The sequence below is a fragment of the Drosophila santomea genome, chromosome 2R (genome assembly GCF_016746245.2).
Source record: "Drosophila santomea strain STO CAGO 1482 chromosome 2R, Prin_Dsan_1.1, whole genome shotgun sequence".
NCBI lineage: Eukaryota > Metazoa > Arthropoda > Insecta > Diptera > Drosophilidae > Drosophila > Drosophila santomea.
The window spans coordinates 17644334-17914068 of NC_053017.2; the positions used below are offsets into that span (position 1 = coordinate 17644334).

Sequence of the window (269735 nt, forward strand, 5' to 3'; positions counted from 1 at the left end):
GAACATTACAAAAAAAAATGTAATATATACTATGTATACGTATATGTACGCAAAAAGTGCTGGATTTCCTTTTCATTTGTTTTCCACACACTAGACAGACATCCGAGTTGAAGTCAAAATCAGACAATGTTCCCTCCATATGGCTCCACATTGGTCAAAAAAAAAAGGCATGCTTACAAATGGCGCAGCCCCCGGCTGCATAAGCGATGTCATTTTTTGGATTGCCCTATTTTTTTAGGTGGCCTGCGAATCATTTGCAAGCGATTTAATTTCAATTGCATGGGCGTTAATCAAAGGAAACTAAAGCCAACACGAAAAAAAATGACAAAGAAAATGAAAAAGCTGGTCCACTTATTCGACAATGTAAAAGAAAGGAGAGAGATACTATTAATAGCAGCAAAAAATGAACAGGAGCATTTTAAAAAAATCTTTTCAATAATTTCGATCCATGGGCTAAAACACCCAGACAAAAAGTGGTATACATAGCGAAATAAAAAAGTTCTTTTATCTCTGTCATTTCTTTTGAATAAACTGAAGTAATGCATAAGCGTAAATGATCAATATAAAATATATTTAATTATTGCATACCATTTCTTTAAGCAGTCTAAAACTAACCAAAATAATAACATATCAGTTTGGATATCACTTCTTCCCAAACGAATCTTGAATCCAGACACTTTCTTATTTAAAAAACATAATCTCTTTATGACTTATTTGATAAAGTTTTAAATTTGCGCGCGCAATAAAAAAAGTACTAACTGCTCGGTATTTTTACGTCAAATTGTATACCAAATAAAAGTCAATGGCATCTATCGGGTTTCAACGTCCGGCCACTCTACTCGAATGCAAAAACAAACTGTAGTAATTTTTTAATACCATTTTCCCCCCTTGGCGCGAATTTGCTGAAAAGAAATGAATGGAACGCGCAAAATCAAGTCCATGATGACAATTCGACTCGGCGACGTGCTGTACGACGATCAAAAACGCCTTCTAACGCTGTGCCGCAGCTGCGAATGCCACTTTATGACGCTCCAATCGTTCCAGAGCCACCTAACCGAATGCCCCGGACTAAAACACATAGTAGCGCCGAACGAACCGCTCGCATATGATGACGCCAGGCGGGAAACGAGGGTGGTGAATGGCAGGCAGGAGGTAGGCAGCTAAAGAGGTTCCAGTAGCCGGCGTTGTCCTAAAACATTCTACTCCTCACTTCTTGTAGCTTCACATCTACGACCTGGAGGCGGTCAAGAATACGAGCAGCACCAGCAGCGCCATCGACTGGGAGGCAGAGCTGGAGGACCCACGCTGGTACAGCGACCCCAAGCCCACTGTACAACCCACAGCAAAGACCAATTCCAAGGAGAATATAGTAAAGGAGTACCTAGTGCAGCTCACCGAGGCGTCTCAGGAACCGGAAGTGGTGCCTGCAAAACGCCAGCGTAACCTTAGCACCTCCCGCCGTCCCATTCTGACCACCCAGCAGCAGCGTAGATCCCGTGCCAGCCTTCCTTCGGCCCAACCGCCCACGGCGAAGACGAAAAAGGACACCATCCTGGTGCCCAATGTGCTGGAGGATCTAAAACGGCTGCAGGAGACGGAGAAAAAAGGAAGGATTCCAGTAGTACCACCAGCTGCTCATCGTACATCTCCTGAACGTCCTGTGAGGTCATTGCAATCAGGTGTCCCCAGGGCAACGCAGTCAACTTCTCAATGGGTATCCAAGAAACTTTCTTCTACATCGAGGCCTGATGTACCAGCATCTTCAAGGATATCTGAAGTGCCACCTCCTCCCAAGATATCTGAGAAACCTCCGCCCCCCATAACAACCAAAGCAACTCCTCCATTGGAAAGCCAATCCATGGATGGCACCCAAAAAATCCTAAACAAACTCAGGGCCTGCGGTGTGCAGGTAAAACGAGGAAGTACCCATTTAAATGCGACTGCCGCGACTGAGCTAAATCCAACCAAAAATCAAGAGACCTTGGACATTATGCGAAAACTGCAATCCAAGGGTATCAGATGCACCAAAGTCAAAAAATCGTAGGGCTGTTAGTAATAATTGCCGTAGTTTAAAGATTGTACAATTAAATGTGCCTCTGGAGGCGAGGAATTAGCAATATAACTTAATTTATTATTAATGGAGTTTATTAAATTGGCATGTAACGTTTACAACTCTAAAATAAATGCAGTTTCTCTATTATCAATTATCTTAATTTTTAAATATTCATGCGCCTTCTTTGGTATTTTTGGGCCAACAGTGTGACCGTTTGATTCGACAACGCTATCGGCCTAATATATCGAGTATACATTAGAGGTGGCCACTTAGCTAAGTTCCTAGTAATTTAATTAAAATTAACTACCCCATAAGAAGGACGTAATTATGTGTTAGAAATAAAATCGGTTTAACGAGGGTATTTAAAATTCTTAAAGACAGTTATAACTTTTTTCTTTAAAAATTGTTTACCACTTTTAGCTTTTTTTATGTTGCCCATTTATGCCGCTGTGTAGTTGGCATCACTGCGTAAGAAGAAGAAGCAGCTTGTTGATTTTCGGTGCGGCACGCGTTTCAGTCGAAAGTAATTGGGAATATTTGTGCTTGTGCGCCTGGTGTCATATATTTTGTATTATTCGAATCTCCGCCGAATCCAAATCCAAAATTCGCGTGTGCCCAACCACCTGCCGAGGCGGTACCAATTCAAAGGTAGGTCAGCTGATGGCGATTGCGGCCAATTCGGGCTTACATAATTTGGGGACAGAATATTTATTTTGCCTCCTTCGATTTGACAATGCAGCGAAAATGACATCACTTCGAAATTTTTAGAATCACTCGCGTTTTGCCCTGTGAATTTTATAATATTTGCCATATTTCGGCTGCAGTTGCATCATTGAATGCATACCATAAGTTTCGGTCTCTGAAACCATGTACCAACTCAACAAACAAATATTTCTTAACAATCTGGGTAATCCCATTGGTGAAGCTCTTATAATTTGAAACACATTTAATTTCCAATTAATCTATAAATAGAAAAAGTCCATATCCAGCCAGTAAAACACCGCTCAATTTGAATTAGAATGCAGTTTTATTCTCATTTCAAGTTTCAATATTATTTCTATTTCAAATACTTTTAGTTCACATTCCGTACTTTACTCTCGGGCACCGAACAAATCTAGACCATTTTCCTTTTATTAATCCACTACATTTAGCTTTGAGAGTTTCACACTTAGTTATCTAATTGAATTCGTTACATTTCGACACTTGTTTTTATTCAGAGTTTCATTTTCGTGGTATTTTTAGGCTAAACTACTTAGTGCATGTGCCCATTTGAATTAAATTAGTGAGTCTACCTGGGTTTATTAGTTTAAGGTTTTAACATTAACTTAAAGCTGCTTATTGTTTGCATATCATCCAATTCTTTTTCTTTTTGCTCTCTCGAATCACAAAACATTTACATAGTTAAAGTATTAACAGTGAGAAACATATACGGAGACATTAGATTAGAATGTAATCAACATTTATACGAAAATAGTTGGTGTTTATATCCTGTAGGTGTAGGTGTAGACTTATCGATAGTGGTGCACATTTAAATGCGGCGTTTAACGTTTTACAATTACTTCATTATTCATTTAATATAAACAAATCTGATATGGGGCTGGCTGAAAATGTCTCCTCTGGCCCCCTAGTTGCTCACTATTCCAGGGAGCGCCTGCGCAGCGTCTTGCGCACTCCACCGATGGCAGCACTGCTGCGATCCAGCAGCTCGTTGGACAACCTGGCCAACAGGGGCAGCTCCCGCATGGAGACGTTTACGGAGGGCAAGGGCGCCAGTTGCTGTTGCAGCTTCTTAATGGGCGTGGGCGGTGCAAGGTGATTCAGCTGGTGGTGGGGTGTGACTGGCAAGCTGGCGGTGGTGGCGCATTGGGTGACCTTCACCTCGACCACATCGCAGTGGCGTTTCAAGGCCTCAGCGCCCAATGAATCGGGTCGCTGTTCGCTGGACTTCAAGCGGTTCGTTTGCTGTCTTTTGGCTGTTTCCTTGAGCATCATCAAGTGGTCCAGCTTGTCCACCGTGGCCTTCAGTTCATGCTCCCACACATCATTCTGCTGCTGTCCATCTCCGCCCTCAATGGGACGCACTGCCAGGATCTTGACCTTCTGTCGTAGGGCCTCCAAATCGCGTTCATCTACTACACCCCTGAGTTCCCCGGCTCCCGTTTCATCGTAGTCGCAGGCATCCTCCTCATCTTCAGTTTCGGCAGCCGCTTGGGGAGTTTTTGCGCCCAGAGACATCTGGCTGCCCGCTATGGAGGGATAGTCGCACTTCTCAAGCTCCAGCTGGAAATCCGGCAGTGATGGCAAGGCACTGGAAGTCGGCGAGTTTAACTCGGCTCCCACACCCGGCTCGCGGGGTCCTGGTGGAGTGGGAAAATCTCCCCTCTGCCTATGTATATCCTCGCTGATCCTCTCCAGATTACGTAAGGCCGTGGAATAGGTGCTCTTAGCACCTGCCACCTGCTGCTGCAGCTCCTGAATGCGGTTTTTTTGTGTCTGCAGCTGGTCCTGACACACCTGCTTCTCTTCGAAGTACGGCCGCGACTTGTTGATGCTCCGACGAAAACGATCCTCAAGCTGTTGCAGCTTTTGCTCGGCGGCGTTGAACAGTTTGGTGAGCCTCTGGTGCTCCGCATGACAGTCGGCTTTCTGCGTCTCGGCATCCATCACCTTCTGGGTAGCATGGTTAAGCATCTCCTGCCAGGCATTGTCGAACTGCCATTCGTGCGAGTTGGACATAAAACGCTGCTCAGCAAGCGCCACCGTCTCCTTGGCTGCGGCATGGATTTCTATAGCAGAAAATAAGGATTCGTAACTCATTTTCCTCAAATTATTTTCTTATATACTAACCATTAGCTCGCTGAAACTTAACCGCTGCCTTTTGACATTCGATTTGTGCCTCGCGTGCCTTGTCCAATGCCTCGTAGTAAGGTCGAGCCTTCTCAATGCAGTTGCCCAACTTCTTGGAGGAGACTTTAAGGCGGCGTGTAGATTCATTCAACAGGATGCGAAAGGTGGAATTGGCCTCCTAAACAGAATATTAAGGAATATTATTAGGCTACTATATTACAAATAAAATGGTTATAGGCTTGCCTCTAGCTCGATCTCTAGCTTATTAATCTCATCGGTTGCACTATTGAGATTCTCCAGTTCAATCTGCAAAGATAAAGAATGTAAAATTAGTATAAAGATTTCATTTTATATTTAAAACAAATATTATTATTTCAGAATTTGCTTAACGCCTGCCCACCGAAGACAGCAAGATGCCCAAGTCGGGTCGCGACGGAGGAGCACCCAAGGACTCCAAATACGACCTGAGCAAGATCTCAGCGCGCGTGGATCGCGTGAACGTCAGCGGCTTGCTGCGCACCCACAACGACTATGTGATGAGGGCGGCAGATGGCCTGTTCAAGGCGAACAACTTTCAGGATCTTATGCTGGAGGCCATGTCCACCAAATCGTATCTGCACGAGCTGGGCATCTTCAAGGATGTGAGCGTGCACATTGATGTTAGCCGTGGAACGGATGCCTCACCACAGGGCTACGAGGTTACCTTTAAGGGCAACGAAATGTCGCGCATGATGGGTTCGGCGGGCACCGAGATTGGCCAGAACGAGGGCTCCCTGAGAACCGAGTTGACTATCCCCAATATTTTGGGACGCGGCGAGAGCATCTCACTGCAGGGCAGCTATAGCAGCACCAGGGCCAATGATCTGCAACTGAAGTTCTGGAAACCCTTCTTCCACACACGCTTCAAGGAAAATCGACCTGAGTAAGGGGCTCTTTTCTATATACATATTTGTTTATTTTTTATTAACAGTTGATCTTCTTTTACAGAATGTCCTTTAGCATTTTTAGGCAAACCGATAGGTATGACATAAGTTCATTTAAAAGCACCAACTTGGGCTACTTGGTGGACTTCTCGGCGCATACCATGGTGGGAGTTGATGTAAGTACAGAAAACTCTCATGGTAACCTTCATTTTAAAAACTTTTTTTTTTAATTTTCAGTTGACGCACTCGCTGCAGTATGAGAACTCCATCAGAGACGTGGGATTGCTCAACAAATCAGTGCCCTTCGCCATACGCGAACACTGTGGCCCCAAATTGGCCTCTTTGCTGCGCTACTCCGTGGTCTACGATAATCGGGATGGAAACGTATTCCCCACCCGCGGTGTTTTGCTTAAATCAGTTAACGAGTACTGCGGATTGGGCGGCAATGTCGCCTACACCAGCAGCACTGCCCACGGAGAGTTGAATGTGCCACTGTTTGCCGGTTTAGTGGCCCAGTTTTGCGGTCGTGTTGGAGTCGTTAAGGAGACTAAAAATACCACCCAGCTGCCTATTAACTCGCTGTTCTACTGCGGTGGTCCGTTGACACTGAGGGGATTTAAATTTGGAGGGGCTGGTCCAGTGATTGATGGCACATCCATTGGAGCACAGACTTTCTGGTGCACGGGAGCTCATCTGTGGGCACCGCTTCCCTTTGCCGGCGTGTTCAAAAACCTGGCCAGCCACTTTAGAATGCATTTCTTCTACAACATTGGCAACAGCAATAGTTTCAGCACAGGTTTGTACAACTTAAAGCAATCTATCACTGGGCATTAACTATAATTTTCCTTGCAGAAAACATGCGTAGTGCATTTGGAATGGGTCTGGCGGTTAAGCTAGCCGAAAGAGCCCGAATCGAACTCAACTATTGTGTGCCAGTGCGACGCCAGAACACAGATAATGTCCTGAATGGTTTCCAGTTTGGCATTGGTTATGAGTTCGTCTAGCTGCCCTCTCCCCCGCAACTATCAACTAGATGTAACACTAGCAAAAGCCATGAGAGTCACAACAGCCCAGTAAGAAACAAATCCAAATTCACAACATTTGGCTGCCCTGTCCGTAGTTTCGAGCGTTTACAGATTCTGTTTCGTATTTTTGTCAATGCATTTTATTTTCCTCTGAAAATGTATTCGTGGTCCAGCGATCATTTAAGTAGTTCCTAAGGCGTGTACATACGTAAAAGCGAAAGGTTAAACAAAATATAAAATTGTTAAACGAATGCGATGTTTTAATGAAGTAAAAATTGGGCACGGTATATGGCGGATTATTGCTGGTGTAGCTTAAAATTCAAAAATATGACAAAACCAGAGACTTTATAAGGTAATAAATTCGGAAATAAAATTAGTCTGATAATTTTAGATCTTAGCCCTGAAAATTCACTTGGGTGATCTTATCTATGGTTGATTTATTGTCCAATTATTGGCTATATAATTTAGCACGCACTGCCATTAATGGGCATCTTAAAAATGCAACCTCTATGTATAAAATTAGGTACAAATTAAGTGCATGTTTCCTTTGGAAATGTCAGTTTGGTCGTTTGCGGATATCATGGCAGACAGCCGGTGGATTTGTGTTCATGGATGGGTGAACCGCATGCGGTTACAGTTTTTTGTTAGTGCTTTTGGGTTTATTGGTTTTTTTGGAATTTAAGTTCGGGACCCACGGCAGATTGTGGTCGAGAAACTGGTTTTAGTTATGTATAATTGTGGCTCGTTGTGTCTGCCCCTTTTTTTTACGGCAGCTTTTATTAACGCTGTCCTAGTTTGATTTTTATCGTGTCCGCTCAACATTTCTCCACATCCCGGACATGCGGACATGCATAAAGTGAAGACGAGGGCGGGGTTTTTGGTAAGGGCATGCTCGAGTTGCCTCTGTAATCGAGATTGATTTAAGACCAAGCCAAGTGCGAGCGAACCTCTGAAGCTCCGAAACCGAGAAACCGGTTTCTCGTGTAAACAAACGAAACCAGTTTGGGCATCCGGCGCAGATGAACACTTGAACACTTCAACACTTGAACTTTCCAGGAATTCTGCGGCCCAAGGAACTTGTTTCGTACATTTCGCTGCATTTGCCTAACGATTGGCTAACGAAAAGTTCGCTTGTTTGCCCTTCACTTAGCAATTTTTCATGCAGCTTAAAGGGTTTAGATAAAATTTCCGACAGATGGTATATAAACATCCCGTGTTTCCCAGTGTTTCATAACTATATATTTCTTATCGCCTCTACCCTTTTCATGGAGCATATATGTATCTTCTCCAATGACGCACAATTTAATGGGTAAATACCATAAAAACACTTTCTTACAATGCGATTCAATTGTAAATACTGGCAAAAAAGGCTAACATATTTACTCGCCAAGGCAGCTGTGTGTGGCTGGCCGCAAAAATATTTGATTATCATCAAACAAACAAAAAAGTATTGTGCATAAATTAAATGTTGAAATGACGACGCAAATTGAATAAATATTTTCTCAACTTCGCCTTTAGGCACTCAAATGCAATTGGGGTGAAACGAGTGTGCAAACTTGATTAATGTATGCAAATAACCTAATCGAAATATTCTCGATAAAATTGAACTAAAGTTCTTGTATGCTGAATTTAAGGAAATTGAGCAAACATAGCTTCAGGCTTGAACCTTTCCTTCAGTTATTGATTTTATGCGTTGTATTTAAAGCTTCCAACAGGGTCAAAACCAAATGGAACGAGGCTGGCCCCAAAACTTTACCAAATCACGCGATGTGCGAACTGCTTGCGTTGCGCTCGTTTTGCATTCGTCAGAGTTGCGCTGCCAAAGGGCGTCTGGAGCTCAACTTGAGTCACAGACTATGAATAAAGCCAATCAAATGCGAAAGGTTACAGCCAGAGGTGCGTCCCTTGGCTAGGCAACTACTACCAAGAGGATGACGTGAGTGCGACTCGTTAGGATCCAAAACAATTCGACAGACATGAGGGCGCCGCCCACACTTTGCAAAATCGAGGATGACGCTTGTTTGCCTAGTAACACGTAAGTTTACAGCAAACAGCGCTCATAAATATACAAAACTAAATTAGATTAGGAAATATATGGATTTTCAGTTTCGAATTCGTTGCTACTGCAAGTTCTGCGTCGATAGATAACAAATATTGTTAAATTACTTAGGAAAATTAGTAGTAGCAGGATGTCTTTGTTTGAATTTGCGCCTTTCCACCCTTCAAAGCCAGCACCACCCAAGCCCATTATTAGATATCCCTGGATGAGGTTATTAGCTTGTCCCAGCCACTTTCCACGATACACTCCCTGCTTAGGACACCCCTTTGACCCCGACACTCACTCCTGTTCCGCTCGGAGTTCCACCAGTTCCGACAGTTCCGCCGGTTCCGCAATGACGCCAGCTGCCCTTTGTGCCGGTGGCGTGATGCCGAATAGGTCGACCTGACCTACATCTGCTGGGGACAGCTTTCTCCCTTTCTCCCTTACTCGCCTGCTCCTGCCAGTAGCACCCCACTTCGCTGGCCAGACTTTGTCAGAATCGCAAACTGGAGAAACTGTAATGGAAGCCCACATAAAAGTGTACATCGACTTGACTTGCGCAACAAAAAAGAAGGAAACCTCAGGCACTCGTAGGACATTCAACTCAAGCGGAAATAGACGTCATCGGCCAAAAAAATAATGCGACAATTGTATGTAAAAAACCGCAATCCACGGGAAAAACTAACGAAAGTGGAACTGCTGGGAAAGTCTTAGCTGGTAGGTCAAAAAGATGGTTATATAAGGGAAAACTCGACGGCGATGCGTGAGTGAATGTCTGACGACCCGAAAATTAAGTCAACGTAGCTTGACGATTGCAATTGACCGCATAAAGTTTGTGCTTTTTACTTTTTTAATTAGACTTGTGTCAACTTCGTCAAAATGAACGACAACGAGCCACATAAATCAGAAAAGCTTCTGTGTTGAATATGATGTGTTTTTTGTGTGGAACTCGTGTGCCTGACCCACTTTGACCAAATTATTTTCAATTGCTATGCTAACTCAAATTCTAAACTTTCTCTTCATGACCAAGCAATTGAGATCAAAGGTCAAGCAAACTCAATTTGGGTCCAAAGATATTTTATAAAGCTCTTCACCTTAGCTGCAACTACAAGTTCATGACTGATAAGATTGCCCCTTAAAAGCGTATCTCTGCTGATTTGATAAAGGAGGAAATGACTGCCTAGGTTCAACTACATAAATAAGCGCAATCATTGAATGTCATTAACAATTCCGACGACCAAACAAAGCCGATCCAAACTGAATTCATTAGGCTGAATATGTATGGAAAATTGAGTGCGGTAACCGCTCGTCGAAAGTCGCAACTGTGTTGTGCACCATTGACTATAATGATAATGATAGTGATGATGATGATGATGGTGATGATGATACTGATCGATGGGGAAGCCTGGGGGATTGCACCCGCGGAAAGGTTACAAAACGTCCAGTTAATTGAGAAAGTAAACCTTCTGAAAGAGACAGTTTGTTTATGCAAGTGCGATCTCAGCTGCTTTTGAAATATTTATTATTATTTCCTACAATTGTTATCGTAATTTTTGCTATAAATATTTTAACTGTGAATATAGCACTTGCGATCAGAAGCGCTTCTGACCGTACGCAATTATGGGTAGCGTGGCCGAGCGGTCTAAGGCGCTGGTTTAAGGCACCAGTCTCCTCGGAGGCGTGGGTTCGAATCCCACCGCTGCCACTTAGGATTTTTTTTTTAAGAGAAAGTTGTAGCTTTTTGGAAACGCAAACAAAATTAAAAGTAAATTCAATAATAAATGAGAGCAAAGCTTATTCATCAAATCTGAACCGTGCGGAGTAATATTAAATGCAGTTTTTATCGGTTGTTATATATGAACTTTGGATTGCCTATCTTGCGATATCAGCACAATTTCGTATTCGCAATAAGAGATAAGCATGTGGAATATCTTATACACTTTGGGAGACACCTTATAAATATATATAATATATACATATCGTTGACTCACTTAGTGAACACGATTTTCTGATTCATACATAACGCCTCGATAGAGTTCTCTAATTCGCGACACCAGTACTCTCACCTTGCCGACGTAATCGTTAGTCATTTTTAATTTTTATCAAATTCATATGCACATAAAGTTTCCTTTGCTAATCTAATTATCAAATGGGGCAAGGCTACTAATTTATTTTTAAATTGCTACAAAGCATTTCCCACTCATTTGTATCGTAAGAAAAGGCCCCTTTGTTTTTTAATAAAGTAATTATCATCTAATCGATAAGTGACGCAATGATGGGTATTGGTCTGAGATTAGAAAGTTTGGGACCCGCAAAACAAATCCGTATACGCAAATGACAATATATTTGAGTTAACTGTCGCGTGTGGTATTGTTTACAAAAAACATCTGTTAAGGCACACGTTTTTGGTTAAATAGACTTTGCGAATATTCTTTGTCTATTGTTTGGCGTCATTAACTTGAAAAATCTCTTTAGATAACGAATTTTGCACGCGCAAAATAAAAAAAGAAGAGAAGCAAATGCTCATTGATAAATCATTGGCAAATCAATGGCGAGAAAACAACAAAGTCGGCTTGTCGAAAGAGGAAGTCGAGCATAAAAAACATTGAGAAAGAAGGCAAAAATAGCCGGAGCAAAATATTTCGCGTTTTTGGTAAAATACTCTTATAGCATGTTCGCCTGCCCTTCCTAGAATTCTTAACCGGTTTCGGTACAGTTTTGTGTTTTGTTTATAGAGGCGCTCTAATGATTGTTTATAGACAGAGTATCTTCTACACACTTTCCCATACACATACATACATACATACATATGTACATACGTACTTTCGGACATTATCGACGTATTCAATCTAGTCACATGCCGTCTTTTGCGGTTCGAAATCAAATTGTTGTTAATGACTTTGCGCCGCGTGTGACGTCTCCCACTAGGTTTTGCATTTAAAAATAGAAATTATTGTAGCTCTACAGTGCATTGTAGCTCCCAGTCCATCTGGGGGGATTCACAATGGACATAGAGTTCTGATTTAGTCTTTAGAAAAGGTGTTGTTTTCGATGAGAATAACGATTTTTTCCCATTGGGGAAATGATCACAGCTTAGGAACATTTCTATAAACCAAATCAAATTTGTATTCTCACAGACTCGTATTTTTCCTGCCCATTTAAGGCCATTAGGCGAGTGCGCGACTATTTTGCGTAGTTGAATGAGCAACATACATATGTATATAAGTCTTGATTTATGCAAACTGCGACTTGCGCTTCAAGACACTTTTCAATTGTCTGTCTTACACAACAAAATATGAATAAAATACTCGAAATAAAAACAAAGGCGTGTTTGTTTTTGCTTTTTGCTGCTTTAACTTGCGTGTGCGCTTTGGTATTTCCATTTATTAAATTTGTATGCATACCTCCTCTCTCCCGAAAATGCGAAGAGATGAGCAAAGAAGAAGGGGCGACGATAAAGAGCAATAACCAAGTTGCACTTGAATTTCATTTAGGTACCGAGTTCAAATCCGTTGCGGCTCACAAAAACCCAATTTACTGGGAAGTGCGTGGGATTATTTGACACCCTGTGATCCCTTTTCCTGCATTTTGTATTGTTTTCGGTTTCACAATGCATATTGAATCGTTTCGTCGGAAAAGGAAACTTGAAATTTGCTTAAATGCCTCATAAATTGATTTTCTGTGTCGTTTTTGCTGTTGTTTTTGGAAATCAACAAAGCGTAAAAAAGATTCACGCAATAAATGAGTAACGAAATGGAATGCAAAAATTACTGTTTCCTATTCCCAAAATACAGAGCTCTATGTTTTTTGTTTGAATGAAGAGATTTACATGAACATCGAAGAGAGGGCAGGTGCACATTTATAAATTTGGTACAGTGAACACAATTCACCCTATCCCGTGTAAGCACTGTACCAAAAAAAACTGCACTGCATAGCAGAACAGGCGATAGAGAGAACTAGCAAACAAACCAAAAACAAAGCAGCCCGATTTTTGTTATTGTCATTAAAATACCGTTCCATTCAGTGCCAGGTACGAAAGAGAAAGACAGACCGTGGGAGAGAGGGGAAAAAAAGGAAGGACAGCAGGCAAATTGCCAAGGAAAATCACCTGAATTTGAGGATCCAGTTCGCCGTCTTCTGCACTTGACATTTTCACGGGTTTTCACTCAATTCGTTCCAAATGCAAATATATCGCTAAACGCGTTAATTTTCACTTTTCTGCAGCCCGCTTTTCAATTGAAAAACGCTTTTGCATTTCACTATTTGATCTCGTTGCTGCACACACACATCCCACGACTATCAATTTGCCAGATCGTTTGTGTGTTTTGTTATTCTTTTTTCCTGTGTTTTTTTCCAATATTATGTAAATTGGTGTTGGTAATTTTAACTGGCAATTTGCTATGCGGGTACAGCAGCAGTATTAAAACAAATATTTCATTTTGCGTTTTATGTTTCACAACGAAGTTAAAGGCGAATAGGGAGAGGGACACACGGCGATTACATTAAATGTGTACAAAACGAACGGTACAAGTGGACAGGGCACGCGGCTTTTCACCTTCTTCTCCGCTCGGCGCACCTGAGATATTCAATTAACTCGCTTATAAATGCTAAACTATCCTAAAAGTTAAAGACGCGTCCAGACGCGACGAAATGAGAAGCTGAATTCGGTGTGACCGAAGCGCAGTGTTACCAGGGGGTGAAATGCTGAGCAGCAGCTGCTGATTTATGCAGTTGGTATATTGTATATTTTTAGTATATTTTACAACTTTGGGGCATTGTTGCCAACTTTTTTCCAGAAAAAAATAATTTTAAAGAAATTGTATGCATTCCAATGTCCACTATGTTCTTATTTTTTTTATCAGTTTGATTTTATAACAATTCATATTTAAAGGGAAAAATGCATATTGCACAACATTTTTTTTCAAATTGGTTTGTTGGCGGGCTTGGTATTTTTCATGTCTTTCAATGTACGTAATAAACCACATCTTACGTAAACTAATTCATCACGTTACGTAGTTTTCATCAACTCTTATAAACGTAAAGATCCCGAAAATGAATCTTAAATTTTTGTTGCCGTTGGTAAATAGTAATTAATATAATAAAAAGGGATCCATCTGAATAAACAACAAAACATGCATAAAAACTAACAAAATTTTACTATGAAAGTTTACTTTATTTGTTATCTGTTTTCATCATTTTTGTTTTGCCCTTTATGTGCTTTACATGTTTGTGATTTTATTTGTATTTAATTCTTTTACTTTTCCTTATATGCGTTTATAAATCGAATACTCCAATTTCCTCTAATGATATGCGCACCAAACACATTTTCAACTGAGCGCAATTAACAGAAAACTGAAAATACACTCAAAACCAAAATTTTTACTAAAAGATTTTTATTTATGTAAATTATAAAGAAGAAGGCAATTCAGTTGTATACCACGGAATTTTAAACGTTATTCAGCATCAATGCCCGATTAAACATAATTTATAAAGATGGATTTGTTCTCCTCTTTTTTATTTTTGATTTCTTAATTTAACGCTAATATAAGATTTATATTTTATATAATGCCATTTTTTACTTTGTATGGAATAACACTTAATTATACATTCATTTTATATAGTTTGATTTCAGTTGTAATCATAACAAAAAGAAAAATTTCTGTGCATCGTGATTTGAAAAAAAATGTATATAAAACTCACTAAGGTACAAAATTATAGAGTAATGCAATTTGAAATTGTCTGAATGGGATCTTTAAGTAGTAGTTCTTGTCTGACTTTCATTGTGTTTGTTTAAGAGTGTGCCGTGTGGTTTATTTGTTGATTCCTCTGTCGTATAGTATCAAACCACTGAATACTTGTCCATATAAATGATTTCGTTTAAATATTTATTTATATATAGAATTATATATATTTTATGCTATATAATAACTATGCAAGTTCTGCATATATGCATGTTGCGCTTCATTTACCATTCTTTTACTTGGATATTTTCATTTTGTATTGTTAACACTCATAGTTTCGGGAATGGGAGCAGAGTTTAGGAAAAGTACAAAAGTATACATGGTTTGTCCAAAGCTTTCTTGTTTTAGTTACTTTTTACTACACAGTGTGTATATCGAAATGATACAGAATACGACCTAATAAGAATGCTTCTCCGCACGCATTTGGAATAAAAAATACAAAAACAAGTTGAACTTAACTAAGTTGAAGTACATAAAACATTACAAGATACACCACAACTTCTAAATTCAGCTACACTACAATTTGTTGTTTGATTGGAGATTTATTCACTGTCTATGTTGAGGCCCACCCGTTTCTCCTCCTCCAGCATGGCGTCCAGCTCGTCCGTGAGATTGGCCAGCATATTGCCAATGTCGTTCAGAACGTTCACCGACACTTTGGGCGGAACGCCATTGTTGATGGCCACAGTTGGAACAGCTGCTTCCGGCGAACTTGCCGGCTCCACCGCCGATCCTCCGGGATTCGACATATCCAATGTGGGTGAGCGCAGGTGCAAGGCACTTCCTCCACTGGCCGTGCTGCCCATGCTTTCACTCCGCGCCAATGTGGCATCGTGCAACGAACTGGAAGATTTCAGCGAATGGAACGAGTGCGCTATATTCGCGATGGTGTTCGTGGAGGAGGAGCTGGAGCTCGAGCTGGAGGAGTGCAGGTGTGCGGGATGGCCGCCGCCGCCGGGTACATTATTGTTGCCCGCTCCGCCGCCCTGCAGCTCCTGGCGATTGAGCAGCCGCTGCTTTATCGTCCCGGTGTTTTCGTTGGCAAAGGGTATCGTGTCAATCGAATCGATGCTGGAAGTCGACTTACTGTCGTGATACTTCTCGCAGTGTATCTCCGCCGTTGTCTGCTGAATGGTGGCATAGTTGGCGTAGATCGGCTGCTGACCAGTCCCCGCACCCGCCTGCTGTTGCTGCCAATGCTGCGCCGTGTGGCCGTAGAACATGTGCTGCCCCTGCTGCTGTTGGACTGCCTGCTGATGCGCCTGCGCAGCCGCTCCCGACGGCACTCCCTCTCCGCTCAGCGTGCGGGAGTTGCGTATGCTGCAGTGGCGTCTAGGTGGCTCAGGCGCTATCTTCTTGCCCGTCAAGGGACTGCCGCTCATATAGTTCTGTAATGGAAGACAGTCATTAGTTGAGAAGAGTTCCAAAGCTGAAATCCACGGTTGCCACTTTTGTTTTCTTGCTATTACAAAAATCCTTATAATTGTGTTCCTCTATAAACAGCGATGGCAACCGCAGAGAAGTGTTCTTAATGATCCATGGAACCGTAACTCACCGCTCCGCCCTCCACACCGCTGGCCGCACCGTACTCCGCCGCTGCCGCTGCATTCATGTAGTGGTGGTGCTCCAGAGGCGGCATGGTGTTCAGCACCGCCCGCTGCAGGATGCCTCGCTGCTGGCGTGGCAGCGTTCCACCGCCCTCCTGCTCGTAGAGCAGCTCCCTCGTGGCATCGTTGGTGGGTGTGATGTCGCCGTCGTCGTAGGATCGCCGCCATCCAATGCCTGGCGCATTGTTGCCCAGGAGACGGGCGGCAGCCGCCTGCTGCTGCTGCTGCTGATGGAGCAGCTGCTGGTGATGATGCTGTTGCTGCAGTGTGGCCGCTGCAGCCATTGCCGCCGCAGCCGCCGCTGTTGTGGGCGGCCCAAAGTGGCCGTAGTCCGTGGTTGTGTAATGGCTGAAGGTCAGATGGCTGCGCGTGCTGTTGTCGTGGATGTCCTCCAAGGATTCCAGGCTCTTGCCGCGCGGCTGACGAACCTGCAGAAAAGGATAAGCGGCTTGTTAAGTGGTGCAACTTTTTGAAATTAATGAGGCCAGTTTTTATTCCACTTAGCCAAACAACGAAAACCATGAAATTTGTAAAGGGAATATCTAAAACTCGTAAATCCTCTATTGTCCAGTTAATAACATAAATAAATTATAGAATTAAAAATTTGCATTTCAAAGTAATATTTAACTAAAATGGAAATTTGTAAATCGACGATGTTCGCGATGCAGCAGTTAAGGTAGCTCGTGGCCAAAATGTCAGAGGGCACTTGAAAGTTCAAGGCCAACGGGCTGCTACGCTTTTTAGTTGTTTTAGCTGAGAACCAAGTGCCCACCTTAATGAGCACCACATCGTTGCCCGAGCAACACTCGTGGTTGCTGCCCGTGCAGTAGTAGGCGTCTCCGTTGGTGAGGCTGCTGTTGAGGCAGCTGCTCCCGGATGGGGCAGTGGCATTCTGGACACTGCTGCTGGTGGCATAGATTTTCGTGTCGTCCCACGAGACGCGGGTGGTTGGCACATAGGATGGCGTACTGGGTATGGGCACATTGAATTGCCAGGGCTTCCGCTGGTACTCCTGATTGGTCACCATTCCGATGGGGGGGAAATCATACAAAACAAATGAACAAAATAGAAACAAAACAAGTTAGTGGTAACTCAAAATCAAATGAAATCAAATTAAGTTAAGGCAAAGAAAGAAACAAACAAATACAACAAGAACTTAAGAATGTAAGCTTGCGTAATGTGAAATCCTTTCATTTACTGGAACAATCTTTTGCATCCTTGGTGTTCCACTGTATATAGAAGCACTTCTCACCTGCTGTTGGTAGGCATTGGCGCCGCCTGGGTTCCACTTTCCGCTAATGATGTCCTTCACACGCTTGATGGCCAGCAGTATCTTCTTTTGGTGGCCCAGCTTGACAATGCCAATGTCCTCGAGATCCTCCCAAGTCACTTGGGTTACGTCGCGCACCGTCTTATAGTTCTGCTCCAGTAACGGCTGAATGTACTCCTCCAGACGCAGCAGCTGCAGCCATTCCTCTATGGATCCCTGCAAATCGGAGGGGAGATCGGAATTGAGACGTCATTATCGTTATATTTTATTGGAGCCAGCTAATCGCATTTGATTCATGTTATGTCCAGAATAGGGAACACAGATCGGCACAGACTACAAATTGTCCGTGAACTAGTTCAGACCTCGCTGATAAAGGGGGAATCGAATGGAATCGTATGGAATCGTATGGAGTGGGTTGTGGGTTGGATTGGGCTGGGTTACATACATATAAGGCTGTTACTGCGCGGCTGGTGTCTCTCATGATGAGCCTACCCAGCCGTCGCTCGTCGTCGTTCCAGCTCTAATCAGTTGTAATTGATAAGATATGACATAAATCGCGTCAAAGCACAGGCATAAAGAAACGAATAAAAGCCAAAACTCGTTGCTGTCGTCATTAAACGGTAGCAGGCTAGCCCCACTCGTAACCAAAAGTCGCTATATACCCACAGATAAAAAAAAAACACATACGAGTATGCGATGCAGTCAAAAATCGTTGGCTTCACTGAAGTGCGTGTAAAGCTAAGTTTTTCATACATGCGTACTTTATGCTCCATGTACGCGATGTGTTAATCAGTTTTCTTCGTTTTTTCTTCATTTTTTTTTTGGTACTATGACTGCCTGCTCTTTTGGCAGCTTAATTGCTGTTGATTTCAATTTAATTAAACGCCTTGTCTTCTGCGAAATGTGATGTGATTGCTGGGAGAGTCTCACCATAGGAAAATTTCATTCAAAGCTTTTGATTGCTAGAATATCAATTGAGCTATAGGAAAGTCAATCTTATTTAAAAGTATCTATTCAACATGACATCAGCGGGGAATAAGTCTGTTGCTTTCCTTACGTTACACCGATAATTCAATTAAGCCATGTACTATTACCTATGCATATATCATCCTCCATTTTATTTTGGAAATATGCCAGTAAAATTCCAATTTTAGAAAGCACATATTGCCATTTGGAAACCGTCATTAATACCACTCTTTGGCAAAGTAGGTATGAAAATATTTCTTGATCTCGAGCTTCGTTGTTCAGTTGTTTATTTAGAGAACTCTCCACAGAGGAATGCCACTTCAAACACTATTTTAATGTATGCCTCACAACTCCGAAGTGAATGTCGCAGCAAAACAACAATAATGACAAGCCCGCAACTCTATAAGACCCATATGCTAATAGAAATCCTCCAGTCTCGGCCAAATGGGCGAAGATCTCCAGCAGGCACGACACCATATATTATACTAAAACTTTAACAAAATATTTATCTAAATAACAATTTGGGTTTTGTTCGTTTTTTGGTGCTTGGTGGCTGGCTTCACTATGAGTTTGCTTCTCCGAAATCCATTAGCAGGTAGCATATGGTATGACACTAAACAGCAGCGGCAGCCATCATTAGAGCAGGCAAAAACGAAAAAAAACTGGTTTTTGAAAAGCAAATCGCTGACCAAGAGACAAAAACAACAAACTGTACGTACTATGTACAACAAAAGTGAAAAAGCGTCAGTTCAAGCGAATGCGTCAGTCAGAAAACCAAATAACCAAAAATAATTTTGGACCTTACTAACGGACCGCGAGAAAAGTAGGAATATATAAGCCAACTTCAGCGCCTTCCGACCCTCAAGGTCGTTTCGTTTGCTGGCTGATTGTGGGGCTCGCAGCGGAGATTGGCGACCGTTTAATAACCTTTTCCTTCCCGCGCTCACTTCTCATTTCTTATTTCTCAGTTATTTCGCTTTATTTCCTTTTTCGCCAAGATAAAGATGTGTGTGCGAAAAAAGAAAGCCTGCTAGTGGAGGCTGCTGTAGAATGTTGGCTAATGAGCGAAGTGAGCTCGGTTTTTTGCTCGAGACTCGCTCGTTATGGGTGATGTAAGTGAAGGTACACGGTAACAAAAAAAATTGGCATGCTATTAGAACTGTTCACAAGAAATATTAGGCAACGGAAATATCTATCTTTAGGAGCTAACTATTTCATTTGATACAGACATATGCAGTCAGAACTGGTGAGACTAACAACTAAACATTCACAGAGTCTGTTAGTACTTAAGTTTAAATATACAAAATAAATCACTTTGGCATTTAAAGTCTTTTCAGTAGTTTTGCAGTTTTTCATTAGTTTTCTTATATTATGTACCTTTTATTATGTATTATTAAATTTTCCAGTGTCTTGGAGCCCTACAACCGCACCCCAAAAGACAAAGAGTGTCTCGCCCAAGATCAACAAATAAGAAATATCGAATGGAGCGATAAAAGAACGACAACAATACGGGTAACTCGACCACAAAACTTGGCTAACTTGCGAAAACAGTCACGGCGCGTTATATAAACAGCAAAATAAAATACAAAAAAAAAAACAAGAAGAAAAAGGAATGCCGAACAACAAAAAGCGCAAAATTCTACACAGCTAGTAAAATATTATCGAGCATTTTTCAGCTGAAATACAAAACCGTCTGTGAAACAAACAAAAAACAAGAGCTCATACTGAGGTCATACATGATTTGAAAAATTGCAGCTAAACAGCATGGCAAATCGCTTGGAAAAGATCCGAGGCGTTGCGATAATGAAACACCACCAAAATGGAGGTTATTAGATGGAGCAAAACTAGCAATTAACCGAAATCGAACGGAATGTGGCACAAGTTTGAGTCTGAGTCTGAGTCTGAGTACGAAATCCGTTGAATGATCGATAAAGGCGATAAATGATATTTTCTGTATTCGCTGCGCCGGCAGGTGGGCTGCAATATAGCCAAGTGGGCGGGGAATGCAGTTATACACCCATAAACTCAACTATATACATATGTATCTATATATATGTATCTATATATATGTATCTATATATGGATCTGCATGATGAAATGAATCAGTCGAAGCTGCAGTTAAAGTTGAAGATTATGGCCGTTGGGTGTTAATCGGCTCCGGAATGCAGCTCTCCGTGAATATGGAACTCGTGCCACGAATGTGTATTTGGTACGAGTTATAGTCAAACAATTCATGTTAATTTATGGAGGCATTTTTCAAACATTTTCATTTTTCGAACATATTTGGAGCATTTCTTCAAAGCCACAGCATTGACTTGGACTTGGCTCCGTTTCCATGAATAATTATGTTGGTCAAGTAGTAAACTTTGAACCGATTCCTCGGTGATATGCATGTTTCGCATCTTATTTGGTATGCATTTCCATATGCACAGCGTGTTGATTTTATTCGGTGTTAGTCATTCGACTTGAAAGCGTTGTTTAGGGCCAAACGTGAAATGCATATTGATAAGACCTCAGGTGGTTGCATTTTGTAAGGCACGTACTTTTCGTACGAATTTTGGTGCAGTTAACTGGGCAAGGTAAGAAGTTAAGTTTGCTGAATAATCTACAAGCTCGAATTCGAGGGCGGAAGTTTGGCAAGTAGTACCCTATATGCAGATGGGTTGTTATGGAAACAGTCCCCAGCTCAAATATAAACCTGTCTATCCCTAAAAAACAAATAAAATGCATTAAAATTGAACCAATTGAACTTGTTATAAACAAGAAGCAATTTAACTGCGGAAGTTATTGCGAATCCAATCAGATTCTGTATCTTTTGGACTCAACAGTTTGTTCACCTGCGATTACGCGATTCAAATCCATTACTTCTACGCCACGAACTCGAATGGAACTTTGAATGGCATTTCACTGAATGAGCATTGTTGGCCATCATCCTAGTCATTCAGCTGGAACCTTGATCTGCCAGTTCGATTGGCTAATGATCGGCTTCGATCCGCAGAGCAATTATCTGCGATGGAGCAGGTTGCTGCTGCTATTTCAAGTTCAACTTAATGTCACCACAGAAATCCGCGCGAATGGACTTTTAGTTTGTATATTTATTCAATTTGCTCTTCGTGTTTTTAATGAATTGTTGATGGGAATTAATGTGCGCATATTTAATAAAATTCCTTTATTAAAAAAAAAAACAATTTGAGCTGACGGCGCCGTTTTAAGTTCTCTTTTTCTCCTTCGCATGTGGGAAACAAGTTTATTTTTTCTGCTCACTCTTTTCTGCCTTTTTGCAAATGCTTATTTAATGAATATAAAAGATAAGCCGGTAACTAAACAAGCAAACAGGGAAAACGGCAAAAAGAGAGAGAAAAGGGTGTTGCCGGCCACAATTAATGCCAATATGGCAATTTGCCAAGCTCGCAGTTGTGTGTGTGTGTGCCTATCTGTGTTAACAATGACTAAATAAGTTGCTCTACGTGATTGCAGGCCAGCGTTCACAGTAGTTGATCGCTAGCCCAGCCATTAGTTTTTAATCTTTATTGTATTCCAACTTGAGCGCTAATGAGCCACTTCCTTTCCAATCGATTTAGGTTGTACTTTTCCTTTCCCTATTTGAATATCTTAAGCTTTGCCCTTTAGAACTTAAGCAAAATGTGTATTGTTTTCCCTTTTAACAATAATATTGTTAGCAAAAGGTTTTCTTTTTGTCAAATGAAATAGCAAAACTTGAGCTGCACACTACTTTGTATAGAAAAGAACTTTTTAATTTGAAAGTAACTGCATCGTTTTCCACCAAAAAGTCTCTACTGTACCACAAAGTGCATCACGACTTGAACTGGTTCTCCACTGATTAGATAGGCAAATATTTGCGGGCGTGCTAACAAACAGAGCTATTTTTCCGGAACTCTCGACTTTATTGTGTAGAGATAAAGTTCGTTTTAGAACTCTTTTGAACGAGTTTACAATATGCTTGGGGTTTATTTATTTACTTAGTTTTTACAATTCCACTTACCGGCACGAAATGCGGCAAATTGTCGAGCACCTGCAGCTTGTCGATCCGCTGCTTGATTCGCTCTCGATGATGCGGATTCTTGATGCCAATGGCGGTGAGATCCTCCGGCGTCATGCGCGCAATGGTGGGCAGATCGTAGCCCGCGGCGATGAACAGCTGGGCGTACTCCTCGTGCTTCATCTCCAGCAGCCAGTCGATGATGAGCTCATCGTTCCGCTGCCTATCCACACTGCCAATGGAGCACGAGCTCACGGAACTGCAGCGCGGCGAGGAGAGTGGAGCACGTATCGAGGCGCCCGACGAGGACACACCCGTCAGGTAGGAGGAGGCCCGACCCGAGTCCAAGCTGGCGGTGCTGTGACGAGATCCAGAGCCCGCCGATCCCGACGAGGAGCCGGGCGAGTCTCGGCCTGGCGATTGGGTTAGATCGATGCCCTGATCCTCCTGCAGGGCCAGCTGCTGGTGATAGTAGACGGCCGCTTTGTGGGTCAGCGGTTCGCGCAAAGTGGCACAGAAAACGGGTGGCGGTGGCACCATAGCAACTCCGGGCTTTCCAGCTCCGGGTGGCTGTGCTCCAACCACCGTCGCTCCACCTCCTCCTCCTCCTCCTACTCCGCCAACGCCAGTGGAAGGGGCTACCGTTGAAGTGCCGCCCACTTCATCCTTGAGACGCAGTGCAACGCTCGTCTCCCGGGGCAAATTGAAGCCACCCTCCTCCAGCGAGGGCGACGAAACGATGCTGCTGCCGCTCATGCTGATCCCATCGTCCGCCTGGTGGTTTTGGTGATGGCGCAGTGGTCCGCTTAGCCGGTACAGCGGTATCGACGGCTGGTGGTGCGGATGATGATGGTGGGGGTGGTGCTGATGGTGCTGCTGGTGGTGAAGCTGCTGCGGCTGCTGATAGAGATGCAAATCCTGCGGCGAATCCCCTGGTATCGTTGGCGGTTGCACCTTCTTAGCCTGTGCGGTGGATGCATGCGGCTTCAGCGAACGATGCATGATTATTATGCGCCTCTACTGGCCGCCGGGGCCGCAACTTCGCCGACTCCTGTTGGAAAAACACACACAAAAAAAGGGAGAAAAATGGAAAAATCAGTACTGCAGTTGGGCAAATGTGTCCGCCAGATGTGTGTGCCAGAAAACAAGAAATCTGCATAATTGGTCATAGACAGTTTTGATGTTCTACTCTAAAAATAGGGCTTACAACACTGTTTACATGGCGAGTCAATAAACTGCGCCACGGGTTCTTCAACTCCCACTCCCCGCCATCCCAGCTTCATATGTTCATGGCCCCAACCCAACCCAATCCCTGCCCCATTTATCTACTCCACTGCATTACAATTTTCATTCACAAAAAAGTTGTTAGCTTGAAAGGTGGCGACGTGGGAAATACCCATTGCATCACATGATTTAATTAGCTAGATTAATAAATCTTTGCAACTGTGGATTTATGTTACATAGGCTGTTACTTAGAGATTTCTTGAGCTGTTTGGGAGTGCAACAAAATCGCTTTGTTAATATTTTAATATTTATACTCGATGAAGTAAACTATTATAAAGGAACATGGTGCTCTAAAAATTCAATTAATTATCAATATTAAAAGGAAATTTCCCCGAGTTCCCCAATTACTTGAGTTATTTGTACAGATGTTCATATATCTGCTCGATACGCCCTGAATGCCCCCAAAAACCAACACCCATGGCCGTGTTCTAAGCAGCTGCCAGACAGAGACGGCACGAGGTGGTCAGAGGGAGACAGGGCGAGACGCAAAAGGGCGAGGACTATGAGGCTTTGGCTGCGGCACGAGCTGTGTCAAAGTTCGTTGACTGCATTCTGTGGTCGGGTGGACGGCTGGTCGGGAGGGGGTGGGGTAGATTGGGCTGCTGTCTAGTCGGCAGCGTCATAATACACTCGAAAAATGCACGGGCAGACCGCGGACGGGCGAAATCTGACAGAAAGTCACGAACGAGGCCCTCAACATGTCATTAACAGCAGGGCGCAGAAATAAAGCCGCCCGATTTACGGGGAAACAATAAAAAATGCAAAAAACTTAAGCTGCAGCAGCAATTTCCTGGCAATTCGCTTACAAAGTCAGCGAGTGCGCGCCGAGCGCTGAAAATGAAAATGGGAAATGGAAAATGGAAAAACAAGTGTTTGGGAATTCAAAAGACGGCAAGTGCCATTGCCGCTCGACTATCGATAACTGACGGGGCGGCAGCCACCTGTTCGATTGGAGCCTCGCTGCTGCCCGGCCGGCGAGTGCAAATCCAAAGCACCAGGTGTCATAATCCGAGTGGTTTTCCCTTCCCTCACCCACCAGCGCCCAAAAATGTGTGTGCGTGGGTGGCGCTGGAAAATGTGTGTTGGAAATGCTGTGTGGTTGGAAAAACTGCAAAGCGCATAACGGTGGCAGTAGTAAATCTCATTTACAAGCTGCCTTTTTTAATGAATTTTTATGTATGCGACGTGCCGGAAAAATAGGGAAAAACTGCAACCGTTGCAAAAACACCCGCGAAAGAGAGAGAGAGCAAATGCTCTCTCAGCAAGAGAGCGAGAGAGCGAGCGAGTTTTCGCGTAGTAGGGTAGTATATCAACTGCAGCAGCAAATGTGGGTTGCGGTTTCTTTGTGTTGTGTTGTTTTGCCGCCCACACGAGCTGCACCCATGCAACCCCCTTTCCCCGCACCCCTGCCATGCATATACCGAAAACCACCCACCCACCAGATGTTGTTGAACCGTTTCATGCGGCCGGCATTGCAGTTTTTTCCTTATTTAAATTTTTGTCTTTTTACCCCGCGTTTTTGTTATCCCATTTTTATGAGCTACCATTGTTGTTAGGAGCTGTAAGTTTAATTGCAAACATGGAACAGGCAAGCCCCCATACTGCCTCATAAAAAGGGGGAGGGGAGTTGGGGTGCCGCAATAATGTGCAGTGGGAAAAAATACGCCAAATACTACACAATCGCTTACAAAAGCATTAGGTCTTATTGAACTTTTTTCGACATGTAACACTTAAAGTAAATTGTTTAATTTCGCACAAAATCTTAAATGAAATGAAAACAATATTCCCATATATTTGTATGTAAAATATCTTTTAAGTCTCAATCATTTTCTTGTTTACTCTCTCTAAAGTATAAATATCAAATAGTTCATTTGTTTTTCTCAGTGGACACCCCGTACTGTGGGTGGTGAGTAATCGTAATGAGCATAACACTTGCCCTGTCTTTCATGCCCAGCGAATGCCGGCTTTGGCTTTAATGTGTGGATATAAAATCGAAATCAATTTTGAATCTATTGAAAGGGTCTCCCCTGGCGAGTGTTCACTGTTGTGCAGCATAAAAACTGATTGGAAATGCAATTGGAGGCTTGGGACCTTTTGGGTGTTGGCAAATACATAAATACAACAAATACAAAAGGGAAATAGTCGGCTGGCGGGGAGTTGGTGGGTGGTTGGGCTGAAAGATTTATTGATTGTCACACACACACACACACACATATATATATACATATATATACACACACACATATTGATTGATGTACAATGAAGCGGAGTTGCGGTTTTGAAGTTGGCAGCAAAAACGCTGAGCAACTAAAAATAATTATGGTTACACCAGAGCTCTCAACACATCGAGGCACACAGATACAAAGATAGCAGGGGCAACTGATAAATCAGATACAAAATGACCGCAATCTTTATACTCTACGGAAAAGCTGTATTAAAAACTCAATGGAGTTTGCAATCTCTACTGCATATATACAAACTTTTACGGATTTCTTCCCAAGACTTTAAAAGATCTTGGTGTTTTGCTCACTTTAGGGATTATAGAAGTCTGTTTATAGTTCAAAACGCACTAACTGTCAGGAAAGCCAATCTTTGAGAACGCGTGAAATGTAATCCTTTGAAAGATGGCTATTGACGCTTCACCCTTCAGTCGAAAAGGCGACTGAGAAAAAGCGTATTTAATTTTCGCTAGATTCGTTCCTTTTAGTGGCTCGTTTTCTTCTCTTTCATAGCGTTTTTGTCGCTGTCGAGAGCCGTTAAAGTTTACTGGCATGAGTAATCAGCCAAATGGAGCGCAATAAAATGGCAAACGGTAACACGGCCAATCTATCACCAGAACGGCCAGCTCACTGGGCAAACCACCACCCACTGAAACACCAGAATCACCCCACTAACCCCTCCCGCTAGATGGCACATAGTGCGATAGTATGGCATCGTATGGACCGACCGGACCCACAGGAGGTTGGCATCAAATGAGGCGCATCTCAATCTCATGTTTATTAACGCTGCCAGTGGGCGAGAAGTGTGTGCTGGTGTCATTAAGCCAGATAGATAAAGTAAGGTTCCACAGCTGAAAAATAAAACACCCCCATGCCCCCCCATTACCACCATACCATCCTGACTCCAGTCGGCCAGCACTTCATTATTGACAACAAAAGGTTTGTTTCTTATTTATCAGCTGCGGGTGTTTTGCATATGACAAGTTTTTTTCACTCTTTCACTCGCTTTTCCCTTTTTTTTTTTTCTTTTTGTTTGTTATCCCCTACTGCCCCTTATTTTCATTATTTTGCCCCGAAATGCAATGGACTAAGTTCGGTCGTACTTTATTCGTGTTTACCACGCCCGGGTCTCAAGTAGAGAAAAGGTTTTGTACTTAGTAGAATATTCTGTCAAGCCAAACAAAACGAGGGAAAGCTACACACACAGCGAGAAAAACAATCACCACAAATCGGCATCTAAGGTTTTAGGTTTTAGGGGCAAAAAAGTAAAGTACATGCCTGAAACTTAGACGATTCAGTGTGACATGCAAGCAGAAACGTGGTGGAAACTAGGATCAGATTCAAAAAACCCAATATTTTGATCCAGATCTGTACTACGCTGATTATACATTTTGTAAGTGAATTTTGAGTGGATTTGATTTGGGTTTTTCCGCTGTGCAGCAGCCACAATAAACGCGGAGCGACAACAACCAACGACCGCACAAAAGATGGTGTCGATGATGATGCTGCTTGCCTGCTGCTCTTGCTGCTGTTGCTGCTTTTGCTGTTGCTGCTGCTGCTGTTGCTGCCTGCCTCGCGATTCCCTGCCGCCTTAAAACTTTACCATCTCTTGGCCACAAAGGCTGTCGATAGCTCGAGATGTTGATCTCGCAAAGCGCAGAGACAAGCAGCAACCACAAACTTCGACTGAGACTCCAACTCGAAGCTCCAGCAACAATAAATGGCCAGAGGCAGCCGAAACTTGTTTTGCCTGTAAAAGGGAGTTGTCGCTGTTGTTGTTGTTGCTCCGTGTGCATTGTCTCTGCGTTTTGTTTCAGGTTTCAGGCAAACGCCAAGAACAGGCAGAAACAGCGCCATAACAGCTATATGAAGTGAAATGCAATAAGGAGCATCGAGGGAGCTGTATTGCTACCCTGCAAATAAACGATAATGAGGACAGTTCGAGCTGGATAAATGGCTTAGAAAACATCAAAATACCTGCCAAATTGTAACGAAAGAAAAGAAATATATAAATATATAAATATATATATAATATAATTTAATATTTTTAATATTTTTGAAAAAGAACTGTATGACTCCTTCTGCACCTAAGAATCAATTTATAGTTTGCATTTATAGTTTTCAATTGCAAATTAAACTTGAAACACTTTGCATTTCCACTTGCTTGATGGCTCTTATTAAACGGCATTTCCAATAGAATATATTGCAATTATCAGCCATTTTCAAAGTTCATCATTCTTGACAACGGCCCATGCATAAATAATGGTCTCATGGCGGCACCCCATTCCCAACCCCATTCCAAAATCAATAACGCACATGTTCAATGGCAATGGCCAAATTAGGCGGCCATGTTCCATTAGGAGTACCCCATCCCAATCCGTAGATCACGCACCGAATTCCACGCATAACCCGAACCGATATACCTCGTAGTACCCTATTATGGTCGATGTTTTGGAGGAGCGGAATAAAGCTCGTAGGAGGAAAATGCAGCGCTGAAGATGTGTCAAATGTGTGGGCGGGCGGGCGGTAAACGGACAGACATACGGACAGGCGGACGGACGGACAGACGGATAACTTACGTGCAGTTTAACGGTTAATGCAAACGAAGACGACATTGCGTTGCGCATATGGCATGTAGCACAGTCAGTACAGGAAAAATGAAGACAGAAAACAGAGACGGACCAAATACGGCGGACAGGCACGTAGAGAAATATACTCCAAGTCGTACCAAAAGCGGCCATCAATTCCTTCTTTTTGTACATTTTCTTATATTTTTTGTTGTTTTATTTTTTTATTTTTTTGTTGGTCAAGAAGAAAGGGGCAAACAAGTTGTAAGGCGAGCAATGAGTGCAGACAAAAGCAGTTGCAAGACATGAAGAAGAAAGGCCAGGGAGATAAGTGGGAGGTACACAGGAAAATTGTGGATACTTTTCAAGTTTGATTAGACACTTATAATGTCAGAGATGACAAGACATGACCCCACCTGGCAGTAGTATGTCTGCAATAAAATCACGCGAACCTGAAACTGTCGAATCGCTAACAAATATCTAAAGAATTCGAGTAATTCACACATCTACATCTATATCACGACTTTTTATTTAATGTCGTATTCACATATTGGGCTATAACAAGCCATTAAGCCTATGTAACGTGTCTCAACCGTGAATATAACTTTTTTGGCAACTATAAACCTTTACCCTTATACCAATTTATTTGGTTTAAACAACTTATTTTCTGTGTAGCCATTAATAATGGAGGGCAGTGCTCAGCGTTTTACAGCTACATTGAACTTTTTGAGACGTTTTTTGAGGCACTTGCCCCGTGCCCCGCCCACCGCCTACAATTTTCGGCGAAAAATCGTATGCGGCTTACTACTACGCACACACACACTACGAAACGTAGTCACACGCACACATGCGTACGATTTTGCAGAACAACTGTGCAAAAAATATGCAAATTACCATGTTTAAATGATGAATTTCTTCGAGATTTCGATGCGAGACGAATGATGACACTTGAAATTCACATTAATAGCGATTTTCACCAAGATACCAATTGATTTTTCATACGAAAAATGCTGTGCAAAAATTTCTTTTTACGTTAACACCAACACACACATGCACGCACACACACACACACAAGCGCGCGCGGACATATACCGAGCAGAAAAGTAGCTGTATGTTGAGAATTGGAGAATCGCAGACCCCGAGCGAGAGGAGCCCGAAAAAAGAGAAGCGCCGACGACCGCAAGCCAAAGCGTATTGAATCGCGGCTCCAGCATTCGAGCATTAAAGCCAGGTCCGTAAAATCCGATTGGAGTCCGGAGTCCTCGAAGTTACAAGTGAGAGAGACAGAGAGAGCGGGCCAGCTGAGCGAGCTCCAAAGGAGAGCGAATGCGCAACTTGTACTTGTACTTGTCTTCCCCTGCTCCCTCCCCCCTCACCACACGCAATCATTCGCTCGCAAGGAGAGTAAACCATTTTTCTCGGCGGCCAATTTGTTGCAATTGAAACAATAACAATTCCGCTGGGCAATTTGTTTCGGGCCTGGCAAATTAGTTAGTTAATAAATGAATGAAAAGGGGGACGGGGCAAAGAGGCGGGGAAAGAGAAATGGGAAAACAAAGCGTAGCTTCAATAAGCAGGCACAGGCATTATTCCCTAAAGTGGTTGCCATTGGCAACGATGGAAATGCACTCGGCACAGTGGAACCGCTCACTCTCCTGGCTTCAAACAACTCAGCTGAGTGGGATTCCAAACAAACTTATGCAGAAGCTCTGAGGTACCAAAGGATGTTTCAAAGTTATAAACGCCCACTGTAAGATCTACGACTTTGTATGACGTCTAGGATCAATAAAACAGATGAAATATGAAAGATTAAACAAATGCAGTTAGGCTTCAAAAAGATACAGCCTTATTCTTACGTTCTATGTTCATATTTATAGAAATACCATCAAGTTGTAAGATATTAATAGATCGTTCAACTTGGTTTACTTTTCCCTCGCAGCGAGAAGATTAATGAGCGGGAGTGGGGACAGCAATTGATAATCTTCTTATCTGTCCCACTGTGCGTTGAATGCCACGGAAAAGACAAACAAACCGAGCACACACACACACACACACAAGCGAATGAAGCAAGCACAACCACTTTTCATGCCGCACAAGGCAATAAGAGAAATAGAGAGATGGAGCCACTTGGGCAGAGAGAGCGAGCGAGGCTCCATCGGCGGTAACTCTATTTGAGAACCGCGCAGCTGCACGCTCTCTCTCTCTCTCTCTCTAATCTGTCGGTGGAGCCATTGCGCCCGACTCCATTCCCCCCACCGTTATTCTAACACTTCATTGGACACTTCAAGTCATTTGATTCCCACACAAATCTCTGCATATTGAGCGCGGGCTCTCTCTCCATCCATCTCGCTCTCACTCTTTTCATTATGGCAAGTGAGTTATGGTTTTTGCGGGTGTGTGTGTGTGTGTGTGAGTATTGCTGCGCTTTCTATTGATTTATATGAGTTTTATGGGGCAATCTGAGCTATAACAACCAAAGAGCAGAAAAATTTACCTAGAGCTCTGGTCTCGATTTTAATTATGGCAAGGGGAAATTATGCAAACGGGGAATTAATATAAAAAAAAAGAAAAACATTAAAGTACAAGATGTTAAGTTTTATTGCACCCCCACTACTCACGACCAGAGTTGTCACGTGTCATTGGCAATGCCAGACACGTGTTGGTTTATTAATTACATAAGCCTAAACAGCGGCAGCTGCAGTCGTGAGTGCCCCACCTCCTGATTGTCTTTTGTTTCCTTTCTTTTTTTTTTGGAAACCCAATTTCCTGCAGATGCAAAAGATGCCGCATTGAATACAAGGCGCAACGAAACAGCTGGCAACCCTCAAAAGTGACAGATGGCGACGCCAACGTCGACGCTGGCAGCGCAGGACGAAGGCCGCATCAAAATAAAAACACAAAAAGAGTTGCCGCCTGTGCGAAATGCACCAAAAACTCCAGAGCTCATTTAAGTGTACATGTAATTAAAAACACAAAGTATAAACTTACGTTAGCAGAAAAAGTTATTATTTTCCAGACTTTTGGCTAAGGTCTCTCCGCCCCTTCTCTTGCCTTTCGAAAAATCACGTAAATCACAAGCGTAAGGAAAGCTGGCACACAAAATGTAAACAATGTAAAACGCTCGTAATTGTTGCTTTTGTAGCTTAATGAATTTCACGTTTTTTATGGCTTTTTCCACAAAAACAGGAGACAAACAAACGGCATCAAACGCACAAACACACATACACTCTCGCACCAAAACTCACTGTTTGTTGTCTTTATTTTATGTCTTTGACGCGCGAGTAAAACATAAAAACCAGATTAATTTCAAGCAGACGAAAATGTTGACGCTTTTTTTTTCGTTGTTTTCTTTTAAGCTGAATTTCTTGCTCAGTTGTTGTGGTCGCGACTGCTCTTTTTTATTTGCTGAGCCGCCATTTTTTTCTGTTGTAATTTGTTGAGTTTTATTTTATAATTCTTTGATATATATAGCACTGTTTTCAAACTTAGTATTTGTAATCACTTTATTTCGTTGTAACATTCGTAGTTGTGTTATAATCCGTTTTTGAATCTAACGACAAAAGAACGGGTTTCCGCAGCGAACGTCCGAACAGCGGAAAAACGAAAACAAAACTTAGTGTGATCGCAGGTTGGTCTTTGTAAAATACCACCTCGATAAATAATAAAACATCGATTGCACACAAAGTATCTAAGTATCGATGTTTTAGTATTTTGGTATTATTGGCGGTTTGAAGGAACTGCAGGGTTTTTATGTTTCCTGTTCTTTCAATTCAGTTTGTAATTTGATTTTTTTTACGTACAAAATCCTAATTATAAAATTATACAGTAAAATTATACATCCCTGGATGTCTTTTGTATTCTGATTTTCAAAAGCGAGAAGTGCGAAGAACATTCTAATTGATCAACGTTTATTAATATTTCCCACCCCTAGAACCGGTGTGAAAGCTCAAAAATACCAATATTTTTCTTTGCTCTCAAAACAGTGTTGGCGAATGTGATGTCTTGTAGGCATTTTCAGCACTCCCCGTCGGTATTTTCTGTGCTGTCACTTCGCGTTCTCCGCTTTGTGCTCTCCTTCCAAAACGAAATAAACGGAGAAATAGCAATGTTAGTTTTAATTCGTTTAAGCCACAACAATTAATTAAAAGAGTGCGAGTGCCAGTGTCTTTATTAAAATGTATGTGGCGCACTGATTGGCCTTAATTTAAATGTTTCGTGTTGTTTGATTTGTCCCTGTGTTATATTTGTGCGGCGTTTTGTGCATACTTTTTGTGGTTAAACAAACTAAAGGAACTAGTGTGAGTCGATAAATAAGCTTAAGTTTATAAAAAGTGTTAATTCTAAAAAAGCGGCGTCTTAATTGAAAAATGCTAATGAGTTAAAACAGGTTGGCGACTCTCCTGCTCGCTCTTGTTGCCCTGCCCCCGCTCTCTCTCTCTTGCTCATTTGTTGCACTGTTGTTGTTGCTGCCAACTGGGTACTTTTAACAGTTACCTTGGTCAATGTACGGCATTAATTACGCTCAAATACCTAAGTACTGAGATGCCAAGTAAGTGGGCTAAGAAAGAGAGGCGAGGAGTAAAAATAAACTAATTTGCACACTCGGTTCGGCGTGCTAATTCCACTTACTTTTCTCGTTTTATTGTTTTGTGGGCGTTTTGCATGATTCATTCGCGTTTGTTTTGTCTCATTCGCTTTATCACCGTCTCCGCATTTGGTGCAGCACCAGCAACAACAACTACCTGTGGCATGCAGTTCGATTGGCGTCTGCGTGTGTGTGCGTGTTTCAAATGTCAAAGTTGACATTTCGCTTTGGGCGGGATTTCAAATTGGTTTTCAAAGAGAGAACGATGACGGAGAGAGCAAAAGAAATTCATAAGTTCTTTTATCTATCAGATTCTTAAGTAAAAATTTAAGATTAAGATTAATTAAGATAATTGTAATTATAAAATATGATATATTAAAATATAGTCGGTAAAGATGTGTGTTATTTTAAGTTTACTGTAAACCGCTTAATTTTTAACACGTATCTCTTTGTTCTTATTTTTGCAGTTTTCTGTTATCAATCTGTTTGTCTCTGTGTGTTACGTGTTATCAAAATATTTTATCCAGCTAGCAAATGCAGAAAATGCCCTCGCAAATTCTGAACGACGGCAGCAGCGTCAGCTTGAATAGTATGAACATGGCCAATGCGCCCAATAGTATTACGGTGAAGACCGCCTACAATGGCCAGATCATCATCACCACCGTCAACAAGAATATCTCCTACGAGGAGCTCTGCTACGAGATTCGCAACATCTGTCGCTTTCCTCTGGATCAGGTAAAGTTATAACTATAAAATAATGGGAATTCAGATTGTGTTATTCATTGCGCATTTTCACAGCCCTTTACCATTAAATGGGTGGATGAGGAGAACGATCCCTGCACTATATCAACGAAGATGGAATTGGACGAGGCCATACGACTTTACGAAATGAACTACGATTCTCAATTAGTCATTCATGGTAAGTCTGCTAAAATGTAGAAATGTTAAGAATATTCAAACTTTATTGGTTTTGGAAATGCTTCCCAGTCTGAGAAGCATGGTTGTATTATAAGTTGTCGTCTAAAACTGAGAACGATAAACGTATCTAATAAGGTCAGTTAACTTATCAGAGCGAAAAGAAATATGGAACCAAAGTAAGCCTAGTAGTTATCTAACTGAAGATACAGTATATGCATTAACAGAATTTCTGTTCTTTTTATTTTGAATTCTCCAAGTTTTTAAATGATTTACTGCTGCTGCCGCAAGGTAGGCAGCAAGTAATTAATTAGCCAATAGGCAACACATTCCGTCTTAGCTTCCATAACTTAACCAGGCACATTTAGGCCTGATTAAACATTGTGAGCGCGTCTTGTTGGCTCAATAAACTTGAGCTTTCCCCGCGAGTTTTCCGGCTGCCTTTCTGCTTTTCCGGCATCCAAAGGCGGCGTCATCCACTCGAGTTAATAACATAAAATATTAATTAACCCGTACGAACACTCGCATGCTCGAAAAGCCCGAGTCTTGTGGCAATTGCCAAAGGCAGTCAGCGTTCTTCAACTTTTGTTAACTCTTCCCTACCGCCGACTTATTTGCATATAAATTCTGCTTGGATCTTGGCTCGCCGACATCATTTATAATTCATTATAATTAAATTGTTTGCTTCGTGTGGGTTTAAGTTTTCGCCAGCTTTTTTTGAATTTTAATTTTCCTGTTGTGCGGTTTTCGGCGATCTCACTCATGCACACTGTGATGCGAGTTTTGTGCTTAATTATGCCTGCCGCAACAACAAAAAGGTTTCACTTACCACACTCGTTCGGCGAATGACAAACACAAAACCCTTTATACAGTAAATTACTAAAAAACGTGGGCCTGAGGTTAAAGCATAATAAACAAAGAATACACTCTTTCTTGGCTGGAAATGTAGGTCATGTTAGTTTTATTGAATAAGATATTCCACAGATATAAAATATTCGCACACACAAACTTGTTCTCTCCATTAAAATTTATTCAGTTCAATAATCCTTTTGAAGGGAAACATATAAAGTGTAGAGCCCATTCGAATTTTTCCGAGTTATCCACATTATCCTTAGCCATTCCATACCTGTGGTCATTCTGTTTTTCCGAACACCGGTGTGTAAAACAAGAAAAAAAGCCAACTTACGGCCCAGCAGATATGATAACTGCCAGTCGCACTAAACAAAGTTCGTGGGTGGTGGCAGGGGGGTGTGATGGAGGGGTGTTACAGTTTCCGCTACCCTTTTTATGCGGCTTTGTTTTTGTTCTGCGGAGCAGGCTTCCTGATATTTTGTGGCCATTCCATCCTCACATATCGCCGAATGACAAAAAAGAACAGTGTGTAGAGACAACATGTTGGTTGTTGTTGTTCACCCTGTACTCTTCAAGGGGTATGCTGTATTCGTGCAAATCAAGCGTACTTCTAGTTCTTTATTTTCTTATATTTTCAAGGCTTATGCTGAAAAGTATGATACTTTAATATGTAATTGCCTGCTAGTGGGTATCTTATCGGTCGAAACACTTTACAGTCCCATTCTTTCTTGTTTTTATCCTTGTGTTATGTGGCCACGTGTAAAAAAATGCGGCTTAAAATGTATTAAAAGCGTTCTGTGTGTGTGTGTGTGTTTGCGTTCCTGCGACTGTGTGTGTGCGTGAGGGAGAGGGACATTGTCAAGGTATTTCGTTACCGTTACACGCACTCCTGCATATGTTAGGATGTCCTGTCTGTGTGTTTGTATGCCGAACATGTTTTCTGTTTGTGTGCTCATTGTTGTTGTGTTGATTAGTAAATGGCTGTTGGTGTGTGTGTGCCTTGCATTTTTACAAGCCCTTGTTTTGACTTTTCTGTTGTTGCTTCTCTTGTTTTTTGGTTTCGTTTTCTTTTTTTTTTTACATTTTGTTAACGTTTTTTCTTGTGTTGCAAAGTGTGTTTGTCTGTAGAGTTTTGCTTCCCCTTCCGGCTTCATCTCCGCCCAGCAAAAACCTCTGCAGCTCCCCCAATAACCAAACAATACAAAAAGTTGGAATCTGTAAGCTAACGGTATAATTTATGCGCCTGCAATATGGCAACGCTGTCCGGCACACACACACACATATGCATATGTACATGAAAAACTTTTGTCCAGGTCCGAGGAACTTTTTTGCAGCTCATAAGGTCGATACACAAGATGCCATTACCCAAGAGCGAGATAGCGATGGCGAGCAGAGAATAGAGGGAGAGACAGAGAGAGAGAGAGAGAGAGAGCATTTCCCCAGATGCCACAAAAAACAGCTGAGCCAAGGAGAAAGGTATTGCCATCCATTGAATCGAAGTTGGCAATGCTAAAGCGCCGGTCTGCGGCTTTTATTTGCGCTCTCTCTGCTCTCTCTCTCTCTCTCTCTCTCTTCCAAAGTAAAGTAGATTCACAAGGCCAACGCCGCTGTCTGGAGCTAGGGAGAGCGGGGAAGGGGAACTTTCTTTTACCAATTCCCGGACAAGGACTGAGTTTTAGGAGCATCTGCCTAATTCAGTTGCAGATCACCATCGCCAAACTGAACAGCGTGTAATTTAATTATTACATTTCGGAACAAAAGTATTTTTTTTCATTTTCATTGCTAACCTAAAATCGGTCATAAATAAAAATATTTTATTAGAATAATTTTTTTCCAAGCATAAATTCAAAAATTACTGAAAGAACAACAAACTTTTTTTTTCAAACTGTAGTGAAAGATAGAGCCTCTAAAAATTCTCTCTAGTTTCTTTTTTCGCTCTTGCTCTTTCCTCCTTCCATTCGCTGAGACTCGCTCTCAATAGCTTTCTCCATGGCTGCCGCTACTTTCTCCCCGACAAATTTCCCTAGCATACTTCTCTGCATCGGCATTTCACTCGCGCGTTGGCCGCTCGCCTGTGTGGAAGTGCCGTGCGGATTTCGATAAAAAGATACAACTCTCCGGGCCTTACAAACAAATACATAATTATAGATATATATATACATATATATATGTATACAAATATACATGGTTTTGCACAGCTAAACGACAAATTGAGTTTCTGCGGTGTGAATTAACAAAAGAAAGCGCAAAAGTTGGAGTTGTATGTCGGAAAAGAAGTACAAATCAGTGAACAGCATAATTTCATATAATTATTTTCTCAAACATTTCCACTCGTTCTTCGGCAAGTCCCGAAAATCTTGCGGAAAAAATCAATTGCCCCCGTGCAATATTTTTTGACTGTTCTGCCGAAGTTGTCGTACATTTCTGATTAGTTGCCATACAATTTTCCGCTGTGAGAAGGGGGCGGAAAATGGGGAGGTGAAAAGGCAATGGACGTGAATGATTAACATAATGTTGTGAATGTTTCTTTAATGAAAGTTTTGGGGCTGCTAATGAACTTTATAATAGAGTTACCCCTGAGATGTGATGACTGGAATTTATAACCGACCGTAACTCGCAAAATCAATATATTTCGCAACATGATAACTGGACCCTTTATAAAGAATAATTAATTTCAAGGATTGGAGAATAAATGTAACTTACTTATTATTTTGTAAGAAAACAAGGGGACAATTTAATTTAAATATCATTATTTTGTATACCAATACTTCAAAATTAATAATAGTAGCGTAAAAAATGAATGGGAGACCATAAATATTCCACCCACTTATATATTAAATACTTCATATTCAACATAGTAACTAAAGTTCTGGAACGCTTTAAAAAACACACTATTTTCTATGCCTCATTTATTTTGCACTTGGACAGAGGAAACCGACCAAGATGAATAAAAATCAAAGAATTGATTTCCATTTTTGTGGGTTCCCCTTCAGTTTTTCTGCATCACGCTGTTCATTTTTTCCCAAAATTTTTGGCTGCTGTGCGCCAGACACTGGCAAACAAAACCACACACACTCGCACACACACATGCCAACATCATCCAGGACACACGCCCCATAAGATGCTATAAGTGCCTGGGCTACGGCCACAGGGCACTCAACTGCAAGGAGCCTGATCGCTCGGACTGCTGTCTCCGGTGCGGCGAACAAGGCCACAAAGCGAAAGGCTGTGTCAACCCGCCGAATTGCCTGATCTGCAACAGCGACACAGACAGGAACCACCCGACAGGTAGCTCTACATGCCCTACCTTTAAAGCGAGCACAACAAAAGGAGCCCTAAGACGCCGCATTCATGATTAACATACTACAGCTTAATGTTAATCACTGCGCAGCTGCACAGAGCCTTCTGTCCCAAACAGCGATAGAGCGCAATGCTGACGTCATGCTACTAAGCGAACCGTACGCCCCCGGAGTGGAAAATGCAGAAGCTCTTTTCGACTCTACCCGTAAGGCGGCAGTCATATGCTGCAGAAACCTCTACATAGAGGACCAGGAAAGTGTGCCAATGCGCGGCATTGCGTACGCTAAAGTGAAGGGTGTCCACTTATACAGCTGCTATGCCCCGCCAAGTGACAGCCCGGACCTGTTCGAGGACTTCTTAGACAACCTGATACACCACGCTAGAGGGCGCAAGCCGGCAGTCATTGCAGGTGACTTCAACGCCTGGGCAATAGAATGGGGAAGCCGGACATCTAACCCCCGAGGTAGGGCCGTTATCGATGCCATGAACCAGCTGGATCTGGTGCTGCTGAACGATGGTGGCAAGCCCACGTTTAACAACGACAGAGGTACATCATTCATCGACGTCACCTTTGTTAACCGAAGTCTAGCCTCCACTGCAAATTGGATGGTTCAGGAAGACGTAACTCTGAGCGATCATGCCCTAATCACATTCAGCGCCCGCTCGTCGTGCACCGCACAACGACATGCAAGGAGCACCCTTGGGCAAGCATGGGACATCAGAAAGCTGGACAAGGACATGCTGGCCTTTAGTATCGAGCAAATGGAGCAAACAACTGGGCATGCGGAATCCATGGTGGCGTCGCTCATGAAGATGCTGGAAGCTGCATGCGATGCAGCGATGCCGCGAAAGAAGAAAAATGGCAAACGCAAACCTCCGGTCTACTGGTGGAACGGCTCCCTCAACCACCTACGCTCGGAATGCTTCAGGGCAAGGAGACAGGCGCAACGAGCCAGAGGATTTCCTCAGCACGCGGAACTTCACGAGGCTTTCAGATCGAAACGTGCAGATCTTAGAAACGGCATAGCTGCTGCGAAAGCAAATGCTTTTAAAGAATTGCTGGCAAGTGTCGACGAAGACCCCTGGGGAATCGCCTACAAAATGGTTAGCAACAAGCTGAAAGCCGCTGAAGGTGGTACTCCACAGGACCCAGCCCTACTGTCAACCATCGTGCAAGAGCTATTTCCAAATCAGGATACCCTATGGCAACCCGCGCAAGAAATCCCTGCCCCGGATTTCCCGGGTGTCACTGCAAGTGAGGTCATCGAAGCGGCAAAAAGGATAAAGCCCAACAAAGCCCCTGGTCTCGATGGCATCCCAGGTGTCGTAGTTATGGCTGCCGCAAATGCTAGGCCAGAAATCTTCAGGGACACCTTCCAACAGTGCCTGATTGATGGTGTCTTCCCATCCCGCTGGAAGAACATGAAGCTGGTACTGCTGCCGAAAGGAAAGGGTCCTACCAACGCTGCAGGCAGTTTCCGCCCACTTTGCCTGCTGGACATCGTGGGAAGCTCCCACAAGGGTCGGTTCTTGGACCAATCCTGTGGAACATAATGTACGACGGGTTATTGTCCATTAGCAAGCCCACAGGAGTGGAGCTACTCTGCTTTGCAGACGACGTGGCAGTTGCAGCGGTTGCCAAAACAATACCGGAGTTACAGGACAGGAGCAATGCAGCGATTAGCTCAACTATTAGCTGGCTGGAAAACGCCGGTCTAAGTATTGCTGCGCACAAGTCCGAAGTGGTGTTGTTGAGCAGCAGAAAAGCCGTCGAGAGTATACGGGTCTCGGTCAAAGACGCCCAAATAGAGTCAGCTGGATTCCTTAAGTACCTAGGAGTTATTGTAGACCACAGACTGTCATTCAAGGAGCATGCGAGATACGCCAGCAGGAAGGCAGCGATGACAGCAGCAGCACTGGCAAGACTCATGCCAAATATAGGCGGACCCAGGATGCCGGCCAGAAGGCTGCTCGTGGCGGTCGCGAAATCTTCGCTTCTATACGCAGCCCCCATCTGGAGGAGTGTCACAAATAAAGTGACGTACTTGGACAACGCGCGTGCAGTATCACGGACTCTGGCCCTTAGACTGATCAGAGGATTCAGAACAATCTCGTCAGATGCGGCCCATGTTCTCGCGGGCATCCCCCCGATCGATCTAGAGATTGAGGCTCAATACCTAAAGCGAGAAGGTATTTCCGGAGAAGAGATCACAGACTGGCTGCATGGAGTGTGGCAGACTAGGTGGCATGATTCGCAACAAGGGAGATGGACCTACCAACTGATCCCAGATCTAGTTGAATGGGCAGGATGCGAACACAAGGAGGTGGACTATCACTTGACGCAATTTCTCACCGATCACGGCTGCTTCCGGGGTTACCTCTTCAGGTTTCGCCATGTTGACTCAGCCCTGTGCCTGTTCTGTAGCGACTCAGCCGAAACAGCGGAACATATCCTGCTGCACTGTGTAAGGTTCCGTACAGAGAGAGAGATACTGGAGACTCTTGCTGGATCTCCGCTCAGCCCGAGGAACTTAATGCGCACAATGCTGGCGGACAAAACCGTGTGGGTAAGGGCCCATGGCATTATCATCGGCATTATGAAACGAGTTCGCATCGATGAGATGGCCAGCAGACCCGTTGGATAAAGAGCACCCCCGTGTGGTGGCGGGGCAAGAATACCACCTCAGCGGGCTCGGCTTGTCGTAAAAGGCGACTAAAGAGTTAGCGAAGGAGCGTTTCGCAGCAACGCAACAAAAGTGGGGTTGCGATCAGGCACCACATCCTGCTCACCGAAGTAATACCTTGACTGGAAGTCCCGGTGAGCGTAGCAAGGACTGGAGAGCGTTCGGAGGTTTTTGTTTAGTACGTAGGCGTAACTCTACTTGAAGAGTTATGAATCGTGCATGCCATTCACGGACGGTGGATGGTATCTTTTGAAGATTTTATTTTCCTGCCGTATTTGTAATAAAAAAAAAAAAAAAAAAAAAAAAAACATGCCAACAAATGACGCAAAATGAGGCAGTGTGTGAGTGTGTTGGCTAGTGTGTGAATGTGTGTGATGGTGTGCGAGAATCCCCACCCTAAACTTGACCTCAGGCATTTGCACTTCATCAAGCGCTTCTTGCACCTCGGCGACCGTCTGGATGTCCAAACTTGGCCCAAACCGACTATACTATATAGACGAGATGGATCCATTTCGTATGCATACATATATGTATGTGAGGCATATATGCACATATACAATATATATATTTTTATATATATACAGATAATATGAGTCAGTGGGCTAGGAAGAAGCTGCAGGGCGAAACAATTTCCTTTTATTCTTTGCGGAAAGCGTTTTGCTGGCCAAGCTGTCGCCCTGCCATTTAAACTTGTTCGTTTCTTTTTGGCCCGAAGGCTTTCACTCGTACCAGGTGTGTGTGCGCCTCCTTTGCCAAAGTTAAATCAGCAAATTTCCACTTTTTTTTTTTTTTTTGGGTACCCTGGGGTTCTGTTTTCGGTCCGTGTTCCTTTATTTTTTAGGTTTGCCTATGTAGCCTTTGGGAGATTTGGTACCCAGTTCGCTTGCTAGCTGGCCCCATTATGATTGTTGGGCAAATTTTAATGATGCCATTGGGCTTAATGAAATTATTGTTAGTTCAGCAAACAAGGAAGCCCATTTCGGTATAGTTTGGGGATCAGTTCGAGGATAGGAATGTGGGCGGGATTGAATGGTATATATGCCATATTTTATTTTATTTTGGATGCCTATATCATATGCATACAGTGATGCAGGGAGAAAAAGCCGAGACCATATTACATACAGATTAATTTGATTGTAGTACTCAAACAAGATATGCGGTGCTACTTTGAGGACCTTCTGCTTAAAGTTGAAGCTAGAATGTATTTAGTTGTATATACATTTGTTTAAATGTTATATATACAAAAGTGGCGGGTTTTAAAGACGATAAATCTTGATAACTAAATCTTGTGCATAATACTAAAATATACTTTTTATCCATAGAGAAAAAAAAGTACAACAACGTTTTTTATATTCATAGAAGACGCTCTTTATTACGTTTTAAGCATTGGGCATTCTTTCTATGAGTGCCAACTTTATGGCATTTCCATCTTTGCCGCTTTTCTCTTCTTTAAGCTGTGCGAAATTTTATATCCACTGGAGGTCGACGTGGGTGTCAGGTGGAAACTTGCCCGCTTGACGTCACTCGGAAAAGCCAAATTGATGTTTAACTATTGATGCCTCTGGTCCGTGCTGGTATCTGGTGGCCCAAAGATGGTGCCGCAGTTCTCCTGGCGCACATCGCCTGCTTATGTTTATCGTTATGTTTGCACAAAGTTCAAGAGTGGGCGGATGATTGGGCCGCTGGAATGGTCAATAATTCGGGGCGTGGCGGGCTAAATATCCAAATTTGATGGGTTTCTGATGTAAGAAGCCGTGCGAATTTAGGCCATTCAAATTCTTGAATGGGGCAGTAAAGAATAAACAATAGCCATTGGGAATATTTAATCGATAGAATTTTGCTTTATTGAGATTAAAAATACTTTCAAAATGCCATAGATTTTAAACATAATATCATTTAACAAATATAATTTAGGTAGCTAAAAGTTTTGGCTAAAAGGGATGTAAATAGAATAGGATTTAAAAGACATATATTGTGAGCACTTTCCCTATTCGCTATTTGCCTATTCGCCTTTAAAACTTTAAAACCAAGCTTGTACTTTAAGCTTGTTAAATAATTTTCTTGTTTGCAAATCAGCTTTAATCTAGCTTAGTGCTGTGGGATTTAAGGACTTTGGGCTGGCCAACAGGGGTGTTTCTATGGATAGAACCTAGAAGGGTTTGGTGTAGGTGGCTGGACGGACTGATGGGTTGTTTGGGATGCTCTGTTCCCATCCTGGACAAACAAGCTGGCAACCAATATTCATGCTCCAATTGCAGGGAAAACAATGCCGGCGGAGTGTTTATATTTAGCAAACGCTGAAGGATAGTGCCAGCGCAAGAGGGGAATGGACGAGGAACGAGGATGAGTTGGAGGGGGCTGGCTGAATTTAATTCGAAAATGCATCAGATCCTCCTTTGGGTGCTGCCCCCTTAGTCACCAGTCCGCCAGTCACCAGAGAGTGCATCATCAGCAGATAGCGTGGAAAACAAAGAAAAACCGGAGGAAATGAGTGCCAAACAAAGGGATCTGCTTGCCTTGTCACGACAAGGCTCTTGTGTCAAGTGGATGCTGTCCACCTAAGGACCTCGCCACCCCACCCCCTTTTCGACCCACTTCGACCCTCGTTAATCATGCGAATTATGCATGAAAGTGGAGTGCTTAATTTCAATTGTCTAAACAACAAGCGATTGCGATGTGACCTACCAATACACTTGAAGAAAATTTCTGTTTACACTTCACTGCATCGGTGGATGGTCGCTTGCCCTGTGTTCGTCTTTCAGTGGAATACAGTACACGCTCAAGAAAAATAACTTTTATAATCAAATTATGATAGTATGATGTATACGGACACTTATTACCTATTACATTACCTTTATTTAATTACCGATAATCTTATTTAAACACATTATGAATTCTCCTTTCCTTAGTTTAATTCAGTTTTGGTATATCTAAATAGTTTAATCAATTTTTGGTTAGAATCATTAATGTTTTTCAAAGGAAATAAGTGCTTAAAAATTTTCTATAACTAAGCACTAAAAGAAAAAAGAAAATCTTTTGGATAAAAACCCCCTTAGTCTGCTGCACAGAGTCTCCACTGTACTTGGCTGAAATGTAGGAATGGCAACAGAAGATTGCATACTTAAAAGGGCGATTGCGAGCAAATTTCCCTGCGCGCGTCGACCGATTTTCTCTCTCTGGGCTTCTTATGCTTTCTCCGCCGCGTTCTCTCCTTCTCTCTCCAACATTCTCAATAATTTTTGCTCGCTCTTGGCTGCCTTTCACGCCTTTGTCAATTTGCAGCAACTTGTGCGCTCGTTTGACTTGGGTTAAATTGTTTGTGATTGTCGCAGCCGTGTCTCTGTGTGTGTTACCAATTTCTCCAAGCGACTGTGTTTTGTGTGTGGGTGTGTGTGGGTGTCCTGACAGAGTTGTCAGCTGTTCGGCCTGCATTGCTCTCGGTTTCCCCGCTCGCTTCTCTCTTGTCTTTCCCATTATTACACAATTTATATATTTTTTTTTAGGTGTGGTTTCTGCGGCGTCTGCAATCGGCCACGCCCATAACCAAACGCCCACCGCCCCTCTCCCACCGCCCTTCTCACGGCCACATCCTTGTGTGTGTCTGGGTTTTTCTTTTAATCAATCATTACGAACTGCGAGATCAGCGAAGTGGGGGATACGCCGCCTGTCGTTTTGCTTTGAAACTTTGCTTTGCATAGTTTGCTGCGCCATGTAACTGTAATTGCAACTGGGACCTTGTTCCGCTTTCCTTCGCGATTTACTTTCCCCACCCCTCGCCGAGTCACTCGCCACTCTATCCAATTTTTTATACGCTCCATTTAAGAGGGGGGCTATGCTAAGTGGATATATTGGTGGCACTTAGTCATGAAACGCTGGCAGTGGAATGAATGAAGTACTTTGAAGTGAAATTAGTGGGACTTGCAAAAATTGAATAACAACGTATTCGTTGCCAAAAACAAACACTTTTCTCAAAGTTTTCAAATTATGCAGACTTATCTTGCGTCTGGTTTGTAATGACCTTGATAACAGACCAAGCTAAAAAGCAACTTTCAATCATGTCTTACTAGTTCCCCCACTTGCATTTCACAGTGCGTAAGCTAATTTAATCTTATGTTAACCAATCGCAGAAACAAGTCCAGTGCAAACGAACTTAAGAAATAGTAAAAATCAAATTCGAGCAAAATCAAAACCAAACGAAGCGAAAGCTTAGTGAACTGAAACTCCATAAACGCGACGCGAAGTGAAAAATAAAAAATTCAAGTAAACCAACATGGCCTGGGGCTATTGGTCCGCCACGACTGTGGATCGCGGACGATCGCCGCGCCGCCTGACCCAATGTGCTCCGCTTCCGGTCAACATAGTGCAGCAGGAGGAGGAGGAGGAGCAGCCCTGCCTGCCGCAACAGCAGCAGCAGCAGCAAGCGCAGCAGCAACAGCAATCGCAGACCTGCCCCAGCACACCATCGGCCAATCAGCAGGGCAGTGGCAACTTGTGCTACAGCCCCACCTGTCGGTCCCGCTGCTCGAGTCCTTGTCCAGGATCGCCGTGCGGCTCCATCACGCCGCCACCTCCGCCGATGCTCACGTCCTCGCAGCAGCACCTGCACTCCAATAAAAATTGCCCGGCTGCCCAGCAACTGATGACTCACCTGGATTACGCCGCTCGGAGACAATCGCTCGACCAGCTGGACAGTCCACAGGTATTCGGATCATTGTGGCTTACATTTTCACCCAGAACTCGGCTTGAAGAAAAGGAAGGGAGTTACAGACCTATTTTAATGATTATTCAAGTTTATCCTAGTCAGTTTATGGTGATTTATTATACAATAGTACCAGATATATAGATACACCCTACATATCAAATACCTTCGATAAGTTAGTCACATTTGTAATTGTATCCCATCAATTGGATATAGATTGCTCATTTGCTCAACTTAAGTTTTTGCCACGTAGAAATGTACACTCCCACTGATTACTCAGATGTTCCCTTTACGAACTAGTTACATTTACAATTTATACTTATAATGACTTATCAAGCAGATATTTATTTGAATAATATACTGCTTAGCTTCTTTAAATGCATTATTATTCTTAAAGGGAAATGTATATCATGACTTGGATGTAGCATTCTTCATACCCGATCTGTAAAGCAACTTCAAGCTGAGTTCGAACCAAAATTCTGGCTTAAAACCCCTATCACTGACCTGGTTATCCATTCTGTTCTCATCCCATTCCGATTTCGAACATAATCCAGTCCAAGTACTTTGACATTCAGGCCAACCAGCTGTCGGACATCATGTGCCGCGGTGCGGTGGTCAGTTCCATTCAGTCGGCGAACAACACGCTGACCCGTGGCGTATCGATGCACAGCCGGAGTGGCAGTGCCCACGGGAGTCACCATGGCAGCCACCACAGTCACAGTCATCATGGCAGTGCCCACGGATCGCTTGGCTGTTTGCAGGGCGGCGTGGGAGTGGGCGTGGGCGTGGGCGTGGGCACAGGGAGTACGGGCAGCATTGGCATGATGTCGGCGGGACACATCGACACCGGTGACTACGATGTGCCGCATCCGCATCCGTATACGCATCATTATATGCAGACGACGGCTTCGGTGACCCCGCCACATACGTCGCTCAGTCGTCCGGGATCGGCGGGCGCCGTGTGCCAGGGTCACGACTCTGGATCGGATTCCAGTCAGGGCTGCGGCGGATCCATCATGGGCGGCATGCTTGTCATGGGTCATCCGGGGCACATGGGCAGCCTGGGTCATCACAGCGCCGGCAGCGGATCGCTGGGCAGGTGCTCGAGCAGGTGTCACAACACGAACACCACCACGACGGATGACTCAGGCGGTGGCAGCAGCGGCGGCGGCGGCGGAGGAGGAGTGCCGGGCACCATGAGCAGTGCCTCCATGGCGGTGGGAATGCCGGGCATGCTGATGGACTACCATCACAGTCACCACAGTGGCAGTGCCGGCAGTGGCCTAAACGGATGCGGCGGCGGTAGCATCGCTGGTGGCAGCATCGGGGGAAGGAGCAGTGTGATGGGCACGATCCATAATGGACATGGCCATCATCATCAGCAGTATCACCACGAGTGCATCCACTACGAGCGGCTGCCCATTCCCGTGCCCATACCCACTGTCCCCATGGGCGTGGCACCGCCCTCGCAGCAGATGTCACAGCACCAGCTCCAATCGGAGGAGGAGATCGAGCCGGCCTATGCGACAGGTAAATGGAATCGGCGTCTCATTGGAATATTTAGTCCATATTCGGAATGCTGTTTAAGTTCATTGTTATTTGTTTTATTCTAAGTTGTTAAATACCAATTATTTGTAAGTTTGTATGCTAAGATATAAAGATAAGGCAAAGTTATAAGCCATCCTTGTTAATTTGTTTCGTTTATTTCTTAATATCCTTGATTTGCAAATCCAACTTAACAATGTAATATAGTTCATTTCCCTTCAGTGCGGGGTGCTTCTGACAACTTAAATGACATGAAGCCATAATATAAATGCCCAATCTCAATTAAAACCAAAACATTTGCAAAGTGAAACATTAAATTATTATTTATCGCCTTTGGTAATTTTGGCAAATGTTTGGTTTCAGTTTAAATCATGTGTGCCAAGAACTACTTGTTTTATGGCTTTCAAAACTTACAGAAACACTGAAAATTAGGTGCAATAAATTAGCGCTTATCCAAATTTATTATTTGCAATAAACTATTGATTTCCCACCGCCTCAGTTGTACTGAACTTAATGGAAGTGCCAGTCCGATCTTATCGACGAAGCCATTCGTCGCGCTCTCACTTGCTCCCAATCGGTGACAATTCAATCGGCCACTTGAGGCACTTGGTTTTATTGTTCTTTTGTTGTGGCTTTTGGTTTGGTTTTTGGTTTGGTTCTGGTTCTCGGTTTCTCTGTCTCTTTGCTACTCGGTTTTCTCACTTGATTCTTTTAGTTTTTGCCTATGCTTCTTGAACTGAAAAGTCGCGCGAACTCAGTTCGTAGCTGAAAGTCGCGCAGTGACGACGCTTCGCGCGTTTTCAAGAGCCAATCTCGAGTGCTTCAACTGGGCTCCAGTGACCCCTGAACTGACCACTCATCCGAGTCGAGTCGCCCCCTAATCACCAATTAACCACCCATCCAACCAAGCCACAAGCCATCGCAATGATCATCTGGAGTGGCTTCTGCGAGGCGGCCCAAATATACAGCACGCAAACGGCTACTTTTATGACCGGCGGAGCATCGTGTTAGTGACGACGTCTTATTTAAATTGCCAATTAATCAATGCGGATTCCATGTAGATCAACTACGGGTGCAACTGCCTAGTGCAAACTTCAGTTCGAAACTTTCTAAACGCAGTTTTGTGACTCTGAAAAGTGAATGCTAAGAAAACTGAAACTTAGGAGCTTTTAAAGCAACCTTCCTCATAAACTCAATTCATGGCCAATAGTGGACACATTGATAATGTATTATGTGTGATTTGATACCAAAACAAAATCGTTCCCTTCCGCTGCGACCTTCAGTCCGCTTAGCCTCACCTCCCCCCTGGCAATATGACTAATATTGCATATCGCGTCGATTGTTTTTAGCTGTGTTCTGTGTTTCCCCATGGCCCTACTCACTCTATGTATTCTGGTCGTCTTATCTGGCCAGCAAGGCATTTACGCGGCGTAAAATAAGAACCGGCTAAACAAAAATAGCAAAAAAAAAACAAGAGCGCAGTTTAAACAAGCGGTGTGGGTCCTATCACAGTTGATAAGCAAAACACTGAGGGTAATAATGTGCATAGTTGGGAAAGAGAATACTACTAGTATTTAAAAAATTCTAGGTCAATGGGTGGACATGTGTGCGAAACTATCTGAATATTAACCTTGCAGACGGACAGGCGAATTTATTGAACCCTAGACTCCCTGGGACGACACTTTAATTGAATTATGAATGGGCGATGGGCGATGAGCGATGAGCGATTGTTGGGCGGAGGGAGAATCTATCTGATAGCTGAACAATTGGTCTCAATTGATGGCTGGTGGTCTGCCGGAAAAGCTTAATTAACATTACTCGGAAAAGAGCGAAGTATCTGCCTCCTGCCCCAGTCGCATCCGTATCTGTATCTGTATTTGTATCTGTATCTGTATCTCTCGGGTTACTTCAGTAGTCCAGTATCTTGCACTCCCGCTCATTATTCTCTCTATATGGTGCGTGGCACCGAGATAAGGAACTAGCAGTGTTTGGAAATCGGATTGGTTCAGTCGAGGAGTGGGTGCTGACATGTTAACAGGCCACTCACCACGCAGTACAACACGCGTCCATGTGGCTCGGCAAGAATCCGTTCATAAGTAAAAATCGAAAATCGAAAATCAAAAATCGCATAGAAAAATCCCATCAAATTGATAAGCGACCAGCGGCAGGAAAGATATTTACCCGATGGGCAAACTAGCTTGCCGTAAGCATGCCCTGTCATTACCACAATTGGCTACTTTATGTTTAGCAATATAAGTTAATAACATCAGTGGTGTCAAGTGCCTAACCAAGCTCTTTTCCTTTGTCTTTCAGTATTCCCCAATGTTCCTCAAGCGCCGGGATTGTCCTGCGATGGCGAAGATCGTAAGTATTGGCTAAAGTAACAGATTTTAAATATATGTATAAGTTCTAACGATAACCATTCGAACGGCTAAGTTTGCAATATAAATAACACGACTAAAGATTACTACCTGCTATTGATTCATCGATCGTTTGAGTCATTTTGCCCCCTTTAACGAATTGTGTTTTGATTTAAAAAAGCGTTTAAAGTAAATGAATTGAAAAGTAGAGTTGCCGCTTTTGTAGATTTAAAGTGCACAATAATAGAAAGAATTTCTTGCACGTGTAATCATTTTCTTCCCGTTGACATCTGTCTAATTTTACAAGTGCTGTTCTCAAAAGCTAATTCTAACCATATTTAGGTAATAAGAAGTTATTACAAGCCTATTTACTAAACGAATTTGATTTTCCAGGCAGCATCTATCGACGCGGTGCTAGACGCTGGCGCAAGTTGTATCGCGTCAATGGACACATCTTCCAGGCCAAGCGTTTCAACCGGGTAAGTGGAAACTGCCAACTGTCCAAAGCCCCCTTAAAACTGTTGAAATATAATATGATATTTCTTGCAGCGTGCTTTCTGTGCCTACTGCCAGGATCGAATCTGGGGACTGGGCCGTCAGGGTTTCAAGTGCATCCAGTGCAAGCTGTTGGTGCACAAGAAGTGCCATAAGCTGGTGCAGAAGCACTGCACCGACCAGCCGGAGCCGCTGGTCAAGGAGCGGGCGGAGGAGTCCAGTGACCCGATGCCGGTGCCCTTGCCGCCGCTTCCCTACGAGGCGATGGGCGGCGGAGCCGATGCCTGCGAGTCGCACGACCATGCGCACATAGTGGCGCCACCGCCACCGGAAGATCCATTGGAGCCGGGCACACAGCGCCAGTATTCGCTGAACGACTTCGAGCTGATACGGGTCATAGGACGCGGCAGCTATGCCAAGGTGCTGATGGTGGAGCTACGACGCACACGACGCATCTACGCCATGAAGGTGATCAAGAAGGCGCTGGTCACCGACGACGAGGACATCGACTGGGTGCAAACGGAGAAGCATGTGTTCGAGACGGCCTCGAACCACCCGTTCCTGGTGGGGCTGCACTCGTGCTTCCAGACGCCCTCGCGGCTCTTCTTCGTCATCGAGTTTGTGCGCGGTGGCGATCTGATGTACCACATGCAGCGGCAACGGCGGCTGCCCGAGGAGCACGCCCGTTTCTATGCAGCCGAGATTAGTCTGGCGCTGAACTTCCTCCACGAGAAGGGCATCATTTATCGCGATCTGAAGCTGGACAATGTGCTGCTGGATCACGAGGGCCACATCAAGCTAACGGATTACGGCATGTGCAAGGAGGGCATTCGATCTGGGGACACCACCTCCACGTTTTGCGGCACACCCAACTACATTGCCCCTGAGATCCTGCGGGGCGAGGACTACGGTTTCTCGGTGGACTGGTGGGCACTTGGCGTCTTGCTCTACGAGATGTTGGCCGGGCGTAGTCCGTTTGATCTGGCAGGAGCCTCTGAGAATCCCGATCAGGTAGGTTACTGTGTTTCTTGGTCCCGGGAAATTCTAATTTGCTGTTTTATTCCGCAGAACACTGAGGACTATCTGTTTCAAGTGATCCTGGAGAAGACCATTCGTATACCCCGCTCACTGAGCGTTCGTGCGGCCTCTGTCTTAAAAGGTTTCCTCAACAAGAATCCCGCTGACCGTTTGGGCTGCCATCGGGAGTCCGCGTTCATGGATATCGTCAGCCATCCCTTCTTTAAGAATATGGATTGGGAATTGGTGAGTCCAAGGGCGGTTGTCTTCCTGCTAGCTCTGTGTGTCCTGGTGAACTTGTTTGTGATTATGGTAATGAGTCAGGCTAACAGAAACTTATAGTAATAGGTATTTATAGTAGTTACATTATAAAAAGATTAGACTTGGCTCAACAGTTTATTGAGACCATCGTTTCCACATAGGTCAGGTCTAAAGTAACTCGTTCCACTTTTATTTACTTTTATTTGTATTTCTGTGGGTATATTGTTGGCCGCCGATAATGATCCAACTGAGGCAATCAATATCGAGCATTTTCTTTATTACCTTGGACATTAATGATATCTATTATTACGTATTCGATTGCGCGTTAAAGATAGCTCAAAAGGAGGTGCAACCGCCTTATATACCCAACATAGACACGGGAGATCCGTATGTGACAAGCAACTTTGATGTGCAATTTACCCAAGAACCGGCTGTACTAACGCCAGATGATCCGTAAGTCATACCGAGTTCCCCAAATCCGAAAGATGGCAAGTTGTGCTAGTTTTCGTATTTCGTAAATCCCCGTTTTTGCATGCGATAAATTCCCGTAAGAGATCTTAGCTTAGCGTCCAGACTAACGGCAGGTAAATGTTCCTATCGATCAGCCGCATTACGACCACGCCACGTATTCCATCCATTGATCCTCTCTATCTGTCTCTGAAAATACTGAATCCGCTTTCAAAATGAATTTTTTTTCATAATCATGCTCAAGCCACACCGACATAATGGAGAAAAATGTTTTATGTTTGCCCATTGGCTGGGAGTTTTTCCTAATCGATTATGATTTCTACTATCCTCATGCACACCCTACATCACGCAGCTTGAGCGCAAACAGGTCACGCCACCATTCAAGCCACGCCTAGACTCAGATCGCGACTTGGCCAATTTCCCGCCCGAGTTCACCGGCGAGGCCGTACAGTTGACCCCGGATGATGAGTAAGTTGAGATCCAAGATGGCCCTAAGTTTTATCTATCTATTCGTACGACTTGCACCAAATGAGATGGCTAATTCACAACGATTTTCTTTAACTCTCAGTCATGTCATTGACAATATCGATCAATCCGAGTTCGAGGGCTTTGAGTATGTGAACCCCTTGCTGATGTCTCTGGAGGATTGCGTCTGACACCACGAAATGTGCGACTTACATCCGTATAACATGCGGGTAAGTGATTCACTGCTATATATATGTACATCCAATTTTAAAGTAACAAGTGGCATTCTTATTAGCTCTATGGCGAGGATTCCAGTGATTACGATTCCGTGGCTGACGATTTGAGTCTCCTGCATTTGAACAGCGCAGCGGGAGCTGGTGGATCAGTTAGCAGCAATAACAATCTCAGCCAGCAGCAACATTATCGCCAGCAACAGCAGCAATATCAACCCCATTCAGCATACTCACAACAGCAACAGCAGCAACATCAGCAGCTGCAGCAACTTCAGCAGCATCAACAGCAGCAGCAGCAGCAGCAACAACTTCATCATAATGGTAACAATAACATTCATAATAATCAAATGCAAGCAAATAATAATAAAAGTCTACTGCAGCACATGTTTTGCCTTCCATTGAACTAATTAAAATAACGAATTAGATAAAACCACAAGCAACAACAATGAGCCACACAGCAGCAACAAATAGAAGAGCAACTATGAAAATTAAAACGATTCCAAAAATATAAATTTCATAATATACAATCTATATAATCCTTTCTCAACAACAGACACAACTTTCAAAAGCAAAGTATATTTATTATATAAAATGCAAAAGCAAAACAAAACAAAATGAAACAAAAACTGTCACAAGTTGCAAGTATTACACTAAACGATTACTTTACTATTTAAGCACCTAGGCAGACAGGCAAACTTTATGCAAGCAAAGGATAAACCATTTCATAACTCAATGCAAGACTTTTCACCAACAAACTTAGGGAGAACGATCCCGCGAGAATGCAACAAGAACTTTTTAAGCTAACAATACGTGCATCAAATATGAATATATAATTTTTAAAGGTTTAACACTTCAATGAGAATTTTTAAGTTTCATTTTACTAGCCAGGAAGTGTGCGGCGGAGGAGGCCGAGGAGTATATACTTCAAGTGAATCAATCTATAATATCTAAGCATATATAAACTCTAATGTAAAATGTGTGTGTGTTAGTATTAGACAGCAGAGCATGGTTTTTAAAGGCGACAGACAGCAAAAGATCGACATATACATAACATACGTGTACTGTGAACAGCAATAGTTAATGAAAACCAATTGAAATACCAATTGTAACTTCGTAAATCTAATTATTACACAGAGAACCATTTACCGAAGTCGTGGCGGGCGGTAAAATTCTCTACAAAATGCGAACAAAAACATATTTATTTATTTTATTCATTTTCTACTCTGTATTTTTAACAACAAGCAAACACAATCCGTCTACTGGCAATATATCTTTGTTAAGTATTAAAGAAACTTTTGTTTTTAACGCATTCCACTGTACTTACAACAACAAAAATATATATTTTTTTGTTTATTTGTGATGGCATATATAGTGCCAGCATGTTTTTGTAATCCACATATAAATATTACGAAAATTATGAAAATTAGTATATATCAAAAATATCATTGTGTTGCGAAGGTAAATAAATTATTGTGTTTTTAATTGAAGCTACAAATAAATTTCAACAAAAATGTTACTTGTTAATGTATGAAAAGCAAATAAATGAGAACAAATTAAGCGCATATTGTTAAATTTCCAAATACAACGCAATCTAAGAAAGTAATATTGATCAAAGTTTTTGATTAAAGATTAAAGAACATAGCAAGCAATCAATTTAAATGCTAAACAAACAAGACGAACAGAAAAACAATTTCAAATTGCACTTAAACGTTACCGATTTTATTAGTAACGATCTTTATTCTTTAGCCTATCCCAATTATTACGTTGTTGTGTTTGATAACCAAGTTCTATGAGTAAGTTTAATTAGTATATAATGATTTTAACGAGCGTATACATCAATTTGTATCTTCTTCAACTGATGTTTCCGACTAATTTTTTAAACTGGATGCACTTTTGGCATATATTACCAGATGCTAGCAAAATGAAATTGAAAACGTGAACGATAGTTGCGTTACAATTATGCATATAAACAAAAACGAATAAAGTATTGTATAAGACAAAGTTTGCGCTTTAATTGGTTTGGAAATTAACTTTCGTAAAACTTTTATTAACAACCGGGCACAAATTCAACAAATGCAAAACGTTATCCTATCGTGTGGAGCCCTCAGTTGCTGCTCTGCAAAATGGAGACCGGCTCTTGCATAATCTCCTGAATCTTCGCCTCCGGAACTGGCACCCCATTCGCCAGCAGAGTGTGAACGATGCCATCATGTTTATTGCCACTTGAGCGTGCCTGAAGCACGAATTCCGTGTCCTGCAGCAGGAACTTGGTGTCTGTGCCGCCGTGAACAAAAACCGACTGCGAAATGGGGGTAATAAAGTGTAAGAGTGGTGTGGTTAGAGTGGTGAGCCAATAGACCATTGATTCCCTCACCTCCTCGGTGCGCAGCTCATCGTTCACATAGAGACTCAGCGTGTCCAGCTTCAGCATTATTCTATATTCCTGCGGCGCCTCTGCGGCCGCATCATCTGTATATAGCCACAGTCGATACTGCCGTGTCATGTCCTCGGTGTACTGGTCGTGCGACTTGCCGTCGATGTAGAGGGAGTACTCGTACTTGAAACCCGGCGCAGGATCAACGCGTATGATGCAGCGCGTCTGATCGATGTGAAAGGTGTCCTCGCCAACCAGTTTGAACATCCAGTCGCGACGCAAGACTTCCTGGGAATTTAAGTCAAAACAGACAAACATTCAAGCATTTTGTAATATTCCTTTGAGTCGTTGCATATGAGCATATCACTCATACGCGCCGTTGCCCTTGATCAAATCTTCTGTTTTCTTTGATTTATTCTTGCACAATGTGCATTTTACAGGTATCGATTTAATTTAAGCAGCTCGTATGCATTGTAATTCAGAATGTTCTTAAGAATTGAATACTTTTTTAATGGCGTTTAAGTTCCAACTTGTCATGTAATAAACGTAAACTTGATGATGTCCTAAACATGAACATTAAAACTGAAATGCTCAATGTCGTTAAGGGATGACAGAAGCATATATATATTTCGAAAAATAAAACATACAACACATATTAATAAACCCATCTTTAATATTTGTATTAATTAAATGAGACCATTTTAAACACCATTTTGTACTGTTGAAGGATGAATACGCACGTACACGACCCGTAACTAAGTTCACCTTCACAATGCAAATACTTCGCGAGCTCCAAAGCCACCAACCACCCATCCAGCCCCCAAAGGAGCTAAAAAACTTACCCGTCCATTGACCCAAATCATGCGGCGCCCACTGGTTGTGCCATGTTCCAGCTCGATGCGGTACATCTGCGCAAAAAATAAAAAGGGGGAATGGGGGACAATTATTGCGAATTTCCATTAAATATAAGTGGCGGTTTTGAAAAAACAATCGTGTGTACCTTGCCATTGATGGGCACACACCATTGGGCGACGATATTTTGTTTGTTATAGCGCTGGTCCTCGGGCACATGATCCTGCGTCATCGTGGGCTGCGTGGACAGATTCTCCAGGCGCAGCGTGGGCGATAGAAAGGACATGGGTCTGGAGCCTCGTGTCGATCTGGCACTGGTTCTGGCTCTGGCTCTGGCTCTGACCCACCGCCAGTCAATCAATAAATCCTATTAATATTTATTGTAATCGCCTTTAAAGTGCAGCCAACCAAATGGCTTACACAAAACCAATGCCACGTAGCTGGTTATATTTGCGGAGTTCAAGGAACCCAAAACCGATTGCAGGCCGACTTGTGTAATCTGCAGATCTGATTTTAATGCACTTCCACCATCCCAGTGTTTAGACCCCCTCCAAATCGGGCTAGAATTTATTCCGCTCACCGACTTCAGCGGGCGGCGAGAAAACCGCAAGACCGAACCGCACGTTGTTAGCGCCAATGGCACACTAAACAACAAAACCGTGTACAATGAAAGCCAAAGGAGGAACCAAAGAAAAACTAGTTGGCCCGGCTGGCTGCCTTTGCCTTTGCCTTTTGGCCGAACTGGGCTCTCCGGCAGCTCTGCTCTGCTCCTCTGCTCTGGCCTGGCCTTAGCCTCAGCCGTGCTTCTGGCCGAGAGTCGCGGCCGCGGTCGCGTTTGTCGGTCTGCCAAAGTGCAGAGCAACTACGCCGCATGGCGCCAAAACAGAGTTGATTTGTATCCACTACTCGTGCGTGTGGATATGCGGATGAGTGTGTGTACAGGGAATGCCCCTTAGGACTTACACACATCCAGGCAAACTATAGCATTTAAGCCCGATATTTGCCATACATATCGCAAAGTGAAGTTAAGGAAATCATCACCATTTCCTACCAAATATGGCAGTTAACTTTTCCGTTCACGATATGAAGTCCTCACTGTAACCACTTCTCAATACCCCACCGAGTGTCGCTCGCATAAAAATAAACTTTGCCCCGTCAAGTATGCAATTGTTTCTGCATTGCAATTTGGGCTGGCTTGGCTCTGGGTTTTTTTCGCCAATGCCTATGGCCTCCAATTGAGCGTAAGCCAAACAATATTCGTGCATACATATTTTATTCTGGATGACAATTATTTGGCCCTGGGGAATAGGATAGGAACTCACTGTGCCACATGGCCAATCGTCGCAAATTTGTCGCATTTTGTTTTGTTGTCATGTTTATGGCGCAACATTTTCTGCCCATAAATACACGCCGAAAATGCTAATGACCGATTGGGTGGGGTTAGTGGGCAATGGGCGGATTTCTTTCGCTTTCGCTGCCAAACGGAGGTGAAGACTTGCCGCCTCCGGTTGCTATTTCAATCGACCAGAAGCGATATTGATAAATGTATTTGGGCCAGATTGGGTAAGGAGTCGCCAACGAAACGGGCACATCATATGTCAAATCAAGTTTCCCAACGCTCCATGGCTCCAACCCATTACCTCCCCCATATGGCCACCCAAGTGGGTGGGTGGCAAGAGAAACATATGCCATCGCCCCAGCACGCGAAGGTCACTGACAAAGCGCCGTTTGAAGTCGCTTACAGTTTTAGTTGATGTTGGCGCTATCAAAGGGGCGGAGTGGGTGGCGATGGGCGTTCTTGTGTGTGTGTGTGTGTGTGTGTTTGCTGGTGTGTGAACAACAACAACGGTGGCAGATAACGAAACATTTGACAAGGACAAGGCTGCCCGCCACCCATCAACTCCCCTTTCAGCACGAAGCTCCCCGGAGGCAGTGTGCTAGTGTAATTATTAGTGCTCTACAAAATAAATAAGTACGTACATTCATGAAAACATTCATTTTTTCCACGCTTGCTCGCGGATCTGCCAACTACAGCACCATGGGAGTTTTCCGCATTTTCCGTCTAGAAATCTCGAAAATAATACTAGTTATATTCCTCTTGCAATCCTTTAGTTTTTTAACTTATTCTGTGCTCATAAGCAAACAGTAATTGAAGTAAACTTGGACAAGCGCATGTTCATATGGTATACCCTTACAATCTATTTAAATGGAATATTTTATGATACATGGTTTCAAATCAAGTTGAATGAGTACAAGTCAATAACAGAAGCTATGCCAATAATTATAAGTATTACTTAACTAGAAAAATTGGTAGTCATTGAAATAATATGGAAATTGTCTCTGCAAAGTTGAATAACTAAAACCTATTCTATTATATAAGGCCAACTATGTATATTATATATTCATATGCTTTCAAAAGAAAGTAAAATATTAGTTGATTTCTAAATAAAAGAAATATTTTTTCTATTAAAAGGAGCTTTGGAATACCTGCATTTCGTTAGGAACTCCGCTTATTTATCATTCCCAGCCCATCGTGCGCGGTTGCGCTCTTACGTTGACTACTTTCCAGCGGAATTTATGGCCATTCCGCTGGTTGTACACTTTTTATGCAAATACATGTGGCCAAAAGTGCCGCAACAGACAACATTCGGTGGCGCTGTCGCTGATGATGTCGTAGCCAGGGCCGTGGAGCGGGGGGCAGGACATGCAAGGAGGAGCTGCTCTTCCCGGGGGATTGGATTGCGTGCTTCGCTGGTGTCGGCCAACTGGCACACTACAAATGTCGCCGTCAATTAATTTCCATAGATAATTGCCTGTCGATAACGACAGCGGCAGCCGGGGACATTAATCAAATGGCCGGCAGGCTGTTGACTAGATGGTTTTTGTACTTGGCCCTTTCGGCGGCTGGCTAAGATTTAATCAAGAACTATGGCGAAATGACAAAGTGAAAGTTGTATTTCAGTGATTTGTGGTAACGCTCTTAAATCAAATTGAATTGGCAAAATGTGTGCGCTTGCTTAAGTTAGCTAGATTCGTATGTAGTATGTGTGGGCGTGTGTTTTTCAATAATGCACATATGTATGTATGTATGACTATATATAAACGCTATGAATATAGAAGTGCTTAACTTTCGATTAGATTTCACGTGTGTTTAACCAGATAAATAATAATACTGATCACAATGCCAATAGCGTGAGAATTCAGTGTGTGCTAACAGTTCACCATTGAAAATAATGTTTGACACTTCGATCGATCGATTGGACAATAAATATAGATCTTATGTACGTATATGTAAATATATATATATAGAATTTATATTGCTGCACCATAACAACTAACATAAACAGCAAATATCTTTTGTAATCAAGAAATTGATCTATACATACAATTTTGGGAACAAATTTGAACAACGCTGGGCGTAAAATAGGCGCTAGTTGAAGGTAATTTGTCTGATTATCGCGAGTATATATAATGAGTGCGTATATATACCTATAATCGACGCTAATTGCACTATTTATATGTATTATGCTGATACATTCCTCTGGCGGTCAGAATAATGCACTAATTACGCACAATTTGAGATACAAATGCCATTTAAATGTAATATAAGCATAATAAAGTACAGGGTATTTATATGTGTCTTGAACTAATAATCGACACAACTTATTATTGCTTCGTTAAATGCATAGCTTAACTATTTACATACGATTTCGATAAAATACTGATTAAATAAATCCAACTTATTAATGGGTCACTTCGAATTATAATTAAATGGTTTTGAAGTCAAATCATTAAATCAATTCATCTTCACACAACTTAAATTTTGAGAATACTTTTTGAGGACTATTACTACTAAATTTGGCCGTATTGTGGTAATATTCTTCTATTGAGTATGCAGATACTTCAGCTAGGTGCAGAGAAAATGGCAGTTTGGATTTGTCTATCTAATATACAAAAGCATGGGATCCTCTATCTGGCGATTGTGCTCTATGACTGATGGTTTGACCGCCAGTATGGAAGGGTATTATGAACTAACACTATGATCGGTCCAAGTGGTTTTCTATCCGATTTCGGCGATGCTGCTTATTGGAAAAATGCGTTAGAAAAATGCACAAAAAGTCTTCGGTCTCGGGATAGGATTCGGCTTAGGTCGGTAAATAGATGGTCCATCATTTTCTCGACAACATTATGTTCATGACCGTGCCGCAGTTTAGCAGCACCCGTTTGGCATCGCTCAGGTTAGCATTGGTCAGGTCGTAGCCGTCAATTTCCAGCAACTTGTCGTTCAGATTCAGTAGGCGGGCGGCATTAGTATTGGGTGTTATGGAGCTCACAAAGATGCCAACCTGTGATGGTAAATAGTATTAATTATTGCCTGCTGTGTGGATTAAAGATATTCGAACTAACCTGATTAAGAAGCTCGGCTATATCAAAGCCTAAAGTGTTCTCCCACTTGAGGGTAACCTGCTTGACTGTTGGATTTTTGTGAACACCAAAGATCCAGTTGGATTTCTTATGACTGGCCTTGGAAGTATTATTAGTGGCCGTAGAATTAACCGAGTGCTGCGACATGGTGTCATCTAGCTCCTGGTCCTCCTCCTCCAAATTTGGCTCTAAATTATTGCTAATATTATTTTGGTAGTCCAACTGATCGACTGACTCTTCGATTTCCTGAGCGCCTATCGCTGTGGTTTTGAAGTTACTATTGCTATTCAAAGCATCTTGGTAGATTGTTTGTTCTTGCAGCTGTTGCTGCTGCTTTCGCTGCCTCATGGACTCGTAAAGGTTAAGATCCTCGGGCGTTTTCTTAGTGTAAACTCGAGCTATGTGGTATGGTGGTGGTTCCAGCCGGGGAGGAGGCACCGCCTGTTGCTGCATTGCTTGTTGCTGCAGCGGTTGCAACTCATATTCCTGATCCCCGTTTAAATGCGTGGTGGGAAGCGGCGTGTTGGCCTCGACGTAGAGCTGCTGATAGTGTGCTTCGTAGTTGACCAGTGGCAAGCCGTAGTATTCCTGCGTTGGCACTGGGTGTGCCAGCTGCTGCGGTTGCTGATAGATTCCGTAGATGTGTGTTGTTTCGGGCGCCATGCCGTATATTGCACTTGTTGTGGCCTGGTCCACAACATCCTGGTTGGCATTGCTGCTATCACAGTGAATTTGTCCATTGGCTACTACGCGTGCCTCCCTCACCTCGCTAGCATTGGCCGATGTGGTCGCCGCCTGAGCCTGCCTCACATATTTAGCCATCTGTCGCAGCTCCTTCGGATAAGGTGTGGGTGAACGCATTAGCCGCACGGACCCAGCCATCTGATCGGGCGTTGGCGTTGGTGGAGCGGCCACAAAGCTGGGATAACTGGGCGCCGGCTGTGCTTTGGCGTTGCTAAGAATGGTGGCCTCCTCAGCGAAGCAAATCCTTCTCGACGGACTCACATGTGGCTGCTGCTGGTTGGCGTAAACGAACTCGTACTGCTCCTGAGCCTGCTGCTGGGCCTGTATACTGTTCATTTTGAATGTGACCTGCGGCAGCATGAAGCAGGTCAACTGGGTCTTTGTACTTGCATCTAGATATTGCAGCGGAACCAAGGGCTGGGATTGGTTATCGCTCAGCCACATCGATGTGAGATTAACCAGATTTAACATCGAAACGGGCAATGCATTTATGTAGTTATTCACCACATTGAGTACCTTCATCTTGCTCAGGTTTCCAATGTTCTGTGGCAGGGCGGACAACTGGTTGTTGGCCACACTTAGCACACTTATCTGCTGACAGCTGCACAGCTCATCTGGTAGTTGTCGTAGTTGATTATCATCGGCAAACAAAAAGCGAAGGCTACGTAACATCCCAATTGTGCTAGGCAGGCGTATAAGCTTGTTATGGCTTAGCACTAGTTCCTCGAGCTGTTCCAAGTAGCTTATGCTGTCGGGCAACTCTGTTAAGCCGTTTGACTCGCACTTGAATGTCACCAGGGACTTTAGCATGCCCACGCTGAAGGGAAAAGCCTCCAGGCTATTGGAGCATATGGACAGTACCTCAACATTGCGCCAGTTACTCAGCTCGCTGGGAAGAGTGTCCAGTAAGTTGCCATTGGCCTCGAAGTGTTGCAGATCACGTAGCTTGCCTATGTTGGCGGAAACTCGTCGTATTTGATTGAAGTCGATCCATAGCTCTCGAAGAGACTTTAACTCGCCGACCACTTCGGGCTGTGGAGTTACAAATGAATTTATAAATATATTTATAATTTAAATTTAATTACCTAAAAATGGTATTTACAAGATCTGACAAAGGTTAAACGGCAATCATATATATTTACAAAGCTTTTACGGTGAAAGATATTAAGTTATATTGGAATTCTTTATCAGAGGATGTATACCCGGTTCTTATTGCTTACCAACTCGGTAAATTCATTACCGCCAATGTCCAGCCTCTGGAGGTTGATTAGTCTCACCATGGATTTGGGAAGTGTCATAAGATTGTTGAGCCGCAGCTCCAGAATTCTAAGATTTACCAATCGGCCAAAGTTGGCTGGTAGAAATTCTAGATAGGTCTCGTTTAGCAGAAGCTCCTGCAGCGAAATTAGCGAGGTAATGGCATCGGGAAGACGTTGCAAACTGTTGCAGCTCAGGTCCAGGTGGGTTAAGTGCTTACAGGACTTGATTTCCTCGGGCACATTGACAATAACTAATGGAATAAATGGTATTTTAGTACTGCGTGATGCACAAAAAAAGAAATCTCACGATTTCGGTTGAGATCCAGATGCTGCAGCTGGCGCAGACTGCCGATGGCCTGCGGAATGCTCTCCAGATTGTTGCTGTTTACGTGGAGCACCCTTAATCCCTGGCAATAAAACAATTGCGGTGGCAGAGCTTGCAACTGAAATATAATAAATGGTAAATAAGGTACGCAGATAAGAATGAAGACGTACTCTTGTGGTGCTCAAGTAAAGCTCCTCCAGGGTTCGCTCGTGCTGCCAAACTTCTGGGAAGTCGGTGAGCGGGGTATTACTGTAGTCCAGCTTGTCGATCACCTCCTCGCGCTTGAATTTGAAGCAGGGGAAGCATTTGCTCAGCAGCGGCATCTTTGGATTAAGTTTATTGCTTTTCGTTCGTTAATTAAGGCACGTTTGTGGCTGCTGCAATTCGAATTCATATACATATGTAAGTTGACTTTGTCTCTGGATTTGGGGTTGGGCCGCTCCGCTCACCTGTGATTCATCGCCTCCGATGGAACGCTATGGTTGGTCCTGCTCCATTACATTCCATGTCCATTGGCATTTTTGGGCTTGTTATTGTTCTGCCCACCAACACTAACACGCACAGGCACACTCACCCACACTCGCATACACACAGAGGAGACTTGCTGAGCCTCTCTTTTCGCTCTTTCGGGCATTTACTGTCCGCAAATCGATGTTTTCATTGTTTACTCAAACGCTACATGTCAAACACGAGGGGTTAATGTTTACTTTTGCCATCTAATTGCGTTTTATTTAATGTTTTTCGCTTTGAAAACGACAAGTTGCTTGCAGGTGTTAGTGTTGGTAAATGCCGAACGCGCTAGTGGTGGCTGCTCAATTTGTCACGTCTTGCATTCTTAGTGGCTATCGATAGATTGTTTACTTACATTAAATATTTGTTTAAAGCTGTAAGCTAACATAATAAACGATTTTTCCGGACACGATGTTTGTAAGTTAACTTCCCGAAGTAATTGTTTGCAGTCAAAGATATTTCTAAGCATCGCATACCTAACGAAAGGGCAGAAACACGGGTTTTTACCCTGACAGATAGGTGGCGCCACAAAGCAGCCGTTCCATTTCAAACAGGAGCTAAAAAAAACGTTACAAAAATATTGCAGTTGCGCTTGCAATTTTACTGAAAACGCTTTACGCTGTGCTAATCAATATTTACTCTACACTTCCTGGCTGCGATTGCGCTTAGGTAAGCCGCGCCTATCGTGTTGTCACAACTGCTGATAACGGCATCTTGCTAACTTGATAATAAACAAATAGCAATAAGGGAAATCAAGCGTTTTCGAAGTTGCAAAGTTCAAATGGGTTAATGCGAATTCCGGTCAAAAACAACCAATTAAAGCTCAGCTCACACTATCCCCAGTCAGACTTTGACATTAAGTGTCGTCAGGTTTCGTGTGTTTCGATGGTGTGAAAATTATTCAAATAACCGCCTTTTTTTTCATTTTTTTTTTCTTTCTATTTTTGTTTTTTGTCGTACGGCTGCGTCGTCGGCGGAGCATTGACGAATTTACACTTCAAACAATTGTTAAGCTCTACAGCATAGTGCAAATAAGTACGTAATAAACCATGTGTGCTTGTTGCCGCTGCCATTTGCAAGAGAAAAGCTGAGCTCAGTTTCGGTTTTAAAGTTGTCCGCTGCAGTTGGATCCGTATCCGAATCGGAATCCGTCGAAGTTAGTGGGATATCTGTGCAAATCCTGCACTAACTGTGTATATCTTAAATTATCTGTGCATATATTGCTTCATCATCTGGGCAAATCGGGCTATATCAATAGAAAAGTGTGTTATTGCATTGAAAGCTTAATATCAAACGTGAAAATAAAGTCCATCTTACGCGAGAGTCCTTAATAATATTTAGGATTTTTTAAAACTGACTTTTAGGGTGTGATGTGTATTCTATTAAAATGTATCATAATCAAAAGAAAAAAAGGCAATACACAAGTTTAAAAGATTCTCAGGAAATGGCTGCTTATTATTATTATTTATTATTTTAGTTAAGGTTCTAAAAGGAAACGAGAAAAGGAAAGGTGGACGTGCATTAATAATTAGTAAGCAATTACAAGTTAAAAGTTTCAATTGATTTCAAAGTTTTTTCTTGATATGGTAGGATAATTGTAGATATGTTGGTAGTGCAGGTTCCGTTTTCCGATTCCTATATTATACATACGTTGACACAATTCACAGAGGACAATTTACAATTTAAAACACCTGTGCACAGTGGCTTAGGCTTATTTCTATTGAAAGGGAAAGCTCAAATGAGCAGAATGAAGTGTAAATATTTAATATTAATATTGAACCCAAGGGTGTAGAAACCCCCTGGTACGTCCATGTCCTCTTGGAGCGGCACTTCATTCAAAAATCATGCCTGAATCACGCAATCGCACGCATCACACAGATAAACAAAAAAGAGCATGGAAGGTCGGAAGGTTGTGGGCGAATAGCACCCCTAAAAAGCCCGCCAACCCCAACTTTCGATTCTCTCACTCGTGGTCGAAGTTTCACCCCCTGAGCGAAACGGTTATGCACTGAGAGTTTAGTTTAGCTGGTTTTAAACCATTGTTTATTTTGTTCTCGGCGGAAACTTGAGTTTCCTTTTTTCTTCACGTTAGCTCCACCAAACCAGTTGGGGACGTTACTTCTTCTTGCCTTTGCCCTTTTTGGCGCCCTTGGCCTCCTTGGCGGCTGGCTCAGCAGCAGTTGTGGAGCCGGAAGTCACAGGATCGGCGGTGGCTTTCGGCCCAGCAGGAGCGGCAGCCCCTTTCTTGGCACTTTTGCTCGAATCCTTCTTTGCGGGCATTCTAAAAAAAAAAATCCCAAAAAGCAAATAACTTGTAAGCTTGCGTCTAAAATGTGTAAATTTTCGTACTAACTTCACACGAATTTGGAACAAATTGCAGAGAGATTTTTACTCCAGCCGAAATCGATGTTATTCGCTTGAAATTTCGACAAAAAGTGATTTATTATGAGATTAGTTCTATCAACTCTAAACGAAAAGTCAAGGCATGCTTAGAGTGCAGTCATGTTTAGCAGAAAAGCACATTTCAAATATAAACCGTTTGGCGAATCGGTTATTGATTCGCGCCACTTTTGGGGGCGGACTCTCTTCGAACTCTCCGTAATATTCTCCGTAATATTCTCTCTCTCCGCCAGTTGTCTCGTTATTCCGATTTCCGTGCAGTTGAGGAAACGAAAGCCAAGTGCGCGCAACATTGGCCGCATAATTTTCTAGTGCAATTTCTATTCTATTTAGGTAATTTTAGTTTTTAGCGCAACGTGATTTCCTGGCAGTTTAAGAACCCTCTTATAAGTAGCTAAAAAGTGATTCCCAAAAAAGTGTGAGATATCCAACTGAACAGCAGGCCAAGCTTTTCCTGCCAATTATCGATTTTGTGCACATGAAAAGCATTTCCAAAGTGTCTGCAATTCCCTAAGAATATTTGGCTAAATTCCCTCATAAGTCAAGTGCACAAATCGGCCAAGAAATAATGGCAGCCAAGCGGAATGCGGTGACCACGGAAGCTCCGGAATCGTCGGCGCCCGGCGAAGGTACCGCCCTCGCCCTCGACTCCCGCCTCTCCAAGCGCGTGGAGAGCGTCATCCCCAAGAAGCGGTGAGTCCAAAGAGCTGGGCAACTCAAACTACTCAACCAAGCCCCGTTCACACCAAGGAACTCAGGTTGAGCGAGAACATTTCACTTTCATTTAGTACTCAAATTTAATCTAGTTTACTTCCAAAAATATTTATAATTTAAAATTTTTTGTCATGCCATTCTTGAATTAAAGCCGTTAAGCTTGAAAAGCATGCATTGTTTTATTATAATTAGGGCCATTAAGTCAGCCTTTTGTTATAATGCAATTTTTATGTTTAACCTTAACACAATGTTTATTAATTAATATTCTACAAACAGACATGAGGCGCTTAAGTGGTTCGGATGGGGCTATAACGACTCCCAGTTTTATGGTCAGGATGGAATCATCTGTTTTCGCGGTGAGAAGTGAGTAGAGTACATTGAATTTCCACTAGCAATACTACAAATCATATCCTTTTTCCCCGCAGATATCCACTCGGTGGCTGCGAGCTGCCCAGCTTCACCAAGTGGGTGGAGAAGAAGTTCGACCTGAGAGTGGACACCACCAAGCCGTATCCCCAGTTGCCACGAACGTACCCGCGACCCGTGGAGAACGCCCCCTTCCTACACGAACTGAAGGGCACCACCCAGGTGGACTACTCCGTGGAGGGCATCGATCGGCTGGTGCGCTGCCATGGGCAGACCCTCAACGATATATACAGTCTGTGGCACCACAAGTTTCGACGGATTCCCGACTTGGTGGTGTGGCCACGCTGCCACGATGAAGTGGTCCAGTTGGTGCGGCTGGCCCACAAGCACAATGTGATGCTGGTGCCTTTTGGTGGCGGAACGAGTGTGTCGGGTGCCATCACCTGTCCGCAGAACGAGAGCCGGATGATCTGCGCCCTGGACACCTCGCAGATGAATCGACTATTGTGGCTCAACCGGGAGAATCTCACCGTATGCTTTGAGTCCGGCATTGTGGGTCAGGATCTGGAGAGGGTGTTGCGGGCTGAAGGTCTGACTGTTGGCCACGAACCCGATTCCTATGAGTTCAGCACCCTGGGAGGCTGGGTGGCCACCCGTGCGTCCGGCATGAAGAAGAACGTCTATGGCAACATAGAGGATCTGGTGGTGCGTGTGAGAATGGTCACTCCGTCGGGAACGCTGGAACGTGAGTGTAGTGCGCCGCGCGTGAGTTGTGGACCTGATTTCAACCATGTCATCCTGGGATCCGAGGGCACACTGGGCGTAATCACCGAAGTGGTGCTTAAGGTGCGTCCACTGCCATCGGTGAGGCGTTACGGATCCCTGGCGTTTCCCAACTTCGAGCAGGGAGTGCTCTTCATGCGCGAGGTGGCGAGAAGGAGATGCCAACCCGCCTCCGTTCGGCTGATGGACAACGAGCAGTTCATGTTCGGCCAGGCCCTGAAGCCGGAAAAGTCCTGGTGGGCCGGTGTGGTGGATGCCATGAAGCAGCGCTACGTTACCTCCTGGAAGGGCATCGATCTCAACCAGATCTGCGCGGCCACCTTGCTCTTCGAGGGCGATTCAAAGGATGTGCAGCGACAGGAAGCGCTCATTTATGAGATCGCCGCAAAGTTTCAGGGATTTCCGGCAGGTGGACAAAATGGGGAACGGGGCTACATACTCACCTTTGTGATTGCCTACATTAGGGTAAGTATTCTCTGAAACTGAACAACTTAAACTGTAAGTAAAGATCAACAGCATTATCTTTATGGCAGTGAACTATTTCCGGTTTTCCCCACTTTAATTTAGTATTGTTATTTAGTTTTTGTGCCGTCTCTCGGAATGATTTTTATTCTATTGTGCCAAAACAAACATATATATTTCATTTCAATCGACTGGACTATGAAATCAAATAAGTTGGATAATAACTCTTCCCAATCTGTATTTTCTTATCAGAGTTAATATGGAGTTATTTATCTGTAACTGAGATAGGAATATTTGGCAAACTTGTCATCTATATATATAATATAACTTCGTCAACATTTGTATGTTTAATTTACTTTTATTTATTTATTTAATGCAAACTTACTTTGTAAATTCATGTCCATTTTAGACCAACGTAAATGCAATCTATTTGTAATTATGATATATAGCTTTCTCCTTTCACCTATATTACCATTACTAGGAATGATATAATGTGCATATATTTTGCAGGACTTTGGACTACATCAAGGAATTGTGGCTGAGTCCTTTGAGACATCGGTGCCTTGGGATCGCTGCAGTCTGCTCTGTCGTTCTGTTAAGCAGCGTGTTGTTTCGGTGAGTGCTATATATTTATTTAAATGATTCATTAAACACCCAATAACTATCATCTTGACCATTGCAGGAGTGCAGCAAACGTAGTATTAACTACTACACCATTTCGTGTAGAGTAACCCAAACGTATGACGCCGGCGCCTGCATCTACTTCTACTTTGGATTCCGCAGTACGGACGTGGCCGATCCCGTCCAGCTCTTCGAGGCCATTGAGCACAGTGCCCGCGATGAGATATTGTCCTGCGGCGGATCACTGTCGCATCACCATGGCGTGGGAAAGATACGAAGCCATTGGTACCGCAACGCCGTCACCGAAACGGGCAGTTCACTGTACTCGGCGGCCAAGCGGCATTTGGATCCAAAGAATATCTTTGCTCTGGGCAACCTCCTGCCCCTGGAGGAGGCTCATCCGCAGGCTCATCCATCCACATCATCGACACCACCAAAGGCCAAATTGTAGAGGATAGCCCACACAATAGTGCGCTTAGTTCGTTTACTAGTCTTAGTCACATTACTGATTTCCTAGTCGCTCTTGGGGGTTCGGGTCTCCAGTTCTTTTGTAGCGGGCTCATGTTTTCTATGGGTTTTGATAAATAAATGGAGTATTTCTCTTGAAGTATTTTTACTTATTTTACTATTTGGAAAAACTATTTTTTGCTGTGTAGCAATTGCCGTAGACACAACTGATTTGCGTGTGCGTGTCCCGGCTGCAGACCAAATGCGAAATGCTGATCATTGTCTTCTCATCTGCTCATCGAAGTCATTTGCGGCTTGATGGGGCACCGTGCCGTCCAGGGAAGGAACCAACATCGAAGATCGGAGCGCCCATAGCCCAGAGATCAAATGTCATCAAGTTGTCAACTTCGTTAGCATGCCACAAGGCAGCGATCCAGCTTGGCTTGAAGATCTTCTTGGCCAGGCTTGTTAAACTTATGCACAGGGAAAAATGTTCAGAAAATGTTTAAACAAACATATATTTAATAGTAAAATATATAAAATATAAAAAGAAGCTGTAGATCTTAAATTCTTTCAAGAGGTGTTGCAAGCTAAGCATTCTTATAAGATTGTTTGCAGTAAACAAAGATTTTTTGGTATTTCTTTATGTGTGCGAGTAAGCAGGGGAATGAGGCAACTCCGGCGGCTTATTGATGGTCGAGGAGAAGTCGTCGACTTGGCCTGTCTTGTTACCCAGGCATTGGATACTATATGGTATATGCGGTACATACCCCCCCGAGTGCATTTCGGCCTGGCTAATACACACACATGCGGCCTATAAATAAAGATTACAATCGGCAAAAGTGAGCAGAAGAGAAGTCCGTCTAAGCCGCGGCCTGCCGCCTGGAAATTGTCAGCAATTAACCCGCGGGTCAGTCCCGGAAAACGCTGGCAGTCCTGCGTCCCAAACCCTGTGATTTATGCCACAGCCACAGACGAAGCAGCCTCCCAGCCAAAAACCCACAATCAAGACCGGCGGAGAGCGGAGGATTGCGATCCTGACACGTTCTCCAGGCGAAAAACAAAGTCGGAATGCTCTTTCGTACCTGGGGAGGATGGACATAACTCATTTGCATTGAATGAAGGAATTCTGTAGGGGAGAGGGGAGTGTCGGGGCCTCCAGATTGTTAAGGGAATGAAAATAAAAAGTAGGCGAAACTAAACATTAGAGCATCAGCACGTACACACTGCGCGTTGCAAACAAAAGGATATCTTTAGGATGAAAAAGAAGATCAGAGATAGAAACATGATCGAAAACAAAGAAAGAAATGGTAAGGTGTATGAATAGTGTAGTTTTCTCATGAAAAGTTTAAATATTGTGTTCTAAATAAATAATTATATGGAAAAAACTAGATTTATGAAACGTCTACAAAATGCATTCTCTTAAGGACTTTCTACACTTTTAGAAGGAAAAAACAATAACTAATAAAATAATCTAGATTAAATCTAGGCAGTCAAGAAATTTCTTATTTAATTCTTATTCAATTTCTTATAGTTACAATATTTTCCTTTTATCCGTTTCATTACCTTTTATTTTCCTTTCAATGCACGCTCACAAACGCTGGCAACATGTGGCTAACGAGCAACTGGCGTTTGGGCCAGTTAACCCATTGAAGCCGGTGAGCCGCTCGAGTGCCTCTGCCGGCGTTTTGGCCTCACCTGGGCTTCGTTACCGAGTGGATTCGCACCTGGCGCTCAGTTGCGAGCAGCTCGGCCAGCGGACAACAACGAAACACTGGCGACGCGGTTAGAATTCCATTTCAGTTTCAGTTTCCAGTTCCCAATGCAGATCTCGTTAGAACGTTTCGTTTGGCAACACGGAAAGAGTTGAGGGATCGGATCGGTTTGGATCAAATCGGGAGAGCAGAGATCTATATCCACACATATAGCCAGAGAGCGGGAGAGAGTGTGTATCTTGGCCGGGAAGCATTTTTCCCGGCAGCTGCACAACTTCATGTTGCAGTTGCAGTTCGTACGCGTCGCTTGCAACATCTCGTGTCGCGCACCACGGATTTGGAGCTCAGTTTCGATTTTCTCGTTTTCGAGTTGCAGTTTTTTGTGTCTGTGGGAAAATGCGACAAATTATCCCGCTTCGGGTATTTTGTTCGTTCATTAAAAAAACGTTTTGTCGCTTGTAATTGAGCGGCAGTTGCTTTTGTTTTGCCTTTAAAAGAGCAGTGAACAGCAGTGAAACAGGTGCGTGAACCGAAACCAAAACAAGTTGTTACAAACGAAAAATACAAAAATTCAAAAAAAAAAAAACGAGGCAATGGGCATAACAGCAGTTGTATAAAATCATTAAAAGTGCATTAGACAACATGGCTCGAAGGCGGAAATTCTGAGGCCTTTCATCAACCGGCCAACCTGTCACTCATTCAGTTTGTCAGTTTGTCAGTTTTAATGCACCTGCAATGACTCGTTGAAAATCTGAATGCTGTCTACAGATGCCCCTTAATGCTTTGCGGACCTGGCTGTCATTAAAAAAGAAACAATTTCGCACTAAAAAACCAACCCACGTCGGGTGGCCAAAGTGCTTTATAAGACCAACAGCCCATAAAGTGATCTCAAAAGTCAGCAACGCGAAATATACACACGCACCTACTATATGATAATCATAAAATCTGGCAAAAGGCATTTGGTTTTGGCTTTTTGGTATTTTGGTTTTAGCTTTTTGGTTTTTGGTCAGTTGGAGTTCTTTTCGCAGCTGCAACGCCAACGCAAAGTTCTCTGCTGCGATATTTGGTTTATGAGTTCTGTCAGTTTGGCGTGGGTTGCTTGGGAATAACTTCAGATCTCATACTAGTGCTAACCTTGGAATGCCTCGATAGATTATAAATTACCGATCTTTGGAAGTGCTTTATGGGGATTTTTAAGAGCAGATTGGAATATCCCATAAAGAAATGTAGTGGTAATCCAAAAATGTCAATCTGGTATAACACGTATGCAATGAAAGATAATAAGTATTTCACATTTTGGTTTGTTTAATTAAAAGCCTTTTATATTAATTTTGTTATCACTTAATAAGATTTCCACTTTAACTAAATCCCCAAAAGATCTTAAAACACATTTCCTTTTTATTTAATTAGACTGTTCACCAGTCCGAAAATAGTTACTCTAAATTGTTTCTCACCTTCGTAGAATTTTATAATGTAAATTCTCATTATAAGCCCGCCCGCTGCTTTGGAGGTTCAGAAATTCCAAGAATGCCCATCCTTGTGTGTCAGTTAGCCCAAGTAATAACTCATCCAACCTTTCGATTTTGCATAAATGTCCAAGTCATGACGGGTGCACAAAACGTGCCTTAAATTCCACCTAATAGATATTTGAACTGCCCATCAGTCTGACATAAAACAAACGCTGCCCATTAGACGGCATGCTCAGCATAAACGTGGCTTAAATGCAGAGCTCCAACTACAATCGCTTAACCCTTGCAGCGTGAAAAGCAGCAAAAGTACGAAAAACTGGCTAAGGAAAATGCAGTCAAGGCGCACTTAATTAACATGCAACTGGCAACGTTCGCGTAAAAAATATAAAATAACAAAACAACGACAGCCTCGACAAGTTAACGACAACAACACGTTGAAAAGTGAAACAGCACAAAAAAAATCAAAATAAAAAAGAAAAAAGGAAAAATCCCAGGAAAAGGTATCGTTTTTTCGCCAGAAGGTGGCGCAGTCGCCTCACGGTCTATGCTTCGCCAATCAGTCAGCTAATGATGCTGGGCCAGCCAGATGCAACTGCAACAGCAGCAGCAACAACAGCAACTGCGGATGCGCCCTGCAGCTGCTAATTAAACTGCAGCGGCGAGGGGAGAACAATTGCAGCTGCAACAATCAGCAATTACGACTTCGTCGGCATCGCAGCATCAGCAGTAAATAAACCATAATGTAAGTACACGAAAAACTCCTGCAGGGAAAACTCCGCTTTATCTGTATATATTTACTTGGAAACCTATATAGAATATGCTTCAATTCTCAAGAACTTCTAGAAGTGAATTTGTATATTAACGCACAACGTAACTCCCGTTTAACCCTTGAACATACATCAAGCCACTTGAATGCTGATTGTGTCAGTTGGCTGCGTGTATTGGCTGTCATTTGACTTTCTTTCGCTCCGTTGCAATTGCAGTAGCAGAAACAGCAGCGGTAGCCACCCCATCGACTTTCTAAGCCAGTTGCCAATTTAGTGCATTTCGCTGATTTGGCCAGAGTCGGGCAAACTGGCCAAAAGTGGCAGTGGCTGTCGCCAATTGTTTGCCGGCTCTCCAATGGGAAGAGGCCAGCAGGCAGCGAAGATTGTTCAAGATTGTAGACTGTAGCCTGTAGCCTCTAGACTGTAGAGTGCAGACTGTAGAGTGCAGGCCGAGCAAGACGCAGTTGCAGTTGGAAGACTGGGTCGCGTGTTTGACACAAATGCCGCGAATAGTTTTGAAGGCGGTTTGGCCCCACTGCGATTTATGGTCAAAAGCAGCGTTGACTTGGGCAAACAAGAAGTGTGTGTGTTGCTTTTTTGTGTATTTTCTTTTACTTGTTATGTGTTATGTATCTGAGTGTGTTTCTGTGCCGGCTGCTTCCTGTGACCGCGCTGATTGCGTTTTAATAAGCCAAGTGATGGCTTACAGCCATTGCATGTTGGCCTTAAGTAGCAGGAAAAACCAATAACCAGCCCAAGACAAACAGCACGCAATCTTCGATGCGGATAGCTGCTGAAGTTGGCTAGCTGACTAACTAGTTGGCTCGCGTGCCACTGTGGCAAAACGGTGGGTCACAATGGGTTAAAGTTGCCCATGATGGCCCGCGGGGAATCCGAGATATCTATTTAGTAAAATCTCGCCTCGATTGTGTTTCTCATTCAATGAGCTTCATGTCGGGGTATTGAAAGAATGCTTCTGATCTAGCCAAAGATATTCTGGGTTAAAGTGCTGAGTAAATATAAGTTGCATATAGTAGAAACGAATAATAGAATAGAAAAGTATAAACCTCACTATAACATAAACATTTAGTAAAGTTATTTGATGTAGTACATTTCTTTTTGTTATAAAAACTTCATATCAATCTTACAAAGTACGATTTTAGGAAATGTTGGGCACTCTGTGAAAATGTCAAAATCATGTTAATAAACCCGAATTCCTATTGCTAAAGCACGTTAAAAATCAAAGCTCAAGAAACTATTCATATTTGATGGATTATTGGATATGGTAATGCCCTTTTCTGCCTCCATCAAGTTGACGTAATGGCAATCCCATTAAGCTATCGATCTTCGAACAATGGGAAAACTTTTGTTGGCCAGCAGCAGGAGTTTCCATTTTACTGACCAAATCGCGCAATGGCGGCGGCGGCGAACCTTTGATGCCAAAAGATCAATGGAATTGGCTGAGGGTATTTGGCAATTTGTCGCTGAAATACGGCAAGTGTTCAATGGAGATGCCAGGCATAAGTGGCTGAATATGTATCTTTTATAAGCCAAGATCGATTGACTTCGCCTCCTAATAGGCTTAAAGTGGTTGGGAAATGCAGCTTCGACTCGACTGGTTAAAGCCATTCATAGATCATTTGGCCACGCCTCGCGTGCAACGGTGACCCTCAGAGCGCATGAACTTGGCTAATCGCATAAAGAAACAAATAAAACTGGGCAGCAAAAACATCGAGACAACAACATAGCACCGAACAAGACGCCAATAAATGTCCGCTAGTGCAAAAAGGCCATAATAATAAACTTAAATAGACGGACAGACGACGGCAAAAAAAGCCTCAAACTTAATGCTTACAAATTTGTGCGCAGTCGCAGCTACATAGACGAGGGCAATAACAAGTTTTTTAATGCACTGCGTTGTTGCCGGGTTGTTTTTGCTTTGTTTTAGTGTCTCTCATTAGCCAAGTTATGAACACCAAGTTGCGGCCAAACAGTAGCGCAAAAAACAAACAACAGATTGGCGCACCGCAACGAAATATGGCTAAAACGCTTAGGTGCATGCAGGCACACTGAGTGCAGGAAGTTAGTGGTCAATAAAGTGGGTATCAAATATTTAAAGTAATGAATAAAATCTTACAAGTTCCAAAAATAACTATAACTTAATATCACAATTCAGTAATCACTTCTGAACAAAATAGTTTACACTAGAATTTATTGAAATGAAATGAATGGATATTACGATTTTGCAATTCATTGTTAAAAAAGAAAGATACAGATTTTCTTGTTTAGTCTTATGGGTATTATTAAAGTTTTATAAATAAATTCCTCCTCATCCCTATAAAGTTACAGTGATCTACTTTTTATTTAAGCCAAAGCTGCTGTTTGGAACTTTTGGCGCCCGCTATTTCTAGAAATCGGATGCGTTTCTGTGGCGTTTTTCAGGCGTTTAAAAACGCCTCGTTCCCATGGCCCACCCAATCGAGCGTTTCTAATACACACACGATCGCTGTAATCAATTAAATGAAATCTGAGCCGAGCTTGGCTCTGTGGAAAAGCGCTCAGGGGTTTTTCTAATGCGATACTACAAAGTTGCGCAAGTCGTGTCAACAACAACAACAGGCAAACAACAACAACAAAATAAAAAAGAATTGTTTTCTCATTTTCTTCGTATTGTATTTTTTTGGTTGTGCTTTTGGTTTCTCATTTTTGTGGCATTGTTTGAGCGATTTGTTTGAATTTTGCCGCCTGTAGCTTGGAGTTTTTGGCTGGAGTCTGGTGGAAGATGCTTCGCCAGCTTTTTGGATACTTTTTCCCTTTTATTTTTCAGCTGTGTGTGGCTTGGCATTTTATCCCAGTCACGCTGCAAAGTTATTTGCGCCGTCGTGCAGGGACCAAGTTCTCTCCTCTGGTATTATACGAATATGCCAGCCGGTTTTGGTCGTCATAAAGCTGGAAAAAATCAAGGGAAGAAAGAAGCAGCGGATAAAAAAGTCTGGGTCCGCAGTTTTCGTTGGTAATCCGAGTCCCGAGTCTTTTGATTTATGCAGTTGGCGTCATAAACTGTTGCAGTTTTGGTACTTTGTTATCCTATCAATCTGTTCGGTATTCTAAAGACTTTTAGTTTAGAAATGATAAAAATTGTTTAAAATATATTTAAGCTAAGATTGGTTTTAATTACATTCAAGTTCGATCTGACAGAAGTATTCCAGGGTATTCTTTGCATTGCACTTAATGCCAAACTTGTTTTAACCTTGTATATTTAACTCAAAATATATCAAGAAATTAATATTATATTTATTTCACCTTAAAGAGCATTCCCCAGTCGCAACACGAAAGCTACTTGTATCCAATTACCAGAAATATTCTGTTCCACAGTCGAGTTCCTTCTTTTGTGTGTGTTTTACAAGATACAAATTGCAGTTTTGGCTTAGCCCGATGGCCTGCACTTGTTGCATTTTGATATTTTGTGGGAAAATTAAGGTGGCTTGCCAAAATTATCGTACTGCTGACCAGCTGGCAACAATTCCCCATTAACTTGCCAATATGGAAAATACTCGTATTCACTGTTCGTTTTGCGTTGACTAAAAAGTAAGTCAAAGGCTCGTTATGAATGCGTCAAACGTCGGCGTTTTGTGTGCCTGCAATTGGCAAGTAATTCGTGTAGAGACGACTGGTTTTTGTGTGTTTCATTGTTGTTTTTTGGATGTGAATGAAATCAGCGCCAGCTCTCAACCTTGCAAAGTGCTTCCGCTGGAAGGTAGACAATTGTCTGAGCCATGTCTATTATGACTCTTGGTTTTTGTGGACCGATGTCTCTGTCTGCTCAATTATTATTATTTGCTGGCACACCTGAGAAGGTTAAACTTTGGCAAAAATTCGTTCGAGTCATTATGGCCGGGGGCAAATTTACTATACTCCTTTTTCATAATTTCAAGTGTCAAGATACACATAATAAAATTACTTCATCGCCATTGTGGCTGGAGTTGAGGTGATTTCTCATTGTGTTGTGGTCAAGTGGGCTAATGACTGGTAACTCGAGACTATTGTGGCTAAAACAAAAGTGATTCGATTAATAGTTTCGGGACACGCAAATTTATAGCCAAATCAACGGCATTCCACACGGGTTTGGCCTCACTTCTCGACTATCGAATATCAATTTTCGAAGTGTATTTTTGCCAGGCCTCGTTTGCATATGACACACAAAATACTGTGGACAAAAGGTAACTTCTAACGACGCCGTATGCCGATAATGCTGTCACCTTTTTTTTGTTGATCGCTTTTGGGACTCCAAATATTTGCATAATTTTGCGTAGAAGCGTTCCCTCAACCACCTGTTTCAAATGCGCAATTCAAAGCGGACATTCGGCGAATGTCGAGAGGCATTTTCAATTTTGGTTTATGCGCTCACGATTTGGCCATAAAGTGGTTGGGATATTTGCAGTGTCTGATTGCCTTGGTCGCTGGATGCGAGTATGAAGTTTGCCATTTACTTTCACCGATTGAAATTCAATTACGAAACCCGATACGCCCAGATCCAAGTGCAAGACAAATTTAATGGCTCAGGGGGAAAATCAATGCCAAAGTGTTAATATTCATTTATTGAGACGAGGAAAAAGACAGAAAAATGCCTCAAAATATGAAGGAATAAAGGTGAAGTCAACGATATACGTTAAAGCTAAAACAATTTAAAGGCAAACTACAGACTGCATCAAAGTTTATTTAATTAATTTAACCATTAAGGTATACATTTAAAGACGTTTGTTTATCAGTTACCCGATGATATAACAACGTATTTAACCAATTAAGAGGCGGGGCACATTCATTTAACTGCGGCATCGTCAGCAGTTCAAGTCGCTTTGTAGCTTGTCATATGCAAATTGCGCATACGCCCCGATGGCAGTGCGAAAAACAAAAACCGCAAAGCTGCCAGCCAAATGTCAAGCTCAACTCTCACAATCTGTCACTGACTTGTCGCCTGGATATCTCTTATAAGTCGATGCCACTCCAGTGATCTTTCTCTCATTAATAGTTGCTCACTTAACGATCGTCGTCCGGCGGTAAAATATTTTGCCAATGATGCAATGGTGCTTCATGGCTTTGATTTACAGTCGAGATTCGTACGATAGCCTCACAATTGAAGGCATTGAAATTGCATTAAGATTGTTGATAAATCGCCGCCTGAGCTGGCAATAAGGATTGCACTGCGGAAAAATGGAAGTTGGTCACTCAAATGCTAAATAAGATACTTGTTATATATATAAGGGAAATATTCAGCTGAGAGAATGACATGTTATAGTAGGTTGCGAAAGTAACTATATCTATATGTCCTAGTCAAATTCACTTAAGATCCCCCCTTTATTTTGAGTGTAAAATAAGTGGGTGGCGCCGGTGCGGTCCGAAGTGATGATCTTCAAAGGCGATCACCTTTTTCGCCTAACGATTACAAACGTTTGCAATTAACTCAAATACTATATTTACGGCCAGGCCAACTGGCCCCCTTCCCCCACTTCCCCCGTGAACGACCCCATCTGCGATCTGTGATCTGCGATCGGTGATCGCCGTCATGGCTATAACATGCTATATCATAATTTACAACTTTGACGTCAGGCTGCGGCGCACGCGTTCACCGCAATTCTGTTTTCGATTATGCGCCTCATGGCTTTCGGCGGTCGTAAGACTTCATCTATGGACCCCAAACCCCAATCCAAGCCCCCCTTGGAAACTCCATCTGCAGCTCGGCTGGCAATCCTCCCCTCGGATAACAACAAGAAACTAAACTCCATCTCCGGCCTTGATGGCTTGCCCCTGGCGGCGTTTTGTATCTTGCGCTTGCATCTTGTATCTCTTGCTGCCGAGCGGCCACATGGGGCGGTTGCAGCAAAAATTTGTTAGCCTGTCGTAAACTGCGCCAAATCGCATAAATTATAAACGCCAAACCCCGTTTATCGATATGCAAAAAAGGTTGTTTCCTTTATTTTTTTGTTTAGCGAAAGTGTCGATATGCCTTGAGCCGAGAACGGTTTCTTTTGTGCCTTGCGGCCAGCAATTTCTTTTAATTGATTTCCAACAGTCGTGTGAGTTTGTTTTTTCCGAATTTTCCATCCCGTCTAGACAACGCCAACGCATGAGATGCGGCCCATTTGACAGGTGTTGATTGAAATGACCCAAAAACTGAGAAAGAAAGAGGCGCAAGAAGCCGGAATACCTCGTAGATGGAGACATGAGTTTCACACTTTTTGGGACTGTTTATAAACAGCTGGGGAAAACATCCCAGGAAAACAACTCAATCACTTTAATGAGTGTCAGTAAATGAATATCAAATGACTCGACGGGTTAAGCTTAAATCTATTGAAATCGCCAAAGTGGAACTAAACTGAGGATAACCTTTGTAATTGATATCTTTTGTTTGATGACCAGATAATTGAATAGGCATTTAGAACTTCTTTCACGGGGCTATTAAATAAATAAGGGGTTGAATACATTACCTGTTTATATTCCCTGCTTAATGATAACTCTTTGTAAAGTCTAACTAGTACAGGAAAACTATAATTACTAGTTTTGAGTACCCACAAACCAGAACCAAAACCGTAAAAAACGCCAACATTGTCAGTGCTCGAGTGCAGTTTTCTCCCCCTTCGAACTCAGTTCTCGAAATAAATATAAATAAACATATTGTCGACTCATACACATTGACAGGTCGGCCGATAAGATAACACTCGCCCGCACTCAAAACCGACTTATATATATAGTCATTTCAATATGTCAAACTTCATGTCATGCAACTCAGTTGTTGTACGACACTTTAGATCTATTTACCGACACTCCAGCATAATATATGTATGTAGCATTGATCTTAACTCGTGCTATATGAAAGGATGTTGTAGGCACATTCAGTTTTTTAATAAGTAACTAGAAGTACCTAAGTATCTATATTAATACATGAGCATTATTGTATGGGAGATACATGAATCGGAGATATCAACCAATTAGGTTTTATAAAATAATCACCAATAGTTTGATATTAATTCGATCTAAGTGAATTAAATTTCTGTTTAACAAACTATTAATCTAAATATTAATAGAAACGGAAAACATTTAATTAGCATATTTAGCTTTTGCCTAATTGAATTATTATTCAAGAACACTTTATTCACTAAGAAAACTTTTAAATACCCATTAGTTTAGTTGTTAGATAAGTAGTATTTTTCTAAGCTCCATAATTGAGCTTCTTATCCACTGTAACCATCGTGATCAACTGAATGGCTGCATCCAGAAGCCGCCAATGATCACAAATGTGCGGCTTATTCTCTAATCAAAATGTTTATAAACGTAATTAAATGTTTGCTCTGCGGACAACAACTATCAATTGTGTATTATTTGAACAATTGCCGCCTTAAAAGGCAAGACATCGATGTCAAAGCCGCCTATCAGCAGATCGTCTATTGAACTCGAAGTGGTCGAGGGAGTGCGAGTCCATGAAATGATCGTTTTATTTCATAATTAGTATTTCCCTCGAGCATTGATTTTGTAATTTATGTTAATGAGCCCGATTTTTTCTACGGAAATATGAATATTCCATGAGCTGCGCGCTAACGAAATTTCATGCCCTATGAGTTGGCCGAGAATTTCTACAAAAATGTCGCAGTTTTGTGTGCTTTTCAACGCTTTGCGTTAAGTGAGCCGGTTTCCGTTTCTGTCGAACTGTAATTTTTTTCACTTTGCTATTCATAAACAAGTTTAGTGTTTTGGCCAGTGGATTTCACGGCTTTTAATTTTGCGTTAGCGGAGTTTCACATTGCTTTAATGGGGTAATAAATTGCTGCAATTATTCATGCGTCCCACCCAATCGATTTCTAATAGCCGCAGGCCCGCTCTTCCCACAAAGGAATTTGTCTATAAACAATTATTTTTTTTTTTTTTCACAATTCCCAGGCATTTGTAACCCGCTGAGTGTACAACTACTGGTTTTGTTTTTTGGCAGGTCATTCTGAGCCTGGTTTTATGAATGATGAGTTAGGCCGAAGAAGTATGAATACGTACTCATTTTATGATTTACACTCGTTACATTCGTTAATGCTGATGGCACTGCGTTGCCAGCTTTAATTAGTTAACCAGAATATCTTTCTGCTTAATGACCTGTCGTGTCCCAAAGATATCTCACTTTGTGGTGTAGCAACTAGATTTTCCAACTCCGCTTCTGTGGGATTTAATGATGCCCACGGCGAAAGATCAAACATCCTGGATAGGGCGACACCGTTCCAACTTCATCAATCATGGCAAATGCTTCCGCTACCAGAACTTAGCGGAGATACTCGGATACTAAGATACATACACAGATACGAATGCTACACAGAGAGAAATCTATATATTGAAATGCTGTCGCGATTGAATTTTTGGTTGAACAAGGGGTTGCTTAATATGAAGAAGATATAGTATAGATACTGACATAATTTTATATAGCTACATTTTCTAGACATCAATACAAATTATTGATAGGAATTGGCTACGAGTTCTCGACACTCAACTGACAAGCAAATCGACCATGACATAACACACATTTTCTCTCAGTACAGGTGTAAGTTCGCTTATCGGGCGTCCGCAGAGATTTGGATTCGGAATTGGACTTGGAATCGGCATCGGGTTGTTTGGGTGTCGGAGCGGACTCGTTACGAACTGGTTTTGGTGCCGCTTAGCAGTCACTTACTTGTATTTATTAATTATCGTATCGATAGCTCTCTCGTTTGAGCTAAGCTCTGGGCTAAAAGCAAAACAATATCGCCTAACAACAAACGTACACTTGCCATTGTGATTGGATTTTAGTTTTGGGTTTTTTTTCCCCTTTTTTTGGGTGGTACTCAGATTGGTTTGGCGCTGGCAGCGTTCTTTAACGATCGGTCGGCAAACAAAAACACAGTCGACAACCAAAACAAACACAAGAGATATACTGAAACGCATACGCACACGCACACACGAGCGTCAAGCACACAGATACTCACATTTACAGAGCATAAAGTTCAGGCGGCGAACTCGTGAAGTTTTTCTCCCGGCGCATTCAGTTCGATTCGAGCGATTTTCGAGCGCGGAGCGTTTAACTCGCACAAACAGTAAACCAAAAAACACACGACAAAAAAGCCGCACAAAGCACGTGAAACTAAATCTAAAAAAATTACAAGCTCTCTGAGTCAGCAAAACCAACAAAAAAAAAAAAAGAAAAAATAACTAAAAGTGCAACGGCGATGAAAAGTGGCCCTCCAAATGCCGTGATGTCGGGGCAAAAGTATTCGTCTGCGGCACTCGGAGTTAATTAAATTTGGCATAGAATTTCCATTAGCTAAGTGTATGTGTATGTGTATGTGCATGTGTGTGTAAATCCAAGAAGCCAAATGCTAATAAATGCCATCGCAGAAAGCCATCGACTAAAGGCCATTAGGAAAAACGGGCATGAGTGTTCGCCCCAAAAACGTCGGCGATATGATTCTCCACAACTCCGTAATCGGGGGCTACGATGAGTCAAAGTTTGCCGAAAAGATAACCCACCTGACGCCCACCGAACAGGAAGCAGTGAAGCGCTTCTGGAGGTAAAGATACCAGAAATGGGTCCGCGGATCGATATCATCTTAATCCGCATTGCAAGGAAGTCGCGCCGAATGTGCGGGTGTTTCGCATATAGTGGCAAAAAAACTAAAAGTGTTTATCGGATGTTGTTTCTTGAGTGTGTTGTTTTTATGGAGGTGTTGAAGGTGTGAGCTTAAGTGCGAATTCGGTGTGGCAATGGGCCGAAATCAATAAGTAGGGGTGTTTCCAAGACATGTTTCCATAGTGTTATTAATTATTATATTCAGGTTTACGATATATCATCTTTAACCTTCGTACGTACGATTAGCATGAAAAAGCCCAACAGGTTTACAATTCTTATTGATAAGTTTATAATTTACCAGCAGTTTTCTGAATAAAATATCTAACCTGTCAATATCTGAATCCGTTTTTCTTTGCGTTTAAATCTAAAACTAAGAACCATCCAAATGTGACAACTCGCAAGCCATGAATCTTTGTTTTCAACCAACCCGAATCCAATTTGAATAATTTCTAATTATGAAAATGGCCGGCGTAAACAAGGAAAAGCCGCAACAAATTGTGGCTAGACGAGCGTAGAAGGCAGAACATAAAAACAACGAGTTTCGTGTATCATAATCATAAACACGCATATTAATTTGGTCTGCAATCCAAAAATACGCGATGCCGCAACCGTTCCACATGAATGCAAGTTCTTTTCGTATTTGAAAAAAGGGGGAGGAGGGGGTGGGGAAGTGGGTCCATGTCAGGCCTTTTCCATTCATGTAACATGCATAAAGCGAAACCGCATAAATCAGTTGACGCATAAATTTTCATTTTACATACATATTTTCAAATCGGGCAAACGCAATGGAAACGTGAAAAATGGCTTGAGAAATATGGCAGCAAATTGCCAGACGGCTTTCAACTTGACTCCTTCTCAAATGCATTTACTTTATTTATAATATCATTAAATTAGCAATGCTGTTGTTTTGGCCAAAACATGACAGCCAATTAATTTGATAAAGCATGAAAACCTAAGGTGAAGCTGGCTTATTTGGCTGGCTAATTGCATAAGGATAATGTGGGCACTCGTCTGCGGCAGAATCCCCGAATCCCCATTGGGAACCAAAACAAATTATAAATAATTGCAGTTTCCGCTTCCACTAAAGTGGAAAAATGAAAAATGCAGCACGCATGTTACGTTTTCCACGAAATTCGAGAAAAATTAGAGTAGGGATCACGGCGGCAAAGTTCACTAATGAGTTCTGCTGGGGATGTGGATGTGGATATGGCAGTGGATGTGGATGTGGATGGGCTGGACGAGAACCATTCCTCCGGTTGGCGGGGCACATAGATTATGCTGGATTTTGTGGCGCACGCTCAACTATATTTTTCCAAAGATGTTTCCAAATACCAAACAAAGGGGGCGACAACAGGAACTCAAAACGCTGACAGCTTGATATATTTTATTATAATTTCTTCCCTTCGACAGTGTGAATTGTATCTATATCTGTCGCTCGACTTGTGTATCTTTGGTATCTACGCATTTGTCGCATTCCGTGTCGATTGCACTGAGACAAAAGTACTAGTATTGAAAGTCCAAAAAAATAATTTCCTTCTAACGAGGTAAATACCTTTGACATTTCCAAGCATTAAGAATCTTTTAAATGTATTTTTTATATTTAAACTAGCATAATTCAGTTCTACTTAATGTCAAATGCATATCATTTTTTTTGCAGAGAATCATTGTCAATTTTTCTGTAATATTTTGTGCACCTACATTTTTCTCTGTGTGCCTGCTGCATTGATTTATTTTTAAATCCGATAGCCGCGGCAAATACTGTTGGCGTTTTTCGAGCGTTTCGCAAGCGACTTTCTTTATTATTGTTTGTGCAGGCCCTGTTATCTGTCATTATATTGTTTTCGTTGTTTGCCAATATGCACTAACAAGAATTTCTTTGGTCCGATTCGTTTCCAGGTCGCTGGTTTTGCGAAGTCAACGCGCCTTCATTGAGGAAAATGGTAAGTTGAATTAAAACCCAGCGTGGGCCGGGGCCATAAAAGTAATACTAAAAACGTGTCTCAGGCCCACATGGCAGACATTCTACAGCAGCAGCTTTGGCCACAAGATCGGATGTGGGTCAACCTGACGCCCGCACACAAATCCGGCAAGTCGGGCCAACACCCACAATTGTGTTGAGCCGTGTTAACAATACACTCAACTTGGCCAAAAAGGCAAATTTGTCACAGCGGCGCCGCAACGCACTTTTTCAGTTTCAGTTTCAGCCCACTCTAGGGTCCAGTAAAAATGTAAAATATTTCGCATTTCGACTTCTTTACGACAATCAATTTTGGCAAGACCCACACTTCATTACTCCCCACTTCGCCGCAAATGCAACTTTTAATTAAGCCAAACTGAGACGAAACTGGTTTTTGCGGCTCAAAACGCAAATATTTTCCGATATCTCACTATTTTTGGTCGGTTTTTTCTTCGACCAATTTATGACAAGCGGATGTGAGTTGACGGTTTTGTTGGCGGTGGGCGTGGCAGGTTTTGATTTTCGACTTCAGCGTTAATTGAAGCAATTAAAATGGGCAACGTGTGCGTTTATGTCAGCCAGCCCGCGATTTCAGCTCATTAGCCACACACGAAGTGTTTACCATAATTTTGAAATAGAAGCCAAGAAACGACAAAAGTTTATGGCACGTTCAAAATTCATTAAAAACAAAAACGCCATAAACCACTGCATCCAACACAAAGGGCCAACTTTAATTGGGTAATTAAAGTGCAGTCATAAATAGGACGAATCCCGTCTGGGGAGCACTTAAAAAAAATAATGAAAATTTGGAAGTTCAAGAAGAAATCGAAATCCATTAAAGAGAAGTGCGTTTTTCTTAAGCTAATTAGCAGATTAAATAATATGCAAGTGAATAAAGGACATAGAGCTTCTATATATTATTTTATTAGAGAGTAATAGCAAAATGTATGTGAATAAGCCCATGAGTTTTAATTAAGAGGTGTTTATTTGGTTAATAACAAATTGCAGTTATTTCTTGTTTCTGGCTAATATACCCATTATTCACTTATTTTATATTTGGCTGTCTTATTTTTTTTTGGTTGCCTGTCAAGTGAGTTGGGGCATGCAATTAGATCGAACAGCGTTGCACGTGTTTTGCATAATTAAATTTTTGCGCTTTACGGTAATTTGTGGCTGTGGGGCCGCAGCAGCTATTGCACCGTTAGCTTCATTAGCCGCAGCAGCTGCAACTGCAACTGCGAATACCGCCCACCTCAGATAGCAAAGCCCCCATATCGCCATACGAGCAAATTGTGCACATGTCAGTTGGACAACCAGTTCGGATTTGGTGTTGCCATACCCCTGGCTAAAGGGTATATCGTTACTTTTGGAGATTACAAACATCTCCCACCAAGCTGCTTCCCTATTTCAAACTGTTAAGACTTAAGGGTATATCCACTTCGATACGAACCTGGATTGGGATTTCTTTCCCAGTTCATTCACAAGTCGAGTTCATTTTGTATGCTGGACAGCATCTGCATCGTTCACCAAAACGCCTACGCCGAAAAAAAAGAGTAGTCATTACAAGAGAGGTCTGATCAACATGGGAACGATCATGATAATGATGATTGGGACATGGGACACGGCACATGGATACATGGAACTCACGATCATGATCGTAATTCAACTGTGGCAATCGAGCCGGGTTAATTTCTTAATTTTTATGTGAGTCGGGTGCGACAATGCGATTTATGTGCCTGTATGTAGGCGCCCTTATATGGCTGGCAGATTGTCGCCCAAATGAAGTTGTAAACTCTCTGGCATACAGATTGTATTTGTGCAAAATGTCGGTTGTAATTTGGTGCAGCAATTATGCGAGAAAGTTGAAGTTTAGAAGCCGATTCATTTATCAAGCAGAGGTACTTAAAATTTAAGCTTTGTCCTAGCCATTTAAGCTACTCACACAGCAATTAGGGGGTGTTTATGGATGCAAATACCCCGATCGCCCACTAAATCCAAAAAATAGTAGAAGCCGCGCCAAATTTGAATAGTCTGTGTGATTATGTGATTATAAGTGTTTCGTTGTTAGTGGGTGTGTGTGATTCGATCGACGATAATTAAGCCGGCGAACAGATTTGGCCGTGGCCATGGAGCCGCCTGCTAATTACGGCCACTCGAGCTCATCAATATGCGACCTCTTGAAGCGATCCAACACGTATACGCCGCGTTAAACACTTTCACAATCTAGACACGCCCACGACTCTGGAGCTGGAGACGCGTTTGCCTGCCCACGCCGTTGGTTTTGGTTTTCATGGTTTTCATGAATGAAAAGTGAAAAGTATCTTTTGCACTTTTCAATCCGAACCGCTTGCAGTTCGCCAACAGATGGCGACGGCAAAGAGCTTTATACATACTTGTCAACTTGATAAGCGTGGCTAAATGCTCCCATATCTTATCTTGGTTTAATTTGCTGCATGATGAATATAGTGAGAATTTGATACGTTTGCCGGTCAGTTTGGTGAAGGCTTTCCCGTGAAGCAGAACGTTTGGTTTCTTTAGTTTTTCCTTGGCCTCTTAGTGCTATCGAAGAATCGGAGGTCAGCCGACGAGCTGCAGGAATTTCAAATGTTTTAAGTGCTAAATCGAGTAACCATAAAATGCTTTGGGTTGTTTTTTGGCTAGGGGTTTTGTGGCTCTGGTATGAGGCGAAAATTCCGCAAGAAAGTGAGTTATAAATAAATAAGGAAAAAAAATCAAACAAACTTGAGCGGTGTTTGCTTTTGACTTTTTTTTTTGTCTAAGAAAACTCTATGCCGTCGACTATTAAGCCCCATTACTTGAATCATTATTTAACTATTTTATTTTCCTTGATTGCAAAATCGTTTAAACCAATGCCAACGTAAATAACTTAAATTGCTTCGTTAAAAGTGATTCACCCAGTCAAAAGTGGTTTATCTAAATAAACCAAAATTAAATATTATAAGGCGCAATTAAGCATAAATAAGGCACGAATTTATCTCGCGGCTACAGACGCTCATTCCGAGAACTGCGCCTTTTTTTGTACCTGCTGCTCAGTTTACCAAATTCGAAACTTGTTTGATGGAGGGCAGGTGTGGCTCCGTCCAAGAAGATGATACCTTTTTTTGTGTGCTTTGACTCTGGCCAATACCAAGAATCGAACGTTGATGTGACCTTGGTAGTGACATTAAGATACACGTCGTCTGGCTTTGATATCCATGAGATACTTATTCTATCTTTCTTCTTTGCCCCTTATTCCTTTGCAGCTCGTCCAGTCGCGTCCTCCGCGAATCCCGCTCCTTCGGGCATGAATCGCTCGGTGCGCAGCTGCAACTGCTGTCCCTATGGCTACCACATCGACCTGGACTTTGTGCGCTACTGCGAGGCCCTGGCCCATGAGAAACCCAGCGAGGAGGAGCAGCGGCGACGGGATCGCAGGAGATCCCGAAAGTCCATGGAGTTCATGCTGGGCTTCGAGAGCCTCTTCGGCGGCGACTGGCAGGCGGAGTCCAGGGTCCAGGGCAAGCTCAGCGAGGTAGGTTGGCCATCGGACATCGATAGCCCATCGGATTCATTTCGGTATAGAGGGTTAAGGCAGATTTAGAGAAAACATACAACTTCTTTGCTTTCTTGAAAGGTATATTATATATGAAACACTGGAAACTGAAGATATGCAAATTACCAAACATTGTAGTTAGATTCGTACAAACACTAAGCAAGCTTGGTAAAAGATTTTATTGAAATTCGTACTAAGAAATACATTGCTTAATATAATACATTGAACTAAAGAAAGTGATATTGATATTGGGCGATGGGGAACCAAAAATTAGTGAGTGCTTACTCCTTTCCTCTTTAAATTCGCACATCTGCACGTAATTTTAACCTTTTCCCACAATAACAATTTTTTAAAACAGACCTCACATGAAAGCGAACCGGATTCGCCACACCCCCTTGGAGGTGGAGGAGGAGGAGGGGCGTTGAATATGTCGCAGTCGTACACCACCACCACTCCGTGCTACCGACCGCGTTCGTCATCCGTGCCCCGTTTCACCTACGGCAGCATACCGCCACGACCGGAGTCGCCCTTCGGCACCGCCTCATCCACGTGCTCCTCGCTGCGTGGCGGCGTGGAGAGCGATGCGGGTATCTACCATCAGCGACATCGCCCGGCAATCAGTCCGCCGGAGACGAGGGCCTTCCTTCACGAGGCGCTCGACGAGGTGTGCAGCGACTTCGAGCGGACGCTGGAGCGGACCTCTGTGAAGCGGCGCAAGACGCCCTACGCAGCTGGCTCCCTGTCCATGGATCGCAATAACAACAAACTGAGCCTGAGTATCAGCAATGGTCATGGCGCATGGAAGGAGCAGAAGAGTCATCGCCTGGGCAACAGCACGTGGGATCGGCACTTTGATGTGGCAGGTGAGTGGGCGTCAGAACGATCTCCCAAAATAGCATGCCAAAAAGAGCTCAATTTATCAATACCATGTGCTATACCATACACAGAAAAAACATTAGGGGTTTATGGATAATAAAAATGATAAAAGCCTTGGACTGAAAGAAAGTATATTTTTGGAAAATACTTTGATTGCCTAAGAATGTTTTATAACAAACTAGTAATATTGTGTGATGTTAGCTGAATGTAGTAAAAGAGTTCTATGTATTGTTTTCAGTGTGAGCAAGATGATTCATAGAGCCAAGTGAGACACGCCAGATACTTTTGCTTTCTTTTCTTAGCAATTAGCGCTGCTGCGGCACATGTGACATTTTTACGCACGAAAGTGTGAAAAATGTAGCTAGACTCTTAGAAGAAAATAGAAGAAAAGTCACACAGTGGAATGGAAAGTGAAAGGAAAAGTAATAAAATTCGAAAAATACTTAATAGGGTATGTAGTCACTTTACTTAATATTTTAATATACAAATGTGCAAAGCTTAGAAGAAACGTGTTAGCCTGGGATTGAGTTATGTATGATTGAGCTTTAAAAATGTTATCAAATATTTATTTTATAATTATGGCATACAATCCCATGGTTCCCATGAAGTTGTCACTACTGCAGCTGTGCTGAAAGATCAAAGGATATTTCAGCATCTACAAAGTTTCAAGTTTTAAACGAAATAGAAAAGCAAAGAAATCAAACTTCACTTCACTGCTGGCAACTGCAAAGATATATAGATACAGATACGGAGTAGCATGCAAACGCAATTGCAGATACAGATTCAGATTCAGATTCAGATACAGTTGCTTTGCATCTTTGGCATTTGAAACTCAATTGGGTCTTACAGCTTGCGGCATGGGGCAACTTCAAGGCAATTTTCGAGGCGTTCGTATCTCAAATCAATTTGAAATGCGCATTTGGCGCTCAATTTGCATGCAAATTTTGCTCCAGCTCGTTTTTGTCGCATTTGCTGATGCCATAAATTTGCCATATAGTGTGCAAAAAAAATCAATGCAAATAAACAAATCAAATTGTCGCGTTCCGTTTGCCGTTTCTTTTTGTCCAGAGGACATGGCGCAAAGAGTTGTCATTGATTAATGTGTATAAAATGGTTGCAGTTCCATGGTAATTGCCAAAGTGCGGGCCATTAATAAATGGCTTTCAAATTGAATTGAACATGGCCAAAAGGCAGCCCGATGCCAAAAAGTACTTGTAGAGTACAGAAAGCCATTCTAACAATAGATGAATGCCAAAAAGCGTGTAAAGGCAGACAACAGGAACCTTGAGCTATTTGCACTTACAGAAAATATTTGGTTAAAGGGAAATTGAAATGCTTAATATTTTCATTAAAATTAAGTAAAGTAGAACCCCTTTTAAAACCAATATAAAAAATGTTTACGTACATACCAATCGTTTTAATTATCGTTATAAATGTGATGCCTAGAACTATCCAACTGCGAGCCCCACCAAAAAATCATTAATCAACAAATGGTTTGGGTTTTTCGCCATTCAATTTGTTAGGACTTTAAATATCAATCAAATTATTTATTCGTTCCATAATTAATTGCACAAAGATAAGACATAAGATATATTTTGTTAAACTTGATGATGATTTATTCAAATTTAGCCTCTTCGTTTTCCCAGCCTTGACTCGGAAACCACAGACAAACCCTCTATGCGAATTGGTGTGCAAATACACAATCAAAAATCAATATTAGTTGCCTATCAAATGGCCCATTGAATATAAACAAGCCCAAGGGTTTCGCTCCCTCTCTCTCTGTTGCTCGCATGCTCTCTCTTTTGTTGGCCCACGTCACTGGAATTATCACTTATCAGTTGGCTTTAATAATTGTGCATTCAGCTTATCAGCACAAACACAGCGGAAAGTTGCTCACTTCTATGGAGTGCTTTTTATTTTGGTTGTTTAATTTGTATTTGCTGAGCGTTATCTGTTATCACTTTGCTCTACGAGCTCTCAGCAAATTGGTTTCTAGTTTATTTCGTTGTTAGTACTATAGACATAACATTATTTTTCCGCTCGCCTTTCGCACAAGAGTTGTGCTAAATAATAACACAAAAATCTCTATTGCTAAATGGTTTTTTTTTCGCTCTTCATGCTGCTTTTGCTGCCGTGGTTGATGGTCGAATGAACAAAATAGTCTGAGAGCAGTTTGTCGGCGACTTTCGAACGAATAGCATAAAAATGCGTCCGTGAAACTGAAAAATAAGATACTTATAATAATTATACGAAATGCCTTAACCGAAATCAACTAATCAAAACGAGACATGTAATTGTAGTACGATGAGTTAACAGCAACTAAATTTAATGCGAATTACATGATAGTATGTGACAATAATTTCGACAGCAAACAACACGAAAGCGGTTTGACAACAACAAAAATATTTAACTCAACCATAAAGTAATACGAGTAAAGTGTAAGAAAAGAATTACGCGATAAGCAAATAAGTAAAATCATCTATAATAAACGATCCCAGGATATAAACGAAAATAAATCTCATAAATTACTAGCACGACATAAAATCAGCACAAAAATAAACACATAATTGTAAATCAAAAACGAATATATACTCTTAAAATGCCAATGATTCTACGAAAACTGAAATATGAACTTCTACGATGTGAGTTTTGTGAACCAAGTGTGCATGTTTCGTTGGCCGCGACTGTAAAGCAGATAACTTTTGATGAGCTGTCGCTTTGATCTGGCAAATCAAATGATTTAATATTGTTTATAGCCAAGCGCTTTTAATTAGCAGCCGCTAAGATAAGAGCAAACAAAACAATTATATTAAAGAAACTAACAAATATTATATTTGCTACGCTTTGGCTTGCGAATGCCAGACAAACCAAGTGCAATGTCTGCTGCCTTGGCCCACAAAGGCTGCCAAGTGCAATTGCTGTGCTTTTCTAACCAAACCAAACTGAATAAATCAATAACCGACTAAACCAAAACAGAGGCGGAGAAATGTTTTCGACTTCGGAGGATGCCATACCGCTAAGACGGAAACGTTTGGCCAAGAGGAGCATCAAATTAAAGCCGGACAGCAAGCCAAACTCACAGAAGAGCTGGTGGAGCGACTGTAGGTCTATTAGCACTCAGGGAGACACTCATTTGGGGCGAACTCTTTACCGTTTTGAACTTCGTTCCTTGCTAATTAGTTGGGCCATAAAAACTGATTAATTATGGCCCGGTCAATGCTACCCAGCGTCACGCGCCCCTCATAAGCCCCCCTCCACCGCCCGCCATTTCCCCTACATTTCGCCTTGACCAAAGACGATCAGCCAATTTGGCACCGCTAAGAAAAAACAAACACTGAAAAATATTAACACACTATAGAGGTCTCAATTAATATCATAGTTCGGTTAACTTACAACATCAAAATGATTTTAAGCACTTAAGATTGTAACAGAAATTAGTTTGCACTAACCCATTAAAGTTCCCCTCTCCTATTTCTCCAAGTGTAAAGAAATTTTCCTTCTGTTTGCCATTGCCGAAAAGTTCGTTGCACAGAGTATTAAGTAATAGCAGCACAGTGGGCGGAAAAATGGTTAGCAGCACAATATTCTTGGCAAGATGAGTGACACATTGTTGCTGGCAGGGTGCACAGTGCGTATGAGGAATATTGTAAAAATGTAGGGATTAAAATAGACGCTTTAGCTGGCCATAAATTTCTCTATTTGCTCTCATAAACCAGACTGCATGAGTGGAGTGTGTCAAGTAAAATACGCCAACAACCTTGCCTATTATGTATATAAGAGGTAATAAAGAGTATATACACACGTGTGTATGCCAGGGCGATAAACAAAAACTAATATTGAATAATAGCCCGAGCTTCTTATCTTGGGACGAATTTTCGCTCACGCACACACGCAAAAGGGGCGGATTTGGTGAATTTCGCTTTTTATTTTGTTTTTATTAAGTATATGTTTAGTTACACATACACTTGTTGCTTGCACATTAAACGAACTTTGGCACAATTATTAAAATTAGATCCGAAAAGCAAGCGTTTTATCTTTGGACGTAGGAGCTTTCTGCCAAATTATTTATCGGACTTCGTAGTCCAGTCGCCAGCGGCAAGAGCTCATGGCAAGTTTACAAATTAGGATTCTACTCAGGAGGGAGAGCGGAAGACCAAGTAACCTGTAGTTCCACCAGAGCCAATCTTAAGTTAACCATGCTATATTCAATTATTTCAAGATTCCTGCATTGGGGGCAACCAATCGCCCACGGGCACGCCACGCCCCTTTCTGCGATCCAACACCCTTCCCCTGCGACAGCGGCCCAGTCCGGCGGAGGTCCAATATGAGAGCTACGTGCAGGCCACGGTGGCGGCCAATGCCAAGTCGCCGGTGGAGCAGCTGGAGAGCGCCAAGTCTACAGGAACTCCGCCACCGCCGCCCCCAAGGCGCCACCACTTGTTGGCCACCACGCCCACGGGAAAGCCCACCTTCAAGGAGGATCGACCGCAGGAGAACGGCTCCACCAGCAGCAGCTCCCTGCAGTCGCCAGTCATCTCGGAAACGGGACAGACCACGGCGGATGCACAAGCTCTATTCCAGATACGCGAACAGATGGCCCTGAGCCTGAAGCGTCTTAAGGATCTGGAGGAGCAGGTGAAAGCCATCCCCGATATGGAGGTAAGATAGCTGCTATCTTCATTATAAATGTATCTTATTTAACAAATACCCTTCTGCCTTTCAGCTGGAACTTAGTTCTCTTCGCTCGGAAAAACAGAAGCTGCTGCGCAGGAACGAGGAGTTGATGCGAAGTCAACGGCAGACGCCTTCGCCACCAAGTCCGGGACTCAAGACCGCCTCACCCGTGCAGTTCACCCCGCAAAGGATCAGTCCAGTGTCGCTGGAGAGCCTAGGAGCACGCATGCGCAGCAGTTCCACCTCGGCATCGCCATCTCCAAGCGTTGTTCGCAGGGATGTGTCCACCCAGGCGGTGGTGCGACCACCTGCCACACGAGATGTGTCCGTTGGCCACCAGCCCACCATGCGAAATGTCGGAGTTCAGCCGTCGGAAACCGTCTACTCCAAGGAGGAGCTGGACAAGAAAGTGGAGCAGGCACTAACCAATGCACAAAAGCAACAGCTGAGGAAGCTCATCTCTGTGGGCACCCAGATGTATGTGCCCCAGAGGGACCAAAAGGACAGTGGAGTGCAAACCACACCGGAACGACCCAAACTCAAGTACAATGTGGGCGTCACTGCGAAACCTGCTACCAGGGAGAACTTTACCAGTTGCAAGCCGGATGTGCGTCATGTGGGCAGCTCTGATGATCGCCTGGATGATGTACTATGCGAAAAGTGTGCCGTCAGCAAGAAAAGCGTAGCCTGCGGTCCGGAAACTCCGGCGGAGAAGTTGAAAACGGCTCCTCAAATGCCCGGACGCAGCAATACCTTCAGTTTGGGCGAGAACGAGAGCGTATCCGTGGTGCGTAAGACAATTGGGTGCCAGACGCCAGTAACCCTGGTTCTCAGTTCGGGAAGTCAAACCACCACGGCTGCAGTTCGTTCCACTGGGGCCCAGATTAATCCGCAGCAACAGCACTCCGGCGTCCAGTGTGCAACGGAGCAGGTATCCCGGCAAACTGATACCAAGGGACTGCAGCGACTCACTCGGAGTCAGACGAAGGCGGAACAGGTGTCGGAGTCGGTGCCACGCCCATCAACCCGCCACACAGCCAGCAATACGGACAAGGTGGAGGAGCCGGAGGCGGCTAAAGTTCGAACCAGCCACTCCGCCTGCAACACGGAGGAGGTGCGCAAGCGGGACGTGGGCTGTGGCGACATTGTCAAGCCGCACATCTCCATTGCCTGTGCAGCCAACTACTGTGATTCCTGCAAGGAGGCCATCCAGGATCTGGCCAGGGGCTTCTCGAAGGCCAGCCCCACGGCCACCAGGACGGGAGGAGCATCGCGACGCTCCACGTCGGCGGACTCGCGTATTCCGCGACCCAAGCACCTCACCAGTCCGAGTCCGGTGCGCAAGGAGTTCATGCGGCAGAACACCTACACGCTGGCCACGCCCTCGCCAACGCCCAGTCCACAGGTGGAAAGGAAGGCGCGATTGAGGTGAGTCAATCCAACTTTTTTATAAAATATCCTGATCTTGATAAAGATGAATTCTTTTGAATGAATTATGTTTAAAATCCTAATAATTTTTTTTTATTGCTTTTCTTCGCACATTCAACTTAATTATATATATTTGCCAAATTTTATAATATCGTTGTAACTTTAACTTTGACCCACTGTGCTAGCCAAGTTTCACTTTGAGCTTTTAGCCAAGACCCCAACCAGATGTTAGCTCTTGCGCATTGGGGTCACAAAAGTCAGAGCCCGAAATCGAAATGTCTTGACCTTCAGTTGAGTTTTGGTGTTTGCTTTGGCCCAATTGCTGAGCCGCTTATTTTTGCTTTATGTTTGGATTTTGGTTTTTCGCATGGTGCTGCCAATGTTCTCCAGCCTGAGCAGTTTCACGTGCTATCCGCTGCTGGTCAGCGGATGCTCGGCTCTGCTTGTAACGTGGGTTTAGGATTTGTCTTTCCGACACCACCAAGCTGCCGTACTTATCAAGGTTATTCCCCTTCAGCTCCCTGCAGGAGAAGCCACCGACTGTGTCCAGTTTCCAGGCATCGGAGCCGCTGCCCGAGTCCCAAAGCTTCATCCGTCAACCGCAGAAGGATTCGCTGGATCTGAGTCTCCTGGGCGAGGATGAGTTGATAGTCCGGGAGGAGAAGCGGGTGAGCATCAGTTGGTCGCGCGACGCCTCTCCAGCCCCGCTGATGACCTCCTCGGGCACTACCAAGTCCGAATCACCGGAACAGGAGCCGGCGATGAGCTCCTCCAGTGATTCCAGTCCGCCCATCGATGTTCAGATTGCCCAGGGAGCGCGCAAGAAGTCCAGCACTCCACTCAAATCTAGTCAGAGCGAGGGCTCCCAGGTGACCGTGATCGAGCAGCCGGCCACCAAAGCCCAGCTCCACCAGTTGGCCCAGGCGGAATCGGAGCCCCGAAAAAAGTAAGTTACTGAAAATATTTATATTTTATTGTAATATATTATTTATTTATTTTTTGAATTGTAATTATCTCCTTAAGAACCGAGTTGTCCAAGAGCCTCAAAGACGCCCTCAAGATCATAAACGACTCGCTGTTGAAGAAGTTGGGCGCCAAGCCCATCTCCTCGCAGAGCCTCAAGTCGGCCAAGACGACCATCCAGGATCACTGGTTCAATAACTCCAGCACTGGCAAATCCGATCCCCATGAGGTGGAGGACTATCTGGATTACTTTGAATCGCTGTCGATCCCACTGCTGGAGTATTGTGTCAATCTATCCGACAGTAATGTGAGCTTCAATCACCTTTTAAGTAATTGTGTGAGTGGTTACTAAAGATAAATCTAATTTCAGGGCAACACGGCCATGCACTATGCAGTCTCGCACGGCAACTTCGATGTGGTATCCATACTGCTGGATTCTAAGGTTTGCGATGTAAACCAGATGAATAACGCCGGATACACGTCGGTGATGCTCGTATCGTTGGCCAAGCTGAAGCAGCCAGCCCATCGAACAGTCGTCGAGCGACTGTTCAAGATGGCCGATGTCAACATACGGGCCAAGAAGGTAGGTAAGGGGCCCCAAACGCCCATTGATCCCGAGCCCAGTATGAGCTGACCCCCGACTACTCCCCTACTAACCGCTCCCATCCTGTCTCCATCCAACAATCCACAGCACTGCCAGACCGCTTTGATGCTCGCTGTGTCGCATGGTAACGGGGACATGGTCAATATGCTCCTGGACGCCGGGGCGGATATCAATATCCAGGACGAGGACGGCAGCACGGCTCTGATGTGCGCCGCCGAGCACGGACGCGTGGATGTGATCAAGCACCTACTGTCGCATCCAGAGTGCGATTCACTGGTCACCGATGTGGTGAGTGTGCCTGAAAACTCCTCTTAGTGTATATATAGAAGAGGGTTTTAATGATTTTTTTCTCACCCAGGATGGCAGCACGGCCTTCAAGATCGCCTGGCAGGCTGGCCACCGGGACGTGGGACTGCTCATCTATGTCCACGAGCAGATGCTGCGGAGCAAGCTGCCAAACCGCGGAGATGCCACAAGGAGCTCCCTGATTTCGCCACCGCGCCACAAGCGCCAGCCATCGCAGTAAAGCCATTTCGTATTAGCGGCCAAATCGACGAACAAACAGCTAGTGATTAAGATTTTAATTAGCATTTCGTAGAGCTGCTCAGAATACATTCCATAGCGAGATACTGAGGAAAGGCACAAGGGCAGCTTACACTTTCATATGTATAATGTATAACTAAAATTCGTTTGTCGTACGTTTTATTTATTTGTAAATCTAATTTAATTGCTAATTTGTAGTGTAACTCTAATACGAACTTGATTCAACGACGAAAGCAGCAGACTCTGCGTAACAAATCAGAGACACAAATCGATCAACTAATGCAATTAAGTACTGCACAGGCCTGAGCTACCGATCTTGAAGTAGCCGACAAACCAATCAACCATATCAAGCAACCGACAATGCAAAAAAACGATATATACTAACCACAAATAACAAACCGTGAATCAAATTGACAAATGTTTTAACAAATCAAAGGGTTCATCTTTAGGAGAACCGGGTGTATTTAATAGAAACAAGCATCAAACAAGCTAATTTAAAAGAAAATGTTTTCTCAAATAAATAAATTCTTAAATAAAAGCCAGTGTTTAAGATTAACTATTCTATGCTGACTGTGCCATTTGGGCTTCCTAACCTTCAGTTTAATATTGTTTTGGTTAGTCACTATGCTGAGTTTTATATTGCTTTCTAGACTTTGTTCATGGAGTAAATTCTTCGTCATTAGGCAAAAGATTGAGACTTAGACACTGACATAAGCTAAATCTCTTTGTTTCGACTTTTTTGCACACAGTGAGTTGCTTTAATTACTTTTTCCATATAAAGCATAAGGCGGAAACATCAAAATTAAATTAAAAGATTTCCAAAGATGCCACATAAAATATAGAAGGTTAACATTTTAGATTTATATATTTAATGCGAACCTATTTTTTCTATCTCTGAGATAAAGCTAATGTCAGTGATCTTGCACTCTCAAGCTGCGAACTTAAACCGCCCTCTCCTCGTTTCCGGGTTCTATAACTCCCAGTGGCATCAGCGTTAGTGCTATACCATCCTCCAGGTTGATCAGTGGCTTCCTGGTGTTCAAGGAGAACTCGTACTCGGAAAGGAGCAGAGCCAAGGCCAATCGCAGTTGCAGCTGTGCGAATTGTATTCCAATGCAGCTGCGTGCACCCACGCCGAATCCAAACCAGGTGCCCTGCTGCTGCAGCGAATCCCGTGGTCCGCTCCAGCGATCCGGCTTGAACTCCTCCGGATCCGGGTAGATGTCCGGATCGTGATGGATGGCATGCGTGGGAATGATGAGGAACAACTCCTTGACCAGCCTGTACTTGGGATGATCTGGAACCACATAGTCGTTCAAGGTGCGTCGCAGGATGTATGGTGTTATGGGATGCATTCGCAGTGTTTCGTTGATCACCTGACCCATAAAGGACAGCGACTTAATGCCCTCGTGGGTTATGTGACCCTCATGCCGCTCGATGGCCTTCTTGACCTCCTCCCTCACGCGAACTTGCAACTCTGGACGCAAGGCGAGTTCATAGAGCACATAGGATAGAGTGTTGGCCGTCTGCTCGTAGCCCGCCTTCAGAAAGACAACTGCATGGGCGGCCAACTCATTCTGCAGATGGGCTGCCAGCTCCTTATCCGATTCATACTGATGGGTGATGAACTCCAATGCCTTCACATCGATCAGCTGCTGTAAGTAGTCCTTATGGCGCTTTCCGGACGTCTCTCGCTGCTCCACAATGCTCGTAAGGAGTTTGATAAAGTACTCCTCCGCCTGTTTGGGCGTACGACGCATGCGCAGCATTCGACAAAAGTTCGGGAACCGTATCATCATCAGGTTCATTAGATAGCCATGTTTGTGGCTATTCAAGGCCAGCTCGGTCATCTGCTCAAAGTCCTCCAGGGGAAACGTTTTCCTCTGTTCGGCATTCAAGCCAAAAACGCATTTGGCCAGGGAAGACAGCACATAACGCCGCATGATCTTCTGAATGTGAACGGTGGAATGGGGCTGGCTCATCAGGGTGCTGCTGACGGTTAGGAGGAGCTGTTCCGCCTCCTCGAAGAGGCAGTCGTACAGCAAGGACATGCGATCGCCTTCGAGACTGGGGTCCAGTTTTTGGCGCATCTCCTTCCAGCTCTGACCCCGCAAAGCATACAGATCTCCAGACAAGGGATCCGACTTCTGATTGCAGTACAATCCGCGATCATTGAAGTTCCAGAAATCCTTGATCATTATCTGCCTGATCAGCTCACGATCGAGGATCAATGCTCGTGGCTGCAGCAGAGCGTAGAATCCGCAGAAGGGACCGCTTCCCTTGAACTTCTTGTATACGGCCGAGTAATGGTCCGCCTTCATGGCCTCCGTACTCAATGTCTGCGTCATTATTTGCCTAATGATAGGCCATAGCTTTTTGGGTCTCTCGTGTGGAATGTCCAGATAGCGCCAATAATCTCGCTGATATCGCGCCGCTATAATTAGCAGAACCAGCAGCCCGAGCACCAGCAATCCGATGATCAGGAAAATGATCCACATGTTTTGCATTTCGTACGCTTTGTTTGCTCTGAATCACATGCACACACAACACGTCTGCGAATCGGAACCACTGATTTGTTTTTCTGTTTGTTGGGGTTTGGTTGGATAGGGAGGGGGGTTACTATTCGTTTCACTTCCTGCCCGCCCCACTATCTTGCCACCCACTCACTCTCACTGCCGGCTGTATCGCGATCCCGCTCTCGGACGTCGGCTAGAGTCACCAACTATGATCTAATGCATCGCTCAGGAGCTCTGGAGCGTTCTCGACTCACGTTCTCGATGGGGTAACGTTCATTAGCGAGGCGCACGATCCGACTGAGAGTGCTGCGGAGAAAAGTAACTATTTACGATACTCGCTCCCCACTCCAGGTGCGAGCTTTTAATTTGTTTCTTTGCCGCTTTTCGAGTGCGCTACACCGAAGCTACACCGAAGCAGGTGGGCGTCTCACTGAGGCCAGACGGACACACGATTATTATTTACTTTATGCTGAATGTTGGTGGCAGCAACGTTCATACGACTCTGGATATCTAAATAAACAAAAGAGTGGATCGCAATGATACAATCGTTGACAACTGAAACTGATCATAGATGCATTAAATGCAACATTATAAATTTAACTACTTTCTGTAATTTACCAACTGTAAGTTACCTGTATTTAATTATGTTTGCACTTTGTAGGATATTACCGCTGTCACTTTGGCTGGTCCAATACCCTTATCTATACGCTTTGTGTTCATTTTCGCTTGTTATCAATTTTAACCGAATTTTTTAGTACACCATTTTGTTGGGGCTGGATAATTTTGGGCAATTTTCTACGAACATATGATGTCCACTGCTACCTATTGTCCAACAGTAAGCTGTTTGCTGATAATATGCAAAGTAGATTTATTTCTCATTTGTAAATGTATCATTGATACATTTTACGCCCAATTACCCTTTAAATGGCGTGGAAACAAGAAAAACAAATGTACAAAAGAAAAGCTCAACCACAAAGCTAAAATAAAGCCAAAATAAATAAAAAACAAATCGAAAAGCTGCCTGTTTCAATTACTTGTTGTTGTTGCCCCCATCCGCACTTGAAATCTAATCAAATGTCAAATAAATATGACGGAAAAGGTAAATGATATCGTTGCCAGATCCGTCAAATATCAGCAATAGTAATACCCATATCATATAATACCATATCGTGCTGTCGGTAGAACACGGACCCCAACTAACAAATTGGCCACTGGATTTGTGACTCAAGGGGGCAGAGATTAATTATCGAGGGCTTGTGGAAATACAGTAGAAACTGCCTAAGGTAGTTTGTTACACTTATAGGATGCCATTTTGTTTTAGGTCAAGTATTTAATGGCATTTACTTAAGGTAGTAGTATGGTCATCTGCAAAAATTCCCAAGTAGTAGCTCTAGGATTTAATCATATTTTGTATGAAACAAAGTTTCATAAATGACATCTAGATATTTTGTTATGCAAGGTAAGTATTGTTATCAATGAGAAATCAAATGAAAAGTAAAAGTAGTTCTTGGAACTGTCTGGCCTAACCCATATACATACGTATGCAATTGTCGTGAATATAAAGAACGCAGAAAGTAACCGTGAGTAAGCAGACTTGCAAACGTTTACTGATAAGGGGATACCCAAAGCCACAGACTTTGTGATAAGTCACAGTGCGTCACTGTAGAGCACTAACTCTCGATTTTTTTGCATGTACATAAGGAAAAATTACTGCCCAACTAAACAAACACTTTTTTGCGTAGTTTGTTTACAAAACAATGATCACGATGTCTACGTTGGCATGTCTCCTTATCTTTTCAGGCTGATCATACCGTACGTTAGTTGCCATCTCACAGTGGTTGGCAAAAAAGTAAACAAAACCTGATTAACTCTCCTTTTCTAGAGACTGAGAATATGCATCATCATGCAAAGTAAGTAAATTTCAGCATTTAAAAGCCGTTTCTCTAGCGTTTCCCGAACCAGTCGTATTCGAATAGCAGCCGCCCCAGTATGGCGTTGACTTACATCCTCTTCCAAGTGGCGGTCGCCCTACTGGCGATCTTCACCTACTATCTCTACCGCAAACTAACATATTTTAAGCGTCGAGGGATTCCTTTCGTGGCACCGCATCTCCTCAGGGGAAACATGCAGGAACTGCAAAAGACGAAAAACTTCCACGATACACTCCAAGATCACTACAACAAATTCAGGGAAAGCAAGGCACCATTTGTCGGATTTTTCTTTTTCCAGAATCCCACAGCATTTGTGATAGATCTTGACCTGGCCAAGCAGATACTGATTAAAGACTTCTCGAATTTCTCGAACAAGGGTATATTCTACAACGAAAAAGATGATCCCATTTCGGCGCATCTCTTCAATCTGGACGGTGCCCAGTGGCGTTTGCTAAGGAACAAACTATCCTCGACCTTCACATCCGGTAAAATGAAGTTAATGTATCCGACCGTAGTGTCCGTGGCCAATGAATTTATGGCCGTGATGCACGAGAAAGTGCCAAAAAGTGCAGTTCTGGAGATACGTGACCTGGTGGCCAGGTTTACGGTGGATGTGATCGGAACCTGCGCCTTTGGCATCAAGTGCAACAGTCTGCGAGATGAAAAGGCCGAGTTTCTGCACTTCGGAAAGAGGGCATTGGTGGAAAAGAAACATGGTACTCTATTGAATGGCTTCATGCGCAGCTACCCCAAGTTGGCCAGGAAATTGGGTATGGTTCGAACTGCACCGCATATTGATCAATTCTATCGCCGAATTGTCACCGAGACTGTGACGGTGCGAGAAAAGGAGCACATTAAGCGCAATGACTTCATGGACATGCTTATTGAAATGAAAAATCAAAAGGAACTGACTCTCGAAAATGGCGATGTGGTCAAAGGATTAACCATGGAGGAGGTTCTTGCACAAGCCTTTGTGTTCTTCATTGCTGGTTTTGAGACGTCCTCGTCCACCATGGGATTTGCTCTATATGAAATGGCACGGAATCCGCACGTCCAAGATAAGGTTAGGGCTGAGGTGGAGGAGGTCATGGAGCAACATGCCCAAAACTTTACCTATGAGTGCACTAAGGATCTTAAGTACCTTAACCAGGTTATAAATGGTAAGTAAATCATCACTTCAAATAATTATATCCCACTGATTTTGAAAATATCCTTGCAGAAACTCTGCGACTCTACACCATTGTGCCCCATCTGGATCGAATGGCCGCCAAGCGTTACGTGGTTCCCGGTCATCCGGAATTCGTCATCGAGGCTGGCCAATCGGTCATCATTCCCTCATCCGCCATCCACCACGATCCCAGCATTTACCCCGAACCCTTCGAGTTCCGACCCGAGCGATTCTCCCCCGAAGAATCATCTAGCCGACCCTCGGTGGCCTGGCTGCCATTTGGAGATGGTCCGCGGAACTGCATTGGCCTGAGATTCGGACAGATGCAGGCTCGCATTGGACTCGCTCTGCTCATCAAGAACTTCAGATTCTCCACGTGCTCGAAGACGCCCGATCCTCTGGTCTATGACACCAACTCATTTGTGCTGGGCGTGAAGGACGGAATCTATCTGAAGGTGGAGGTCGTCTAAGAAATGGACTGAAATTAAATTAAAAGCCAAAGCTTCTAGAAACTAGCAGATAAATTGCCGATATTGCCATATAATTTGAGTGCTCTCACTTGGTTAGTTATTAAGAAAGGTGTTAGGTTTAAGGTAAATTTCTTGAATGCAATAAAAATACTATTATTAATAATATTATGTATTCCAGATCTTGAATGTGGCGTATTTTACCATCGTTACTAAACTAACATCTAATTTATCAGCTAGTCAGAATTCACACAAATACCCGTGTTAGGTTTGCGATTGCGACTGCTAGTATTTTGTTTCTTGGTCACAATGACCGCTGCTTTTCGAGCTGGTCTATTTAAAAGCGCGACAAGCTTTTGCAATCTCAGTACGTATCGGACGTTTGACAAACGCTGTAGCGAAAACGATAACCGTCGTACCGAAATTCAGCATATATAATATATACCCTGTGAATCATGTCGGTTGGAGCAGTCCTGCTGACAGCGCTGCTGGCGCTAGTTGGCTACCTGCTGATGAAATGGCGAAGCACGATGAGGCACTGGCAGGACTTGGGTATTCCCTGTGAGGAGCCTCACATGCTCATGGGCAGCATGCTGGGCGTACGAACTAAGCGTTCTTTCAACGAGATCTGGACGAGCCATTACAAAAAGTTCCGTGGAACCGGACCATTCGCCGGCTTCTATTGGTTCCGCCGGCCGGCTGTTTTGGTGCTGGAAACATCGCTGGCCAAGCAGATCCTGATCAAGGAGTTCAACAAGTTCACGGACCGCGGCTTCTTCCACAATCCCGAGGACGATCCATTGTCGGGTCAGCTCTTTTTACTCGATGGCCAAAAGTGGAAGTCCATGAGGAACAAGCTCTCCTCCACGTTTACGTCCGGTAAAATGAAGTACATGTGTCCCACCGTGGTCAAGGTGGCTAATGAATTCATCGATGTCTTTGGCCAATCTGTGGCGAAGTCACCTGTTGTCGAAGTGAAAGAGCTTTTGGCGCGATTCACCACAGACGTTATTGGCACCTGTGCCTTTGGCATCGAGTGCAGCAGCCTGAAGGACCCCGATGCAGAGTTCCGAGAGATGGGTCGACGGTCCCTAACGGAGCAGCGCCTGGGACCAGTTGGAGTCGGATTCGTCAATAGCTTCCCCAATTTGGCGCGTCGCCTCCACATGAAAATGACAGCGGAGCCCATTGAAAAGTTCTTCATGCGCATCGTTAGGGAAACAGTGGCCTTCAGAGAGCAAAATAATATTCGTCGCAACGACTTCATGGATCAGTTGATCGATTTGAAAAACAAACCACTGATGATGTCCCAATCCGGGGAGAATGTTAACCTTACCATCGAGGAGATCGCAGCGCAGGCTTTTGTATTCTTTGCGGCTGGTTTTGAAACCTCGTCGACCACCATGGGATTTGCCCTCTATGAACTGGCCCAGCATCAGGACATTCAGGAGCGGGTGAGGGAGGAGTGCCAGGAGGTTATTAAGAAGTGCAACGGGGAGTTGAGTTACGAAAGTATGAAGGACTTGGTCTATTTAGACCAGGTTATATCGGGTATGTAATATGCATGTGCGTTTTCAAACCATCTCTAACTTTTCTATGTTCCATAGAAACCCTTCGATTGTACACCGTTCTTCCCGTCCTGAATCGCGAGTGCCTGGAGGACTATGTGGTTCCTGGACATCCCAAATACGTAATCAAAAAGGGAATGCCTGTTTTGATCCCTTGTGGAGCCATGCACCGCGATGAGAAACTGTATGCCAATCCAAACACCTTTGACCCCGACAACTTCTCCCCCGAACGTGTGAAGGAACGCGATTCCGTGGAGTGGCTTCCATTTGGCGATGGTCCGCGGAACTGCATCGGGATGCGATTTGGTCAAATGCAGACCAGGATTGGATTGGCTCTCCTGATTAAGGACTTTAAGTTCTCAGTTTGCGAGAAGACAACCATTCCCATGAAATACAAGAAAGAACTGTTCCTTATTGCCAGTGAATCTGGCATTTATCTTAAGGCTGAGCGAGTGTAATGCCTTTTTAATAAACGGTGAATAGCATATATCGATACAAGCATCTTTGGACTCAGCTTTTAATGCAACCATACACCTGTTGACAACTCATGCTCTTACTAATTGTATTCCATCTCACAACTGGTTAGGGGTCAACCCAAACCAGATTCGACCGTTCAGAAAATAAAGCCCAAAAGTAGACTATGGTAACAGAATTTATATAATTTCAATTTGGTTTCGATTATTGCGTATATCAACATAAATAACTTTTTTTTTTTTAAAATTCGTAAATTTTTAAATGATAGATTGATTTGATAATTGTGAAATATTGGAAACCATTGCAAAGACCGATTCCCAAAAGGTTTTTTAATTGTATCTGATCGTTTAAAAAAGCTAGATTTCCAGCATCCAAACAATTATATTTTACACAGCTAATATGTACATATATGTATACATATATACACACAAATAAAACGGGTATGACGAAATCTAAAAAACATTTCCTGGCGAGTCTACTCGTTTATAAACAATTAATGTTCTCTTTTAAATTAGTTGGCTTATTTACGCGGGCAAATGAAGAGTCCAAAAGTGTGATCCATATGTAAAATGCCGTCTCACGTTATATTGGATATATGTACAAGCGTTCCGGGAAATTTTCTCTTTTCTATTTCACCTCAATGTTCTTCTAAGATGCGTAAATTACTCTTCATTCACCGATATTATTTTTCTAGCATCAACTTTATCGTACTTTTTACCAGTGTCTGGCTTCACATGTAAAATGGTTGATATTAGACCATTTATTTTGTTTAATTTCCACTCTTTTTGAATGAGTAACGATGACATCGGTGTTATTACATTTTTTGTTCGTTCAGCTTGACATACATAACTTAGTTTAAAGTGATTGTGCAATAAGACTAGACTCATATATATTTTTAAAATTAAGATTTTAATATCTGTTGCCTTTGCGAGGTTTATTAGTAAAAACATATTGTTTTGCATAATAATAGCACAGATCGATTTTCTACCTGAGTAACGTAATTGACGTGTTATTTTATTTCACCTTCGACGTAGAATGCAACAGTAATCAAGACAAGTTTATTAGGCTTTAATTCCCATTTTTAGCAAAAGAAATTCTCTTTTTTTAGATGAATTAGAAAAAACAAAATTAAGCTTTTAGCTAAATTGCAATACATAGTGTAATAAAGTTATAGTATACAAAGCTCTCCAAGTATAATCTGTAATTAAAAGATCTCCAAATGTATGTATATATATATCCAGTTCATAAGACCTTGTTCATTCTACTTGATCTTTATTAAATAAATATCTTATTGTTACGATTCAAAACATTTTTTTTGAAATCTCAAACTAAGCTACGAATAAATATACAAACTGAATTACCAATTTTAAAAGCTTATACACATGACCGTAGGTGAGGCCAAAGGTTATTATTAACTGCATGTGAAAAACTATGAAAAACTATCACAACGTTATAATCTAAAAATACATTCATTGAAGTATTATTATTATTGGGTGTTAGTATTTGCGTCGCAAGAACAAGGCTTTAGCAGAATGATTCATTATCTTTACAACTTTCCCACTCTACTGACTTTCAAGTGAATTCCGTCCTTCGAGCTCATCAGAATATCATCGGTTCTATACACCAATGGGACGACAGTTTTGGTGGGGTGCAGCTCAAACTTGAAGTTGTGGATTAGCATGGCCATGCCAATTATAACCTGCATGCGTCCAAATCGAAGTCCAATGCAGTTCCTGGGACCGTCTCCGAAGGGCAGGAAAGTGCAGGCAGGACGCTGTTGCACCTGGTCCTCATCAAAACGCTCGGGAATAAACTTCTCGGGCTCTGGATAAAACTCCGGATCGTGATGTATGGCCAGTGTGGGGATGATGACTCCAGTGCCTTTTTCGATGTAATATTTCGGATTTGTATGCTCGTAGCGTTGAGTTGCAATGCGTATTAAATGGGCGACGACAGGACGTTTCCTCATGGTTTCTGTAAAGCAAATTGAAGTAATTTTAAGAAGATATAAGCTATCTTAATGACTGGTAGTCCACGTAGTGACGAATCTTAGTTGTGGGAAACTTACCATCAATCACCTTTTCCAAATAAGTCAACTCTCGCATGCTGTCGTAATCCAATTTGCCATTATGTTTTTTCATTACGGCATCAATTTCGATTCTAAGCTTATCCTGAACATCCTGATTGCTGGCCAGCTCATAAAGTGCAAATCCCATTGATGTGGAACTGGTCTCAAACCCAGCCAAGAAGAATATGAATGCCTGGGCAGCGATTTCATTGAAAGTCAGCCCGTTTGCCTTGTCGCCATTATCGTACTTCAATTTCATTTCAATCAGCATATCCATGAAATCGTTTCTCTTCACATTGTTCTTGATGCGATAATCAACAGTGTCCCGGATGATGTTCATGTAGAAGTCCTCGACCTTTTGCACAGTCGCCTTCATTCGCAGCTTGGCCGCCAGCTGGGGGGCTCCGAACAGTAGTAGATCCATGGACTTGCCATAGCGCCGCTCGGTAATCGCAGCAGTTCCCATTTGGACAAACTCCGCCTTGGGATTCGACAAACTGTGGCAGTCCAAGCCAAAGGCGCAGCTTCCGATGACGTCGGCGGTGAAACGGGCCAGCAAGTGTGTGATCTCCGTGGATTCGCTACTGGCACTAACCGTTTGATCAAACACCCGTATCAGCTCATCGCCCACGGTCAGGATGGTGGGAAACATGGACTTCATCTTGCCAGAGGTGAAAGTGGGCGTCAGTTTCTGGCGCAGAGTCTTCCACCTCTGACCTTCGACATTCACTAGGTTGGCGGACAGGGGATCGTCGCGTTCGTTGTGAAATACACCGCGATCGTGAAACTTCTCAAACTCCCGAATCAGCACGGTCTTAACGAAATCAATATCGGCCACAACCACCATCTGCTTGAAGTACATATAAAATCCCACGAATGGACCGTCGATCTTGTTCTTGTACTTGTTGTAGGTATTCACGAAAATTTGCGACAGTTGAACGGTTTTCATCAGCTCGCTGGTATTACCGAACGGAATTTTGGGCTTATCGTGGGGAATGCCGCGGCGCTTCCAGTAGTTAAAGTGCTGGTGCACATACCACGCCGCGAAGGTGATGACACCGATCAGCAGTACGATCAGAATGGCCATTTCGGAGCAACTGAAAATGCAAACAGCGGTCTCCACCTTTTATACCCGACTATCTTACTCTTTCCGGTAAAGAGAGTTAGGAGAGATAAAGAGTACAAAAGTCCATTCAGGTGTATTTGTATGCTCTTACGATCTCCCCTCTATCACTCACCTTGTGAGTTTGCTATCCATTTAATCTATTTTTACTATTACTTGTTTATCACACTTGCAGAGTTCATGGTCCAAAAAAGTTACTATTATATCTATAAGCAAAAAAAAATTTTAGATAAATAAAATGTGCGAGTCATCGTTGCTGGCACATTTCTTGTTTGCCTTAGAGAAGATAATTGCTCTCGACTTTTGGTCCAATGTTAATTTTATTTATTTTCACTATTTAAACTTATTTGTTAGAGTTGCAGAGTGGCACAAAATTTAATACATGTTTGTTTATTCACATAGGTAAAATTTTAAAATAATTTAAAAAAAGCAAGTCATCGTTACTGGCGCAATCCTGTTTGCCACGGAAATGACTCACAAGTTTATGTTTAATGTAACTTTCTGTAGTATTATATGCTGTTCAAATTCTTTTCTTTACATTGATATCCGTTGTATTAATATTTTATCAGATTAGCATGATTACAAAATTAACCATTCATAGACCAGAATCCTACCCGATTATGAATTAAGTTGAGATAGGTTAGGGTATGTTTTTATATAGGCCATAAACCAGAAGACTCTTAAATATAAACTCTTAAAGAGAAAAATTCTCAGCTAGATGACTAGTAAACAAAGAGGCAAGCAATAGCAACACAATAAACAAATGATTTGTTTTGAATCTAATAATGCGAATGGCGTTTCTCTCGTTTTTTGCTAGCAGTGCAAGCTTTTTTGATTCCAGTAGGTTTATGAAGCTCCACTGGACTACATTTGCGATATATTTCGCAACGGCAAAACCATATTGATTACCGCACCCAAGCTGATGTCATGGGTGTTTATATAGTACTATTTACAATTGTGGTGGTGCTAGTGGGATATCTAGTACTGAAATGGCGTCGTACCCTTCACTACTGGCAGAACCTGGACATTCCCTGCGAGGAACCCCACATCCTGATGGGCAGCCTGACGGGAGTGCAGACCAGTCGATCATTCAGTGACATCTGGATGGATTACTACAATAAGTTCCGTGGCACTGGACCCTTTGCGGGCTTCTACTGGTTCCAGCGACCGGGAATACTCGTGCTGGATATAACGCTGGCAAAGCTCGTCCTGATTAAGGAGTTCAATAAGTTCACCGATCGTGGTTTCTATCACAACACGGAGGACGATCCCCTGTCTGGTCAGTTGTTCCTGCTAGATGGACAAAAGTGGAAGAGTATGAGAAGCAAGCTCTCCTCCACGTTTACGTCCGGAAAAATGAAGTACATGTTTCCCACCGTGGTGAAGGTGGGCCATGAGTTCATCGAAGTCTTTGGCCAAACGGTGGAAAAGTCGCCTGTTGTTGAGGTCAAGGATATCTTGGCCAGATTCACCACCGACGTAATCGGCACGTGTGCCTTTGGCATTGAGTGCAGTAGTCTTAAGGATCCAGAGGCCGAGTTCAGGGTAATGGGTCGTCGAGCCGTCTTCGAACAACGCCACGGACCGATTGGGATTGCATTCATCAATAGCTTCCAAAATCTGGCACGCAAACTGCACATGAAAATTACCCTGGAGGAAGCCGAACACTTCTTCCTCCGGATTGTCAGGGAAACAGTGGCCTTCAGGGAGGCGAACAACATCCGTCGCAACGACTTTATGGATCAGCTAATCGACTTAAAGAACAGTCCACTGACAAAGTCCGAGTCTGGGGAAAGTGTGAGCCTCACGATCGAGGAAATGGCCGCTCAGGCTTTCGTCTTCTTCGGAGCTGGCTTCGAAACCTCGTCGACCACCATGGGATTCGCCCTCTATGAACTGGCCCAGCATCAGGACATTCAGGAGCGGGTGAGGGAGGAGTGCCAGGAGGTTATTAAGAAGTGCAACGGGGAGTTGAGTTACGAAAGTATGAAGGACTTGGTCTATTTAGACCAGGTTATATCGGGTATGTAATATGCATGTGCGCTTTCAAACCCTCTCTAACTTTTCTATGTTCCATAGAAACCCTTCGATTGTACACCGTTCTTCCCGTCCTGAATCGCGAGTGCCTGGAGGACTATGTGGTTCCTGGACATCCCAAATACGTAATCAAAAAGGGAATGCCTGTTTTGATCCCTTGTGGAGCCATGCACCGCGATGAGAAACTGTATGCCAATCCAAACACCTTTGACCCCGACAACTTCTCCCCCGAACGTGTGAAGGAACGCGATTCCGTGGAGTGGCTTCCATTTGGCGATGGTCCGCGGAACTGCATCGGGATGCGATTTGGTCAAATGCAGGCCAGGATTGGATTGGCTCTGCTGATTAATAACTTCAAGTTCTCCGTTTGCGACCAAACTACAATACCAATGGTATACAGCAAAAAGACTTTCTTAATATCAAGTGACACAGGTATCTTCTTGAAAGTTGAACGCGTTTGAAACTTCGATTTTTAAACTTATCATTATTTTGCTATCTATCTATCTAAATATAAAAACGACTTATCAGTGTATAACCGATGGTAGCATGATTGTGGTTAACTATTATAAGTTGGCTTTTATTTTAGATATTGTATGGTTTTTTAAAAAAAGATTTAAAGTTATCGGTTTATTTTCTGGGTGATTTTTTGATATAATAAAGGCTTTTTAGTATTTTAAAGGAGTACGTATTAATCTTTGAAAACATAATTTTGGTGACAAGCGGCTCTTTAACATAACATTTTTAAGACGTTTGGTAAAACAGATTTCTTAAAATGATAACAAAAACATTTTAAAACTTACTTATTCAATAATATACACTAATTAACTAACAACGGAAACAACTAAATAAATAACACTTTAGTCTCTCACTACCTTGGAGACATTGAGATGGATTCCTGCTTCGGAGCCCAGCAGAAGGTTCTTGGCTGTGTATTTCATCGGCACTGGCGTCTCGGGATGCAATTCGAACCTGAAGTTGTGAATAAGCAGGGCCAACCCAATGACGACCTGCATCCGTCCGAATCGAAGTCCAATGCAATTTCGGGGACCAGCTCCGAAGGGTAGGAATGCGCAGGTGGGACGCTTCTTCACCTGCTCTTCATCGAAACGCTCTGGGATGAACTTTTCCGGCTCCGGATAAAACTCGGGGTCATAATGGATGCCCATGGTGGACACCAGCACTCCAGTGCCTTCCTCGATGAAATACTTTGGATTACTGTGCTGGTATGGCTTGGTGGCAATGCGAGCCAAGTGGGCAACCACAGGATGTTTCCTTAGCGATTCTAGGCACATAACATATGCAGTTTATTATTGAAAACTATACCATGCTGCATAGTGGCTGAGTGACTTACCATTGATGACCTTTTCCGTATATGTCAACTCCTGCATGGCATCGAATTCTAGTTTTCCGTTGTGTTTATCCAGCACACTGTCGATTTCAGCCCTCAACTTATCCTGAACATCCTGATTGCAGGCCAGCTCGTAGAGAGTGAATCCCATGGTTGTGGAGCCCGCCTCAAAACCAGCCAGAAAGAATATAAAGGCTTGGGCAGCGACTTCATTGAAGGTGAGTCCATTTTCCTTGTCGCCTCTATCGTACTGCAGTTTCATGTCAATCAGCGTATCCATGAAATCGTTTCGAGTCACCTTGCTCTTCACCCTGTAATCTATTGTGTCCCGGACGATTTTCATGTAGAACTCCTGCACCGAGGGAAGCAAGAACTGAAGTCCCAGTTTCACCGCCAACTTTGGCATTCCGAAGATTAGTAGATCCACCAGCCAGCCATGTCGGCGTTCCCTCAGCGCCGAGTAGCCCATTTGGACGAACTCCGCCTTAGGATCCCGCATGCTATTGCATTCCAGGCCAAAGGCGCAGACTCCAATTACGTCGGCTGTGAAGCGGGACACGAGGTCGGTGACTTCCAGGGTCTGCGATGAACTGGAGATCTTCTCATCGACCACCCGAATCATCTCATCGCCCACACTTAAGACGGTGGGAAACATGTTCTTCATTTTGAGTGCCGTAAATGTTGGGGTCAGCTTTTGCCGCAGACTCTTCCACTTTTCACCCTCGATGGTTGCCAGGTTATTGGTCAACGGGTCATCCTTCTCGTTGTGATACACCCCGCGATCGTGAAACTTGTCAAAGTCGCGTATCAGCACGGTTTTCAAGAAATCCACGTCGGTGATGACGATGTATTTCATGGAATACAGGTAGAAGCCCACAAAAGGCCCATCTGTCTGTTTCCTGAATTTGAGGTAGGTTCGCTTAAGGATGCCGGCCAGCGGCATCGTTTTCCACAGATCGCTGATATTGCCAAGCGGAATGTTGGGTGGATCATGGGGAATACCGCGCCGTTTCCAGTAGGTGTAGTTCTGGAGCACCCACCAAGCGGCGAGGGTAAGGACACCGACCACCAAACCGAGCAGAATCGCCATTTCGAGTAGACTGACTTGGGCAACCAACTCCAAGCGTGGCTTTCATGTAGAAGAGCTTCCCATCTACCTATCGCTCGCTCCTCTTATTTAGAAATTCGAACTGTTTGCTTCCAGAAATGGCTGCTTATAGCATAAAAGCACCTATTTAGGCTATTATCAAGTGTACAGTACTTTAAAAATAAATAAGTATGAGCAAGAAGTGAGCTCCTGATAGTTAAGTCATCTATTTCAAGACCGAGCAACATGAGCAGTCATGGACTCACAATGAAGTCGTGGCTTTGGTATATTTCTCTGGTACTGTAGTTAAACTTAAAATTTGAAATACTTGTTAAAATGTTGTAAGCCCGTTTATTCACTCTCCGCTGCACTTGAAGCGTAGAACAAGTTACGGCGATACTAAAGCTTTGCTTTCATATATACACATATGTACTGTATATGAGCTTTAAGATGGGTATATATAGCCGTAAATACATGCCAGAATAAAATTGTTAATCTATATTCATTTAATCAATATTCATTTATACGCTTATTGAGAAAGCTTCTCAACTCTAAGGTGAATGCCATTCTCTGCAGACAGAAGTATGTTTTTCAAGACAATCTTCATGGGTATTTGGGTTTCCGGGGAAACGCTGAACTTATAACCCCGGATTAGGTATGCCAATCCCACGCAGGTTTGCATCAGCCCAAATCGAAGACCAATGCAGTTCCGAGGTCCTTCCCCAAATGGTAGCCAAGTGCACGATGGTCTTGCCGCGATTGCCTCATCCGTAAAACGCTCCGGCTTGAACTTCTCCGGTTCGGGATATATTTCCGGGTCATAGTGAATACCAAGAGCTGGAATCACAACAACGGTTCCCTTTGCAATGAACAGTTTGGGATCTTCCGGCGAAAAGTCGGTCTCAGTCATTCTTGTAAGATGCGCCAGAACCGGATACATGCGAAGGGTTTCTATCGCATAAAATAGGGAAAATGTTGAGGTAAGGATTTGTAACATTGCGGAATTTCACTCACCCATGACGACCTGTTCCAGGTACTTCATCTCTTTGATTCCCTCATAAGTGAACTCGTTGTTGTGCTTGCCCAGAACCTTGTTGATCTCCGCCCTAAGCTGATCCTGAATGTCCTGATTGCGGGCCAGCTCATACAGGGCAAATCCCATGGTCGTAGAACTTGTCTCGAATCCAGCCACAAAGAAAATAAAGGCTTGTGCCAGAATCTCGTTGAAGGACAGGCCATCCTCAGTGTTTCCCGCCTGCTCCTTCTGGTACATTTCGATCAAACTGTCCATGAAGTCGTGACGCTTCTCCTTGGTCTTCAATCGGTAGTCGATTGTATTCCGAACGATGCCAGTATAAAAGTCCTCAACCTCCTGCACATTTAACTTGAGCCGCAGGCGGCGAGACAGCTTTGGAAATCCGAAAATAAAGAAATCCAGAAGTCCTCCATAACGACGTTCGCTGATCGCCCTTTTTCCAATGGCCACAAACTCCGCCTTCGGATTGTGCAAACTATTGCAGTTCAGACCGAAGGCGCAGTTACCGATTACATCAGCCGTATATCGAGCCACTAGATCCACAACTTCTAGAACTTGGCCTTGACCTGCGGAGGTTTTGGCACGGAAAATCTTCTCCATTTCCTCGCCAACCTTCACAACGATCGGAAACATGGTCTTCATTTTGCCGGACGTAAAAGTGGGTGTCAGCTTGTGCCTCAGATGACGCCACTTCTGACCCTCGATGCTGAACAAAGTGGCCGAAAGTGGATCATCGATCTCATTGTAGAAGATTCCCCGATTCTCAAAGTGATTGAAGTCCTTGATCATCACCCTCTTGACCAACTCCAAGTCGGTGATGACGGCAGTCCGGGTGAAAAAGAAGTAGAACCCGGCGAACGGATAATCGGAGTTTTTGTACTTCAAATAGTAGTCCCGGAAAATCTTCGCGACGTGTCGCTTCTTTGGCCAGTCCTTGATGTTTCCGTACACTGGATGGGGCACATCGTGGGGGATACCCCTCCGCTGCCAATATCCATGACGTCGACGGGCCACGAACAACAGCAGCGACACTAGAAGCGCGATTAGCGTTAGTAACAGCGACATTTCTCGCTCAGAGCCAGCTCCACACTGAATTACTAGCCGGAATGGTACGGCCTTTATACGCCAACGTTCTCTTCTAATCTCTTTGAAAGTACTCAACCGTATTTTGATAAAGCGAACATTATTGCTGTGGAGGTACAGAAATACTTTGCCCAACACATAACACATTAAAAAGGTTAGTTAAAGGGTGTCTAATACCCCATCTTATCGATCGTGTTAATTTGTCTGAAAGTGTTTGGACTATATCGCATATAGTCAAGCAAAGTTTATTACACAAATGTTTTTGTTACTACATCAGTGACGTACACAACTAAAATACTACTATTAATAATGATATGTAATACTTATGTTATGCTAAATTACTTATTTGGTAAGCTTCTCCACCTTAAGATGGATACCATTCTCGGCCGATATTAAAATGTTCTTAACGACAATCTTCATGGGTATTTGGGTTTCCGGGGAAACGCTGAACTTATAACTCCGGATTAGGTATGCCAATCCCACGCAGGTTTGCATCATTCCAAATCGCAGACCAATGCAGTTCCGAGGTCCTTCCCCAAATGGAAGCCAAGTGCACGAGGGTCTCGCAGCGATTTCCTCGTCAGTAAAGCGTTCTGGCTTAAACATCTCCGGTTCCGGATATATTTCCGGGTCATAGTGAATGCCCAAAGCCGGGATAACAACAATAGTTCCCTTGGCAATAAAGTATTTCGGATCTTCGGTCGAAAAGTCGGTCTCAGTCATTCTTGTAAGATGAGCTAGTACTGGGTACTTTCGTAGGGTTTCTGAAAGCGACACCCATCGAATAAATCTAACAAATGAAACAGTCGGTTAATTGAACTTACCCATCACAACCTGCTCCAGGTATTTCATCTCTTTGATTCCCTCGTAGGTGAACTCGTTCTGTTGTTTGCCTAGCACAGTGTTGATCTCCTCCCGGAGCTTATCCTGAACATCCTGGTTCCTGGCCAGCTCATATAGAGCGAATCCCATGGTCGTGGAGCTCGTCTCGAACCCAGCCACAAAAAATATGAAAGCCTGAGCGAGAAGCTCGTTAAAGGTCAGGCCATCCTCCGAATTGCCCGACTGCTCATTCTTATACATCTCGATCAGACTGTCCATGAAATCATTTCGCTTCTCCTTCGACCTCAGACGGTAGTCAATGGTTTCTCTCACGATCTTGGTGTAGAAGTCCTCTGCCTCCTGGATGTTTAGCTTCAGGCGTAAGCGGCGCGATAGCTTGGGAAATCCAAAAAGGAATATATCCAGCATATTCCCGTAGCGATGCTCGGTGATCGCCCGCTTGCCAATTGCCACAAATTCAGCCTTTGGATCGTACAAGCTGTTGCAATTGAGTCCGAATGCGCAGTTGCCGATCACATCGGCGGTGTACCGTGCCACCAGATCCACAACCTCCAAAACTTGACTTTGTCCTTCAGCGGTTTTAATGCTGAACACCTTGTCCATTTCTTCTCCAACTTTCACAACGATCGGAAACATGTTCTTCATTTTGCCGGACGTAAAAGTGGGTGTCAGCTTGTGCCTCAGATGACGCCACTTCTGACCCTCGATGCTGAACAAAGTGGCCGAAAGTGGATCGTCGATCTCATTGTAGAAGACTCCACGATTCTCAAAGTGATTGAAGTCCTTGATCATCACCCTCTTGACCAACTCCAAGTTGGTGACCACAGCAGTGCGGGTGAAAAAGAAGAAAAATCCAGCGAATGGGTAATCGGAGTTCTTGTATTTGAAGTAATAGTCCCGAAAGATCTCGGCGATGTGGCGCCTATTGGGCCAGTCCTTGATGTTTCCGAAAAGTGGGTGAGCCTCGTCGTGCGGAATGCCCCTTCTTTGCCAGTATCCATGACGTCGACGGGCCGCGAAGATGAGCAGAGATAGTAAAACAACAATCAGCGCCAGTAACAACATTTCACATGCAGTGTCCAATGAAAACTGAGTTTAAATTTAAAGTGGTTTAAAGGTCTCTCATCCGCTCCGTTCGCCGGTCTCTCATGTGTGTGTTGCTTTCACAAAATACTCGTCGTCCACGTTCTCTTACGGTTAGTTCTCTTTCTCAATGTGATAAATAATGATTGGGGATACATACTGTAGTATATACAATCTCTCCATATAAACAATCTGGTGCTTACGTAATCGATAAGATATAAACAAAGCGATTTCCAACAATTGTTATTGCATTTTTCGCATATTCGATGAAATCTAGCTGTACAAAGCAAAATTACAAACTAATCATGAATTTCAAAAAAGACGTTTTATTATTTAAAGTCCCTGGTACTGGTGAAATGCCCAGCTTATGAGACGACTCAAATGTTTAATCAAACAAATTAAGCTCAAGAAGCCTGATTAGATATACAGCAGTTTTCCTGTACTACTACGTTGATTGATAAAAACATATGATTGTGCATTTGTATAACAGCAATATAAAATGTAGATTATAATACAATCCAGGCAGCGCTATGATAAGCAGCACTATCTGCTCAGTTGGCTGAGCTGTTGGACTTTTAAGTAAATTCCGTTGGCTGGGCACAGCAGAATGTTGGACTTGAGAAACTCAATTTTAGGGTCAGTTCGCGGACAGACGGTGAAGTGAAAGTTTCTGAGCAAACTGACCAGGCCAATGGTCGTCTGCATTTTGCCAAATCTCATGCCAATGCAGTTTCGCGGTCCATCGCCGAAGGGCAGCCAAGCGGCGGTGGGTCGCTGGGACAGCTGGTCGGCCAGAAAGCGCTCCGGGATGAACTTGTGGGGCTCCGGGTACAGGGCGGGATCATGATGGATGCCATAGACCGGAATCAGTAGCATCTGACCGGGCTCGATGTAGAAATGCCGATCGCCCTTGGCTGCATACAGATGCCTGGAGATCCGAGTGAGCTGCGGTAGTATGGGATATTTCCGCAGGGTTTCTGGAGGATTAGGTGCCAATTTTATCTTCCTTACAATATTATTTAAATTCATTTCAAGTCAGGCTCACCTGCTATGACCAGTTCCATGTACCGCAGCTCCTGCATGGAATCATATGTGAATTCGCCCTGATGCAGTTTCAGAGCCTGGTCGATTTCCTCGCGTAGCTTTTCCTGCAGTGCCGGCTGCTTGGCCAACTCATACAGGGCGAATCCTAAAGTCGATGCGGAGGTGTCGAAACCAGCCACAAAGAATATGAAAGCCTGGGCGGCCATTTCCTCGATGGTGAGCTCACCGCGTTGCTTCATTTCGATCAGCAGGTTCATAAAGTCGCCCCTCACAATGCCCTGCTCCTCGCGCTGCTTCACAGTTTCCCGGACGATGCCCACATAGAAATCCGTAATGTCCTGATGGATTTGCCGCATGCGCAGAAACCTGGCCAAGTCGGGAAAACTCTCTATTAATCCATCGATCAGCTTGCAGTGGCGACGCTCTGCGAAGGCTCTCCTGCCCATTATGGCGAACTCCGCCTCGGGATTTCGTAGACCATTGCACTCCACGCCAAAGGCACAACGTCCAATGACATCAGAAGTGTATCGAGCCATCAGATCACCGATCTCGAGGATTCCGCACATGGCATTATCCGCCAACTCGCCACAGACTTGAGTAAGTTCCATGCCCACCTCGCAGACCGTCGGAAACATGTACTTCATCTTGGCTGAGGTGAAGGTGGGCGACATTTTCTGGCGCAAGGGTCGCCACTTGGGCCCATCGATGCGGAATAGATGGCCAGTCAGAGGATCATCCCGCGCATTGTGATACATTCCGCGATCCTCAAAGTTGGCGAAGTCCTGTATGAGAATCTGCTTGGCCAGGTCCAGATCCGTGACTAAGACCACAGGCCTCAGCATCATATAGAAACCCGCAAAGGGTGCTCCATTCCCCTTGAACTTCTCATAGATTGGGGTTACTATGTCGATGAAATGTTTTGTTGTCCGGAACCCCTCCATATTGCCCACGGGAAACCGGGCCGGAACATTGCCAATGCCCCGCCGGCTCCAGTAGCTATATCGCGTCCGCACGAACCAGAAGCCCACTGCTAGGGCAATCAGCAGCAGAGCCACTACATCCAGCATCCTCTCCCCAATTGGATTCACTTTCAACTGAACTCCAGAACCAACGCCTCTATACGCTCCGCTTCCAATCAATCAGCTGCAGTAGTGTAAACAGACCCAGGCAGATAACCTCGTCTCACAAAACCTCGGCTCACTGAAAAACAAGTCGAATGGAAGCTTAGTCTTGGGAGCTTTTAACTGTAAATCAAGTTAGTGCAATTGATATAGTGAGAGATAACTGTAGAACAACCGCCCTGGTGATTAAATCTATATAATAAATTTATTATCTGCCTAATTTCCTAACATGTGCTCATTATTATTATTATTATTTTATATGCTATTTCCTATAGCGGCTTTATTATAAACTCTTTTAAGAACGCTACTGTCGAGTTCCTCGACTATCAGATACCTGTTACTCAGCTATTAGGAATGCGATGGAGATATACAAAAACAAAACGTAAAAAGACTTTTTTAAGATCGCTTATATACGGTTATGCCGATGGCATAATAAAATTTAGGAGAAAATATAGAAGAAGTATATTTATTTATATTATTCTTTAGAAATTACTTATCAAGCAGTACTAACGGCACTTTCAAAATTCAAGTAGTTGGCAACGCGGTGCAATACTGAATAAAATACTTTTTCGGTATATTCTTGGTATTTTTGGAGAAATAAAAATTGTAAGAAATGTCCATTTTTCATTTCCCAACGACGGGCACACTTAGAAGTGTAACTCATCAAAAATACATCGCAGTAGTTACGTGAGAGTTTTCAAACGCTAATTTTTTTATATTAACAGTGCTTTTATGAATTTTTTCTGCGCAAAAGTGTCTGGCAGTGATTGTACAAATGTATTAGCATAAAAAGGTATGTAACTCAATGTTTTGCAGCGTAAAAAAAGTACTTTGTAATCGGACCGAAAACTCGCGTGTGTATGTGGTGGTAATACAAACGTGGCTTTATCTGGGAAAAACGTTGTAAAATCAAGTTAAGCAACAAGACAGTTTTACTAAAACGTAAATATTTCGTGAAATAGTGTAATGCGATGCATAGACAGCGAAAACAAGCATTTTATTGGTTAAATTCTTGTGGCAGGCCACACATGCGAAAAATATGCTCATGGTCGCCATATTGAATTTTCGTCGTCATCCCGTACGTGTGTGTGTATATGCGCATGTAAAAGATTACCTTGTGTTTGGAGACGCGCGTGATTGTTTACGTCTGGTACGAATTACATAGATTCACTATGTACAGCATTATCTATCCCTAGAATGCTAGCCCAAATTTGCTAAAGATTACAAGCAAAAACGTTTCATATTGCTAACAAAAAACGCAGGCTTAAGTCTCAAGAGCGGTATTCTTCCAAAATATCCCCTAAAATAATTTGAACCACACAAATTACCATTGCTTTTCATGCCATTTAAACATTGTTGTATTTTCCTTGCAGTCGAAACCTAGCAACTGCGATTACTTCAAACCAAATAACTTGATCGATATCAGGATCAAGATCTGGAAAACGCGCCCACAATGGAGCAGCTATTTCAGAACTACCGCGACGATGAGCGGAGGATCGGCGAGGAGTACCTGTCCAGTCTTCAGGATCTCAACTGCAACAGCAAGCCATTGATCAATATGCTCACGATGCTTGCCGAGGAGAACATCAACTACGCCCACATCATTGTTAAAGTGGTGGAATATTACATCAGCCAGGTTAACAAAACAAAAGCGTATTTACTTAACAACAAAGACACTCCAGCTTACACACAGCTAGTAGAAGGTCGACACTAAAATTGATTCTCCATATCGAAATTGTGATAGAATGTGCAGTTAATTGATTACTATTGCCGTTTGATTGCAGAAAAACCCAACAAAGGCCAGACATCTTCCATATGCGTTTCTCAGTCTTGCGTCTTTCAGTTGGTTTTTTCTGCAAACTCTTGGGCACAAATGCTAGATAGGTTCCTAATAATCTTAGTATATATCTCATAATTTGGGTTCTAAAACGTGACTGATTTTAATCATCTACAAAGGTAAGAAGTTTAACCAACCTACTATTCGTTTCTTATTTCTTTCTACTTTGGATCCCAGAGTTTAAAGCTAAGGAATAACAAACAACCTTAAAAAAAGTAAAAAATATTGACAAATAAATAAAAAGAGAAAATGCTTAAACAATCGTCACCAAATGGTCTTTTATTTTATACAAAAACCTTGACTGCTTACAATCAATCAAAAAAATTGATGTGCAGCAATTTTTGTATTTCAAAAAGAAAAGCGCAAGTTTTGGTAAAAGTAAAAAAACTGCAGCCAAACTAAAATATATGTCCATAAAACGTAAGAGTAGAGTAAAGCCCATATTCTTGCCACATTTTCACTGCGATTTTCATTCACATTTACTCGGCTAAGGGAACAGACCTTGTAACATCATACGCCAACACTGTAACCCTTAATGTTTGAAGATCCTCAGACACCGCGTCTCCACATTCACCACCCATGCTTAGGAAAATATTTCTCTGTAGGATAGTGTTTGGTTTGAGTTCGACCGCCTTGCCCTGGAGGCAAACACAACCCGCTGAGGAGGATGACTTCGGTGGACGATCGCTGACCCTGCTGTTGTGTTGTCCAGTCGGCCTGTCTCATTAGTTTTCTTCCAATCTATCTGTTTGACTCTCCGCTAGCGACGTTCCGTAGACACTTATTCTTCTTTATTTCTTACCTATTTTACTAAACTTCAAACAGGTGGCGCCCGAATTTAAATTGCCCATACTATATTTAATTGATTCGATAGTAAAGAATGTGAAAAGCAGCTACGTCCAATTGTTTGGACAATGCATAGTCAACATATTCCTCCACGCCTTTGAATCGGTAAGTGCAATCACTTTCACATGACTGTCCCATGGCTTATTAATATTAATACTTTCCTGCAGGTCCAGCATTCACAGTCGCAGGTTTTGGAAAAGGTGCGGGAACGCATGTACGCACTGCGTCAGACCTGGAACGAGGTCTTCCCGCCATCTAAGATGTACGCCCTAGATGTTAAGGTGAAGCGGCTGGATAACAACTGGCCCATAACTGCCAAACAGCCAACTAACAAAATTCACGTCAATCCGGCCATTCATGTAAATCCAGACTTTTTGAAAACGGTAAGCTAACCAAACAACTAAAAAACGATTACAGTTAGACCAATGTATTGTTCAATTGCAAAGGGTATGGTTCCTGTGATGCCTGTTAACCCCACAATGCCCAGCGACATGGAGGAGATACTGCAAGCAAAAACCCGCGAGTTGCTCGAGCTCAAGAAGCGCAAACTCGAACTCGAGCTGGAGCAAACCAATAAGCATTTAGAGGAGCAGGAGCGTCAGCTAAACCAAGCCACGGACGCGATGGCTGGGGCACCCATTATCATGCCTGCCCCGACTGCAGCTGCTATTCGTCCGCCAATCACAGATCCCAATCTGGCAGTGCGTAATCAACGTGGACCAGGACCAATGGGCAATGTTGGTCCCATAATGCATAACATGCCAGCGGCTCAGCAGGTAAATTGTACAGTGTGATGTGGAAGCTATTCAATATCTAATTCAATTATGGAATTACAGCATTTTGCCAATAAACCAAAAGTCAATCCTGTCAATCCGGCACTGCTGAACTCGGTGCGCCAAAGAGATCCGAGACTAGCGCGCCAGATGCAGTCGCAATCCTCACATCCAGCTGCGCCGACACGTAACGATCCTCGGCTGGAGTCAAAATCGAGCTCCTCACAGAAGTCTAGCCGGTCGCGCAGCAAATCGCCTGTGCGCAACAGCAGCAGTCGCTCAGGAAAGAGTGGAACCTCTAGCCACAGCAGCAGTTCGTCAAGCCGCAAGCGAAGTGAGTCCAAGAGCTCCACGGCTTCCTCATCTTCGTCGGGCTCTGATGTTCGGCACAAGGGCGGCACTGGCAGCAGCTCCAGCCAGTCTCCAGTTAAGAGATCCGGTAAGAACTCGTCAAAGGATTCGGATCGCTATGTTCGCAATGGGTCACCTTCGGGATCTGCGAAACGCAAGAGCAGCTCACCGAGTAGCTCGCCCTCCAAATCCAAGCGCAGCACGTCGCACAAGTCATCTTCGTCGCGAGGAAAGACCTCTTCTGGACGATCTCGCAGTCGATCTCCAGTTTTCATGGACGTTGACTTGCGCAGCGGAGTTCGAAGCAAGTCACCAGAGAGCAGGGCAGCTGCCCCATCAACTTTACCACTGGCGGGCGCATCATCAGCAGCAGCAGCAGCTAAAGCACCAAAAGATTTAGAGAAACGTAAGAAACAACTTTTAATTCTAATCTCACACTTGTTAGCAAACAACCAAGTCTGGTTTGACTTGGAACCTAGAGCTGCAGGCAGCTTAGTTGAAAATTTAGAAAATATCAACCAGAATGGCGGCACCCATTGGCTTAGGATGGTGGAAGGGCGGGTTTTTGGTTGGACCATATTTGGTTGACAAGTGGAAATCTTCTGCTCAGCTCTAACCGAAGTCTGTGATAAGTACAACTGTGATAATAAAGTGCTGCCGTTCCCAACAATGGAATGTTAAATCTATAGATTTTGCAATTCTGATAGATAACAGCACTCAATCGAGTATTAAATCATATTTTATTTCTACTGGACAACAATTTGAGATGTTTATAAAATCTACTATTGCCAGTACCTTACTGATCAACATTATTGACACAAAAAATGTCTGTAAAAAGATTCCGCTAACTGCTGAAATTTGGCTCTCCTACGTTGTTTTTTGGCCCAGTTTAATGGGAAGGGGGAATTTGTTTCGATTTAAGGCAACTAACCGTCAACCATTAATTAAACATTTATGCTATATTTTTTTATAAATACTTAAGCGTCGTTTAGAACAATTTAACAAGTTTAAAACATCAAAACCAAAGTGTAAATAAAATGTGTTAAAAACCTTTTGCATTCCAAGTTGTTTTAATTAATGCAAAATGTAGCCAGGTGCCGCCTTAGGTGTGATTTTGAAGATGATTTTCGATTTGTGAATGTCAAAGCAATAAGTACAACTAAATTGAAAGCGAACCAAAAATAATAAACCAAAATGATTTAACTGTGACGTATTTCTTGTACCTTAAACTTCCTATTGATAAACAATAATTAGATGAAGAGAAACTTAATAAAATAAAGACTGCAGTTTTAATTTCTTGTTAACAACCGTGTAAACCCCAAGTGAACAAATATTTTTAAACTAAAATCCAAGTCTATGGAACATCTAGAACCAGATTAAGTTTACTTTTATTTTAAGCATACGTTGTAGTTGGCTTTACTGTATATACAAGCCAGCTAGTTGAATTTGTATATGTATTTATATTGTTTTGTATTTGTAGAACGGCACTTTTATCCCTTTTATATTATCTAATTATAATTTATTTTTTATAGTCTAACCTAGATTTCGCATTGCTTCCCCAACGGAGCCCGTGGATTCCTTAAGTTATTATTATTTATGCATTAGTTCGTTCTCTCATCAATTTCTCTAGCCTGATTGTTGTGCCTGGTGTTTGTCGGCCCTGTCCCCTTATAATTTCGTTATTATTTTTCCAACCAGTTTCCCGATTTTATTTGCTTAGCATTCTCTCCCTTATTTAATTCACGTTTTGTTATTCTGTTGCTTTTATCTGAAAACTACCTTCCTCTGCCGTAAGAAAAAACAAAAAAAAGAATGTTAGTCCACAAGCAAAATCAATTTTCTAGCTACATTTCAAATACTCGAACCAGGCCATCCTCCAGCTCCTCCAAGTCCGCCGATTATAGATGTATCGTGTATGGACATTGACTTGAGGCGGCCAAAGACGCCGCCTCCTCCGACATTCGACTTAGTGGAAAGCCTCGACAAGAAGGAAACAAATAGCGGCCACATCAGCAGCACAATAATACAAGCTAGTGGCGACTCCAACGCCTCCCCATCAGCCGCGTCCACTTCCAAATTGCCCGCAAAAGTGTCGTTCAAAATACAAAAACAGTTTAATAAATTAGAAAAATCTACAGCGAATCTATCAACAGTATCACTGCTCAACTCAAATCCCACGACTTCAGGATCACCAGCAGCATCTCTAGTCAGGCAACCGTCGCCCAGTCCCTCGTCCTCGTCTATTTCCTCGCAGGGTAATGTATCGGACGCCCTGCAGCAGTCGATTACCAAGTTGCTCCAGGTGCAAGGTGTTACCGGTGCCGCCGAGAAACGTCCCGCCGACGCACTGCCGCCAGAGATCGACGGTGAAGAGCAACCGCCGCAGCACAAGCGCAGCAAGTCAACCAAACTGGACGCGTAAGTAGTTATCTTCCTTCTTTCAAGAACATCTCTTAACACCCTTTGATTTCATAGTCTCTTTGGCAGTGAGGATGTGGACCTGCGTCGCGAGATTCCAGTCGTTAAGCCAGGAGTTATTGTCGTCGAAGACGATTCTATGGACGACTGCGATGTGCGAAAGGTAGGATGGGTATAAGTCTAGATTGTAGTGCCAAGTAGCTAACTTCTTTTACTTTGATCCCCAGCCCGCAAAGAAATCTGGCTCGCCGCCCAAGAAGGCAACGTTGGAGGAGCTGCGCGCCAAGTTGGCCAACTCCGCTCGAATCCAAAATAAGCAGGGAAAGTCTGGTGAGTTTCAGTATAGCATAGTTTCAGCTTACGAGAAAGTTGATACCCAGCTTATACAAGATAATGTGACAGTAGTTTGAACACTTTGCTAATATTTGCCTTTCTTAATCTTTCTTTAGACAAAGGCAAGGATCAGGCCGTGTCGCAGCGCCTTAAGCAGCTGGCGGAGCTAAAAGTCAACGACGATTCTCAGGAGGCGCACGACGAAAAAATGCGCACCATTCTCAGCCAGGCGCAGGAGATGTACGAGAATCACGCCATGAATCAGGAGCAATACAAGGATCTGGTCCAAAAAGTGGTGGCCATCAATGAGAACAGCAAAATAAAAGAATCCCGACGCCGCGACGACGATCTCGAGCGCAATGCGGCCAGGGATGCTGTGTTACGCAAACGTATTCCCAAGCTGAAGGGCAACGAAAATCATTCTATGGGCTCACCGCATAGCGATGGATCGCCCAGGTACGATGAGCAGCCGTCAGCTGCACCGGAGAAGCCCACAAACAAAAGAGACAAGACCAAGCGGGATATCAAGCGTCGCAAGCCCAGCAAATGGGGCGACCAAGTGGATCCAGGGGCAGCACAACGCACTGCCTGGCAGCTGGCCAATGCGAATGCCAACAATAATAATAATAACAACAAGCGGGGCGGTATCCAATTGCCGGTTCAGCCGCAGCCTGGATTCCGTGGCATGCCCTGGCAGCAGCCACCAGCCATGGTGATGCCCCAGTCCGCAGTGCCACCGCCCCCGCAACCACCATCGATGATTGGCATGCCACCCGTGCCACCGGTGACCATGACTAAGGCCATTAATTCCCTTGACAATCCCATGGCTGACGTAGTGCGAAGCATCACGATCGACGGTGGCTCCAAAGAGATTCGCTTCTACAACCAAGTGGCCATTATCTTCATGGATGGCGATCAGCCGCATGAAATTGGTTTCCAGCCGGGTCAGCGAGTGATCCTCATCGATCACAATGAACCGCTGCCACTTTGCTTCAACGACGATTACAAGCCGTTCCAGTTGGATGGACAGCTTCACCGGATTCGGTTTGGCTTCCCATCGCGCGAACTATACATCGACGAGCACTGGTACGAGATCTACTTTGGCGGTCCACCGGTATCCGTGCCCATTGGAAACAAACTGCACATAATCAAAGCTGAGGGACCACCGCCCAACGTAGACATTGGTCGAGTGCGAAGGGATCTGGTTGTGGGCAAAATCAATATGATTGTAGATGCGCACACTATAGTGCCGCTCTTTCTGGACGCCAGACAGCAGACCTTCCAGCTGGGCGCCGAGCAGCATTCGCTGCAGTTTGTGGACAGTTTCCAATATGCTCTGCTCGACGGGCAGCTGCAGAAGATCGAGTATGGTGGTCTCCCAAAAGGAATGATGCTGAACGGCGGTCGCAGCTGCTTCATTCGATTTGGTACGCTGCCCAAAGGAGTCATTGCAGGAAAAACCCACGTGGCGGATATGGTGTACATTAAGACTGATGCTCCTGCAGAACCACCCAAGCCGCCGCCAGTTATTGTAAAACCACTGCCAGTGGTGGAGCAACCAAAGCCCGCTCCAGTTGCTGTGGCCCCCATTTCCCTTCCAGCAGCCGCCGCTGCTCTGGAGAGCTTGAACATCAATGACTTGTTCCAAAAGCTTGTCTCGTCTGGAATAATTGGTGGTGCTGCTGCAGCGCCAACTCTGCCCACCGCAGACTCATCAGCGGCCAAAGAGCCAACTACCTCTGCCACCGAACCCTCAATTGCACCCGCAAGCGCAGCTGCTGCTCCACCACCTGGTGGTCCCCCGATGGAGCCCATCAAGCGCATCGATCTCCGCAAGCCAGAGACCATCAAAACCCGCCAGGCGGCGGTGGTGGCCGTCCTCTACCTGGGAATGCAGTGCAGCAGCTGCGGAGTGCGTTTCCCGCCAGAGCAAACCATTAAGTACAGCCAGCATTTGGATTGGCACTTCCGCCAGAATAGACGGGAGCGGGATTCCACTAGGAAGGCCACCTCGCGCAGATGGTACTACGATCTCAACGACTGGAGGCAATACGAGGAAATCGAGGATGTGGAGGAGCGAGAAAAGAACTTCCTGGAGGCCCAGGGTCAGCCGGGCGGCATTGAGGCCCTGGAAGAGCTCTCTCAACAACGCTCGCTGGATTCACCCGTGCCAACGTGTGCTGCAGGAACGGATGATGTGGATCACTGCTGTGACATGTGCCACGAGAAGTTCGAGCAGTTCTACAACGAAGAGCTCGAGGAGTGGCACCTGCGAAGCGCCATTCGTGTTGAAGATAAGATCTACCATCCACTGTGCTACGAGGACTACAAGGCCTCGTTGAATCCACCAGCAGAGGTGAAGTCGGACCAGGACGTGGACATGAACAACACCGATGACAATGCCATGGACACGCTGATCAAAGTGGAGGACGATGACGATGAAGGTGGGTTTAACTTTAATGAATGCAAACAAAACGGTGTGTTTTAAACGTGTTTACTATAGGTGCACCCAAAACATCTCAAGCCATTTTCGATGACGATGACGACGATGTCATCGTGCTGCCCAATGAAGAGCCTAGTGTCACGGAAATCGTCGACGACGACGATGAGGACGAGTATGTTCCGGGAAATGTGACACGAGCGGACATGGGCAACGAGTCACAGGACAAAACAGAGTCCAACTCCGAGACAAAAGAACCGGAGAAAGAACATGCTGAGCTCGGCGAACAGCCGCAAAACGAGTCGGCCAACGAATCGGATGTCGAGATCCAAGAGCCAAACATTCCCTTTACGGATCTGGACACGTATGTGGAGAAGGAGATGGATGAGGCCACCAAGGCTGCTCTGCTGAACGTAAAGATCAAGGAGGAGCCCAAGGATGAGTATGAGGAGGACGAGGATGATGGATTCGAAGACGTGGGCACGGTGGTTTCGCTTTTACCTCTGCCCGAGGACGAGATCTCCATTCACAGCAGCGGTAAGTTTGCAAACACCACCTACCTGTCCTCAGTATCTGATTTAGTTGCTCAATCATCTGGCATCCTGGCAGAAACTCAAACACACACCATCGGCTCGTCCGCTTCGCCGGCGACCATCGAGCGGCCAGCATCGGTGACATCGCTCTCCCTGCCCGCCAATGAGGCGGACGAGGTGGAGCAGGGAGATGCAACCGTCGATACGGATGCGGAATTGAACGGGGAGAAGCAGGAGGCCACGCATAACCTGAGCGCAGTGGGTCCGGCGTTACCTTTGGCTAGCATAGTTAATAAAATAAAGATAAATATCACTAAGAATACGAGTAGTAATAGTCATAATAGTGCCTCCAACACCACGACAACGGACTCGCAAGTCTCGGCCATAAGCGTCATCGGTGGATCAGGAGGAGCAGCTGTTGGTGCATCCGGAGCCGCCGATTCTGTCCAGCAGGTGAACGCCATTCAAACCATTTCCACCATTCCAGTGCTGTGCGGCGGCAACACGTTCGTGCCGAAGATTGCGACCAGCACGCCCTCCAACGTAATCAGCTCGATCTCGGTAATTGGCAGCAACTACGGCGGAAGCAGCAGCAACAATGCCAGCCGAAGCACCACTGCCACTGCCGCATCCACAGCGGCTGCTACGCTTCCCGCGGAGACGGCCAGCCGGAAATCGCCCACTCCGCCGCTCGCCACAGTCGATCCGGATCCGGAGCCCGTCGTGGAACTGAAGCCGGCGCTGCGCAACGCCACGCTGAAGCGGACGAAGAAGGTGCAGAACGGCATCGAGACGTCGGGCCTGTGCTCGATCATGTAGAAAAGAAAACGGCCGCCTGAGTGGAGGGAGGAGCAGGAGCTGGCGATATTCCTAATTGATTTTTACTACGATTACTTTTACACGTTACTTAGTTTTAGATAGTCAACGAGAGACGTTCTCGGCCGGAGAGCGGCGCCTCGCGGTCTGTAGGTATCCAACAAATATCCAAATATTTTCGATCCGGCGCGCTCACACTCGTATAAATAAATTATTACCGAAAACAAGAACTGGCAACATTTAATAAAAAAAAAAACCCACTTACAGAATAAAAACAGAGTATACATAATTTGTGATACATTTATAGCACTAGCAAACAAATCACATTTGACCACTAACATCACGCTTAACTAATGTGTACTTTTTTTATGATGATTTGCGGAAACAATAAACAAAATGAATCCAAAAGCACATATTTCATTGATTTAATTATGAGTTTTAGTTTAGTTGATTAATCATCGATATTTAACAAATAAAGATATATAAGCAAGCTAAAAATCCATGTTTTTTTGTATATATGCAGCTGCATTTTACATAAAATGTGAAGCTGATTAATAGGATTTATTTTACTTTAAACATTGCATTTCAAATTGGCGCCCATTTCAGGGCTGCCGTGTTGACACACAGTTTCATAGCATGCAGCATGGGTCTGTGCTCTCGCCAAACAGCTGATTCCGCAAAGGTACTAAATTTGGACACGCGCCTTGTTATATGCACGTGGGCACGACTCTTCGTTTAAATTAAGTTTTTTATCATAAACATTGAATTAAAGCCGCAAAAGTAGTAACTTTGCACGATGTCGTCCTCCTTCTTCCTCAAGCCAGGCGCCAAGGGCACCAAGAAGCGCAAGGTGAGTGAATGAAGCAGCGCAAACAGCAGCACCTGTAACGCTTTCAATAGAATCCGGCAGCAACAACAAAAGGAAAACCGCTCAAGAAAGGCGGAAAATTGGGTAAATCAGCGCAAGCCGGAGACGGACCAGTGCCTAAGAAGCAGCGCCGTCCCAAGGAGGACGACGAGGAGATAGCCAGCGACGATGAGGAGTACAACAGCGATCTGGGCGCCGGCGACAGCAACGCATTGGCATTTTCCTCCGACGAGGGCGAGGAGGAGACGGCCCAGGACAAGCGGCTGCGCCTGGCCAAGCAGTATCTGTCGGAGATCGAGAAGCAGGAGGCGGAACGCGCCGACGACCGGGAGCTGGGCCAGAGCGTGGAGCACCGCCTACAGACGGAGTACCTGGACAGCGTGGGCAAGCTGCGTCGCAACATTGCGGGCAGCCTGAAGAGCTGCGAGTCTAGCCGCATCCTAAAGCACAAACTGCACCACACGCCCATCTGTGCCCTGGCACTCAGTGCGGATGGCAAATACCTGTACACCGGTGCCAAATCCCAGTTCCTGCTCAAGTGGTGCACGGAAACGGGGAAGGTGCTAGACAAATCCGATGTACTGTCGCATCGCGAGGAGCCAGAGACGGTCAAAAAGCGGCGCTCACATGTCATCAGCATATGCCTGTCCTCGGACATGAAGTTCCTGGCCCTGGCCGAAGGGGGTCCACACATTCAAATCTGGTGTCCGCAGACGATGAAGCACATTAAGACACTGAAAGGCCACCGGGACTGTGTGGCAGGTCTGGTCTTTCGCAAAGGCACGCATGACTTGTACTCGGCAGCGAAGGATCGGTCGGTGAAAATCTGGTCCCTGGATGAGATGGCCTACGTGGAGAGTTTGTGAGTGATGTGCTCAATAATCTTCTTAATATCAAAGTTTAAAGGCGAGCCTCCTTGCAGATTCGGTCACCAAACGGGAGTAACCAGCATAGATGCGCTCAGTCGAGAGCGCGCTATCACCGCTGGCGGTTCGGATTGCTCGTTGCGCATTTGGAAGATCACAGAGGAATCGCAGCTGATCTACAATGGACACAAAGACAGCATTGAGTGCGTGAAGTACATCAACGATGAGCATTTCGTATCCGGTGGCATGGATGGGTAAGTGGGAGTCTGTCTAATTACTTCAGTCAGTTAGTAATAATACGATGTATTTACAGAGCAATCGGTTTGTGGAGCGCTTTAAAGAAGAAGCCCATTTGTACAACGCAACTGGCGCACGGAGTGGGAGAAAATGGCGTGGCCAACTGGATAACCGCCATTGCTGTGGTGGTCAACACGGATTTAGTGGCAACAGGTTGGGATTGCCCTTATTTCTCACTGCGAACTATAACTAAATAACTATGTTTCTAGGCTCCTGTGACGGTTGCGTCCGCCTCTGGCAGACTAATCCCAACGCGCGCAAAATGCACCTCATTCAGAGCATATCCATCGCTGGTTTCATCAACGGACTGGCCTTCAATGCCGATGGCACCAAGCTGTTTGTGGCCACCGGCCAGGAGCACCGCCTGGGTCGCTGGTGGCGACTCAAGGAGGCCAAGAACCAAGTAGTTGTAGTCGACGTTAAGTTGCAGAGCGCGGCCAGCAGTTAGGTTAACTTTTAAGCTTAAGTAAAGTTGTATAGTTTTTATAACAAGAAACGGCCTGAAAATATATACATAAATAGCACTTGTATCTTCTGCCGAAGGTTCATACTTCCAAACATACACATCTGTTTCATATTTACAAATGGACAACAATCGTTATCAACCTTTTTCCTCGAATATTATATATATTTTTATTTTATTTTAAAATACATTTTCGAAAACCGATATAAATCAGCTGAACGGTAACCGCAAAACGTTCCTGTTTTGGTCTTATTTCATAGCCGTGTATGGTCACACTGGTCGTGTTACAAAACAACAAGTGCTGAAATGCAGCAGAAAATAAAAGCCGGCGGGGGATTCTTCTCCTATTTTAAGACAGAAAAGGGCCGGAAGCTGGTATTTTACGCGGCGGGTGCCACCACAGTGGCCCTCTTTGTGGGAAACTTCGTGCCACACACATTTGGCCTGAAATACTACCGCGATTTCGTGCAATGCTACCAGTGGGTGAGAACATTTTGCTGACTGGGAGCCATTCTAACACCCTCTTCTTTCCGTAGACACGGCGTGGGGCGTCCAGTGCCGGAGGCAGTGCAGCAGCGCCTGGAGAAGGCATTGGATCAGCTGGGCCTGACGCCCTTTGAGCGAAAGTTCGTGAAGCCCTTCACAGTCTTCGGATTCGATGTGTTCCAGGCGGGCACCACCAAGTTGCGATTTGGCGGCGCTTTGGGCATACCAGTGAACTATGGGTATGGCAGTCGGGAGGAGATTAAGCGGGCAGACATTCGCTTCAGGGACAAAGAGATCAACTGGAGTTCGCCCAGCGGAAAGCTGCTGGAGGAGGCCATTGTTCTGAATGAGGATGAGCAGATCTTCGGTCTTAGCAAGGCTGTGTTGCAGCTGCAAACCCATCGGGTACTTCTGAACTCCATCTTCCCCAGCGTTAGCTTCCTCATGGTGTACACCATTGGTCACTACCTCAACCTGCGGCAAGATCTCTTTGCTCGCCATGGCAGCGTGAGTTTCCAACCTCTCTGACTTGTAGAACATTAACTGATTCCGTTTTACGATTGTAATTACCAGGTACGGTTTGTGCTCTACAGCATTCTTGGTCTCTTTGGCCTGGGAATCTGGTCCTTTATGAAAGACTACAATCAGGTGTCCATGGACGCAGAGATTGACCAGCGGCTGGCCAGCATGGGTCCTCAATTTGTGAAGGCCGGAGCCAGCTTTTACGACAAACATCTGAAGAAGAACATCGCACTGAGGGAGCTGATTGGAAATGACATTTACACTGCCCTGGGCAACGAGAACTTTATGATTCGCCAAAAGTCCATGCCACTTACGGCACGGAAATCCTTCTTCCTGGAGAAGCTGGAGGAACTGAAGAAGGCACAACAGCCTGAAACGGAGTAATCACATTTATTGTTACGATTAAAGAAAATATGTTTCCAATTATTTTACAAATATCTTTGTTGTGTAGCCTATAACAGTGGATAGTTGTCCTTAGCCTAACAAATTTCGATTGGATTTTCTCGCCAAGGGGTCTCGAAAATTGACTAGAAATCATGTTCTAACTCTGGTAATGTTGCACGGAATGTTAGGATGATGCGATAGTTAATGCAGTTAAAACGCTTCCTCGCCCACAACATCGCTGATGGTCGCCACCAGGCGACGGGCGTGCTCCACGGCGCATGTGGCGGTGACGAGTCCCAAATGGATGCAATACAACTCGTAGACGCGCACTTTTGCCGGCGACAGCTTGGGGAAGCACAGTTCCGCCAGGTCATGGTAGTAATCCATTGTAAGTGCTCCCGGTTCTGTTGGAGACTTTGAACCATTGCCACTGGCGGCCCCTGTGGACAAAAAGTGGTGCTGCAAATCCACAACAGTGCTAAGAACGCCACCAGAGATGTCCTCGAACCAGAGGAAGTACGAGTAGTGGAATGCCTTGTCCTTCCACATCACTGTGGTCTGACCCTTCTTCAGGTAATTCCGCGCGATCTCCACCATGCTCCAGAGTTTTGTCTTTGGCACCAGCTGGTTGGGTCTCAGATCTGGAGCAAGCATTTGTCCTCGGCTGCGGTTGACGTACATAAAGTGCACCAGACCCGGAAAATCCTCCAAGTAAGCATCAATGGATATGTTACGAGTGGCCTTAACGGCCAGAAATTCAGCGAACTCAAGTAGCTTGGCCTCCACATTCGCTGCTGTGTCAGAGAGTTGATCCAGCTCATGGACACTGGAGCTGTCGCAGCAGGCCAGTGTGAATATCTGCTTTAGTTCCTCTCCAAACGAGGGCAAGTTGGACTCGATCCTCACCAGCAGCTCGCGCTCAAAGTTCTTGAAGTACTCAGTGTACATCTTGCGAAGATTTTCCCATTTAGCGGCGAACTTCTTCGTGCAGGTCTCTAGATCCTCGGTTTCCGATCGCTGTTTCAGGTATCTCTTTAAAGCGTTCAGGGCTTGCACAATAAAGGACTCGAGGTTCTCGAAGGCGGGCTTGAGGGCATCCGAATCGCCCTGATGCTGCACGGCCATGATTTTTTGAAGCACAAAAAAGGAATCGTAGATGCAGCTGGTCAGTGGCATGTGTGCGTATTCGATGACCTGCAGCAGGACTTGGTTGCCGTGCAGGCGCGAAATGTGCACGATACTGGGAACGCAGCCAGAGTTCACATCGTGGGAGACGCCCTGCAGGAACACAGCTACTGCCCGCTGTGACGGTGACTTTGGCGCCTGGAGGGCGCGTGACATAAGGCTGAGGAAGAGCAGGTCGGCGGCAGCAAGCGGCAGAGCTTGCCGAGTACTGTTCGCGGCCACCAGTTTGTTGGAAACGAGCAACAGGGCGTGGGCACGGGGCAGTCCCAGCTGACGCAAGTGCTCCAGGGTGGCGTCCAGCGTTAGATGAACCGTCCTCTTTAGTTCCGTGTTGATCAGCAGCCTGGGCATGGCCTCCAGGAGGTACGTCTGATCCTCCTCCCACAGCAACGTCTCGTAGCAGTCGAGGCACTGCGTCAGAAGCTCCTGTTGCATGGCGCCCGCCTGGGCGGCAAACAAATTGGCGCCGTAACAATAGCGCGTCAGCGTAATGGCCACACCCATTTGGCGGCCCAGCAACTCCACGGGTATCTGTCCGATCTTGAGAAAGGTGAAGCCTAGCAGTTCGCCGAATACCAAATTGAAGCCTTGCTCACACTGCAGGCTGGAGTAGGCATTATCGAACTGGCACTGCATTATTCGCTGAGATCCAACGATGGGGCTGAAAATCTGGAGAAGTATGTTGCTGTCCAGGGCGCCACCGGAGGGGAGCAGGCCCTGGGTGGTGGCCACACCGCGAATCTTCTGCGCCAGCGGCTCATTGAGCTTCTGGTACACAACGTCGTTGGCGCTGTTAAACACAATCAGTCCGTTCATTTTCTTATCAGCATTGGCAAAACACTAAATACACAACAAAACTTTCACCAGTTCCACTGGTGCTGGGTAACGGAATTCGAAGTGCGTTCTGATAAGGAAAGGTGATGGCTGGAATTCGGCACCGCACAACACTAAAGCCGTTTCAGCTCTGAGCAATTCAGCACTTTTCAAGCTAGATTTAGCTTTTAAGCCATGCACATAGTTTCGGCACAGTTATTTACTAAAAATAAACAATAATATAATTTTAAGTGAAAATATTTTTTTGCTAACTTAAACTAATATGAGCATTTAGAATCGACTCGCATATTGTCCCGACCAATAATATATAGGATCGAAAACTTTTCCGTCTACCTGTTACATACTTTTCAACCTATCTAGCATACCCCTTTTCTCGTTTGCCCACACTGGCATCAGCTGACAATCTTCTTCTTGCGACATGCGCTTATGTTATCATTATTTGGACAGACAGTGATTTGTCCACTAATTCAGCACTTGATCATCAATGGGACGTTTAATTTTGGAACACACGCTGCAGGGCCACAAAGGACGAATTTGGGGAGTGGCATGGCATCCTAAGGGCAACGTATTTGCTTCCTGCGGCGAGGACAAGGCCATCCGCATTTGGTCGCTGACCGGTAACACTTGGAGCACAAAGACCATTCTATCCGACGGCCACAAGCGCACAATTCGCGAGATCCGATGGTCTCCATGTGGCCAGTACTTGGCATCGGCCAGCTTTGATGCCACCACAGCGATTTGGTCGAAATCCTCGGGAGAATTCGAATGCAACGCAACTTTGGAGGGCCATGAAAACGAGGTGAAGAGCGTCAGCTGGTCGCGATCCGGCGGATTACTGGCTACCTGTTCGCGGGACAAGTCCGTGTGGATCTGGGAGGTGGCCGGCGATGATGAGTTCGAGTGCGCCGCCGTTTTGAACTCGCACACACAGGACGTTAAGCGGGTAGTGTGGCATCCGACCAAGGAGATTTTGGCCTCCGCCTCATACGACAATACCATAAAAATGTACGCAGAGGAGCCCATAGACAACGACTGGGACTGCACGGCGACTCTAACTTCCCACACGAGCACAGTTTGGGGCATTGACTTTGATGCGGATGGCGAGCGCCTGGTTTCTTGTAGTGACGACACCACGGTGAAGATTTGGAGGGCATACCATCCGGGGAATTCGGCCGGAGTGGCCACACCCGACCAGCAAACCGTTTGGAAGTGCGTGTGCACACTGTCCGGTCAGCATTCGCGAGCCATCTACGACGTGTCCTGGTGCAAGCTTACAGGCCTAATAGCGACTGCCTGTGGCGACGACGGCATTCGCATCTTCAAGGAGACCAGCGACTCCAAGCCAGACGAACCCACGTTTGAGCAGCTAACTGCGGAGGAGAGTGCCCACGATCAGGACGTAAACTCGGTTCAGTGGAATCCAGTGGTGGCCGGTCAACTGATATCTTGCAGCGATGATGGCACTATTAAAATTTGGAAAGTGACCGAGTAACAGAACGATTATTGTTTGCTATATTTAAGTGGGTAATGCTGGAACTTAATTTTTGTACAGTGTCTGCGTAATAACAAATTAAAGTATTTGTATTCCAATAATGAATGAAGTGTATCATGGTTATGGGATGCGTTATCCTAATAAAGATTGCTATTTGCTGAGGAAAGGTTCCTGCAACGTTTTGTACAGCTTCTTGGCCTTCCGGGGACCCAGTCCCATCACCTGGGACAGTCGCTCCTCGCTGGCATTGATTATGTTGCCCAGGTTGCCGAAGGTGTGCAGCAGGGCGGCCGCATCCGTCTTGTTCACCGGCTTGATGTTGGTGAGAGCAGCGAGTAACTAAGGACATTAAGGACATTTGTATTGCATTACAGTGGCGATACTGGGAATTTCATCATGAGTACCTTTTGATGTGGATTAGACTCCACACGCTCCATGATCAAATCTGGCGGACGCTTCTCGAACTGCTTGTACGTCTCAATGATTTTGCCCGCCTCCTCGGCGTTCCAGGCCAACATCATAGTCAGGTCGGCCAACAGTGATATCCTGGTCAAGCTCTTGAGGGCATTGTTTGGCTCTGGTGTGTCCACCTGAACCAGAAGCACGCGAAGTTCATACATCTTGCCCAGAGCCTTCAAACGCTGGCAGATGTAGTCGGGATTGAGATTATGGTACTTTAGCGAGAGGTACAGGACGCAGGATGTCCGTCCGACCACATAGTCGGGCACGATGTCGTCGCGGAATTCCAGCGGGACATTGAGTATGGATTTCAGGATGGGATTGCCGCGCTGTTTGCTGTGCACAAGAACGCAGTGAGGATTCGAAGCCGGCTTGCCGGATGCGGAACTGCCGGATCCACTTTTTTCCGTGCTGGTGCTGGGAGCAGGAACCACTGCTGTTGTCGATGGAGCATCTACTTTTGGTTGCTTCGCTGCCGTTGGCATTTCCATGGAGCCCAGCACATCGTTAAAGGAATCATCGTCGAAGTCATCCATTTCGGTTGTTTAAATAAAACAAACTAAAAAGCTCAAGGTACAATTAGAAATCAGGTAACGAAGGCAATCCAAAATTAATGCACAACATTTTGTAATTGTAAGATTCCAGGCTGTATTAAAAAAACTTTATTATGAAGCTATTTCTTAAAGATGGATGGATTTTAATGGCCGTGAGAATTCTAACCCAATTGAATTGGAATCCCTTGTGTTAATTTAAAATACCGTGCATATAGTATTCGTCACTAAGCGGACACTTATCGAAATCATTCCTGTCCTAACATTTCGATAGGATTTCAGATGCGGTGCCACGGTCACACTAATTGCGGCAAATTTTTGACGCGAAATTAAACGAAAAGAACGTCAGGAATTGGAAAAACGGCTTCGCATAAAAATGTATGTTAAGAGGCTAGTGCTCGACGGCTTCAAATCCTATGGCCGGCGCACGGAGATAGAAGGATTCGATCCGGAATTTACGGCTATCACGGGTTTGAACGGCTCCGGCAAGTCCAACATCTTGGATAGCATTTGTTTCGTGCTGGGAATTAGTAATCTCCAGAATGTGAGTACCAATTGGACATATTGTGGGCTAAACTTTAACCATTTTTCTGTACTACCAGGTGCGCGCTTCAGCTCTACAGGATTTGGTGTACAAAAATGGGCAGGCGGGCATTACCAAGGCCACTGTTACCATTGTGTTTGACAACACAAATCCCGCCCAGTGTCCGCAGGGCTACGAGAAGTGCCGGGAGATCTCTGTGGCGCGCCAGGTGGTTGTCGGAGGCAAAAACAAGTTCCTCATCAATGGAAAGCTGGTGCAGAACAAGAAGGTGCAAGACTTCTTCTGCTCAATCCAGCTGAATGTGAACAATCCCAACTTTCTGATCATGCAGGGCAAGATCCAACAAGTGCTCAATATGAAGCCCAAAGAGGTGGGTAGCCAAAAATATAGAATTATTAATAATCGTCCTCCATCAAACAACGATATTTCCCTAAGGTTCTTTCAATGGTAGAGGAGGCAGCGGGAACCAGTCAGTACAAAACCAAGCGAGATGCCACCAAAACCCTGATTGAGAAAAAGGAGACAAAAGTGCGGGAGACCAAGGTTCTGCTCGACGAGGAGGTGCTGCCGAAGCTGGTGAAACTTCGTCAAGAGCGCTCCGCCTACCAGGAGTATCAGAAGATCTGCCGCGACATTGACTTTCTCATCAGGATTCACATCTCCGCCAAATATCTCAAGCAATGCGAGTCGCTTAAGACGGTTGAGGCCAATGAGCAAAAAATCGAAGATCGCATAGCGAACTGCAAGGCCACTCACGCCAAGAACCTCGAAGAGGTAGAGAGCATTGAAAACTCCGTGAAGGAGATGCAGCAGCAGATCGATGCAGAGATGGGTGGCTCCATCAAAAATCTGGAAACGCAGCTCAGCGCTAAGCGGGCACTAGAAGCTACCGCTACGGGAAGCTTAAAGGCGGCCCAGGGAACAATTCAGCAAGACGAGAAGAAGATTCGAATGGCCTCCAAAAACATTGATGATGATGAGCGAGCGCTGGCTAAAAAAGAAGCGGACATGGCTAAGGTTCAAGGCGAATTTGAAAGTCTTAAGGAGGCAGATGCCACGGACTCGAAAGCTTATGAGGATGCTCAAAAGAAGTTGGAAGCTGTGTCGCAGGGACTGTCCACCAATGAAGACGGTCAAGCCTCCACACTGCAAGAACAATTAATGGGTATGTCGGTTGGGGATAAAACTAAATCATTTTACTCACATTTTTATCTTTTTCCTCTGTAGTGGCCAAGGAGCAGTTCAGCGAGGCACAGACCACCATTAAGACCTCAGAGATCGAGCTGCGTCATACGCGTGGCGTTTTGAAACAACGTGAGGGTGAGACCCAGACCAACGATGCTGCCTATGTAAAGGATAAAAGCCTGCATGATCAGCTGGTGGTCGAGATTAAGAACTTGGAACGGCAGCTAAAAAATCTCAATTACGAGGGTGGTCAATTCGAGCAGCTGAAGCAGCGCCGCAACGATCTGCACATGCGGAAGCGCGATCTGAAACGAGAGTTGGACCGCTGCAATGCCTCCCGCTATGACCTGCAATACCAGGATCCAGAACCTAACTTTGATCGGCGAAAGGTGCGTGGTATGGTTGGCAAGTTGTTCCAGGTGAAAGACATGCAAAACTCCATGGCTCTGGTCCAGACAGCCGGCGGAAGTGTAAGTTGTTGTATTAGATTCCAAAAGTCCTTTTTTTAAACTCGAGTTCTTTGTTAGTTATATAGCTACGTGACGGACGATGATGTGACTAGCAAAAAAATCCTACAGAGGGGCAACCTTCAGCGTCGTGTTACTATGATTCCCATCAACAAGATTCAATCTGGCTCGCTAAGCAGAAATGTGGTGGAATACGCTCAAAACAAAGTGGGTGCCGAAAATGTCCAATGGGCCATGTCACTGATTAACTATGACCGCTATTACGAGCCTGTCATGAAGTTTTGTTTTGGCGGAACCCTTATCTGCAAGGACCTTAACGTAGCCAAGCAAGTAAGTGTTGATTTTCATTCCATTTCGGTACATGTTTTACATGCATTGATTAATATAGATCAGCTACGACCCACGTATTAATTGCCGTTCGGTGACTTTGGAAGGCGATGTTGTCGATCCCCATGGCACTGTGTCTGGAGGTGCTGCTCCTAAAGGGGCCAACGTCCTGGAAGAATTGCACGCCATAAAGCAAATAGAAAAGGAGTATAGGGAGATAGATGCTGAGATAGCTGAAGTAGAAAAGCAAATTGCGTAAGTAAACAAGAAATTTTCCGTTGCCAATACTTATTTCTATCTGTTCTTAGATCCATTGAAAACTTGGCTCAATCGTTCAACAAAATAAAGGAAAATCTTGAGATGCGACAACATGAGTTAAGCATGTGTGAGAACAGGTTGGCCCAAACAACCTTTCAACAGAATCAGGCAGAAATTGAAGAAATGAAGGAAAGGGTCAAGACCCTAGAGCAACAAATTATTGACTCCCGTGAAAAGCAAAAGACCTCGCAAGCCAAAATTAAGGATATCGAGGCGAAGCTGGCGGATGCAAAGGGTTATCGCGAGCGTGAGATGAAAGCAGCCACGAACGAAATCAAGGTGACCAAACAAAGGGCTGAGAAATCTCGGGCGAACTGGAAAAAGCGAGAGCAAGAGTTCGAAACTCTTCAATTGGAAATCACTGAGCTGCAGAAAAGTATCGAAACTGCAAAGAAGCAGCACCAGGACATGATTGACAACCTCGAAAAGTTCAAGGCCGAGCTAGACGCTCTAAAAGCAAATAGCTCCAGTGCTGCGTCCGAGGTGACGGAGCTCGAGCGGGCGATTAAGGAGCAGAAAGATAAACTGAATGCCCATAACAAGGAGATGCGAAATCAGTTGGTCAAAAAGGAGAAAATGTTAAAGCAAAATCAGGAGATTGAGCTAGAGGTAAAGAAAAAAGAGAACGAACAAAAAAAGATTAGTTCAGATGCCAAGGAAGCAAAGAAGCGGATGGAAGCCCTCGAGACCAAGTATCCCTGGATTCCGGAGGAGAAGAACTGCTTTGGCATGAAGAACACTCGCTACGATTACAGCAAGGAGGATCCCCACGAAGCAGGCAACAAGCTGGCGAAGATGCAGGAGAAAAAAGACAAAATGGAGCGCACCCTCAACATGAACGCTATAATGGTGCTGGATCGCGAAGAAGAGAACTTCAAGGAGACCGAGCGCCGGCGAAACATTGTCGCAATGGACAAGGAGAAGATTAAGAAAATCATCGTGAAGATGGACGAAGAAGAGCAGGATCAGTTGAACAGAGCAGCTACCGAGGTGAACGCGAACTTCAGTGGGATCTTTAGCTCCCTTTTACCCGGCGCTGATGCAAAACTCAATCCCGTCCATACCAATGGGTGTCTGACCGGTTTGGAGATTAAAGTGGGCTTCAATGGGAAGTGGAAGGAAAGTCTTGGTGAACTTTCTGGTGGCCAAAAGTCCTTGGTGGCTCTATCTCTTGTCCTGGCCATGCTGAAGTTCTCCCCGGCTCCCTTGTACATTTTGGATGAGGTGGACGCTGCGCTGGACATGTCGCACACGCAGAACATAGGCAGCATGTTGAAGCAGCACTTCACCAACTCGCAGTTCCTGATTGTGTCTCTCAAGGATGGTCTATTTAACCACGCCAACGTCCTGTTCCGCACTCTCTTCGAGGAGGGTGTGTCCACCATCACCCGGCAGGTCAGCAGACAGGCAACATCCAACAAGCGCTGAAATTGGACTCCGTATTTTTTATTACTTAATAAAACCTGTAAAATCTCATATAAAATGCTGTTGCTTTAATTTAATTTGGAGTATTAAACGTTTTTAATAAATTTAATAGATATTTAGGTAATTTTATTAATTTGATTGCAGTAGTTTACTTGAATTGGGAAGCTTGCGTTATTTACCTTGTTAGATTTTTTAATTGGCGATAATTTTATTTAAAGGAAGGGTCTGATTATTATGTTTTGTTTATAAACTCAGATTGCAATATTTAAGCAAATTTAATCAACTAAATAAGAACTTCAACTACAAATTTATATTTTGTAACGGTCGTTTGCGCATCAGCTGATTTCCAACCGGGCGGGCAAAACGTCAAACTGGTGAGACCGTCAAACGAACACACACACACATACGCAACGAGCAAAAGAAGAAGAAGAACGAAAGGCAGCAACAGCAATGTTTGAGGGAGTGAAAAATTAAACAAAAGTCCACAGATTTAAGCAGCAAAAACTCGACGGCGGTTTAAAAACAAAACATCAAGATTTCGAGCCAACGCAGACTGCTCCAAAAGCTCACCATGGTAATTTGCAAGGTTCCAAAAACTTATGAATCGTTCGATTCTTTAATCACACACACACTCGACGACTCGTGTGTGTATGTATGTGTGCGGGAAGCAGCAAAAATTGTAGACACCGCTGGCATTTGGATAAACAATAGCAACAATTGGAGTGGTGGTCGAGGCGGGAAAAGAACCGATTTGTGGAAATTCATTCATTGGAATGTGGGAGTGCTAATGTGCCGTTTTGCCCTTCCAGGATCGAGTGACCAAGCCGCAGAAGAAGATGCTCATCACACTGCTGCGGGAAACCAAGTACATGGAGGGCAAAAAGGAGAAGGAGTGGTACTGGGAGAAGATCCAAGCGGCCCTGAACACCATTGGTCCCAAGAAGACGATTATTCAGTGGAAAAAGGTGAGTTCACTCGTCTATAAAATCAAAAAAATAAGTTTAACCTTTTCTTCAGTGCTGGCGCGACATGCGACTGACGACGAGAAAAAAGCTGGCGGAACTGAAGCGCTGTCAACTCTCTGGAGGATCTCCACCACCGGGAATCGAACTGAACCAGGAGGACAACGACATCATCGACATTGTGGGCACCGAGTACTTCTACGAGGAGATGAATGGTGAACTCAAGGCGGAGAACTTCTTGACCGGCTTGGACTACGCACCGGAGCATCTGTGCGATGCCATTCTTACGGCGGCAGTGGGCCATCACCAGCACAATATGCAGCACCAGAAGGATCCGCAATCGCATGCAGGGCAACAGCAGCAGCAGGATCATCACACCAACGATGGCGAAACCAATGATGCTCCTGGATCAAGCAATGGTGGCTCATATCAGGGTCACCCAGTACCCCAGTTGCAGGCGCACAATGGCAGTGGTGGAGGAGGCGAGCATGGCGGCGGTGGTCAGTCACACTCCGGGATGCTACAGCACCCTGCCTTTCATGGTGGCTTGCATCCACACTTGTTGAGGAGGCAGCATGGAAGTGGATCACTATCCAGGGAGTCGCCCTTTGAGGAGAAGCTTCTGCAGTTCATGCAGGATGCCTTTCCAAAAAAGAGCAAGAAACGCAAAAACCGGGATCCGGATAAGTTATTCCTCTTATCCCTGTACGAGGAAATCAAGAGAGTTCCCGAGGAGATACGCCTTGATGTAAAGTCCGAACTAATGCAGATACTGAAGAAGTACCAGAAGAAGTCGCCTGTAAAAGCGGAGAAGCCTGCGCCCTCCTCCACGTCCACCTCCTCAAAGCTCAGCTCTAGCAGTAGTGGCAGCAGCACGGTGACTACTCACTTGTCCCACAGCATGTACCAGTTGCAAAAGAAGTACGAAAAGGGCGAGCGTGAACCATCGCCTCAATCACAGGTGGAGCGAGTGGCGTCTGCAGGGACAGTTGCTGTGCCCATCCATGCCTCCCAGCAGCTGCCACTTTTCCAGCTTCAGAAAAAGTACGAGGAGAACACCGTGGAGAAGGTGCATCAGCAGCAACAGCAGCAGCAGCAGAGCGAGCAACGCAAGCATGTGGAGGCCGCTCAGGCCCATCATGCTGCCCACCAGCAACCGCCTCCACCGCCACCCAATGAGCACCTCCACCATCCCCAGATGACCCATAACATCATGTTCCCGTTGGGACAACTACGCAATGAGCAGCCGCCCGCACAGCAACACCAGCATGCCCACAATCCCCACCAGCAACAGCATACCCACCAGCAGCAACAACAGGGACAGCAGCACCATCCGCCCACGATCTTTGGCTCTGCCGCCAGCGAACGGCCCCCAATGTCCTACGAAAATGTCGGATGAGTCCTGAGCCGTCTGTGGGAAGCCACTTGTGGAGCACCACGCCCTGCGACGTTGTCACCCACGACGGCAGACGCGCACAACTGTTAGCCCTCGATTTAGACAGCAACTCGTAGGTCTCACTCTTATGCTAGCCTATACCTAAGTACACATTGCTCACTACAAAAATGTTCATAAGTCGAAAATGGTGCAGTCTATGACAGAGATATTCTTAAAGGATTAGAAACAAGATGTCCTTGATTTATGCCATTTTGTAGTAAGTGCATGTCGTGATCCTCATGTAAATGTTCCCGTGGCAATAACAGCGCAGCTAAACTGTGACTCAAGTTCTCAATAGATCGCGATGCATACATTTTTTGGTGTGAATACAAATATAATATAATTGTATATTTAATTTATGGCTGTTATTGAAAATACGGACCTTGGGTTTTAATATGTTTATTATATAAGATCAATTAAAATAATTGATCCCCACATTCTGGCAAGAATTCCCTATTCCCATTTACCTAACTACGCGCCGTTTTTGTTTTTCTGGCCAAATCGGAGCAGTCACTTCCTTAGTTCTGATGTGGACTCCACAATCATGTTTGTTTGGACTTTGCGAAGCTGTAAATCCAGCGGGCGGCCCGTCGTTAAGCTGTCTCCAGGAATATCTAGTCTTCATCTCTCAAAACGCGATAAGCAAATCCACAGGGAGCACGCCATATCATAAAGATAGTCCAACAGCTGACTGATCCGATCTGCTTAAATGCGAATTTCAACTGAGCACTGCCGATCGCCGAACTCGTCGTTGTCTGTCGCATGTTGGGCAGGTTGATGAGCGATCACGAGCCGAGCTGCAGCATAATCCGCCAGATCTGCGGCGCTTATCAGTGGCGTCCGGCTGGGATAAAGAGATACAGATACAGGCGGATCGACTGGAGGCAGACTGGGTCTGGCATTCTATTCCGGCAGCGGATCGCAGCAGTTGATCGTCGGAGATCGAATCGCAGGGATTGGCGGCAGCTCCTGCAAATGCAGAGTTCAAAATTCAAGTGAAGTTCCCAACCAGTCAATCCATTCACCATGGCCCAAGGTAGGAGAATGATCTGAAATCTGAAATCGAAGTCTAAGTCGAAGATCTGGCTTAAGACCTCGAAATGAAGAACAACCACAAGTTGGGAGCTCGCATTTCATGTACTTTACTTTGATCTTTTTAGTCGAGGCGCGCACTGTGCTGTGGTACATGACATTCATGGGCTTCATCGTGAACTACATGATCCGGATCAATCTGAATATTACCATTGTGGACATGATTGCCGGGAAGGGTGCTATTGCCTCAAATGAAACCCATGAGAACTCCACGGACTTGGCTGCCCTTGCGGAACTAAATGAACGATTTTCGTTGGAGCGTTGGTTTTTGGACTGGGCGAATGTGAGTATCAGATCGCTGAATCACTGGTTAAGTGCTTAATGAAGCCACTAAGTGACGGAGCTTGTGCAACAACGGGGCGTATGAGTAACGTGTGTGTGCACACTATATCTTTGGCAGATCTCGTACGAAAAGAATGGATTTCACTGGAACGAGAGGCAGCAGGGCGCTCTGTTGGGATCATTTTTCTGGGCCCACTGGACTCTGCAGATCCCCGGCGGCATCCTGGCCACCAAGTATGGTACTAAACTGGTCTTCGGTTGGTCCAATGGCATCGGTGTGTTTTGCTGCTTCCTCATACCCCTCGTATCGTACTGGAGCTACACGGGCTTGATTGCCCTTCGAGTGTTCCAGGGGTGGATAACAGTAAGGGATCGCCAAAAGAATTTGTAATAGAACATTTTAAATATTTAATTTCAAGGGCTTGGCCTGGCCATCGATGCACGTGCTCACCGCCAAATGGATTCCGCCCAACGAGCGCAGCAAGTTTGTCAGTGCTTACTTGGGCAGCTCGGTGGGCGTTGCCCTGTTCTATCCGATCTTCGGCTATATCATCGATTGGACGCGATGGGAGTGGGTCTACTATATCTGCGGAATCGTGGGCACCCTTTGGTTCATCGCCTGGCAGTTCCTTGTGTTCGATAGTCCCGCCGAGCATCCCCGCATCGCGGATTCGGAGAGGAAGTACATCGAGAAGTCCTTGGGAGCCTCCATTCAGGGCAAGAAGGGACCCACTCCGTGGAAGGCGATTGCCACCTCCCGTCCGGTTTGGCTGAATGTGGTCGCCCAGTGGGGTGGCATCTGGGGTCTCTTCACTTTGATGACCCATGCGCCGACTTACTTCAGACTGATTCACCACTGGAACATCCGAGCGGTAAGTGGGTTAAGGATTTTGTAGGTCAACAACATTACACATTATTTCATCCTTTTCAGACGGGATTCCTCTCAGGACTGCCGCATCTCATGAGAATGCTCTTCGCCTACGTCTTCTCCATGTTCGCCGACTATCTCCTGCGGACGGATAAGATGAGTCGCACCAATGTCCGCAAGTTGGCCACATTCATTTGTGAGTATAACTTCTGATTGCTTTATTATTTTTCTAAGCCCTAAACATTTATAAAATTCCCTTAACTATCTTTTTTTCAGGCTGTGGAGTTAAAGGCTTGATAGTCTTAGCACTAGCATACTTTGGCTACAACGCGACGGCTGCCATCGTGTTGGTCACATTGGCCACCATGCTCCACGGCGCCGTGTCATCCGGTCCTCTGGCCTCCATGGTCGATCTGTCGCCAAACTATGCGGGCATTGTCCTGGGTGTTAGTGGAATGATTGGTGGAATGCCAGGCTTCATATCGCCCTTCATCGTGGGCCAACTCACCCACAATAATGTAAGTTGGAACTGCAAGTTTGCAAGTATTTATTAATCCATGTATAATGTCTTCCTCTAGCAAACCATTGATGCCTGGAAGAATGTGTTCCTGCTTAGCTCTGTGATGCTAACAGGCAGTGGCATCTTGTACGCGTTATTCTCGGAATCCAAATTGCAGCCGTGGAACAGTGGCTGTCACCAGCTGCCCGATTCCGGGCTGAAGGAACTCCAAAATCTGGGAGGCGATAAGGAGGACGAGGAGGAGAAGAAGCCTCTCAAATCTGACCAGGATGAGAATAGCCCTGCCGTCGCTGAAAAGGAGACTAAAACCAAATCTGATAGCGATGAATAGTGACATGGGGCAGTCACACTTTGTTTTAATGGCATTATAACGTGTTGATTATGGCCACGAACCACGTCTGATAGCGCTTATCGTTATTTTGTGTAAATAATTTCCCGTGAATCTACAGTGTTTAGCATCTCTAACCTCTAGATTTAAGTGAGTTGCTACCTATACCATAGGATTACTTATCTTCTCTTCCCGAGATTCCCTTTGTCCAACGTGCGTTTTTAGTTAAATGTAAATAAAAATGTTTATGATTTATTTACCAGTTTTTATTTATAATCTAAGCAACACTCTCGGCGTAAAAGTCACTTCATGCTTGCATTAGAATATTTTTTATGGGTAAGGAAGCTAGATCTGTTTTCTGCTGTCTGGGAAAGTTTTTGCTCAAGCCAGGTGATTCAACTAATCCCGATTAAAGATAATTATTTCAAGAAGGTCAAAAAGGATTTTTCAACAAATCTGCAGTTTTTTTTTTGCAGTTATTAACATGATGGAACGCTATAGTCGAGTTACCTGACTATCAGATTAATACATAATACTATTAGAAAACAGTAGCATCGATACGCGAACCAGGCCCACACTAATAAGGAAGTTTAAAGGCATCAGCTACTGTCTGAAAAAGTTTTCATTTAATTGTACAAAGTACTTAATCGCAATCTACGTAGACGGTCATAACTTATTTTTAAGCTATACGGGACTATATGGATTCTATTAATAGTTTTTTTCACGTATGTAAATTTGGCCTCAGATACCAGATATTGCGTCAACGTAGGCGGTAAAAAGATTTTACAATTAAATAACACAGGCATAAAATCACTGTCAAGGTCTTGCAAGAACATTTATTTATACCCGTTAACCTAAGAGTAGACGGAAGCGTTTCCGATCCTATAAAGTATATATATTTATGATCAGTGTCATTAGCCTAGTCGGTCTGACCATGTCCGTTCGTCCGTCTGTCCGTCCGTATGAGTGTCGAAATCTCAAGAATTATAAAAGTTGACGGGTACCTGATAGTGGAGAAACTCTACTATAGCTTTCGCTCTCTTTTAATTTATAACTGAGATTAAACTGAGAACTGAATTAAATTAGGTACGACATTCTCTGTATTAAAATTGCGTGAGTGGCAATCATGGGATACTTTATTAACCCAACGACGTAATGAGAACCCTCTATATAACGATAATGATTTGCCAAACTGAAGTTAATAATTGCAATTTAAATCAAAACTAATTGAACCGGAAAATCGTTTTCCCTTTTTGGCTGCCGCTTCTCTCATTACTCATACCACGCGTTGCACAATTGGAAGTTCCGCAGGAGATGGGAATTGAATTGAGAAAAGGATGGCTGGCGAGGGGCCAAGGGGGCAAGGGGCCAAGGGGCAGGCCAACCTTTGCTGCTCCGTGGTCTTGGACTTTTTTACGTGCCTGCATTTGTTTCATTGGCGTCCATTTCCGATTGCACTCCAGGGAGTCGTAGATGTCAGTCCCCGTCTCCATCTCAGGTCCTTCCAACCCCCCAGAAATCCCGGCCATCATCCTTGCCACTTCACGGCTTGTCCATTCCGGGTTGCGTCTGTTAAGCCAGTCGATGTCTTGTCACTTGATCCTTGAGCTTGAGCCTGCGAAGTCGGGCATTGATAGAGATTAATTGGTTTCCTGTTACGTTGCCCAATAGGCCGGCAAACTCGAGGAGGTGGCGATGAGGAGTTCCATAACGAGATTATATCGATGATTTTCCATCATCAGCTATGTTTTCGAAGAGGTACTTTAAAGCGGTGGATGGATATCCGTTCTTAGCTTTTCAGCAATATAATGCAATAATTTATAAGCTGTTTTGAACAGAATTCTCAAATTTTGGAGGGCTGATGATCTTAGGGATGAGTTATATTTTGTTAATTTCTTAGTAGTTAAACTAGTTTCAAAGGTTATTTTCATTCGCATTAACATGGCTTAATTGTCTTCAGCACTTTTCCCATTTGCCACACACTTATGTGTGTACCATTTGGATTATTTATTTATATCAGAAATTATCGTTTATTAAATCGCATTTCCCGACTGCCGCCCACACTGCTCATTGAATGTGAAAAGTGTTTAACACGACTTTTACTCCCCATCCCGACACTTTTCCATTGCCATTTGCATTATCTCCGATCTGAGGAGGAAAACTCTCCTTGGAGATGTCGGTAAGCTGTAAACAACAGTTAACTTTATAACTCTGTAGAAAAATTCGCACGGATTTGCAAACGTAAAAAAGAAAAGCGAATTCCGGAGGAGTTGGGCTACGCAAATTTATGCTCACTCCCCGAATGCCAAACAAGAGAAAACAAACAAAACAAAAAAAAATGTTACCCTGGCAGGAAGTAAATTCAATCGTAAACAACGCAATCAAAAATTCATTCAAACGAAGCATTAACGCTTATTCCGTTTAGTCTGCGGTGGGCGGGGCACGATGGGCGTTGGGCGGGTCGAAGTGGGCGGTGGGTGGAGATACTTCCCATTGGGAGGCAAGTGCAACATTCAAATACAGGGGCGACTCTAAACGAGCGTGCAACTGTCTGTTCCGCCGCGCTTTTTTTAATTTTCCATTTTCATTCTCGCATTCAGTTTTTTATTTTGCTCACTTAGGCAGGCACATTTATTATGTGGGCACGCGAACTGTAGGAACTTTGCAGTTCCGGGCACGTCGCTTCATAATTTTCCATTTCCATCTGTTAAATGGGTAGCGCCGTGGCAAGGAAAGCCGCGTATAAATTTGTGGGTGAGCTCCCAACTCCACCCACTTCCCCCAACTTCCTCCCAGCTCCACCCACTTTCACACACACTCACGTGTGCATACGTGTAGCTAAAGGTACCCGTGTAACAATGGGCACACGGATAAGTATCCGCGGCAATAAATTTAATTTGCACAGCGAAAACATCGCAAATCCATTTTTTATACCATAAATTCCTTGATTCCCCAGTGACTGGGTATTCGGGTTCAGTTCATCTACCCATTTCCCCCTCAATTGTCGCTTTTTTCCGCTGTTGTTCTGGAACGGATTAATGGATGTGCGAACATGCATATAAAGATGAACCTGGCTCCAGATACTGGTAAGGAAAGTCCTTTAAGAGGGAGGACTACCCGCTCTTTTCAATTTGAAAACTGTTACACTTCGTATGGGATACGAAGCTCTTTTCAATTTGAAAACTGTTACACTTCGTATGGGATATAAATACTTTTAGGGATGGTGTGCGAAACTTCCATTTATTGTAAAGTAGTATTCATAGATGTTCCTAGTACCATTATATTTTCTTTTGCTTCTGATATGTACATATATTATTTATAAGCAATCTGACCTTTTATTAAATATTTTAAATACTCCCATACTATTTAAAACTATATTAAAAAGTGCAGATACATATATGTATATGCCTAATTACTTTTACACACTTGATAGACTTTCCCTCTCGAATGAACTTGCTCATTAGGATTAAATATTTAGACCTGGCCACTATCGCCCTTTGTAATAATCTTTAATTTACACTGTGGTCAGTCATCTGTCTTGATACTTGCAAGGAGCACCATCATCTGGAGTTATCCTGCCCCTGGAAGCCATCGCCCAGTCACTCAATCATAAATATTATTAATAATGTGTGCGGCCTGCGGTCGGCGATAGTTCTTGGAACTCGGAGTGGGATATTCTTGTAGTTTGCCAGTGCCTTTGGCTAATTTATTTAGTTCCGAGGCCGGGGCATACAGGCAAGTTTGGCATCCCAAAAACTTTGGCGAGCACACACACAATCCAAATGGGATTACTAAGACCTGAAAATGAGGAGGATGGGAACTTTCTGTTTGAATTGGCAAAACTAGAATTTGCAGCGGAAAACTTTCTGCGACTTGAAGACGAGGTTAGCTGCCCCCATTCCGAATTGTGCCGCATCAAAATGTTAAATATGAAAGCCACTTAGCGGAATTTCTACGCAAATTAAAGTTGTCACATTAGGTAAATGAACGAGAATAAGGGATGTCAGTTGAGAGCTATACCCCCACACCCGGTTTTAATCTTGAAGATATAACTTTGGCGTCGGCGATGATAAATCATAAGCGGACCTCCCCAAAAACAAAGGAAAAACCCAGTCGAAAAAACCGCACTCCCAAGCCCAAGAAGACAGGACCAAGGGGATCCAGACACAGACAGCCGGAAAGGGGGGAGTGGGGGCGGGTTTTCACAACAATATGTGAATATGTTATTTGTTCTGGGAATTGTGAAAATCTCAACAGGTCCCCGCACTTTGCATATTATTTTTAATACGCAGGACGCGTCAGCCGGAGCCTTGAATCCTTGGCAGGTCAGAGTTGGCCAATTTCCCGGCTAGCCACAAGCTTCCCGCCTATTTGGTTGCCATTCCTGTGTTTGCCAAGACATTAAGGACAAGCCACATTTGACAGGACCGCTGCTTCCTTGTTTATTAATCATCATGGTATCATATTTACATAATCTCCGATGCGTAAGAGCTTTTGGTAATTTCAAGTATCCGCTTGATTAGGATCTTTCTCGATTAAATACCAAATCGTTTCTTAAGGTTTGACAAACTATAGGGCAAAGTAAAAGCTCTTCCCCCTTTGGGATACCAATTTCTTATTGGGGATCCCCTTTCTTTCGCATAGGATAGTACTCATAAAATCCAGTGCCTTGTGCTGCATTCTTTTGATTTCATTGATGTTGTTTTATGAATATTTCAGTCAAAGTCCATTAGAATTATTTGCCTGTTTGGCCGGCTGCATTATTCATGAGTGCATGCAAATTGAATTGTGTTGGACACAAAACAGGGGAAAACCGAGCGAAAAGCAGGTGGAACTGGAGTTGTCAGAACGAATTGGTCGAGCAGCAAGAACTGGTAGCTCCTTTGGCCACAGCTCGCAACTCAGGAATTCCCTGGGTGAACATTCATTCTGATTATGCACACACATCGATATGAATAACACATTCCAATCCACTCGACTCCTTCTCCGCCAGTGGAAACTTCATCTTCGGAGCTGCTTTCGGTGGCAGGAAGTGGATCGAAATGGCGAGGATTCAATTAAACGACCACAATTCAAATGTTGACGTCACAGTTTGGCTCTTATTAAATTATCATTCGATTATGCCATTATGTTTGCCGATGAATTGCCCCTGAATCACCCCGGCTAATGGCACATCCGGCGGAAGTTTAACGATTCCAAGGCCCCGGGGTTGTTGCCAACTTCACTTCTTGCCAACTCAACACAAGAAAACCCTTTTCCTTGAAATTTATCTCCTCTTCGAAGGGCCGCGTTCTGTAAATGGTACGGTGCTGAAAGTATCTCGAAAGCGAAAAATAATAAATATATCTACAAGGAGCTGGAGAGTTGGCATCCCATTAAATGTAACGATTATTATCTCACGTAGCACCATTTTGGGAATTTTAAATATGAAAACTGCGCAAATTGTCCTCGAAATGGGCATCGAAGAGTGTGCAAAAGCGAGTTTGCATTTTTGAGCAGGTACAAGGAGTCTATTGAAGGTGGGGATCCTAAGTACATTCGAAATGATATATGTATGTGAGTTCGAAAAGAGGCGATTCATTTGAGTTTGAATAGTAAGGGTTTACTTTAAGAGCTTATAAAATAAATATATTATTTAATATGTTGTTATTGATAAAATATATTGTAAAATATGTTGATTCCTAAGGATGGATTGTACTATAATTTTTTAAAGTACTTAAAAGATGTCCTAAAGGTAACGTAACTAAGTAATTTACAGAAAAATTACAGGTAATGATCCCAGTACTGCCACATCCCCCTGTTGTGCAACCTTTTATTGATGCAATCTCAGCAGGTGTCTCACGTTTTTTTTTTTGCCACAAATGGAAACACTTTCCCAGTCCAGGAGAAAAACTTCAAATTGCTTTTCTTCCTGTGACACTTTTATTTGCTCACTTGCCAGCACATCACCCATCAGCGCAGCACCCAACCACTAAGTTTTCAACCCACCCACATCAATTGCGGCAATTTGCCAATGAATGGACACTTCTAACTGGCAATTTTTATACCAATTCGATGGCCTTGGGGCGGAACTTTGTGACCGCAACCCTTTTACCCCAGGACGTGCCACATCCCGTGTCCCGTGTCCTTTGTCCTTCGTCCTGTGTCCGTCACTTTTTGTATACCTTTGGGTGTTTATCCGGGGGTCCGAGCGCCAATCAAGCGCAAAACCGTTTTTGACATGTCCGGACATATCGAACGGGGTGATGGGCGCCAAGGCTGACCAACCAGAAACGCAAGGATGTGCGGTAGCAAGGACGAGGACGAGCAGGACCAACCAGAGTGGTCAGTGGTTAGCTGCGTGGCTTTTGTCCGCACAATGACAATTCAATTACAGAAATGGAAATAGCGGCTGGCATAAAAATCAAATAAAAGCTTCATAAAGTGCTTCGGATGAGCAAATAAAATCAGTGGGCAATGTCAGTTCGTGGGTTCGAAATGGCTGGGTGGCTGGGCAGTAGACCACTTCCGCCTGGAGTTCTGTTTTTGATTAGAGCTACAACATCACACAGAAAAACTAGGCGGTGAAATACCCAAGTAATCTAATAATCAATGCGATTTCGGACTTAATTTTGAAAGTGAAACATCATTAATGAAAAGATTTAATTAATGGATAATTTAAAAAATTTTTATTTTCCTCATTTATGCAAGTCTGAAAAGATTAAAGAATAATACAAAATACAGAGTTTTGAGCTTGCAGTTTTACATCCATCAAAAACACAATTCTTTTTTTTTTTCGTTCACTACTTTTCTTTGAGTGTACTGTTGCGGTTGAGCAGCATCGAATGGCATTTATTGAGCCATCTATGGCCCAGCACTCGACCTCTGAGCTTCTGCGGTCATTTGGCAATTGGCGCCATACGCACGTGTCCGCTCCTCCGGCTCCTGGCACCTTTCCCCCCTTTTCCCCCATTTTTCACCATTTTCCCCGGCAGACTCGTAAAGTTCCCACGCATTGGGAGTTCGAATCGGGGTCACCACCTCACCATCAGCCGGATGCGGAAGTGAAAATCGAAATGAATTCAATTCCGCTGACCCTTTTGCGGTTGCAATGTTGTTGCTGTGCTGCGGTGACTCACCTGACACCTAATGCCCAGCAAACTCACCTGCGATTGCGAGTGGCTGACACTCTTAAAGTCGTGGAACAAATTGCGAACGTAGTTTAAGGGCAGGACCGACCGGCTATTGAAAATTCATAGCCAAAAATTTATTCATGGTCTGCCCCACCGACTCCCGGCGCATTAATATTTAAGCAGCGTCGTTCTCTCGGCCGACCTGCTCCTTTGGTGGTGGTCCTCCTCCTTACAGATCCTGGCCTGCTTGGGGTCACCATTTTTTTCCTCCACCTTTATTTTTTTTTTTTGGTTTTTGGCGGGCCTGTCGCAAAGTTTGTTTTCCTGGACCTGCTCCTTTTCACGTGGCTGTCAGTAACAACGTCTCGAGGACATGAGGGCAATGTTTTTTATGGCGAATACTTGGCTATGCCGCTGCTGATGCCTATGTGGCCTGCTGCACAGTGGGGCAAGGTAGCACAAAATGCACACTCCTGTGGTTGTGGAGTATTAGTATAGTTACCATCTGAAGTTATTGTCCAAATGTATGAAAATTTATTTAAAAATTATGTAATTAAATTTAGTTTAAAAGTAAATCTTTTATAGATTACAGTATAACTTACATATTTTCGATTGGCATTAGTTCTGTGATATTTCAGGTGTAATATTGAATTCCAAACCACGGTGACCGCTTTTCCTCGCCAAATTTTCCACCCCTCGGCACCTGACTGTGTTGTCTTTGGCTGCCCAATTTGTAACCCTTTAAACCGTCTGACACGCGTATAATGTGACAGAATGTTCCAAACTACACATTAATTTTTGATCAAATGGCTTTCGACTGGCACTGGCACTAGTACTTGGTCCTTGGTCCTCAGTCCTTCAGACCTTTGCCCCTGCAATCCTTGAGCATTTGGGAACTTCGAAGCTGGGCTGTCAAATGTCATTCGGTGAGCAAGTGTTTCAGCCCAATGAAGTTAAGTTATCAAGTCGTCGGTTAGCCGCCAAGCTGGAAATTAATGAAATTTTTTACGTTCTTCATGCCCGGAGGCGATTGGCCGAGGTTGCTGGCCATTGGGCTAACAAAAATTCATTTATTTTCATTTATTGTTTCACATTTCCCCCAGGACAGCGAGAAGTTGCAATTACCGCAGCAAAGAAAACCAACCCAAAACGGCACGAAAAAAAAAAAATTCCCACTTCTGTCGCCGAGAAAAGTTTGAAAAATATATATACTTTTTTTTTCTGTTGATTCCAGTTCCGCGAAGCTGGAATTTTATTTACTTTTTTTACTGCCCAGGCGTGTTCATAATTCTGTTGACTTGTCCCGTGGATTGTAATTTTTACTGCAGGACAAGCGCAAATACATAATTGAATAAAACTCCGCTTTTCTCAGGGCAGTTTTCCGTTGGAAAAAGGGGTGATCCGGGGGATCCAAAAGTTTTAATTCAATTCCTTGTGCGTTGTTAACTTGAGACTCTGAAGTTGATTAATTTCGCATTTTTACGCTTGATTATACGACTCCCACCGAAGTTAGACTTGCTAGTTCTGCTGAAGATTTTCTTTTGGGGGGTTTTCTTCCTTTTTTCGCCGCACACACACGCGAAAATGAGAGGGGGAAGGTGAAGGGGGAGGGAGTCCTGCAAGGATGGAATCTTTTTCGTGGCTGGCAAAAATATGGCGTCGAATCCTTTGGGAAATTTCGATATCACACTTTGTTCCAGCGTTCTCGTTCTCGTTCTCGTCATGCCCACAAGTTCATTACACATTCGCTGGATTCGAAATGAGCAAAAGTAATGGGAAATGCAGTGGCCGCTGGGTTGGGGTTATTTTCCACGGGGAGGGGGGTGCCTTTACTGGCAGGTTGATTAACCAGACTTAGAGACACAACCCCCGAGATGCTGCATGTGTGCCATAAAAATCGCAATTATTATATCCACCATTCGCTTCTGATTTGCGGAGTCGGTTGAAAAGTATCTGACAGTTTTCCATGATTGCGGATGGATGATTCCGATGTAATCAACTGGGTGTAATTATGAGTGTTCAATTATTCAGCCATTAATTGGTCGAACAAGAAATCAAAGTTTCATAGTACCGAACTCTTACCTATGCATAAACAAACTACTTAGAATTTAAGAACGATCTTTGGAAAGATATCATATTCTATAAATGGGCGGGAGAAAGTTCTTTAGTTTTGCGATGAAAGCAGAAGAAGCAAAATACAAACGAGCAGAGAGACAAAGGCAAACGACACTTTGAAAGATATTCGCAAGAAAGCCGCGAAATGGGGAACGCCATAAATCAAATGTATCTACACACGAGTAGCTTTGTATCTGCGCATCGATGTAGCCATTGTGGCTGTATGTAAATGGCAGACAATAGTTATGGCTATGCTGGGCTTAATTATAAGCGGCACTCGATTCGATTCGCTGGAAAATTAGCATATGACAAGGCCAGTTAACAGCTAGCAAAACAGTTAGCTAAACTCCGCGGATGGAGTCACAGATGAAGATAGATGCCATGTAATTACCGGAGCAGAAAAAAGCCAAACAATTAAGATAAAGAATTTTTAAACTATGACTCAAACGGATTTACGGATTGTTTCATTGACTAATTTTAGACATGGGTTTATTGCGGCAATTAGCATTTATAATATTATTATAGTTACGACTACGATTAGGGGGTAATAATTTAGACTTTAACTTTGACTAAGCGGCTGGATCACAAGATCACCTCGAATCGCTGATCCCGGCCAATGGGCTCCGCTTTGCTCTTCACCAGATACTTGGCAAACTCCGCGGGCGATTGGAACGACTTGATGGGGAACTTGCCGAAGCGTCCGTTGGTCTTGGACACCACATAGTAGATGGGATAGGGGCCCGGCGTCATCTGAACGGGTAATACTTGGCCACCGACCTCCACCTGCTTCACCTGCTCCAACTGCTGACCCGCGTACAAATCGCCAGCCCCCCTAGCGTCCAAGTTCAGTTGCTTCTGCTGCTTGAGTTTCTGCTTGGGAAAGGCTTTTAGTTCGTATTTCAAGGCTGGCTGCGTCGCATCTTCACCACTGGCGGCCACCACATTTCCACCCAGCAGCTTGGCGGGACGAGGACGCCTCTTCCGCATCTGCTTGGAGTCCACATACTGTCGCTGACTGGATCCGGATCCGGATCCAGTTGCCGTTGCCGGACGCAGCGTTTGCACCTGGATGAAGGGCGAGTTCATTTGGCTGCCGGTGGTGTCCTTCTTGGGCGGCAGGTCGTGCGGATGCACGCGGATCACCTTCTGCGTCTGGTTGGCTATGCTGATCACGTCCTCCTCAATGTCCGTGGACTCCTCGATGGCCAGGGATGCCCAGGTCAGTGCTCCCAGGCAGAAGCAGAAGAGCTGAAAGCAATTCAAGACATTTAAATATGTTTACTACGTTTAGGAGTATCAGTTTGGCTAGGAAATTTGTTGGAAATAATAGTGGTAGTACTTTAGTGGTAGACTTTAGTTTTGACACTTTATCCATCAACAAAGTGTAAATGATACAAACAACTTCAGCATCAGCTTGCAAAGTATTGTACAATCGCACTTATGAATTTATTTTTAGTGCCGTGGGCGATCAATCACAATTACCATTAGCCGATGATTGCCGAACATCTTGTAAGATCACTCAGGTAACAATGTATCCGCGGATTCTGGGGCTTCTGTGGCTTCCGCAACTAGCGACTGATGTTGGATGCTGCCGTTGGACGACTGAGAAACACTGGAGCCCAGCGATCGCTGTAAGCTTTTGAGCTGGAGATCCCAGATATGTATGCCCCCCTCAATGCTCCCCATTTCCCCCCTCCCAAACACGATCTGTTTATAATGAAGTGTTGGTCTTTTTTGTGGCTCGCGCATTTCGTAGGAGCCAGAACAAATAATGAGCAGAAAATTTGTTAGTTTTGTTTCGTCTTTTGTCATTTGGCAGTGCTCGAACCCTCCTCCATCCCGTAAGTTCCCCACATTAAACGCGCACAGTGGGCCAGACTATGGCGAAAAGTCGTCTTAATTTGCGTGCTTAATTCGCGTTGGTTGTCGCCGATTGCCTCGCTGATTAATTTGTTTTCCGTTTGATCACCTCGGCTCCCACATCTTCCCCTCTGGAGGAGAATGATTGTATTGTGCATTGTTCGATTTGTAGATATTTTTATCCATCGGTGAAGTACACATTCGCGCTTACCAAGAACTCAAATTTGCTTAAATAATATACATTTAAATTTCCTAAATATCATTCAAGGAAAATGGTATACATTCATCAAGAATTCAATTCAATTCAAGTTAGTCTTCATATAATTGTCCCACTTGCATTTTTTTACAGTACTTAAACTTGTATTTCCCCTTTCGAAAGAGTATTCCAAAGTTGAATTTAAGCTCGATCATTTGTTCCGCAGATCATTAGGCGTGCATTGCTAATTATTGTAATGAAATTATTTATGATAATTGTCAGAGTCTCAGACACTGCACATTGTTGGTCATTCGGCGTGTGCACAAACGATTGAGCAGAAATAAAAATCCGATAAAGTTTGCCAGCGAAAACAATTATAATTCAATTGTATTCAGATGGGAGATATAGAAGTCATGAAGCCGATGACTCAATGTTGTTCTGTTCCTAGTTGAGTTTTCTGGTTTCTAATCTCGGAACTTGACAAGCCACTTAAGTTGGGATTTGAGAGCAGGGAAGTTCAGCTCAATGAATTTAGAGATCTTGAACTTAATGCTGCGAACAAGGTTAGCTTTAATGCGGATTGTAATCTCATAATTAAAGTTTTAAAGTGCCAGCGAACTCTTGTTTTAGTTTATTTACAAACTTTAACAAGTTCATAACTGGTTGATTGTGTCAGCTCATTAATATGCATCGAATTCATTGACCCAGTCTGCTAAGGTACGATTGAATAACTTCATTAATCAAGCTAGAACCAAGCATCGATGATGATGATTATGTTAATGAAATGACGGCTAAAAGGGGTCAGCGATTTATATGGCCAAAATCCGTGATCTGTTGGCATGCATATTACCGTCGTAAAAATTCACTTTGCCATCGATAGTCGAAGTGACAAAAACCATTTACAGCTTTCGAACATCAGAGGCGGAAAAAATGTAGAATGGAGCCGGGGAAATGCAGCCACTCCAGACGGTAATAAAATGCCCAAGGAGAGTTACTAGGACCCAGACAATGGACTCCATTCCTTTGCTCCATTGCTACACTGCTCCATCCTCCATCAATGTCGCGCCATCGATTGTTATTCAAAGCATTCAAAGCCATAATCTGTGCCAAGACGTATAGACAAAGTGAATTTGCGGGGAGAAATCGCTGAAAAAAGGGGTTAGGATGCGGGGACTTGCTTTGGCTTTTTAGTTAGCCAAGTGTTCGGGGAATTGAGATGTAACTCAACAGGTTTTAGCTTTTAAGTCCCTTACCATCGTCGCTGGCTGATGTGCAGGCATTGCTAATGGATTATTTAAAGTGTCTTTAAACTTGCAGAAATACACACGTTTGTACATATATATATATATGATGGCACAGGGGTGGGCTAGGATATCATGTGCCCGGGGCCTTTGTAATTAGATTGCCCAAAAAGGTCCTGATGTGGGTAGTGTATCTTTTTCAACCAGAGGTGACCAGCACACAAGACAAGTCGCAACCCCTTTCCGCCAAAAATCCACCCAGAGGCTAATGGACACCAAATCCGTGGACATTTGTTTTCTCTTTTTTGCGGACAAAGTTTATCCTTTTTTTGTGTTGGTTTGCTGGTTTGTTTTGCGGTCGGAACATAAATTACCTATTAGCTATAGGGATCACACATAATTTACGAGTGGGCAAAAGTCCACAATAATTACACAGGTAAGAGGTTGGGTAGATAAGCACTGGACATATCGACCATCCATCCCCAGGATGTCTTTTGAAAAATCTGCTGACTCAAATAGTTGTTGGGAGCTATCATCCATTTCCAAGGGTGGTATTACACCATTTTTATCATCAAGGCCCAACAAGGCCAAGATACAGAGCATGATTCTCGCTTTTATTACATGACAATTACCCACAATCAGGGGAGCATATGTGAGCCACATTCGCACCGCAATATGACAATCGTAAAAATGAATGGAGCAGCACTTGGCAGGGCCAATAAACGTTGAAACGTTGAGTCCTGCCAGTTGAAAGTTTGCCCACAGATATTACCAACCCGAAATGGTTATGTCTTCGTCGACTTATCATCAGCTCGGAAATGGAACTAGCATTGTCCATTTTTGGCGGCTAAGCGCGTCTTAACGTGGCCATAACAGTTAGGAAAATCTTTTGTCTTTGCATCAGCACTTCTTACAGAACAAAGGGGAGAGCTCTTTAAAATCACGAAGTCAGGTTTGTTTCTATTCTTTGAATGTTCATTATATTTGAAAAAGTTGGAATTCTGTTGTAATAACTTTGAATTTTAAGAATTTTAAACTACCATCATCAAAATTTGCGAAAAATGGCAAAAAAATACATTTCCCTTTTTTGAGCACAGATGGAAAGGAAATTTTGTTACGAATTCAACGAGGTATGGCATTCCACTTTTGGACAACTATTTTTACTGCTATCGGAAAAAAACGGATTTTTTTCTATCAAAAAATCGAAAAAAAAAATTGTTGTAAAGAATCGGATATTTTCAATCGGCGTTTTCGCCATAACTTGGCCAAACATGGCACAGCTATTTAAATTTGTATATAAACCTTAAGTTCACGCGTAGATAATATAAATTATATTAAAAGTGCTGTTTAATACTATTTGTTTTCAACTTACCAAAATTGAACCTTTTTAAAATATGCCTTTAACTACTTAGAGACTACTTGTAGAGTGAATTATTTTAATAGAAAGTATGATAAATATAGCTCACCCTGATTACTTTGATATCAATCCTTACGTTTAAACAAGAACCTTTCTTCCTTGAATGAAGGTCCTGCGGATGGTTCTGTATATTAATTTCCAGTATATGCCTTCAATCTGCGGAAAATAAACATTTAAAGGCCAGAAGTTGAGCAAATATTGGTCTTGAATCATCGTAAATTCGTTGCGAAAAATGCTTTTGTTGGCCATTAAAATATTTAACGTATTGCCGCTGATGGACTGGGCGGTGGCCTCCTCCAAGTTTCCCTCGACTCCGCGAGGCGAGGAAAATCGGTGATGGGGGTGCTGGAAAATGGGAAATGGGGGAAATCGCAGCGAGCGTGTGTGTGTGTGTGTGTGTGAGTGTGTGTGCACCTAAATCCCGACAATCGGTGTAGAAAGGTGCCCGCCAATGCCGCGATGACTCCGCCCTGAATCGTTTGGGGTTCCAACTTGGAAGTTAGACGAGGTCCTTCACTGCGCAGCTGCGGCAATTTCGCCTCGTCCAGTTGGCGCACAGCGTTTGGGATGGGGGGCGTATCCGGGGTGCCAGGAGTGCCAGGAGTGCGAGGAGTGCGAGGAGTGCCAGTGGTGTCAGGAGTGGGAGCCACGTTCAAGAATGTTTCGATTCCAAACCGTTTCCAGCTGCGGGACATAGAGGGGCCAACGAGGAGTGGAGGGGGGAGGAGTAGGAGTAGGATAAGGATGAGAAGGAGGCGGACTCTCCAGTGATTTCAAAGAAAATGTTGAAAATGCTATAATTTTCATAATACTGCAGATTTAATATCGGCTCAGTGCGGACCACTCGGTGCGCTCTTTCGTTCCGCTGCAGATACTTTTGTATCTTTTCCACGTACGCCGCACGTATCTGCCACACGCACGGCCAATTAACGCTAATGCAGCACTCATAATTTCACGCCTTATGCTGGAGCTATTAACCCCAGGTGAAAATGCAGGTGTGAGGTGAGTTTTGAGTTTTGGCATGCAAATGAACTGGCTACTGGCAAATGGAGCCTGTCAATATGGTGGCTGCCCCCATTCTGGATGGGGAGTCCATAAAAATGGTTTACGCACATACATACACATACGTGTGTGTGTCTGTGTGTGTGTGTGTGGACCTTGTTCCGAACTGTTTGGCAAGGTGCTGATTATGGCCTTTGATATGCAAATGAACCGGTTTAACAGGCCACCTCCGCCCAGAAACCAGCTCAGCACTCCTGCCAGGGCCAAAACAAATGGCGCTAATGATGGGGCAAGATGACACCTTGTGGCACCATGGCCATGGCCACTCATATGGCCAACTAAAGACTCCGGATTATGCGAGCCCGAAAAAAGGGTTCTTAAGGGCAGGTTTCAACCCCAATTAGACTCATTAGACTCATTATGGATACCAGATACCACTCATCCCCCTCAACAAAACCAACAAATACAAGTCGCACGGAGGTGCGAAACGTGGTCGCTGACTTCGGAGTGATTTACGGCACAAATTACGGGCTTAAATGGACAAACATGCCTAGTTTTAATCATAGGATGTGTCCATTAACGCGCCGGCAAAACTATAAAGCAGCCGAGTTACCCGCTGGGATCCCCGAATGAACATTAGGCATGTGCGACATAAATTAATTAACCTTTTCTCACATTCTCTTCACGCATTGTTAGCCAGCATGTTTATGCAAAACTATTGTCCTCGTTTTCGGGCCTTAAGTGCCGCAGAACAGCTCTATGGGGTGGTATTAGGCATAGGTCCTATGATATCCATAAAACTAACACCTCTCTCCAGAAGTAATAGGAAAATCTTATTGGTGTCGAGTTAATTAGCTTTTACATTTAATAACTGTTAGTTTATTTTGTATTTTATTCATATTATTGTCGGTACATGTTGCTTTGGCATTTTAAAATGAATAGAAGCTTATATCCACACACATAAAATCTGTGTATACTTTTAGGTGGTTTACCAATTTTAATTGTAAACTTAAATAAATAGCACAAGTCTGCTGCAACTTCAAATGGCTACAGTAAATTTTTCTTACCATTTCATTTAAGTAACAATTTTTAGCCTTTTCATTATGATAAGAAATGCCTTGCATAAATATTTTGAATAATATTTGGAACACTTGAAAGTATATTTATTTTATTGTATATATTGTTCCATTTGGGATTTCCAAAGTCGTTAAATCACTTTGCCTAAATCATTATTATTAGTTTTAACACTTAATTGGGCGCCAGGGGTTTCTGCATCTCAAACTTACAATTGTTATCAACACTTCTTTATCAGCACTCTTTATTATTAGTTGAAAGTGCTTGAAATAAATACGCATAAAAAGTGAACAAATTGGGTGAAAAATAACGCGGGGACAGAGGACCTCGTTGCTATGTTGCTTAGAAATGGCCCTCCCGGGAAATTATAAATATATATATGCCTTTCGACCAAAATAAAAAAATACCCAGGGAAAGAAATTTTTCTACACGCAAAATATTTAAAACCGTAGAGAATGTTTGGGTGCAGGGGGACCTTTTGGAAAAGTTGCGCCTAATTGTAAACGGCCCAGCAATGGATGACACTTTATGAGTACTCGGGGCCCAGCGCTGGAAATGTTGAAAACGTTGCCCTGCACTCCGTGAAATTGAATTAAAACGAAGGACGAAGGACGATGGGTCATTGGGGTGGCCATTGCAGTCCGGGTGGAGTTCAAAATGTTTTCCTCGCCCAGGGCGACGGAACACGGGACTTAAGCGGCATTAATTATGACACCGGATTGGGGGGATATGGAAAATGGGCATTGGGCAATGACCAAAGGCACAGGTACTGCAGACTGAGCCCATCTGTATGTACATATGCTCCATACCCCCCAAAAGCCAGTCCAACGCACATTGCACTGTCAACCTGGCAGCAAACGTAATTGACCAACTCGTAAAGGACAACGCAGCTCGGCAAGGACCAAAAACACAACTGACACACTGAGCTGGGCGCTGGAAAATCGTATAAAATCGGGTGGAAAATTGCAATCGCATGGCGATAATATGCGTGGCCAGGTTATGACTGCTAGGACCAACGCCTATGCCCGCTCCCAATCCTGATCCCCGAGTGCGGCTGGTCCCACCTGGGAAAGCACATTAAATAATTACCGCAAATGGGCTTGGCGATAATTTTTGCACCAAAGACCCAACAACAAGCGGGCTGCAAAATAAAAACGTAATTGTAATTGCGAAAACAATAAACAAATGTGCCATGCCGAGGACTGCATCCATAGTTGCACTCCGGGAATACAATTTCCGTCAGCAATATAAAAAATTGAGTAAGTTGGAATAGACACTAAGAGTTCTCTTTAAATTATTACATTTCAATATGTTCTTTCTTCGATTTTCCTGACCAAAGTGCAATTTTATACGTGATACAATAAATAAGATGCTAGCTTATAAAATTCTAGTTAAATACTATGCATACATATACGATTAATTACTATACATATCATAGTTACACAATATGATTTAAGCTCTTAAAAAATCGCAATGACCAAAGAGGTAGAAACACATTATACCCTTTAGCAGCTGCTGTTTAGGGTATTAAAAATTGTATTTAATTAACGCCACCGGCTGCGCTTCGATTCTGTTTTCGATTCCGTTGCATTCCTGTGAGGCTTCCAGGTAATCTGGTATGAAGTTCGAGGTGGCTGGTGGCTGGAGGATCAGGGTGGTGGCTGGAGGTGGTGGTGGTCCATTTAATTTGCATTTGGCGCCAGTTCGTCGTCGAACAATCGTTTTAAAGCGAGCCAACCCATTGAAACGACAATTCACTCCCAGGCGGGCACTTCTTTCGAGGACCTGAATTATCCATTGCCAACTCCCAGGGCACTGGCTACTTAAGAATTCATGTCCAAGGATGCTTTCTTCGCCCGAAAACCCTTTCGCACCTACCGCCAGTCGCCACATCATTTAGCAATTAGTTAATTTTAACGCAGCTAGCTGAGAAATCTCTTCGAATTTTGGCGAACAAGTGTCTTTTAATTTCTTATTAGCGGTTTATTATCCCCGCGGACATTTGGGCCATTAATATGCAGAGCGGCCCAGGCGGCAACTCGGTCGAAATCATTAATTTTAATGAGCCCGGCACAGCCAGTGAAAGTGGGCCGAAAAAGGATTATGGTGCTGGAGCACTCGGTTAATTACTTAATAATTTGGGCAGGTGTTATTTTTGGAAAGTCAATTCAAAGGGCGTCCGCTGAGCAGGACGTTGTAATTGGATGCTGTGAAAGTAATTAGAAGTTTGGAAAGTTGAGGAAAGGCATTCTAGGATTTGTTTTGCAAACGCAGTGCCTTGAAATCGGCTTTCATTTAATATAGCATTAATGTGGATTAAGTAGTGTTCCTCTTTTAGCTAGTATCCATCAGTTTAGTTTGGCCACGAATCGTTTATCCCAAAATCGCATCGAAGGTGCAGCCTTTGAGTGCCAGCTGAAACTCGTTCCAAGCCAATCACTTTGGGTGATGATCACGACCAGAAAACCAGGAGGAGTTGGGGTATATGGAGGATATTGGATCACTATGATGTACAAAAAGCGAATGGAACATTAATCCGTAATTTGCTGGCTGGTGAAGTCGGGGCGACTAAGTAATAATTTTTAATGGGTAGCCAATGCCATAAATGGTCAATAGTTGCCACTCAGTTTTTGCTGCTGTTCGACTCTGTATTGTGCAGTTTTTGTTGATTTAGTTGTTTTTTTTGTTGCTTTTGGTGTGTGTCTGGTGATTTAGGCCTGATCCCTGACAAAAGACGGGAACTGATTTTGGCTCTGATGGAATGCCAAAATCGATTCGGAAATTCGCGGCACGTGCAGAGTTGGCGATCAGAGGAGCTGCGGCAGCTGAAGTCGAAGTGGTCGATTCCGAGTCCGAATCCAATTCCGATTTTGATTCCTAGCCAGGTAGGGGTAATTTATGAACTTTAATTGTTGGCTTTTATAGAAATGGATTGGCGGCTATAAAGCATTAACAGTTAGAGACGCTGGCGACACTTTTAATTGATTTTCTACCCTTTTGATTTAATTTATGATGAACTGCTCGCCATATTCGGCTGCCCGCTGGCCGGTTAAACATTTAATCAATGTTCGAGTATCTCAAATCTGCACTTGGTCCAGTCCGTCGGTCTTTCAGTCACTCAGCCAGAGCTAGCCAGCCAACTGCAGTCGGTTATAAATATTTATAAGCCAGCCCAGCCGAGCTAATGACAAAGTGATAAGGACAATTAAGGAGAAAGCAGCTGCTGTCCAGGGCCAGTTCAGTACTGAAATGTGTCACCAGACTGCTGACTCCGCCGAGGAAATGGTGGTGGAGATCGTGAGTTCTAGTTTAAATAAAGTTGGGCTGAAATAGTAATATCGAATTTATGAACATCGTAGGTCTGGAATGGACTGCTTTCAGTCAGCGTTCATTGAGAATAATTTATCTGGATATTTCATAGACCTAACCAGCTATTTTAGTACTTTTATATATGTTTAAGTGGTTTTAAAGAGTAGCTTATAATTATATTTATTTGGATTGTAACTAGTTTTTAGTGCCCTTCGTGTCACGTTGTCATTACCATTCAATGCTGGCCCGTTCATCAGCGATCAACTTGTAAACACGACGAACAAACTGCTGGCTATAAAATATTGCTGCATTTTTGATCACTTGTCATCCCCGCATGATGGACGATCGCAGCAGAACACGGTGGATCTCATCGTGGCCAGTTCCCCTGCAGGTGCCCCGCCTGGCGGAGCTCGGGAGGAGCCCCACTTCTCCCAGGACAGGAGAATTCCGCAGAACCTGTTGACAACACTTGTGCGACAAGCGAAACGATCTCGCTTTTTGCCGCTTTGCCACCGCTATTTATTATGTTCACTACTGCCTTCCATCGGCAAGGCAATTCGATGGCGGAAAAAAGTGCTGGCCGAGGTGTCGATATCGCACAATGATTTTAATGATGGCATCGAACCGAGGCGATCCAAAAAAGCAGGCAAACGAAAAAACATTGAGACGCGTCCAGTTGCAGCAAATCGCTGAGATGCCAATGCTGATAATCAATAATTTTTATATTTTTGCCACATCGCTGGGCGGCTTTGCTATCCAGCTCAAAGGAGCACTCCAGTGGCAGGGATACTTGCTGTGTCAGCCAGCCAAAGGACACGACAATAATCCTTAATTACTGCGCAGGCGAAGCCAGCGAAATTGGAATCATAATTGGAAACTGGAGTGCAGTGATTGAAACACAATTGTCGGATATTTGTGCTTACTTTTCATTTGAAGGCAGCAGATACAATGTATTTATCACTCAATTTAACACAAAGCAAAGCAACTTAAATTCGTATCTTTAAATGAAATAATGTAATGGTTCAGATACTTCTAACAAGTGCCAAGTTCATGAATCAAGTGTCAGATTGGTTTTGATGTGCCAAGTGGCCTTTGAATGTGATCTTTATCAAGCACATAAAAATAACAATTTCTTCGTTTTTTCCTGTTAAAGTAAGCTAACTCCATTATGCAGTCACAGTCACCTTTGATTCCCGGTTTTGGTATTCCGCATGCAAAGCAAATTGACAGCCAAAGCGAGATTTGCTTTCACGTGTCCTGGCCCAAAGCACTCGATGTTCGATGTTCGATAGTGTCAAGTGGATGGTCTCCAGTGACTACGGCAGACTTGACTTAACCCAAAGTCTAGCAGTCCCACATATTCTTTTATTAATGCTGAAAGTGCCGAAAAAGCAGCAGAGCAATGGTGAGTTTTTGCGTGGAAAAGTGCCAACATTTCCATCAAAGCTCAACCCTTTGAGTGCCGAATTTTCCTGTCACGTCAAGAGTCAAAAGTGTGTGTGTTTCCCCCCTCTTTCCTTTCACATTTTCCCTCAAATGGAAACACCGAAATCGCATTCAGCTGATTAGGTTCGAGGTGTCGGGAGTTGGGCACTTGGAGATGCCATTGGTAATGGTGATTGCGAAACCGCTTACGATTGTGCCAGGATAGAATGCACATGGCATGGAGACATGGAGTGGAATCGATGTGGGCAATTAAAAGCTATGCCCAGAGACTCGAAAATGGAGTGCTGGGGATAGTAGAGCAATTCCTGGAAAGACAACTTGATGTGCAATAAAAGTGCTGGGCTCTACAATTGGGTAAAGGAGACCCCCAGGAAATGGGAGTTGCGAAATTGGATTTCTGTTTCTGACCCTTTGGCCAGCCATGTGTGAAGGTCCTTTGGCCATTTCTATTTGCATCTAATACATAAACATAATGCGTTAATTTCAAAGGAAGCTGGCAAGGAAAAAAAAAAAATATATGCAAACAAACGAAAAATATTTCCTTTTTTTTTCTGCGGGTGGTAATCAAATTTGCAATGTGGTTTTTTCTTTCAGTTTTTTCTTCTTTTTTTTTTTTTTTGGACTGCCACATCTTACTGAATTGCTTGGCCGGGTATTCCCACAGGATTCTTTTGGGGGGTGACCGCAGGACAGGACACACAGGACATGAGCGATACAAATAAACAAATGATGTAAATTTCATTTTCCACGTCTTTGCATTGCTCAAATATGAAAATATGAAAAGCCAGGCCCTTAAATAAATTACACAAAATTTATTTCGCAGCCAAAGGAGATTCGGACTGAAACTATTTGGTGGCTTGGGTTTTTTTTTTTGGTTTTTTTGGGGGGGAAGAAGACCCTTTTCGGAAATATTAGATTCATCAAAGTTCAGCAGATTTGCATTTATTTCACATTTGTCAAGGACCAGCTGATGCCAAAGGGTCTTAAATGTCAGCCTCATCATCGAACTGCCGGTGCAGACATTAAAAACCACTTTTCGTAGCCGGAAAATCCTCAAACTGATTGGCATTAGCCAAATATATATGGAATGAAAAATGTCACATAATTCCGAGATTCACGCACAAAATGTCAATTTCAATTTGAGACTCCGAATGAAATGAATGATTCGGTTTTAATTCCAAAGGAACGTAACGGTAGCAGGTTGTCCTGCGATTTTGTTTTTTTTCTTTGGGGTGGTATATCCTGGGGTTCGCTTCAGTGGAAGGTGGAGTTTTCTTTTGGAGTTTGCCTGCCATAAAATACTTTAGATTAGCATTTTAATAGCTTCGATAGCGTTAGTTATTCGACTTGAAAATCAGGAGATCATACGCACATACTCATCCTGCCGCCCAGGACACTCGCGGGTGCCATAAAAAATTCACACAACAGCAATTCTGCAGCCCAGAAGCCAGCGATTAAAATTATGCAAACGCATTATATGGTATCCTGCACTCTGGAATGAGATGGTTTTTGCCATTGTATCTGGGGAGCCATGGGCCGTAAACACTCAATATTCGTTGCCGCAGGATGGGATTCTTTCTAAGAGTAAATTGCCTGCAGGATGTCGCTATGCAAATGTGGAAATCGCACCGAGCACTGAGCACTTAAAACAAATCCAGATAGAGGCATCTGAAGGACCGGGGAAACCGATTTGTGTTCACTCACCAGAGGATCATAAATCAAGTACTAAATTGGTTTTCGATACGGCAAGATGTTGTACTGTACTTAAAACGCCTTAATTGCTTTATGACACTTCTTTGAGGTAATGTTTTGAGAAAAGGATTATCGCTAGCAGTAAATCAAAAATGTAAACAAATTTATGTAATCACTCCTCAGTTTCTATAAGTTTATCGTATATATCTTGAAAATTATAAAACTACCAATAAATCCCTTTAATTTTTAGAAAACATTTTTATCAATCTTGTCAAGTTAAGTTTCATTCAAAGTAAAAGGTATGTATGTATGAAGAACTTTTTAAATATGCCCTACAAAATTGAATGTCCACTTAGTAAGTTATCAAGATAGTAAGTTATTGAATTCAGAGCTTCAAATAGCAAAGAATACTAAACTTTTTTCTTAGTTTTCCCATAGACCATAGGCTTTTCGAGTTCTCTCAGCCTCTCAGCCTTTTCACAGGGCGACTCCTGATTGGGAAGGAGCATTTGGATGGGGCCAGGATGTTGGTTAGAGTGCAGGACAACGGTGCCACAACCGCCGGCGAGGAAAGTGCAGCTGTGTGCGCTTTGACTATCTTGCTGCCTATTCAAGTGTCCATTTTTAATTAACACTCTGACAATTTGACGCGAAATGCATTTCGAGTGAGTGTGTGACCACCGCGTGCAACTGTGTGTAAGAGTATCCATGTGTATGTATCCATGTGTACGTGTGCAAGGACTAATGTTGCCACTGCGGCGGATGCATGCCGATGAGCCTTTGGTTTTGTGGGGAGCTGAGAGCTCTGCGCCGAATGTTTAGAATGCAATTGACGTGTCAGAGGGCAAATGTCCGGCGGCAGGGGGCGTGGAGGGTGTGCGAAAGGGGTGTGGAGCAGGGGTCAGGACATCAGACAATCAGGGGGGGTGGCTGATAAATGTTGCATGCGCCTGTGTAACCCAATTACCGCTCTGCAAATTACCCACTCCAGTGGACAAAGGACTGCCGGAGTTGGTGGACGGTGGGTGGGTCACATTCCTCGATTCGCTTTGCATAATTGATGACAAATTGAAATCATGTTTATGGCATAGAGGCTGGGACATTCCATAAAATATATTTTCAATAGATTTTGATGCGGACAGTCTTCGCCTCAGCCCCGTCAGAACATCAGAACATCAGGACTTTCCCTTTTCCTCGTCTTTCTCCTAGGCCATAAATCCCGGCCTGGCCAAATCAAATGGCCAATGGATCAATTTGCGGTTGATGGAGCTTAGCCGCTCGAGTCTTCCTCACGGGGCTCGTAAATCGCAATGAGTGGGGCCCATAAATTTTCAATTGGCCAGTGGGTGAGGAAAGGGGAAAGGACCTTCAGAATAGGTATTTAGCATAGCAGTCGGTTAGCTAAAACAAGAAGAGAATTTTTCATAAAAAAAACCCTATCGATTAATTTAAAGTTCTAGGCAGAATTATTTCAAAATTAGCTATTCACTTGGTTTTGAGTAATATTTATGACTGATACGTTAATATAGCAAACCCAACTAATCTTTTCTGCTGTTGTAAAATAATTTAAGGAATAGATGAACGTTGTGCTCTTTAGCTTGGTAATTTTCCTGAACAACAAGTCAGATTGTAGGAACTGGGAGCTAAAACTCATCCTGAAATTCAAAGTGTAAGCATAATAACAAAATTTCCAGTTAGCCAGGTCATCTCGCAAATCTTGGCCAGAATATGTCCATCTCGCTGAAGCGGAAAACGGCGATTTCGCCACAGGAGCTGCTCAAGACGCTCGAGCTGTCCGGCGAAGAGGACCTCGATCTGCAGATCAAGAACTGGGTGATGTGGGACCGCAACGAGGCGACGCTCCAGCAGGTGACCGAGGCAGTCAAGGATCAGGATTGGCTGGCGTTGCGGGTGAGACTGTGCCACAGGATCACCTATTTGTCCACTGGCCTGAGGGGCGTGATGCGGGCTGGCTTCGACTCCCTGAACGATGTGGTGATCATCGAAGTGGCCCAGGGCATCTGCGCCTACCTCATCGATGCCTATCCGAGCATCCAGAAGAGGCAAACGCAGGGCGTGGTCATTGGCTACGATGGCAGATACAATAGCAAGCGGTTTGCCCAGCTCATCGCCGCCGTCTTCCTGAACAACGATTTCAAAGTGTATCTCTTCACCCGGATGACACCGACGCCCTTCATACCCTTCACCATCGTGACGCTGCAGTGCCTGGCGGGTATCGTGGTCACTGCCTCCCACAACACCAAGGAGGACAATGGCATCAAGGTTTACTGGTCGAATGGAGCGCAGGCGATGGCACCGCACGATCAGCGCATTCATGACTATATGATGAATAACCTGGAGCCGAAGCCATCGTCCTGGGAGACCTCGGTGGTGCTTGACCATCCCCTGGTGGAGGATCCCTATCGCCAGATATACCCACTCTTCTACGAGACGCTCAAGCAGCTTCTTCCCCCAATTTACCTGGAGACCAACGAGTGCAGCCAGCTGAGGTTCATCTACACGGCTCTTCACGGGGTGGGGTATCCCTTCATGAGGGAGGCCTTCTACCAGGCGCGACTCAAGCCGGTGATTCCCGTGGTGGAGCAAAAGGATCCCGATCCTGAGTTTCCCACCCTTATCTCCCCCAATCCGGAAGGTGAGTGATGATTTAGCTATTTGGTCATACTTGTGGATTTGATTTGTAACTTTCCTTAGAGGGCAGGGAAGCGCTGAAGCTGGCCATCAAAAAGGCGGAAGCGGAGCACTGCACCTTGGTGCTGGCCAATGATCCGGATGTGGATCGCCTGGCTGTGGCGGAACTGGATCCGCGGGGTCGCTGGAAGCTGTTCAATGGCAACGAACTGGGCACCCTGCTCGGCTGGTGGGCACTGGAGAACTACAAGACCAGGACACCCAAGCCGTCCGTGTCCAATTGCATAATGATAGCCTCACTGCTCAGCACACGCATCCTGGCGGCAATGGCGCGAGTTGAGGGTTTCATCTTTGTGGAGGGCATGCCCAGTTTTCCCTGGATGGCACATCGCGCCTTGGAGCTGCAAAAGTCTGGACGGACAGTGCTCTTCGCGTTCGAGGAGTGCTTTGGCTACATGTTCGGCATGAGCCTGCCGGATAAGGATGGTATTGGTGCTGCCATGCAGTTGGCCAGCATGGCGTGTTATCTGCGCAGCACGAGGAATGTGACGCTGATCGAGAAGCTGAGGGAGATCTACGATACATATGGCTACCACTCGTCGATCTCATCGGTTTATGTGGCCGAGAGTGCGGACACAATCACCAGCATCTTCGATCATTTGCGCAACTTTACGGACGAAGAGGGCTATCCCAAGAGCATCCTGGAGGACGAATTCGAGGTGGTTCATATCCGGGATTTGACCACCGGTCGGGACACCTCCTTCAGCGATGGAAAGGCTCGCATGCCGGTCAATCCAGATGCGCAACTGATTACTTTTACCTTCACCAATGGCTATGTGGTCACCCTGCGATCGGCGCCCAACGATATCAAGATCAAGCTGAATGCGGAGATCTGTGGCTTGCCGGAGGAGAAGCAGTGGGAGGAGCTGCACGACAAGCTGAATAGGATGACCAATGCCGTGGTGGAGGAGTTCCTTGAACCCGAGGAGAATGGCCTTACGGATGCCTCAACGATTCAATGAACTTGGATCTTAATGCAAAACATTTTTTAACATGAGCAGCTCTTTTAAAAACATGCTATTAAATAAGAAAGATAGTAAAGGGTTTAAAATAAAATATAGATGTGTACATATTAAAAGCTGACTGTAAATGTTTTAAAGGGAAACCTTTAGTTTCACCTATTAAAGAGCTGTGAAAATGCCCAAGCTGGAGGTGTGGAGCTGGAAAAGCCGCAGAACGCCAATTAAGCGTACAGAGAAATTGCCAAACCATGTGGGTTATGTGAGTCGAGAAGAAGGAGGATGGCCAAACATGGCCATCATCATCATCCTTTGTTTTGCCACCGCACAAACGTATCTGTATCTCTAGCCGAGCGAAAGTATCTGGCAAGACAAACAGTGAAATTTTATAGTTTGCCTGCTAATTGCACTCTGGGGGTGCCTTCACCACCCACACCACCCACACACCCCCCGTATTTTCAGGCCGCTCCACCCCCCTGATTGTGTGGTAATCGTTTCCGATTGTGCGATTCAGCAAAAGTCAGCTCACATAATGAAAACAGTGATTAAGAGTTGGCCAAGTCGTTTGCAGTTCATGTACTCGTATGAGTGAACCAACCAAGTCTCATTGTTTCACTTTTGGTTTTCGGGCCAGCTTTTCACATATTTGCTTATTTGCTTAGCAGGTCAAACGGAATATTTCAGATGCTTTAAAATGTCGAGTGCCCAGGTAAACACGGCGATGATCCCCGAGGTCGTCGTCAAGTCAAATTTCATTCAAGACAAAAGGTTCGCCTCCCTTCCCAATCCTCCACTTACAGATATCCTGCTGATATCCTTGCCTCTGCCGTGGCCATTAAATTTTCCCTAAAATACATACTCGAAACGGGATCCAAACGCACACGAATTAAATATTAATCCCTGTCGACGAGTGGGTTTCTTGTTTTTTTTTTCCGTTGTTTTTCATTTTATATCTCGTTTTTGGATGGGTTCCGCCACGTTTTACACGGTTAGTGGCGATGCGCCAAGGTTAGTGCATTATTAAGCACTGTTTATGCGACATTAGGAACATAAAAGGCGACCCAAAGTCGATGTAAATAAGACACAGGACACAGGACCTCGGCAAATCAACAAAATAAAGCGAATGTCCCACATGTGGGTGGAATTGGGATGGGTATCCGTTTCGGGTTGGGGTTACTCCAAAATTTGTGTACTGGCATCTAAGTAAACGAGGGGCTTTTGGGTTGTAAAGACGCGGATATTGAGTGAGTTATGTTATTTATGGGGATGGATTTTTGGTGAGTTGAAGCAGACATATCAGTTACTTACTGAAGCTCAAATTAAACGATAAACATTCGAATAATTTAAGGTAAGTGTTCTTTAAAAATACCTTATATATTCGCGATAATGTTTAATGGAGTTTGGATGAAGTAATATACCATCTATATATATAGTTTATAGTTTGGGTGCTACAAATTGAAGTGCAACAATAAATTTATAATCGGCTACATGATATAATAATATAACAGCCGCAGAAATTTGATTTTAATCCGTTTGCCATGCACATTGATGCTTGCAACCGCCGCCGTGTTCACCAATTGGACGCCCAACATCCTGGCATATCCTTGTGGCACATATGTTGTGGATATACTGTTACACCAGCTCAAAGTCCGTCGTAATGAGGAGCGACCGTAGAACCACCCTCGATTTGGACCTCGAAAGGCTCTACGAAAGAGGAAAAAATACGGGGTGCCAGCGGCACTGGGACAATGGCATCTTAAATTCGCATTCGAAATGAAGCGAGCGGTGGTAAATTGATTACGTGCCACTTGCTCACATCATCAATTTCAGTCCATATGCGCGAAAATCCTTTCGACTAACGAGTGCCAAAGGACGAAGCGCACAGGCACCCACAAATTGTTAGTTGACACTCGAAATTTCTGGTGTTCAGCATCGTTAATTAAGAGCATTTGTTGACTTCCGCTGCGGCGAGTCCTTATTTGCTGTTTGTTTTTCGTTACACCCGATTTCCTGCGGTTCCGAGGGAGGATGTTTCGAGATCATAATCACAGGATTATGCACATCGATACCGGAGTAACATCAAGTGGTTGTCGCCTAAGGTATTTAGCCTAGGTTAACTCTCACCAAGTGGAAACAATCGCAAATTAGATCATGTAAATATCTTTAAAAATTCCCATTTTGTATTGTTTTAAGCTAGCTTTAAGTGATCTAAGAGTTGACATCAGTACAATATATGGGACCTGTTTAACAATTAATATTAAAATCTATGCTCAAGAAGTCCTAAAAATAATATTTTCTTATATAAATATTTGTAATACCTTTTAAATATTAACCCAACTTTAGAAATATTTTAAAAAGGACTCGAGTACATATTTTAGACATTTGAACTGTGTTTTTTTAATAAACATATTTTCTAGTTTTTTCTTTCCTTAGCGCAAAAAGCAGTTTCCAGTTCTTTAATAACTATTAATGCAATCAATAATTCATCAGTTTTGTGGCAGCTGCAAGGATCGTTGTCCTTCGTCCTGCCGCTCACCCCCCTCGCCGCATCTCGTTCTAACAATTTGTTTTTACTGCTTTATTGTTTTCGTTTTTGTCGCATAAAAGTGACAACAAATTAGTTTGGCTGCCGGTCGGCGGTTTCCCGCTGGGTTTTTCACAGTTTTGTTCGATATTCGTTTGTTTGTATTCCGTTTGTTGATATTTTTTTTGCCCATCTTCGCCGACTTTGCGTCCTTGAGTGCTGGCCAATAAATTATGTGAAGGATGCTGTCACTGCAGCGCCTCACTCCCCTAAAAATCAGGCAAATCTGGCAATTCGGGCGGGTTGAAGGCTAGGGATCGGGGTTTATTTTTTGAATCCGGCGAGGGCGCGACGTGTTTTTGATTAGCTTTATTAAATATGCAAACAATGAAAATGCTGTCATGTTTTTTTTTACTTTGTTTTTGTGCACAAAAGTGTAAAATTCGTCGGAAGCTTAATTGCCGGAACATTTCTATTAAATAACTCCAAAGGTAGATATACATAAAAAAGGCAAAAAAAACATAATAAATTAAATATGCATTGCTTACCATTTTTTTTGACGAGCAGCCACAACCCTCCAGATTTCACGGTAAACAAATTGTTTGTAATGCATTTTAATTTTGTTTGGTTTTTGCTTTCTTGGTCCAGCAATAAATAACATTTGAAGTGAAAATGTGCTCATAATTTGGTTTGGGATCTTTGCCGAGACTGAAAATTTGCATGATTTTTCCATGTGACGCAGCTGTATGGATATTTCAAACAAATATTGCTTTTTTTTATTTTTAATTGCCTTGAGAAAACTCCAAAGTCAATTTGGTCAGTTTTTCTTTTTTTTTTGCTCCAATTTCTTTCGCCAATAAGAAGCAACTGTTGTGGCTAAGAGAAATTTGGTGCGACTAAGAGAAGACAGAATTCAAAGAGAACTGAACTGCTTTATCGACGGCATCTGAATGTTTTAGCTTTTTTTGCTTGTTGATTGTGATAGCTTCAATTCTTAACAGTCATTCTTATTTAATGGGAACAAATGAATAATAATTATAAGAGATTTATGTTTTTTAAAATTATAAAAATTGTTGTGCCCATTGTTTTATTTACAACGCTGAAGCATAAATGTTAACTTTTTAGGTGTCACAAAACTTTCATAATATCACCAAAAACTGTCGAAATACGTATGAAAACGAAGATTTATGTTTGTTGAAGGCTGTTGTTGCAATGTCATTTGTGGAGGAAGTGAAGTTTCGGGGGAGAGGGTCAGAAAAGTGCGTGGAAAACTGAAAAAGAGTTGCGAGAAAAGCGAATGGAATAGAAAATGCCCCAAGGGAATCGCAACGGAAATCTACATATGTGTGTCTGGATATGGAGATTCTATTGCTCTTATCCCTGCTGCTGTGTTGTTGCTTTTATTTCATTTCTGTTGCCATTATTTTGGGTGGAATTTTCACCCTTTTGCAAGGACACTACCTTCCAATTACCCCCCGCATGTGGAAAAGCACTAGCATATGACTGAAGCGTTGGAAAAGTGCACATATTGCATGAAAAAGGGTTCATTAGCAACATCAATTATAGTTGGAGGTCCAAAAAGGTTGGTAAAGGATAATTATATTTCAAGGGTTACATATATTATTATATATGTATATATTTTAAAATATTATCAGCAGCATTCGAAACTTCAGATACTTGCAGCTGAATATGTAAATATTGCATATGTTCAGTATTTCAATGTAGCTTAAATTCGATTCAGCATCATCTCCTTTAGTCTCTCAGATTTCCATCATTTGTTTGCTTTCAGTTTTTCCATCAATTATTCCCAGCGATTCTGTCAATCTCCCGGGGAACGAGGAAAACTCTCCGTTTTCCACTCTTTCGAGTGGGCATTGTTTAACAATTAACGGAACAAGTTGTTTAACTTTACCTAAACGATTTAAGTCAACAGAGCGCTTTACTCAGCCTCCTTCACACAGCTGTATCCTTTATCCTTCATTCCCGCCGTGGACAGAATGTCCTCGTCACTTGGTCAACGGAGGTGGGCGAAGGGGATGCACGGAATCCTGGCGGTGCTTCCGCTTCCGATGACTGCACAAATCGTTGGACTCCTTTTTTGCACATCCATTTCCATTTTTTCCATCTTTTTTGCCAGCTTTATCCTCCAGCTACAGCTACAGCTACAGCTCCAGTTGAAATGACAGAAATTTGTCAGGAAACAGTTCGTTTTGTTTGGCTTTCGTTTGACGGCACCCACCTGCACATCCTTCTGCTTCTCGAACCTGTCCCTTCTGAACCTTTTTGTTTGCTCCTGGCATGAATGCCAAAGAGTGCTTAAGACTACCGCTCTTTATGAAAGCCAAAAAAGGTGGCCCAAATACGAAACAATAAAAATCGGGCTTAAACATAAGATGCATTGCCGAAAAACTTACAGAGTTTTAAATATACATATATACTATATGGAATGATTCGTAATCATGTTATTATATTATGAATAATAGGATAGAGATATATGTGTTTAAATGAACTAGTTGAAAAAAACAAAAAAACAAGCTAACACATGATCCATATATATAGAGACTTATTATGAGATAGTATAGTATTTAGTATTCTGAAGCAATTTTGGATATACGATATATGCCAATTGCTGCAAACTATTGTACCTCATTAACCTTCTTATAGTTACATCATCTAGTACCATATTTACCCTCCATTTAGACCACGCCCATGTTCCATGGCTCCTGGCATTTCTGCCCACCCACAGTCAGAAGGAGGATTCCTGTGGAACTGGCAGCGTGCGGCTTCAATAATTAAATTTGCGACATTTCAACGCTCCAGCGATCAATGGAATGGAATTAACTGTTGTCAATTATCCGTCGCTGCTTTCATGCCTCTAAATAGCAAATGCAGCAAAGGCAAAAAGCACGAGCACACAAGAAGCACACGAGCAGAAGCATCGAAAAAGAAAAAGCACAAAGCAAAGCAAGGATTGCCGACAATAAAATGTCACTTGATCGCTGCATTGGCGCTCGTGTCCAACTGAATTTAGGCATCGCCGGTGGTGGTCACTCCGTGGAAAATGCCAATGGGATGGGAACGCAGGAGGAAGGGGTAAGGCTCCGGTACACTGAAGAAAATGGAAATTGCAATGATGCCTCGCCGAAATGCAAACATTGCTTTCTTGCATTATTTATCTACCACGGGCATACCTTGTTTCTTCGCGGAAGCAAAGAATCAAAGAATCAGTAAATGAACCCATCTTACTGCCCAGCCTTTTTTTAGAGTGTAGCTAGGGTAGATGGAGCAGAGGCAGGCTGATGGCGGTGGTGGTGGTGATGGTGGCTACCTGACCAGGTGGCGTCGATCTACCGCAACGCTTGGCCACACAAGAAGCTTAATTTGTTGCAAGTTGTCCGCTGTCTCCGCTTGACTCCCCATCAATCAGCGAGCGATTCTTCAACTGGAATGGTGCAAGAACAAGCAGAAGAATTGCTTTTTGCGACAGTACCGTTTCATCGAAAATTCAGAGCACGCCAACTGAAACATGTTCTTTCGATTTCCCTCTTTATCTAGCTCTCAAGAATTAAGCTTTCATTGAAGACCGCGAAAGCGACTAATTATTCACTGCTTAAAGGCAGCGATAATTGATTTTTTACATCTAGCTGCACTAGGATAAGATAAATTCAAATATTTTGGAAGTTTCTTAAGTATATATGTACATAAGTGATGTGCCATTCCTAAGAATATCTTGCCATGAGTTTGATTGAAAAGAATGGCAAAGGAGGATGGGAGATGTCATAATACCTGAAACCTGATCTAAGATCGAAAGAGTGGTAAATGGTTTGGCTAAGTTAAAGATTGAGTCGAGCACTTCAAACTTGAATGAGCCATCAAATATTTTTAGTTATTTAGTATGTTCATTCTACTTAGATTTCTGAAAGGTAAATATTCCACTGAAGATACTTATTCAACTTGCTTAAGTGTTCACCAAGAAACTCCGAATTGTGCTAAGGCTAATCATAATTTATGCAAAGTTGAAAGATTCGTGTGTTTATGATGGAGTAATCTCTCCAACCCCAGACCTCCTTAACCTTTTGGTGGTGGCCCTCCCCAAATTAACCCTTATCCGTGCTCCACACATGCCAACCATGCTCTAATGAAAATCTATCACAGTCAGCGCAGGTCTCGCTGAAAAAGTAAATTCATTACACATTCCCAATTATGTGAGATACATTTTAACAAAGCAGCCGGGAAAAACCTCATCTTAATCAAGTAAATTAATAGCGGCGAGAAGGAGCGAGTTGCCAGTCAGAGATCAAAGTAATTAATTATAATAATTAAAAACTTTTCGGCAGTAGCTGCCGCGCTCACTTCATCACACTGAAGTTACCACAAACTTTTCGGCATTTGCATGAATGTTGTGAGAGAGATGGAGTGTGTGTTCAAAAGTGCGTGCACCTGTTGAGATTTCGGCAATTCCCCAAGCAAATCTCATATTCACATCTTGTTCGGTACCTCGCATCGTGCCTTCTTCTACGCACTTTTCCCCATTTTCCCCATTCATAATCTTCCTGGTGAGACTAGTAGTTATTGTCACCATCGCTTTTGTTGTCTTGGAGTGCAGTAGTTTTTTAATCAGCGCTAACAGCCTCGGAGGCTGTGAGGTTCCACTTGGCTGACCTAATACGCTAAAAGCATTTACCAACACTGCCTGCCACGCCCCCAAAACACGCCCACTGGCAATTGTTCGTGCTCAGCGGTGCAAGCAGTCGGCACATCGCGCCATCTCTTTCTAACCGGCAGTGGCGTACGCGGGATAAGAGGGTTTACAAGCCACCTGAAAGAATTTGTTTATTTATGTTTAGTAGTATATATGATCTGAACTAAACGATGATGGAACATTATTATTTTTAAAATATTCCCACATTATTGTAAATTTCTAACGATCTTAAAATACATTTTTGAAAGGCAACGATGAGGTTGTATCCTGTCTCGTCTCGTGTAGTTTACTTTTATGAGGTAATATAAGTCTTTTTTATTTTAAAAACTATTTTTTCACAATTTTCCAACTCTACTAACTTACAGTGCATACTCGCGTAAAACCCCCTGAACAAAAGGCCACGTACGCCCCTGGCTCCCTCGAATCATCCATCACTTTTTGCTGCGAGACTAAGCTTGAAGTGAAAGAGGATGAAGGATATAGGATGCAGATGCAGATGCAGGTTACAGGGTAGAAGGATTCATGGATATGGTATGTGGGATGCAATCATATAGAGTGTGCAAAAAAAAAAAGAGCACTTCCAATGCTGAAACCGCAGTGAATAAGCTGAGACATCTGCAAGGGGCGTGGCAGTGCGCCCACTTGGAAGCAATTAATCGAGCAAACGAAATGGTGAGTGAGACGAAAGTAAGTTCTTAGAGAGCAACTGAAAATATTAATTTAACAAGCCAACGCCTCTGTTAATTTACTTTTCTTTAATGTATAAAAGTTTACACTCGAAAAAACCTATGTTCTAACCACTATAATTGGCTTCGGTCTTCTGGACGTTAAGAACGCCGCTGTAATCGGTGGCGCCATGTATGGTGGTCACCTTCTGGTTGCCACTAGCATCGACGGTGGTCACGGATTGATGGATTTGGGTGACGGGCACGGCTCCGGATCCGTAGCTCTGCTGTGAGCTAATGAGGGATCCAAATCCGCTGTTGGTGTTGATGCTCGAAGCGGTGTTGTAGGCGCCATCGTTGTACGCGCCGTTGTTGTACGCGCCGTTGTTGTAGGCGCCGTTGTTGGAGCTGGGATTATAGTTTCCAGTGGAGGAGTCCTCGCCAAAACGGCTATCGAAGGACACACCACTGTAAATATTGACACGATCATTAGTAAGCACCAATGGATGTGCTCATTTTTGAGATAACTTACGCAGGCACGGCAGCAGCATTCTGCTGGGTGTAAGTGCTGCCCGCTTGACCGGAGCCATCGGGATTTTGAACAGAGTGCGAGGCGAAGGTATAGGAACCTCCGTTTCCACTGGAGGATGAGGAGGATGATGACGAGGATGACGAACTAAACACCTGGCGACGCAGACGCCTCAGCAGATGGCCATTAACGGGGTGGACATCCGACGGGTGACCCTCCGAGTCCAAGGTGAAGAAGGCACGGGGCAAGAACTGGCCAGCTGAGAAAGTAATGAATTCAGAGGTAAGTATCTGAAATGTATCTATATAGTACATCTAAAGCTTGCACTCTATTCACACGTCTCGGTGATTTACCACGAAGTTATATTATTGACATATATAAAAACCCATGAATCATAGCATATAGCTTATACAAAAGAAAATTAAACGTTCTATCATCTATCAAAAGCAATGATAATCCCAAAAGTATGCTTTTACTTAAATCTTAAGCAATCAACAAAGGCAATTTCTTTTCCGAACGTGAAAGTTTGTACACTCAGCGATGGCGTGAATAATCAAACCTAATCCGAGTATGAATAGCCATATTATTCAAATCTTAATAAAATAAAAAACAAATTGTTGTGCGGAAAGTTTTGCTGGGCAAACATTGTCGCAAAGCTAATGAGCTAGCGAATTTCACAAACCAGTTTCGGTATCCGGATGGGTCGATAGGTTTTTGGCTATTATTAACATACTCACACCCGTCGACCGACTTGTTAATTTAATTAATAATAAACGCGACAGCAGCCCTGGCTAGCGATGATGTAACTGCAAAATGTGGCTTAAGCTCTCCTCTAATTATACTTAAATTGCTTTTTTGCTCACCGGAAGAGGCCGAGGCGGCAGAAATCGCAAACAGAGCGATGGCGATCACAGCGTATTTCATTGTGAAGCGGAATGGATCTGTAAGAACACACTTGGGCACTTAGTTGGGGTAATTCGGCGGGGATCTGCAGGGGCTTATCTGTAGCTCACCACTCACAAAGACGAAACGAAACGAAACGAAAGACTGAGGCAGCGAACGCGTGAAAAGTTCCAAAACGACTAAGCTCGCGGTGCGGCTCCCTAGCGCTTTTATATGGAAATTTTGAACGCTGACGCAGTGCGAACCATCAACATCATTATCATCTAAAGCTGGAAGAACAAGCAGAAGCCGTCAAACAAGCAGAAGAGTTGGGCAAATAACTTCACCGGTAGACTTAACAATAAACAAATACAATCAAATAAGAGCCAGGCCTTTAGAGTTCTTGAAAACCTCCGACTGTGGCTCATAAACGTTAAGTTAAGCCCCATGATTCATAAGGTTTAATAACATCACAGCTCTCAGTTAATTTCTCTCTCTCCGCACCAGAGTTTATCTCACAAATAAATCCACCGAAAAAGTTAATGATTATGAGGAATACATGACGAAGCAGCCAAGCGCCAACTGGGGGATATCTGTTCTGTTTGTTTTCACTTTATTTGTATTTGGCATTATATGTGCATATATTCATTCGAACGCCTATGAACGAATAACAAGCCAAGCTGTCGTTGAAAGCTCGTTGAAATTGGCCAAGTGCCCTCACTCTTCCTTATTGTTGTGCCAGTCTGCGCCTTGAGCTCTGTTTTTGACCCTATTCGTGTTTGGCGATAAAGAACTTCTCGAACTTCTTCCCTTTGCCTTGGGGCAATAACCTGATTACAACGTGGCCAACACCTAGCATACATACATTCTACTGTGCCGAGCATAAAGCTAAACTATGTATATGCCTTCATTTGTTTAATGGCTGGCATGCGTCCAAAAATTATAATATTTTGTGAATTTTAATAATATTATTATGTCTAGCTCGGTTTTACCGCTCCATCTGTTCGAAACCTAACTGGTTTTGATGGGGTTTTCGATGGATTGTGCTCGACCAAATGAAAACAAATGTTGTTATTTAATTTTACATTATCATATATGTGTATTCCAGGAAATTCGTTAAATTAACCGGTTTTCAAAATAAGTTGCTCAATTTTTTGCCTAAAATAATAATGCGTTGATGATACAAAATATAAGAAAGCCATAAATCAAGTATTAGAACCAAAATTAAACTGCGCATACACATTTTTTACGTGTTGGTGATTCAAAGTTGGGAATTTCTAACAACTGCAATTGAATAGACATACATATATATATTTATCAGTAAAATATTAGCAATATTTCACGCACTACTTAAGCCAATACACAACCACCATTCGGTTTTCTTTTTAACGCATCAAAAGATTCAATTCCTTGGATTTATATTAATCTAATTGAAATCCACAAATTTGTTGCCATTTGTTGAGCAGAAGTATTTTTGAATTTCGCACACGTTCCTTCGCAAAAATACGTACAAATATTGAATACGAACAAGACAAGGAAAAATTCAATTTTTTTCCGCAAAAATGGTGACAGAGCAAAATGCTGGCCGCCGCCTACTAGGAAAAATAATCCCCAGCCGATTTGAACGATTTATTATTTGGCCCAGCCAACTCGGAGCCTGTCCGGCGACCCGGAACCATTAATCATCCGAGTCCAGATCCAAGTCCGAATCCGAATCCGAGTCAGAGTCCGAGTCCCAATACGAGTGGTGGACAGGCGGCGGGCACTGCAATTGGTGGACACTTTGGAGGAGAAGAAACTTTTGCGGTACGTGGCAACGTGTTGAAATTACAAAATGTGTTAAAAAATGAAAGGGCAGGGGGCGGGTAAAAAGCAAAATAATATATTTTGTACACACACACACAGCGACTTTTGTCTCTGCTCGCCGTCCATATAAAAAACATAAATTTCCTTTGAGAATAGAACTGGTGGTGGGGGGTGGGGCAAGGTGATTATGTTTGACAGCCGACTTGGGACACGGAGCACCGCCCTCTTTTTCATCGCCAGACAGGACATAGGACATGGGTATTAGATCCTGGCCAAAGTGCCAAAACTGGCTTCGCTGGCCGTCTGATTTACGGCCAACTATTTGGTTGTTTTGTTTTAATTTTTTCCACTTCCCTGCCTTCGATACTCAACTTACAAGTTATAAAACCAAATATTTAAAGTACCATTTGATTTTCTTTGGCCTTCAATGATGATTTTCCCGCATCTCAGGGGATCAGCGGAAAATATGAATTGTTGAAACAGCTGAAGGAAATAATCGGAATTCCAAATCGGAATTCCAAATCTGTTTAATGTTTCTCATTTTTCGGATTGGGGGCCAAGTGATAATGTGCTTTTTAGCATCAACCTCCCTCAAGCGAAATTGATTTTCAATGTTTTTCTGGTCTTCTGTTTTTCGCCTAAAAATACACAAAAGAGTCGACAAAATTTGACTGTGATTGTCACTTGAATGTGTGTGCTGGAAAAACCCACTCGAAATCCACTTCACCAGATATGTCAGCATGGAATCACGAACCTCGCCTGATTTCTCCAGTGATTTTTCGCAATCAGCCTGATGAGGATGTGCAGAGTACGTTGCTCATGGAGGCTGTGCTATGATTAGTATCCTTTCAGCCAGGTCAAAAGTGACGCTCTGGCATGCCAAGTGGCCTCGGCCAAATGAAACTTTAATGGGGAACGAGGACACAAGGCTAGGAGTAGCTGACTGATGAACTACGTGATGGTCAGAGGAATTGAAGTTACACTGGAAAATAAGCAAATAAGCTATTAAGCTAAAATAGCTAAGGCTAAAAAGTCAACGCAGGATTAAGTAAGAATGTGAATCAATGACATACTGTTCATTCTATATCTAAATAATAATTAAGAACAAACCTCTAAACATAAATCTGATAATAACAAACCACAAAAGTAGGGATTGAAAGCTTGCAATAAAAAAATATTAATAAATATATTATTTAATATTTCGAATTTTGTAAAAATATTATAATCCTCATTAATCTGTTTGACCTTTACTGGAATATGCATTTTATCGCAGTGTAAGTGGATAGTCAACGACAAAGTGAAATGCATTGAGGTTGGTGGCGAACAAACGCGACCTGAATCTCGAATATTTGCCAGCCTACTCCGCCCACTGAGGTTATATAGCTACTGTGACTAGCATATGCCAGATATGGCTGGCGTATCAATTCCGATAATGTACTTGGACCACGAGTATCTTTATTATCCTGGCTGCTGTGCAATTATTTCCGACTGTCTTTCGCTCTTGCGCTGGCCCGCTTTTCCGAGTCCTGGGAAACGCAAACAAAGGATATTTTGCGCACACGCCTTGGACATGATTGCATCCGGGCAGGAAGCCTTGCGTCGTGTCCTTTTGCATCCTTACATCCTTACATTCGCGTGCTTCCTTCCTGGCGATCAGATCCCCTGGCTGGTTTTCATCCGCAATTTTCACGCCCACTTTGTTTGATGATGACAAATCTCGTTGCGTGTTATCAGATTGGCCAACTTTCCGTTGCCCTTCCGTATGGCATAATTATGTTTATCTTTGGAAGCTGCGCTCCTGCCACGTGTCCTTGCGTTTTGGTTAGCTTCCTGCGATTTGGCTTGGAACGGAACGAGTGCCACGTGCTAATCGGCGGTCGTCTGCAACGCCCATGCACCCCACACACCCACCCCCCTTGTAAATGCAACCCCGCCTTACATGTCCGATAATTGAAATCGCTAAGCTGAACATCGGAATCGGAATGGCTTCATTAATCAGGTCACTTTGATGGCAGCGCATAATTTTCTCCATAAATTTGAATGGGGGGAAGTTCAGAAGGGGGAAGTGGTCTATATAGCACTTAGCCCAATTGAATTTGCTCATTTCGTGTTAGATAATTGGGATAAAAATGCTTCGGTTATGAATCAGGAATGATAGATAGGATCATAGCTATTGTATTATATATACATAGAACTAAAGAAGTAAAGGAAAAAATTAGTACTTTGTACCTATATATTCAGCAAAATACGCCCGCTTTAAATTAAATTTGCTCATTTACCTTTAAGGACATTCTCTGCTTAATGAGTGCACTCACGCCCACACTCACTTACAAGCGAATGAGTGTCGCCCTGCGGACGCATAAATTATGAATAAAAGCCTCACACACGTGGAGAAAGAGAGGGTTATATGTATAAATGCAGAGAGTGAGTGGGACAGTCTGAGGCCAAGAAGTGTACTAAATATTTAAGTACTTAAAACCATAAACCTGAGTATTTATAAATTGGCTTTAACAAGCTCGAATGTGAGTGTGGATGGGTGTGTCTGTGGGCAGACCCTTTTTTTGGGGCACAAGGAGTGAAGCTCGACTCCATTCATTAGAAATGCTCACTAATGTGCCCGACTTAATAATAATCAAATTTATATGCATGGTTATGTCCTTTAGAGCAGGACTGAGCACGAAACTGAAGTTTCGAGAGGATTGGCTGTTGGCTTTACTGAGAAACCGTCGAGAATGAGACGAAGACAAGTGTCAATATCCTTGTATATAATTTTCCTAAATGTCTGACCAAAAGTGCAGATGTCCAGTATCGAAACACGCCCAAGTCCTTCACCGTTAGTTCGTTGCCAGTTGCCAGTTACCAGTTACCATTTACCAGTTTCTTGTTTGTTTTTGTTTGTTAGCCAGCTTGTTTACGGCCGACACTGAGACTAAATGGCCAAAAAGGTCGCCCCCTCGGGATTGCCTTAGTCCTGCTGCCAGCTTCCTCATTTCTTTTTGGGTCCGATGAGATTTGAAAATTTCACAAAAATTAATTAGGAACGCTGGCATCCATGTTGTGATAGGCTAGTTCCTTTCGCCTACAAACCTTTTCGATTTGACCGCTGAGAATCATCTTTTTGGCCACACCCGAAATCCTCGTTCTGCTCACAAGAAGCGACAATAAAAACAAATTACAATTGCAACAATGGCAGCGACAGCCAAACATTTGAGGCATTTTCTCCAAACACACACACTTACACACACACACAAACACTTCAGTTAAATGAACATTTGCAGGATCGAGATATTTATTTATTACAGGGGTTGCACTGCAGGAGCATTAACCCCTTGCTGCCCACGGCAGCCTCTAGCAACGGAGGACTGAAAAAATTGAAATAAATTACCAAAACTAAAGGCAACAACTGTTCGCATAATGAAGTCAAATTATATTTCTGCCCGCGTGCACTGCTAAAAATATATATGTTAAATATGTGAAATTATTTTCAAGTTTCACGTTAACTTCCATGCAATTAGCTAACCTTGCAGTTCTTCAGTTCCTTTGTTATATTATCATCATTTATGGAAGTTTCTTATCAATGTAGCTTAATTTTTCGCTGTGTATTTGGAGAAGGGGGAGTTGGAACACAGAGATGGGGTGCACAAAAGATGATCAGGGAAGGAGTGAGTGGTTCAAACTATCTGGGCGTCGGAATAGCGAAGGGTGCGTCCTTTGCTGGTCCTTGAAATTATGCAAATCGGCTGCACTTCAGTTACCACTACCCCTACTAAAACGCAGTGAAAAGCCCCTACAAACAAACGTATTAGTGTCATCGGGCATTTGCCAAGCCATTTCATTGACACGTAGAACACCTTTTCGTCCACTTCGCATGATGTTATCATTTAATTCTTGGGGAATTAACACGGACATTGTCAACCGTAAATGAGCTAATTAATCTAGTAAATGTGTCGCAGCTCATTCCACCTTCAAACAGGAGTGGGTTCGCGTTTTTGTGGTTCTCCAGAGGATCCCCAATGCTGACACGCTTCTCCAGGTGCCGGAGGTGTGGGAAATGGAAAATGGAAAATGGGCAGGGTTGCCCCCTCGGGGAGCTGCACTAAAACCCCAAATGAGATGCATGAATTCCTCTCCGACGGCAAGCAGCTCATAAAAGTTTACATCGAAGTGTTTATAGCACATTTTGGGGTAACTTCTACTTGGAATTTAATTAAATGCAAACTAAAGAAAAACTATATTGAGGCAACTCCTGCATTACTCTCAGTTAAATTTGAAATTTTATGCAATATAAACTAAAGATTTTATATTCATACAACTTCAAAAGTTGTATTGTAAAAATATAAACTAACGATTTTAGATTCATTTAAATGCATACTTCTTCAGACGTTGTATTGAGATATCTTAAATTTTTATATCAAATTTAAGTTCTCCTTCTCTTATTTTTGGATATTTTGGCTAACTACTTTTGGCCACAAACCGATCTTTTGTCGCGCCAAAGTTAATGAACCAGCGGCACTTTTCCAATCTCGCATTTGATGCGTTGGATGCCACATATTTGGCCAGGCTGAAAAATAATTTCATGTTTATGGCCACGTTGTTTTCACCGGCCACAAAAATGCTTATCGAACGGCTGAGATCGCCAAGCGAGACTTGTAAATATTTATGATTTTTTGCGATTTTTATTCGACTGATAAACGGGTTTTTCCCATCGCACAGTTGGCATGTGCGAAAATGTTTGTGGGAAGAAATTGTGCACCTAACCCACACGTTTCACCTTCTGTTTGCTGAAATAATAAATCTGAAGAAAGGTTGTTGTGTTTTTGAAGACTCCACCCCTTTTGTTGTTCTTATGTAAACGAAACCTTTTTTTTTCTACATAGACATATAGTGGAGTTACCCTCATGAGAACGTTTAGGCCGAGAATTGGGTAAATATTTAAACTGGTTGCGATTGTTTTGGCAAAAATCGTTGCAGTTGGCCAAACACGTGTTTGAGATAATTTAATTAAATTTACTTGGCTTTTTTACCCGTGCCACGTGCCACTCGAGTCCAGTTTGCTGCCCTCGAAATGGAGTGGCAAACACTTGAGCACTTGCTTCAAAACTGCGGCAAGTGCAGTTGGGTGGGTTGCTTACTTGGTTGGCTGGCTGGCTGGTTGGTGAAAATTCCTAGGAATCGAAAACTTTGGTGGTCTGCGATCGGCAGACAATGCAACAATGTCGTACGTACTTGGATGAATCGCTGGCATCTGTGGACGTGCGCAGTCCGTGGAGAATAAACCGAAATTCCCCCGAATTTCCTCACGACAATGATGCGGCGATGATGACTTGTGGAAATCAAGCAATGAGTTTCCCTCCATCTGTAACTAAATATGATTTATTTCCACGGTGTGTTAGCCGCTCTCGCCCCTCTCATTAGTCGAGGCCCCGGGTAATTTGCATAAGTGTCCTGGCCCCAGGAACCAGGAACCAAAGGACACACACTTGAGAGCGAGTGCGAGAGCTGGAAACTAATTAAAATGTTCGCGCCTCAAATTTCCTCCGCTCGCCCTTATTTATGACCCTGTGAATGTCTTGCATATGGACGGAGTTGAGATCCTCGCCTGCAGCTCCTTCTCATTTTCCTGCTTTATTTTTTGTTTACGAGTGACAAATGGGACATTTACATGCGACTCAGTTTGCATATTGGAATTATTCATGGTTTCTTTAAAGATGGCGCAGGATGTGAAGTCGCTGGAAAAGGGTGAGGGTTTCCTCGAGGAAATGGAAGAGGTTGCTTATGGACATAGTGTAAGTCTCCTCATAGTACCAATATGGGGGCATATAAAAGCGTTTATTTGATGAGCTCAATGTAAACATACTCTATTTAAATACATTTTTTGGGACTAGTGATTATGGGTCTTTCCACATCTAAAAAAATGTTTAATGTGTTATATACAGTATAGAAGTATCAACCTGTATATAACCAGTAACTGATTGTAAAATCCGTAAGTCCACAAATCCGCTTATTTATGCCAAAGAGTCAAGCCTCCGGCTAATTGACAAAAGTGTAATTGTGGTGACGAGAGTCCTGCCGATTGTCACTTTCCCAACCCTCCGTAATCCCCTATCCATAAGTCAGCATAGGGGTTGGGTGAAAATCAAGGACGGAGAATGTACCAACAAATTATTTAGCAATTGGCTAGTGCTAGTCCAGCACCATGTAAATCCAATTGTAAACAATTTGAATCAAATTCCGGGGGCAGCAGCACCGAAAGGGGGTGGCATGGGTTAAGGGGTCACATGGCGTTCCATGACAGCTGTCGCAGCCGGGAAAACTCCGCTGAGTCCACTGAGAATTGGGCGCGATAAAAGGGGTTAATCGAACACGCGGACCACGGCTTTTGGATCGGGGAATTTTCTTCACCTTTGCGGAAAAAGAAAATCTATTTGTCGAAGGGCGTGGAATTTCCTTTTGGGTATTTTGGTTAATTAGCGATGTCTGGGGACATCTTCTGTCTGCTCTTTTCGCCTCTGATTTACACATAAAATTGTTGTGCCCTCAGCTCTGGGGAAATGTTTCCAGAACTTCTCAGCTTCTCAAAAATAGACCAACAAGTGTGAGAGTGGGAAAAATTCGGAAATTTCGAAAAAAACGAGTTGCCGTCTTTCGGTTAACGGAGTTTTCGGGCCTTGTCAGAAGTTAATGAGATTACCACGCCCCACAAATTAATTCACGGAAAAGTCAAACAAACTCTCCCTCTCTCTCTCTCTCTCGCTCTCTCTATCTCTCTCTTTCCCTCGTTCATTCAATCGGTCACAGGCAGAAACCGCAAATGCGGAAAATGCAAATTGTTTTTCATGTGAACCCAGAACCTCAGAAACCACTGCCATCCCCTGACCTTTTCACCTTTTCTTCTCCTAACGAGGCGTGAAAATTTTGTGGGCGGTCCCGGTAACTAATCCCTTGCTGAAGGAAGAGGAAGAGGCATGTGGAAGGGGCATGTGGATGTTGAGGGTATGCCTATGGGCACTCCACAGTGTTTGACAACTTCTTCGGCCTGCATAATGTGCGAAAGTCAAAAGGGTTAAACCCGAAAATGATGACTAATCAAGTATGTGCTCACAGCAATTGTAAAACCAAATTCAAGTTATAATGGAAGTACTCCTATATGTACAATAACTAATATTTAATATCAGAAAATGAATTACATGAATGAATTACAAACTTATACATCAGGTAAATTTTAGAATTTACTATATACGCCCTATTTATTTGTTGGTTTTTTATATTTCATTTCTCATTTAACAATTCAAAAGTAAAATCATTTGGATACATATGTATAAGTATACTTTAATTAATAATATACATTAAATATAAAAATTAAAAAAAATATTACAATAACAAACATAAACTTAATGAAGGACTTATGGTTGCAGTTTTTCCATTTTCACGACTGAACATTTTTAGACATCCAAGTGTGCAGTTCCAATATTCCTCTACCGTTCCGCGTAGCTAGGCGCTGCTTGGGTTTTGAACTGCTTTGCCGACAGCTAAAGAGAATCGCCGCTCTCTCTTGAAGTCGCCTGCTCAACTGGCCAATCAGGTTTGAGCACCGCACACAATGGCAATTGCCTTTTGGGCTCCCCAGAGATTTTGGTTTTGGTTGTGGGTTTTAGTTACCGTTTTGCTTGTGTGTTTTGCATTTTGGAGCCTTGTGCTTACTGGCTTTGGCTTTGGCTTTGTCTTTGCCTTTGCAGGCGTTGACACTTGGGTTTCCCAAAAGAGCTGAATCGAAGGTGCCTGGGAATAGAGAATAAAGCCAAGCTGAAATGGAGACCCGAGATCCCAAAACCGAGATCCTAGACACACGCCCCCTTCGATTGGGGACGTCGTTGCGTTGCGTTGGTTCCATTCGCACCGTTCCTAGGGGGCTGCTCTCTCTCTCTCTCGCTCTCGATCCCGCTCGCTCCCATTAGGATGCCATAGGATGGTGGTGGGTTCTTTTTTCTGCTGACAGCTTTGCGCCTCTCCACGGGATTGGCCATTCGACTGCAGCCACCCCCACCCCCGGCGGCACTCGCTCTCCGCTCTCCCAGTGGCGCAGACTCGTTTCGTTTCCATTTTCGAAACTCTCGTTGGCCTGCCGTGTTACCCTGCTTCCACTGCTTCTTCTGCCACGGCCGCCTATGCGGCTCTGCTGCGTCGCTGCCACTGTTGCCGCTGCTGCTGCTGCTGCGCCGCCGCCGCCGCTTCTTTTCGACTGCTGCAGCAGCATCGCTGGCAAGGATTCAGTTGGGGTTTAACAGCCACTCGGGACGGTAGCGCGCGCCGCTCAAACTTGTTGCGAGACCAATTTTCCGAAAATCCCAAATTCTCTACGGTGCATTGGCCAGTTCACCCAAAAACACCCACACACACACAAACACTGTCTCACTTTCGTTTCGCGATTGATTGCCAGCTCTCCGGAGACCAAGAACCAAAATAATAGAAAAGGGAACCCGATACCAAACCGCAAAACGATCGAGTTACGGAAAAATAACATACAAAAATAAAGAAACTAAACAAAAGTAAAACGCCTAGCAAAGAGCCTTCAAAACGGCAGCCACAATTTCCAGCGCAGGATTAGGAGGAGACGTCGCCGCGTACGCTGATCTCCACCAGCACTCGCATTCGCACCATCCGAGTACGCATCCACATCCGCATCCACATCCCCATCCGTTCGCCACCGACGGCTTCAAGCTGCGTTCCGAAGAGCCGGTGCCGGGCTTCAGCTCGGCCTCCCCCTGGCCCACCCTGGAGCTGGGCATGGAGTGGGGCCGGAAGCTGTACCCCAGTGCCGTTTCCGGTCCGCGATCCGCCGGCGGCCTGATGTTCGGCCTGCCGCCCACCGCCGCTGTGGACATGAACCAGCCGCGCGGACCGATGACCTCGCTGAAGGAGGAGCCCCTGGGCAGCCGGTGGGCCATGCAGCCAGTCGTCGACCAGAGCAAGTAAGTGACGGGACTGGGTTATGTGATGACCCCATGAAGTGATCTTTTCAGTGCCAAGACCAAAACCAATAAACCATTGGGCAAATATACAAAAACTGACCCAAAAAGACCAAAATAAGTGATCTTACATGTGCCTAAGTGTTAAATCTAATCTGAATGATCTACAATTTAAATCTGGAATAAGAGTAGATTTCATAGCTCATTCTTGGTGGATAGTAATGATGCAGAAGCTTCATAATTAAAATGTAAAATCATTTCATTCAATTAATTAGTTGATCAGTTCAGGAAATTCGGACACCTCAATTGCTTTCTATTTGCTAGTAACTTATGCAGCCATTTTATCGAATGTTATACCTCTGCCAAACGTGCTTTCAAATTAGCAATGAAAAAACTTGGATCAATAACTATCGTGTCAAGGCATGTTCATTATTCCATTTAGAAACTAAAGCTTGCTACTAGATAAAATAGGCCATGAAATAAGCCGCCACTAAGCCCATAAGAAATGTCGCTTATGATATGGCGCCCAACGAGGGTCCCATCAACAGTTACTGTTGACATGTAACAAGGTGGGCTTAACGGGAAAGCCCCTTAATCTCTACTAATCTCTCCCCTAATCTCCAATCTCCAAGAGAAAACGCACCAAGGTGCCCGCAACAATGTTTCAGCAACACACGCACGCAGAGCCCAAACAAAAAGAAGTCTCCAAAAAGGGAAGACTGTGAAAGAAAAAAAAAAAGTGCGTTTGTTTACTTTTGGCCAAAGCCGGCATCCCGTGTGTCCAAGTCCAACAATATATGGCGGCCCCTGGGGGAGCGATTCCGAAACGTAGTAAGTCAGTCAGTCAGCCGGGGAAGTGGGCGAGTTTTTATGGCCGCCACCCACCCTGTGCGCCATTAGATGAACCCCAAAACAAAGTCCGTCCATTCAGATCCCAGACTCACTCGAAATTCCCACTCAAAAGGTTTGGGTTCACGCACTTTTTCGGGATGATACTACATGGGGGATAATGCGGGGGACTTTGAGCCGAAAAGGGATGTTATTTGGACTTTGACTTTCACTTTCGCCTCATCCAAATGAAGCGACTCCCAAGAAGTCACTCCACTCTTCACTCTCCACTCAAAGGACGAAAAGGACCCCCGGCAGAGGGTTGCTCGGGAAAAGCTTTTATTTTTCTTGGCCCTTGTTTGTTTAGTTGCGTTTGAGATGTTTCTGGCGTGAGATGTTCGCGCCGAGAAGAAGTGCGCGAGTTGCCCAAACGGAAAGCGAGAGCGAAATGACAGCGGGATTTGTTCATTCAGCGGCGGCAAATCAGCACTCCCACCCACTGCCACACGCACACCCACATCACCATCTCGATAATCACATCCAGAGGCAGGACAATCCCAACCAGAATCATAATCACAATCAGACATTAGACAATAAGACAATGCGCTGTGATACGAGGTAATCAAGTTGTGATGGTATTTTAATCTAGTGCAAGTTCTAGTAGGAAATTAAAGTTTTCATGCGAATTATAGAATTCATGTGCTAAAGAACCTCAATTTTATTGTTTTTATCAGTAAAGTGTAAAGAAATGAAGTTATTAAAAGAAATCAAATGTTAATGAGAAAGCAAACATTTTGCTCAATTCGGAACACTTAGTTTATTAAAAAACTTATGATTCTTTGTCAGGAGAGCTGCAATATTAAGCATGTCAGTCTATAAAAGTCGAAGTTATAATTTTTGCAATCAACCAAGTGATTTCCAAAGTAATGTTATTTTTAACAATTTTATTTTTGTCCTGAAAGTAATGTTCGGAAAATAATTCGTATCCCTATTTCTTATAAATTTAACTTTTATATGAATAGGAATCTTTTCAAATTTGATACTTTATGAAATACAAGTAACAATTAACAAATTTTACAATTGCAACAAAAGTTCTTTAGACACTTTTATACGAGCTAATTTCCCTCACCACCAAGGATTATATAAACTTTTATGATTTGAATTTTGGATTTATTATGCGTTGCACGCAACTTTTGCGACAAATAAATCTGCTCAATTCCGATAATTGCTCAATATGTTTGTGGCAACCCATTTATTTAAACACTTATCAGTGCATCTAACTGGAACAGCAGAAACAATGTTGTACTATAAACAAAGTGCATAAACCACACACAATGGTGTGTTGTACTTCTTGTCGCTGCTCGTAAATCAGAGGAATATTCGAAAATTTATTTCAACAAAGATTGTCCAGGGAGAAGAAATGGAAGCAGCTTCAGCTCTAGATTGCAACAAATGGCCGTAAAGTGTCCTTAAACAATGAGGATATTTCCAGCCACCAATAAAGTCGCCTTTTTTAAAGGACTCGCATGTGTGGAAAGCGAATTTTCACGTGCCTGACCAGAAATAGACTAAACGTGACCACGAAGGAGTCCAGTTTTTCCACCACTCTGCTATTTTTCCTGCCGGCCACCTGGGCATCGATTTGCGACAATTAAATGTTGGCATAATAAAATCAACAGCAAAACGGCCACAAAAATGTTCTATATCTCTTTTTTAGCTGCTCTGCTCCGTGGCAAATTGGCGGCAAGTGCAAACAAAGTGTGCTGGCAAACTGCCGCAGAACGATTTTCCACAATTTCCAGCCAGTCGAGTTGAAAAGTCAACAGAAAACAAAAAACTGGTAAACTGGTAAAAGAAAAAATAAACGGAAAACGGGACTTAGGCGTTTGAGGGGATTGAGGGGGTGCTGGCACAAGTTTTTTATATGCCAGGATGTACTCGGCATTATTGTGCTGCTCACTTTTCGAACACTCGACTCGACTCCACTCCATGGCCATAACAATAACCTTTCACCAGAATGTAACATGTCTGGCATTCGTATGTCGTACACTGGCAGCACCTTTCCACCGCTTTTCCATCGCTTTTCCGCCCCCCACAAAGGTGACTACTGCTGCCGGTGAAAATCGCATTGAACTTCCGCTTTTCCTCTTTCCCAGTGCCAGCAAACAAAGCTGCCTCTTAATTTGATATCACCCTGTGGGTGAATCAACTTTAGCACCGCAAAATGTTTTTGTTTCCTTCGCAAAATTCGTATTCAGATTCACTCGAAGTCCGCAAAGGGCATTATCCGCATGTATTTCATGTTATGTTAAGCTCTCACTTCTCATAAACATTCTCGTCACTTAAAGTCTCTTGAATGGCGGTGGGCATCATACAAAATTTAGTTTACAATTACAAACACACCTCTAGGGATTAGAAATACCTAATATTTCTATATTCCACCTACTTATTTAGCGAAGTTCAAACAAAGCTCCTTCCACGACTCGCTAAATCGTATCACTCAGCCGTTGAAAGGCAATCAGAACTGATGAAAAGCAGAAAGGCAAATCTAAATGCCGACTGATAAAATTGTCCACCAAATCCACTGGGTATCCATCCGGAGCACTTATTTAATAACTAGGACGCAATTCGATTGCACTTTCGATTGGAGCGAAGAGCTGAGCGGGGGAGTCTATCATTAGCTGATGGCGACATTATCCTTTGGCAAATGTGTATATAATTGCAGGACCCCCGAGTCAGTTGGCCAGCCAGGGCATGCGGCTCCTTGACATTGCCTGTGCAAACAGGAGCAGCACATAAATAGTGCAGGAAATAACGCAAATACAAAAAATCTGATAAAATCAGCATTTTCTAAATTAAATTGTTCGTTATGCATACAGCGAAGAGAGAACAGGACCCTACCTTAGTCCTTTTCACTCCGACATTGCTCGGTAATTGTTCGCTGACAGGAGGGCTCTTGATAATGGAAGGGAAGGCGGGGCGTTACAGGGGACACGAAGTCCTGACATTTAGCATATGGACGGGGAGGGGGGGTGGGGCAAGGACAAGCCTTTATTCCGTCTGCGGCTCAGTGTCCACGTGTCCTGCCAGCGATAATTGCCCACTGTCTGCTTGGCCCACATACAGCAAATGTACGAGTATATCAAATATTTCAAGTGTAGCGGGAGGGGCGGACAACAAGGACTGTCATACATCAGGATTATTGTGTCACGTTGATGTTGCTTATGCGCTTTTAATGATAGTTGTCACATCACTGTGCTGCTGCCCGAATGTCACTCTCTAGTCTAATTGAGTTGCCCCTAATTCTGGCCAACTAGACTAAACTAGACTCTCGCTGCCAATTAGAGGCTCTTTAGGCCGACTCCATATTTACCCAACTAATGGCATAATTACCGCCTCTCCTCGCATGTAATACATTTCACTAATTCACATCATCAATTTCGTTTCTGATCCATTGCAGTTTGGGCATCGGCCGCGCCCACTTTGAGAAGCAGCCGCCCAGCAATTTGCGCAAGTCGAACTTCTTCCACTTCGTGATCGCCTTATATGATCGTGCTGGCCAGCCCATCGAGATCGAGCGCACGGCCTTCATTGGATTCATCGAGAAGGACTCGGAGTCGGACGCCACCAAGACGAACAATGGCATCCAGTACCGGCTGCAGTTGCTCTACGCAAATGGTGAGTGGAAAGTGCTATAAGGTTCTATGGAAACCTATATGATCGATTGCTTTGTATTCCGTTTCTAGGAGCTCGCCAGGAGCAGGACATTTTCGTGCGACTCATCGATTCGGTGACCAAGCAGGTGAGTCCAAAAATAATTTACTATTCGAACTTGCTGATAGTTATAAATGTATAAATGAAAAGCAATGATGCTATATATATGCTTTACAAGTCAAGTTTGAATCCTTTACACATCTTACAAGGCGTTTCACCCCAGCTACTTATTTGAATAAATTGAGTGATTTTCGTCACAAAAAAGGACACAACAACTTCAAAACCACTTAGTGAATTTGCAATTCATCTTGCGATTGCCACTTACATAAATTAAGAACTTCCTGATTACCACGCTGCTCACTGCAAATGAAGGCCAAAGTTAACCAGGCTATGAAAAACCAATTCCTTCCACTTGGCTGCTTCCGTGCATTTCCTCGCTTTTCCAAACACGATGTTTGTTTTGCTGATTCGAGCATAAGTTGCATTCGAAATTGATTGTCATGGCTAATTAAGTGTGTCCTGGTGTGTTCTGGTGTGTCCTTTGGCCAATAAATTGAGCCGTCAAACGAGCAGCTCGTTTTCAACCAGGACTTTTCCAACTTTTCCGCGTGGACAAAAGGGGTGTGACCGGGGCTAACGAGAGAAGCGAGAAAGGCGAGGAAATCGAGAGAATCGCACGGGGATCGAACATTGTTAATGCGCTTTGTTGTGGGTGCGTGCAGGTCCTGGGGCATTTTTCTAGTCCTTGTAGTCCTTGTAGTCCTGGTGCACCATATGTCCGTTTTTGTGGACCTAATGCCTCGCTAGGCATTCTTTTCTTGCCTCTCCTTTTTCGGCCTTTTCAAGGGCAATTAATTTCTTGAGTGACAAATTTTTATAGACATTGCTCTGTTCGCTCCTTTTGCTCCTTTCGGCGTATCTTCCCCATTAACCCCCTCGCTTTTCCTGCTTTTCTCGATTTCTCTCCGCTTTTGTGGGCGTTTCTTGGCCATTTAGCCCGTTCGCATCGCATCGCATCAGAAACGAGCGCGCAATAAATTTGTCCACAAATTATCGACAGCCTGCGACATCGCCCCCTTTGCTTACTTTATGGTGACAAATCCATTTGTGCGAATGCAATTTAATCGCAAAATTATTTGAGCCGCCATCAATTGAATTTGCTAAAAATATCACACACACAAAATATCCGTAAGAGCAAAGGTCTGTGTGAAGTTTTTTGCTGAATTTTGTAGGCTTTGCTGATAAGAAAATGACTTCAGACGATTGTTTATGGGCATTGTTTTAGGCAATTAAAGCTTATCGACAAATTGAATAGAGCCATTTAGAGTTACTTTATTAACGCCAGTGAGTAATTACCAGCTCTTTAATGGGTCTTCAAGGAAACATACGAATTCCCGGGCTAAATGCGACAGATTCCCAGATGGCTACTCATTGTAGATTCTCATATTCAAATATGTTTCACAACATTCGCAAATTCCAAATAAGATTTCGGATGAAAAACATATTCACATATCGGTGGTATATTATTTAAGATATAGGTTTAGTTGCTTTCTCTCTGAAGCCCTGAATTGCCCATTTCATTTTTGATGTACCTACCCCTAACCTGGGAAAATTTGAAAAGTGTCGCAAGCTGGGAAATGAACAATCATTTGATCGGATTAGGTGGGTTCGGCTGCCTCTTTACAGACCCTTTGTTTCCGACTGCTTGTTTTTGAATTTTACATTTCGTTCGTCGTTTGTCGCGTGTCGCTTTTCCTTATCTGATTGCGTAACAGGTAAGGCGGGGATAAGCGAGTGTTATCTGCAGCAAGTGGGATTGTAACTCGAGACTGGGAACTGTGGCGGGCCGAATGCGATTACGGAGGAATTGTCTCAATCGCAAATGGCAGAAGGCAGGAGGAAGGCAGGACAATTGTCAACTGGCATCCATCCACGTGGCAGGACTCAAATAAAAAACGGGAAAATCAAAAAAAAAAAGCAGCATAGACGCACAACCCTTGCAACCCCTTTATTTTGGGCTGAGCGAATGCAGCAGCAAATCATGGTCATAATCATAATTACATTCGATCAGATAACGGGCAAAAACAGTTCGAACGGGAGGCGTCGCAATTGCAATTTGAGCTAACGATGCTAGCACGGAAAATCGCCTCATTTCGGCGATCATATTTCATTTTCATCAGCGGACAGCGAAGGATGGCGCAGTGCTATAAGGGTCCGGCATAAAACAATAGCCAAATCCTTTGGCCCGGTTTTTGTGTTTTGCCAAAATTGCGCTTATCGCGATTAAAACGCACGCACAAATGCACGCACAAAAGCGCATCGAAATCCTAAACCCCGAAAGAGATGGATATATGTACATATGTGGCGTTCGAGGGGCAGAGAGAGTGAGAGAGAGAGGGCTGATAACGGGCGATTAATGCACTGCGATAACTGAGACATAAAGTGGTTGAAAGGGGCCCAAAAATCCAGACGAACTGGTGACAAGGATCCGCCAACCGGTTACCCGATTTATCCAGCCACTAACGGTTAAAAAAAAAATCAAAAAAGCAGCATCATTAAATAGCCTATAGCCATCGCACTCGAACACACACACACACACACACACATACTGTTGTCTGCGCGTGTTAATTAAGCGATAAAATTAATTTGTATGTCAACACTTAAAAAGCCGAGAGAGAGAAACATTTTCGATTATTAACAAATTGTACGCGCACAGCTCGCTTAATGGCAAATGGTTATTGTTATTGTTGTTGTTGTCATTGGCGCCGCCGGCCACTCAATAAATTCAACAGATTGCGCGAAATCTCCACATTTGCATGTGCGCCCTCCGTCCGTCCCGCTCGCACCCACTCAACCGTGCGGCCCCCCCACCACGCTGGCTCTCCCTCTCGCACGCAATGCGATTAAAAATGCTTTTATTTCACGGCAAGTGCATTTCTGCGGTCGAAAGAGACGGGCATATGGCGCAAAGAGAGTGCGAGAGAGAGGGAGCAAAGAGGCGGAAAAATGATATCGTCCTCATTATGCGAAATGTGTAATGCACGCGGACTCCCCTTTGAAAATCTTTTGGCTCCCTTGGGGGACCTTCGGTTTTATAAAGGTGTGCAAAATGCGCACTGCACTGCGTTTTGTGGGTGAAATCTTATCAACTCTTAATACTTTCGCTTCTTAAAATGTAAGTGTTTTAAAATTTGACACTCTTATTATTATCATAGTATTCTTTATTGTAATTTAAAAGCATAGAATATTTTAATTTTGCCAATAAATAAACACTGGCTCATTGAAAGGTCAAATTTATTAGCTTAATAAAATAGCAAACAATCAATAATTCATAACTTTTTAACTGACAAAAAAGAAACAATGGGAAACATAGCTTTGTTTTTCAGAAAGTGCACATTTCCATATGCTCGTTTATGTAATTTTTCAAGAAGTTGGCATTACATTGTTAACCCGTGTCCCTAAAAATATGCAAATATGCAGGAAAAGGGCCCGGCAAAAAAGGCTTTTCACCCATTTCCCTCGACAAAATGCGCGAGTTGCGAGCTGAGGATGCACGAGTCCTTGCAGCGGTAACCTTTATTTCGGTGTCCTTTCTTCTGGGTGGGCAATTTATGCGTTGCCCCGATAAATGTAGCTTTAATAAATTAAGAGCTACCCTCTATGGCTCTTTTATTCGCTTATTTTTTTTATTACTTTTTTTTTATTGTGTGCCCTTTTGCGAACATTTTTTTGCAGTTGCCCCTTTGTCCGCGATAATTTATCTTGTTTGGCGAGATTTTTATTTGGCACGTTAAATATGCAGTATGTGCAACATGCAACATGCAGCATGCAGCATGCAGCATTCAAGTGCGTGAATAATGCAGCGAGCGTCGATTCATTTTATTCCAAAAGCGATAATAACAATTTGCAAAAATGCTGGAAAAAATCGACTCTTCGCTCGCAGTTTGATGGGAAATCGTTTAAAATTTAAAAGCTTCCTCGGCTCATCCTGTTTGCATCCCCCTTCACCCCATCCCCCTATCTACAGCCCCCTTGTGGAGTCCTTTTTCTGCCTGTGCTGTCATCACTTCATCACTCGCTTTTTTGCGCATTTTTTCTTGCTGTTTTGTTGTCCTGCCGCTGACTCCTGTTCTTTGTCCTGTTGATAAATCGTAGTTTAAACGCTTTTACTCCAGTTTTAGTGGCTTTCGTTTAGTTTGCCGTTTTTTTCATTAGATGAGCCATTTAGCCTCGGATTTCCGCAAAAACGCGGAGTACGAGGTACAAACTAATTGTTTGTTTCTGCATCCCACCACAAGGATGATGGATGATGCTTCCTGCTTGTATCCTCTTTAGGCAAGTTAGTTATTTAGGCAAGTTAGTTGTTTTTTCTGGGCTGGATAACTTAGCTCTGTTTGTTTTCTTGTACCAATTCGATTTGTTAACCATTTTTCTTGGCCATTGATATCTTGCCATTACCTTCCTAACTTAAAACCAACATAAACTGAAGGACATTCCCCTTCCGCCTTCCTAACGACAAAGTAAACAGGTGACAAATACAAGTTGCCACATAAAAAATCGCACTCAAACTTTATGTCCTGTTCGGAAAAACATTGAAAGTCCATTACCCCGAACCGAAATAAAAAGGATATCCCATGATAGTCCGGCCTATAATTAGCTGCACTCCGTCCGGAAAAGTTCGAGCCGCAATGCTGAATATCCCGCAGATATTGGACATTGAGCTGGGCCATCGAGGGCTGCCTGATCCTTTACAGGATTCACCATGGAGCGGGGAAATTATTAACCTGACAAACGGGATAATAAGGGATGATCATAATTTTACATGTGCCCAGGCTAATGCCAAAAACAACAGGGGGCGGCCCTATATATACCTACATATATATTCATATACAGGGTGGGATTCTGGAGGACTACTGCTGGTTGCATTAAAATTAATTTCTGATTATCTATCTGGTTGGGCACAGCTTCTGTGCACGGGCTCATCAATCCGGTATACAGTTTCAACAGTTTGCCAAAGGTGGAAACAAATGCATACATATGCCAGTGACGTCAGAGGAACCACTCGTCCTTGACGGCAAGTGGCAGGATTCTGTTCACTTTTTTGTTTTTACTTTTTGGTGGATGAACGAACGAACACACACGGCTCAGGTTTTTGGCTTCCTCACTCGGTTATTGTTATTACTTTTGCGTGTATCTGCGTCAGTTGATGAATGATCCTCTCACCCTCCGCAGGACATCCTCGTACTTCACCCCTCGCATATGCCGTGTTTTTGCCAACTAATTCGCTGGATGAGTGTTGGATTACGGTCAGTAGGCGGGGGGAGGGAGGGGTGGCAGGACACCCGCTTTAATCATTTTTAAATTAGAGAACTATGCGCCTTTTTGTCTGACAATCCACCTCATACCTCATACCCTTGTTTATCTATTTGTTGTTGGAAGTTTGAACTTCACGAGAGGCTTGTGGAAATTGCAGCAGATTGCCGAACGCTGCACTTGCGGTTGCTGTTCCTTCCACATGGCACGATTCCTGGCCAAGGAAAACACCACCCCCTCGAATGAGCCACCACAGCAATGAGGCAACAACAAACAAATAGACAGTCAGTTCGAGTGGCGTTTTCACTGGGCAAACACAAATACTAGAACGCCCCTTTCCCCCTTACTAAAATACCCCTCGGATATTATGTCCATGCAGAGGTAAAAATTGTGGACATTGTCAATATTTGCATTGTGTCCCATATGTCGATTTGCGGTCTCAAAGTTTTCGGGGCTCTGTAATTAGCATTTATGAGTGTTTGTCTTAGCCCAAAACGATTGTGCATAGGGGTCAAATTTGTCGAGCGGTCGGGTGTCGATGGCAGAGGGTTAACAACGGGGTCACGTGGGGTTTATTCGGTTGCTGGTGGCAGGTAGTAAAATTCATGAGATTGTAATCTTTCAGCTTTGGTCAAAACAATTAGCCTTACTTGTGTTGTTTTGTCTTTGATCGAGATCTAATAGAATAAGTAAAATGTACTAAAAGCCAGTCTTTATATCGTAATATAACTAAAACTATAACCTTCATATACCATTTTTACATTACATTATTTCCCATTTCAGGCCATCATATACGAGGGTCAGGACAAGAATCCCGAGATGTGCCGCGTGCTCCTAACGCACGAGGTGATGTGCAGGTGAGTGCTTATCTAGTAGTGATTTAATATCCTTTGGCATTCCAATCCACACCTATTCCTTACTGATTTGCGAAACGCAATCTCAAGTCTCGCGGGCATTCGGAAAGCGACTCCCTGGAGCTTCTTAAACTTGCCTTTTTTTTTATCCAAAAAGGGATGCTTCTTGCCACAGCCACTCAAATTATAGAGAGACCTGAGCTCTCATTTGTTTTGCCTGTATTTTTTTCCGTGATTTTCCCTGGATTTTCTTACGATTTTCCTACGCTTTCCCCCCAAGCTTCTGGCAGGAGGGACTGCTTTAATTTTGTTGATTTTTAAGCTCCGTCCGGCGGAGCGGCAGAGTGTCCTTCGTTTTATTTTCACGCTCAAACGCACGCGAGCTGAAACGTATAAATGGTCGCCACCCACAACCACCCACCAACACCCCCAAACACCACCCAACACCACCCACCGCCCCATGGGCTGCTGTTCACCCTTCTAGCAGCTTTCTGACAGTTGAAGGTTGCGTAGAAAATAAAAACAACAGAGCAAAGGAACAAAAAAAAACTCGCTGAGAGAATGCCGAACAACAACAAAAATTACACACAGCCTTAGCCGGCGAAACCCCAGCCACCCCCCTTTACCACCCCCTTTACCACCCCCCTCTGAGCCTCCACCACCACTGGCCGCTTGTTGTTGTCGTTGTTGTTGCTGGGCCGGCCATCTTTTATTATTTCGGATTGGCACCCAGTTTTTATGTTTGCGTAGCATTATCAAAAACAAGGGGACAACGCACACACACATACACGCACACTCTCACACACACTTCCACCCACACACGGGGGTTGCAGACTCCCCCATTAGAGCGGAAAGAGCGATAGAGATAGCGATAGAGGTAGTGGCAGGACAACGAGGACGTCTTCTTTATCGTTTTGGCTTTGCGCCCATTTCAGTCATCCATGTTTATGTTATATATGCCCAGCGAAGACCCAAAACCCAAAATCCAAAAGCCGAAAGCCGGGTCCAAGCCAAAAATACCACCCCCAGATGACCCACAACCACCCGTTTCGCCCACTCAATCCAGCACCCACCACCCCCCAGCCCCCTCTTTTTTATACATCGATGTGTTTTTTTGTTTTCTACATCTAGCCCAGGGGCTGTGCAGTCGAAAATTACGCAGCCATTGAACTCGATATAGATATATGAGTGCGTATACAGATGCAGATAAGGGATAAGTGCAGAGCAATGACAAATGTCTGACCCCCAAAAATTGTCACATTGCTTTGGCAAGTCTTTAAAGTTCAGCAGAACTGGGTTAAGCTGGAGGAGATGGTATATAGGATGGTTTTCCTATAGATAACTTGACTTAAGCGAAGCCCATTAATGTGAAGAGTGTTACAGAGAAGATCTATCAGTTTTTTTCCAAAGATTTGATATGGAAACATAGTAATAATAACAAACTAAACATATCATGGGCGTTCTTAGTACTGCAAGAGTTTAATGTGTTTCTTTTGCTTTCTGATTTAATTAGTATTAATATATATTTTTTAGTTAATCAGCTCAGTCTAAAAGTTTGAATTGAAATTTATCCCAAACTGTTGTTTCTCTTTCAGCCGCTGCTGTGATAAGAAGAGCTGTGGTAACCGCAACGAGACGCCATCGGACCCCGTCATTATTGATCGGTAAGTAGTCATAGTTCATTCTCCTCTGCCACAACCATATCCTGTGCAGGACCTCGTCCTGTTGCTCCGCCGCACAAAAGATGACATTTTAAGCTGCTTTTCATCATCGTCGCTGGCTTTTTATTTTGTCAGCCTGTTCTGTTTTGTACTGCACTGTTCTGTTCTGCGGCCTGTGTATGCGTATCGTTGATTTATTGGCATTATTATCAACTGCAATATAAAACACGATGCGGCAGACATGCAAAGAGCTCGAAAAACACGAAGCGGGGGGGGCTTACCCCATTATTCGATGAAGGGAGCTGAAATGAAACAGAAGCTGCAACACCGAGTGGCAGGGAGTCCTCCGAGAGAGAGAGAGAGAGAGAGACGAACCAAACAAAAATTCATCAAAATGGCAGTGGCAAATTCTATTTTCATAAATTGTAAATTGAGACGCGCAGTTCGCGGCGCGGCAATCCGACACTTGAAAGATACTTTCCAGCCGGGGAATCAACATCAACCCAACTCCCCCATCAATGAGACCCGTAGACCGTCGCGTGTCAGGCGAATTATGCTAATTGTGTGCACATCCTTGTGGCCGCCACGCCCCCTGCTCCTCCAGCCGGTCGTGTGCCCGCCCTAATTGGCTTCGGAAATATTATTTGAGTGCAGGCAATTTAAGGAAACCAAAAATGCTAAACAAATTTGGGTGCGAGGAAGCGGTTAGCAAGGGCGTATGTATGTATGTTTGTATTAAAAAGGATTTCCTTCTTAAAGTCTTTGAAAAATGCAGAGCTATCAGCCGACTATCTATCCCGCAACCAACTCCATGAACTGAAGCGTTTAAGCCAAACCATTCCTGGCCATCGCGCACTGCCATTGCCGCCGAACTCATTGAGTTGTTAAACAATTTTGTAGTCCCTAGGCCCCATTAAATTGAGGCACACCTTATGCAGATGATAATCAGCGCCCTGTGTGATTCCCCGTAATGCCCGTTCCACGGACCTCCGGCGAAGGGTGTCCCCAACTATTTGCCTATGTGGAGTCCAACTCCAACTCCAACTCCATTCTGCGTTTCCAGTTGCCATTGCCATTTGTGAGACTGCCCACAATGGTGGGTTTTCTGCGAACAGAGATCTCTGCGCTCCGCTTAATGATTCTATTATTAAAGTGCGACCGGTTGCTGGCAGTCAGCCGCACTGACAATCAGCCCATAATTGGTGTCATAATTAAATTTAATTGATTGCCTCCTCTGGCTCAAACCACCGAGCCTACCCCCTCCCCACCTCACCTGAGCTTGCAAATTAGGAAATGGCCGGGCGAAAATCGAAGCTCAAGTGGCAAAAAACCAACAAACAAAAAAACCCAGCCAGTTCTTGCCACACCGCAAAGAGCTGGCTGAAGAACACGATCTCGGCAAGATCACAGATCGCCCGCTGCACATTTATGATCTTGTTAAAATTGCTCGGCGTTCTGCTGCTCCAGAATGTCATCCGTTGGAATAACAGTTACACTTGGCCAATCTCCAGCTGGAGGTACTGCATCCCATCACTTTTTCTGCCCCACGTGCCCGGGCGCGACACTTTGCGCTTGATATTTACGATTATTAATTCATTTCTCCTCTATTTATTTGCCTTGTTAGCCGGGATGGCGGGCATCCAGCTCACACATGGGCTAATCCTACCTAGAGATGGTAGCGTGAAGAGCAAAACTTAGAAACTAAAGGCACATGGAATCTTTAGTTCTATAAATGGTATATTTATACATATTCGTATAGACTGTCCTCTGAAACAACAGTATTTGCTGGTCTCGAAACTTCCTCAAGAATATTCCTATTGAGCTATCGTGACACGCTCACACCTGTGATCCCCGCCAGCTTCGCGTCCACATGTCGCATTTGTCAGGCGGGCTGTAACTTTTGTCGGCATTGCATTCCATTCCTGCGACTCGGACGCATATCAATCACCAGCTGAAAACTCTGCTGACTCCCAGCTAACCAGCTACCAGATACCATTTACCAGCAAAGCAGCACCCATCTGCAATCAGCTTAAAAGGCGGCATGGATCAGTCGGTGGCCACCAGAGCCACCAAAGCCATCCCATCCAGCCCGCTCATTGATATGCCAGTAGATCATGCCGCCGGCGGGAAGACAAAGAGCCCGGGATAATCTATCTGTTCGCAACTAAATTTTGCCTCTGCCCGTGCCAGCGAAGGAGTTGGATGAGGAGGAGGAGGAGGAGGAGGAGGTGGGTCCCCAGCTAAAGCGCTAACTTGCCCGGGGGTCCAACGCATTTTGCCACTCAAGCCAGCAAATGCCCCTCCACCGACTCCAAACCATCCAATCCATCCAATCCGACTCGATCCGGGCGAAACTTTGTCAGCGGCGCGCAACAATTGGAACTGATTGAAAATTCCAAATCGGGGGCATCCAGGGGGATACCGACTTGCATTTCCAAGTGGCTGACGAAAGCCAAAAACTGATACGATATGACAACAGCAACAGCACAACAACACCACTTTGGGCCCAGAGCAACCAGCTACCAACTGCCAGTTACCAGCTACCAGCTACCAACTACCAGCTACCAACTACCTTTTACCAACTGGCATCTCTCTCTCTCTGTTTTGGCCACATACTGACGCTCGGACGTGTGCCGTGAGAGCTGCACAACACTGTGGCCACTATTCCACATCCACTGGTCACTGGTCACTGTCCACTGCTCACCAGCCACTAGCAACATTCGCCGGCGATCTGCACATGTTTTATTGATGAATTTCTGTTATTCATGCAACCGATCTGCAGTTGGCCACAAGAGGAGGCTTTGGAGATGCCGAAATTGTGCACACAATAAGCTGCGGCACAGTGGGTCAAGGCATAGGGAAAACTGGTCCAAATCAAAGCAGAACGCATCACATTAGGCTTCCCTTTGAAGAAGGAATCTCTACTATGACACATTGTGTGTGCTTACTTGCCACAATACCTCAAATAAATCTTAAGCTTTATTGGTGGCAAGTTGAAGTTGAATATGCTTGCACCACTGTGGAATAGATCGGTGCGGGATTTGCAATTACCTGGGGCAGGTGATGAGGGCTTAGTCGCAGTCGCAGTCGCGGTTGCAATCGTGCTCTCTCTTTCTCGACTCCTTTTTTATTTATGATTTGCGAGGACAGTGGACACTGGACGATGGACAGGGGACGGTGGACAGTGGACAGTGGACACTCGCATTGTCTCCGGATCGACTGCCACGCATTTTGTCTCTGCCCTTTTCCCAGTTTGTTGGCATGCACTTCGTGTGTGTTCCATAATTAAGTGAATTTAAAGCTCACTTCGGCGGTGGTCGTTGTTGTTGTTGTTGCTGTTCCTGTGATGTCCTTGTTGTTTTTTTGTTTTTTCTCGAGGTATTTGTGTTGTTGGTTCTGCGACATGTTCCACGTTTTTGTCACACATTTTCACCGATCTCGAGTGGGTTTTTTTATTTGTATTTTGGCTCATTTCGCGCATCTCCCACTCCGCTCCATTTGCTGCTGGCTATCATTTCCTGATCCACATCTGGCGTATGCGTAATGACTTGAATTACACTGACAGCCATGCAATTGGCATCGTTATCGTTTGGTGGTCATTAAAATGGTTATCGCGTGACAAGCGAAGAGCGTTCGACTTTTTAATTTGGGTAAATGGTGGGGCAATCAAAAAATTGACTACACCACCACTCAAACATCGAAAGCGTTGTAACAAAAAACGGAAAACAAAACAGCACATTGAGTGTGGGTGGGAAAAGCTCTCAGGCGAACAATCGGAAATTTGCCACTCTTGCATTTATCTACGTCATTGGCGTTTTCTTCGCTTTATTTCAATTTTCTATATTTGCCAGCGTTTTGTCCACCGCAGCGACAAATAAACTAAGTGCCAACTCCCTAACAACTACCCTCCAAAAGACCCGCCCCCTTTTGGCTGGCAGCAAATAGAATTGACATTTTGTGGTGTCCAATATGCAAAAACGTGGGGAGAAGAGTTTAACAGACGAGGCAAGAAACAGGGTGCTCTCAATATCTCAGAAACACATTAAAAAAATGTTATATTCATTAAGACTTTTTTAAGTATACATTGCAAACAAGAGAGAACGCTATAGTCGAGTTCCCCGACTATCTGATACCCGTTACTCAGCTAGTGGAAGTGCAAAGGAGAGTCTTTAACACTGACAGTTTTTGGCGGTTTGTGGGCGTAAGAGTGGGCGTGGCAAAAAGTTTTTTGGCAAATAGATAGAAATTTACAAGACTAATACAAAAATGAAAAAATATCAAAACATTTTTCAAAAGTGTGGGCGTAGCAGCTTTGGGCGGTTTGAGGGCGTTAGAGTGGGCGTGGCAAAAAGTTTTTTGGCAAATCGATAGAAATTTACAAGACCAATACAAAAATGAAAAAATATCAAAACATTTTTCAAAAGTGTGGGCGTGGCAGATTTGGGCGGTTTGTGGGCGTTAGAGTGGGCGTGGCAACATGAATCGACAAACTTGCGCTGCGTCTATGTCCCTGGAGTCTGTATACTTAATCTCAACTTTCTAGCTTTTGTAGTTCCTGAGATCTCGACGTTCATACGGACAGACGGACAGACGGACAGACGGACAGACAGACGGACGGACAGACGGACATGGCCAGATCGACTCGGCTACTGATCCTGATCAAGAATATATATACTTTATATGGTCGGAAACGCTTCCTTCTGCCTGTTACATACTTTTCAACGAATCTAGTATACCCTTTTACTCTACGAGTAACGGGTATAAAAATGCGAAAGTGCTTGGAATAGTGCAGTATAATCTCAGCCCCACCGGGGGCGCCACAAACATTTTGCAGGACTTATTATTATTTTTAATGATATCATACTAAATACATTAGAATCATTAATAATGTAAGCTAAAATAAAATGAGATACAGTATCCATAAGATGCCCCTTTTTTATAACCCTCACTGTGCTGCGTGAGGTGAGCCAATGTTTTGGGCCATTCATTGCATGCCTTGATAATCGCACTCGCGCTAAAAACGATGACAAAACTGCTGCTAGTTGTTGGCTACAGTTTTTAATTTTCTAAATGCATTCCAGCCACCTGGCCGGGCTGGTTGTCGTGTCCTGCCACCCAAAAGGAGGTGGTCATTCGGGTGGGAAAACGAGGGAAAGCGTAGTCCTGGCTGCCAGTTGGCCTGCTCAAATATTCAAAGCGAGGCAAACACACAAAATGTGAAAAAAGAGAGACGATTTTGACGGCATTTGCGGTCAGCTATCGACAGTACGCCCATGAAATATTGGGCAGACATCCCGCGCAGACAGCCGTGGTGTGAGGAACCATAGCAGTTAATTATCGATAAAGATATGAGAAGCAACGCATATTTCTCGCTTTTTATTGCAGCCACTTCTCCCCCAAAAAATATATAGCACAAAAAACATGAAAGACCTACGCGTTTGGGGCATTATATTCATAGACCCTGACGATTATCTTTGAAGTGGAAACAATTGAGTTTGCGTTCGAATTTGAGGTGTGCGAAGTGCATTTGATTTGCACCTCGTAAATCAATGGATTTTTAGATGTGGCATGCGAATTGAATTTTTGCATTTCAAAGAACGACTGTAGGTTCGCCGCATTTGCATATTTGTAGTAGACTGTCTATTGAAATTGAATTATTAATGCAAATTTCGATCGCTTTGCATTTCTCCGCACTTTCAATTGGAACTCGCATTTTTGGCAGGCTGAATTTAGGTTTGCTCCTGGGAAATGTAGTTTATTAAATCATAAATAGGTGAATTCAAAAGCTAGCTACGTTTTCCATTGAAATAATAGAACATTTCTACAAAGTGATGAATACATAGATGATTAGAAGTATTCCAATATGCGTTGATTTATTATAAGTTAAGATAATTGCGAATTTTCTGCCCATCTTGATAACTTTGTTAACTCTTTAAATAGCTGAATCCATTCCCTGAGGTTAACCCAATGAATTAACCAAGCAACGTCTAATGTGCATAATTGAAATAGCCCTCAAGACACCGGAATGTGGATTAAAAATGCACAGATCCGAACTATACTCGTATCCAATGTGCACATTGTCTTTGTCTCGGCTCATCATCTTGGGATAAACTCATCTATTAGTTGGTGAGCTGGTGTTTGTCTGTGCGATTCTGTTAGCCATTTCCTCGGCCATTTACCCCTGTTGCATAATTAATGGCATTAAAAGCGTTAACTGACAGTCAACGCACTCCGGCACACACATGCCAAAATAGTTGGCATAATTCGGGCATTTCAATGAGGTCGATAATTTGATGGTTCGGTGGAGAGCAAAGGGATAAGGTCATACACGTACACACACACGACGCGTCGTCGTCTCAGATACATTTGTATCTTTTTGTGGCCATTCTATCTGCGTCTGATGCCAGCTACTTTTATCGTTGTCTGATATCTAACCTCGCAGTGCGTGCCACTGTGTATGTGTGTGTGTACAAAAATAATCAGTTTATAGATGAAGAAATCCCAAGAACAACAAGCCACCAGCACTCCCCAGAAAAAAAAAAAGGAAAACAAGACCATTCGGAAGGTATTTCCCCGGTCCCAGCGGCATGACTTTCGGTCCCAAAGCAACCCCAAAAATATATCTACATATATATGTATATTTGGACACACATATATCTGTTGTTATATGTATACAAAATAAAGGCGATGTGAACTGAGCTCGGGCTGTTAAAAGCTCACTCAAAACCATAAGATGCACTCAAAGTATCTGGCACTCACTTTCGCTCTCTGTTTTTCCGCGGAGAGAAAGCCTCCTCACGCACCAAGTGAAAGTGTTTTCAACAAGTTCTCTTCCGGCAAAAAGGATAAGCGTATCCTGCAGACGGCACGCAGCCCGTAAAGTTCGCCATCCCCCGCACAAAAAAGTCTATTATAATACAAAGGAGCCCAAAAGATATAGAAGAAAAAGCCATGAACTTCAGAATGAAACTTGGGGTTGGGAAGCGATGGTGGAATGGTTAGATGTTGAGATGGTGGCAAGGAATCGCAGTCGAAATCCTTGGGCTGCTGGGTCCTGCCAAGCGTGGAGCGTTAAGCCGAGAAGGAGCATAAATAAATAAAGCCCAAGCAACAATAGAAGCCCAAAATGGTGACTTCATCCTTGTCGACGGCCATGTTTTCGTGACGCTCTCGCTTTTTGTATTGTGTACATTTTCGGTGGAGAAAATGCCAAAAGGCATAGAAATGGCGCGAAAGTAAGTTTTCGCATTATTTTCAGGCCTTCTCCAACTCCAGTCGGCTATCATTGCCAGCCATAGTCATTGGGTTTATGCGACAATAAAGTTGAACATTTTTGAATATTATCGTTAGTGAAAAATTAGAGACAAGTTGCCCCCAGGCAGCCCCACCATTCACCATCTCACCATCTCACCTGAGATCCTTTCTGGTTTGGCGTGCGCCAAAAACGCTCTCGGCTCCTCACGACCACTGTTCACGCCATGACCAGATAATATCAGCGGGAAAACTGGGTGTTTGGTTTGGATGGGTGGCTTGGTTTGGTTTGGTTTGGTTTGGTTTGGTTTGGTTCGGTTTGGTTGGGGGGATGCGGAAGGAGCCTCCTGGCAAAGCGATTTATGTCCTTTTGAAATTCATCATTAAATTTGTGTGCTGTTTGGCGATGCAAAGATAATGCCACAATTTGTTGTTCGCACTCTTGTTGCTTTGCAAATTTACACTTAATCGCCGGGGCTCCTTGCAAAACCATAAACAGCAGCAAACTTTCGCTTTTCGATAAGGATACTGGGAATTTATTTCAATTTTCTGTGCCTGAGATGTGCCTGTATAAAGGTGAAAGGCTTAAGCTTAGAGTTAGAGTTTAGTAGGCGTAGAAAAACAAAGTTACAGATAGTTTGAACAAGTTCTAAATACCTGTTAATGCAATTAATTTTTTACAATATTATACTATCAGCCTGAAAGTGAATACATATATATATGAGTTCCACCCTGAAGTTCACATTTTTTCTAGATAGAGCTTGGACTATTTTAGTATCTTTGGTTCAGTGGCATTATCAGCCAATCGGGCGCAAACATCGAAGGACATTTCGAACAGCTAAAAAACAAATCTCCGTCCAATCGAAGAGGCCAACACCGCCAAGGCGCAATCCCCTCGCCCAAATATGAATGACCAATTATGCACTTCGTTGGCGCTACGTGCCCGAGCTGCCAATTTGGGCCCATCGAAAATGCCAAGCGGAGGTGTCCCGATGTCATGTGCGAGCATTTGATGATGCGTAGCTTTTCATTAAATGAAAATTTCGCGTTGCTGGCAAAACAAAGGGACAAAGCAGAGGCCAAAGGCGCTAACTTTGTTGGCAAGTAGAAGGCCAAGATGGCAGACACTTTGATTTATTGACAGCACGCGACTGGAATTTTTAATTGCCACCAAGTGGGTGGTGGTTGTCTATGGTTGGTTGGTTTTTCCCGCGGAAAAATCCTTGAATTGGTCAGGACTTGTGTGCTCGACTAGATTTCCCCAAATGCAGCATCTTCGTCTTGAAGACATATGCAAATGTGGGGGGGTGGAGACCTCGTGAATTTATGTGTCCTGTCAGGATATTTTGAAAACATTGTAATTCAAGCATGTGGAGGGGCAGGATGCTTCCGAGAAAGTCAATTAGCTGCCCATAAAAATGCATAAAAATGCAGGCTGGCCTCGAAGTGATGATGGCTCTGGTGTCTCGGGGATGAAGTCATCGCCGTGGCAAGTGAAATCATTATCCTCGAGGATCCCCGTCCTTAGACACTCGATCCGTATTCAAATTTCAAACTGCAGTTGCATCTGTGAGTTTCCGCGTTCGTTGCCGCACCGTAATACGATATTGTATCTGACAGATACACGGCTCTCAATTCTCGGGGGATGGCGCACTGGATTGCTTGTGTTAATGATGATGAGCCCGCTCCGATGCTCTTTTTTTTCCGTAATGGATAACATCCATCCACTCACATCTGTTTTTTCTTCGCAAAGTCCAACAAGTTCACAGCCATTCTCGATAAGCGCCACACTTGGCTTTTAATGCTGAATATACAAGTAATATTATTTAAGTTTAGTTTACTAAGCCGAAGTTTATATGCCCTTATACTTCAAAGATAAATGGAATATAGATTATACAGTGACTAAGTAAAATATACTGGCATTTGTTGGGAATACAATATAAATTGTGCTTCAGAAACTTAAAACTACTTAAACAATCTGGTCTATTTTAATATCTTTATTAAGAATTTTGTCTCGTGCTTACTATAGTATAGTACTATAGTAATGCGCGAGTCTTATACTCTTTAAATAGCATTAAGCTAAAGAATTGTTTATAAACACTTTGTGATTTGGTCTTTTTGGATACTACTCACTGAATTAGTTTTATCAGTTTTAATTGAAATTATTGCTTTTAGCGGTTATCTCGAGTGCCAGTTTCTTATCGCGCGGCTAGAGATTTATGTACTTAGGAAATTCGCTGTCAAGAGCTATTTGGGCTCGTGTTTTTAATAGGGAGACCGATGGAACAAAGAACAAAAGTGTCGCAAGTATAAACAAATTTGCGACACTCCCATCGGACAAGGACATATGCAGATGCCACCCGCTGGCCAGAGATCAACCCTCCAGCTTCCTGCTAATTTGTTCAATTTGTCGAGTGGAAAACAACGGGGAAAAAATATGATGAAAATTGCCGGCACAACGTCGCTTTTCCCGTTTCCCCCCGCTGATCGGAAAGGAAAATATTATTTCGGCAAATAAAAAGTGGGCAGGGGGTTTTCAGATAGGGCGTATCATGTCGCCGGCGGATGCATAAAAGTATTTCACCATTTAAATGCAACGCGCACGGGTGTCAGTTTCCATTGGATGGGATTCGAGTCGAATTGGATTCGACTGTTAACTAACAGGCTCGCATCCTGGCCGCAGGACATTCGCCGGCTGTCACCCCACTTATCGCAAGGGCACTCACTACCGCCTCGGGCCACACATCTGGCCAGAAAAGACCCAGCAAACTGGCGGCACAAGTGGCACTAGTGGCAGCAAAAAGGCGCAACCCGTCATTAGCGGCTCGTAAAGTCGCCTTCGTGGACGTGAACATCGTAAAGACTCTTAATTGAAGCTGGCATAAATCCACAACTGATTGATAATTGCCAGCACAATGGGAGAAACGAGTTCGATACCATTTATGGTCCCCCTTACGAACAGAGAAGGTGCAGAAATGCTTAATAAGACCTTATAGGTCGTTCTATATTAACATATAAAATATTTAGACTTACCTTTGAACGAGAGACTGGAAAGTTCACTAGAGCTTGGAAATATTTTAGAAGAGCTTTACTTCCTATCAAATTACACTCTCCTTTAGTGTATAGCATAACAGCGCATTAATTTTTGTATCTCCCATTTATTACAGCTTCTTCCTGAAGTTCTTCTTGAAGTGCAATCAAAACTGTCTGAAGAACGCCGGCAACCCGCGGGATATGCGCCGATTTCAGGTGAGTGAACGCCTGATGCATCCTCACCGGTTCACATATTAACAGAGAATCTCCTAATGCTAGGTGGTAATTTCTACGCAGGTGGCCGTGGATGGACCACTACTGGCCATCTCCGACAACATGTTCGTGCACAACAACTCGAAGCACGGACGGAGGGCCAAGCGGCTGGACACCACGGAAGGTACAGGCAACACATCCCTGTCCATTTCCGGTCACCCCCTAGCGCCCGACAGTACCTACGATGGTCCGTAGCAAAATTCCAATTATTCCGACCAATTTTTCGTTTTACGTAGTTCCAACAAATCACCCACGTACCCCAAAGAACCCCCTCCCAAATTTTTCGTTCTGTTCGTAGCAATTGGCAATTCCGAAGTGTTAGAAACTGTTTGATATATTCAACTAACCCCTGCATATCTGGAATCCATTTGCAGGTCTCTATCCACCACTGCCAGTGGCCACGCCGTGCATCAAGGCGATCTCGCCCAGCGAAGGCTGGACAACCGGTGGCGCCACCGTGATCATAGTGGGCGACAACTTCTTCGATGGCCTCCAGGTTGTGTTCGGCACCATGCTGGTCTGGAGCGAGCTAATCACCTCGCATGCGATCCGGGTGCAGACACCGCCCAGGCACATTCCCGGCGTGGTGGAGGTGACGCTGTCCTACAAGAGCAAACAGTTCTGCAAGGGATCACCCGGTCGCTTCGTCTATGTCTGTAAGTGATTACCGCCATATGACTGCCCAACTCTTCTCCATATCTAACCTGTTGATTAACGCTTTAAGCAGCTCTCAACGAACCCACAATCGACTACGGTTTCCAGCGCCTGCAGAAGCTCATTCCCCGGCATCCCGGCGATCCAGAGAAGCTCCAAAAAGAGATAATCCTCAAGAGGGCCGCCGATCTGGTCGAGGCATTGTACTCCATGCCCAGGTAAGAGCATTACTACTAGCCCAGTTACGTGGCGGAAACTAATATCCAACCCGTGTTGCAGCAGATCTCCGGGCGGATCGACGGGCTTCAATTCCTATGCAGGCCAACTGGCGGTCAGTGTCCAGGATGGTTCCGGCCAATGGACCGAGGACGACTACCAGCGTGCCCAGTCGAGCAGCGTGAGTCCACGCGGTGGCTACTGCAGCAGCGCCTCCACGCCGCACAGCTCGGGAGGATCCTACGGTGCCACGGCGGCCAGTGCAGCGGTGGCGGCCACGGCCAATGGCTATGCACCTGCACCCAACATGGGCACACTCTCCTCGTCGCCCGGCAGCGTCTTCAACTCCACGTCAAGTAAGTTTCTCGATCCTTGGCATAACATTGGTGGCGAAGAATCCATGACAAGTCCTGCCTTCATTGGTCCCAATAAGAGAGATATTAAATAGAATGGATAAATCCAATTTGAACAGTACTATTTTTTCTTAAAAGTTTCGAAGAATCTCAAATGAAGATCTCATGTTCCCATCATTAATCTAACCCCTGTCTCAGAAAGCCCCGAATTCGTTTACCATCTTAAGTTGATTTTAGCTTCTGTTTGTATAACTCTCACATGAATACCGCCCCCACATAAACTGCGAAACCTGTCTCGCCTCCACATCCCCAATCATTCCCACTGCCCTCCAATTCCCCAAACCCAAACCCGAACCCGAACAAAGTGAACAAAGTATGCTCAGCAAAGTGCATTTTCGCCATTAATTCCAACAGTGTCCGCCGTGTCGTCGACGTGGCACCAGGCGTTCGTGCAGCACCACCACGCGGCAACGGCCCACCCGCACCATCACTACCCACATCCCCACCAGCCGTGGCACAATCCGGCCGTGTCAGCAGCCACGGCGGCGGCCGTTTAAGCGTTTCCCGGACTCCCCATGCCAGCCAGATGCAGCTGAACGGAGGATGAAGATGTGGATGAGGATGATGTACCAGGTTGAGCCGGACTTTTGGGGCCGAGTAACGACATTTTGTTGAAATTAAATGCCACACGCCCAACACCACCCACCACCCACCACAAACCACCCACAAGTCCGAGCGAAAAACGAACGCACACGGCCAGACACCATCTATCAATCCGAAGCTGCAAGGACGCCCACAAATTGGCCCTCGGGTGTGTGGAGTGGTGTGTGTATATGGGGGCAGCTGAAGCAAATCTGAGCATTCAAAACACTACTCCACCATCAACAAAACACCACAGACAACACACGATTAACGGTATTTATAATTTCCATTATCCTTTAGACTTTAAATCGATCAAAAAACGACTCCTTACTTTGGTAGATTTCTGTTGAATTCCCTCTTTCCTGACAAAAAAGCACTAGAAGTGCTAGTCCTTATAACTAAAATGCACATATGCTCCTCCTATAAAATCTCCATTAATTTAATATTTGAAATGTTTAACTATTTGCAGGGGTCAGCAGCCTGAGCTTCAATCCCTTCGCCCTGCCCACCTGCAACACACAGGGCTACAGCACCCAACTGGTGACGTCAACCAAATAATATTACTACTAAATGAGGCTATTGGCAGGCCCCAAGTCCCCAAATCCCCAAATCTCCGCCAGGAGTCGCAGAAACCACGCCAATCCACAAGAAGCTCGAAAGTGCAATAAACAGATGAAAATGGTTCCAAAATTCAAAAATATATTGATATAGTTGTAAATTTTTTGATTGAATCCCGTTTATAACTTATTTTGATTATGCCTCGGTAATAGATTTATAAACATACGCATAGAACACCATATCAAAGTAAAGGAAAACATATGAGAGAAGGGAAGGCATATCATGCAAGGGGCTCAAGAACCCAGTAGTTAAGATCGGGCAGATATAGTTCTAAAATAGCTTGATAAAATACATTTTGTAAATATTTATCCCAAAGTAAATAAAACTTAATAATAATCGGAACTGTGAATAGAGGAAATTATACAAAATATATACCCATGATGATCAATTCTAATACGAATCAAGATATACCAAAACAGATACAATTTGAATGAACTTTTGGACATAACTAAATGCTTGTATACGATACTTTCTTGGATTAATATCGAAAATATTGAAAAAAAATACACTCTGCCAGTCGAGAGAACCGAAATCAAAATGTTATATACCTACATAGATATACAAGCCAGATTTGCAGCATATCTAAGCGTAATATTACAACAAATTTATACCAAACTTTTGGCAAACATATCGTGCACTTAGTCCTAATATCCACCTAAAGCGAACCCAAACACATCACTACTCAAACATATTTGTATAATGCCCATCATATCCACAATTCGAAATTCACTCTATCAAAATCAACACCAAATCATCATTAGACATACATTCATACATTTCGCTATTCAAGTCAGTGTTTGATAAACTACCGATTTGTTGACTAGAATCTAAGCCTAGCATACACCGGGAAATGATATCTGGGGGTGCATATACTATATATATATACATATGTAGGCTTAAGTTTATTGTTTATTGCTCGATTTGTAGGAGTTTTACTGTAATTTGTATTCGTATTGTATGATAATGTACGCATGCACTCCTAGATCTACAAAATATTGACAACAAAGAAAAAAAAAACGAATGGTTGGCTTCGCAATTGGGGAGCAGCCAATACAAGCATATCTATAAGAATCGCATAAACAGCAGAACTTAGCCGCAAAATCGATTTGTAAATTACAATACAATAATTTATAATAACAATCTAGCAACGCTCTCTGTTTTGTAAATCTTAACAAGTTATTTAAATAAAATTTATTTAAAATAAACGTAATACGCCATGAAAACGCCGTTTTTCTTATTTCGTAATGCTTTATTTCGTTTTGAGTTTTAAATAAAAGTTAAATGGGAAATATAATTGAATAATCAAAGTATTTGCACTTAATAAAAGAATGATTACATAACATATGTATAATTATTAACCTAGTTTACAACACGCAGAGATGCCCAGTTGTTTTTATTTCGTTCCTCGTCTTCTTATTCCTCTGGGTTAATGTATATAATGGAGCGCCTACTCATCCTTGGCGGGCAGCGAGTCCTCACTCTCCTTGAACAGTATCTCCTGGATCTTTGACCGCACGTACATCTTCCGACTGAGCGAAAGGTGGCGCATCACGGGCACCAAGCTTAGAGCAAAATAGTAGTCGTCGTCCTTGGTGTGCTCCTCGTGATTCTGTTGAATGATGTAGCTGAGCTGTTCGCTGACGGTGGTCAGCCGGTCGATGGACGTCTCCAAGTTGTTCTTCAGCTGCTTGGCCGAGTTGTTGCTGGAGGACGTGGAGGCCACCACAGTGGCTTGTACCCCCGAGCCCACAGCGCTTGGCCTGCTGCTTCCACCGGCTGATGAAGTCGAATGCGTAAGCACGGTCACTTGCTTCTCGGGCTGGTCAAGCCCCTCGTCCTCCATCACGTGTATGGGGCTGTAGCACAGTGGATCCTCACTGTATATGATGTCCTTGATGTCCTCGCTGATCTCATCGTTCTGCTCGTACTCCTCCCACTTTTGCGGCAGAGCACCCGCCTCGCCCAGATAACTGGCGACGTTGGAATCGATCTTCGGCTTGGCCACACGCAGCGGCTCCCTCAGCGTCTTGGCCTTGGTAATCCGCACGGTTTTGTCTGCAAATGCAATGCAAAGGATGGGAGCGATGGTCAATACGATACATATTGGTACAGCTGCCGGATAATAACAAAAATATCACAACCCAGAGATGGGCGCCGCGATAGTTTCCCGCCGACCCCAGGGGTCGATAGCCCGCCATAAGAGCTTTGTGGGCAGTTGGACTCGCTGGGATTACCTTTCTTGATGATCGGGATCATGCGGGCCTGTGGACGCTGCTGCACCGGACTGACCAGGACCTCGTCCCTGTGCTTGTGTCGCAGATGCGTCCACAAATTGGTCGTATTGTTGCCCTTCAAATTGCTTGCCATGCCACCACGCGATATATTGTTGCCGCAGTAACGGCATATCGCAAAGTTTTCGCACTCCTCGTTAATATCGTAGTGCTGCCACACATTGCTTACGCGACCCTTGGGCATTTTGAATGCTTTTCTTTAGGTATTTATTACGTCAAAAGTGATTTTTCTCCACAAAATTATTTTTTTGCGATATTAGCGTTGCTGTCGCCAGTGTTGTCAAGTGCTCGCTGTTGCAGTGTTGCAAAACGCCTGCATGCAGGAGTAAAAACAAAGGCAACGCAAAAGAAAAGGTGAAAAACCAAAATAAAAGAATGTTTTCATATTTTTCAACAGCGCAAAATAGTTACCAAATAATACAAATTTTAATCGAATTTTTTATTAGCATTTTTGATCATGTACTATAGGTTTTCTGATTTTTTAGAAGCAAAACCACTCATTGGGGAAAATTCTGTACCTATCTTGCACTACTTGGATAGTTTTTTATGCCGGGGGTTTACTGCCTTGGTATAACTATATTTTCTACTTTTCCCGCGCCCAAATGGAGGAGCCTGTACCGATGACCCGTGGATTTATCGCGATGGCATCGGGCACTGATCCGTGCTCGGTTTCTACGGCACGGAGCACGCGTGGCAGTGGATTTCGATTGCGAAGGGCGTGCGTGAGATTTCGGATCCCGAACTTACCGTTACTGCTGCTGCTGGAGTGGAGACATCGGTGACGGAGCAGGGATCCGGTTCCGGTTTTTCCGCTGTAGGATAACAGATCGCCGCAGGTTTTGCAGCAGGCGTACGGCTCTATGTGGTCGTCGCACTGGACGAGATTGAAAAACCTCCAGACGCAGCTCTTTGTATTCCGGGGCTCTACGAGCTTGCAGCGCTTGTCCCCTGATTTTAGTAGGCTACGCAGCTCCGATTTCTTTTCAACGTGCATCGTAGCGGATCGATCAGTAGTGTGATTTGCTGCTAATTCGGCTTGCCAAAAAGAAAAACAAACCCAAATTATAAAATCTACACAAATACAAACTCACGAAAATTCAGTCACGCACAAAACAGTGTTGGCAAACGCGCACACGCACGGTGCGAAAAGTTCAAGGTGGCGTGAAATAGTCACCGATTATATTTAAAAAAACCTTATATGTTAGAAGTTGGCAAGGTTAAAAAAGTCTTTTGAATTTAATTGGTTTCTTACACTTTTATTTTACACATTCTTTAACCTTAAAGCCTAAAATTGCTTTTTGCCCAGCGTTTCCGATTACCTATGGTAAACAGTCTATCGATAAACTCAATTGAGCTGACCATTGTAAATAAATGTTTCGAATCTCATAAAATGGGTAAAGTTTCGATAGCTTCCTACAGTCAGGACTATATCAAGGCCCAGCTGCACTCCGGAGTTCTGCAATTCAGCAAGAAGCGCAGTCGCGGCAAAGTCTGGAATGTGTTCTCCAGGATCGAGGACCAAGCCGGAAACGCCATACCGACGATTGCGATGTGTCGGATGTGCAACAGCTTGGTGACATACCATGGATGCACTTCCCACATGGAGCGGCACAAGTGCTACAGGACCAAATCCCTAAGTCCAAAAACAGACGACCCTCTGGGCAGTGGCTGCGAGGATGAAGAGGATTCCCATCGGAATTCAGACGGCTCCAGTGCGGACAAGGCTACCGATAAGGTAACCCAGGCGGTGATGGAGTGGTGCGTAACCAACTGCCGTCCGTTCAGCATTGTCAAAGATTCGGGGCTCCAGAAACTAGTCTCCATTCTTTTGGAAGTCGGCTCCGAATACGGACGCAATGTCTGCATCGAGGATCTGTTGCCTGAGCCCGGAGTCGTCGCCTTGAGCCTCGAGAGCTTATATGAACAGAAATTTAAGCAGGCACGCTCCGAGATGTCCCGCATCCGCATAAATGGTTATAGTATTGCGATCGCCGAGGAAAAACACGGCAGTGCCGACAGTTTTTTCCTTTCCAGCACCGCGCACTACGTGCTGGAGGGCCGCAAGTGCACCCAATTGATGGGCCTCACCAATGTACCTAGAAACAAGTCATCCACAGGTTAGTGTTATAGCCTTCACCAAGCATTTGTCTTTTATAATGTTTATATACTTTGAAAACTTCAGACAACTACGTCCTTAAACTGATTGAGGGAATGCTTCAGGTTTTGTTATGTGATCTAATCGACGACGATCCAATTTTCGTGTACGACGAGCGGACAAGCTTTAAAGCAGTATACGAGAATCGAAAGACCTTGTTTTGCATCAGTTCCCTGCTCGATAGAGTGGTGGAGAAGGCGTTCAATGAAGTCTGCGAGCTAAGCAGTTTATTGAGGAAGGCCAAGGAATTAGTTATCCTGGGTGTGCTGCCCACTCCCACGACGACGGGTCTGGTTAAAATCTTTCAAACATTAAAGTCCCTGGAGATCAACTGGAGTATTATTGCAAACGAGGACGAAAAGTTAATTGAGGGCTGCCAATTTAGCGGCCTGGTGGCCATCAATAATCTTTTGGGGCACTTTGAAAAGTCCTGCCAGATGCTGGAAAGCGGAACGCATCCAACCCTGCACCTAGTCATACCCCACATACACCGCCTGCGAAAATACTGCGGCGGAGAATCCAGCCATGCAATGGAAATGGATCTCAAGAGGTCGTTGATAGACAACATAGACTGGATGGTGATGCCCCACATCACCAAGTATCACATGATGGCACACTTTCTGTTTCCGCCCACAAACAGACTGCTGCAATTCAGTCAGGAGGAGCGTGATGAGACCGTCGAGTGCTGTCATCAGTTCATGAAGCGCTACTGCTTGTCGCAGCGCCAGGAAAAAGTAGAGCAAATCCTTATTCAAGGCGAGGGCGAGATGCTAAATGCGCGGGACATCGAACCGGACGACGATCTCTTCTCGGACTTTGTCGCCATTGACAGCCAGGAGGATAAGATTGTCAAAGAAATTCAAGGATACCAAGCCATACAGATGGCCTATAATGATGGGTTCGACGTGCTCGAATGGTGGCACTCCAATCGGGACCAGTACCCGCTGCTATACAGGACCAGCTGCCAGATCCTGTCGATTCCCGCTAGCACGGCACCATCCACGTTGGTTCTTTCACAGACCAGAGGCCTGGTTAATGATCCTGCCTGCGGAGTTGACGAACTGCATCGAATGATGTTTCTTAAAACAAATATGGGAGAATGCATAAACCCGTAGCTGTAACATACGAAATAGTTGTTGATTCAACTCAACGTTCTATAATCAAAATTATAGAATATTATATATAAAGTATTCATGATCTAAAATGTATGAAAGAGTAGATACAAAATAAATGCTAAATTATGGAATTCTTAAATAAATGAAACTATACTATTAAACATTTCGTCAATATTCTCGTTTTTAAAACTCCGCTATAAATTGAAGCCCCAGAGTTGCAAATCGATTTGTTCATATCTTCGTTACGTTGTATTTTCGGGATGTTGAAATATATTACAACTAATTTATACATACATTTCTAAACAACTTAAAGCTCAGGATACTTTTACTTAAACACGTTATTTTCATTTAGTTTTTGGAACTTTTCGGCATTAAAATACTACAAATGCATTTATGTATGTATGTACCCTGGTATTTTTAAAGAAGTTTGAGAGCTGGCACACAGAGTATATTTATCGGATTTATCCACGGTCACACTGTCTCCTAATTTTTTCGCCGTCGCCGTCGTTTGTTTTTGGAAATGTCAATTGTTGTGAAAATATCTGCTTAATTGTTAAAAACGCCCAATCGGAAAAAGCACAAATAATCGCAAAAAAATTTGCGCACAAGCAGCACAAGTAAATGTCATTAAAAGCAGTGTAAAATTAATACAACAAAATGCTTCATTTTGTTGCGTCTACTCCTGCTGTGTGTGTGTGTGTGTATGTGTGTGCGCGTTGTTAAATAAATGAATTAAAAGGCAGAGTCACACATTTTAAATGCGAAATAATGAAAAATGAGCTTATCTAGTACTCTCTTTATGCTCTCCCTCTCTTTTTTACTGTTACTGAAGAACTAGTACTCCAATTTACACACATGCATACATACGTAAGCTAAGTGAAAATGAAAATCGAGAACAATAAGAAGAAAATATGGTTGAAAAACCGCTGCGGTTAGCAATTAAACATATCGGCTGAGAAAATTGGTGAAAAGATATAGCTGTGGTGCAGTATGTATAGGCGTATGTAAATATGAAATATGTAAAGGCAGCAACAGCAAGCAGAGCAGCATATACACACATGGAGAAATCGCCCAAAAAACTTTCTGCGCAAGCTGCAGAGAGCGTGCGAGACAGAGAGGGAGAGACAGACGGAGAGTGGGAGAGCGAGAGAGATTGATTCGTTGGTGGAAAATGTATGAATGAATTTTCGCTTTTGCAAATTTTATGTTAATAAAAAAACAGTGGTCGCAGCAAATGGTTGTTTAATACAGCTTAATAAATAACAAAAAAGAGCGATAAAGTTTACATTTCCGAAAAGTTAGTGTTTCAAACGCTTTGAGAATACGGAGTTGAGCCTCTCCTTCTCTCAATTTTCATCTGTTACATCTTTTGTTGCTTGGAAAAATCCGTGTATGTGTACGCGTTTGTGTGTGTGCGCGAAGTTTTCCACTGTGTTTGTCTACACGCCCACATGAAAAGAGCCGTGTTTGTGTATTTGGGGAAAAGTAAAAGTGATTCTCGATTTATTAAACGCGAAACCCGAAATTAATTATTCACCTTCGCCCACCTTCAATTTTAGTGAATGAATAGAACCCCCCCAACTCTTTGCAAAGCCCCGCCCCCCAAAATTGTGCCAAAAAGCAAGGAAAGCAGAGATAAGAATAGAAGAAGAGTACTGGAGATCGCCGAGATATTGCAAGTCGGATAACAACAGCAAAAACAACAACTTGGGATTGGATCGCCTCAGAATTGCAACTATCTTCTGGTGTTGTTGTTGTCGCCCGATTACACTTCTTTCGTTGGAAACGTTTGTGCAGCAGCAGCTCTGAATGTCTTTATGCTTTAATCATGGTGTATTTCGCCACCAACAACAACAACACCGACACTACACGCTGCTATATTAGAATCTTTCTGATAACGAACCATGACAGAAGGACATGAAAGGTGAGTTTCCCCCCTAGGTTTCCCCACTTTCGAATATATAGACTCATAGATCTGTAGACTTACTTTTTAAATTTCCTTCATTTCTTTATCATCTGACCTGAAACCAGCATCAATTACGATCTACAGTAGTAAAGTAGTTATATCTAGGAATTTAAAAGCTTGTAATCAGAGCTGAGAACAACAAGCTAACTAAAAAACAAAATTCTGACACATAACAGATTGCCGTGTTTTTAGGACGAGCCTAACGTCATATCCCGGATATATGACAAACACTTGATAACACAAATTGCGAAATTTTGAAATTTGCTTTCATAGTCATCAAGCATAATGTTTAAATAACTGAAGTCTGCTGAAATCTTGTATTGTAGTTAATGTTTTTGTAAATATATAAAACAGAAAATAGTTTAGGACAACGCTTTAATGCTTTCTATGACCTTTAGACAATCTTGTGGACATTCCTTAGCTCTGAATGGCTTTAATTAAGACAGCTTAGGTAGTGACGAAAAGCGCCACTTGCACATCTTTTTGCCTGCACTCATTTCTGGCTCTTTTGCGCATTTCATGTGTTGCAATTAGTTGGCGTGCCTCGATTAATTGCCATCAATTGAAAGCCGATTGTTGGAAGTCAATTTCAATTTCAATTTGCGAAGCGCTTTTAACTTTTCCTCAATGGACAGCCAAAAGCCAGCCAGCCAGCAGTACGAATGAATGAAGGAAGCGTGAGTCATTTGTCTGGCCGAATTGAAGTCTCCGCATTGTCTGTCGACACTTTTAATGAATGAAATGGAACGCCCCCATGTGTGGTTTCTTTTTCCATTCGCCTGTGGGCCCAATAATTGTCGTTGTTACGACTCGACTACTCACGTATTATTGTCTCGCGCCACTGGCGCTCTTTAAATTCTATTCCAAAATGATGTCATTTTGTGTTTGTCCGTTTGCTGGTTGCTGTTTGTTTCGTCCGCGGTTCGTTTCGTTTATTTCTTTCAGCAAACGCCAGCCTGCGCAACAAGAACAAAATAGCGAGGCACTCAAGGTTCCAATAGTTTCATTCATGTCTTGCTCTTTATTCCGTCCTCATAATGAATTGATACGCGGCATGCCCCCACACAAAGTCGCTAAGAGGGTGCCCACAACTTTAGCTATGTGGGAAAACTAGCGGAGATATCATTGATATCAGCGCTCTTAATTGCTCTGAATAAGCTGAGCTTTGAGTTTTTAAAATAACTTTCTTTTGATAAATCTTGTCGGCTTGCATACATTTTAAGTGGTCTGTGTATTTCACTCAATTTACAAATTATAATCCTTGCTGTCCAGATCCTGAAAACTCGGAGTCAAAATCAGAAGGCCGCCATAAAGTAGGCAACTATATTTTGTAATATATGTTTCGTGTGCGTTTTACTTGCACTTTAGTATGAATGCTAATGGAATTCAGTAACTAATTTCAAGTTATAAAGGCAACACCAAAAATAATTCCCCATTATTATCGTAAAAAAAAAAGTCACCCTGTTTGCTGCGTTTCTTGCTGCAGCGGAAACAACATTCGATTTCAATTTTGCATTGTAAATTGATTGGCATGTGAGTAATGTAACGGTAAGCGTGTGGTAACGAGCACGACATTTGTTGGAGTGTATTTGTGTGTGTGTTAGACAGTGGGACTATCAAAACTATTCGCCTACTTTAAGAGTGCCTCTGCTGAAACTTTTTATTTCTTGTTGTACTGTGGCGTCGCCTCTCCGTCTCTTCGTGTGGGTGTGCACGAACACAGCCATAGACGTACACGCACACGCAGAGCGTTCATTCATCTTTTCCTGCTGCAGCCCCCGTGTGTGTGCGCGTGTGGGTGTTAGAGTGTGCTTTTGTGTGTGGGGGAGTATCAAAAGCATTCACTTGGCAACAATGTTTGGGGCATAGCAAATAACTCGAAAGTTTTTTCTACATAACTATAAGGTGTTTTAAAGTCGGGAAATTGGTTATTTTGGTTGGACTTAGCCCGGACCCAGATCATTTATGGGCGACAACTCCCACACGCACACACATTAGGAAAGATAATTGGAGCTCTCTCTTCATCTCTCACAACGTCTGTAACGGTATCTTTCCCACGCATGCGCTGTGGCTGGAAGTGAGAGCTTCCAAATATTGATAGACTTTTAGTTTTGGCTTGGGGCAGGCTCTTCTAGCTTTCCACAAATATATAAAAGTGTGTATGTTTTATGTTTGGCGGAGTTGGTAGTATATCTACATATATATCATTTAACTTCACATCGACTACACCCTCGGCCGCAGACTCTAGAGTAACTGGGTGGCAACTCTAATGGAGTGAACCGTTAGCTTGGCAACGTCTCTCTTGCTCAATGAAAACCCGTTATGCGCTATTATTATGCTCTGACCCTGGATAGTTCCGTTGGCTTCCTTTCGCATTTCATTCACGTTGGCTCGCAAAATCCTTGACGGAGCTGACGTAGCTGAATGAAATCCATGGCGGGACCAGTCCTTGACATGTCCTGGCTTCTCAAAAGCCCGGTGACGTCGCGACAAAAATATTCATTCTGTAAAATCCAGCGAAACTAGGACAAGCATGTGTACATATAACACGCACACCGGTGCACTCACATGCACGTAAACCCCTCCCCTTAAGCACACACACATACGCACACCCATATACACCCCGTTGGCCCAGTGGAGTTTGAACTCCCTTTTCGGAGCTTTTTTCATTGAGTAACTCCCTTTTATTTGCCCGGGAACTCTGTCCCTATTCAAGCACATTCAATTTATGCGAAACTTGTGCGCAGGTCGTCAACAACTCCATTTTATGCTCCCCATTCATAAGGCGAGGAAAGTCCTTAGCTCTGAAGTTGCGGCTTCATTTTCAAGAATGAAACCGTATATCATTTGGCAACCCCAAGTTTCACAAAATGCTACATACAGATTCCACATTGCTTAAAAACCCTCTCATAATACTATTCATTTGGAAAATTAACTATGATTGTCCTCATTTCAAAATAAGATTAGATGAATATATACATATGTATATTTATTATATCTTTTTTTGCACACTTCTATTTTCAATTTTCTGGCTTGGTTTTTATATTTTTAAAGCGAAGGACTTCCATATATTTTTAGTTTTCATTGGCCTTTTACTTTCGCTTCAATGAATCAATTATTGTTGATGGCAGGTGCTACTAGTATCCTTGCTATGGCTTCCTCGACGGTGCCGAAAAATTGAATTAGCCAAATTAGCGACACTTGTGGGTTATCCTGTCGAGGATATAGAGGCAGCCCTGGTACCTCGTTGCCTCTCATTCGTTTTAAATCATTGGTGCGTCCAGCATGGCTACGGTTTCCTACACCAAACTTGGTCCCAAACGCAAGATAAGCAGGTGGGATTGCCACCGATTTTATAGAGTGTAAACTATAATTAAGTTATTTAAGTAGCGTGATAAGGTCATAAGGAAAAAGCGATATTGACATCATGGTCTACATCATTACCTCATATAGATTAGAATACATTTGAAACTGTTCCCATTAGGTGAAAATAGTTATCCCAATTTAACTAATGCAAAATACACCTTTTGCCATTTTACAGCGACTTCTTAGTAACAGTACGCGCACAGGTAATGACCAGAGACGAGAGCACCGAGGGCTGGCTTCCGCTGGCCGGGGGTGGCCTGGCCAACGTTTCGATCCGGAAGCGGGCTAGGCTATCCCCATTGGCATCGGGTCATGACTACATCATCTACGGGCAGAGGATATCCGATCAGAGCGTGAGTACAAAGCATTCACACTAGACTATGATGTATATTTGATAAATGATTTACTTCCGGCAGGTCATCTTGAGCTGTGTGATCAATCGTGATCTGAAGTATTACAAAGTAATGCCCACATTTCATCATTGGCGCGCAGGGAAGCAGCGGAATGGACTCACATTTCAAACGGCCGCCGATGCGCGTGCCTTTGACAAGGGCGTCCTGCGCGCCTACAACGAGCTGATCGATGGTAAACTCCTGCCCGAATCCTCATGGCTGATCCCAACTACCTAATTACCTAATATACCAACTAGTTGCATGACCGGCTTGCACATCCCGTCTCTATCTCTCTCTCTCTCTGCTTTCTGTCAGCCCGCTTTAGTTGCCTTTTGATTCCTACTGCTTACCTACTCATGCCAAAGCCACTTGCCTTTCATTCTTCCGGTTCTGCCAAGCCTCTGACTTAGTATTGCTTTCGTTTACTAATATATTTAACTTTTTGTATGTCTTATGCTCTACTTTTGCCACAATACCAAACGAAAAACGAACCCAAATATCAAAAATCACCACACACAATCACATTGGAATATTGCAAATTGTTTTAAAAATCAACAAATCAATTGTTTGGTTAAATCTATAATTTCAATCAAATTGGTAAGTGTTAAATGAGGCCGTACCTCTAATTAGTTTGCGTGTGCTGTTTGCTTTGAAGAGGAACATTGCGCTCGATCACTTCAAAATTCTCAGCACATATATGTGAAATACTATAGTATAGTCTAGTCCACACTTGTAGGTCACCACGTTTCAATGAGTTCTTTTCGATTTCCTTGCTTACACTTAGCTGTATTCTGATTTTACGCTCGTCAAAATATATCTCTTCTTTCTAAACATCTTTAAACTGTTCTCTGCTTTGCGGCTTGCTAAAAACTTTGCTGTTTGCTTGTATATAATTCCAAATTTCTGATGACTAATACACAAACATTTACATTATCTAGGACTGGCCAAATCGAATCCAACGATAATATGCCCACCGCTAACCAAATATGATTCGGTTGGCGAAGATGATGTATTCATGACCCTGGACTTACCTGTGGAAAGCGAGAGTTTACAAAAGATCCATTCAAGCCCCGAGGGCAGCGAGAAAAGTCACAGTAAGTCTTGCTAAATGAGGTATAAAGAAGTGAAAGACATCTATAATCGCTTACCTTGCAGAGAGCGTCAGCAACAACTCCGACTCGGAGAAGCTGCCTCCGCCGCCCATTCACTACATATCCACGGACAAAACATCGGCCACCACGTCGCCGCCAGACGCACCGCCCGCATCTGCAGCTCCATCGCCGGCGACCGCCGGTCAAATTGCGGCCAGTGAGAACTACTCGTACGTGACGCTGACGGCGGTGCACCACGACTACAACTATCCAGTGGTGGATCAGCCTGTGGGGGCGCAGGTGCTCAATGCGCGAAGGGAGTCGATCAGTGCGCTGAAGAAGCGCAACGCTCTGGAGGCGGCGCAAGCGATGGCGGCGGCTCAGACGGCGGGTGGAGGAATGGCCTGTCGCGATGGGGGATCGGGAAAGCCACTGCACAAGCCAAACGTATCCGACATCCTGAAGAAGGAGACGCGCCTGCGATGCCGCTACTGCCACGAGCTGTACAGCGAGGACTTCAATCGACGGGGCGCCTGCGAATATGCCCCGGATCCCTTTCGCAGCGGATACGAGTGCATCTCCGGTATGGGCTGTGCCCGTTGCATGATCTACCACTGCATGAGCGACGCCGAGGGCGAGACGGCCCAGCATCCGTGCGACTGCAGCGGCAGCGAGGCCGGCTGCAGCAAGCGCTGGTTGGGCCTGGCGATCCTCTCGTTGTTCGTGCCCTGCCTGTGGTGCTATCCGCCGCTCCGCGCCTGCCACTTGGCCGGCATCCACTGCGGCCTCTGCGGCGGGCAGCACAAGCCGCATGTCTGACATTTGGAGGCCCGCTTGCAAGGACAGCACGATGATGACCCCAGGCCCAGAAGCGAATTCCACTACCACCACTCCGAGCAGAGCATTATGAACAGCGCCAAGCGTCCGTGGGGCGCCAAGCAAAAGCAGTCGCAGCAGTCGCAGTCCCAATCGCAGCGTCATTTTTACAACTGGGAGCTGTCGCACAGCTTGGGTGCTCCCCAGCACCAGACTCCTCCGTATTTAATGCAATCAACTGGCAGGAAGGCACCTCAGAACGATTACGGACGCTTGCTGTTCTAGGCTTTATCCATGACAGCCTGAGGACCCGTTTTGGCAAACTGATTACCAAGAAGTACTGATTATTTTCACCAGATCTAAGAAATCTTAAAGATATCTGAAAGAAGACAAGGAAATGTTTTTCCGATAAATTACAAGGAAACGATGTTTTCATACTGTTGAGATGAAATCGCGTAGATCAAAAAGCACAGCTTTTTAAAATCAGGTGAAAGAAGAAAATGTAAAAGCCAATTCAGCTTGGAAATCAGTTTGCCGAAATGGGTCTCTGGTTCGATTTTAGTATCATTTCGGTATACTCCATTTGAATTGCCATAATTAATTGTATATACAAAAGAGCAGGAAGGATTATGTATCTAATTTTAATATACTTTTAATATTGTGACTTATGTTTAGTGCTCTCGCTTAATTATAGTTTTGTAAAAACGGGCTATTTGTTTTTATTCGTAACCGAAAAACTTTTTTTTTTAAATCAAAATATACAATGATTGTTTTAGTTTTAGTTGTTTAGGGTTTTTTGCTATTTTACACTTGCTTGTTTACAATTCGAAATTGGAGAACAGTATTAAAAGGCCGAGGCAAAGGCGAAACGAGAACTAAATATATTTAAATGCGATTTTCTCTGCGCGATTCCAATTTGTTAATCAATGTCACGCGCTCAAAACTCACACGAAAAGTTCAAACAAACGGCAACCTGATGCGCAAATGAATAATTAACTCGACACACGCAACTAGGCAGAAGAATTTGGCGACGACACAGCTGTCAAGCCGTTCTTCTCAAAACCTGAAGAAGAATTACAAATTGTATTCGACTCCTCTAGCAAAAGAGTCCGCGGCAATGCTCAAGTTTTGTGCGTTCGCTATGCTCGGCAATTGTTACTTAAGCGAGATTTAGTTCAAAACTATGTATCCATTTGGTTGCCTTATAAAAAGGATGTTTTTGTCTCTTCTTAGGGCTCATGAAGATTCAAAATATTCCTTTTGCCACGAACTCGAAACGTTTGTTTTCCCAATCCTTTGTTCAAGCGTAGAAATAGAATGAGAAACCAATTAGAATTAGAGAGCCGTTGGACAAACAAAGACCGCAGCATTGCTCGATTGGAAATCTTTTGCAACTAAATAATTCTAGAATGCGAAGCAATTTGTAATTTTGATTTAAATGCTAAACACTTTGGGCTGTTTATAAAATGGCCGAAAGAAGAGGCATTTGAGCAAAGGGGTAAAAAAAAAACAAAACAATTTAAGTGTTTTCAAAAAGTCAACAAACTCATATATGCAGCTATATATATATATATAAAAATAATAAAAAACATTAATTTATTTCTTACTATATAATTATTGTTGTACTAAGTCAGTGAGAAAACCCATGAAAGAAAGAAATTCACACGAAAACTAAAACAAAATGCATATTTATTAAAAATAAGCAAAGGTTGTGCAAAAAAACACATTAAAAAGCAACATTATTATTGTAAAAATTAACTAAATACGGCAATTGTTATTAAATGTGCAAAATTCAGCAAACACATTGATACAAACCTCAGAAAACACAAGCCAAGATCTGAAAACGGACATCAATGGAATGGAATGGAATTTTTTGAATTGAAAAACATGGCAAGATGAACCGAGAACGGATCAAACGGAAACAAAACACTCAACAACAAGAAGTACAAAATGTTAAATATGTATCTATAATTTACAATTACGTTTTATATTACTCTCTAATTTACACGCTTACTCAACGGAAAATAGCTAACTATTATTACAATCGTCCTCGAACACACAATAAAACTAGATCAAAAGGCGGAATTATTACTTTAGCTACAATAAAATGTCACCTTTTGCAATTATTTTTGTTCTCTCCTTTATTGTTTCACATCGAAATCAGCAAAATGGTTAAAATAGCCGCATATACCCATATTAAATTGAAAAGAAAAGTGTCATTGCAGAAATGGATAAAGAAAATAGTAATATAAATGATATATTTATTCATATAAATGTATTTGAAAATGTGAACAAAAGAATACCAACAATAAAACACAATTTAATAAACAATGTGAAAGTCATGTGTGTGATTTTCTTAAACATTTGAAAATTCAGTAGCCTTGCAGTAAGAAATAGTAATTCAGAACACACAATTTCGAAATGGAGGAGTTAATGAGGCAAAAGCTGCCCAACGGCCACAAATGCGAAAGGCAGGAACTCACCTGCAGCGTTTTATTTACCAAGTGAGTTAATACTACTTAAACTCTAATCCTTAACACCCTTGATTCCTCCTGTTTTCAGTCCCAAGTTCAATGCCCAGAAGTCATCCACAAGTGACGAAATCAAGTCGGTTGCGCGGCTGGTATCGAAGACGGAGGATCTCGCAGTGGACAGAGTGTTCAGGAAGATTTCTAAGAATGGTGTCGAGGAGTCCACCTCTCTCAATCGATCCCTCTTCGAGTTCGGCCATAATTTCGAGGATGCCGACGGCTGGCTGCAATTGGAGCAGCCTTCCAAGGATCACTTGGCTTCAGTGCTACGCTATATGTTCGAGTCGCATCTGAAGACCACTGTGCATATTGAAATTAACCAGATGTACTTCAATTGCCACTTCATCGTGCTACAGGTGTACTCGCGCTTCTTCAGCGATCTGGAGAATATTCCGCTGCTTGTCACCCTGCCCGAGAATATCGTCTCCCAGAAGGCCTTCATGCTCATCTACAAGTGGATGCTCAGCGATGATCCCGTCCTGGAGCTGCCCCATATCGTGGAAGTCTTTGTGGCCGCCACTTACTTGAGGATCAATGAGCTGCAAGCGCATTGCTGGAAATATTTCGATGATGAGGAGTGCTTTAACGAGGATACGGCTTGCGTCCTATATGTGGAGACGAAGGACAATCCCGCCATGGATGTGGTCTGCAATGTGATGCTGACTAGGATCCGCAAGTTTCTGCTCACCTTTGTGGCCACCAAGGATTTCCTGGACCTGTCCTTCTCCCACCTGATCTTCCTGCTCGATTCCGATCAAGTCTGTGTGAACACCGAGATTGAGGTGGTGTTTAACATAATAATTATGATTATTGCATTATTTAGGTTCTTTTTAGATTCTTTTTATAGCTGTTCGCTGGCTGGGTCACAATTGGAGACAAAGAAAAGGGCGTCTGCTGAGTCTAGTGTCCTGTATTCGATTCAGCCTGATGCCATTGTGGTATCTTCTGTATGTGCGGCGGGAAGAGGATCACCCGTTGGTGATAGAGCTCATTTCCCAACCGAAGGTGGAGCACCAGATCAACGAATCCATTTCGAAAATAACGTCGCGAATGTACGAAGAGAAAATGACTGCTTTGGAGGGCAATGTACTGAATGAGGAGAATGCTAATGATTCGAGACAGCGCAACTGGATTTGCGATAGCTTGTGCACCTATTATCACGATGCGGGCTGCCCCAATACCCGGGAAATTCGCTTCAAACACTTTGAGGATTATCTTTCGCAAATACAACAGAGCTCCAAAGATCACTGGTCCAAGGTCGAAAGGCAGGACCCGAGTAATAAGACTGATTGTTGCAGTTTAAAGAAGACAAAATCAAGCGAATTTGTCGCCGAATAAGAATTCCATTTAAAAAGTAACGGCTGTTTCAAGTTCGCGGGCTTGAGTTTGTGCTAGTATAACAACTTAGCACACTTTTCTGTTATACAAAGCGCACTTTATTCGTTTGCTATTAGTGAAACCATAAGCAAAGCTCTCATTTATTGTGTTATCCAAGCATATTTAAAAATATATATACATTATATATTTTTATTATGTAAATATATAAATTAATAAATATAAATAATAATTATTTTTGATTTTTTTCGCGTATTTAAGTGTGACCACTTCAATAACGCTTTTTGGCATTTCGGGCACAAAAAGCGACGTGCACACTTGGCTTTGTTTTGGAAAATAATTAGATATATTTATCAGAAAAATGGAAAAACTAGAGGCCCTAAAAATATCCTCAATGCGTCCGCGGAGCAACATCCTGGACAGACCCCTATCCAAGGGCAAAACGGAGGTATCCCAGAGCATTGTGGCGTTGCTATTCAGCGAAATCGTTCAGTACTCGCAGAGTAGAGTGTTTACTGTGCCAGAATTGCAAACAAGGTGGGAGTTGCTGTATGTTTTTGGGATTATTCCGTTAAATCTAAAGTAATTTTCAGACTCCATGACTTGGGTCAAGATGTGGGCACACGGATAATCGATCTGTATTTCGTGAGGGAGCGCAGCTCTAAGAGGGAAACGAAATTAACCCAAATGCTGCTCTTTGTTAAGACTACAGTGTGGAAAAATCTATTTGGCAAGGAGGCGGAAAAGCTGGAACATGCCAACGACGATGAAAGGACATACTACATCATTGAAAAGGAACCTCTGGTCAACACTTTCATAAGTGTGCCAAAGGATAAGGGCTCTCTCAACTGCGCTAATTTCACGGCAGGCATTGTGGAAGCTGTGCTCACGAATTGCGGATTTGTAGGTTTCCTGTAGACTCCATTTCAATAATAATAATTTATACAATTTTAATTTGTACTTCACAGCCCTGCAAAGTTACCGCCCACTGGCACAAGGGCACCACGTATATGGTGAAGTTCGAGGACTTTGTCATCGCCCGCGACAAGCAGATGGAGGAGAAATAAATGGCATAGCTTCATTACGGTTTTGTTTTAATTCCACTATACGAATCGAAGATCAATTGCTGAATGTATGGCTTAGATGAACTTGAACTGGCGATCCTTGTAGGCCACCTGGCCAGTCCTGTACTTCTCCTCGCGTCCATCGCGCTCCGCCTTCAGAGCCCAGGCGTAGAGGGCAATCGGCAGGACGACGGCGAACAGGCCCGTGCGGAAGGATTTGCCAGTGGGCTTGAAGTGTTCATAGTTGGAGACGCGCATCGCCTGGAAACGGGCCAATCCCGCATCGAACTGCAATGTAAAGCGATTTAATAGCATTTATTCCACAACGTGATGACATAACCAAGCCAAGGATTGGTGCTCCCACTTACCACGGTGCCGCCCTCGCCGGTGGCATGGCGGTAGGGATTCGAGCTCTGCTTGAGGAACTCCTGGCGGACCTTTAGCGTCGCTTCATGCTTGCGCTTGATGAACTCCTGCTCCTCTGCGGACAAAACCATTTTTTTTAGTTTTGTATTGCAAACCAAATTTTTAGCAACAGCTGACAGGTGTGAACGTCTCCAGAAAATCTAAAAATACCAAGCAACTAACTGTAAAATATACCAACTTCCTTAATACAATATTTTATTTTTATAGATATATATTTTTGGCTTACTGGCGTACTGACTTAATTAAAATGTTTTTTAAAGTGCAAATTAATTGTGCTTTAATCTAAATCGTTTACATTAAAGATACCAAAACATTTGCTAAAAAACATACAATTCGGTTGGCAGTCCTTAGTTCAAATTCTAATTTCTACTATTGTCTTTTGAATTATCGATATATGTTGTGCCGATTAAAAAGTTTAAATCTGTCGCTCCCTAGCAATGCTCTCTGGGGGCTATTTAAGGATTTTGAGCGCATTATCCTTACACAGAAAGTTTTCTAGTGTTATATTTATATACTCTCATTGGGTTCTCGCAAAGTCTGCTGCTTCGTTGCAGCGAGCACTTTCCACCCCAGCCACGGTTTAACTCGTTCTCTCGCTCGCTCTCACTGCGCATGTCCTACAAAGTGTGATGCGCAGATCTCGTGTCCGCATCCTAATTGGCGTCCTTATTCGCCAGATTCCCATCTCTAGCCGGTTTTTTTTTTGTAGAAAGCAGTCGATTCCCGTTAACCAGTTAAATGGCAAATAAGAATATCAAGGACTTTTCCTGGTGCCTGTTGGAAAAACCTCTAAACGCAGGGGGTTAGTAATCAATAACTCCCCCTTGGCGCATGCCTCCTAAGGACGAGAGAGAGCGAGAGAGCTGTTGTGAGCCAACGCGCATGCTACTACTTAGTTGGGTGGGAAATGCACTTGGCTTAGCCACCGATTTTCCCGAGCGGCGGGGGTATATCCGATGTTTAGGGGTGGATTTCGGGCAATTCGGTTGCCCGCGATTGCGCCGTTCGCCTGGCTCATTTTTCACTCGCCTGCAGACGGAGGCAGCGGCTCCCGGATTTCCATTTTCTGGCCTATATTGATTTTCACCTGTCTACCTGCTCGTTTTCCAGACGCAGTGCAGCAGCCATGAGCCTAAAGTCCAGTGCCAGGATCAAGAAGCGCCGCTCGGAGGCAGCGGCGGCCACCTATCCGGTGCCACCAACTCCGGCTCAGGCGGTGAGCAACGGGACAGCATCCACAGCGAATCCCGTCAGTACGACAAGCAATCCAGGAAATGGTGCCCTAAATCCGTGCCAGAGCTCCTCCAAGAAACATAGCTTCGTGGGACGCAATCCCAACTTCGACACCGATGAAACCAAACTGCTCATCCAGTTGTGGGGCGATCCTAAGCTGCAGAGAACCCTAATCACCACGCACAAAAAGCACGCCGTGATCTGTCAGCTTGCCGCCAAGATGCAGGAGTACGGCTACCATCGTTCGCCGGAGGAGATTACCACACGCATTAAGAACCTTAAGTGCTTCTACAATCGCTTGAAGAAGGACAAGGAGTGCGGTGGTCAGTCCACCGATTCGGAGCCCAGTTGGAAACACTTTGCCGAGATGGATGCCATTATGACCAGACCAATTTTTAGCGTGCGACCCAATGAGGTGCCTGCTCCATCGCTCAAATACCAACTGGAGCAGGCCCTGGAGGAGCATGCCGAACGTCGCAAGCGCCGGCTGGAGAACGGAGAAGAGTTATCCGAAAGTGACAACGAGGAAGATGACATGCTGCTCTCCGCCCTGGTCAGCAAAAACAAGGAGACCGGCAGCAGGAAGGAACTGGAAGCTGGCTGCCTAGAAGCCGACACCGATATGAACGAGGAATCGTTCTCAAAGCGTCGCAAGGTGTCGGCTGACGTGGAGGTTGATATTGGAGAGGCTCTGAAGTCGCCCTGCATCAAAAGCGAGCCAGCCCAGGAAGTTGAAACGGCTCCAGCAACTTCCACAGTAGAGCCCGAACCGGAGGAGGACGATGACTGCATGCTACTGCCGCAGCCCAAGGAAGAACCCATCGATGTGGATGCCGCGGATGATCCGCCAACTGAGAAGTCATCAAGTTCCAATACTACATCCACTTTGGCTGACATGTTACAGCGAAACAAACCGTCGAATCTGCTTCCTTTCACCGGGGCCAATGTTATTATTCCGGCCAGCATTACCACCACCACGGCTAGCATAAGCTCGAACACGCAAAGTTCAACGACCACACCGAGCAAACTTCAGAGCGGTAAGATCTCGTTGGTGCCAACGAATTTCCTGATGCAATCAAAGCTGCCGGCTGCCGCGGGACCAAGTCCCATGGCAAACGGAGCCAAGGGAGCTGCGCCCCAAATTCAGCTGCTGCAGAGTGCCATCAATCAGGGAGCTCGACTGATGATTAGCGGATCGGCAGCAGCACCGGCACAGCCTAGCAACGCCGGTTTGGTGGCCACAGCCCCCGGAGGAGTCAAGTTTGTGCTGGTCAATGCGGAGCAGGCCAAGGCGGCGGCAGCGGCTGCTGCAGTGGGTAAATCGACCGCCTCCTTGCCCTTGTCCACTGCCCAAGCTCAGGCTCAGGCCGCTGTTCAGCAGCAGAAACTGCAACAGAGTCTCCAGCAGGAGCAGCATCAGCAGCACATTCAGCTGGAGAAGGAGGAGAGTCGCCGCGTTCACGAGAAAGCTAGGGAGGATCTGCAAACGAAGAGACACATGACAAGTGGGTATTAAGTTACTATCATCCTGTCTACATTGTACTAAAATGAATTTCATTTTTAGCAATGAGAATTCTACTTCGTCAGCTGCTGAATTCCCAAAACGAAGCCAACGAGATCCAGCACAATCGATTATCCCTGGAACGCGAGCGTCTGGACTGGGAGAAGTCAATGGGCGAACGCCTGCTTAACCTGTTGCCAAGTCTCATACAGCCGGCACCTGCCGCCTCGCCATGCTCCAATGCTCAACGTCTGCAGCCGCCCAAACTGCTCTTCACAACCGCTCTACCAATGGGCAATGGCACCGTAACCATGCCGCACATCCTAACATCCAACTCGCTGCCCAAAGTCATTACCACTTCAAGTAGCAACAGTGGCGTGGCGGTGGCCGGGTCAGGAGTAGGACTGGTAGCCAGTGTGGCCACCAAGCCGGTGGACAACGACGTCCAGTTGGTCACTCCCAAGCAGGAAAAAGAGGTCTGAACCGAAACGGAACTGGTCGTTATAAGTGATTGATATTAGCAACACCTTTCAGTGATCTCAAAGAAATGATATTCTGGTCTTTACTTAAGTATACTCTAATAAAGTATCCTAACAATAAAAAATTAACAAGTCGCACATTTTAGAGCTAATTTCATAGTTACTACCTTGAACAATAAGCAATAATCAGTTGATACGGGTCAGAAAAGTAATTTTTTCTATATTTGATCAATAACATACTTGTTTGCCTAATCTAAAACCATATATGGCGTCTAAGCATCTTAAAAAGAAGGTTTACATAATAACCACATATTAATATTTAAATATTCCATTTGTAAAGCAAAGATTGTAAGTATACTGTGTATCTAGTAAATATTGAGCCTCTCCATATCCCGGATTTCCATTATGTCCGTCTTAAGTCGCTGTTTAACGATCTCCCGCCAAATGGCTTCCCGATCCCGGTTGTCCGTAACGCCCATCCTTTGCAGTGAGGAGTCTGTGATCCGGAGTAGAGCCCTTCCGGTTATATCGTGCTGTCAAAGGTAGAGAAAGACATAGAAAAAATAGAAACAAGATCAGTAGGCAGCTATAGTGATGTCTAAATTGTAGCGAAAAGTATTCGGGAATTTTCCTGTTTGTGTTTTGAGGTGTTGAAATGACGGAACTGCTGAAGGAAAACCGTGCCAACGAGGATCAACGGTAAGTGAAGTAAATGAAGGATTAGGTTTACGATTACGATTGTGCACTCAACTCACCTGGGCAAAAAGCTGCTCGTATTGGGTGTATTCCCCGCAGTGTCGTCGATACCACTTCAACACATCGCTGACTGTCCACAGGTACACTGCTTTGGGGCGCGTGGTTTTCGTCCTGGTTTTGTTTTGCGTGGAGTTAATAGTTTCTTCACCCATTTCTTTTTTAAGTTTCAAAAACAAATCCGAATATTTGAGATTTGCAAACAAGTAGCAACAAAACAAATAGTGACGAAAGTTTGTCGATACTATATCATATCGATATGATTACAGTAACACGACTGTAATGCTTGTCGTTATGCAGTTTCCTGTTTTAAATAAATTTAAATCAGATTACAGAAAAGTCAGACAGCTTTGAGCTGAAGCCTTTTAAATAGAAACTAAATCCTAATAAATTAGTAATTAGACCGGTGTTTTTTCGATTGATCACGAGCTAAGTTCGATACATCGATAGCGAGCACTAGTGCGACCTTCGTGGCCTATCGATGACCGCTGCGATACGCCTATCGAAATCGCACCAGCTCTAATCGTGACTGGCGCTTAATAACAACGACCGAGAGGTGAAAAAGTCAGCAAAAAACACGTAAATACGCAATCAATACACACCGGAACCGATCGAAAACAAAGAAAAAATTGTCGCATTGCAAGTAGCTGAGTTGAGACACGCTTAGTTGATTGATAGATTGTTAAATTCCTGAGTTGACCGCCCCCACATCTCATCTCGTCTCGTCCGAACACAAATTTCAAGTCGCAAGATGGCCGGAGCAACACTTTTCGAGCGTGCCCAGGCATTGTCCAGCGTGAATCGCGAGGAGCAGGACAGCTCGCTGCTGAATAAGCTTGTCCGTGACCAGGAGGGCGCCGAGAACGATGAGGAGCGCATCCGAATCAAGGAGCAGGGCATTCTGCAGCAGGGAGAGCTCTACAAGCAGGAGGGCAAGGCCAAGGAGCTGGCCGATCTCATCAAGGTGACGCGTCCATTCCTCAGCTCGATCAGCAAGGCCAAGGCGGCAAAGCTGGTTCGTTCGCTGGTGGACATGTTCCTGGACATGGACGCGGGCACAGGCATTGAGGTGTGTTCTTGTTTCACTCAATGACTAACGTGACTTACTAGAACATTCTTTGTTTGATCTCTAGGTTCAATTGTGTAAAGACTGCATTGAGTGGGCCAAACAGGAGAAGCGCACTTTTCTTCGCCAATCGCTGGAGGCTCGTCTGATTGCCTTATATTTTGATACTGCTTTGTATACGGAGGCCCTGAGTCTGGGTGCCCAATTGCTGCGGGAGCTGAAAAAGCTGGATGACAAGAATCTGCTGGTGGAAGTGCAACTACTGGAGAGCAAAACCTATCACGCACTGAGCAACCTGCCCAAGGCTAGGGCCGCCCTTACCTCCGCCCGCACCACGGCCAATGCCATTTACTGCCCGCCAAAGGTGCAAGGCGCACTGGATCTGCAGTCCGGCATCCTACATGCGGCCGATGAGCGTGACTTTAAGACCGCATTCTCCTATTTCTATGAGGCCTTTGAAGGATTCGACAGCGTGGACAGCGTCAAGGCCCTGACCTCGCTGAAATACATGTTGCTGTGCAAAATCATGTTGGGACAGTCCGATGATGTCAACCAGATTGTCAGCGGAAAGCTGGTAAGCTTATAAGTGCAGTCCAAAATAAGCAAACGGACGCTAACACAGCATTTAGAATTAGTCAATTTTCCTTAATAATCTAATTGCTATTACCAGGCTATTACATATTCGGGCCGCGATGTAGATGCCATGAAATCAGTGGCTGAGGCTTCCCACAAACGTTCCCTGGCCGACTTCCAATCTGCCCTCAAGGAATACAAAAAGGAGCTGGCCGAGGATGTGATTGTGCAGGCGCATTTGGGGACGTTATACGACACCATGTTGGAGCAAAACTTGTGCCGCATCATTGAACCCTACTCTCGTGTGCAGGTAAGATGGTTTGTAACGACATTGTATGTTCACTCTAACTGAAATCGGTTGTTTCCTGTTTGCAGGTCGCCCATGTTGCCGAGAGCATCCAGCTGCCCATGCCGCAGGTGGAAAAGAAGCTGTCCCAAATGATTCTGGACAAAAAGTTCAGCGGCATTCTGGATCAGGGTGAGGGAGTACTGATTGTTTTCGAGGAGACGCCTGTGGACAAGACCTATGAACGCGTGCTGGAAACCATCCAAAGTATGGGCAAGGTGGTGGACACGCTGTACCAGAAGGCCAAGAAGCTGTCGTAAGCGGTGTGCGGGAGACATTATTCAATTCAAACATGATATCAGCATACTTAGCAGACTTTTCATAGTTTCCTTTTGTATTTTCCAACAACTCCCAATCATTGTTCAAGCCAAACATGTTTTATGTTTTTGCAAAAACGAAATGAAACCCTAATTGGTGAAGATAGCAACAGGAGCAGCAACAACCACAACAAAAATGTAAAACAAAATCCATTAAACTAACATAAGCAAAATTATTAATCATTGAGTGGGATCGAATTGTTTACGCAAGTGCGGTATAATAAGCGAAATATTCAAATAACTACATAATAAAAAGATAAAAGAAAACCGTAAACTGATACGAAAAGCTTATATTTAATTCTGGTTTCAAAATGGATATTTCTATTTTAATTGGACTATTTAACCAAGTTTTTGGTTAAATTTTAAAAGGCTTATAAATTTACAGATTGTTTTATAATTTTGTTTGTTATTCGTTTATTATTTTGATTTAAATAAATTAGTTTCTACACAAATACCAGATTAACATTTAGCCGAAGTGGTGCGAAAGTCCCAGTCCAGCACCAAAGTTGGGCTTCTGGTTGGCAAACGGTCCACTTGTCCACTTGCTAGCCGATCCAGTCAGATCCAAACGGGTTGCCCGATCCGCCGAGGACCACAGGTTACCACGTCCCTCTAGACCGAGTTGCTGGCCGATTCCTGGGAAGTTGCTGTGCGTCAGGGAGGCACCATGTCCGTTGATGTGAGAGTAATCCAGACCGGCTCCGTTACGCTGGAACTCAAAGCCATTGGCCAGTTTGTTTTGGGAGGCGAACACCTTGGCATCCAGGTTGTGTCTGCCATTGTTGAATAGATTGGCGTGGGCCTCCTGCTGGAAGACATCCTTCACTCCGGGCGTGTGTGTCCTGGTCAAGGAAGCACCATGGCCAGCACTGTGAGATTGAAGAGAATATGGTTTACTATATCTCTTAACAATATATTCGAGTCTAGGAAACTTACTTGTTGTATGCCAAAGTTCCGCCAGTTGTGACCGGACCGCTTTGAGTGTTTCCAGCGGCGAAAACCTGCCCCACCACATTGTGGTTGGGATTGCCAATGCCCTTGGTGAGATCCAAGCGAGCATCAGCTCCACCAGCAGGGTTGGAGGCTAAGGAACCTCCGAGCACCTGGCGACGGATCCGAATGGGACCTGTGGTGGGAAATGGAGGAACTGCATCTGTGATGGCGAAAAGTGCCACGAGGACCACGATTAGAATGCTTGTCTTGTGCATGTCGCTGGACTGGATTGCTGGAGCTGACTGATGTCCAAGGTGGCTAAGGCTTCGGTTTTATACCTCAATGAACGGGGAAGAACTGTTCTGGGGGCTCACACGATTCATCTGAGTGCCGATCTCGGTCTGGATGCCTTATCAACGCGGTGTTCCCCGCTCAGAAGTGATGGTGGTTTACCTCTGCTGTTTGCTTGTGTGGCTGTGCGACTTGACCTCATCACCTCCCCTTTTTTTGCGACCCATAGACGCCACTTGTTGCGCTATTGTTCCGGTTTCACCCACGCCGCAGGTCCTCTGTTGGCGTCTCCAAGTGGCTTTCATTGTGCGTTGATGGAGGAGTGCATCCTCATCTTGCGCAGGTCGGCATTTGACAGTTATAGGGGATTCTCTATCGAATTTCTCACTTGATGTCAGGCTCTATCAATAGGTTTGACGGGGAGGGATTATCCTGGGGGAGCCGGCAGGGGTTAGCGAGCGAAATAAAGAGCGACGGTGAGAGCGGCAGGATTTGAGTGAAGTTTCAGCCGAACTCTAATTGAATTTTCTGCGCAGGAGCAGGCGAAAAGGATGCGAGCCGAAAGAGAGCAGAGTGGAAACTTTAACTCGAAGTGTCAACGAAAAGTTTGCACTGAAAAATATAATGTATAAGCTAATTAGCTTTAAATATTCTTTTTACGAATTCTGTTCTTAGAAACAATAAAATGTATTTTTAAATATGGTAATAATTTAATAAGTGAATGTCTATACACATAACTTTTTGTGCTTTAAACTGTCTATTTTAAGTATTTGCATATGCAATTATATACGAACAAATCTATTAGTAAGTAATTTTTATAAGGGGGCTTGTCAGTTTGTCTGTGAGGTGACAAACGCATTCATTATGATCTGCAGCCATCTGGTTATTTGGCTGGAATCTAAGAGATACCTACTATAGAACCGGTCTGTGAATCACAGGAGTCGCAAATTCAATACGCTTAGATTTATTTCCTCTCAAACGTGACTTTTTGTGGTTTTGTATAAATTTATGTATATTTCTTATCTGCCCCAGAGCTCAGCAGATTCTATTGAAAAACGCTGATAAGCGAGAGGAACCCCCAAGTTGTTTGTGCCATAATTGAAAACAGATTATTAATTGCTGTCTTTCATGTGTTTATTATATACTGCTTGCCAAAAGTAAAAATTCACAACAATTTTTAAAGAAAAACAATTCAAAAGAAATTTGATCGGATGATCATTTAAGAATTCTTCGCGGGATCCACATCTTTAGGCGGGCAGAGTGGGTGGTGGCCGGAAGGCGGCTGGTGCCAGGTGATCCTCGATGGCCAGTGCCTCGCGCCTCACTCGAATGGGGCGGGGATGGGAGGTGGGGCGTGGGCTGTAGGGGCGTGGCTTGCCGGGAGTGGCCACAGCCATGGCAAACACGCAGGCCAGCAGCAGGAAAACGATGGTGAACTTCATTGTGTGTGGAGTGGACAAATCGAACTGATATGATTTCAATCAGAGCACTTGGCTTTTTATAGGAGCCATCGATGCTGCAAGATTCGAATGGGAGGCACGTCGCGGCTGCGGTCGTCGGTGGTTCCCCATCTTGGGGACTTTTCATGTCGCCTATCAGCGCATTGGCCACTGAAGGCAAACGTGTTGAAAATTATTATTTTTTTTTATTAATGTGGCTGCGTAGTAGTTGAGTAGTTTACACTTTTTAGTAATTCTCAGTACTTTACATTTCAATTTGAATATATTGTTTATATTACTTAGGTTTGTTATTTTGTTTCTTGTCTACCGGTGAAGAAAGTGGTATTTTAAAACGAACTTTGCCCGCCAAGCCGTCACTTTCACTCGTGTCATCTCTTTTGCCCCGCCGTGACAGGTTAACACTCCCTCTCATTCGCTCTCTTTGAAGTCCTGCCGTCGTCCTGGCGTCAAATCTCATTACAGTGGATACACACACACACACACACAGATACACGCACACACACACACACACACACCTTAGCGTGCGACAGCGGAACGCGCTTGAGCGAGCTTTTCCGTCCGCTTTTCTGAGCGCAACATTTTCTTTTCGGGGCTCTTTGGGAAAACTCTTGGGCAGCTTGCCAAACGCTCGTATAGAGGCCAGACGCGAGGAAAACTCTGCTTATCGATTACGCACGTAACACATTTGCCCCACAGCCGAATAGTTAAACACACAGTTCAGCTAAACAATATTTCTGGTGTGTACTATTACTTATCGAATCAAAGGTGAACAGTGCGACAAGTTTACATAATAAACAGGATATGAAATAAGGACTTGCAGAAGACTTTCGCCCCAAGTGTCTCAACCTGTGACAATGGCCTTCAAGAAGTGTGCGAAAATTGTCTATATATAGAGTGTGATATGTACCTCGGATTTGCTGGGCACGTGGGAGCCATTAAAAAGGAAACAAATCTGCAGATTTTCAAAAGGATTTATAGTTAACTTAAACAAATGAACTGTTATGCCGTGTGGTTAAATACGATAATTTGAAACCTTGTAAATTTATATGTATACTTTATATTTGGTATATTTTGATTTTAATAACTTTTAATTTTACCTTGCCATCTTATTATTTAAAAAATCTTTTATTTTCCCAACAAAATACCCCCATATTTGCATACAGCCTTTAGTGGCAACAACAAGTCTGCTCTATATACAGACAATAACCCACATATACACACACACACTCGTACCCATTTACCCACATTTCTTATGTGCCAACGGTGCGTATGTGTGATACCAGTAAACTCAACCGAAAATGTAATAGAAATTACTCACGCTCAAAGCTCACAAGCGGATGCAATTCACTCAACTCGCTTGAGCTCACTCAAAAAACAGAGTGAATGGCAGAGCTTGTTTGTTTTGCCATTTCAAGTCTCTGTATCTTACGCTTTTATTTCCAAAAGCCAAGTGGAGGGAAAATGTTTAAATGCTCACTCAAAAATCAAGGAAATGTCAAACGGTAGTAGTTGACATCCGAGTTTGTCTGAGTTCGTCCGGAATGGACGCAATGTGAATCGTTTTGCCTTCAGCTAAGCCCTGTACATAAGCATTAATCTGGATTAAATGATATCAAAGAAATATTTTATAGTAAACTATGAAGTAAGTTTAGTGTAGTTTGGGTTGCTTTATTGCAGTGCAGAGATATCCAATAGTTCATAGTTTTCAACTGGCCTAGAACAATGGCCTGTAACCTAGAACAATGAAATGGTAATGACGGATTGTGTCCATTGTTTTGTGCAGCTGCCGAATGATAATGGAGATGATAATGAGACTGTAACTGGGACACAAGAGACCAGACCGAAGGGAAGTGTCAGCCAAGAGCGGAACAGCAGCAACCAGCAAGGGTAGGGTTCAGAGGAGGAGCAACCAGGACCATCCAACAGAGACCATTCGAGTTCAAGGAACCAGCAAACAATGAATCCCTACACTGCAGGCGCCGGCGGAGGAGGAGGAGGAGGAGGAGGAGGAGGAGGAGGAGCCAATCCCTTCGGAGCACCTGCCGGAGGAGCGGGATATGGCCAACAGGGCTATGGATACGAGCAGCAGGCAACAGGTGGCTACGACCAGGGCATGAACTACGGCATTGAGCCGCAGCAGCAGGCAGCCGGATACGGACCACCTGGAGCCAGACCACGGGTGGATGTGGAGGCCACTGGCGAGGTGGATCCCAATCTGTAAGTCTAGGCGACGATCTATTAGGCTTAAGCAACAATTAACAATTGATTCACATTTATGAACAGATATCCAGAGGCGAAGGACTCAACGCACAAAGTTCGCGGCCACTCGGACATCCTGGAGATGTTTTTCGGAGCGAGCACGGAACGCGAACTGATACCCGTGAAAAGCTTCTACTTTTTCTTCTACGCTGCATTTGGATCACTGTTTCCGCTGATGGGCGTGTACTTCAAGCAGATGGGCATGAATCCGGGCCAGTGCGGAATCCTGGTGGGCATGCGGCCCTTCGTGGAGTTCCTGTCGGCCCCATTTTGGGGCTCCTATGCGGATCGTTGTCGGCAGGGCAAGCGCTTGCTCCTGGGCTCCCTGGCCTGTTGGGTGCTCTTCACCATTCCCTTGAGTTTCATCCGGCCGGAGGCCATCAACTGCATTGAGCGGCGCAATGCCACGGACTTCGTGCTGACCTACACACGCACGAAGCGGGACCTGTCCGCCATGTACGAGCAGGAGCACTTGGATCTGGGCACTGGCACCATGCCAGCGAACGAGGCTTTGGAGGAAGCTGAGGCTGCCCACAGTCGGCACAAGAGATCCCTGCTGCTGCCCAGGATCGATGCTGGCATCTCACCCGTGCACATCAACTTTGTGAGCAACTACGACGAGAAGTACCACAGGGACTATGTGACGCCGATATTCAGCTCCATGGTGTACAGGACTCCGGTGAGTCGATAGGGAGGGATGTGCCATTAGTATTGTATTGAAAGGAGGGATAGGATATATAAGAATGTATATATCACTGAAATTAAAAAGTAAGCAGAACAGTTCCTTGAGGTTAACTTAGAGACTTGGAGTTGACAAATGTTTTTCATCCATTCTTTTATTGCCTTTTCAAGATCTGCTAGGTATGTCTAATAAATCCTGTATCTTTAACTTAACATATCAGCTGCCAAGAGGATCTTCTATCTTTTAAATGCTTGAAAAATACTTACCTACTTATCTCTGCCCACAGGACATCCAAAAGGCGTTCTTCCTGCTGCTCCTAGTGATCCTCATTGGCGAGTTCTTCAGCGCTCCGGCAATCACCTTGGCAGACTCCGCCGTAATAACTCTGCTGGGCGAGGATGCGGACAAGTACGGCCATCAGCGAATGTTTGGCTCCCTCGGCTGGGGCATCTCCATGTTCCTGGTGGGCATCGCCCTGGATCACTCCACCTCGTTCTCGAATCATCCCTGTGGAGCTGGCAACAAGGAGAAGAATTATAACATCTGCTTCTCCATCTTCTCGGTGCTGATGACCTGTGCGATAATCTCCGCCTCGAAGATCACCTTCAAGTACGATCCCATCGACGAGCAGCTGGCGGCACAGCAGCAGGCGCAGTTCGTGGATCCCAACAAGCGGGCGGAGGAGGAGTCGATGAACCAGTTGGCGGCCCAACTGAATCTGCCATCGCTGGCAGTTGGTAGCGGCAGTGCCGCCTCGGGTGCCTGTGCCGGTGGCGTCAGTAGCTTCCTGGCCACTGGCCATCAGCCACAGCCGCATATTGGGGCCGAGTCCAAGGTGTTCGCCCAGACGGCCAAGGAGTTGCCAGAGTGGATGACCGTGCTGACCCACTTCAAGGATCTGAAGACCGCCTCCTTCCTTTTCGTGGCCTGGTTCATGGGCTTCGGCATTGGCTTGATCTTCACCTTTCTGTTCTGGCATCTGCAGGACTATGGTGGCACTCCCACCCTGTTCGGTGTGGCCTCTGTCATCAATCATGTTTCTGAGATTTTCGCCTACTTCTTTAGCTTCCGTCTGATTACCCAAATTGGCCATGTCAAGGTGCTGTGTCTGGGCTTGATTGGCAATGTTCTGCGCTTCCTATACATTTCCTATCTGACCAATCCGTGGATGGTGCTGCCATTCGAGCTGATGCAGGGCATCACCCATGCAGCCGTGTGGGCTGCATCCTGCTCCTACATTGCCCACAATACTCCCAAGCATCTGAGAGCCTCGGCTCAGGGTGTCCTCCAGGGCATCCATCACGGATTGGGACGTGGCTGCGGCGCCATCATTGGCGGCATGTTCGTCACCTACTACGGTACTACTACTACCTTCCGCTGGTACGGCATCGCCTGCCTCTTCGTCCTCGGCTTCTTCATCTTCGTCAACTTCTACCGCAAGGAGCAGGGCTTCATCTCGGAGATTCCCGTCACCGAGGATCCGCATCAGGTGAGTAAGGGGGAGCAGATGCACTTCATCCAATCCTTTTATGTTATGAATCGTAATACTTTACTAATATCTTAAACTTAGCTGTGATCATTTCATATCAGTGATTGTTTTAGTAATCAAATAACCCGATTTTGTAGGTGGCCGAGGAGACCTCGCATTTGGCACCACACGGCGTTCCCAGCAATCCGATTCCACGGGCCCTGTCCAACTCGCGGCTGAACGAGATGAATCCGAATGGAGGACCATATGGCACGTACCAGACCACTGGCGGTAATCTGGATATACCTGGAGCCAACCCGCACAATCCTTTCGCTCAGTAAACGGGGACCTTGGCCTCCTTCACGGAGTCGGCATTCAGCCCATCTTCATACTCACAGTACTAAAACGAACAAAGTATAACCGCAAACATATCTTGGACATTGGCCTGCAATATGAATTGCATAACTGCATTGCTTTATTTTTTGATTTGTTGGGCAGTCAACATACGATCTACACATAGCATAGCATATACATACAGCATATATACACATATATATATTTTATATAGGACATGCCACATAGCCAGCATAAAGATTCCGTATGAGTTGAATTGGTTCAAGTCGATGGAGTGAGGGGGAAATCGAAACGAATTTTCACATAGCAGCTTAGCAATATATATACATAGGGCAATATATGTGTGTGTACGGATAGTTATATATACATATATATATTGTACCGATCTATAATATTTATAGGCCTTTTTATATTAGTTGCATGGCGCCGGGCAAAAGATCGATCTTCCCGGATTTCGTTTTGAGTTATGAGCATGCCGAGTTTGTTGCCTACTTTTAGGCGAACACCAAAGCAAATTACTCATACGCATGGGTTACCCGTTCATCCCGAATTACACATAAAGTACCTATACAATCACGAAAAACCAAACGGAGATGGAAGTTGTTGAAACACCAGGAGATGTGAATACGAGGCGTTTCAAGGCTACAGGACATCGGGAAGCAGTGGGAGCTGCTTCGTTTAGCCGCAGTTGATTATGACTTTGATGTTCACTATACTATTTTATAGTATTAATTTAGATTATCCGTTGTCTTATGGCTTTGAAACGCACCGTGTGGATTACCCAATAAACTGGGGCCGTTTCATGCAAAGAGCAAAATTAGTAGCTCACTTTAAGTCCACGTATTCCTCTGTTAAAATATTCACAAAGAGAATAGGGGCGCAAGTTTAAATAATGATCTTTATGTTAGATATTTGCAATATTTCAAAAAATTCGAAGAGACACATTCAATCCCAAAATGGTCCTATGCAATAAATAGCAAACAAATTAAAGTGAATATGAACTATGGAATATAAATGTAGTTGTATTGAAAAACAAATTTAACTAAACTAAAACATATGCAGCATTGAGAAGAAAACCTGCAAATAAAACAGAAACATTAAACCAAAGGATAAACAAGTGTTGTAACGAATGATATTATGGAAATCCGCCTCATTGCAATCAACTGTTGAATATTTTAATTTTTACACAAATAAACTAACAAAATGACATATTTTGACATACCTAAGAAAACATATAACATAGAAATATATAATATACGTTTATATAGTATATGAAAGTTGACGCACCAAATGGAAAAGGCAAACTAAACTGTATTTGTACCTAAAACATATTTTCTCCTGATTTCATATAGCAAACCTTTCGCTCGATATACATAAACAAAAATATATATTGAATACTGTAAACATTATATTTAAATATTGTTGATAGCAAATTAAATTGGATATTTTATAGTAACGATACGCCAGCTCTTGTGTACAGCACCATATTTCTGAAGATTTTTCGGGTAGATGAACCTTAGTATTATGCATTCTGTACAACTGCACTCACAGTTATGTTTGTTGAGCCGATATTAAAAGAAATTCTCTCTATATATATGTATTGAAAAAAAAAAAAAGAAATACTCATATACGGTATACATTTATATAGGAATGTACAAGTATTATACACAATGCGCATACATATGATACAAAGGATACAATACCCAACCCAAAAACCGAGAAACCAAAAGAGAAGTGAAGTAGACGGAAAAAGCAAGAAATCATGTAATTATGTATGTTTAATAAAACGTTTAACTACCGAGTGAAGTCTAAAGACAAAAGGCACAAATTCTTTCGTCAACCATCTGTGTTTATTTTCGGTCTTTATATAGTAACCTATATAAATCGGATCCCTCGTTCGTGATAAGCACACAAAATGCGACTTGCGCTGTTGCTCTTTAGTTGGCTTTTCTGCTTGACTTTTGGCCACATCAATGGATCGCCGGCGTATTTACCACCAAAAGCACCACTGCCTCTGCCACTTCCAGAGAGTTCCAGGCGTGCTCCACCGCCACCGCCACCACCACCAAGACCCATACCCAGACCACCTCCTCCAAGGCCAATACCCAGACCACCGCCACCCAGGCTAACGCCACGGCCTTTCAAACCGACACCACCGCGATTTCTTAGACCTCCTACTGCACCACCCATTAGGAGGCCAACTATTCCACCACCCAGACCCACCAGAAGGGTTCCCATCACAAGGCGACCAACCAGGAGGATCACAAAGCCACCAGTTACCCGAAGACCCACCGCCAGGCCAACTCGTCCACCTGCAGTGCGAACCACTCGAAAGTTTCTGATCTGGTCACGGGCACCCACTAGACTGCTACCGACCAGACCAAACATAAGGCCCACCCTGTGGACCAGACCACCAGTGCGTCCTCCATTGCCAACGGTGCATCCAACGCGGATAAGAGTTGGTCCCACTCTATGGACAAGACCTCCCATAAGAGTCACAGTACGACCCACCCTCAGACCCACAATCAGGCCCACAATAAGACCCATCATTCGAGCCACTCTATGGACACGACCTCCAGTAAGACCTTCAAGCCCCACACGAGGAGTCACCAACCGACCCACCTTATGGACAAGACGACCCTTAGGATCCACCTTGGCCACAAGGACTCCAGTTGGAGCTACGAATCCTACATTACCGCGATCCACCTTATGGACCCGACCTCAAGTTAGAACTACTAGAGAGCTTCCCACACCACGACCAATTCGAACCACCAGAGCTCCACATCCGGACATAACCCGATCCACAAGAAGTTTTATATTCATATTTCCCAGGGACACCACTTCTATAGTTCGACGTCCAAATTGGACTGTACATCCAACAGGGCGTACGAGAACTACTTTAGTAGCTTGAAGCCTATAAGTAAGCGGAATAATACATATGCTAACACATATATGTACAAACGATCTCTAAGTATTCTCTGCAAGCACGCGATGTTATATTTTATGTAACCAAGTAGTCAGCTAATGACCTTAATGGCTTATATGGATAGCTCATTAAATATTTTGAAGGACAGAATGGCTGGCTTTGGAATAAACTATCTTTTTAAAAATATGACCTCTATCAAATCGGAGTCTGCAAATTCCAAATTCAACTTAAATATAGCGAGCACCAGACTTTAAATGCTTTTTCCCAGAGTTAATTGCACATATATAGTAGTTTTAAGTGCCGATTTAGTTTCCAGTTCTGGTTAGAGCCAACTTAAAACTGAGTCTTAAGCACAACAAGTTTGGCGGACTTCGTTCTTAACGACCCCATCTCCATGAGAAATATCCCTGAAGTGCCGACATGCCCAACCCGAATCCAGGGCAACTGGAGCGAGGATAAAAGTAGCTGTGGCATACCGGAAGCGCTTCAAGTTTGCCGAGCTCATTCGTCTCTGCGATTTGTTGGCATTTCAAGGGACTGACGTGCTGGCTGCCCGTGGGCGGCACAAGGGGGCGTGGCAGGTGGTTGGGCGGTGGGCGTGGTGCAGTGCCTGCTCATGCAATGATAAATGAAATTTTAGTGGCTTTTGACCCATTTAATAAATTGTTAAAGTTGAAGAATGCGCAAGAATATTGTAAACTTGTTGGCCACCATTTCTTTGCCTCAGCCTCTTTTTTGCCTCGTTTTATTCTCATTCACCACTCACCACCATTCACATTTTTTTATTTGTATTTGTTTTGAAGTTTTATTTTATTTAATTTCTATTTTTATTTTTATTCCCATTTAGTTGCTGTTGGCGCATTCGGAATTAGGGTTAATTTAAAAGTTGCCCATTGCAACACTGACCCATGGTGAGTGAAGTTGTTGCCATGTTGCAAACTTTGCCGCTCACTTTTCATGCCCCACTTCAGAAGTTTCGTTGAAATTTAAATAATTCTGTTAAATTGCATAACGTGCCCAGCTGTCCAGTGCTCTCTTGTTCGGGGAACTTCGGACTTTGGCTGCTTATTAAGTTAGTGGCGGCGACAGTTTTCAGTTAACGTGATTATGTGGCATTAAAAAATTGTATATTATCCGCACGGGCCACAAAGGAGTGCAGCAAGAACTTGACTCAAATATCCATGACAATAAATAAGGAAAAGCACGAACCCAAAAAGAGAATTTGAGCGCGGGGAATCCTCTCCAGTCTTAATAAGCAGCAGCATAAAAAGTCCTGGCAAGGCTCTATTAGAGCCAGGACTAAGCAGCTTGGTCCGTCCAAAAAAAAAAGGGAAAAAGTGTAGAAAATAAAGGATGCGCTGGCAACTCTTCCTCGTGGAATCCTTTGCTGCGCTTCTTGTCAAATATATATTCTCAGCTATATAAACAATTTTCTTTTATGCCAGAATAACAAGCAACAAGAATGGATTTTTGCATAAGAAAGCCCCGGACTGAAGTTGAAGCACGATGGCATAGCGAAAATCCTTGCTGGGAAGCAGCTCCACAAAAGTCGGGCCAAATGCAATCCGAGCTTTATGTTCCCATGAACAATTGGACTGGCAGGCTTGGCTTTTGATTGGGGGATCTGTGGAGACGCTGCGGGGATTCCGCTCCGGGCGGCATCAAAAAGTGGATATCACTGCGTCGCCATGCGCCCACTACAATGCTGGCTTCTTGGTGACCTTTGCGAAGCCTTCACTTGAACCCTTTAACTCACTTTAATTCCAAGTGCATTGAGAAACTCCTTAGCTTGTCAGCCTGGTTTTAAAATCTAATTAGTCATTGCAAATGTATAATGCAGTGATTTGCATCTAATTATAATCTCTGTTGCAGTTTCGTTAATATGGGTTATACCAATGTGTTTTATAAATAACCATAACAAATTCACCATATTTGGATGTGCTAAATTACATTTGCATCGTTTAACAATTTAATAGATTTTATTTGTGTTTCAAATTTATTACAAAATTTGAAATTTCTATTACCTTAATTACCAAACCTTTTCAAAAAGAATAAATATTGCAAATTCTACTTTACTTTCAGTCGCACCCCTGCGAAATTATCAGCTTAAAAGTTTTCACGGTTTTTCATTTTCTACGAGGGCTTATGCTCAAGGCAGCGAAGCTGGGGGAAAACTCCCACTCACATGCCAAAAAAAAGGGGTGAACGGTGGGGAAAAGTGGGAAACCCGGAGCAGAAAGCAATGTCGACGACATTCAGCCGCAAGAAGTTGTCGCCGGGTGGAAAATGGGGGGAAGAGGTTGTGATGGGGATGGTGATGGTGGTGGGGCAAAAAGTGCTGAGCATAAATAAGACATTTGCGTGTGTAAGCAGCAACAACACGCAAAACAACAACGATGGCTTAAAATAACTCCAAAACGCAACATTGAAATGTGGCTAAGAAGGACAGAGGCAGCCGAAGGAGCCAAAGAAGCCAAAGAAGCTGCTGACTCCCAGTTGCAGGATCTGCAATAATTTTCAAACTGCTTTCGCCCGGAGTAACTTGAAAGTTGCAAAAAGTAAATGTAATGCAAAATGCAAAGTCATCGCTCGCCGTTGTCCTCGAGTGGCTGTAAGGCCATCCTTCTTTTTCACCCAATCCCACTAACCTTTTCCTCCAATCATCCATACCCCCGACTTGTCAGTGCACAGAGAAAAAAAAAGTGGTCCTTAATCCATTTAGAATCAAGCACTTCATGTGTGGTTAAAATATGAACCCTAACAAAGGTAGTGAGAATCATACTAAATCAGATTATTTTTAAGATAATTCCTACTCTGACACACTTTTTTTTCCAGTGTAGCTTGTCTGCAATTGCTGCGATTTTTTCTGCAGTGCCAAACCAATTGTTGTGATTTTTTTCCTGCTCCAACTCGTGCACATGCATTTATTTAAATTCCTTTGTCCTCGTGTCTAGGAGTCCTTCGCCCACCCGCTCATTTCGCCAATGTATTCATTGTCTGTGAAATTGTTGTGTGTTTCCATGCCGTCGCATAATGTCTCTCTTTGCTCCCTACGTGCACCTCATTCCGGTTTCCCTCCCCCCCTCCTTGAGTCCTTTTTGCAACCCCCCTGGGGAGGGGGGGTGGTGGAATCCTTGTTGCGACTGCAGTTTGCGGTTTTTAACTTGTGACAGTTTTAAGTGGCTGCCGTTTGTCTCCGTGGCTGGATTCATTCACATGCACATAAGCAGGATGCCCATCCACATACGTGGGTGCTCCGAGATTTAGCCAAATTGTAATGCTGCTTATTCGCCGCTTATGCATAAATCGTTGGCCATAACGATGCTAAGTAAGCAGCTCTATTTCCCTAGCCCAGCTCGGATAAGCGCCATTTGAGCCTGATTAAATAAATCCGTATTTGCGAAGTTAACTTTTAAAGTAGTTTTGTTAGCAGAGAATACCCCATAGTTACTCTTTTAAAATTGGGTTCTTAGTTATGCAACATATTTTGGAGAATACACTGCTTCTCAATGGGCTTTAATGTTCGTTAATAAATGAAACACTGCAGGATGTCAGTACGCACGTTTTAAATAAGCCCAGTTTGTTATCGTAATGTAAATTGCATTCAAAAAGGTTAAAGGCATATGAACCTTCCATGTATTTAAAGCTGTGACATTTCTCGTTGTTCACTTTCAAAGCTCTTCGGCTGTCGAGAAACCACTTTTACTTGCATTTCGTTGGGGAGGCGATTTTGTTTTTCGACAAAGCCCACTACTACTGCCTTGCCTTCCGCCCATCACTCAAAGTGTCTTCCGCTCCCCTGCCCATTTGGCTTTCGATCAGGCCTTTTCAGCACCAGACGCAGCCGGATTCACCTGCATCTGCCTAGTTGGTTAAAGCCTTAAAATCGGGCAGAAATCCCCCCTTTAGCCATCCATTGTCAATAGGCGTCCCTTTGCTGCCCACATGGCCTGCCACGCCACGTCCTTTGAAGCGCTCCTAAGAACGCACTTAGCTGTTGGCAGCATCATAATCCGTAGCATAGTTTTCCGACGCTGTCAACAACCTTTGGCCTTTGTTGTTGCTCGTCCTGAGTCCTGCGCCCAGAACAAAAGGAAAACAATTTTCATGCGTGCATGGCAAAAATCAAAAGAATGGACCACATACATATACAGGCAAACATAGCCGGGACCAACAATGCCTATTTTAGTGAGATAAGAAAGGAGAAATGGCACGGCAGCATCCGCATCCGCATCCGCATCCGCAGCAGCATCAGCATCAGCAGCCCTTCAGAGCAATTTCCAAGTGGCCCCGTTCTACGGCTCCAACATTCGTACAAACATAGGTAGAACCACAAAATTCGAGGTGCCCAGGAAAAGGTGAGCGTGGCTGTCGAGGAAGAGGACCGAAAAACCGGCGACTCACTTCACTCATCGCTTAAGTGGCTGTTCAGAGATTTTCCTGCGTTCCCTGATTGCCAATACCCTTTGAAAGCGCCAACTTAGATGGCATGTTACTTGAAGAATGCCATACTTATGCCTTTGGCATTTTTATTAATTTCTTGCCAATTCAGAATGTTAAACATAACTTGGGGTGATCGTCACATGTAGGCAATTGCAATTCATTGAAGTTCGTTGTTTATTTCAGCTATTCAGCGTCACTTTCAGGTATGTTTTCCAGTGTCAGAAGACCAAATTCAACGAAAATGTATATATAAATGTATGTCGCTAAAGGGTACCATTCAATCGACTTTCGAAAGGACCAAAAATCATTGTTTGCTTGTTGTCAGGAGCAGAAAGGATCACCGTTTTGCGGCGGGTCGAGCCAAACGGTTTTTTGATGGTTCCGTCGGGGACACGGCTTACCCAAAAATTACGTATACGCAGCGCAAGACGTATTAGCCATCACATTTGCAAACATACTCGGTACGGCCGTGAAGTGTTTTTGGCTCCACAAATCGAGGGCAATTGGGCGGGGTCGAGGCAATTAACGGATGCAAAGGCAACTGGCAATTTCTAGGAGCTCGTTAAGCGTTTAAGCAAAAATGCCAATAGCAGGCTAATTAGTAGGGAAAGGCCAAGAAGAAGTGGGAATAAAGTTGCTGCCGCCGTTGCCTCTGGCACTTGCCATTTGGCACTTGGCAAACCTTGGTCCGGTTTTGCTCACCATCCGTTGGCTTATATACTCGGATTTTCTAGTTTTTTTTTTTTTTCCTATTTATTTTCCCCTTTCTTCAACTTATTTTTTGCACGAACACTGGCTGCGTTGTTGGCCCACCTGGGCAAATACTTGTCGAAACTTTTATAATTATGTTCGAGCTATGGCAAAAGTTTCGACGATGTCTCGGACTTCCGACTGAGGAGATGTCTGCTCATTTCTGGCCAAGTTTAGCCGCAGTGAAAGTTGGCTGCGTCCTCCTTCTGCCGCCTCTCAACTGTTTTCCCTGCATTTCATTCATTTTTTCTCGCTTTCTGGTGCTCCTCTTCCTCTTTTATTTCGAGTACTGGCAGTGGGTGTGGCAACAAGTTAATTATGCGCCTCTTTGTCACTGTTCGACTTTCTTTATGGCTCGTAGTTTGTGAGCATGACTGTGAGTGTGTGAGTGCGAGTGTGTGTGTGTGTGTGAGCGGCGTACTTCCGGTTTGGCTGACGGCACTTCCGATGTTGCTGAGCACAAAATAAAGGAAATTAAAAATGTCGCTCGGCAAAAATGTCGTCCAGGCCTCGTTAATTAAACGCCGGCGAAAAACAAGGGGAAAATTCGCAGCCACAATGAGCTGGAGTAGCGACAGAAAACTGTGAAGAAGGCACTGCAGCATCACCAATTCTTTTTTAATCAATTTTAAAATGCCACTTGAATGCGCCGGGCGCCAACAAAAATATTCTCATTACCCCATTGGCCACCGGGGCGGAACAGTTTATGGAATAAAAGGATTTATTAAAATGCATCTATCTGGAAATTGAAAACATACAAATTATTCAAAATATTTTTTATTTTAGGAAAAATAAACGGTGAAATATTTTTGTTACATATTCATATACTATAATTTTTAGTCCCCGTTTGTGGTGGAAACCGATTCAATTTAAATTCCAAAGTGCATACTCTGCTTGAACGACTTTAATGTAATTATCGGGATCAGCATTTATGATATAATGACTCCGCCCTGTGTCTCATATTTCCGTCGCCGTCATGTCCTTTGGCGGCTCTTCGGTGCATGCAATTATCGAAAATTTAATTAAAGCACCAAGTGTCACAATGTCGATGGCTTAAAATTAAGCGTGTGTGTGTCAGTGAATGTGTGTGAGTGTGTGTGAGCGTAAGGATTCACTGTGTTGTGCTGATGCGGCCTATATTAATGTTAACGCTTTAATGCATCATTAAGTGGCATCATGTCGTGTGCAGCCTGAAACTATTTGGTCGAATCCCAGAGGTTAATCAGAAAGACAGGCCACCATAAATATTGGGATGTACCTGCTTTGATAGGGAATCTATCAATTATTGAAGTTATAATTAATTAAAGTCATCACCTCAAATTGTAATGTCGGCAAACCACCATATAAACAAGAGAGAACGCTAAAGTCGAGTTCCCCGACTATCTGATATCCTTTACTCAGCTGGTGGAAGTGCAAAGGAGAAATTTCCACACTAAGCTTTAGCTTGGCCAAGTTATGGCGAAAACGCCAATTGAAAATATCCGATTTTTTACAAAAATTTTATTTTTTCGATTTTTTGATAAAAAATAATCCATTTTTTTACGATAGCAGTAAAAATAGTTGTCCAAAAGTGGATTGCCATATCTCGTTGAATTCGTAACAAAATTCCCTATCGATCCATGTACATACTTTGAAATGCTAATTTTTGTCCACTTTTCTCAAATTTTGATGATGGTACCCCTTACCGAAAATGCAAAAATTTTTCAAATTTTTATTTTTCGAAAACCGAAAAAGCTTGGGAATACATAGTTAACTATGTTTATTAGCAGCACAAAACAGTCTTTATTTCAGCTGTGCGGCCATTTTTGGCCAAGTTATGGCAAAAATGCCTTGCACCACGCACATTTTTTTAATTTTATTAATATTATCGCCAGCTGAGTAACGGGTATCAGATAGTCGGTGAACTCGACTATAGCGTGACTATAGCAGTGGCAGTGACCTCAGAGCGTAGCTCATCGTCTTCACCCTTAATTTGTGACTGATATAACTCATTAAATGCCCCATTTCAAGGGTTTCGTCTTGCGTAAATAGGAACTCTTTGTGTTAGTTAAACGAGCTGTTAAATAACCCCAAAAACACACAATGCCAAATAGACAAATACCCAAATGCAGACTTAGATTCACCCCCTTTTTTGGGGGCAGACGATTGGGGACCGTGGTCCAAATTGAAATGCAAGTTGTCGCCGCTGCTCCTCTGTGCTTTTCCCGCTTTTCCTGCTTTTACCACTTTGTTGCTGCTACTGCTGCTGTTGACAAATGCAAAACCATTTGCCAAATAAATAAGCAGCTCAACGTAAATAAATATGCTTTCGCCACGCGCATTTACACTCAATAAAGATGCTTCTGAAGAGCTGGCCCCAAAAGACGTGGATGCTGATGCCAATGGCGGCGGAGGTGGCATTGCACAGAGAAAAAATGGTAGTACCAATGTGTTCTCAATATACCAAAACTGGTATATGATTATTTTAGGTAATTGTAAATGAAGTTTACTATTTAAGAGTCCATTGCAGCTGTTAATTAATAAGAACTGTTGCTTCGTTTTCATCAATCTAATGGCAAGACTACAATGCACATTTTTGGTTGTCTGTTAAACAATGTACTTTTGTGTAAATACATCACATTTTTCCATCAGTGTAAGATTGAGATTGGAATGAGCCAGGCACTGGGAATAGCAAGGCGTCAGCGTGAGTCAAAGGATAAGTCTGGCCATGGCGAGCATAAAAATTGTATTTTAATGCCCGCGCATAAATAACGCAAACAGGACACACTCGCACATAGACACAGGACGTGGCTGACAGGCAGGACGTTTTATCAAATGGAAAAATCCCAGCAGTTTCCTCGCCCCCAACGAGAGTCACTGCCACTAATTTAGGTGCCGAAAAATCAACAGGAAACAAACATACCAAGGATGAAGGACCCCTCAAGGAGCACAGGACGCAGCACGCTCCACTGCACAGTCTGCGATGACAACTGACTGGGAATAGAGCGGAATTGGGCTGTGGAGCGGATGGAGCCGGATCTGGGTGGGAAATCTAATACCCGGAGTGGGAATGAAGCATCTTCATCATCAGCGGCCATGGTGGCGGCATATGTTAGCGTTAGGCGCTGACGCTCATCAATAAAATCATCGGGGTCATTAAGTGGATTAACTGCAGCCATCAGGAGCATGTGGTGCCATTGCCCAGGACGCAAAATGCCAAATACGCACACATACACACACACACATTGCGCCATCCACTCACACAGCCGCACAAACCAACGCCATCCTGAAGATGGCCGTCATCTTTGGGGTTTGCCTTTTGCTTCCCACTTAGCACTTCATAACACAGCGAAAGTTCTGAAAGTGGGATGTGCTCTGGTTTGCAAACAGCCTTGATTTTGCAGATAGATACATTTAAAGTAATTATAAAAATTCTGCGATTTTATAAATCTTCTATGGTGTTAATTTGTTTAACAATTTTGCTGTAGAAATGCCCTTAGCAGATAGCCTTTATTTTGTAACAGATGATATATGATAGACAGAATAATAAAGCGAAAAAAGTGCTTGTGTATAAGACATTGTTATTGTAAAAAATATATATATATATATATATTACTAGTATTTATTTTTTTAAGCTTTGGTAGTTGTTAATTTAAAGTTGTGCGCAATTTTGAGCTGCCTTTTCCATTGTGCAACGCCCCCATTTCCATCGCCATTTGGCCAATACAGTTTTCGTGCTCATGGATATGCCTTCGTCCCTCTGTTACCCCCATTACTTTTGCTGCTCGGCGAGTTCCTCCTTTCTTTTCCACTCCTGCACATCCGTTGGCTCTTCTTCTTTGTTATGACATCCTTGGGAGCCAAAGCAAAGCAAAAGCAAAGCTAAGCAAGGGAAAAAGGCGGGCAGGATGAGGATGAGGATGTCCTGTCTCGGTTGCTGTTGTTATTGACATGTACGAATTAGGTTAAATTTATTTACTGTCAGTTCAGTGAACTGCAAATGGTTTTAGTTTATTAAATTTAGCCACACGCACACCCACATGCGCAATATGTCTTAAGTTTGTTAAAATGTTAAATGGCGAAAAATCAAAATTGAGCTGTCTTAGGCATCAAAGTTGCCAGCTTTTAATTTGGCGCAGTCGTAAATTAATTTCAAAAGACCGAAAACCATCCACAGCCACGAATTGTGGCTTGATTAATCGTTTCTGCATGGCAAACGAAATGGAGGAGTTGACGACTGAAAACCAAGTGGGAGAAGTGCACTGAAAACAACGACCTATTTAGTAGTAATATTAACAAAGGAGATTCATATATGCGATGAGGATATAAATATGTTCTATTAAGCTCACATGCTCTATTCAATTATCAATGAAACATAAAAGTCGAAAATATGCGGAGCTTAGTATAAATATAACTAAACGTTGTTTTCTTCCAGTGTTGTAATATAACTGCATTAATCAGCACACCTTGAACGCTGCTCATTTATTTGCAAGTGCGCAAAAAACGAAGCCAAAGCCGAGTTCAGTTGGGTTGTGTTCGAACGGGGAAAATTAAATGGGGAAAATTTAAAAAAAAAATGAGAAAACGAAATCCACTTCAACAAATGGCTGTGGCAGTCAAAGTTAAGCTGCAAAAGCGGCAAAATAAAAAATGACTGGGCTTGCCCTTGCTAAAAGCATTTCGTCAAAGTTTGTTAAAAAAATAGGGCGCTGGGGGGCGGGGCACCACATGGATGTCGGAATCCATCAAGCGGCTGTGCTAGAAATCAATTAAACCGAAATTACGCATACGACATGTGTGCCAATGGTAAACAGCTTTCACTTTTGCGCCGAGCGACTTTTCCGTGGAATTATCGCCGGCAAATTGAATTTGAAAACTGCTCGTTCAATCTTCGTTCTCGTTCAGCTCATTCTGGGCTCCAAATGTGCCAAACGTGACGTTTGAAAATGGAACGAACTTGTTTCAATATTTGCCAGAAAGCTCATATGTAGGCAAATAAAATTTTACTGCCAATAAACCGTGCGCTTTTGATAGTGCGAATGCAATTGCAGCTTAAAGGCATCGGTTTTAAATATTTCATTTAATTGAGTTGTACAGTATAGTCCATAGTCCAATGTGTTTAATAAAATGTCCTTAATGTGGTTTTAAGTTTAAGCTCCTCTTTTGCAATTCTCTATATTAATAAGCCTTATGCAACTTTTCCAACTTCATTCCGAACTGCATTTAATAAACTTTAGGGTTTTCCAAATTCCCAAATTTTATGATTGAGACTTCAAGAGTTAAGTGAAGATTAAGGACACAAATTGGCAATTAGTTGCACCAGCACGGTTGGTTCACCTGGCCAAATTAATGCAGCTTTGTGCTTAGGTCGACACTTTAATATATTTATATTTGCAAGAGTTGTGCCACATGGCGTATGCGCTATATTCTGATATTCTGGGATGCACACGGTGTGTGCATGATAAACAATAACCAGGAAGGCACAAGCCGAGGATTTATGTTGTCGTTTGAGCCACACCCCTCCACCCACTTGGGCACCCCCCCCCCTTCCACCCACTGTGCACCCCATACCACCCCCTTTCTGCACCCTTTCACTCCATTTCCCCCTTGTCGCTGCCATATGCTGTGTATATGCAATTATGCGACAGCTGCTTGGAATTCTGCGGTTGTCTGAATCGCGGTGCCCGCCTGACCGCAACGAAAACCCAAAGAGAGCGGACAAAAAATGAGTGCAAAAATATGGGAAAAAGGAGGGAAAAATCCAAGGATGTGTATGCATAAACTGTAGCATACTTTATGGCGCACACCTTACTAACTTTGACTTTGCAACAAGTTATAATTAAGATGGTAGAAGGCTGAAGAGAGCCAACTTTGCTGCTTTGTTGCTGATTCATGGCAAATTTCTTAGTAGCTGCTTGCTGAAAATGCTCGACAAGGGAAGCAGCTAAAATACTTAGTGGCTCATTAATTACGAGTATACAACGAAAATATATACAAGTTGTATTTTTTAAATTACTAAAACCTAAACTAAACTTTAATTCGCTAAGCCTATCTAGCTGGCGATCTGCGAAACAAAGAAAGCATATAATTAGACATATAGTTACAAACGGGGGAAATTTCTATTTACCATTCAACTTATCCGTCTCAAAGGATCTTTTCACTTTCCCCCCAGCCGAAAAGTTGAACAAAAACAAAAACATAACCCGACCAAAACACAAAATGCGCCGCTGACAATGACATCTTAACCAAGAATCATAATTGCTTTTAATGTTTATTAACTTGGCCATAATGGGACGATGGGGGGAAAGTGGTGAAACTGGAAACATCGTGCCTCGTTTCGCATGCTAAAATAAAATCCAATTAGCGTTTTCTTACCACTTGCGGTTTAGTCGCCCGTTGTGTTTGTTGTTATTATCCTTCGTCCTTGCTGCCGCTTGCCGCTGTTTGCCCTCCACCGTGCAACCATTTTAATGTTGTTTGATAAACACGATCGCTTTTCAAATTAAATTACACGCAACTAATTTGTTTCTGAGATTTTCACACACACTTTCTTGGTCCTTGTTGCTTGTATAAGTACATACATGTGTATGTGGTTGTTTATTCAAAGACCGCGGAGTTTTAGAGAATAAGGGTGAATGAAAATGTAGATGGATTCGTCCTTTTTATTTTAGAGCAAGGGTTACGAAATTCACGGACAGCAGAGACAAATTTCAAAGTTGGGAAAAAAATCAATAACAAACTAAAAAAAAGTTATTATTTAAGTAAAGGTTTAAATTGGCCGATCGTTAGTTTAGTTACAAAAAGCACCTTGTTCTATCAACCACTTTATTTAGGGATCTTAATAAATTTACTTCAGCTTTTTGCAATCAATCTTGACACTCGAAACCAAAGGACCCGAACTATTGTCGGCGAAAAAACCCTTTAAAACCATTAATCACAGTGGCCACTCGACCGGAGAGCCACTCACACCTTTCACCTGCCAAGGACTCTCACCTTATTAGTTTGAGAGTGGAAGACCGGAAGAGCGGAAGAGACCAGTTAATTAATAGGATTAACTACCAAAAAAGCAAACACAATTGCTGCCGGCTGCCGCTCTCCAAAAGTAAACAATAACACAAAGGACTTTGGCCAGAGTTGGGGGAAAATTGGAGAACTTGTGCTCTGCGGGTGGCAAACATCATTGTACACTCAACAAAAGAAAATTCCACAGCATTCGAAATCGATTCAGTTCAATTGCTGACATAAAACCCATAAGAAGCTGAGTGCATTTCTCGAATGAGCCATTGCATCTGTTGCTAGGATCAAGTAGCATATTGCTTTTGTTTATTTTTATGTTATGTTTTTTAAAGCCACATTTTCTGGCAGTGTACGAGCCAAACTTTTGCCGAGGCTATATGTGAGTCTCAGATGTCGACAGCTAACGCGCTTTAATGCAGGTGATTAATTGCTTTTGAGGTTCCGTCGGCTGCGTGTTGGAAAATTTTGAAAATTTCATTAACTCTTGTGTAGAAGTTTTCCGAGCTTGAGCCTTGAGCCTGCAGCTCCCGCCGAACTGGAGTTTTTCTGTGGGTGGGGGGTGGCTTGGAATCTCTGCCGCTGAGTGACTTTTGTCGGCGAGCATTTCTATTTGGCTTAGTCGCCGGCTAATTAAGTTAAAGTCTCCCGCCTGACAGGTGCCACGCCCACTCGTCCTTCGATACAGAGGCTGTGCTGCTAATGATGCCGGCTGACGGGCTTTAAATTGTTTTTGATTTACTTACTTTCGCTCTGATAAATTACATTTGCCGACGACAAAGTTCACTCGACAGTTGGGCTAATGCGCAAACTTTTCGTGGCAACTGTTGTGCGTGTGTGTGTATGTGTAGTGAAAAGCTTGTTGCGAATTTGAATAATTTATTCATATGTTACGTGGTTGTCGCTGCTTGTCGCCAACGGATTCGCGGCCAAACGCGCAGCTCTAATGCAAATTTAATTAGCCCCCGAGTGTATCAAATTGTCGTCTGTCTGCAGCTCGACTTTCTTAATGCCAAATGCGTTTTCCCATTTTCCATTTTCTTCACCCCCCCCCCCCCCCCCCCCCCCCCTCAGCCACTTTTCCTTTGAGCTGGGCAAACAAATCTAAGCACAAATTTATTTGGCCAAGCAAAAGGAGCTGATCAAATCGAGCACTTCTGTTGGCTGCGAGCAGCTGCAAAAAGGCAAACAATTTTTATAATTTATTTGCTCTGCTTGCAACTGTGCAGAAAATGTCATAAAAATTGTTGAATGCACGTAGAAGGGGACTTTAGATTTGCCAAGATGAAAACCACTTTTGAAGTGAACTGAGTCTTGAGAATTGCATCCTTTGGCTTGTCCTTCACTCAAGTGGCCTTTGGCCAATAAAATGTGTTATCTAATCCTCGGAGATAGTTAGTACTTTAACACCCATTTATGCGTCTCTTTTCGGATCTCAGTAAAGTGCAAAGAGCTGTGGAAAATCCAAGAACCAAATTGTTGTATTTAATATGCATTCTCTGTATAAACTAGTCGCATAATAATGACGTTTTCTTAGTAGGACTTGTGCTTGCATTGGGTAAATTTCAGAAAAATACCAGTTTTTTAAATTTAGCTTTGAAAATCGTCCTTAAATTTGAATGTAAATACGAATACAATGATCAAAACAACCATTATCCAGATTACAACGAATATATTAAAGCAGTATTACATAACAAAGAGACGATTATGTTATCCGATTTGCAAGCCTCAAAAAGTTTATTCCGACGGGCTTCTCATCAATAGTTACCTATGGTGCCAAGCAATAATAATGTAATAAAAAACTCTTGAACTGCCAGCACATCGCAGTGAAAGCGCATTTCGATTTCAAGGACCCCAAAGATTAGAGCGGCTCCTTGGCAACAGGACCTGTGCCGAGCTGTTCCCTTTTGCTCCTTTGCTCCTTTTTGGCAAACTGCCGCACGCACTCAAACAAACACACGTCCTCCGTTGAGAGGGAAAACTTGAGGCTGTCAGGACATAATTGGCGTAATTCAAGAGGCTGGCAAATGAAAAATGAGCCCAGATTTCCTTTTTTTTTTGTTCGCCCCGAGTGTGCAAATAAATAAATAAATAACTCACAGAAATGCCAAGTGTCAAGTGGCGGGGCAGTTCACAGGACCCTCAACCGAGTCCATAAATAACAAATTGGATTTTGATGGGTCATTTGTTAGCCAGCTAATTCGTATCGTGATTTTCGGCACCGAAAATCCAGGCCAATTAAAAAGCCGGTAAGAAGTGGAAATTATGACAGCCATCTGCGGCGCAGATGCATTTGCCAAATGTTAGTTTTGGCTTAATTAGCTGGCCAAGGACCACGAGTAGCCAGCAGCCAGCAGCCAACAGCCAACAGCCAGCCGCCAACGCTTTTGCAATTTAAAACTGTCAGCGGCAGGACCTTGTAGTCCCCCCAATTCCTGGCCATTTCAGGCGGCACATGTCCACAGCATGCTGTAATTTATTAGCAACAGTCAACCGCACAGGATCTCCACTTTCCACTATCCACAGGACCTATCCGCTCTCTACACACGCACCATGATAAATGGCATTTATATTGGGTTACACTCTCGGCCAAAACTGGAGAAACACTTCTGCATGCCATAATTATCAAGGACCTCATCTCCCCCTCTAACTCTCCCCCGCTCCCTCTTTCTATCTGTTTCTACGGGTCCTGTCGCCTCCTGTTTGTCGTTTGCCTTTTCAGCTTTAATTGCCCTTTTTGTGTGAGCGGTCGGAAATATACCCACAAAGCTGACAACTGTAATTACTCACTGTAATATGACATTATTTATGCTCTTTTAATGCTACATTTTCTTTGTTGCGCTGCATAAGTGATTCACAAAGGGGTTACCAGTATTAGCGCATACTAACTCCAACTTTAATGCTCTCATAGCCCTACTAAAATTGAATATTTCCATTTCACAATCAACTTTTTTTAATTTTTGTTACATTAAGATTTATGGCCATGCGCCCACGCTCACCCTCAGAATAAAGGGCGAATTCGTTTGTATTGACAACATTGGATACTTTTTAATTTCAGGCCCACGTAACCTGAAATTTGAAACTTTTCTCGACCAGTTGTCACATACATTGGGTCAAGTTGTCAACGCCACAGTTGCCACGTTTCCCTTCCTTGTTTTTACCAGGATAATGCTCCTTTGAGCCACCCCAACCATCCGAGGAGAAGGAACCACCCAGGCGGCAACTTGTCACCACTTTATTAACTGTCAATTTTAAGACGCCTTATTTTTTCACTGCAGGACTCGCATTTCTCTTACCTGAAATAAATATAATGGGAGGGTATGCCGCTATGCATATATAGATAATTT

The 269735-nt window shown here is 43.7% G+C and overlaps 43 protein-coding genes, 1 long non-coding RNA gene and 1 other non-coding gene across 85 annotated transcripts; 25 read left to right on the top strand and 20 right to left on the bottom strand.

Moving 5' to 3' along the window:
- The first annotated feature begins 780 nt into the window (after positions 1-780).
- On the top strand, positions 781-2122 carry LOC120446628 (target of Nesh-SH3). The gene is made up of 2 exons (XM_039627688.2): positions 781-1152; positions 1220-2122. Exons 1-2 carry the CDS (start codon positions 913-915, stop codon positions 2042-2044), a joined length of 1065 nt encoding a protein of 354 aa, XP_039483622.1. The 5' UTR covers positions 781-912; the 3' UTR covers positions 2045-2122.
- Positions 2123-2517: 395 nt separating this feature from the next.
- LOC120444919 (SAM50-like protein CG7639) lies at positions 2518-7099 on the top strand. Its single transcript, XM_039624913.2, has 5 exons — positions 2518-2701; positions 5279-5822; positions 5888-5999; positions 6061-6619; positions 6676-7099. The coding sequence occupies exons 2-5, from the start codon at positions 5314-5316 to the stop codon at positions 6825-6827; spliced, it is 1332 nt and encodes a 443-aa protein (XP_039480847.1). The 5' UTR covers positions 2518-2701; positions 5279-5313; the 3' UTR covers positions 6828-7099.
- Positions 3062-13568, bottom strand: LOC120444918 (SH3 domain-binding protein 5 homolog). Its single transcript, XM_039624912.2, has 4 exons — positions 12998-13568; positions 5144-5206; positions 4901-5078; positions 3062-4839 (listed from the first exon to the last, which is right to left on the bottom strand). The coding sequence occupies exons 1-4, from the start codon at positions 13037-13039 to the stop codon at positions 3689-3691; spliced, it is 1434 nt and encodes a 477-aa protein (XP_039480846.1). The 5' UTR covers positions 13040-13568; the 3' UTR covers positions 3062-3688.
- On the top strand, positions 10513-10594 carry Trnal-aag. Its single transcript has one exon. It is a non-coding gene; the product is annotated as a tRNA-Leu (tRNA).
- Positions 13569-14760: 1192 nt separating the features above from the next.
- On the bottom strand, positions 14761-32140 carry LOC120445278. Of its 2 annotated transcripts, none has more exons than XM_039625577.1 (6): positions 31532-32140; positions 22477-23524; positions 17490-17723; positions 17010-17249; positions 16186-16665; positions 14761-16018 (listed from the first exon to the last, which is right to left on the bottom strand). In XM_039625577.1, exons 2-6 carry the CDS (start codon positions 23473-23475, stop codon positions 15173-15175), a joined length of 2799 nt encoding a protein of 932 aa, XP_039481511.1. In that variant the 5' UTR covers positions 23476-23524; positions 31532-32140; the 3' UTR covers positions 14761-15172. The 2 variants fall into 2 exon arrangements, with proteins under 2 accessions (XP_039481511.1, XP_039481512.1); XM_039625578.1 differs by lacking the exon at positions 31532-32140 and adding an exon at positions 29438-29453.
- Positions 32141-32589: 449 nt separating this feature from the next.
- On the top strand, positions 32590-53155 carry LOC120446447 (atypical protein kinase C). 8 transcript variants are annotated; one of them, XM_039627431.2, is made up of 11 exons: positions 32590-32841; positions 33596-33863; positions 33927-34047; positions 49437-49487; positions 49877-49962; positions 50033-50989; positions 51047-51241; positions 51588-51709; positions 52293-52419; positions 52485-52743; positions 52803-53155. In XM_039627431.2, exons 2-9 carry the CDS (start codon positions 33663-33665, stop codon positions 52378-52380), a joined length of 1821 nt encoding a protein of 606 aa, XP_039483365.1. In that variant the 5' UTR covers positions 32590-32841; positions 33596-33662; the 3' UTR covers positions 52381-52419; positions 52485-52743; positions 52803-53155. The 8 variants fall into 8 exon arrangements, with proteins under 8 accessions (XP_039483365.1, XP_039483367.1, XP_039483362.1 ...); XM_039627433.2 differs by lacking the exon at positions 51588-51709 and adding an exon at positions 52077-52192 and having other exon boundaries at positions 32593-32841; XM_039627428.2 differs by lacking the exons at positions 32590-32841; positions 33596-33863; positions 33927-34047 and adding exons at positions 37019-37155; positions 45007-45578; positions 46133-47108.
- A 1325-nt stretch (positions 53156-54480) lies between these two features.
- On the bottom strand, positions 54481-57792 carry LOC120446450 (fas apoptotic inhibitory molecule 1). Its single transcript, XM_039627444.2, has 5 exons — positions 56229-57792; positions 55797-55986; positions 55639-55704; positions 54797-55084; positions 54481-54721 (listed from the first exon to the last, which is right to left on the bottom strand). Exons 2-5 carry the CDS (start codon positions 55932-55934, stop codon positions 54527-54529), a joined length of 687 nt encoding a protein of 228 aa, XP_039483378.1. The 5' UTR covers positions 55935-55986; positions 56229-57792; the 3' UTR covers positions 54481-54526.
- A 793-nt stretch (positions 57793-58585) lies between these two features.
- Positions 58586-63213, bottom strand: LOC120446448 (protein lap1). Of its 2 annotated transcripts, none has more exons than XM_039627438.2 (6): positions 62851-63213; positions 62572-62775; positions 62384-62519; positions 62038-62327; positions 60056-61849; positions 58586-59994 (listed from the first exon to the last, which is right to left on the bottom strand). In XM_039627438.2, exons 2-6 carry the CDS (start codon positions 62722-62724, stop codon positions 59818-59820), a joined length of 2550 nt encoding a protein of 849 aa, XP_039483372.1. In that variant the 5' UTR covers positions 62725-62775; positions 62851-63213; the 3' UTR covers positions 58586-59817. The 2 variants fall into 2 exon arrangements, with proteins under 2 accessions (XP_039483372.1, XP_039483371.1); XM_039627437.2 differs by having other exon boundaries at positions 62572-62778; positions 62851-63212.
- Positions 63214-64005: 792 nt separating this feature from the next.
- Positions 64006-68864, top strand: LOC120446449 (alkyldihydroxyacetonephosphate synthase). 4 transcript variants are annotated; one of them, XM_039627441.1, is made up of 6 exons: positions 64006-64067; positions 65645-66004; positions 66302-66388; positions 66451-67639; positions 68147-68251; positions 68319-68864. In XM_039627441.1, exons 2-6 carry the CDS (start codon positions 65880-65882, stop codon positions 68706-68708), a joined length of 1896 nt encoding a protein of 631 aa, XP_039483375.1. In that variant the 5' UTR covers positions 64006-64067; positions 65645-65879; the 3' UTR covers positions 68709-68864. The 4 variants fall into 4 exon arrangements, with proteins under 4 accessions (XP_039483375.1, XP_039483377.1, XP_039483374.1 ...); XM_039627443.2 differs by having other exon boundaries at positions 64010-64067; positions 65655-66004; XM_039627440.2 differs by having other exon boundaries at positions 64027-64173.
- Positions 64927-65536, bottom strand: LOC120446451. The gene is made up of 2 exons (XR_005615855.2): positions 65265-65536; positions 64927-65192 (listed from the first exon to the last, which is right to left on the bottom strand). It is a non-coding gene; the product is annotated as an uncharacterized LOC120446451 (long non-coding RNA).
- A 1586-nt stretch (positions 68865-70450) lies between the features above and the next one.
- On the top strand, positions 70451-97428 carry LOC120446684 (KN motif and ankyrin repeat domain-containing protein 1). Of its 12 annotated transcripts, none has more exons than XM_039627768.2 (12): positions 70451-70489; positions 72178-72630; positions 84189-84232; positions 87513-87781; positions 88161-88665; positions 92898-93337; positions 93402-94780; positions 95298-95726; positions 95804-96050; positions 96114-96326; positions 96435-96635; positions 96706-97428. In XM_039627768.2, coding segments are annotated over exons 2-12 (3897 nt in total). In that variant the 5' UTR covers positions 70451-70489; positions 72178-72628; the 3' UTR covers positions 96874-97428. The 12 variants fall into 12 exon arrangements, with proteins under 12 accessions (XP_039483702.1, XP_039483699.1, XP_039483701.1 ...); XM_039627765.2 differs by having other exon boundaries at positions 70473-70939; XM_039627767.2 differs by lacking the exon at positions 70451-70489 and having other exon boundaries at positions 72091-72630.
- Positions 97429-97573: 145 nt separating this feature from the next.
- LOC120446685 (probable cytochrome P450 317a1) lies at positions 97574-99712 on the bottom strand. The gene has a single exon (XM_039627776.2). It carries the CDS (start codon positions 99395-99397, stop codon positions 97832-97834), a length of 1566 nt encoding a protein of 521 aa, XP_039483710.1. The 5' UTR covers positions 99398-99712; the 3' UTR covers positions 97574-97831.
- A 1657-nt stretch (positions 99713-101369) lies between these two features.
- Positions 101370-103138, top strand: LOC120446686 (cytochrome P450 6a8). Its single transcript, XM_039627779.2, has 2 exons — positions 101370-102497; positions 102557-103138. Exons 1-2 carry the CDS (start codon positions 101396-101398, stop codon positions 102973-102975), a joined length of 1521 nt encoding a protein of 506 aa, XP_039483713.1. The 5' UTR covers positions 101370-101395; the 3' UTR covers positions 102976-103138.
- A 74-nt stretch (positions 103139-103212) lies between these two features.
- On the top strand, positions 103213-105033 carry LOC120446687 (probable cytochrome P450 6a21). The gene is made up of 2 exons (XM_039627780.1): positions 103213-104523; positions 104580-105033. The coding sequence occupies exons 1-2, from the start codon at positions 103428-103430 to the stop codon at positions 104996-104998; spliced, it is 1515 nt and encodes a 504-aa protein (XP_039483714.1). The 5' UTR covers positions 103213-103427; the 3' UTR covers positions 104999-105033.
- A 1238-nt stretch (positions 105034-106271) lies between these two features.
- LOC120446688 (probable cytochrome P450 6a20) lies at positions 106272-108175 on the bottom strand. The gene is made up of 2 exons (XM_039627781.1): positions 107083-108175; positions 106272-106988 (listed from the first exon to the last, which is right to left on the bottom strand). The coding sequence occupies exons 1-2, from the start codon at positions 108167-108169 to the stop codon at positions 106561-106563; spliced, it is 1515 nt and encodes a 504-aa protein (XP_039483715.1). The 5' UTR covers positions 108170-108175; the 3' UTR covers positions 106272-106560.
- Positions 108176-109056: 881 nt separating this feature from the next.
- LOC120446974 (cytochrome P450 6a9) lies at positions 109057-110713 on the top strand. Its single transcript, XM_039628245.2, has 2 exons — positions 109057-110228; positions 110285-110713. Exons 1-2 carry the CDS (start codon positions 109133-109135, stop codon positions 110701-110703), a joined length of 1515 nt encoding a protein of 504 aa, XP_039484179.1. The 5' UTR covers positions 109057-109132; the 3' UTR covers positions 110704-110713.
- Positions 110714-110839: 126 nt separating this feature from the next.
- LOC120446975 (probable cytochrome P450 6a19) lies at positions 110840-112719 on the bottom strand. The gene is made up of 2 exons (XM_039628246.2): positions 111594-112719; positions 110840-111524 (listed from the first exon to the last, which is right to left on the bottom strand). Exons 1-2 carry the CDS (start codon positions 112678-112680, stop codon positions 111100-111102), a joined length of 1512 nt encoding a protein of 503 aa, XP_039484180.1. The 5' UTR covers positions 112681-112719; the 3' UTR covers positions 110840-111099.
- A 283-nt stretch (positions 112720-113002) lies between these two features.
- Positions 113003-114814, bottom strand: LOC120446973 (probable cytochrome P450 6a23). The gene is made up of 2 exons (XM_039628244.2): positions 113692-114814; positions 113003-113628 (listed from the first exon to the last, which is right to left on the bottom strand). The coding sequence occupies exons 1-2, from the start codon at positions 114776-114778 to the stop codon at positions 113207-113209; spliced, it is 1509 nt and encodes a 502-aa protein (XP_039484178.1). The 5' UTR covers positions 114779-114814; the 3' UTR covers positions 113003-113206.
- Positions 114815-115007: 193 nt separating this feature from the next.
- Positions 115008-116910, bottom strand: LOC120446976 (probable cytochrome P450 6a17). The gene is made up of 2 exons (XM_039628247.1): positions 115621-116910; positions 115008-115560 (listed from the first exon to the last, which is right to left on the bottom strand). Exons 1-2 carry the CDS (start codon positions 116702-116704, stop codon positions 115139-115141), a joined length of 1506 nt encoding a protein of 501 aa, XP_039484181.1. The 5' UTR covers positions 116705-116910; the 3' UTR covers positions 115008-115138.
- A 118-nt stretch (positions 116911-117028) lies between these two features.
- Positions 117029-118974, bottom strand: LOC120446977 (cytochrome P450 6a22). The gene is made up of 2 exons (XM_039628248.2): positions 117768-118974; positions 117029-117699 (listed from the first exon to the last, which is right to left on the bottom strand). Exons 1-2 carry the CDS (start codon positions 118831-118833, stop codon positions 117266-117268), a joined length of 1500 nt encoding a protein of 499 aa, XP_039484182.1. The 5' UTR covers positions 118834-118974; the 3' UTR covers positions 117029-117265.
- A 557-nt stretch (positions 118975-119531) lies between these two features.
- On the top strand, positions 119532-129645 carry LOC120447207. 4 transcript variants are annotated; one of them, XM_039628714.2, is made up of 12 exons: positions 119532-119680; positions 120261-120523; positions 121550-121675; positions 121738-121953; positions 122017-122346; positions 122407-123100; positions 124563-125112; positions 125170-125275; positions 125340-125442; positions 125562-127889; positions 127949-128422; positions 128495-129645. In XM_039628714.2, the coding sequence occupies exons 2-12, from the start codon at positions 120341-120343 to the stop codon at positions 129235-129237; spliced, it is 5853 nt and encodes a 1950-aa protein (XP_039484648.1). In that variant the 5' UTR covers positions 119532-119680; positions 120261-120340; the 3' UTR covers positions 129238-129645. The 4 variants fall into 4 exon arrangements, with proteins under 4 accessions (XP_039484648.1, XP_039484649.1, XP_039484650.1 ...); XM_039628715.2 differs by having other exon boundaries at positions 124833-125112; XM_039628716.2 differs by having other exon boundaries at positions 124848-125112.
- A 280-nt stretch (positions 129646-129925) lies between these two features.
- Positions 129926-131827, top strand: LOC120445519 (U3 small nucleolar RNA-interacting protein 2). The gene is made up of 5 exons (XM_039625978.2): positions 129926-130084; positions 130135-130964; positions 131025-131222; positions 131282-131418; positions 131475-131827. The coding sequence occupies exons 1-5, from the start codon at positions 130031-130033 to the stop codon at positions 131711-131713; spliced, it is 1458 nt and encodes a 485-aa protein (XP_039481912.1). The 5' UTR covers positions 129926-130030; the 3' UTR covers positions 131714-131827.
- A 164-nt stretch (positions 131828-131991) lies between these two features.
- On the top strand, positions 131992-133167 carry LOC120445520 (transmembrane protein 177). The gene is made up of 3 exons (XM_039625979.2): positions 131992-132207; positions 132265-132721; positions 132788-133167. Exons 1-3 carry the CDS (start codon positions 132035-132037, stop codon positions 133118-133120), a joined length of 963 nt encoding a protein of 320 aa, XP_039481913.1. The 5' UTR covers positions 131992-132034; the 3' UTR covers positions 133121-133167.
- Positions 133108-135196, bottom strand: LOC120445518 (Hermansky-Pudlak syndrome 1 protein homolog). Its single transcript, XM_039625977.1, has one exon. The coding sequence runs from the start codon at positions 135119-135121 to the stop codon at positions 133331-133333; it is 1791 nt and encodes a 596-aa protein (XP_039481911.1). The 5' UTR covers positions 135122-135196; the 3' UTR covers positions 133108-133330.
- Positions 135197-135538: 342 nt separating this feature from the next.
- On the top strand, positions 135539-136797 carry LOC120446096 (probable cytosolic iron-sulfur protein assembly protein Ciao1). The gene has a single exon (XM_039626889.2). The coding sequence runs from the start codon at positions 135624-135626 to the stop codon at positions 136629-136631; it is 1008 nt and encodes a 335-aa protein (XP_039482823.1). The 5' UTR covers positions 135539-135623; the 3' UTR covers positions 136632-136797.
- LOC120446097 (DNA excision repair protein ERCC-1) lies at positions 136629-137819 on the bottom strand. The gene is made up of 2 exons (XM_039626890.1): positions 137036-137819; positions 136629-136970 (listed from the first exon to the last, which is right to left on the bottom strand). Exons 1-2 carry the CDS (start codon positions 137624-137626, stop codon positions 136782-136784), a joined length of 780 nt encoding a protein of 259 aa, XP_039482824.1. The 5' UTR covers positions 137627-137819; the 3' UTR covers positions 136629-136781.
- A 115-nt stretch (positions 137820-137934) lies between these two features.
- LOC120445864 (structural maintenance of chromosomes protein 2) lies at positions 137935-142018 on the top strand. Its single transcript, XM_039626506.1, has 7 exons — positions 137935-138185; positions 138244-138555; positions 138621-139350; positions 139413-139840; positions 139898-140167; positions 140226-140419; positions 140473-142018. The coding sequence occupies exons 1-7, from the start codon at positions 138018-138020 to the stop codon at positions 141908-141910; spliced, it is 3540 nt and encodes a 1179-aa protein (XP_039482440.1). The 5' UTR covers positions 137935-138017; the 3' UTR covers positions 141911-142018.
- Positions 142019-142310: 292 nt separating this feature from the next.
- LOC120445460 (putative uncharacterized protein DDB_G0288537) lies at positions 142311-144659 on the top strand. Its single transcript, XM_039625904.2, has 3 exons — positions 142311-142481; positions 142717-142872; positions 142925-144659. The coding sequence occupies exons 1-3, from the start codon at positions 142479-142481 to the stop codon at positions 144266-144268; spliced, it is 1503 nt and encodes a 500-aa protein (XP_039481838.1). The 5' UTR covers positions 142311-142478; the 3' UTR covers positions 144269-144659.
- A 424-nt stretch (positions 144660-145083) lies between these two features.
- Positions 145084-147649, top strand: LOC120445458 (sialin). The gene is made up of 7 exons (XM_039625903.2): positions 145084-145340; positions 145465-145679; positions 145797-146042; positions 146098-146550; positions 146610-146742; positions 146823-147064; positions 147125-147649. Exons 1-7 carry the CDS (start codon positions 145331-145333, stop codon positions 147395-147397), a joined length of 1572 nt encoding a protein of 523 aa, XP_039481837.1. The 5' UTR covers positions 145084-145330; the 3' UTR covers positions 147398-147649.
- Positions 147650-157080: 9431 nt separating this feature from the next.
- LOC120445164 lies at positions 157081-158244 on the bottom strand. Of its 2 annotated transcripts, XM_039625341.2 has the most exons (3): positions 158104-158244; positions 157548-157869; positions 157316-157491 (listed from the first exon to the last, which is right to left on the bottom strand). In XM_039625341.2, exons 1-3 carry the CDS (start codon positions 158125-158127, stop codon positions 157454-157456), a joined length of 384 nt encoding a protein of 127 aa, XP_039481275.1. In that variant the 5' UTR covers positions 158128-158244; the 3' UTR covers positions 157316-157453. The 2 variants fall into 2 exon arrangements, with proteins under 2 accessions (XP_039481274.1, XP_039481275.1); XM_039625340.2 differs by having other exon boundaries at positions 157081-157869.
- A 13239-nt stretch (positions 158245-171483) lies between these two features.
- On the top strand, positions 171484-173653 carry LOC120446617 (glucose 1,6-bisphosphate synthase). Its single transcript, XM_039627663.2, has 2 exons — positions 171484-172514; positions 172574-173653. The coding sequence occupies exons 1-2, from the start codon at positions 171587-171589 to the stop codon at positions 173530-173532; spliced, it is 1887 nt and encodes a 628-aa protein (XP_039483597.1). The 5' UTR covers positions 171484-171586; the 3' UTR covers positions 173533-173653.
- A 7838-nt stretch (positions 173654-181491) lies between these two features.
- On the bottom strand, positions 181492-183039 carry LOC120447087 (uncharacterized protein DDB_G0271670). Of its 2 annotated transcripts, none has more exons than XM_039628489.1 (4): positions 182963-183039; positions 182813-182890; positions 181953-182208; positions 181492-181888 (listed from the first exon to the last, which is right to left on the bottom strand). In XM_039628489.1, the coding sequence occupies exons 2-4, from the start codon at positions 182871-182873 to the stop codon at positions 181549-181551; spliced, it is 657 nt and encodes a 218-aa protein (XP_039484423.1). In that variant the 5' UTR covers positions 182874-182890; positions 182963-183039; the 3' UTR covers positions 181492-181548. The 2 variants fall into 2 exon arrangements, with proteins under 2 accessions (XP_039484423.1, XP_039484424.1); XM_039628490.1 differs by having other exon boundaries at positions 182970-183034.
- A 10166-nt stretch (positions 183040-193205) lies between these two features.
- LOC120447082 (transcription factor collier) lies at positions 193206-219074 on the top strand. 7 transcript variants are annotated; one of them, XR_005615913.2, is made up of 12 exons: positions 193206-193606; positions 197892-198109; positions 198178-198233; positions 204242-204315; positions 205908-205976; positions 216392-216473; positions 216537-216717; positions 216905-217186; positions 217255-217402; positions 217467-217756; positions 218168-218668; positions 218865-218981. XR_005615913.2 is itself a non-coding variant. In XM_039628480.2 (11 exons), exons 1-11 carry the CDS (start codon positions 193422-193424, stop codon positions 218951-218953), a joined length of 1674 nt encoding a protein of 557 aa, XP_039484414.1. In that variant the 5' UTR covers positions 193206-193421; the 3' UTR covers positions 218954-219074. The 7 variants fall into 7 exon arrangements, 3 of the variants coding, with proteins under 3 accessions (XP_039484414.1, XP_039484413.1, XP_039484415.1); XR_005615910.1 differs by having other exon boundaries at positions 193387-193606; positions 217258-217402; XR_005615911.1 differs by having other exon boundaries at positions 193387-193606; positions 216537-216654.
- A 1167-nt stretch (positions 219075-220241) lies between these two features.
- On the bottom strand, positions 220242-222444 carry LOC120447086. Of its 2 annotated transcripts, XM_039628488.2 has the most exons (3): positions 221823-221960; positions 221248-221617; positions 220242-221068 (listed from the first exon to the last, which is right to left on the bottom strand). In XM_039628488.2, exons 2-3 carry the CDS (start codon positions 221486-221488, stop codon positions 220461-220463), a joined length of 849 nt encoding a protein of 282 aa, XP_039484422.1. In that variant the 5' UTR covers positions 221489-221617; positions 221823-221960; the 3' UTR covers positions 220242-220460. The 2 variants fall into 2 exon arrangements, with proteins under 2 accessions (XP_039484422.1, XP_039484421.1); XM_039628487.2 differs by lacking the exons at positions 221248-221617; positions 221823-221960 and adding an exon at positions 222052-222444.
- A 2597-nt stretch (positions 222445-225041) lies between these two features.
- On the top strand, positions 225042-233087 carry LOC120447085 (sprouty-related, EVH1 domain-containing protein 1). Of its 2 annotated transcripts, none has more exons than XM_039628485.2 (6): positions 225042-225191; positions 226134-226498; positions 230082-230259; positions 230323-230491; positions 231237-231392; positions 231454-233087. In XM_039628485.2, the coding sequence occupies exons 2-6, from the start codon at positions 226479-226481 to the stop codon at positions 232206-232208; spliced, it is 1278 nt and encodes a 425-aa protein (XP_039484419.1). In that variant the 5' UTR covers positions 225042-225191; positions 226134-226478; the 3' UTR covers positions 232209-233087. The 2 variants fall into 2 exon arrangements, with proteins under 2 accessions (XP_039484419.1, XP_039484420.1); XM_039628486.2 differs by having other exon boundaries at positions 231303-231392.
- Positions 233088-233970: 883 nt separating this feature from the next.
- LOC120447084 (kelch-like protein 40b) lies at positions 233971-236226 on the top strand. Of its 2 annotated transcripts, none has more exons than XM_039628483.1 (3): positions 233971-234709; positions 234768-235518; positions 235571-236226. In XM_039628483.1, the coding sequence occupies exons 1-3, from the start codon at positions 234627-234629 to the stop codon at positions 236072-236074; spliced, it is 1338 nt and encodes a 445-aa protein (XP_039484417.1). In that variant the 5' UTR covers positions 233971-234626; the 3' UTR covers positions 236075-236226. The 2 variants fall into 2 exon arrangements, with proteins under 2 accessions (XP_039484417.1, XP_039484418.1); XM_039628484.2 differs by having other exon boundaries at positions 235584-235781.
- Positions 236227-236370: 144 nt separating this feature from the next.
- On the top strand, positions 236371-237155 carry LOC120446503 (trafficking protein particle complex subunit 5). Its single transcript, XM_039627510.1, has 3 exons — positions 236371-236608; positions 236665-236974; positions 237040-237155. Exons 1-3 carry the CDS (start codon positions 236433-236435, stop codon positions 237136-237138), a joined length of 585 nt encoding a protein of 194 aa, XP_039483444.1. The 5' UTR covers positions 236371-236432; the 3' UTR covers positions 237139-237155.
- On the bottom strand, positions 237149-237696 carry LOC120446504. Its single transcript, XM_039627511.2, has 2 exons — positions 237504-237696; positions 237149-237423 (listed from the first exon to the last, which is right to left on the bottom strand). Exons 1-2 carry the CDS (start codon positions 237630-237632, stop codon positions 237211-237213), a joined length of 342 nt encoding a protein of 113 aa, XP_039483445.1. The 5' UTR covers positions 237633-237696; the 3' UTR covers positions 237149-237210.
- Positions 237697-237960: 264 nt separating this feature from the next.
- LOC120445110 (uncharacterized abhydrolase domain-containing protein DDB_G0269086) lies at positions 237961-240948 on the top strand. 2 transcript variants are annotated; one of them, XM_039625256.2, is made up of 3 exons: positions 237961-238047; positions 238672-240299; positions 240359-240948. In XM_039625256.2, the coding sequence occupies exons 2-3, from the start codon at positions 238688-238690 to the stop codon at positions 240775-240777; spliced, it is 2031 nt and encodes a 676-aa protein (XP_039481190.1). In that variant the 5' UTR covers positions 237961-238047; positions 238672-238687; the 3' UTR covers positions 240778-240948. The 2 variants fall into 2 exon arrangements, with proteins under 2 accessions (XP_039481190.1, XP_039481189.1); XM_039625255.2 differs by lacking the exon at positions 237961-238047 and adding an exon at positions 238201-238363 and having other exon boundaries at positions 240359-240947.
- Positions 240949-240968: 20 nt separating this feature from the next.
- Positions 240969-241762, bottom strand: LOC120445114 (protein aveugle). Its single transcript, XM_039625261.2, has 2 exons — positions 241530-241762; positions 240969-241307 (listed from the first exon to the last, which is right to left on the bottom strand). The coding sequence occupies exons 1-2, from the start codon at positions 241680-241682 to the stop codon at positions 241140-241142; spliced, it is 321 nt and encodes a 106-aa protein (XP_039481195.1). The 5' UTR covers positions 241683-241762; the 3' UTR covers positions 240969-241139.
- On the top strand, positions 241339-244103 carry LOC120445112 (26S proteasome non-ATPase regulatory subunit 11). Of its 2 annotated transcripts, none has more exons than XM_039625257.2 (5): positions 241339-241473; positions 242272-242596; positions 242661-243167; positions 243264-243476; positions 243542-244103. In XM_039625257.2, the coding sequence occupies exons 1-5, from the start codon at positions 241430-241432 to the stop codon at positions 243770-243772; spliced, it is 1320 nt and encodes a 439-aa protein (XP_039481191.1). In that variant the 5' UTR covers positions 241339-241429; the 3' UTR covers positions 243773-244103. The 2 variants fall into 2 exon arrangements, with proteins under 2 accessions (XP_039481191.1, XP_039481192.1); XM_039625258.2 differs by lacking the exon at positions 241339-241473 and adding an exon at positions 242051-242106.
- A 104-nt stretch (positions 244104-244207) lies between these two features.
- On the bottom strand, positions 244208-245077 carry LOC120445113 (attacin-A). Its single transcript, XM_039625260.1, has 2 exons — positions 244766-245077; positions 244208-244698 (listed from the first exon to the last, which is right to left on the bottom strand). Exons 1-2 carry the CDS (start codon positions 245035-245037, stop codon positions 244296-244298), a joined length of 675 nt encoding a protein of 224 aa, XP_039481194.1. The 5' UTR covers positions 245038-245077; the 3' UTR covers positions 244208-244295.
- A 1092-nt stretch (positions 245078-246169) lies between these two features.
- On the bottom strand, positions 246170-246516 carry LOC120445772 (drosocin). The gene has a single exon (XM_039626371.1). The coding sequence runs from the start codon at positions 246493-246495 to the stop codon at positions 246301-246303; it is 195 nt and encodes a 64-aa protein (XP_039482305.1). The 5' UTR covers positions 246496-246516; the 3' UTR covers positions 246170-246300.
- A 595-nt stretch (positions 246517-247111) lies between these two features.
- Positions 247112-253111, top strand: LOC120445879 (major facilitator superfamily domain-containing protein 6). 2 transcript variants are annotated; one of them, XM_039626523.2, is made up of 5 exons: positions 247112-247250; positions 248297-248730; positions 248797-249451; positions 249741-250943; positions 251081-253111. In XM_039626523.2, the coding sequence occupies exons 2-5, from the start codon at positions 248471-248473 to the stop codon at positions 251261-251263; spliced, it is 2301 nt and encodes a 766-aa protein (XP_039482457.1). In that variant the 5' UTR covers positions 247112-247250; positions 248297-248470; the 3' UTR covers positions 251264-253111. The 2 variants fall into 2 exon arrangements, with proteins under 2 accessions (XP_039482457.1, XP_039482458.1); XM_039626524.2 differs by having other exon boundaries at positions 247119-247278.
- Positions 252927-254187, top strand: LOC120444916 (extensin). Its single transcript, XM_039624909.1, is given in 3 exon segments — positions 252927-252934; positions 253148-253415; positions 253417-254187. Coding segments are annotated over 3 exon segments (1047 nt in total).
- Positions 254188-269735: the final 15548 nt, after the last annotated feature.

What these genes read in the sequence shown, in the direction of transcription:
- LOC120446628 (XM_039627688.2), top strand. Translation starts at nt 913, where the DNA reads ATGAATGGAACGCGCAAAATCAAGTCCATGATGACAATTCGACTCGGC. An exon ending in TGGTGAATGGCAGGCAGGAG is followed by an intron (nt 1,153 to 1,219) that starts GTAGGCAGCTAA and finishes CACTTCTTGTAG; the next exon opens with CTTCACATCTACGACCTGGA.
- LOC120444919 (XM_039624913.2), top strand. Translation starts at nt 5,314, where the DNA reads ATGCCCAAGTCGGGTCGCGACGGAGGAGCACCCAAGGACTCCAAATAC. An exon ending in TTCAAGGAAAATCGACCTGA is followed by an intron (nt 5,823 to 5,887) that starts GTAAGGGGCTCT and finishes CTTCTTTTACAG; the next exon opens with AATGTCCTTTAGCATTTTTA. An exon ending in CAGCAATAGTTTCAGCACAG is followed by an intron (nt 6,620 to 6,675) that starts GTTTGTACAACT and finishes TTTTCCTTGCAG; the next exon opens with AAAACATGCGTAGTGCATTT.
- LOC120444918 (XM_039624912.2), bottom strand. Translation starts at nt 13,039, where the DNA reads ATGTCAAGTGCAGAAGACGGCGAACTGGATCCTCAAATTCAG. An exon ending in AACTGGATCCTCAAATTCAG is followed by an intron (nt 5,207 to 12,997) that starts GTGATTTTCCTT and finishes TTATCTTTGCAG; the next exon opens with ATTGAACTGGAGAATCTCAA. An exon ending in TAAGTTTCAGCGAGCTAATG is followed by an intron (nt 4,840 to 4,900) that starts GTTAGTATATAA and finishes TTTCTGCTATAG; the next exon opens with AAATCCATGCCGCAGCCAAG.
- LOC120445278 (XM_039625577.1), bottom strand. Translation starts at nt 23,475, where the DNA reads ATGCATCGTTCGCTGAAGCCGCATGCATCCACCGCACAGGCTAAGAAG. An exon ending in CCAATGCCTACCAACAGCAG is followed by an intron (nt 17,250 to 17,489) that starts GTGAGAAGTGCT and finishes GTGACCAATCAG; the next exon opens with GAGTACCAGCGGAAGCCCTG. An exon ending in ACGATGTGGTGCTCATTAAG is followed by an intron (nt 16,666 to 17,009) that starts GTGGGCACTTGG and finishes CCTTTTCTGCAG; the next exon opens with GTTCGTCAGCCGCGCGGCAA.
- LOC120446447 (XM_039627428.2), top strand. Translation starts at nt 45,150, where the DNA reads ATGGCCTGGGGCTATTGGTCCGCCACGACTGTGGATCGCGGACGATCG. An exon ending in AGGCCAAGCGTTTCAACCGG is followed by an intron (nt 49,963 to 50,032) that starts GTAAGTGGAAAC and finishes TATTTCTTGCAG; the next exon opens with CGTGCTTTCTGTGCCTACTG. An exon ending in CCTCTGAGAATCCCGATCAG is followed by an intron (nt 50,990 to 51,046) that starts GTAGGTTACTGT and finishes TTTATTCCGCAG; the next exon opens with AACACTGAGGACTATCTGTT.
- LOC120446450 (XM_039627444.2), bottom strand. Translation starts at nt 55,934, where the DNA reads ATGTCCTTTCTATCGCCCACGCTGCGCCTGGAGAATCTGTCCACGCAG. An exon ending in GTGTGCCCATCAATGGCAAG is followed by an intron (nt 55,705 to 55,796) that starts GTACACACGATT and finishes TTTTTTGCGCAG; the next exon opens with ATGTACCGCATCGAGCTGGA. An exon ending in TGATTTGGGTCAATGGACGG is followed by an intron (nt 55,085 to 55,638) that starts GTAAGTTTTTTA and finishes TTAAATTCCCAG; the next exon opens with GAAGTCTTGCGTCGCGACTG.
- LOC120446448 (XM_039627438.2), bottom strand. Translation starts at nt 62,724, where the DNA reads ATGCCGCTGCTGAGCAAATGCTTCCCCTGCTTCAAATTCAAGCGCGAG. An exon ending in TTTACTTGAGCACCACAAGA is followed by an intron (nt 62,520 to 62,571) that starts GTACGTCTTCAT and finishes ATTATATTTCAG; the next exon opens with TTGCAAGCTCTGCCACCGCA. An exon ending in TAGCCGAGCTTCTTAATCAG is followed by an intron (nt 59,995 to 60,055) that starts GTTAGTTCGAAT and finishes TTACCATCACAG; the next exon opens with GTTGGCATCTTTGTGAGCTC.
- LOC120446449 (XM_039627441.1), top strand. Translation starts at nt 65,880, where the DNA reads ATGGCAGCCAAGCGGAATGCGGTGACCACGGAAGCTCCGGAATCGTCG. An exon ending in ATCTGTTTTCGCGGTGAGAA is followed by an intron (nt 66,389 to 66,450) that starts GTGAGTAGAGTA and finishes TTTTCCCCGCAG; the next exon opens with ATATCCACTCGGTGGCTGCG. An exon ending in TTAAGCAGCGTGTTGTTTCG is followed by an intron (nt 68,252 to 68,318) that starts GTGAGTGCTATA and finishes TGACCATTGCAG; the next exon opens with GAGTGCAGCAAACGTAGTAT.
- LOC120446684 (XM_039627763.1), top strand. Translation starts at nt 82,097, where the DNA reads ATGAGTGTTCGCCCCAAAAACGTCGGCGATATGATTCTCCACAACTCC. An exon ending in CGCCTTCATTGAGGAAAATG is followed by an intron (nt 84,233 to 87,512) that starts GTAAGTTGAATT and finishes ATTCCTTTGCAG; the next exon opens with CTCGTCCAGTCGCGTCCTCC. An exon ending in TCCAGGGCAAGCTCAGCGAG is followed by an intron (nt 87,782 to 88,160) that starts GTAGGTTGGCCA and finishes TTTTTAAAACAG; the next exon opens with ACCTCACATGAAAGCGAACC.
- LOC120446685 (XM_039627776.2), bottom strand. Translation starts at nt 99,397, where the DNA reads ATGCAAAACATGTGGATCATTTTCCTGATCATCGGATTGCTGGTGCTC.
- LOC120446686 (XM_039627779.2), top strand. Translation starts at nt 101,396, where the DNA reads ATGGCGTTGACTTACATCCTCTTCCAAGTGGCGGTCGCCCTACTGGCG. An exon ending in CCTTAACCAGGTTATAAATG is followed by an intron (nt 102,498 to 102,556) that starts GTAAGTAAATCA and finishes ATATCCTTGCAG; the next exon opens with AAACTCTGCGACTCTACACC.
- LOC120446687 (XM_039627780.1), top strand. Translation starts at nt 103,428, where the DNA reads ATGTCGGTTGGAGCAGTCCTGCTGACAGCGCTGCTGGCGCTAGTTGGC. An exon ending in TTTAGACCAGGTTATATCGG is followed by an intron (nt 104,524 to 104,579) that starts GTATGTAATATG and finishes TATGTTCCATAG; the next exon opens with AAACCCTTCGATTGTACACC.
- LOC120446688 (XM_039627781.1), bottom strand. Translation starts at nt 108,169, where the DNA reads ATGGCCATTCTGATCGTACTGCTGATCGGTGTCATCACCTTCGCGGCG. An exon ending in TTTGGAAAAGGTGATTGATG is followed by an intron (nt 106,989 to 107,082) that starts GTAAGTTTCCCA and finishes TTTGCTTTACAG; the next exon opens with AAACCATGAGGAAACGTCCT.
- LOC120446974 (XM_039628245.2), top strand. Translation starts at nt 109,133, where the DNA reads ATGGGTGTTTATATAGTACTATTTACAATTGTGGTGGTGCTAGTGGGA. An exon ending in TTTAGACCAGGTTATATCGG is followed by an intron (nt 110,229 to 110,284) that starts GTATGTAATATG and finishes TATGTTCCATAG; the next exon opens with AAACCCTTCGATTGTACACC.
- LOC120446975 (XM_039628246.2), bottom strand. Translation starts at nt 112,680, where the DNA reads ATGGCGATTCTGCTCGGTTTGGTGGTCGGTGTCCTTACCCTCGCCGCT. An exon ending in TACGGAAAAGGTCATCAATG is followed by an intron (nt 111,525 to 111,593) that starts GTAAGTCACTCA and finishes TTATGTGCCTAG; the next exon opens with AATCGCTAAGGAAACATCCT.
- LOC120446973 (XM_039628244.2), bottom strand. Translation starts at nt 114,778, where the DNA reads ATGTCGCTGTTACTAACGCTAATCGCGCTTCTAGTGTCGCTGCTGTTG. An exon ending in CCTGGAACAGGTCGTCATGG is followed by an intron (nt 113,629 to 113,691) that starts GTGAGTGAAATT and finishes TTTATGCGATAG; the next exon opens with AAACCCTTCGCATGTATCCG.
- LOC120446976 (XM_039628247.1), bottom strand. Translation starts at nt 116,704, where the DNA reads ATGTTGTTACTGGCGCTGATTGTTGTTTTACTATCTCTGCTCATCTTC. An exon ending in CCTGGAGCAGGTTGTGATGG is followed by an intron (nt 115,561 to 115,620) that starts GTAAGTTCAATT and finishes TGTCGCTTTCAG; the next exon opens with AAACCCTACGAAAGTACCCA.
- LOC120446977 (XM_039628248.2), bottom strand. Translation starts at nt 118,833, where the DNA reads ATGCTGGATGTAGTGGCTCTGCTGCTGATTGCCCTAGCAGTGGGCTTC. An exon ending in CATGGAACTGGTCATAGCAG is followed by an intron (nt 117,700 to 117,767) that starts GTGAGCCTGACT and finishes CTAATCCTCCAG; the next exon opens with AAACCCTGCGGAAATATCCC.
- LOC120447207 (XM_039628714.2), top strand. Translation starts at nt 120,341, where the DNA reads ATGGAGCAGCTATTTCAGAACTACCGCGACGATGAGCGGAGGATCGGC. An exon ending in ACGACTGCGATGTGCGAAAG is followed by an intron (nt 125,276 to 125,339) that starts GTAGGATGGGTA and finishes TTTGATCCCCAG; the next exon opens with CCCGCAAAGAAATCTGGCTC. An exon ending in GGAGGACGATGACGATGAAG is followed by an intron (nt 127,890 to 127,948) that starts GTGGGTTTAACT and finishes TGTTTACTATAG; the next exon opens with GTGCACCCAAAACATCTCAA.
- LOC120445519 (XM_039625978.2), top strand. Translation starts at nt 130,031, where the DNA reads ATGTCGTCCTCCTTCTTCCTCAAGCCAGGCGCCAAGGGCACCAAGAAG. An exon ending in ATGGCCTACGTGGAGAGTTT is followed by an intron (nt 130,965 to 131,024) that starts GTGAGTGATGTG and finishes GCCTCCTTGCAG; the next exon opens with ATTCGGTCACCAAACGGGAG. An exon ending in GTATCCGGTGGCATGGATGG is followed by an intron (nt 131,223 to 131,281) that starts GTAAGTGGGAGT and finishes ATGTATTTACAG; the next exon opens with AGCAATCGGTTTGTGGAGCG.
- LOC120445520 (XM_039625979.2), top strand. Translation starts at nt 132,035, where the DNA reads ATGCAGCAGAAAATAAAAGCCGGCGGGGGATTCTTCTCCTATTTTAAG. An exon ending in GATTTCGTGCAATGCTACCA is followed by an intron (nt 132,208 to 132,264) that starts GTGGGTGAGAAC and finishes TTCTTTCCGTAG; the next exon opens with ACACGGCGTGGGGCGTCCAG. An exon ending in TCTTTGCTCGCCATGGCAGC is followed by an intron (nt 132,722 to 132,787) that starts GTGAGTTTCCAA and finishes TGTAATTACCAG; the next exon opens with GTACGGTTTGTGCTCTACAG.
- LOC120445518 (XM_039625977.1), bottom strand. Translation starts at nt 135,121, where the DNA reads ATGAACGGACTGATTGTGTTTAACAGCGCCAACGACGTTGTGTACCAG.
- LOC120446096 (XM_039626889.2), top strand. Translation starts at nt 135,624, where the DNA reads ATGGGACGTTTAATTTTGGAACACACGCTGCAGGGCCACAAAGGACGA.
- LOC120446097 (XM_039626890.1), bottom strand. Translation starts at nt 137,626, where the DNA reads ATGGATGACTTCGACGATGATTCCTTTAACGATGTGCTGGGCTCCATG. An exon ending in AGTCTAATCCACATCAAAAG is followed by an intron (nt 136,971 to 137,035) that starts GTACTCATGATG and finishes TAATGTCCTTAG; the next exon opens with TTACTCGCTGCTCTCACCAA.
- LOC120445864 (XM_039626506.1), top strand. Translation starts at nt 138,018, where the DNA reads ATGTATGTTAAGAGGCTAGTGCTCGACGGCTTCAAATCCTATGGCCGG. An exon ending in GAATTAGTAATCTCCAGAAT is followed by an intron (nt 138,186 to 138,243) that starts GTGAGTACCAAT and finishes CTGTACTACCAG; the next exon opens with GTGCGCGCTTCAGCTCTACA. An exon ending in TCAATATGAAGCCCAAAGAG is followed by an intron (nt 138,556 to 138,620) that starts GTGGGTAGCCAA and finishes TATTTCCCTAAG; the next exon opens with GTTCTTTCAATGGTAGAGGA.
- LOC120445460 (XM_039625904.2), top strand. An exon ending in CGATTATTCAGTGGAAAAAG is followed by an intron (nt 142,873 to 142,924) that starts GTGAGTTCACTC and finishes CCTTTTCTTCAG; the next exon opens with TGCTGGCGCGACATGCGACT.
- LOC120445458 (XM_039625903.2), top strand. An exon ending in ACCACTGGAACATCCGAGCG is followed by an intron (nt 146,551 to 146,609) that starts GTAAGTGGGTTA and finishes CATCCTTTTCAG; the next exon opens with ACGGGATTCCTCTCAGGACT. An exon ending in CAAGTTGGCCACATTCATTT is followed by an intron (nt 146,743 to 146,822) that starts GTGAGTATAACT and finishes TCTTTTTTTCAG; the next exon opens with GCTGTGGAGTTAAAGGCTTG.
- LOC120445164 (XM_039625340.2), bottom strand. Translation starts at nt 158,127, where the DNA reads ATGTTCGGCAATCATCGGCTAATG. An exon ending in TCGGCAATCATCGGCTAATG is followed by an intron (nt 157,870 to 158,103) that starts GTAATTGTGATT and finishes AATTGCTTTCAG; the next exon opens with CTCTTCTGCTTCTGCCTGGG.
- LOC120446617 (XM_039627663.2), top strand. Translation starts at nt 171,587, where the DNA reads ATGTCCATCTCGCTGAAGCGGAAAACGGCGATTTCGCCACAGGAGCTG. An exon ending in TATCTCCCCCAATCCGGAAG is followed by an intron (nt 172,515 to 172,573) that starts GTGAGTGATGAT and finishes AACTTTCCTTAG; the next exon opens with AGGGCAGGGAAGCGCTGAAG.
- LOC120447087 (XM_039628489.1), bottom strand. Translation starts at nt 182,873, where the DNA reads ATGAAATACGCTGTGATCGCCATCGCTCTGTTTGCGATTTCTGCCGCC. An exon ending in TGCCGCCTCGGCCTCTTCCG is followed by an intron (nt 182,209 to 182,812) that starts GTGAGCAAAAAA and finishes TTACTTTCTCAG; the next exon opens with CTGGCCAGTTCTTGCCCCGT. An exon ending in AATGCTGCTGCCGTGCCTGC is followed by an intron (nt 181,889 to 181,952) that starts GTAAGTTATCTC and finishes CAATATTTACAG; the next exon opens with TGGTGTGTCCTTCGATAGCC.
- LOC120447082 (XM_039628480.2), top strand. Translation starts at nt 193,422, where the DNA reads ATGGAGTGGGGCCGGAAGCTGTACCCCAGTGCCGTTTCCGGTCCGCGA. An exon ending in GCAGTTGCTCTACGCAAATG is followed by an intron (nt 198,110 to 198,177) that starts GTGAGTGGAAAG and finishes TTCCGTTTCTAG; the next exon opens with GAGCTCGCCAGGAGCAGGAC. An exon ending in GACCCCGTCATTATTGATCG is followed by an intron (nt 205,977 to 216,391) that starts GTAAGTAGTCAT and finishes CATTTATTACAG; the next exon opens with CTTCTTCCTGAAGTTCTTCT.
- LOC120447086 (XM_039628487.2), bottom strand. Translation starts at nt 222,298, where the DNA reads ATGCACGTTGAAAAGAAATCGGAGCTGCGTAGCCTACTAAAATCAGGG. An exon ending in CTCCAGCAGCAGCAGTAACG is followed by an intron (nt 221,069 to 222,051) that starts GTAAGTTCGGGA and finishes TTGCATTTGCAG; the next exon opens with ACAAAACCGTGCGGATTACC.
- LOC120447085 (XM_039628485.2), top strand. Translation starts at nt 226,479, where the DNA reads ATGACAGAAGGACATGAAAG. An exon ending in ATGACAGAAGGACATGAAAG is followed by an intron (nt 226,499 to 230,081) that starts GTGAGTTTCCCC and finishes GCCATTTTACAG; the next exon opens with CGACTTCTTAGTAACAGTAC. An exon ending in GGGCAGCGAGAAAAGTCACA is followed by an intron (nt 231,393 to 231,453) that starts GTAAGTCTTGCT and finishes CTTACCTTGCAG; the next exon opens with AGAGCGTCAGCAACAACTCC.
- LOC120447084 (XM_039628483.1), top strand. Translation starts at nt 234,627, where the DNA reads ATGGAGGAGTTAATGAGGCAAAAGCTGCCCAACGGCCACAAATGCGAA. An exon ending in TGCAGCGTTTTATTTACCAA is followed by an intron (nt 234,710 to 234,767) that starts GTGAGTTAATAC and finishes TCCTGTTTTCAG; the next exon opens with TCCCAAGTTCAATGCCCAGA. An exon ending in GTGTGAACACCGAGATTGAG is followed by an intron (nt 235,519 to 235,570) that starts GTGGTGTTTAAC and finishes GGTTCTTTTTAG; the next exon opens with ATTCTTTTTATAGCTGTTCG.
- LOC120446503 (XM_039627510.1), top strand. Translation starts at nt 236,433, where the DNA reads ATGGAAAAACTAGAGGCCCTAAAAATATCCTCAATGCGTCCGCGGAGC. An exon ending in GTGCCAGAATTGCAAACAAG is followed by an intron (nt 236,609 to 236,664) that starts GTGGGAGTTGCT and finishes AGTAATTTTCAG; the next exon opens with ACTCCATGACTTGGGTCAAG. An exon ending in TGCTCACGAATTGCGGATTT is followed by an intron (nt 236,975 to 237,039) that starts GTAGGTTTCCTG and finishes TGTACTTCACAG; the next exon opens with CCCTGCAAAGTTACCGCCCA.
- LOC120446504 (XM_039627511.2), bottom strand. Translation starts at nt 237,632, where the DNA reads ATGGTTTTGTCCGCAGAGGAGCAGGAGTTCATCAAGCGCAAGCATGAA. An exon ending in CCGGCGAGGGCGGCACCGTG is followed by an intron (nt 237,424 to 237,503) that starts GTAAGTGGGAGC and finishes TTTACATTGCAG; the next exon opens with TTCGATGCGGGATTGGCCCG.
- LOC120445110 (XM_039625256.2), top strand. Translation starts at nt 238,688, where the DNA reads ATGAGCCTAAAGTCCAGTGCCAGGATCAAGAAGCGCCGCTCGGAGGCA. An exon ending in AACGAAGAGACACATGACAA is followed by an intron (nt 240,300 to 240,358) that starts GTGGGTATTAAG and finishes TTTCATTTTTAG; the next exon opens with CAATGAGAATTCTACTTCGT.
- LOC120445112 (XM_039625257.2), top strand. Translation starts at nt 241,430, where the DNA reads ATGACGGAACTGCTGAAGGAAAACCGTGCCAACGAGGATCAACG. An exon ending in ACGCGGGCACAGGCATTGAG is followed by an intron (nt 242,597 to 242,660) that starts GTGTGTTCTTGT and finishes TTTGATCTCTAG; the next exon opens with GTTCAATTGTGTAAAGACTG. An exon ending in AGATTGTCAGCGGAAAGCTG is followed by an intron (nt 243,168 to 243,263) that starts GTAAGCTTATAA and finishes TGCTATTACCAG; the next exon opens with GCTATTACATATTCGGGCCG.
- LOC120445114 (XM_039625261.2), bottom strand. Translation starts at nt 241,682, where the DNA reads ATGGGTGAAGAAACTATTAACTCCACGCAAAACAAAACCAGGACGAAA. An exon ending in ACGAGCAGCTTTTTGCCCAG is followed by an intron (nt 241,308 to 241,529) that starts GTGAGTTGAGTG and finishes TACCTTTGACAG; the next exon opens with CACGATATAACCGGAAGGGC.
- LOC120445113 (XM_039625260.1), bottom strand. Translation starts at nt 245,037, where the DNA reads ATGCACAAGACAAGCATTCTAATCGTGGTCCTCGTGGCACTTTTCGCC. An exon ending in GGAACTTTGGCATACAACAA is followed by an intron (nt 244,699 to 244,765) that starts GTAAGTTTCCTA and finishes TCAATCTCACAG; the next exon opens with TGCTGGCCATGGTGCTTCCT.
- LOC120445772 (XM_039626371.1), bottom strand. Translation starts at nt 246,495, where the DNA reads ATGAAGTTCACCATCGTTTTCCTGCTGCTGGCCTGCGTGTTTGCCATG.
- LOC120445879 (XM_039626523.2), top strand. Translation starts at nt 248,471, where the DNA reads ATGAATCCCTACACTGCAGGCGCCGGCGGAGGAGGAGGAGGAGGAGGA. An exon ending in GGCGAGGTGGATCCCAATCT is followed by an intron (nt 248,731 to 248,796) that starts GTAAGTCTAGGC and finishes ATTTATGAACAG; the next exon opens with ATATCCAGAGGCGAAGGACT. An exon ending in TCACCGAGGATCCGCATCAG is followed by an intron (nt 250,944 to 251,080) that starts GTGAGTAAGGGG and finishes CCGATTTTGTAG; the next exon opens with GTGGCCGAGGAGACCTCGCA.